The sequence below is a fragment of the Cricetulus griseus genome, assembly GCF_003668045.3.
Source record: "Cricetulus griseus strain 17A/GY chromosome 1 unlocalized genomic scaffold, alternate assembly CriGri-PICRH-1.0 chr1_1, whole genome shotgun sequence".
Taxonomy (NCBI): domain Eukaryota; kingdom Metazoa; phylum Chordata; class Mammalia; order Rodentia; family Cricetidae; genus Cricetulus; species Cricetulus griseus.
The window spans coordinates 253,375,163-253,663,520 of NW_023276807.1; the positions used below are offsets into that span (position 1 = coordinate 253,375,163).

At 41.4% G+C, this 288,358-nt stretch overlaps 1 protein-coding gene across 3 annotated transcripts; it reads left to right on the plus strand.

The window, feature by feature from the left end:
- Positions 1-95,793: 95,793 nt before the first annotated feature.
- Positions 95,794-218,424, plus strand: Lmo7 (LIM domain 7). 3 transcript variants are annotated; one of them, XM_035452608.1, is made up of 29 exons: positions 95,794-95,813; positions 122,045-122,151; positions 157,375-157,405; positions 158,395-158,508; positions 163,051-163,249; positions 166,411-166,663; positions 167,575-167,856; positions 169,361-170,080; positions 171,003-171,032; positions 178,511-178,628; positions 180,605-180,747; positions 181,920-182,466; positions 183,984-184,286; positions 194,471-194,585; positions 195,715-195,876; positions 196,920-197,029; positions 197,951-198,011; positions 199,572-199,628; positions 201,686-201,711; positions 201,988-202,092; positions 202,668-202,760; positions 203,191-203,624; positions 204,429-204,494; positions 207,192-207,244; positions 209,421-209,634; positions 212,878-213,168; positions 214,961-215,069; positions 216,331-216,433; positions 217,670-218,424. In XM_035452608.1, the coding sequence occupies exons 6-29, from the start codon at positions 166,449-166,451 to the stop codon at positions 217,690-217,692; spliced, it is 4,380 nt and encodes a 1,459-aa protein (XP_035308499.1). In that variant the 5' UTR covers positions 95,794-95,813; positions 122,045-122,151; positions 157,375-157,405; positions 158,395-158,508; positions 163,051-163,249; positions 166,411-166,448; the 3' UTR covers positions 217,693-218,424. The 3 variants fall into 3 exon arrangements, with proteins under 3 accessions (XP_035308499.1, XP_035308498.1, XP_035308500.1); XM_035452607.1 differs by lacking the exons at positions 95,794-95,813; positions 167,575-167,856; positions 169,361-170,080 and adding an exon at positions 119,949-119,985 and having other exon boundaries at positions 196,839-197,029; XM_035452609.1 differs by lacking the exons at positions 95,794-95,813; positions 167,575-167,856; positions 169,361-170,080.
- The last annotated feature ends 69,934 nt before the right edge of the window (positions 218,425-288,358 follow it).

The following is a 288,358-nucleotide window of genomic DNA, read 5'->3' on the forward strand; positions in this document are numbered from 1 at the left end:
CAGCTCTCCCATGCTCACAACTTTGGGGCTGGCTCACTCACACCTCTGCCAACAGGATTGGCTCTAGTGTGCTGCCCAGATGAGTTGTGGGGGCCTGTTCTCCTGAGTATTGCAGTTGGTGGGGGACAGGGGCAGCTGACCCTGAGCCATTGTTTTAATGTTTCCAGTTATTGATACTATTGATGCATCTTTTATGGCTATTTCAATTTGGGTGAATTTTCATATGGTGTTAGAGCCACAGGACAAGGTCAAGTTCGTACATGGGCGTGGGGTAAACCTATTTTAACTTTGACTGAGCACTTGGAAGACAGGCATAATATGTGGTGGTCCTGCTCTTTACAGTTGGACATCTCATACTGAGAATAACAATCTGACCCCAGAAAGTTTGGAAGCCACTGACTAAGGTCTGTATCTCCATAGGTTGTCTACATCCCCATAACAGAGAAGCCAGGAATAGTTCTTTGCATACATTGTTGTTTTAAAAGAATGAAGGGCCAGGCGGTGGTGGCACACACCTTTAATCCCAGCACTCAGGAGGCAGAGGCAGGTGGATCTCTGTGAGTTCGAGGCCAGCCTGGTCTCCAGAGCAAGTGCCAGGATAGGCTCCAAAGCTACACAGAGAAACTCTGTCTCGAAAAACCAAAAACCAAACCAAACCAAACCAAACCAAACAAACAAACAAAAAAAGTCTTTTCTTTAGGAGCTCCTGTAGATAGAAAAGAAGTTACCAGGAAAGTAAGAACTAAATTCTACAACCAAAATAAAATCAAGTCAGCCTTGCAAACATCCTCAACCTGAACTTTGATTGTAGTAACCACAAGACAGGAAAGTTTGAATCTTGTGTTACCCGTTTGTAATCACTCTTTGTTCCCCGCACTGTAGATCACAATAGGCATGCTGCAGCTTCTCCATGCTTTCCAAGTCCTGGTAAAGGACCTGCACAAATGCCCTTGGGTGACAAAGCCACTCAAAGCCACAGGAGCCCAGGTTTGTGTACCATTTATTATGCAGATCCTGCTGGATTTTCCTTTGAAAACTTTTTCTCATCCCTTCTCTAAATCTTATAATTGTCTGTAAACACACTTTCAAATTAAAATGCTCCTAACTCTAGTGGTGCTTTTTAAGAGCCTTAAGAAGTATAAGCCTCCAGCTCCTTTCAAAGGATCAAACAAGAAATGACACTTAGGGCAGGGATCACACTGATTTACAACCACTGTCCTAACCTGATATTAAGTCTGTTTAACAGATACAGCAGCAAATAGATTCCTGAAGTCCAACTTTGAGTGATGTATTTATGCTGAAGAAGAGTCTTTCTTTCCATTCCATCAGCTGAATATGCTTCTAGAACTTACCACTCTGAGCATCCTTCTGAATATGCTTCTAGAACTTAACACTTAACACTTCTTAACAGCATCCTTCTGGGTACTAGTGCTTTACAGTTAAACTATTTCTTTGGTATATAATTTTGGTGGCACGAGTTATTTCTATAAATTATTTTTCTGAAAGCTGGGTGTGGTAGCACATGCTTTTGGGACTACCTACTTAAAAGACTGACATAGAAGGACCTACATAATGAGTTCCCAGTAAGCCTGAATGTACAATCCAGATCTCAAAAGAAAAATAGAAAGGCACAACGGTGATACAGTTTAAGACATTTTAAATCACTTCAAAACAAAAAACTGTAAGGTGAGGGATTGGAGAACAGACTTCCTGTGTAAGCATGAGAACCGAGTTTGACCCACAGCCCCCACATACAAATCTGGGCATGGTGGTGCATGGCTGTAACCCCAGTGCTGGAGAGGTGGAGACAGACAGATGGCTTCCTAGGTTTTGCTGGCTCCAGGTTCACTGAGAGACCCTGTCTCAACAACGAGGTACACAGTGATAGAGGAGCATGCCTGATGGTGGCTTTTGGCCCTTTATACACACATGCACACAGGCACACAGGCTCACCCCAGTGCTAACATACATACAAAACACAAAAGAAAGAAACAAAACTTATAATATGAAATGAATCTTGCATTATAATATTTACAACAAATTGATTATTCTTCCTCTACCTCGTTCCTCCCTGATCCCACCCCCATTTCCCCATAGATATCTTCCATGAAGTTTAGGTTTAACTCAAACTCCATCTGTCTTTGACCTCCCAAGTGCTGTGCTGATGTTACAGACTACTACCACCTGGCCTTTTCTAATTGACTACCCAAGTCTTCCAACACCATCTCCAAGCATTCTCAAGAGCACATGTCTCCATTCTTCTCCTGGTTCAACTGCTTGCTTGTGTTAGTTTCTCAGGTTTGGCTTCAGTCTCCCAATCTGTGCAGGCAGTAACTCTTCCTAGTGGTAAAGTTGGGCATTAGTCACTCCTCAAGGTATCACTACAGAAAAGCTAATATGTAACCCATACGGGAAGTTTCTGAAACTGAGAAAGGCATTAGGATATACCAGTGTCTTATCTGACATCAGTCTTATATTGTGAACATAACCGCTGCCAAAATATGAGGCTAACAAGTTAGACTTCAGTTATGTGACTTCCCAGCCCCACATTCTACCCTGAGATGCACCTTGCTGGATTTTGTTTTTTGTTTTTTGTTTTTTTTGGCCACATGAAAAGTTTCATAAATGTTTCAGATGACCTATTTCTTCATTTCTCCAGGAGGTGTTTTTGTTCTGTGACTCATTCAATATGAAGTCTCCATACGGGGGTACAGACTTCAGAGTTTGAGCTATGGTGGAAGTGGTGGGGATGGTGGTGAATACCCACAGCTGCAGAATGAAATGGTTGCAGTGCTTGAAAGTGCAATCTATGCTGTGGTTTCTGGACCAGCAGGAAGTAAATATGACCTTCCCTAGCCTTCTTGACTTCTTTTATCTTTTTTTCTGTCTTTTTAAATAAAACACACACAAGAGCTCCTATGATCAAATGATTGTTGCTAAGGATTGCACTGTGTCATTGCGTGTTACAGAGAGGAAACATTTCTCTAAAACCAACATATTTACCAAAGAATTTTTCCTGTGGTAAATGCAACATAGTTTCAAGATTTGCCTCTTGCATTCTTCTGATTGTATAGGACTTGCCCAGAAAATTATTATTCATGTTGTAAAGATCTAGCAAATCGTGTGTGTGTGTGTGTGTGTGTGTGTGTGTGTGTGTGTGTGTGTGTGTGTGTGTGTGTGAGAGAGAGAGAGAGAGAGAGAGAGAGAGAGAGAGAGATTATGATCCATATAAAAGTCTTAAATAGGGATTCCTCCCCAATTAATTGTTTCAATAACAGAAATAAAGTAGGTAGATAGTTATCTGTTGTGGAAATATTTCACCCTGCCAGCCCGGTCCCACAATTCCTTCAGCCCCCAAATAAACGCATGGATGCTATATAAGTTATAAAATTGTTGGTTGGTGACTCTGGCCTCTTATTGGCTAGCTCTGTTTTAATTATTAACCCATTTCTATTAATCTATTATTTTCATGTGGTCTTATCTTACTGGAGAAGGGTCTGGACCTGTTACTCCTTTGGTGGCTTAAATGGCGACTGTTCTGGCAGGCCCCCTCCACCTACATTTCCCAGAATTCTCCTTGTCTCCTAGTCCCAACTATCTTCCTGTCTCATTGGCTGAACAGTGTTTTATTCATTATCTAATAAGAGAAACATACATAACCAATAAGAGAAACATATATACAACTCCCACCAATTGTCTTCTTTGTCCACAGAAAGCCCAAGTCTCATGATTTTGTTTTTTTAACTTCAGTTACAATGAACTGGACTATTTTGGCCTGACTGGTGCTTTTTGTCAATAGGAACCACTGATGTCTATAGTTGAGCTATATGGCAAGTATGTTCTAACTGTGGAGAGGGAGGCCCAGATCTGTTTCCCTAGAGACAATTTCCTGGTCACGAGTCAGGAAGTCCAGTTCATAGTGTGTGCAAAGGGTCTCCTCACTGTGTGGTATGGCTTACTTGATACCTCTGAAATCAAATGGAAAGCACAGGAGTATAAACTGAGTCCCTTGTTTTGAGGACCAGTCAGTTCCATAATTTAATGTTTTAATTATATTATTTTCATTTTTTGTTAGTTTTGATCTTTTGAGCCAGGGTTTCATCACATAGCCAAGGGTAGCCTCTGGCCTGTGATCCCCCTGCTTCAGTCTCCAGAACAACTGAGATTACAGGTGCATACCTAAATATTTGTCAGCTATCATAGTTATAAAGTATATATAATACTTAAACTTTTCCTAATCTTTTTGGAAAAACAAACTGAGGCTATAGGAGGTCATTTCTCCTATTGAATGCAGTTAGTGGGAGACTAGGTAGAAATTCTCTGTCTAAACAGAAAGACACAAAAATATAAATATGTTGTATGGAAAATGAGACTTGGCTATTTTCAGCTTTGATTATCCTTACTAAAAATATCTTCCTAGGGAAAATGTAGACTTTATTTTAATCAGTTCACTGCAGGAAGAGTTTAATAAACACATGCTCATTCCTTCTTTCCCAGGAGTCCCAATAGTTTATTTTAAAGCTAATTCTAGGGTAAATCCTTTTGATCTTACCGTTCTTACTTAAAGAATTATAATATGGATGTCTAATATTGCTGTAACAAGAATGCTGACAGAAAAAAAGACCTTGAATTGATGTTAATAATTTGAGTTTGATGGTGGAAAACTCATCTTTTTGTTAAAAAAGAAAAAGTAAAAGAGAGACTCAGAAACATCTTAAGATCTTTACTGTTGGCAGAAAATCACCAACTGCTCTGTAAATTACTGGTTTGGCCCCCTGCTTTGAAACTTGCCATCTCAGTTGATCTCATAATGACACGTCTGTACATCAGGGGAAGGACGATAAGAAACAAGAGCTGTTCATCTTGTCTCTCCCTTTTTGGCTGGTTAACCATTCAACAGAATCAGAAGACAAATTTAGGAACCCTGCCCTAGTCCTCTGGGCAAAGCATTCCTCCTCCTCAGGCTATCCTGACAACTCCAGCCTATCTGTTGGTAAGTGACGATGCACGGACTGCCCCCCACCCCCCGTGAAGTTCTTCATGTGTCTCCTGGCACACCTACGCTTCCACCATTATGTTCATTTTTTAAGCATCATCTGCAATATTCTGGCTTCTTCCCCACCCCACCTCTAGCTTTCATGTCCAAATAATACAGAATTGAGCCTTTCTGTCTGAATACCTTTCTGTCTGTTATGTTACTACTGGCAACATCATAATCCCCCCATCACTAACCCGAAGGAGGCATTTTTATGGGTTGACATGGAATAATTAGAGATGGGATAATTATAATTATTGCTATGTATAGTATAATCTTTATTTACCTTCTAGAAATGATTCTCCTTGTTAATTATGCTGCTAGAAAGCCTAAGTAATGTTCATCTAATCCAGATGTTAGTTATCTGTGAATCCACAAAGACAGAGACTCTCAGGAACAATGTCCAAGTTCAGTGAAAATTTGAATGATTTTATTAGAATAATTCTCACTGTATCTGCCTGTCTCAACTCTGCCCAGTACCAGCTCCCTCTTCCTTTTGCCCCATGCACCATTCAGTTTCCTCCATGTGTTTTTCTATCCAATTCACTCGAAGTGTTTTCAACCATACTCAACTCATTTGCTCTAAGAAACATGGAGTATCATGAACTCCTGAGCTAATTGGGAGCATGAGGGCAGGGGAGAGGGAGCTGCCACAATAAGAGCAAGAGAAGAGGAGTAGAGGAGAGGAAATGGAGGAGCAGAAATATTGAGTTGGGGGAAGAATAGAGGAGAGAGAGCAGGATGAGAGATACCATATCAGAGGGAGCCATTATAGGTCCGAGAAGAGATCTGGAACTAGTGAGATCTCCAGATGACACAATCTGACAATCCAGGCAATGGTGGAGAGGATAACCTAAAAGCCCTTCCCCTAAAATGAGATTGATGACTACTCTTTATGCCATCCTAGGCCCTCATCCAGTGGCTGATGGAAGCAGAGACAGACATCCACAGATATACACTGAGCTGAAATCTGGAATTTAGTTGAAGAGAGGGAGGAATGAAGATCGAAGGAGTTTGTACCAGGTTGGAGAAACCTACACAAACAGTTGACCTGAACAAGAGGGAGCACATCGACCCCAGATGCTGTCTGGGAGGCCAGTACAAGACTGATCCAGACCCCTGAACATGGATGTCAATAAGGAGGCCTCTGTACTCCAGGAAGCCTCTGGAAGTGGATTAGTATTTTTCCCTGGTGTAAGAAGGAACTTTGAGAGCCCATCCCACGTGAAGGGATACACTCTGGCCCTGGACACATGGGGAAGGCCTCAGGCCCAGCACAGGAAGATTTGGTGGACTTTGCAGAGCCCCACTGCCTGGGGAGTGGTGGGTGGATGGGGTGGGGAGTAGGTTGGGGGTACAGGGGGAGGGATGGGGGTGAGGGGAGAGAGAGGGAGAAGGGACTTACGTGAGAAACAAGCTTGTTCCCTAACTTGAACTAAAAAAAAAAGGAAAGAAACATGGATCTAAGATAAACTTTCAGTGTACCAAAGCATATCCTAACAAAGTCAATCTGCCTCTGAGGACCCAGAATAATAGTCCTTCAATATGGGTGATTTTCCCTGAGGGAAATTCAGCAACAAATGTCTGAGGACTTTTGATTGATCCATCTACAGGGAGATTTCTGGCATCTCATAGGTATAAGAAATAACTATACTAAATAACCACAGCACTAAATAACCTACAGCACAAAAGACTGTCACTCCTAAGAAAGACTGATTCAGTTCAAATTGTTATTAGTACTTCTATTGAGAACCTCTGTAGTAAAGTAACTCTTGTATTGGTTGTTATAGTAATCAGTAGTTTTCTTTCTTTCCTTTCTTGGTCTTTGTTTCTGTTTTGAGGCAGGGTCTATTGTAGCCCAGGCTCATTGTGAACTTACTACATGCCCAAGGATAATCTTGAACTCTGGACCTTCCTGCCTCTGACTCCTAAGTCTGGGATTACAGGTATGCACCTGGATAATCAGTGATGTTTTTATTCTTACACTATCAACACTTTGTTCTATATATTGAGTTGTAAATAGGGAACCAATCCAGACACCTGGTTTAATGAGGAAATCAGCAACTTGGAGTTTGGGAGAGGAGTTGTGCTTGAATAAAGAAGATATATCCACCTTAGCTAGGATTTGCCAAGATGTTTTGAAGTTTTCTGCAAGGGGGGAAAGGCAGAAAGTAGAGGAGAAAAGCAGGTAGAGAGGAGAGGCACATTTCAAGAGAATGGTCCCATGGGCTCATATGTTTGAATACTTAGGAAGGATTAGGAGGTGAAGCCTTGTTGAAAGAGGTGTGTCACTCACTTGGGGCCAGCTTTGAGGTTTCAAAGACTGAAACTACTCCCATTGTGCTCTCTGCTTTGACATGTAAGCTCCCAGCTGTTCCTCCTGCCATGCCTTTGCTCTGCCTTCCATGGACTTAGCTCTCTGAAACTGCAAGTCCAATGAAATGCTTTCATTTATAAGTTGTACTGTATTGCTCACAGTGCCTTATTGAAGCAACAGAAAAGTAACTAATCTAGAAGTTGGAACCAGGAGTGGGTATTGCTGTGACAGACTTTGACCATGGCTGGTTTTTTGTTTTTGTTTTTTTTTGTTGTTGTTGTTTTTTTGGTTGTTGTTTTGTTTTTCGAGACAGGGTTTCTCTGGGCTTTGGAGCCTCTCCTGGAACTAGCTCTTGTAAACCAGGCTGGTCTCCAACTCACAGAGATTCGCCTCTGCCTCTGCCTCTGCCTCTGCCTCTGCCTCTGCCTCTGCCTCTGCCTCTGCCTCTGCCTCTGCCTCTGCCTCTGCCTCTGCCTCTGCCTCTGCCTCTGCCTCTGCCTCTGCCTCTGCCTCCTGAGTGCTGGGATTAAAGGAGTGCACCACCACCCAGCTGAGTTTTTGTTTTTAAACGTAAGACTTGGAATTTTAGAGTAGAAAAGTAGTTGAATGCTAGAAACAGGGATTGATGGGCCATCCTAATAGGAGCCTGGAAGACAGTGCTGAGAGCTTTGTAGACTGTGGAGGTTCATCTCAAGAGGCTTTAGTTGGAAGCAAGGATTTTCACAGCCCAATTAGGCTAGAGGCCAACTTTGTGATATTTTGGAAAAAAAAAAAAAAAAGTGACTCCTTTTTGCCCTTGTCCTGAGAATGTGCCTGAGGCTAAATTAAAAAGTAACGAACTAATTTCTCTAGCAGAGGAGATTTCTCTCTCTCCCTCTCTCTCTCTCTTAACAATTCACACGTTTATTTGTTGTTCTAATATCCACATATTTATTGATTGTTGCACATTACAAGCAGGCACTGTAGAAACACCCTTTTATAAACCAAAGTGACATTTTTTTTCTGTGAAGGGCCAGACAGTAAGTGTGTGTTTGTGTATGTGTGTTTTTATTTGTCTGTGAATAGGTGTATGTCCGTATACCTCTGTGTGTGTGTGTGTGTGTGTGTGTGTTTACATGTGGATGCATATGTAAATATATGTGTGCATTCATGTATTCATTTGTAAGTAAACATGTAGAAGGCATAATTTCAATCTTAAGTATCATTCCTGAGACACCATTTATTGTTTTTTATTTGAGGCTCTTGGTGGCTTGGATCTCAACAGGTAGGGACCCACCTGGCCATGTCTCTTTGGCACTGGGATTACAAGTGTGCATTATCATGCTCTAATTTTTTTTTTTTATTTCTGGGACTGAACTGAGACCCTCTCAGCTAAGCTATATCCAAAGCCCTCCACATTTTTTCTTTTCAAGACAGACTAATATTGACTATGTTGTTTGATTGTTAGTAATCACTCTTATGCAGGTCTACAATGAAGACGAGAAAGTGGAGCAAAAAGAGACACAAAACATACAGTTTAAAGAGAATATAAGCACAAAGAAAGTTTTTTTAAGATTTAATCAATAGTGATGGTGGGGAAGATTGGAACCATATAAGACCTACATTTTCTCAAAGTTATGCTGTTTCTGAAATCTAGCAGAAGGGTGATGATCTGGACTAAAGAAGTAGCAATGGTGGAGAGAACAGGGCGCACTGCAAAACCTGGAAAATGGAAATGATGGAGCTTGAAATGGGATAGACTTGATGGTGAGAGATGAAGTCCAGCATGATCCCCAGTTTGTAAGCACTGCCACGGAGGCAGGAGGAAATTAAAGCTTGTGGCATGAGATACAAGTCAAGTTTGGGAATATCTTTGTGTCATACAAGTTTTTTTCATTCATAAAAATAATATATGATGGAGGACAAAAAAGTTGGGTATGATGGTTCATGCCTTTAATCCTAGAACTTGGAAGGCAGAAGCAGTGCAGGCAGATCTCTGAGTTTGAGGCTTCTCTGGTCTACAAAGTGAGTTTCAGGATAGCTAGGGCTACACAGAGCAATCCCGCCTAGAATGCCTCCACTTGCCAAGATAGATAGACACACAGACAGATAGATAGACAGATGGATAAATAGACATACAGACAGACAGATAGATAGACAGACAGACAGACAGAGAGATGATAGATAGATGATAGGTAAAATTAACTTAAAGTAAAACACATCTTTTGCAACAAAACAAAAATAAAACATTTTGAAAAGCAAGATGTTTAAATTCTAGGCATGGTGACACATGGTTACTTTAATCCCAGCACTTGGGAAACAGAAGCAGGTACAAAGTGAGTTCTAGGATAGCCAGGGCTACACAAAGAAACCTGTCTCAGCCCTCACCCATAAAAAGAAGTTAATATTTTTTTTCTCCATTTAGTAATAGCCATTGTTAAAAATTTCCAATTTGTACTATGTGGCAAAATTCATAAATTAAAAAAAATATTAGTTGAGTTAGCTGGGCATTCTGGCACATGACTGTACCCCCACAACTTGAGAAACTAAGACAAAATCAGGAATTCAAGTCCAGCCTTGACTATGTGGCAAGTTTAAGGCTAGCCTGGTGTATATGAGATCTGGTCTCAAAAAATGTATCCCCAATTTAAGGTGTTGTATACAATTTTTTTTCTACTAGGAAATATATTTAATCAATTTATGTATTTGTAATAGGGTCTTGCTAAGTTGCCCAGACTGGCCTGGAATTTTCAGACTCAAGTCATTCTCCTGTTCTACTCTCTCAATTAGGTGAAACTCAGGGGCATGCCGCCATATCTGACTTTTTTGCTGTATATTTTAAGTCCCTTTCTGTATCATTGACTATCCCTTCACGTTTTTAATGATGGCATGGTATCTCACTCGAGGGAGGAACTTCTATTTATTCTCTCTTCTCTATCGTGGGCACCTTTGATTTCTTTAGGATTCTTCTTTGTAACCAATCACACTGAAGCTCTCCAACTTGAATCCTCCAGAGGGTGGAGCAAATGATGGTTTCTGTGGGGCAAGACAGGAATAGGGATCAGACCCAGTGAAGGGGAGAGTGAGGATCTGTAGGTAGAGAGCATAGGGGAAGCTGAATACAAGTGCCAACCAACACCAGGATCTGCAGAAGACCAACTAGTGTCGTCCCTCACCAGATAGAAATAGACAGCTGAGGTTTGCTATCTCAAATCACTCCGTCACTATAGAAGACAGCTGCTCTGGGAGGGCTTGACCTTAGATGAGGCTGCCTTCTGCTGCAGAGGCCATCCTAGGAGGTGTGACATCTGTGAGTATCTGCTGACCACACTCCCTGGGGCTGGGCTTCCCGTGTTCCTAAAAAGGAAGGCTTGGGTGGGGTGTCTGCATCCGATGCAGATGTTCGTTCAGTCTCTGTTTCTATCTTTGCTCATATCTTCAGGATAAATTCCCAGGAATAGAATTCCTGGAATAGACCGTGGGCATTTTAGTAACATTTGCTATTTATTGTCAAATGAGTTTCCAGAAAGACTATGGCCTGTAGTCGAATTTTTCTTTGGACTGACAGCTCCCAAATAACAACACAAAGACGTATTATTAGTTATTAAAGCTTGGCCTTAGCTTGGATTATCCCACTAACTCTTATAACTTAAATTAACCAATTTTATTAAATTAATGTGTGTTCTATCATGTGGCTTTTACCTCTCCCCTATTCTGTGTGACTGACTCTTCTGTGTCTCCATGGCATCCTTCATGAGCCTAGATTCATTTCCTACCTCTTCTCTCTTCCTGGACGTCCTGCCTAGATCCTGGTTGTGCAAATCTATTAAACTGATTACAACAATATAGCATCACACAGTGTACAAATACCCACATCAGTATCTCCTTTTCTACCAATGAAATGAACAGTGTGTTTAATTGCTTATACATAGGAAACACAGCAACTATATTGCTGGTTTACTTATTTAAGTTTTCTTTCCCCAAGATAGGGACTTCCTCTGTAGCCCAGGTTGGCTGTGAACTGCCTAATCCCCTACACCAGCCTCCTGAGCGATGGACTACAGGCATGGGCCACATGCCCTCTTCTTTGTTTTCTAAATATTGAAAAGTACCCTAACTTCTCTTAGACAATAATTTTTTTGTTGCCTGATTTTTAAAAATATTTAAAAACATTTATTTATTTTATGTGTATATGTATATAATGTGGGATGTCCTTCCGTATGCTGAGAATATGTTGCTTTTATTGGTTGGTGAATGAAGCTGTTTTAACCAAAGGCTAGGCAGAATAGAGCCAGGTGAGAAATCCAAACAAAGATGCCAAGAGAAAGAAGGTGACGTCAGAGAGATGCCGTGTAGCCACCAGGGAAGCAAGATGTGTGATAACAAGCCATGAGCCTTGTGGTAAAATATAGAATAATAGAAATGGGTTAATTGCATTGTGAGAGCTGGTCAGTAATATGCCTGAGCCACTGGCCAAACAATTATAATTAATATTAAGCCTCAGAATGATTATTTAGTAAGTGGCTGTATGGACTGGAAGGCAGGAGAGAAACCAGTCCAGTGGGACCCCGCGAGACAGAGAAAAATTTCCAGTTACCTGTGTATGAGCCTGAGTTTATGTATTGCCCCATATGCATGCAAGATGCTTAAAGTTGTTATTATGTCTATTTGTGTATTGTGTTTGGTGATATATTATTTGTGATTTATTAAAGCTTGCCTGAGGATTCAGAAAGCAGAGTAAGCCAAAGGCCGTAGAAGCCAGACACACACACACACACACACACACACACACACACACACACACACACCATTAATCCCAGCAGCCAGAAGTTAGGAAGTGGTGGTACACACCTTTAATCCTAGGACTCAGGATTAAGAAGTAGAGGGATCTCTCCAAGTTCAAGGCCATCCAGGGATACATAAGATTGAATCAGTCTGAAAGAGTAACAGATCACACACCTTTAATCCCAGCACTAGAGGGGTATAAAAGATAGAAGCAGGGTCTTCAGTATTCAGTAGGAGGTATTCATATTTCAGCCATTCTGAGAAGAGATTACAGTCAGGTTTGGTGAGAGCTCGTGGAGACATGACCAGCCCATTCAGCCTGAGGTAGAGGTAAGAAGCTAGTGGCCAGTTGCTTTGCTTTTCAGATATTCAACTTGAAGTTTGAACCAATATCAGTCTCTGGGTCTTTTATTTTCCTTTCTTTTTTTTTTTTTTTTTTTTTTGGTTTTGGTTTTTTGAGACAGGGTTTCTCTGTGGCTTTGGACTCTGGTATGTCCCTGGGACTGGCTTTGAGTGTTTACAGCTTCACCTCGATTCCAGTTCACACACTCTGTTTTCTGGGTGTGGCTGGAGATGCTCTTTCTCAGCTACAGGCTCCAGATACCTGCTGCTGTCCCTCCCCAGCCACTAAGGACTCTACTGCCCTGGAACTGTGAGGCAAAATAAACTCTTCCATAATTGCTTTAGCCATGGTGTTTTCTCACAGAGGAAAAAAAAAAGTGACTAATATAGGGTCTGTAGCCCAGGATGTGAAGTGACAGGTTTGGGAAACTGAGCAACTCATGTTACCAGTTACCAGATCTTCGGTTGTGCCATCAGAAAAGTGCCAGACAGCAACATCTCGGAGGTGTCCTAAAGGTTCTGTAACCTCCCCCAGACAGATGGGGACCAAGTGTTCAAATACTTGCATCGATGGGGTACATTGCTCATTCAAGCCCTCACCACAGTTGATGCTTCAGATAGTATGAGCTTATATAGTAACTCTAAGAGCCCCCTGTCCTGCTGCGCTGGTAATACAGGTGCACTGGTGTCTCAAAGTGGTTCAGTATTCTAGTTAGTATTCTTCTCAGTGTGGTAGCACACACCTCCAATTTCAGCATTGAAGTCACCAAGGTGGGAAGATTGCCATGAATTTGAGACCATTCTAGGCTACATAGTGAGGGCTTGTCTCAAAAACAACAATCCCTTCCGTTCCTTTAAATGAAACCATCTAGTATCCCATTAAGTGTTTACTTCATGATTGCTGAGTACAGAGCAGTTCTGGGATAGAGAAAAGCAGAGAATCGTCTTCCTGTTTTGTTTAATCATTCCATCCTCTTCGTGGGTTTGGCCTAATAAGAGTGTAGGCAGTACACAGAGATGGTCCTGACAATGGTCTCCCACCACAGCAGGAACAATTGCATCCCTGTCAGCCAGCTCTTCTAAACAGACCCACTGATTACAGCGGGTGCCAATAAAAAAAAAAAAAAAAAAAAAAAAAAAAAAAGAAAGAAAGAAAGAAAAGAAAAAAAGGATTGAACCAAAATAAACCTGCAGAATAAACAGAAACCGTCACCCCAATCCAGATGGTCTTCATTCATCAGAGCAAATGGGTTCCAATCCAGCCTTAGATCTAACTTCCAGGAGGCAGGAAATACTGAGAAAGAAGTATGTTGAGGACACCACAAAAAAGCCATAAGACAAATCCAGAAGGCAGCCTGCTTTTTTGAACACACAATGCCATTCCAAAAAAGGAAGAAGGGGGGAGAAGGAGGCCCTTTTAGGGTAAAAATTCTGCAATCAAACGGAATGTAGATTCCCTGATTGCCTCTTGGTCTAGGTAAGTCAGCTGCAAAAGATGTTCGGGATCACATAAGGAAATCCGAGCTGGGTTGGTTACGAATTAGCAGTTTTATTGGCTTTATTTATTATATCTGAAACGGTACTATGACAATGCGGGAGCCTGTTCCTTAAAGATGAGCTGTATAGTGCAATGTTTAGGGGTGAAATGTATCTGACTTTAAAACTCTCTTTAGTAGAGAAAATGAAAAAAGGCCAGGGGCTAACAATAAGCACAGAAGCCAGACTGTCCTTAGACTAGTTTCTCTGCCATTCGTGTTTTTTTTTTTCCCCCTTCCAAATCAACAGCCAATCAGGAAAATAAGAATGTAAGATTGCTGCTTCTCTTCCAGAAAAGAAGGGTGAAGTCCTAGGTGGCCTGGTTGGGGCTTCCTGAGCCAGGAGCGAGGCCCCAGGGCCCGCAGGCATTGGGCCACCTGTGCGCCTTGCTGGTCTGGCCCTGTGCACCTACTCAGGCCCTCTGCTATACTGGACAACCTGTCGCCGCTGACGGTGACACTCCACGAAGGGTCAGAGTTTTGACTAAACTCCCGGTGAAGGCGGTCCAATGTCCTGAACTGAGCCCAGCGGCGGCGGGTGGGGGGCGGTTGGGTGGCGTCGAGGCGGGTGAAAAGCCAAGTTCTTTCGGTTCACCGAACCTCTTGCAACGAGGGGGTAAAAGTGAAGCGGCAGGGCTCTTCCTCGGGACCCAGCTGCAGCCCGGGCGGAGCGGAGCCAGCCCAGGCTAGGGGACCGGGCGCCGCAAGTGCCCACGCCGTTACCGTCACCTGCGGCCGGAAGCCCGGGAGGTCGCGGGGACTGCGAAGCTTCAGGGACGGGTCAGCGGGCTGTGTGGAGCCGGAGGGCAGGGACGGCGAGGCCAGGCGGCTCCGCGTCCCCGCGGGGGAAGTTTCTTGGCCCGGAAAGGTGCAATTGTGTGCAGCTATTCCTGGTATGCCAGGCCGCAGGCTGTAGGGGCACCGCCTCCCGGGAGCCTGAGACGGGGAAGGCTGGCAGAGGCGGGAAGGATGCGGGCTGGGGAGCATCTCCCCGCCCAAATAGTCTGCCAGAGAGGTGGCATCAAGGACCCCGGCGAGGAGCACGGACGGAAGCTGGAACCCGGCCGTAGGGGGTGGGCTGGGGCGGGGCCACCGCTGAGGGCGGCGACAGAGCTGGAGACTTTTGAAGTTCCCAGGAGTCCAGGCTCCCGCTGCGCACCGCTCCAGTCAGCTTCTTCACGTCCCTCTCCTGCTCCAGTCCCGCTGCTGTAGAGCCGACTTCAGGAGTTTCGAGAGAGCAACGCCTGAAAGTTCTGCTAGGTTCCTGAACTTGAACTGCACGTCCGCAACAAAGGGAGGGGACGCGTGGGAGTGTGGGACCCGGAGCGCACCCACTTAGCTGCTTTCTCCTTCTCTTGCCCTAGTCATGGAAGGGATGGAGGACGCCGAGGCCGATTGCTCGGTTGCATTCGCAGAGGCTCAGAGATGGGTAGAGGTGAGTGTCTTTTACAGCTCTTTGCAGATAAATTTGCGTCCTCCAGTCTGGAGGCTTTTAGTGACCGGGTTCCCAGGCAATCTGAGCTTATGTCCTGTGACCTAACCTGAGAAAAGAAGAGGCAGTTTGGGGGACCGTGCAAATTCCTACTTTCCAATCCCCTGATGCCTAGCCTTCCTTGGACTTTCTTGTAGATCTCTCAGAACTCACCCAGTAGGTTTGGTGCCGCGCATCCCAGAGGACCAGTCCAGGTCCAGCTTCCTCAGATGTCTCTGTGAGGGCTTCCCAGAAAGCTAGACGCAGACAGAGCTAGGCCGGGGTCTTTGAGTGCATTTCTTTGGGATGCTGATGGCCGACACGCACCTGGGTAGCCAGTGTATTCAGTATGAGTGTGTTCTTAGGGAGTTGGGTGCTGCCGCCCCTCCCTCTACTCTTCATCCCCTCTGGAGCTGAAAAAGTAAAATATCCTAGGCTCTTAGAGATGGCTTGTTATTTCAGCTGTGCCTCATAGACAAGGTCTTCTGTTCCCTTTATTGTTGTGAAGGAGAGACAGTCCCTATGTATCATTGCCTTGCCTTCGGCCTAGGCTATTTTATTCTGGACTTGACAGTTGTGGGGCGATGTGCATGTTTGCTTGTGATTGAAGGGCCACTCCTGTGGTGTAGCACCGAATTACAACCCTCCACTCTGAGATGTCTTTTAGGATGGGTCAAAAGAATCCTTCCAAACCTGGGGATCAGAATAACCTCTTGTTATAAAATTTCTTCCTATACCAGCATTGAAGTCATTTTGGAGTTATTGGTGCCACGTGCTGCTTTATCCAATAACTAGGAATTTAATTCAGGGCCTTGGGCATGCTTGACCAGAGCTCTGCTTTTTAATCACATCCCCAGCCCCTCGATATATCTAGGAATTCAAATTAGGCTTAAAGACACCCCGAGAAAAGCAATACTACCGAGACTTTTTAGTGTTTTTTTCTTTTTAATTTTATTTTCTTTAAAGAAACACAGCTAGGGCTGCGGAGATGGCTCACTAGATCTCACTAACTTGAAAACCTGAATTAGAATCCCCAGCACTCATGTAAAAAGCCACTGCAAACCCAGACAGACAAGGCTGCAGAGACAGAAGGATCTATGCAACTTGCTGGTCAGCCAGCCTAGCCAAATTGGTGAGCGCTAGCTTCAGTGAGAGACACTGTATACTGGGGGGTTGGGAGGGTGAAGGTCAAGAAGAGATTGAGGAAAAAACCTGACATTGACTTTAATTTTCTAAACGCACACACACACAGGCACACACACAGGCAAACTAAAAGGCAACATATATTTATGTGGAAATAAAAATAGTAACTGTTAAATGCTACACTTCTACTTTTCAGTAAAAGGACATGCGATGTGAATAGCACCGCTGTCTAGATGGTAGGGATGTCTCAGGGTTAGCTTTTGGTGCCTTTAAGGGTTGAAACTTTGAGCTGTCTCAAGGTGACTTAGAAAGACGTGAGGGAGGGCATGGGAGGCTCGGAAAGTTATAAACAGTGTATTCAGAATTGAAATGAGGAGTGGAAAAACCCCAGCAATGTAGTTAAGAGGAATAACTTTGCTCATTCATAAACCTGGAGAAGTCAGCGCTTCACCTGTAATTTTCCGTTAGTGGTGTTTGCTCCGTGCAATTTCAGAAAGCAAGTTAAACTCACCCTTCTCTTTTCCATTTGAGTGTGTAGGATGGAGGGAGGGGGAGTGGGAAGGATGTTGGGGTCTCTTTAGTCATACATGGCTCCTGGATGGCATTGGAACTCTTTGGTCATTCACAACTCCTAGGTGGTGTTGGTCTTTGCAAGGCTTACACTTGTTTCTGGAGCTGTGGATATAGATCATTTCCTATCTGTGGTTACTATCTAGATCGTAGGAAAGATTTGCATCCTGTGAACTCCTGGCAAGTGGTATTGTACAAAAGATAATCATTGTGTGTGTGTGTTCAGTCACCCTCCCTCCTCCATCCCAGACTATGGAAAGGCTTAGCAGCAGTAATTTGCCAACTTGGTTCCTTATTCATGAAGAACACAGTGTTTCTAAAGCTATTGTCAGATCCCTTTAATATAGTTAGAGAAATTAAAATTAAACACTTTTTCCTCACACACTACTTGGGCTACTGTTAAAGGTTTGTTAAGGATATTTGAATAATTTTTATATTCATATATTCTTTTTTGAGACAGGGTTTTATTATGTCCTGGAACTTGATATGCAGACCAGGCTGGCTTTGAACTCATGCAGATCACCTATTCTCGCTCCAGAGTGCTGGGACTAAAGGCATGCACCATCATGTCTGTTCTCATATTTTTACTTAAAATTTTTTATTTGTTTGTTTACTGAGACAGGATTTCTCTACATATCCCTGACTGTCCTGGAACTTGCTTTGTAGCTTTGTAGCTTTGTAGCTTTGTAGCTTTGTAGCTTTGTAGCTTTGCAGCTTTGTAGCACAGGCTGGTCTTGAACTCACAGAGATACATACACCTGCCTCTGCTTCTTGAGTGCTGGGATTAAAGGCATACATCAGCACTACCAGGCCCCTCCTTAAAATTTTTGTCAACTATTCTTTAGGAGTACTCTGGGCATTTGAATTGATGCTAGTTGGTTCTCCTGTTAGTGTTTTATTTATAACTAAAGCACGTGTTTCAAATTTTGCCCAAAGAAACAGAATGTCTGACTCATCATCACAACCTATTGCTTTCAAGAACCCTAAGTCTGAAGATAAAGTGCTTCTAAATCACTTTGGAAAGATGAACAGGTGACTGCCATAAAGGTCTCCTGTTGCTAATATTCTTGCTCTACTTTGCTCTTTCTGCTGCTTTTCTCTACATAAGCCTCTGATTCATGCATCTCATGTACACATGTAATATTGTATGGAGTACAGCCTGCTGTCTTTATCTTCACCTAGAGTTTTATCTGTAACTGTACTTTCTGCTGTGCTGGTGCTGGGGCCTGAGCCTAGCTGCCTTACTTTTTCACTGAGTTACCCACCCCACCTCTTCAGCTGCAGTTTTGAGTATCCCAAGGTCAAGAAAGTGCAATAACCTTGTAAGCCTTTAAATGATGGACTAGACTCCATGCCACTATGTACTTCCCATTTCCATTTTCTATCTGTGACTACAAATACATGGTGTGTTAAAGTTATTAAAATTCATTTGGGGTGGCATTTATGGAACAAGTGAGATGTGAGGGCTATTATCGTTTTATTGATTTCCCTTTTGCTTTATTTTAAATTATATTTAGATTCTTGAGAAAAATAACTATACTGTTTAGGTTTGGCCACTCGGAGATTAATTTTGCAGTGAAAACAAAAGTAGGACCAGTGCCCTTTAAGATAATGCAACAGAATGATATCAGATGAATTATCTAAGTGGAAATGTTATTTGGAATATTAATAATGTAGCAGGGCTAGTTTATGATTAAACATTGGTTAAAAAATGAGTTAGGTAATGGTTTGCAGTCATGCTCTCCTAGCAAGGTCACAGAGTAGATGATGAAGTGGTAGCAAACACAGCCTAGCCTAACTAATTTTAGCTTGCTTCTGCTGTACCTTTTAATTTCCTATACTTAATAGTTGCCTCTGTCTGCTGAGGAACAAACCTTTAACTTAGGCAGATAGAATACTGATGAGATTAAAAACCAGGAATGCTGTTCATCGCCTCGCTTGATCACCGGTTTGCCGTCTGTGAGTTCATGTTGCTATCGAGGATTAAACACCGACGTGTTTCTGGCTGGCACAGAACAGGCTCTCTTGGTTCACTACCTTCCTACTCTCCTGCCCTTCCTCTTATCTCCAGGACTGAGTCCTTCAGTATCACTGTCATCCTGTCAAAGGACCGAAGGGTGCCAGCTTGAGTACATTGCCAGGTCTGGAACCAGAGTAAGAGTCCCATTGGTCTGGTCCTCCACCTGCCCCATGTTTTACCCTTCAAAGATATTTTGTCACTGTACTCTTACTTATTTTGTTTGCCTGTTGTTAAAGAATTTGAAGAATTTAAAAAATTCCTTGGTTTAAAAAATTGTACTTTCTGACTGGGTGTTGGTGGCGCACGCCTTTAATCCCAGCACTCGGGAGGCAGAGGCAGGCAGATCTCTGTGAGTTCGAGGCCAGCCTGGTCTCCAGAGTGAGTGCCAGGACAGGCTCCAAAGCTACACAGAGAAACTCTGTCTCAAAAAGCAAAAACAAAAACAAAATTGTACTTTTTGGTCTACTGTTGGTATGAGCAAAGTTCTACCCCTCTTTCTCTTTAAACTGTGCCCTTTCTAACCATGGTTGTCTACCTCAGATCTGTAAAATACTGAATGCTCATTACACACCAGTGCTGCCTACAGGCCAAATGAGAGTCTCATGGCCAGGCATTGGTGGCACACGACTTTAATCCCAGCACTCGGGAGGCAGAGGCAGGCGGATCTCTGTGAGTTTGAGGCCAGCCTGGTCTACAGAGCAAGATCCAAGACAGTCTCCAAAGCAATACAGAGAAACCCTGTCTCAAAAATAAAAAAAGAGTCCCATGAATGTGTACTGTTGCTTGCCAAATGCAGAGTGTGACAAATATCCATCTGAAACCGGTTCTAAATTCAGAGAAGCATATTTGGTAATAGGGGTACTTCCTTCCTTCCTTCCTTCCTTCCTTCCTTCCTTCCTTCCTTCCTTTCTTTCTTGAGATGAGATTTCTCTGTGTTCTCTAACTCACTCTGTAGACCAGGCTGGCCTTGAACTCAGAGATCTGCTTGCTTCTGCCCCCTGAGTGCTGGGATTAAAGGCGTGCGCCACCACCTCCTGGCAATGCATGTAATTTCAATTGCCAAGTTGAATTGTAAAGTTTTGGGTTGTAGTGAACTTAATGTGATATACAAACAGGATAATCTACACTTGCCACAAATAGCTATGTCTCAGTCAGTCACAAGCAATCTGCTCTTCAAGACATGCTCAAACAAGACAAGTAACTGCTGTAACCAGCGGGGCTGTAGCTGTACCTCACTTTCATTTCTTATGTTATTTCCTTTTCACTATCCTCAAATATTACCTACCCATGGCGGGAGGGGTGGAATAATCTCCACTTCTTTTGGTTTATATGGCTACTATAAAAACCACTACTCACAGACCCCAGTCTGACAGCTGGGGAACCAGCACAGGACTTAAGCAGGCCCCCTGACGTGGGTGTCAGTTGGGGGACTTGGGCTGTCTATGGGGTCTCTGGCAGTGGAACCAGTGTTTATCCCTAGCACACAAATGGGCTTCAGGAGCCCATTCCTTATGGAGGGATACTCTCTCAGTCTAGATACACGGGGGAGGGCCTAGGCCCTGCCCCAAATGATGTGACAGACTTTAATGATCCCCCAAGGGAGGCCTCCCCCTCCCCGAGGAGTGGATGGGGATGGGATGTGGGGTTGGTGGGAGGAATGGGAGGTTGGGAGGGAGAGAGAACTGGGATTGGTATGTAAAATCAGATTGTTTTTAATTTAAATAAAAATTAATAAAAAAGTAACTCCATAAAACAAAAACAGAAACACTGAACCATAGCACTCCATTTGCCGTTGCTCTTGCAGAGGACTTGACTTTAGGTCCCAGATTGCAACCACCTATAACTCTAGATCTGGAGGATCCAACAGCCTCTTCTGGCCTCTGTGGGTACCTGTGCCATAATGGGCACGTCACAGATATACACACACATATACGCACATTCATAGACACACACACACACACACACACACACACACACACACACACACACACGCACACACATTGTAAAGAATAGAAAGCCATATAGACAGTTATTATACCAGCTGTTGTATAGAAACTTTATGTATAAGCCTGATCTTGTCAGCAACTTATTCTCTGAGAAGTAATATGAAAATTATTTATTTGCATTTTTATAATGTTTTTAAGAAATATTTTGAGTTCATAACCCCTAATGTGCCACTCATTGCCTTGTGCAATCTGGTCCTGCCCTGTTTATTTTTCTTTTTTGGTCCTTCCTTTTCTTCATAACCACCTGTGTAGTTTTCTCCTATCAAGCCTGTGGTATTTGTGCAGTTTAATGAGATGTTGACCGAAGCGTGTTTGTGCTCCCTAAGACTTTCTGTGTCTCCCTATGCCTACAGTGAAGTTTTCTTCCCTCGATGCTGATGGGTATGGACCACCCCTTTAATCAGAATTTTTCATACTTTGGCTAAATCACCCTTATGTGAAGTCCTGTCTGAGCTGTTAGACCTTCACTTCTGTTATTTCTTCCTGTCTTTCATAGAGATTGTCCATGTTCTTACTGTTTGCTACAATAGCATCTGCTTTTCCATCAGAGACAAGGAGCCAAGGGCACCAAAGTATTTTTCTCTTGAGTATTTGGCGTGTTGCCTCACAGTGCTTGCTAAGTATGGGCGTGATCTTAAGGCTACAACAACAACAGATTTAAAGTATAGCTCTCTGCTGCTCAGAACTTGTGTCTTTTCCCACCAGAGAGTTGGATGGACTCTGTTGAAGGCATTTGGTGTGGAATCCAACATCACCTCTGGTTAATTGACAGCACCTCCAGATCACTGCTGTAAAGGCCACTTGTGTAATATGATGGCACTGAGGGGCAGCCCAAGTAGGCCTATGGAGTTGGACAGGGCAGCCTTTGAAATACTAACATACTTGTCTACTGGGCTGAGATGTGGCAGCTTTCAGACACATAAGCTTTGCACACAACAAAGCTTCAAGGAGTGACTGATGCTGGTATGTTATTACTGAGAAAATGTCACGTATAGAGAAATCCATAGATTTTGAGTGCACAATTGTTATAGCTCTGTGTACCAAGTCTGCAGTGCATCAGTCAAGAAATAGACTGTATATTCTCTCTCAATGAAGTTCCCATCCGGAAATGCCCACCTCTTTTATAAGTGAGTTGCTATCATTTGGACTTCTAGCTGCATAGGTTTCTTCCATTTGGATAGCCAAGAAATGTCCCAACTATATTTCTCCCTCCCTGTCCTTTGTTGTATGATGTTTCACTCTTTCTTGAACCAAGTGCATGTTTGGCAAATCAAAAAGGCTCCTAGGATAGGGAGGGGTGGTAAGAGGCGCTTGTGGGGGAGAGGGTTGGGTTCCTAAAATCCTTTGGGAAGGAACAGATTCCCTCAAGTAGGAGGCAGGGCCCCAGTGCTACCAGAATAGCCTGATTCCAGGAAGCCTAAACAGCGGGCTTAAGGAGCTTCCTGAGGAACTGGGAGGGATCCAGCACATTTGTCCTGGATTCTTCTACTGGTGACTAAAAACTAGAAATGGATGTGTTCATGAAGTAATGGAAAGGCCGACTTGTACCTTCAGTGCAACAATATCCTTGAATCAGCTGGAGAGTTGGACCCCCTAGGTCAAAGGTGATGAGTAACTGTTTGAAGTGTATTTGCTACCTAGATTAGGATTCAGATATTTTGGCCAAGGTTAGAAATCAATGTAGGCCTCTTCCCCCTCAGCGAGTAGATGACTGGTAGCTCTTGTATTTTTTTCTCAGAGCTTTGATGGTCTTAATAATGACTCCTTGGGTTTTCACCACCAAGGAAGGTCAAGTGAAGACAAGGAAGGGTAGCCTCCTTTTGGTGAAGTCACCGAAGGCTAACCTGAGCCACAGGTGGTGGCGTCTCTTCCTTCATAGGTAAAGCACAGATGTCCTCAAGTCTGCTCCTAAGCCAAGTGAAGCATTGTCCTTTCCAGTGTGTGTGTGTCACAGGGAGGGTGTGGATCGACTCAGTCAGCTTTGGTGCTCCTTGCATTCCCGCATCCCCTGGATACCAAGGGCGTGCCCAGACTTGAGAGGTCAGTGTTGTCATCTTGCCCTACAAGTTCTGGACAGACAGATCTCAAATGTTTGATGAATGAATGTGGGTTTGTGTCCAGTCAGAAGGCTGGCTTATTTAATTGTTGTTTTTAGATCTTAAGCCTGTTACCTATCAAGAGTGTGTCGGGGCCCCCAAAGAAATGATAAATTATGCATGGCTGTGCTTACTCTTTCGTTTCTGGAGGTAATTATTGGGTGTGTTTCTTTGAAAACATGTTTGATGTACTGAAAGCTTAATAAGGATAATAGCTGTCATATCTGAACAGCACTGAGCCAGAGTTACTCCGCCAATCGGCTCCTTGGCTACAGAGATGAGGCTAATGGGAAACCTAGAGATGAATCACAGCAGCCCAAACCAACAGCCTTTGCAAAGCTTATACAACACCCCAGACAGCACGCTAGAAGGTGGCTTCTCATCCCAGGGCACAGCATGTTCACCCCAGAACTTAGGTGTCTCTAAGTGATGGTACACAGTGCCAGGACATTGTATTCATCTTCAGGCACCATAGGAAAGGAAAGCCATGCAGGGGAGAGTCTAGAAAAGCCCTGCTAGGATTAGTGGGAAGAATTTATAAGAGTTTATTGGTCACAGTGAGGCAGTTTGAGTGCCATCACAGTATGCAGTACTAATGGGTCCTGGCAGGAGCACCTCCCCCCAACCCTACACCCCCACCAGTGGCTACACCACTGAAGAAAGTGACATTTCCTTTCCCATCAACCATTAACTGCCACTAGTCCTTCATGGGGCCTCATGAGCCTTTATAAAGAACCTTTAAAAATTATGTATGCATGTGTGACTGTGTGTGTGTTTGTGCATCTGCATGTGTGGTACCCAAGGAAGTCAGAAGAGGTTGTCAGATCTCTTAAACTGTAGTGACATGGTTTTGAGTTGTGTAATGTGGGTACTGGAGACTGAACTTGGGCTCCCTGGAGAGCAGGAAGTGGTCTTAATGGCTACACTATCTCATTAGTCCTGGGAACATCTTTTCCTATGGTGACATAGAAAAATTTTAAGCTAGGTATAAATAACAAGCCATATTTAACTAATAATTTTGATAAGACATCTCAGGAAAGTGTTGGTAGGCAGCCTACACTTATGTGTCCTATGTGTCAGTAGTTGCTCACGCTTCAAATTGTACAGTTGTTACCAACCTCATAGTAAACTTTGGCGTTGTGATTCTTTCTCGTGAGAACTTAAATTTTTATCCCATAAAACAAAAGAAAGAGTCAGCTGTCTTTCTTTTGTAAAGACAGTAAAGCTGTCTTTACCTTCCTGACTGGTTATTTATGAAAAGCATCAGGCTTCATTCATGCTGGACAAGTACCCGACCCAATGTGCTTGCTCCATCCCACTTCTAAATCCCAGATTTGAAAGCACAGGTTTTTATTTTAGGTCTGTTTCTTCTGGAGAATATGCCCTCTTTTGTTGAATGTTATGTCCTCATTACCCCTCCTTTGCCCTATGTTCATGACACTCACCATCACTAGTTTATGTGTGTTTGTCTGTTAATCTCACAAGAACCTTAGTGTCTTATGAGTAAAGACTCATTTTGCCTTCAAGTTCTGAATAGTGCTGGTTATTTAATATGCACCCCGAAAGTATTTTCTGGGCAAGCAAATAGATTAAAGAGTGCGTGTCTTTTAATGTTTAATACTCAAAATCTTTGTAGCCTGTGATGTAACTGACTTTTCCTGGCTCAGCTTCACTCAACATGAGAAGTTAGTTTTGTCGTGTTAGGATTTAGTTTTTTTTTTTTTTTTTTTTTTTTTTTTTCAGTTCAAGATTGAGCAAGTTCTAGGCATCGTTGTTAAAACGCAAGTGCCAACCATGAGAATTTGACTCTGTTCCATCAATTCTAAATGTGCCCCTGAAGGAACAAGTACAGTAAGGAAACCATGCAAGAAAACTTGAAAGGTGAAGGTGACCTTTCTTGGCAGATGGCCTCTGTTGTGGACCGGGCATCATCACGAGACTGTGGGAGTCTGTTTCTGTAAATCTCTCTGATTCTAGATTGTGCAATTGCAGCCTCTCTTAGTTACTCTTCTGTTGCTGGGATAAATCATCCTGACCCATGCAGAGTTTACTGGGGCTGAAAGTTCAGAGCTATGTCCATGATGAGGAGCATGATAGCAGGCGAATATGGTGCTGGGGCGGTAGCTAAGATCTTTTAACTTTATCCACCAGTAGGACACAGAGCAGAGAAAGCAATCTGGGGATGGTGTAGACTTTTGAAATGCCAAAGCTCACCCCTGGTGACACACCCCCTAATCCTCACCAAACACTGTCCCCTACTGTGGACCAAGTATTCAAATATATTGGCCTAGGTGATCATTCTCATTCAAGCCACCATGCAAAGGAGCAGAAAATACCTTTACTATATCCAGAGATAAAAGAAAATAGTAGCCTGATTTAGTGATGCAGACCTGTAATCCCAGTAATTGGGAAGTAGAGACAGGAAGATTGCAAGTCCCACGATACCCCACACCATATCTCAAGGCATCGCTTGAGGAGGGAAGGAATAAGACAATGGAACATTGGAGAACAGCTCATTTTCTCCCTCCTGCTCCAATGCAGACATGAGGACCCCCCTGTGTTTTTGTAGTGCTACGCTTTGCATGCAGTTTTAGAGTAATTCTTCTGAAAGACTAAAACAACTAAGCATGGAAGCTTTCAAAGGCTCTCTGTCCAGGAATGAAGGGAAAGGGAAGTCTGAATGAAGATCCTTGTGCAAGTCTGTATTGGTGCACACTGACTTTCCCTTTTGTCCTTTATTCCAGTTGTCACATAAATTAAAGGGTGCTTGCTATCATTGTGACTTAAAAAAAAATAAACGAGGAGAGAGAAGCTCAGGGATGTTGAGTTTTTTTCCAAAACCACACATACTGGCAGAACTGAGGTCTCAGTTGGTAGAAGCAGTATTTGGTAGAAGCAGTATTTGACCTTAGCTTTGTCTACTAGAAAAATATAAGGATCTCATCTTCTTCATTGGTTGTGTTCTGTGTTCCCGCTATTCCAGCCCACCTGTTATGTGGCATCTTCAGCAGCTGTAGCTGCTGTGTTGACATGTATCATCCTGCCATGTTATTGGCTGTTCCTGTATGTGTCCCTCTCTTGCTTAAGTTTCTTATTTCACAACTGGAATGAAACCAAAACATGTTAAATAAAAAAAAAACAAAAAAAGGCTTCAGTTGTGGGATGAAGATGTAGCTCAGTTGAAAGAATGCTTACCTAGCTCACAGGAAACCCTAGTTTGGTTGTGTGGAGCTACATAGGCCGGGCTTGGTGAGTGTTGTCTACCTGTAATTTTAGCAGTTGGGAGTTGGAAGCAGGGGGATCAGAAGTTCAAAGTCATCCTTGGCATTGTTGCTTCTGGGCCTGGGATGAGTTGGAGCACCATGGTGTGAGGCACGCAGCAAAACAAAGCAGCTCACATAATAGATAGATAGGAAGGGGGACCTGTGAGATAAACACCTCCAGGGAAACTCCCCTGCCCCCACATACACATCTCCTTTAGCCAAGGCCCTAAAGTTTTCAGAACTTCCCCAGATAGTGGAACCTCCTCCTCCTTCTTGTTTCTCCCCCTCCTATTTCTCTTGCTCCTTCTCCTTCTTCCACCTCTTCTTTTTTTAATTTTTTAACTTTAATTAGAAAGAAAATTATTTTACATGTCAATCCCAGGTCCCTCCTCTCCCCTCTTCCCCTGCCCCCCCCCAACTAACACCCTACCTATCCCATACCCTTTCTGCTCCCCACGGAGGGTGTTCTTGAGACAGGGTTTCTGGCTGTTCTGGAATTCACCCTGTAGATCAGGCTGCCCTCGAACTCAGAGATCTTCCTGCCTCTGCCTCCTGTGTTCTGGGATTAACTAAAAGCATGTGCCATCACTGTTGGGCTTGGCTCACAGGGGCATTTCTTAATTCAGATTGTAATAGCCCATAGTGCATAATGACTGAGTTCTGAGCTCTGAGAAGTACTCTCTGTTAAGATGACAGGAGAAGGAAGGGGACCTGTAGGCCACAAAACCCAGAGAGCTCCTAAGGGGAGCTCTAGCTTCATGGAAGAGTTGTAGGAAAAGAGGACTTTCAACAGCGTTCAGGGTTGTAACTGTTAAAATTTGCAGGAGAGTAATCTCCCGTTTGTTAAAAATAGTCTTGGAGTGTTAGTGGGGACCAAACCAAGGCCACAGTCCAGGCAAAGATCCTTCTGAGAGAAGAGATCAGAGGAGCTAAGATACCAATGTTCTCTCAAAAAGAATATTTATTCGTGTTAAGAAAGTCATTCTAACTTCAGCCTACCTTACTGCATATTTTAGAGGCACAAGGGGATTATAATCAAAAATATCAAATCTAAAAGACTGCCTGTGGGCTTCTGTGGGAAGTGTACAAGTTGAAACACTATTATTGTCTTTCAGAAAGTGTTGCATGAAAAATAGAAGACCCAGAGACTGATATTGGGAAAAACAAAGTAGCAGGCTGCTAGGTCTTACCACCATCCCAAGCTGAATGGGCTGATCCTGTTGCCTCTCCTTATTGTGGCAGGAGAATCCTGAGACTGAATGTCTTCATGTCCTCAATGTGGCTGGAGAATGAATGCCTGACACTGAGACCTTGCTCCTGTCTTATACAACTCCCTGATGCTGGGATTAAAGGCGTTTGATCCCAGGTGTTGAGATCATCTTTGTGTGAGCTGTTTGTCTTTAGGACTGGATCAATCTTCTGTATATAGGAGTGGCTTTGGACTCACAGAGATCTGTCCATCTCTTAATCCTGAGTCCTAGGATTAAGGGTGTATGCCACCACCTCCTAGCTTCTGGTTCCTGGGACTAAGAGTGTGTGCCTGGTTTAGATGGCTTGTGGCTGACGGTTTTTTGAATCCCCAGGCAAGCTGTAATAAATCATAATATGTCACCACAAGAGAGTCCTCTTCCTACACTGAAGGCCATCTGAAAGCCATCTCATCTCCCTTACTTTTCCTTCTCTACACAGGGAAAATCAGCTCCTCCTTCCTGTGCTTTTAGCTCAAAATAATTTTGAGAAGATACATTTGTTTTTAAATTTTAGAATCGTTGTATGTTAATGATTGGTTTTGGTCTAGTGTCTCTAAATGCTTAAGGTCATATTAATGAAGTTTAATTAATGAACAGATCAAACTTCTCTAACCTACTTAGTTCCACAGAGTTGCCTTGGAACCGAAGGTATATTCTTTCGGTGTGTGTTTTTCTAGTTTCTTCTCTTTTTTCTAGCATCATGGAGGGGTGAGAATGGCAGGTTCTGGGCAGTCCTTCACGGGTGTGCCTCAGACATGACAGACTGCAGATAAAAGGTGTAACGAGGAGCAAATGTGTAATGTTCCTAAGCATAAGTTGCCAGGCATACAAAATGAGACTTGCAAATGGGACAAGGTTAAGAGAAGAAATTGAATGTGAAATAGCATGGGTCTTCAACAAGTGTCGATGACATGGTCATCACTGCCATTCTACTTGACTCATAAATGAAGATGAGATAGCTGAATGATGTTACTTCCTTTCCTAGGATGGTTATTTATTTAGTGTGCATGTATCTATAGTGGGAAATTACCAATACGGAGTCAGGTAGAAATATAAGGGTATTTAATAGGGAAAAGCCTTACTTACAGAGCGACCTAGCCAGCCAGTGTGCAATCGGTCTGGACGCAAGCCCAAAAAGTGAAACCGAAAGAGAGACCCAGTCCCCTTCAAGTCTCGCTCTACATCACCCTGACTATGCCCTCGCAAGTGTGGTCAGGCACACCTGTAGCCAGCCCCTAAATAGGCGTGGCTACTTCCCTACATGTATCTCTATGTGTTTGCCCCATGGTGCATTTATCTTTATATTTAGTTTGAACTCTGAGACACAGTCTTGTCGTATAGTTCTGGTTGGCCTGGAACTTTGCTATGTAACCAGGGTAGCTTCTAACTTACAAAGATCTGCTTGCCTCTGCCTCCAGAGGATTAAAGGCATGCCATACCACGCCTGACTATACAGATATGAGTTATGATTCAAAGCATATGTATTCTTGTGTGTGTGTGTGTGTGTGTGTGTGTGTGTGTGTGTGTGTGTGTGCATTCACATGCTCATAAACACGTGCAGAGAAGCTAAGTTGATGTTGAGTGTCTTCCTCTATCTGGTTCTACTTTATGAGGCTGGACCCAGAGCCCACCCATTCAGGCTAGTGAGCTAGCCAGCTTGCCCTGGTGTTCTGTGTTCCAAAAGCTGGGGTCACAGTTTGCTGCCATGCCTGCTTGACTTTGATGTGGGTTTGGGGGATATAAATTCCAGTCCTCATAGCAAACATTTTAGCTACTGCCATCTTCTCAGCCCAACTGTCTTTCTTCTCTCTCTCTCTCTCTCTCTCTCTCTCTCTCTCTCTCTCTATCTATCTCTTTCTTTTCCATTTCCTTCTCCCCCCTCCCCTATTTCCCTCCATCCCCCCTTCCTTTCTCTCCTTCCTTATTTTTTTCTTCAAGACAGGGTTTCTTTGTGTAGCCCTGACTGTCCTGGAACTCACTCTGTAGACTGGGATGGCCTCAAACTCACAGAGTTTGCCTCTTCCTCCTGAGTGCTGGAATTCAAGGTGTGTGCCATCACTGGCTGGCCATCCTGCAACAACTTCAATAAAATATCCATTTATCCTTAAGGGCTTGAAGTCAGAAAAGACATTCACAGCAAGAGCAGTCATCTTGCTTATGGATGTTGAGGTCTTTCTCTTCCTGACTACCCTGCCTTCATTTTGTCCTGTATACTACTAGTTCATTCTTGTTGTATTAGTTACTCTTCATGCTATTGTTACAATATACCTGACAAAAGCAACTTCAGGAATTGCTCATTTCTGGGTTCAGTCTGTCATGGTGGGGAAAGCATGATGGCATGAATGTGAGGTGGCTGGCTGTATTTCTTCTACAGAAGGAAGCAGAGAAAGATGAATGCTGGTATCAGCTCTTTCTCCTTTTACAGAATCTGGGACCCTATGGGATAGTACTTCCTACATTCAGGCGTGGGCCTTCCTTCTTTATTTAAACCTTTCTGGACACACCTAGATACGTGTTTTCATGGTGATTTAAATCCAGTCAAACTGAGAATGAAGACGACCCACAGCAGCGTTGGAGAGATGGCTCAACAGTTAAGAGCACTGGTTGTTCTTCCAGAATGCTAGGTTTTGATTCCCCATCTCAAAAGATGGCTCAGAACCATAGGGAACTCCAGCTCTGAGAGATTTATCTCATGCCCTTTTCTAGCCTCTTTTGATACTATAGGCATATGTCACACAGACATACATGTAGCCACAACACCCATGAGCATAAAATAAAAATAAACATGAAAAACCTTTTAAAAAATGATCCACAGCACTCATTAATGGACTTATAAGAAAAATGTAAGGCTAGTTGACTTATGGGAGACATTTTACATTGAAGGAAATCAATGCCACATTTATCTCTCTGGAAATGCTTTTATATTTTCTTACACTCAGTGTTCCTTTCCTTTTAACTTGTATCAAGTATGATGAACTGGGAATATGGATTCTTGTGTTAAGTTTTTTTTTAATAAATTATTTTTAGTGTCTGTTTTACAGGCATTTGCATGTCTGTCTCAGCTATTCTTTGTTTTAAATGCATTTTTCTTCCTTTAAATTATCTTGTGTGTGTGGTGGTGGGGGTTGAGGCAGTCATCCTGTTAATTTACCTTGTCTGCTGTATTCAGTCTGGAAAAGACAATTGCCAGTTCTTTTCCAAGAAGGACGCTTTACGATGGCCTTCTAAAAATGAGCTGTTTTAGAAAAGAGACACTTTTATAGCTGATGAAAAAAAGCAAGTGCATTTTTAGGTATTTTATTCAAAGGATAAAGTTTATACAACTGCCCATTTTTAAGCCAATTTGCAAACATTTTTAGACTTGGAAAATGCTTGTCAGACCTGAAAGGTACAACTTGCCAAATAGCTGATGTTTTTGAAATTTGGACTTAGGTCTGGCAGAAGAACGTGGTTGACAGCCACACTGCAATTTACAGTAATCCTTTTCATGTAAGGAAATGACTCCTCTTGGCTTAATAATTTCCAGATGATTTTCTGGCTCCTTGATGATTGCCAAGTCACTTAAAATTCAGGTTTCAATATCCAGTTTACTAACGGCAACCCCTGCTGCTTGGGATGTCCAATGTGGTGTTAAAATACTTTGTAAAAGTAAGCGCTTTGGGGGGAATTGCAACTTCGGTGGGCTGTTGGGGGCACACACTTAAGATGCCGCCAGAGTCGCAGCATTTGGCACGGCTTGTAGCTAAAAGCTATCAAGGATCTCCTGCTTGGGATGCGTCAGGGCTAGAAAAGGCATCAAGTTGGAGAGCCATGAGGTAGTCTTGCAAACACCATAAAGAACTTTCCCAGAAGCCCATTCGATTCACGAGGGAATCAGGAGTGCTTCTCTTTGGATGTGTTACTGCTTTCTGTAAGGCGCTTCCATTGTTAGGGACGAACGATATGAGGTAGACAAGGAGTGTCTGCCATGCTCATTTTCCAGTGCTTCGATTTTCATAGCCCTTTCCCTTTGTAGAATTGCCAGTCCTGTATTAGCTTCCGGGGAGTTTTACACCCCTACCCCCACCCCCACGCCACTCCTGTATTACCTGTTTCACTTAGTTCTTGTGCTTTTAGTTTCCTTTCAGCTTTGGTCTTCTTTAAGTCGCAAACTTTTGGTGATTGTGTCAGCTGCCTTTTCTTCTAGTCCCTGGAAGCCAGCTGTACTCGTCATATACCTCTGCTCTAGAGCGACCCACTCAGCCCTGCATCTCAGGCTTTCGTGGGAGAGCCTTGGTTCCAACCTCTGCAGGATCCGCTTGCGTGCCCTGCAGCGCAAACCCCATTAGGCCTCAGCAGGCCTTCTGCTCCACCCACTTTCTCATATATGCATAGAAAGGAGTAGGGGACCAACAGGGGACAGACAGGGAGAGACAGTGAGGAGGCATCCTTGAATGGCTGAGTATGGGAAAGGGGCACTGCTGCCAAAACTAGAAAAGCAAATCTGTGGGGTCGGGGTGCTGACTCTTGGTTCCCAATTTCCACATGATGGGAAAATAGTCCTGATGTCATTTCCCTGGATGCCCAAATACTGTGCACGGAACTATGGGCACAGGCAGGTGCTCATTGGATTTGATGTTGAGAGAGAGGAAGCCTTCATGTATGCTTGTATGTATGTATGCTTGTATGTAAGTATGTATGTATGTATCAGCAAAGCCTGTGTGTGTGTGTGTGTGTGTGTGTGTTGCCTTGCTGGGGATAGAATGAAGGGCCTGGTGCATGCTAAGCAAATGGTTTATTGGTGAACTAAGCCCCAGTCTGGAAGATTACAATGAACACAATACAAAACATCCCATTGTGCTGAAAAACACTTTATACCTTCTGTGGGTGGGCTGTATTGGCCGAGGACCAGATGGCTCAGCAGGTGAAGATGCTTGCTGCTCAGCTTGATGGCCCGAGTCCAATCAATCTCCAGGACCTACATGGTGTCCTCCCTCAAGCTTTCCTCTGACCTTCATACATGCATCATGGTACGTGTCTCGCACACACACACACACACACAAATGAATAAATAAAATATAACAAAAACAGAAGGATATATTATCTTATTTTTGGCCACTTTCTATCTAACTATTATGATTGGCTGCTGACCTTTGAAATCTTTTCAAAAATTAGCATCTTTCAATATATAAAGAGTTTTTTTTTTTTTTTTTTTTTCACAACGTGGACTATACCATTTTCTCTTGAATGAAGGCTTTGGAATGGAAGCATGCCTGTCATGTGTTGCTGAAGAGTTGTCATGGCTGTGGTTTCTGAGATGCTGTGTTTAGCTTGTGGTCAGTAGACTATAGAAGGTTTATAGTTAGAACCAGTGGAGAGAAATCACAGCCAGGTTCCATTTTCCTATAAAATATCTGTCTCTTGAAAAGGTTACATCAGTCCTCTTGGGTGTGAGAAGGTTTGTCTCAAGGACAGGCACACCAGCAGCCTCTTTGAGGGCCTGGCCCTGTGTCGGTGCCAGACCCAGGATCCTCCTCTTTCTCTCCCTTGCAGAGTGAGTCAACACACCAGTGATGCGCCCATGTCAGTCTTGAGTACTGTCGCTGCTCCGTGTTCCTCTAAAGTAATGAGTTGAACTTTGGACTTCCAATGCTTCAGAATGTGACTGGCTCGGAAAAAGTCTATTTTAGCAGTGATCAAGTGGAAGTGAGGCGACACGGGGGGGGGGGGCACTGGTTGATTTCCTAATGCAGAGACCAACTTGGGATGTAAAGATGGTCACACAGTGTGAAACTGGACATGCAGAGGTGAAGAATCAGGCCAAGGTGTCTTGAAGCAACCAAGATTGCTGGCAAACTAGCAGAAGGTGGGAAAAGGCACAAAGACTCTTCCTTTTCTTTAGATAGATGACAGACAGACAGATAGAAACACAGCTATGCAGACATATAAAGTTAAGACTTCTAGGCTTGAGAACTGTTCAAAAAGTTTCAGTGACTCCGAGTCACTCACTTGTGTGGCTTTATCAGCCCTAGACAACTAATGTACTCACCATCACACGTATTACCTGATCTGATACTTTTTCTTGCTAATCCTGTGGTCTGAAATAGTTTGTGCATGTGTGTGCAATGTGCATTCCTATGTGTCTGGGTGACGCCAGTACTTTATTTAGTGATCTGGCAAAGGAATCGTTAAAATGTTGGTTCCTCTGAAATTCCTACGGGGTTTGAACCACACACACTCTGGTTTTATGGTCCATGTCCCTGCCAGGAAGAAAAGAGAAAGAATAGTGTCACACACAGTGAGTCTTCCTAGGAGTGACACAGTGTCTCCCCAGGCCTTCTAATGCTGTTTCAACATGCATTTCTCTAATTAAAGATATGTGAGTGTCTCTATATCTCTTTGGTGTTTCCCTTTTCGTATCCTTTCCCCACTGAATACTAGATTTCTTATATGGCATATGGGTTTCTAAAAAAAGATTTATTTAATGTATATGAGTACTTTGTCTGTATGCGTGTATGCCCAGCATATATATGTGACTGTTGCCAGAGGAAGCTAAAAGATGGGGTCAGATTTACCGAAACTGGAGTGTGGATAACCATTTGGATTCTGGAAACCAACCCTGGGACGTCTGCAAAAGGAACCAGTGCTCTCAACTGCTGACCCATCTATCAGGTCCCTTCTATACAGTACTTTTTGATATAATCCTTTGTTATACTTAGGTGTTTTAAATATCTTCTGAAGGCCTTCATTTATTTTTTTTATTCAATTTAGTGTCTTTTTTGATCAATGATTCCTTACTCGGATGTTATATTCCTTTAATCTTTTATGGTTACCAGTGTAATAGTTCTTTAAACTATAAGGCATTTTCCTTTTGATACCTTTATATTTAATATTCATATTAAAACAACAAAACTGCATTTTATATTTGCATGTGATGTGAAAGTCAGGTTGTTCCTTGGTTTCTCTGGTCTTCCTGGCACCATGTACTAAATCTATCCTTTCCTTCTTGCTACTACCAAAGAGTGTGCCCTGGTCCATAAGAACACAGTCCTGCCTTTGTCTCTCTGTAGTTCACTTGGAGGCATAGCAAATACTAAGTGCTATGAATATCTTCAGTTTTTCAAAAATCAATTTTTGCTGTTTTGTATTTGTTTTAATCACTTCTTCTTCAACCTATATGCCTTTTATTTCCTACTGTACTGCATTCTGTAATATAAGAGATTAAATTTATATATTTATTTTATGTGTTTAAGCATCTTGCCTACATGTGTATCTGATGTACACAGATGAAGAGGTGGTCAGATCCCCTGCAACTGGTGGTACTGTCAGTCTGAGCTTCCATGTAGGTGTTGGGAGCTGAATCCTGGTCCTCTTCAAGAGCATCAAATGCTCTTACCTACTGAGCCATCTCTAGCCCCATCTAACAGGGATTGTTAAACTAAGTTTTCCTCTTCTAGGTTGGCATGCAAAGTATTGGATTTCATTGTGGCATTTTCATACACATGTGCTGTAATGGAACTTTGTTCTAATTCATCTATTTTTGTTTTAGTTATCCCTGTTGTAATTTAAGAAAAGCAGCACGTGAGAGAAAGATGCCATGCGATGGGGTTCAAGCAGAGATTTTTTTTGTTGTTGTTGTTGTTAGGGAAAGGGATCATAAAAGGGAGAAAGAAAAAGGGGGAGACCAGCCTCGGGAGACAGGAGCAGGAGAGAGGAGAAAAGAAAGAGGGAGAGAGAGAGAGAGAGAGAGAGGGGGGGGGAACAGACAGAGAGCAGGAAAGAGAGATAGAAAGAGGGAGAGAGAGAGAGAGAGAGAGAGAGAGAGAGAGAGAGAGAGAGAGAGAGAGAGAGAGAGCAGAAAGCTCCTGTGTAGAAGGGGTTTAATGAAACAGTGGATCCTGAAGTCCGAGAGAGAGGATAATGGGAGGTGGGCAGGGCCCCTTTAAAAGGGAGCATAGTGAATGTACACAGGTGGTGCTCTTAGTGGTGGCAGCTGAGGGTGAATCCTGACAGATCCCCAAGGACAGGCCAGTACAGATGCTCAAATGCTAACAACCCCTCCTCTTTTAAGACAAGGCCTTACTATGTAGACAAATGGGCCTCCATGTCCTAAAATTATAGGTATGTGTCTGTCTTTAAAGTGTATTTTTCCATCTGTTTTATGATCCATTTGGAAAGCTTTTCAAATAATCCTGTTGGTATCTGGTCAAAATTACTCAATTTTCTAGACTAACTTGGGGAGAACTGACATTCGTACAATGTTTTACCATGTCTCTGAACAGGAAGTGTTTTCTTATTTTTCAAGTCTTTCAAAACACTTCCTTAACATTAACAAAATTATGGAGAATGTTGTAACCCACCAGGTAAAATCCTGAGACTTCATAGCATTTGCTTCTTCTCCCAATGGCTCATCTTTCGTTTCAGTGTAGAAAAATTCGATTGAGAATTTATCCTCCATTCAGGCACTCGATTCTCTGATTAGTTAATCAGTCTAATTAAGAATAATTGTTTTTGCTCTTGGTAACCAATATTTCTTCCAATAATTTTCATTGCTTTTCTCTTGGCTTATTATTTTTTCTTTATACACTTGTTGGGATCTTCAGACTATGCAATGTCCCTTACTGGTTTCTGTGTCAATGCAGTTGAATCGAAGGTTTCTTTTTTCACCTATGCTACTCTATAGTTTCAGGATATAGTATTTTAAAATGAATGTGTGGGCACTTTCTTATATTCTGGTTTTTGAGAGTATTCACCACAATCAGATATTGAAGTGCATACAACATTAATATTTGGTTTATTAAATCACTTGAATTATTTTTCTCTAATCAATTAATAGAGTGACATATACTGACAGATGCCTTCATATAAAGCTGGCCTCTGTCATTATGAATTTTAGATCTATGCTCTTAGCCTTTATTTGTATTTTTCTAATGTTTTTTTCTCATTCATACTTATTAAATTTTCCCTGTACTTTTGGGGAGAGGGCTATTTTTTATTTAGAATTAAGACTTCTCAAGTCTTATAAGATGAATTGTGTTGTCCTTCTTGTTCCATCATATACATAAAGCTTTCCATTTGTTTCTTTTTGCTTATATGTGTGCATTTCTTAGGATTCTGGAAATAGCCATTTTATTTAGATTTTCAAATAGTTTATAACGCTCTTCTAAAGTAGACTGTAAATTATCATGGTTATTAAATGCTTGCTACATTACTATTTAGATGTTGGGGGTATAGCAACACAAACAAGTAGCCCAAAATCCATAGTCCTGCCAGCTGTAGTAGTACGAGACTTTAAAATCGAAATACGCCAGAGGTCGAGGCAGATGGAGCTCTGTGAGCTCCAGGCCAGTCTGTTGGGGAATATTATTTTAAGGTGTGTGACTTTTGTTTATGCTGCATTTGTTTAACTCTGTGAAGCTGTGTTATTGTGCCTGTCTAAAACACCTGGTAGTCCTAATAAAGAGCTGAATGGCTATTAGTGCGGCAGGAGCATGGATAGGCGGGGCTGGCAGACAGAGATTATAAAGAGAAGGAAAAATGAGGCGGAACAAGGAGAGAAGAAGGAGAGGAGGACGTCGGGACCAGCCACCCAGCCACCCAGCCACCCAGCCACCAGATCACCCAGCCACCCAGCACCAGCCCAGCCACCAGCCACCCACCACCCAGCCACCCAGCCACCCAGCCACCAGCACCCAGCCACCCAGCACCCAGCCACCAGCCACCAGCACACCAAGCCACCAGATCCACGACACCCAGCCACCCCACCCACCCAGCACCAGACCACCAGCCACCCAGCACCCAGCCACCAGCCACCCACCCCCAGCCACCCAGCCACCCAGCCGGCCACAGGGTAAGAGTTGTAGAAGAAAGATAAAAGCCCAGAGGGAAAAAGGTAGACAGGTTAATTCAAGATAAGAAAAGCTGGCTAGCCACAAGCCAAACTAAGGTTGGGCACTCATAACTAAGAATAAGCCTCAGTGTGTGATTTATTTGGAAGCTGGGTGGCAGGCCCCTCAAAAAAAAAAAAAAAAAAAGCCAAAAGAGTAAAACATTACAACAACACCAACCTATTTTACATAGCAAATTCCAGGACAACAAGGACTATATAGTGAGGCTTTGTCTCAAAAACAAACAAAAAACAAAAATTCCAAACAACCAAAAAATAAAAATAGCTGATATCATATATACAAAATCATAGTTAATTGGCCATTTTACTATTTTAACCATTGTAGTTTATGTACGTGTGTGTTTAAATACTATCAGATTGTTAACTAGAGGCATGTTTTTAATATTTTTAGTTATGTGTCTCTGCCTGTGTGCAGATGCTCACAAAGGCCAGAGACATCGGATTCCCTTGGAACTGGAGTTATGGGCAGTTGTGAGCTGCCCAATGCAGGTGTTAGGGACCATACTTCCAGTGTGACTCCTAACTGCTGAGCTGTCTCTCCAGGCCCATGCCGCTATCTTTATTTTAGCAACCATTTCAAAGAATACGTTTTGGTTTTGTCAGTTTTATCTGAACAGGGGATTACTAGATATTTAACAGCTGGTACAATGATTGCTTATTGGTCAAAGGGAAAAAAACTAGAAATAGAAAGAAAATGTTATTCAGGAACAGTTTTGGTTAGTCTGCCTTTTGGGCTACATGTGGGGAAGGGAACCCCTGCTCTGTTTCCAGGGTTTTACATTTATGCCAAATCTTCCTTTTTGTTTCTTGCTTTTTATTCTTGCTCTTATGAACTTGGCTGATGAGGAACATTTCCATTTATTCTATGAGAAGACATATTTATTTATTACCACTATTCTCTAAGGCTTTTCTTTATTACTCATGCTTCTTCAGGTCCCTGTGTTCTCTAGTAGGGAGAGGCCCAGTGATAGGGAAACCCCTTGCTCAAATGAACTCTCTGAAGGAAATCTGGCTGCAAGAGGTCTCAGTCTATGGTCTGCTGGTGGTGGTGAATCTAAACACATCAGTGACAATGAGCACATGGCTGAGGAGCCTGATGGCAGGAAGAAGAGAGAGACTGAGAGACAGACTGAGAGAGAGACACACACACACAGACAGAGAGACACAGAGACAGAGATGAGACACAGAGAGAGAGACACAGAGAGGCACAGAGACAGAGATACAGAGAGAGACAGACAGACACAGACTCACAGAGAGAGATGAGAGGGACAGACAGAGAGAGACACAGAGACACACAGAGAGATGAGAGAGACACAGAGACAGAGAGAGACAGACAGACAGACACACACACACACACAGAGAGAGAGAGAGAGAGAGAGAGAGAGAGAGAGAGAGAGAGAGAGAGAGAAAGAGGGGGACCAACACACTCTTGGGGGACCAGCCCCAAGACCTGTTTCCTGCTACTGTGTTCTACATCCTAATGTTTCCACCATGTCCAGACTTTGCCCCCAGCTGTGGACCAGGCCTCAGAGCATCAGCTTCTGGGGAACATTTAAGATGCAGATTGCACTGTCTCAGGGGGTTGTAGAGTTGACCGTTGCCTTGCTGTGCCACTAGTAGAGGACACCTTTGTTCTTGAATGTGAGTGACTCCATTAGTTGGTCATGGGGGTGGCAGGGGTGGAACTCAGGCCAGGCTTGGCAGCAGGTGACTTTATCCATTAAGCTGTTTCACTGGCCCTAGGTTACTTTTAGGATAACTTGCTTTTGCTGCATATTTGATCCCATTGTGGACCCCGAGATTGCATTATTTACTGGAGAAACCTGTGTCTAGCTGTGCTGTGGCTCAGCCCTAGCACACACCTTTAATTCAAGAGCTTTCTGCTTGAATATTGTAAATAGGATTGAATAAAATCAACCATAGGTCAAGAGGCAGAGCAAGCAACCAGTTGATAGGAAATAACCATGGAGAGAAAGAGGAAGTCAGGAGGACAGAGAAAGATGCACAGGAAGTAGGGAGGGACTTTGTTTGGAGGAGCTTTTGAGGCAGGAATGATGGTGGAGGAGGAAGTTGTCTCTGCCTCTGTGAGCTAGCAGGTTTTCATCCCAGCATCTGGCTCCAGAGTCTTTATTGATAAAGTAGAATGATAGAGACTTAGTTAAAAACAACTTGTGATTACGCTTAAGGTTTGAAAGATGATTATGTGAGCAAAGGGGCTTATTTGGCTGCCTCAGGTTCAGTGTCCTACTGGTGTTAGGAGCTTGTAAACTACGTCCCTGTGTGTTTCAGGTAACTTTTGTATTCCTTGTTAGGTGGAGCTCACACTTGACAGATTAAAAAACCTAAAACTGATGAAGGACTTCTGTAGCTTCTTAACGCCAGAACTAAGATCCTTTCACTTTAAGTTTTAAATTAAATTATTTTTGTGGTGTGTGTGTGTGTGTGTGTGTGTGTGTGTGTACATATGTGTGCCAAATGCATGTGGAGGCCAAAGGTAGATGTTGGGTGTCTTTCTCTGTAGATTTCCACCTTATTTTTTGTGAGTAAGACCTTTCACTGGTCTGGAGCTCACTGATTGTGTAAGGCTAGCTCTGGGTCCTCTTATCTTCACCTCCCCAGGGCTGGGATTACAGATGTGTGCCATCACACCCAGTTTCCATGTGGGTGCTGGGCATCTGAACGTAAAGCAGGCACTTTACCCCCTTAGTCATCTTTGTCCTTAGTTTCGGAAATCCTTTCATTTTGAATCATACATGGAGCATATGTTTTCATAGGCTATTCTAGCTGTTAAAATTAGTAAATTCTAGTTGTTACGAAGAAATACTATGTTTTAAAAATTCAGTTTGCATATTTGCTGACCATTTTCTATATCTAGGAGAAAGCAGGGGGAGGGGAAAAATGCACCCCATGAAGAAACCAAGCGGCTTTGGGGAATAAAGCCAACCCATGGCCTGTTTACAAAGAAAGAGGGCTCTTTACCAGTTTTCTTCAATTAGCTACTGCGGTTCTTTTCCATATGGAGCTTTCCTGAGATTGATTAATGCCGAGAGTTTAAAGGAGAGCTGTGACATCTTCAGTGGCATCACATCTTGAAAGTGGCTGACAGTTTACGATTCTCATTTGTGTTTGATGCAGATGGTCACCCAGAGGACTGAACTACTGAGGGGGACAACAAAACTAGCTTCACATGTGCTCTGTCACGCGTGTATCTATTGTGTTACTTGATTATGGCGAGTGTATCCTGTCTGTTCAGTTTCTAGGTATGGAGCAGATATCAGAACTTTTCTCTGAACTTTGTTAACTTAAAAATAGATTTGTGAAATATTTGTTTACTATATTAAAAATTAGGCACAATTCTTGTTTCTGTTATATTACACATTTTATTGTTCAAATAGAATTTGGCTTGACATTGAAATTTGAGATTTTTAGTGCATTTTTAAACTATTAACTTAAGATATGTTGACTTTAGCCACTAGGGAAAACGAAGAGGTGTTGAAAGGGTGGGAAAGATAGAGGAGCAAGGTTTTTTTTTTATTAATATTGGGGGGCTCCTCTGGGGGTTGCTGCAGGATGAGGGGCAGATATGGAGGGTCTTGAGGGTGATCAGGATTGGGGTGCATGATATGAGATTCTCCAAGAGTCAATAAAGAATTATGTTATAAAAATGTTGAATTTAGGGGATCAGCAATTGAGAGCACTTACTGATCCTTCAGAGGACCAGAGTTTGATTCCCAAAAAGCACACGGCAGCTCATCACTGTCTGTACCTCCAGTTCCAGGGGACCCAATGTCCTCTTCTGGCCTCTGTGGGCACACAAGTAGTACACAGATGTATATGTCAGGAAAAGCACCCAAACACATAAAATAACGATAAAAAAGAAATGTAGACTTTAAATAGTGTTCATATTGAAGACTTCCACTTCATTGAGGTTATTAAAATAAGGGTCAGGATCAGCTGGCAAACACACTTGCTACCAAGTCTTAAGACTTGAGTTCAATCCCCAGAACTGACTGCTGAAAGCTGTCCTCTGACCTTCTATGGCACACACACACACACACACACACACACACACACACACATACACACACACACAGACACTAAAATTAAATAATGATGCTTGAGACTAGACTAGAGAGATGGCCCAGTGGTGAAAGCATTTGCCTTTCAAGCACAAGGACTGGTGACAGTTAGGGTCCCCAATAACCTTTGGAATGCCATGTGAACATACCCACCTGTTTGTAGGTCCAGCTTTGGAAGGCAGAGACAGGGATCCATGGAGAGAGCTAGCTAGCCAGACTAGCCATATCTCCAGCTCTGGGTTTGATTGAGAGACCTTGCCTCAAAAGTATAAGATGGGGGCCAAGGAAATGGCTCAGCAGGTACAGACGCTTGCTGCCCAAACCTAGTGACATGAGTTCAATCTCCAGAACCTAGGTAAAGATGGAAAGAGAGAACCAACTCCATAAAGTTGCCTTCTGCCCTACACATCTCCACCCCCATCACACAGGTATGCACCGATGACGAAAGTAAAAACTCGAGGAAGATTCCCTCCAGCCTACACATGTGTGTGCACACAGGTGCACCCACGTACATTCTAACATGCATACACACTCACATATGTAAAAATATTATAGAGTCATCAAGTAGCCTGACATCAAAAGACAGGGTTATGACAAATTTAGTTTTAAGACCTTACTTGACTTTAATATTTTCAATTCTATAATAAGATTATTCCATTATTATGATTATTCCACCACCATCATCATCCTTGTTATTATTTCCTCCTTCCACAAACAGGTTAAGGGTTGAGTTTGAGCTCCATGTTGGAACATAGCTTTAAAGGCAGAAAAGAGCTGTGTGGTGGACCACAGACTGAAAAGTAGAGTGTTTCTGTTGTTTCCCTTGTAAAAGCTAAAACTGAGGATTCCTCATGCTGACTGAAGCTAGTTTGTTGGGGCACGTGGCTGCTGTCTCTGTGCAGATTTCTCATGTCAGATGAACAACTTGCCTTTGAGCTGGTGATGTGTAACGTCAGCCTCAGGAACTCCATTTTTGTTTATTCTTTTGGGCTTAGAGCAGGAGTTCAGTTCAGGAATTCATAGCCTCGATGGATTTTGATTTGCGTATACATAAATTTTATCTGACAATAATGGCTACATATTCCCCTTTAGAGATTAACATTAACTGGCTCCATGTTTGGGAGTGCTTGCTGCTCTTCCAGAGGACTGGTGTATGGTTCCTAGCAACCGCATCTAACAACTGACTCACAGCTGCTGGTAACTCCAGTTCCAGGCAATCTGACACCCTCTTTCACCCTCTGTGTACACCCCCACATACCTGCTTGTACTCACACACACACACACACACACACACAAATAGTTTATAAAATAAATTAACATTTATCATATGAAAAAATTTCTCTCACTTTGCATGGTACATTTGAAGCCAAGAACAAAGTAATTATAACTTAGACAACCTAAGATTCTTGAAGGGCTATTTCTTTTTTTTAATTAAAGTTTTTCATTTCTTTTACATCTCAACAGAAGCTTCCCCTTGCTCCCTCCCTCATTCCCTCTGCCCACCCCCAAATCCACCCTTCTTCCACCTTTGTTCACAAAGGGGCAGGTCTCCCATGGATGCCAACAAAGCATGGCATATCAAGTTGAGAAAGGACTAAGCTCCTCTCCTTGTACTAAGGCTAGACAAGGAGATCCAGTATTAAGAGCAGGTTCCCAAAAGCCAGTCAAAGCCTTAGGGACAGGCCCTACTCCCACTGCCAAGAATCCCACAGGTAGACCAAGCAACACAACTGTCACACATTTGCAGCGGGCCTAGGCCAGTCCCATGCAGGCTCCGTAGCAGTCAGGTTCCATAGTTGGTGAGCAACCATGAGCAGATCAGTTGTTTCTGTGGGTTTCCTTATGATGCCCCTGATACCTCTGGCTCAGACAACAATCCTTCCTCCCTCTCCTCAACAGGATTCCTCAGGCTCAGCCCAGGGCTTGGCTGTGGATCTCTGCATCTGTTTCCATCAGTAACTGGACTAAGGCTCTCCTGTGACAAGTGGGGTAGTTACCAATCTGATTACAGGAGATGGCCAGTTCAGGCTACTTATCCACTTTTGCTAGAAGTCTTAGCTGGGAGGCATCCTTGTAGTTTCATGGGAGTTTCCCTTGCACCAGGTTTCCACCTAACTCCCAAATGTGCCCCCATCAAATCATCTCTTTCATGACTCTCCCCCGCCATCCACTCTTCAACCCAATTCCTCATGTTCCTAGGCCTACCCTCCCAGAGTCTACCTAGGAGATCTATTCTACTTCCCCATCCCAGGGAAATCCACATGTCCCCACCTTGAGCCCTCCTTCTTACTTAGTCCCTCTGTGGTTGTGGATTGTAGCATGGTTATCCTTTACAGGTAATATCTACTTATGAATGAGAACATACTATGTTTGTGTTCTGGGTCTGGGTTATCTCACTCAGGATAATTTTTGTCTAGTTCCATCCATTCGCCTTCAGATTTCCTGATATCCTTGTTTTTAACAGCTGAGTTATATTCCATTGTGCAAATCTACCACATTTTCCCCATCCATTCTTTATCTGAAGAGCATCTAGGTTGTTTCCAAGGTCTGTTTATTAGGAATAATGATGCTATGAACATAGTTGAGCAAGTATCCTTGTGGTATGATTGAGCTTCCTTTGGGTACATGCCCAAGAGTGGTTTAGCTGGGTCTTGAGGTAGATTGATTCCCAATTTTTCGGAGAAACTGTCAAATTGATTCTCAAGGTGGCTGGACAAGTTTGCACTCCCACCTGTAGTGAAGAAGTGTTCATCCTCTCTAGCATGAGCTGTCATTAGTGTTTTTGATCTTAGCCATTCTGACTAGTGTAAGATGGAACCTCAGGGTTGTTTTGATTTACATTTCCCTGATAGTTAAGGATGTTGAATAATTCTTTGAGTGTATCTCGGCTAGTTGAGATTCTTCTGTTGAGGATTCCCTGTTTAGATCTGTATTGAAGGGATACTTCTCCTTGTCCCTGTAAGGCAATAATATTCATGTGGAAACTCACATTCATAGTTCTGCCTACAACCTGTCTGAAAGTTTATGCCTTCCAATTGAGGCTAGCAGGGACAAAAATATTATTTTCAAATAGAAAAAGAATTTATGTGTTTGTCTTTAGTTATATATTTGCCATTAGTGCAAATTTGAAGGTAGTTTAATTCCCTAATTGGATACCAATGAGCAGAAATCCATCTGTTCCAACTTTGAAGATAGCTTATCTGTTGTGTGCTCTTGACATTACTTCTGGCTAGTTTTCCCAGAAATTTCCTTGTTTGTAATTCTTCCCTTTGTCAACATTCCTTTTTCTTTTTCTTCTTGGTTTTATGAGACAAGGCTTTATAGTACGGCCCAGGTTGGCCTAGAACTTACTCTGTATTTCAGGTGGTCCTTAGACTTACTATCTATTATAGGTGGATATAAAACTGCTTTTTCAATGGTGCTGTTTGTGATGTTTTCTCTTTTCAGTGGTATTTCAATTTTTTTGTGGGGGTGGGAGGGTGGGGTTGGGACAGGGTTTTTTGAGACAGTTCTGGCTGTCCTAGAACTCTCTTTGTAGACCAGACTGGCCTTGAACTCACAGAGATCCATCTGCCTCTGCCCCCACCACCAAGCTCAAATTTTCTTTAAAAAAAGTTTTTAAATCTGTAAATGGAATTTTAGGATAAAATTAAATTAAGAAGTAGGTTAAGAAATTCTCAAGTAGCTTTTTAAATCTAAAGAGATGTCATGATTTTAATGTTCATATTCAAATGGGCTTAGAGACTCTTGTTATGTGGCTCTTTCTAAAGTTATTATTTTGCATTGCTTTCACAAAGTATCACAATATGATACTGGCTCAGGCAAGGGTCCCATAGCTGCATTTTACTATAGTAATAGTGTCCTGGCTAACATCATTAGAGAGAAGGGAGCCTCAATAGAGAAAATACCTTTATAAGATCAGCAAGTACATGGTGACATGTTCTTAAATTAATGATTGATGGAGCAGGACCCAGTCTATGGTGGATAATAGGACCATCCCTGGGCTGGTGGTCCTGGATTCTATAAGAAATCAGGCTGAGCAAGCTTCAAGGAGCTAGCCAGTATGCAGCACTGGTCCATGGTCTCTGCATCAGCTCCTGCCTCTGAATGTTTGAGGTCATGTCCTGACTTCCTTTGATAATGCACAGTGCTGTGAAAGTATAAGCCAAATAAACTCTTTTCTCCCCAAATTTCTTTCATCATGGTGTTTCGCTACAGCAATAGGAACCCTAAGACCAATGACATCATGACCTGAGTATTTTATGTGATGAGGAGAGATTATGTGGTGATACAGAAAGCTGGAGAGCAGGGAGGGGCCAGTCTTTGTTGTTTATCAGAAAACCTCTGTGGAGCTAACTAGGGGCCTAGTAGGACTATCCTTCTGCCCTTTAAAGAACAGCAGCCCAACCAATGGCCAAGTCGTTTTCTATAATGTCCTGCTACTTAAAGGTCTACTCTAAACTGCATGCCACAGCTGTAGGGGGAATCAAATTTCCTAACACATACCTCCTTGGAAGCACACTTAAATCATATACAAATTGTATTAGGCCATGTACTCACTATCAAACTCATTTGTGTTTTATACACATTTTTTTAGTCTGTCTGAAAAGACTAGAAATCTTTGAATATTTTAGAAAGATGGAGATTATATATATTTTGACCTCCGACAATCTTCTACGGATTCTCCATATTCTCTTAAAAGGAAGTTGCTGCTGTGATCAGGTGAGCGGACAGCCTGGAATCTGTGACCGGGCTGGTCCAAGATTAAGTTTCATGAGGTTTCTGGCTCCTCTGCAGAGAGGAGGAGTTGCGGGTGGGGGCCTTTCTGAAGAAGGGCTCGTAACACACATCAGACACCTAAAACCATTTGTGGTCTGCACATGGTTAAACATAGCAATACCATAAACAGGAGGTAGAAAGAATACCGACCCTGCATATTAGGATTTCACTAGTAGCTGGTCAGAGTTCTTGGGTGGAGGTGGGAGATGAATTGGAATCCGCTGAGAAGTAAATCGGAGACGCAGAGGTGAGATCGGCAGTATAGAGTTCTCTTTCTGGAAGTCTGGCTGATAAGGAGAGAGGAGATTGCTTGATAGAGGAGAGTAAGACTAAGAGGAGGGAGGCAAAGTTCCCCCTGGCCCCATCTGTTGCAGCCTCTGCCATCCAATCCCCTTTGTGCTCACGTACTTAGCTTTGCACTCCGTGAAAGCTGCTCTGTTGGAGAATACTCCAGAGGCTTCCTGTGTGGGCTGGCATACCCTCATTCAGGGGTTTTGATTGCAAAGACAGTATGAGCCCCATAAGAATGGGCCTTCCTTCTGACTGCATATTTGGTGTTCTCTCTTTATGGCACTTTTCATGTTGTAAAGGCCCACTGTGGCTCACTGCCCCAGGCTGCAGGATACAGGATAGGGCAGCATCTGGTGGAAACAGCGGCCTTGGTGCCAAGGCTGAAAGAACACCTCTGGGCTCCAGGTTCCTCTTTCAGCTCAGCCTGAACAGTTGAATGTCCCCGAGAGTGGCGCTGGGGATTGCAGTTGGTGTACACTGCAGGTTTGACTTCTTGAAGCTTGCCCATTTTGGTCCTTATTACAGAGATAGGCCTTAAGGCCTTTGTCCAAGAGTAGTGGGGAAGTATGAAGTTCCTGCAGCTAGCGTCTCTTTCCTCCTTCCCTTTTGGGACTGTTTTCTTGCTAGGAAAGTGTTTTTATTAGATCATTTATTGGTCCATTTTCTGTTGCTGTCACTGAGTACTGTTGCGAGGCTATCTCTAGGGAAGCTCATGGATTTGGCTAGGATGGCTAGACAGTTCTGCTCCTCTGGGCCTGAGCTGTCTTCCCAGTCTCTCCCTCATGCTTTTCAGCTTATAGTAAGTGTTACTATTCAGGCATCTATTGTGGCCTGTCCTTGGGGTTCTGACAGGATACACCCTCAGCTTCAGACACTAAGAGCACCACCTGTGCACATTCACTATGTTCCCTTTTTAAAAGGGCCCTGCCCACCTCCCATCCCCCTTCTCTCTTTCTCACCCTCTCTGTTCCCTGCCCTTCTCTCTGCCCTTCTTTCCTCTCTCCTGCTGCTCCCATCCCCGAAGGCCACTCTACCCTTCTCCTTTTCCTTTTTATGATCCTTTTCTAATAATAATAATAATAATAATAATAATAATAATAATAATAATAACCTTCTTCTTGAACCCTGTCACATGGTGTCTTTCTCTCATGCACTGCTTTTCTTAAATTATAACAATAAGTACATGTAAAAATACCAAAATCAAACCAAAGCAAGCAAATTAACAAAATCCTGAATGCATGTCAAGTCAAACTGGTGATAAAGGTATTTTGGAAGTTACCTTCTCAAACTTTTTACTCAGGATTTCGAGTTAAGTGATAAGTTCCCTCCCAGCCTTCCATAGAGGTATGGGTCACCATGCCTGGCTTTGGAGCCAGTCAGAGATCTGCTTGACATTAGCTTAAGCAGAAGACATGATTTATTTTCCCCATATGGCTACCTTTCCTACCTTTTCACATGATTTACCTATGACAGGCATCATGAAACCAATGGCCACTCTTTCCTCTGTATTGTCTGGATCTTGACATTGAAGAGAATACTATTCAACACAGATTTTAAAATCGTCTTCACAGACACCGTTGTGCTAGCGGCGACCATGTGTTACAAAGACTAAAGGATCTGATATCTAGGAGAGGGATGGGATACCAGCATCCCTTTTAGGCTTACTCCTGCTTTTTTTCATACTTGAATGGGAGCATATGGAGCAGATGCCCAGATACCCGCTTGTGATTCTGAGGTACATAGTCTGATGCTCCCACTCTCAAAGGCTGACACAATAAGGACAAAGAATATCTGAGGCCCTCAGGGCATCCGGGGTTGTTTACTGCTGTGAATTTCTAGCTCCTTGGGACAAAACCCATCACAGTCTTTTAAGCTACGCCTATTTTTCTTTTCCTTATTTCTTTATGTGTACATATATGATATTATATACTAAATTCTGGTATAAGCTGTAATTTAAAAGACAATATTTTATAATTATAAAGGGAACACATGTCCATAGAACAAAACACAGAAAATGCCAAAAAAAAAAAAAAAAACAGAAATAGAAAGCTGTGGTTACCCATACTTTTGTGATTTATAATCCCTGTTATATTTTTAAAATTTGAGACAGGGTTTCATGTGTCCCAAGCTGGCCTCAAACTCAGTGTATATCTGAGAGTGATCTTTGATCCTTCTGCCTCTACCTCCCATGTACTAGGACCAGCTTTAGCCTGGATAGTGCTGGGGTTGAATTCAGAGCTTCATGCATGCTAGGAAAGCACTTTCTCAACTAAGCTACAGACACAACTTGTATATGGGTTTTAGTTTTAAAGTTATTTATTATTACAGTGTGTGTGTGTGTGTGTGTGTGTGTGTGTGTGTGTTACCACAGCACATATGTGGAGGTTAGAAGTTCTAACCCCCTGACATCATCAGGTGTGATTGCCAGGCAGCAAGCTCTTTTACCCCTGGAGCCATCTTGGACATTCCATTTGCAACTTTTAATACTTGAATATCTCTATCTGACATTATAGTTAATCTATTTCTTAAAAGCATTGGTAAATCCAAAGGAGCTTGGGAATCGGTGGTTTCCTCTTTGATTCTCAATTGAGTTTTAACTTTGAACTTGAATTTTTGTCAGAGACAAAAAGCTCCCTGTAAAATGGCCAATTCAATATGAAATTAGTTTCCTAAATTTGAATGCATGACTTCCTTGTGTTTTTGCTTTATTGAAAAATTGTTTTGAAAACTTTAATAAACAACAATAGAGGGAAGTGGCCTTAAAAAAACCTCATTATTTAATTACTAAACACTTGAATCTGAAATGAAGACTGCTTCAGGGGCAGGGTGTGTTTGTGTGTGTGTGTGTGTGTGTGTGTGTGTGTGTGTGTGTGTGTGTGTGCTTGTTCATGTGTGTATTTCTGACTCCAAGCGCATACTGACTGACCTTAGTTTAAGAAATTCTCATTCTGTAAAATATCTATCAATCAACAGCATCAAAGACTTGCTTTATCCTGATAATTTGCAAAAAAAAAACTTTATAAAGATTATCATCAAACCAGCATGTAGTATTGAAATCATTTCTTGGCATTGTGGGCTCAGGAGGAAACTATGGATCATAGGGTCACAGTTGCTACCATGGGTGCTGTGCATTTTACTGAAAAATATGATTGAAGTCAAGGCATGAGAAAAGTTCCAATTCCTGACAGCAGAGGTCAGAGTACTTCTGTGTGTATGTTGGCTGATAAAGTCCAAGCTATACTAGAAGCATACAACTGAAGGGCAGGCAGGGCTGAATTCTTAGTTTTTACTTTAAGTGTGTTTTTCCAACTTTTCCAAATTGTCTCAAGAGCTGGGAAAGCCACAAAAGGACCTTGAAATGTGATGCACCTTAAAGCCACACGTGTTGGTTTTCTTATTTTATATTAGCCCAGTTTTTGAAGGGAAAGCAAGCCTCTAAGGAATTGGAAAATACTCATTTGAACAACATTCTGATTAAAGTTATGGAATAGTGGCACTCTATCTCTAAGTAAGTATACTTTTTTGTATAGAAAAGTCAGGTGATAATTTATTAAAATGACTGGATTAAATCTACCAGCCAAAGTAAATATTTGCAAGAAACATCTTGTTCCAGAATCCACTCAATTTCCTGTCCTGGTTTATATTTTTATCTGCATGTTAAATTATCATAGAAAAATATTCAAACAGTTATATCCTATATTTGCATGCAAATTATTATAAAACAAATATTTTTATGAATAATGTCCAAATAAACTTTCTTGGAAAATTGATCTTTTCCCCAATGGGCACCCTACCCTTTCATCTTTGCAACATGTTTTTACTTTCAAGAGGAAATTGGACACGCTGTTGGGGGAGGTATTTTCTCTATGACAGTACTGGTATACCGAACCAAGAAGAGTAGCCCTAAGTCATCTTGTTCCCTATAGACAAGCTCCAAGGTGATGGATGGACTTTCTGAGAGAGAGTTCTATATTGAAATGTCAACTAAATTTTAAAAGAGGATGACAGTTATTTACTAAGTTAGCTAAAGAAATCAGCCAATGACACATAATACTTGCAGACATGAAGTTGAACAGCTTATAAAAATTAACATACTGTTTATAAATGTATCCCACCCCAGATGAATTTAGAAGAAGCCAAGCAATAATAAAGAAGCATGGGGAAAATTTGTAAATGTTTCTACAAACTACAAACAATTGAAAAAGACTTTCTATAAAACCAAGCCACAAATATAACTGTATTGTACATGTATTATATATATATATATATATGTATATATATGCATGTATGTATTATATATGTATACATATGCATGTATGTATATGTATGTGATGCTAGATGTCATATTTCTCCTGAAGATGTCCTTAGCATCTTGCTTGGACCACAGTAGACACAGTAAATTCTCTCAGTGGGTTTCTTTGCATGAGTATGAATACTTTTTGTACCTGAAGATGTCCTTAGCATCTTGCTTGGACCACAGTAGACACAGTAAATTCTCTCGTGGGTTTATTTGCATGAGTATGAATACTTTCTAACTGTCTTAGAGTGCAGGGGAAAGGCACCTCTCTAAATGGAGTAGCAAGTAATGAAACACCACAGTGGGAGCCAGGGTTGTTTCTTAGGTGTTGATTCTCTTGAATTCTGTGAATGTCTCTCTCTTTGTATCAGTCCACACCTGAAGATTAGGGTTGTTCACCTTCGGATAAAACATTCCTTATTTAATGCATTCCACAGCAGCTACCCCTGAATGTGAGCATGAAATCCAAGCCTCCTTTCATTAGCTAACAAAGATGAGAATGCATTGCCTTAGTAAAGGAGCTTTTAGCCACTAAGAGGGGTGCTAGGCAAATAAGTTGAGAATAGCCTCCACATTCCTTTACAAGCCACCTCCCGCCTTAAAAAAAGAAAACCTTTTGTGATCAGAGGGTGATTCTTTGATGATTGTAAGCTTTCTGATGGGACTTTTACTCTATCAGATGCTTGGAACTGTGGCTTGGGATAACTCCTTTAGGTCTGTAATGGGAGCTTTGACTGTGAGAGTTGTGAAGCTTTCCTTTGGGATCAGATACTGGTGGTTCAGTGTCTGTGCCCAAGATAAGAACAATTTACCTTTCTCCTTTTAGAAAAGGCTTTGGGACCTTACAGATGGTATGGCATGAGCCCATTTTGGTCATTCATTCCTTACAATTTTGTTTAATCTAGAAAAGATGTGTCTCATTATACTGACTTGAGACAATAAAGACCTGCAGCTTTGGAGCAATGACGTAGTTGTTGGCTGGAGAGACATGAACTGTGGAGAGTCTACTATGAAAGTCTAACACTTTTCAGTAGTTATTTTCATTACTTAATATTCTCTTAAAATTGTAATTATTTTCTGGCGAAGTTGGCCTTTGCCTTTCAATTTTGACCAGTATCTTATGTCACAATTTAATAAATGATCATAAGCTACATTATTTTGAGAATATTCACTCATTCACTCAATAAATATTTGAGTATACAATATGTGCTAGTCATTTTTCAGTGTACTTGGATATATGAGTAAAAAACGTGTGTGTCATACAGACACACATGTAGATTGATTAATGACTGTTAAGATGATTATGAAGTGATAAGGGAATATTGGAGTTAATAATAACAACAACAATAATAATGAAAATGTACGTGATGTGTGTGTGTGTGCGTGTGTGTGTGTGAGTGTAGGTATATGCACCATGTGTATGCCAATGCTTACAGGTGAGGGAGCTGGACCCACAGGCATTGTGAGCTGCCTACTGTGGGTACTGAGAACTAAGTCTGGGTCCTTTGTTAGAGTAACTGTGCTTTTCTTAACCGCTTCATTTCTCTTTTGGGGTTTTGTCTAAAAAATCCAAAGGATAAAATCATGGACTATAGAGGGTGAGTTTTAGAGAAAAGTTTATTATAGATGATTCATAGGTGTGTGTGTGTGTGTGTGTGTGTGTGTGTGTGTATAAGAGAGGGGGGAGAGAGAGGGAGAGAGGGAGGGAGAGAGAGAGAAGAGAGAGAGAGAGAGAGAGAGAGAGAGAGAGAGAGAGAGAGAGAGAGCCAAAAGCTCCTGTATAGAAGGGGTTTCAGGAAACAGGGGATCCTGAAGTCTGGGCCTTATTAAAGGTTTGACAGTAGAAACCATGGTCAGTCCCATTTCCAGGTGCCTCTTACTTTCACTCTTGCAGGCACATGTCCTCTAGACTGAACTGTACATTTAGGTGATAACAAAGAAAGGAGGACAGGAACTTTCTCTGGTGTTTCTGGTCTCCAGCAAGGACATTCTTGGAATTGCTGCTTTGGGGCCCTGCTCTATCTGATCCATTTGTATACTATGTTCTCATCGATAACCTAGCCAAATTTAACTCAAGAGCTGAAAATCTGTAGTCGAATTACACTAGATCTAGTCTTAAAAGCTGCATGCCTATCCTTGTAATGCTATTCCTTTTTGCCAATTTAAAAATAATTATTTTCATTATTTTTAACTATGCATATGTGTCTATGTCCCCATAAGTGCAGGCCCCCACAGCACCTGTGAGTATCGGATGCCCCTGGAGTTATAGGTGGTTGTGAGCTGCCTCATGTGAGTATATACATGTGCTTAACTGCTGAGCCATCGCTCCAACCCGGTAATGTGAGTTATTTTCACATGGAGTTGTGTAGATCAGAGCTCTCCCTTGGGAATTTTTGGAGATGGGGTGGGAATGGCCTTTCCCATGATGCTAAGAACCTTCGTCCTGCTCCCTCATCCATTCGTCTGAAATTCTGTCATCTGTCCATGTGAACTTGCCTAATCTCTCTCTCTCTCTCTCTCTCTCTCTCTCTCTCTCTCTCTCTCTCTCTCTGTGTGTGTGTGTGTGTGTGTGTGTCTTTCCCCTCCCCCCTCTCTTTTGAGACAGGGTCTTATAATAAGGTACTGGTGTTATGAGTCTGGGATTGTTCAGAGATTCACCAGTCTGACCACAAATACATTTTAATAAATAAGAGGCTGTATTAAATATTAAATACAGGTCAGGTCATGGTTACTGGCCAGGTCCATACCTGATTCCCACAGTATGGCCATAAAGTACATTAGTCAGGGGCTACACATTTCCGCCTTCATGTGATCAAGCACACATCCTGTGTAGTTGATGGAACCAGCTTACAGACATGCGACACTGTTATCTTACATGAAGAGCACCCAGCATTACAGGAAGCTAGCTGTCCTTGGGTAAGTTGGGCTTACAGGTTAGAGGCATTTTTGTTGTATAGGTCTCTTAAGTAGAGTAATTTAAACTTAAAACATAAAGTTAGCCATTGCACTGGCTGGCCTGAAACTCAGATCCTCATGCCTCTGCTTCCTATTGCTGGGATGAAAGGTATGTGCCACATGCCTGGCTTGCTATAGTATTTCTTGAAATTTAAACATGTTAGGGGGACTAGGGCAGTGGATCAGCTGGTAAAGCAATTTCTTACCCAGCTTGATAACCTGAGTTCAAATCCTGGAACCTTCATGGTGGAAGGAAAGAACCAAGTATTGAAAGTTGTCCTCTGACCTACACACACACACACACACACACACACACACACACACACACACACACACACAGAGAGAGAGAGAGAGAGAGAGAGAGAGAGAGAGAGAGAGAGAGAGAGAGAGTCTCTTTCTTTGAATAAATGAGTACAATAAAAAGTTAAGCCTGTTAAAGTAGGCTCCAAATGGAATGCTGATCATTATGATTGGCAGAAACTTGGAAATTATTTTTTTTCTGTTGGAAATTTGTTTTAAATGTTTCAGTGTTCTGTACTTCAGTGTTCTGATTTATGTTCATCAATTAATTTATTTCTTTCTATCTTGGTAAAATTGTTCACAGCATGAAATCTGTTAACTCTTAGACCTGGAAGTTCAGAAGGACTTTAGATACCGCCTGGCATTTTATCATGTTCCTTGTGCACCACACCTTGACTGATGGAGCCCATTGCCCTTAGGCTCAGGGCTATCTGTCTCTGAAGCGTGCTATGTTCAGTCTTTTAGGGACCGATATGAGTTGGGTTTGTGTCCACCCCTCCCCTTTCTTTTGGTAACAAACCATACATGCAATTTTATTCAGAAATCATACACTAAATGTCTTTGTTATGACAAAGAGATAGCGAGGGCTGTCCTCGATGCACCAGGCATCTTGTGCTAAAGTGACAAAGAAGGCAGAGTAGATCTGTGTTGTTTAAAGTGACAACTGTGTCCTTTGTAAGTTCCCTAGACTGGTGTATTGTAGGGGCTTTGCTAAAACGATGCTCCCCAAACTGACTTGTTTCACGTGTCTCACTCATCCAGAGACGACAGGGTGGGAACCAGAGTTCCGAAAGACACATATGCTACCATCCATATGACTAGAGCTGCTCTAGACATTGAGAAGGATTGACACAGGTGGCCACAAGGTAAAAGGTGATTTCATCAGCTTTTGCCACAGTGAAGTTCATAATGACGGCAAAATACAGTCACCAGAGCCTCTACCCCAGAACAGAATCCCACCAACCTGGCCCCACAGAGAAAGGCAGAAATGGGAAATCTTAAGTGTTTAAAGATGGTTCAGGGGCTGGGAGATAGCTCAGTGGTATTGGGAGGCTCTGAGTTCAGCCCCAAGCACCCAAACCTCAAAGATTGTGACCACCAGCAGACTCCCCAAGAATAAATGCTGATGTTCAGTGATGCTGGAGCTGAAACTATGTTGAGCATCTGAAAATGGAAAAGAGCTTGGGCCCCTGAGTGTGACTGAGGCATTTTCACCTTAGGTGAGCATAACTTTGAGGCTAGAGTCTTAGACAATCAATAGCTTCTAGCTAAGTCAGTGCCAGCTGTCAAGGGCAAGAGGTTCTCCTTGGTTTGGAGGAGGTCCCTGCTACCATTTCTGGTTTTCAAAAATTCTTTTAAGTGGCATCAGTATGTAGTAGTGACAGTAGGTGGCCTCAATGTGCATTTTCTTTGTGATTCTTTATTTTGAACATCTCGCATTCTGGAAGTCTGAACAAATGGCTGATAGGTATCAATGGCCATGAAATAATGTTTGCTACAGAGCAAATAGCCAAGCATTCATCTAGAGGGTTCAGAGTTTGGAGTAAGGATGGGAGGAGCATAGGGTTGTTTGGGGATTATTATCACGGTGATTCTGACCACCTGAATTTGTTTGGTCCCTGGGATGCACGTGGTGGAAGGCGAGAGCCAACTCCTGCAAGTTGTCCTTTGACCTCCACACAGGCCTTGTTGTCACACCCTTCCTACCTTCAAAAGGCTTGGTGACAGTCACCTTTACCTCCTGAGACACCTGGCTGGCCTGCCATGCCCATCTTTTAATTTGGATTGCTTTTTAGAGTTCTAATGATCTAGATTGATACTTCACTAAATACGTTTGGCAAATATTTCTCCCAGTGGTTCAACTTGCCTTTTCTTGATATCTTTCAAAGAGTAGAGTATCTTTCATCTGGAATAAATATAATTTTCTTTTCTACATTGTGGCTTTAGTTTATATCTATTTTTTCTATAACTAAAACCACAAAGATCTTTAATACGTTAAAAAAACCTTCTGGTTACTTGAAACACTGTCATATGCACGCCAGGCTGACCTCAGATTTGCTCTGTAGCTGAGGGTGACCTTGAACTATTCCTCCTTCCAAGTGCTAGGATGAAAAGTGTGCACCACCTGCTTGGCTTCCTTAATGTCCTCCTTTGGAAGTTTCATAGATTCAGATTTTACAATGAAGTTAATGATTCTTTTAGTTTTGTATTCATGTAAAGTGAAAAGTTGGGGTTGATGTTTATACTTGTCTATTTTGCATATAGATGCCCACTGTGTCCCAGCAACTCTTTGTTATTTTTTGACACATGGTCTTGCTATACGATGCTGGCTGGCTTGGTACTTGCTATATACCCAAGGTTGGCCCTGATCTCATGGTAACCCTTCTGCCTTAAACTCCCAAGTGATAGGATTATGGCCATGGGTCACCAGATCCTGTATTGCCATTCTTATTTAATAAAAGCTCATCTCTTCCTCTAAAGCTCATCTCTTCATCTTTTCTTCTTCCTCCTCTTTCTGCTCCTCTCTTGTTTTCTCTCCACTTTACACAATTTTGTGGTAGAATATTATTTAAGGTGTGTGACTTTTGTTTATGCAGCATTTGTTTAGCTCTGATAAGCTGTGTTACTGTGCCTGTCTAAAATACCTGGTGGTCCTAATAAAGAGCGGAATGGCCAACAGTGATGCAGAAGCAAGGATAGGCAGGGCTGGCAGGCAGGCAGTGTAAAGAGGAGGAGGAACAAGCAGGGCAATGGGAATGAGAGGAGGACGTCAGGGGCCATAGCCATCCAGCTACCCAGCAATCCATGGAGTAAGAGTAAGATTTACAGAAGAGAACAGGAAAAACCCAGAGGCAAAAGGTAGTTATGATAATTTAAGATAAGAAAAACTGGCTAGAAACAAGCTGAACTAAGGCCAGGCATTCATAACAGTAATAATCCTTCATGTGTCTTTCATTTGGGAGCTGAGTGGTAGGCCCGCCAAAGAGAAACATCTTACTACACAATTTTAACTAAACAAGGCAGAAAGGTTTACTACAAAGTGGGAGTAGGTCAGCCTCCTTGCACAAAGTCAGTGAAATAATGAGATGCTGAGCATTTCTCTACCCAGCTCGAAAGAGGCTGGCCTGGAAAGCAGGAACATGTCTTGATGTTCTTCGTCCATTCTGTCCATGGGCTTCTGGTTCTTTAAATGAGGGGGCTTCTTGGTCTTCCTTGTACAATGATTTATCCTTTGTGAGGAGCTTTGAATTTCCGCTATTACATCATCATAGAAGCCCCTTTCAAGGTTTGTTCTTGGTTGACATTGAGAATTGCTGGGTCACCATGGTAAGTTCCACCTACTATCAGTAATTTGTAAATTATTGTGTAGAAGTATCAATATTGGAAATTTAAAATGTTTTCATTAACTTACTACTCCTCTAGCATGCTGGGAATTTCCCAAGAATTTGTTAGATAACAAGAAAAACCTGCCTCTGGTATCCTCTGATTTATATTTTTGGGGAATTTGCCTCTTTTAATTTTGTACTGAGGTGACTCAGTAAACATCCTGTCAAGGACCAACTTGAACTTGCAGTAACCCTGCTTGCAGTTTCTGTGAACCCCGCTGGCCTCTGGGAATCGGGCTGCCACTCGGCATGTTTGAGCATTTCCCTCTTCCAGCGAGAGCTGACTCACGTTGTGTACAGTGAAAGGAAAGTGACGCCTCATCCTCCACTCTCGTCTTCTAAAGGAATACAGCAGAAAGAGACTAATTAAAAGATGAAAGTCCAGAAAAGGCATTTTGATCTTCTCATCTGTCTGTTCTAGTAGCTTCCAGACGTTGTCAGTAAGAGGGGCAGTGGAGCCCGTGGCATGTTTCCACGGATTTCCTCACAGATTCCATACTCTGCTGTTCCTTGTTTGTACCACAATTCCTCCTAAAGAACATGCTGACATGAAACCTTGTTTTCAGAGTTAATCTTGAACCCACGGCTTGTAGGGGTCAGCTATACATGTGGATCTCAGTAGAGCGGGATGCCTGGTGAGACTTCCACTTACCCAAAGACAAATGTTCCAAAGCGGAATTCAGCTGTCGTGGGTCTTGCCAGTTTGGATCTGGAATATCTCCTGAAGTCCAATAGCCGACCACTATTAGAAGTATGGCCCCTTAAACTAAGATGAGCCTAATGAGTGGTCTTAGATCCAGGGCATGGGAAAGTTATGGAACATAAAAAATTTTGAATAATTTGGAAGAAGGCCCTCGAGGAAACAGAGAGAGCTTCCCCACCACTAGAGGGCAGTACTCACCCAGCGTCGGTTCATGGTATTCTTCTGGAGAATACCACTGAGATCTGTGGGAAAGAAGGGCCACCTCCAGAGTCAACTTCAAGTCAAAGTCAAGAGGTTAACTTCAGCAAAATGTGGTGTATGCGTATATTTGTGAAATGTGTGTATGTAGTGTGTGTGTGTGCACACGTGCATCGTGCGTGTGGTTTTTCTCTCAATTTCTTTCTCTCGCCAAGCAGAGTTGTAGGATTGAGTACATATCTCCTTACAACACTTGTTATACTTTATTTTTTTGATTGAAACATTTTATTTGAAGGTATATAAAAAGTAATCAATGGTTCTTACACTGTCTGCAAAATATTAACTCCACTGCTTCCCAGTAAAGATTTAATAATTACTTTTTATAACATTGGTTGTAGTTGTTTGTAAAGACAGTGTCTCCTGAGGTTCTCTCAGCACTTTGAATTACCCATTACAAACAAACCAGACTCTTAAAAGAACAGATAAAAACCATTCAGTTAAGTTCAAATATGAACTATGTAGCCTATGATGAAATGAATTTTCTACTTAAGCCTATGTCACTAAAAGTATTCTCACTTTCCCATTTGTGTATTTAGAAATCTTATATAAACAATAGGAAGTGGCATTTTATTCTTTATTAGGATACGCTCACAACTGAGAAGATCGCTGTGGTGGTCCCAAGTTCTATGCTTATTTTTCCACTTTTATCAATTTCTTGACATTTTTAATACAAGCAGAATTTTTTTCTCAACAAACCAAGCTTTTGGAACCCACAAGTTGTGTTGAACAGTGGCCAAGATGGATCCATTGTATTTTTATATTTTCATCTATACTTTGCCTCAGCACCCGATGGAAGCTGCTTTGATTCCTGAACACTCATTGTATTCCCAGCATTTTCTCTCTGGAGGGGAGAGCTGCACTGGAGCTCTTACAAGCTCAAACCCTTGCTTTTCCTTCATTCATAGCCTGGTCTGTAGTCTTCAATGTCTGACTGATGGCTCTTGTCTCTGTTTCCCTCACTCTGTCACTGGCTCCAAGATTTTGGAAAAAACTCCTTGGTTTGGTTTTTGTTTTATATGAGCTACTGCTTGATTCTTCAGTTTATCTTTTCTAGTGATTTCAGCCTTCTCCCCAAGCTTGAGGTTGCAATTTTATTTTTGAAGTGGTTTTTGTTTGTTTGTTTGTTTTTAATTCTTGAATTTTACTCCATCTGTAAGGAAATTCCCAAAGGGTACTTGGGTTAGCCGCTTCTCATTATTGTGGCAACATGCCTGGGTTATACATCCTAAGGGAAGAGCACTTCTCTTGATTCACAGTTTCAGAGGTTCTACTCTGATTTACTGGCTTCATCGATTTCGTGCTAATGGAAGGCAGAGAAGCCCTAGTGGAAAGGTAGCCTTCACCTGCTGGGCAAGACAGCCACTTGTGTGCTGGCTTCGGGCAGAGCTTCACTACAGCTATATTGTGTAAAGAATGACCTCGGGGCACAAGGCTAAACAATCAAGTCTGGTAGGATACTAACTTACTGACTTAAGTTAGGATACTAACTTACTGAATTTCTAGGAGTGGTGACAGGTGGGTCTGGTCTATACAAGAAAGCCAGAAAACAAGCCATTAGGCAGCACTCTTGCTTTGAGGGACTCCGTTCCTCAATGTTGCCTCCTCAATGCCTCCTCTGTGAGCTGAAATAAACCAGTTCCCCCTCAGGCTGCTTTTTGTATGGTGTTTATCACAGCAACAGGAAAGCAAACAAGAAAAGTAAGAAGCTGTTTATGTATTACATTTATAAATAGTTTAAACTGCAAGTAAAGCCTGAGATTTCATCTTAGATTTCATGAACCATAAGTTTGGATAATTCTATTTTGAATGGACTTCAAGTAAATAAAACTGGAAGATTTTTTTTTTTAAAGTCAGTTACCAAGAAGGCTTTTAATAAACCTTTAAAGTACAAGTTTTGGCTGAGGAGAGGTAGCTTAGTGGTCGAGCATGCACATACCATGTAGGGGTTCTTGGTTCAAACACCAGAACAGAAGAAAAGCAATTAGTTTGAATTTAGATAGTGTAGCTATAGCCAAAATACTTCACTGCGGATCGATTGTATGTTTGAAGTATGATCCATCCCATTAATCCTCTGCGTATGTTGTGTGTAAAAATGTTTGTTCAGTTTAGCTTAACTTACTGTTTCGGGACAAGAATTTACACAGAATTTGTGTGGTCTTGGCTTAGTGTTCCAGCTTATTTACTGTTAAATGTATTTAATATTGTGCAGTGCTGTCTTGCACCAAGCTAACTTGTATTAGCCTTAGTGACTACCCAAGAGAGAGGCGTTTTAGTCACATTGTTTGATACTTAGGCTTCTGAACCAATCATTGCCCCTGCTTCCTCTCAGACCGGTCCACCCTGAAGTTTAGAATTATTGTTCTGGGTGAGCCCACCATTTATCTTTACTCATTCCTTTCCTCTGTCTTTCATCCTTCCTTCCTTCCTTCCCTCCTTCCCTCCCTCCCTCCCTCCCTCCCTCCCTCCTTCCTTCCTTCCTTCCTTCCTTCCTTCCTTCCTTCCTTCCTACTCTTTCTTTTAAAGCAGGGTCTCACTATGCAGCTCTGGCTATCCTCTGTTCTGGAACTTGTTGTGTAGACCAGGCTGGTCTTGAACTCACAGAGATCCACCTGCCTCTGCCTCTGCCTCCAGGGTGCTGGGATTAAAGGTGTGTGCCACCACTCCCAGCTAAGATACTCTTCATCTTAAGAGAATCCCAGTCCTATGTTTCTCCTGTAGTTTCTCCAACCAGATTTGCTGTTGCTCACAGCCTAGTGACTCAGTACTTAGAAAAGGGTACTTCCAGTTAACCTGATGTTCACACAGAAGTAGTTGGATGTGATCCTATGGTTAAGTACACCGCACCACTCCTGTTATGATGGCCTCCCCTTTACTCTTCTTCAGGGACGTCTTGGGCACATGACTGCTTTCCTACAGATGTCAGCCTCCCATTATCCATGGTAAATATAGTGTAGATCTGGAGGGCCTGTGAAGTTTTAGGAGCTTCTAATTCCATGACTTTTGCTTCTACTCCAGCTACTTTCTTCTACTTTCCAGTTGTCTGTAGTTATATCCTAGACAGGCTTTTGTATCATTAAATATTTGAGTTGTCTTGCCATCTGGCAATTTCTTCTTTAGCTGTACTCAACATCTCTTTATGTTCCTCCTTAATCAACATTTGTCTAGTTTATTCCCTTTCGTGCTGTGGTCTACACAAGCTAGGATTAAGGTTATTTCATAAGAGTATCTTGTACAAGTCTTCAGCAGGTAACCTCTGATGGGCCCATCTTGTTCAGGTCTTCTTCAGGTAACCACTGATGGGCCTGTCTTGTTCAGGTGTTATGCAGGTAACCACTGATGGGCCTGTCTTGTTCAGGTGTTATGCAGGTAACCACTGATGGGCCAGTTTTGTACAGGTGTTATGCAGGTAGCCACAGATGCAATGACCTTGTGACTGTAATGGTTGTGCCACTTTCACAAATGTCCCATGCCATGTCTCCAGTCTCTGAATCTAATGTGTATCTTCACTTTTGGTTTTGGAAATGGGGTCTTGCTAAGTAGCCCAGGATAGCTTTGAACTTGGCCCTCCTGGCCCAGTCTCCCAAGTGCTTGGATTATAGGTATGTGCAACCATTCTGGCTTAGACTGGTTCTTGAGTGACCTTGAAAGCCTGTGTGTTAAAGGTGTGGTCATCAGAATCCTAATGTTTGGATTTGGGAACTATTCAGTGATCATTTGGGACATGTTTTGGAGGGCAATTTTGGTACTGATCTCTTACATCCTTTGCTTCCTGGCTTTGAGGGGAGTAATTTTACTGTACTGCAGTCTCGTTTCATGATACAATGTGCTGCCTTGCCACAAACAAAGAGTTGGGGCCCATTGGTCTAGATCCTTCAAAAATGAAAACCATCGTGAGCCTTTCCGTATTATAATTTATCTTGAGTGTTTTATTATAGTGATGGAACAATGATGGGGACATGGCCTTGTTTGGTGTTTACAAGCTCCAGTCGTCAGGACCCTGTGTATAATCAGTCTGCTGTATAAATCAGTCTGCTCATTTGGAAGATTGCTAGTACACTGTTACAGCATCTTTGCATAATTCTTCTCATTGTGATGCCAAGCAGTGGCATGTATGGGTGTCACTTGGTGATCATAGTTATAATTATGGATCAGGTGCATGGGTGGCTTTACTATCTGATTTAAAACAATGATTTCTTGTAATGGAATACAATGTCCCAGAGTGTCACCTTAAGGTCCAACAACACCATATTCACATTTATTATATGCGCTACTATGATTCTCATGCCTTACAGGCTCTTCCTCAACAGCCATTCAGACCTGCTGTATTGACTGTATTGTACAAATACAGATGAGTAAATAATGAAGGGCACTTTTAAGCCTTTGTGTAGCCCTGACATTTGCTCTATTTTTAGGCTCTTTCTGGACTCTATGGGCTTTCATTATGCAGCTATTAGGGAATTCATCAAATTTTCATATTGCCTGTGCGGGCTCCATTGTCTGTGGCTGCCATCTGCTCCTCTCGGGGCTGGAGTGATGATTATTTCATGTGGCTCTCAGTCCTCCTGTCTTCACAGGATATGCTCTGCAGTCCCTCCAGCTTTTGCTTTTTCTTTTCTGCTTCTGTTCTCTGTTCTGAAGTGTAGAATAATTGTCATTATTTTCTGAGAGGGGAGAAACCCTTAGTGCACATTGCTGGAAGTCTTTGTTTCTTCTTAGTTCTTTACCTGGTCTTTGCCTTCCTGCCAGGAGCTCTCAGGGTGTTTCCACACTGTCTGTCCACTGTCTGAGCCTTGTTGCAGAAGTATGGCCAGGCAAGGGCCATGGTTCTCATCATTCTTAATTTGCTTTCCCTTCCATGGCTTCTTTCTGTAGATGACAGGCAGCTTGATGTATTGAAACCCTTACCCCATCCCAGCCTCACCCTAGTACCTGCTTAAGGCCAAAATATTTTTTCTTGATTTGTAGTTTTTGGTCTCTGTACCTGAATGGAAGCCTGAGCCTGGATCCCCTGAGTACTGACTTATCTCTCTCTCTCTCTCTCTCTCTCTCTCTCTCTCTCTCTCTCTCTCTCTGTCTGTCTGCTTCTGTCTCTCGGTGTCTCACTTTCTCACTCTCAATGCTTTTGTGTGTGCCCAATTTTAATAAGTTGAGATTTAAAAATGTGTCATAACCACTTGTTGCGATGCAGTCATGTGACACCTGAGTGGTGATTCCTGCCCTCAGGTAAACTTTCAGTCTAGGACAGAAAAGAATGGTTGGTCTTAAGTAACAGTGACTTAAAGCTAAATGGTATAATCCCTGTCCTAGGGGCTTAGAAACTCTGTCAAGGAAGGCGTTGGGGAAGAAGGATTGACTCTAGATAGCGGTACTTGGGACAGGTGGTGGGGAGATGCCATTTGAATTGTGCGTGTGGAGGGGTGAGAGCACTGAGGGTATTTAGTCCTGTGTTTAGGTGCAGTCAGGTATTGGTGTGTGGGAACTGAAGAGTGAAGAGCCTGAAGGCAGATCAAAGTCTACAGGCTGGAGGCTTTCAGAACAATAAACTAAGACGGCTATTTTTAGCGAATGCAAGGTAGATATTGAAATGTATCGCAGAGACAGAGGAGATGAGAGCGGAGCCATCCATTTGAGGGTGGAAACAGAGTTTGTATCTGCCTGAGGTGTGTGCAGCCTAGAACACGGGTGAGGAGGGAGGGCTATATGGATCTGGAGGGACAAGGAAGGCTCCCTCTGAGGCTTAAGTTTGGGCAGTGCAGGAAACGTCAATCCCAGGATTTCACCAGGAAAGTGAGATGTGGTTGGCTTGTAGAGCGCTGTTCACCGTGCTGGGTGAAGCATGAGGTAAGATTACTCCAGATGGCATACTCAGCGGGGAGAGTAAAGCTGAGGCAGGGGGTTGGCCTCCAAGGAAGCACCAGAGTTAAAGAATCTGACACTGCTTGCTGGCTTGCAGTTTGCCCCTGTGAGTGATGTTTGTAAGATCAGAGGAAGGGCGCCCTCAGGTGAGCTCCAGAGTTTGAAGGAAGGAGTAGTGTGCAGCCCAGGGGAAGCAATCACCCTGTTGGAGCCTTCTGGATAAACCCTTGTTTTCCTGCTTCCTATCCAACCTGCTCCCTGCCATGGGATGGGCCCGGCACAATTTGCATACTTTGTGCTGGCTCTGTGCTGTGTTGGGTGGTGGCCTGTAACACAGACTCCCTTCTGCAGGTTAGCTGCAGGCCTGGGAAGCAGAGCCCTGGCTCACAAGCCTCAGGAAAGCCTCCTGGTAGGTGATAGTGTTAGACCCCCGAAAACTCAAGTATTCAGGGTCCCAGGCCACAACCTCGGTCACCCCAATCACCAGGTGGATTCGAGAGCTTGCTGCAAACTGCACAAGGCTTTATTGTAATTTAACGAGCTAACCCCATGTTAGCTCGGGTCTTTCACCCACCCGCCATGGCGGACGGCTAGAAAAGACGGCTTGAAGCTGCTGCGCATAGATCTTTATAGGGCAGTGTAAGGGGAGTGTCTAGGGGTACACACAGGCTTACGATTGGTGTGCCTCCAGGCTTGGAGGGCTTGCCCTGTGTTGATTGGTCAACTGGTTGTTATGGCCCATAGGCCCTCCCAGGGTGGTTGCTATGCTCTGTGCGTCATTGCTGTGCGCTTGTCCGTAAAGCACACCCAGGGTCGTAAAGCATAGCGCCACCAGCTAACCTCTGATTGGCTCCTTGTCAAGAGACAGGCATCTGACTTTCTAGTGACTAGGTCAAGGTCATAGAAGCACATGTTCGACCATTATGGCTGCCAAAAGGGAAGCCGGTTCCTTCAATAGAAATCATTAAGAGGATGGAGAAGATTCCCAGAAGTCTTATGATAGAGTACATGTTTGGCTTCTGCACACTTCTTATGCCAGGATTTTTTTTTTTTTTCTGTAAAAATGCATATCCATTTGTAGTGTTGAAGATTGAGCTCAGGTCTTCACCCATGCTAGGAGAGTGCTGTACCACTGAGCTATGTGTCCAGTTCAGGTTCAACCACAGAAAGTTGTTCCCTGGAGAATCCCAAATTTACAGTTAAACCGATTATGTACTTTAACATACAAACCCTTACACATAAAGTGTCAGTCTATCTGAGTGGCCCAACAATGGTCCTGTGGGGACACATTAGAAGCCCTTGTAGAATTAATAAAGGAGGCAGGTTTGTGGTATTTTATTGGGGACCAGGAAAGTTCCATTAAGGAATGTCTTAAGGTCCAACCTCTGGTTTCAGTAAACAAGAGCCTACAATTGTATTTTTGATGTGAGCTAATCTGCTATTGAAAGACATGGCCTCAGTGGATAATGTCCCCTAGTTTGCATCTCTACAGTACTAAGCATTTGAATAGGCCTGTATCTGGGCTGAGGGCTGGGTGTATAAGTAACAAGTGAGGACAGAGATAGAGTTAGGAGCCATCTAGCAGAAAAGGCTCAGGAGGAGAGAAATCTCATGGCCATGGAAGCATGGTTAGAAAACAGTCAAGAAGATGCTGAATAAACAAGAGACTCCAGTTTTGCAACATGGAACTGAGAGCTCTGTAAAGATGACAAGATGCCTGTGTTTGGTCTTTATCGCCATTGGGTTGTTAGGAGTTTCCAAGTCCACTCTCCCCGACCCAGGCCGAACCTCATGGCTTCTGAGGCTTAGGGATAAGACATGCCGGGCCACGACAGTATTTAAGAAATATTTTCCCCTCCCTTCACCAAATACAACTTTATGTTGTGTTCTAAAGTGCCTGGATCTAGTCAACATTTTAGACTCCTGCATTACTGAGAGTATGTCAGAAGGTGGCAGCAGAGAACAGACACTGATTTCAGACATTGTCACTGCACTTCCAAGAAGAGACAAACCATTTAGGGCCACAGGACGAGGTGACAATTTGCTGCAAATTTGTTTTCTCATAAGAAGCCCTTGGTACCTACTCAAAATCAAAAGCACACTAGCAGAATCTGGCAATCAAGGCAGGCCCCAAGTCCTTCCCACCCAACCAGAACTAACCAGAGGCAGATCTCAGTGAGTCACTTCAGTCAGTAGAACTTGTAGGGCAGCCTGAGTCTTTTGTGTCAGGATCTTCCAGAGAAAGATCTAGAAACAGGGTAATATTTCACTAGCTCCATAGGTAGTTATTGTCTACACTCATTAGAGTTGACCAGTGAGTCCTTTTTATGGATTGTCATCATGAGGCTGTTAAACCCCCAGAAAACTCAGGTATCCGGGGTCCCAGGCCACAACCTCGGTCACCCCAATCACCAGGCGGGTTCGAGAGCTTGCTGCAAACTGCATGAGGCTTTATTGTAATTTAACGAGCTAACCCCATGTTACCTCGGGTCTTTCACCCACCCGCCATGGCAGATGGCTCGCAAAAGACAGTTTGAACCCGCTGCTGAGAGATCTTGTAGGGCAGCATAAGGGGAGTATCTAGGGGTACATACAGGCTCACAATTGGTGTGCCTCCAGGCTTGGAGGGCTTGCCCTGTGTTGATTGGTCAACTGGTTGTTATGGCCCATAGGCCCTCCCAGGGTGGTTGCTATGCTCTGTGTGTCATTGCTGTGTGCTTGTCCATAAAGTACACCCAGGGTTGTAAAGTATAGCGCCACCAGTTAATGTCTGATTGGTTCCTTGTCATGAGGCAGGCACCTAACCTCTAGTGACTAAGACAAGGTCATAGCAAGCACGTGTTACTGTCATGGCTGCCAAAATGGGGAGCTGGTCCCTTCAAGGCTATAAGGTGGTGCCTGAGCCAGGCAAGGGGACAGAGGAGTGGCCTCTCTAATGAGGATGTCCCTCCATACAGCTGCTCATTTCTCAGGGACAGTCACTCTTGTTGTCAGGTAATGCTAGCTACTGTTTTCTTTTTTTAAGAAGTGGTATTTCTCAACATTAGTAGCAAACAAAATATGTGTACAGGTTGGAGTCAGCTGTGGGCTTATGTCAGGTGGGGAGGATGTTTTCCATGTGGTGAGAGAATACCATAAGCAGACTTGTGACAGACACTGCAAGGGAACAGATGGGTTCGAGCACTGCTGAGGGAGGTCACGTAGTCCCTGAAGGAGGAGTCCTCAGGCCATCAGCATTTATGGGGAAAACCCAATTCATTAATTTTTGTGGTTGTTGTCTTTGTGGGTTTATGCACAGGGTACATAATGTGTCTTAAGCTCCATTTATTCTTTAACTTTTGAACAACTCACTCTGGTAAATATAAATAAAATTAGTCCTTGGTCACAGATATGTTAAACTTAAGTTTAACTGGAGTTGAACTGGAAACATTACTGAGATTTCTTAAGGCTACAGAAAGTGGCTAAGGAGAACTACTTACCCCATAAGTTGCTTGAGAAAGATTATTGAGAAAGAAAGTTATTGGAAGTATGGCTAGCTCATGGGAGCTAGCATACCCATGTACTGTGACCCCATTTGTTTTACTTTGAGATGTGTTTTCACTTTGAAAACATAGGAAGTAATTATGAAAAAAATAAGCAAATGGACTGAAGAGACTCAAATTCTGTAGAATTGTTATATGTAGTGCAAAGGAGACACTCTGTGCTGTGACCTTTTTTGTCTTTCTGCTTTCCCTCCCCCTGTTTCCCAGGTTCATCCATGTGGTATCATGTATCAATACTTCATTTTAAAAAATCACTGAATGATATTTCACTATATGGTTTTAATTGTAGGCAATTTATCATTAATCAGTACTTCAATAAAAACACTGAATGGTATTTCAGTATGTGGTTTTCATTGTAGTTAATTTATTTATTCATTCATCAGTTTACAAACTTTTGGGTTATACCCACTTTGGGTTAATGTGAGTAAATGGTACAAATATCTGTGTCTAAGTTTTCACGTGGAGAAATGGTTTACTTCGGGTACATAGTAGAAGTAGAACTGTAACTACCTCTTTGCTTCCTAGGAATTTATTGTTGAGTTGATTGATGGAAGGTTGACAAACAGATTCCTGAAGAACTACATCATTGTTGATTAGTGCCACAGAAAAGCTTAGAGTAGAAATCCACAAAGACTCATGGGGGGGATTTCTATGTAACAGACATGAATTCTTGTCTCTCAGTGCTATGCTTCCACTGAATAGTGTATTATATCATAGGCACCAAAGGGTAGAGCTCCCAATTTGAAGTTTATAGAAACGTAAGTGACTCACCTGTCACCGTAACATAGACACATGACCTCTCAAAATGAATGTTTCCCACAGTGATGACTCTCATGGTAATTCACGGGCAGGTAAGCAGGTCATTGTTGAGACTTGCTCATGTGTGTTGAGACATTTCTGCACAAAACAACACCATCTTTTGACTCCTGAAAACCTGTGATTATATTAAGCATTGTAACTATACTTAAAATACCCTGATAATGGATGTTCGCATGCATTTGTGATTTGTATGCCAGTTATTAAAAAACCCCTGCATCTAGAAAAAAGTAATTCATGCACTGGTCAGGGCTTTGGGGAAGCTTTTTCTTTACTTTGAATATTTTCCGTACTATTTGCAACAATTTAAATTGAGTATGGACCTGTATTTAGAGACAGAATCTATATAGTAGGTGCTAGCAAGATGAACCTGTAAAAAGAGCACATTTGGGGGTTTGATGTCTTCACAGACCTTAACTGATGACCGACAGGGCTCATGTGATCTTGGATTTTTGTGAAATGGGCAAATCTGTGCCTCCATTGTCAGTGATGGCACAAATCTCCTCTCTTCTTAGTTTTACATGGTTCTTCCCATTCCTGCTCCTCTTTCAGCTCCATCACTGTGGTCACTTAGATAATCTTGGACTATAAGATTAAAGTTGGAGGTAGCACTCAGGCAGTGAAATGTTCTGCATTAGAAATGATTATACTTCTTTTCTTTGCCCACAGAATGGGAGCCTAGCTGACATTTGGCTTTATGATGACTGAATGAGAACCTCAAGTGTTTGGACTGTTTATTTCCCAGTATGCTGTCTCTTTTCCCCTCTTCCCACTTGGCTATGCGAAGACCCATGGGCTCCAAGAGATTGCACCCAAGAGCTGTAATTATTCTACCCACTCTTAGATGAAGGTCCTAAAGAGAGGGCAGTGGCCTAGGAAAAATTTTTAGACTTTTGACCACCATGAAACTTTGGATTCTGTTTGGAATTCGGTGATCTGAGCAATTCTGATGACCACAAACTTGGAAGACTTGTGAGTTGGCTTTGGTTTTGCTATCAAATGATATTAGTATTGGCAAAAATAGTTCTGGTGTATTCCAGAATGTTATGTAGTACAATGCCAAAGCTTAGTAGAGGCTAGCAACTGGAGAATTATGCCCTTCCCAGCCATGTTATTTGTTGAATATATAATAACTCTTCAGCAAGAACATCCTGCAATTCAGAGAGTTAACCACAGTTCACGGAGATGCCTAGCCTTAAAATGCCATTTTTGACCACATATTTCAAAACAAGGTTAGACTTTTAAGGGGAAATGAAAACAGATACTTCATTTTTTATTAGCTTTTCAGTAAATGGACAAAATAAGTTGGTTATTTAGAAGACAATTTAACTGGGAAGTTAAATTCTAGTCTAAACTTTCAAATAGCAGGTCCACCACAGTGACAAGCTCTTGTTTAAAGGTTTGTTCCCATGTATAGGGGTGTATTTACTAGAGTGTATTCGTTAGGGTTACTATTGCTGTGATGACACACCCTGACCAAAAGCACATTATGGGGGGATGGGTTTATTTTGCTTCCACCTCAAGGTAAGTCCATCACTGAAGGAAGTCGGAAGCTACTGAAGCAACCGGTGATGTGGAGGCCCGAGCTGATACAGAGGCCATGGAGGAGTTCTGCTTACTGGCTTGTTCAGCTTGCTTCCTTAAAGAAACTAGGACAGGACCACTAGCCCAGAGGTGTTCTCACACATGATGGGCTGGGCCCTCCCTCATCAGTAACTAATTTTAAAAAATACTCCCTAGGCTTGCCTACCTATACTATAGCCTGATCTTGAGGTATTTTCTAAGTTGAGTCCCCTTCTCTCAGATGACTTTAGCTTGTGTCACATTGATGTGAACCAGAGTATTGTGTTTCCGTTGACTTTTGTTTTTATTCTTGAGCAACTGGCCGAGCTAGGATTTGTTCACACCTGTGTAGTAGATGACATGTCCATAAATTGACTAGGAATCAAAGCTATCTACCTTCTTACCCATGGAGATCCACCCGTCATTTGACCAGGAGTTTTATTTTCTTGCTTGTACATAGTCCTAGGATGAGTAATCAGATTTCACATGAGCATGGAGCATGCATGGGTCAGCTGCATTTTAGCCAGTTGAGATAAGTTGAGTGACACAGAACAAGTGGTAGGGACTAGGATGCCTGAGGCATAGGAGATTGGCTCCTCACTGGACTTAAGAGTTCACCAAGTGTTTCCATAGACATTCTTACTTGATATTCAATACTTACTGACCCAAGAGTTTCAGGTTCAGTAAGTTTTGTGTTACCCACTCTTCTTTATATAAACTGGGGTATATTAGTAACTTTTCTGCTTGTTAAGACCTGGCAAGGAACAGCTTCCAGAACAAGGATTTATTCTGACTCATGGTTTGAGGAGATCCCATCCACTGTAGTGGGGAGGGTATAGTGGGAGTTGTTCTGGGCTGTGGAAGCAGGAGTCTGAGCCTGCCGATTGGTTCCTACATGGACATGGAAGCAGAGGCTTGATAAGAAGCAGGACAAGCTTTGTAGATTAGGCTGGCCTTGAACTTACAGAGATCTGATTCCTGTCTCTGCCTCCAAAGTGCTGGGATTAAAGGCATGGGTCACTGTCCGGTGGCTGATGGAAGCAGAAGCAGACACCCACGGCTAAACACCGAGCTAAACTCTGAAATCCAGTTGTAGAGAGGGAGGAGTGATGAGCAAAGGGGTCAAGACCAGGCTGGAGAAACCCACAGAAACAGCTGACCTGAACAAGGGGGAGCTCATAGACCCCAGACTGATAGCTGGGAAACCATCATAGGACTGTTCCAGGCCCCCTGAAGGAGGAAGTCAGTTTGGAGGTCTGGACAATCTATGGAGCCTCTGGTAGTGGAACAGTATTTATCCCTAGTACATGAATGGACTTTGGGAGCCCATTCCATATAGAGGGATAGTCTCTCAGCCTAGACACATGGGGAGGGTCTAGACCCTGCTTCAAATGATATGACAGACTTTGAAGATCCCCATGGAAGGCCTCACCCTCCCAGGGGAGCAGAAAGGGGTTGGGATAGGGGGTGGTGGCGGTCAGGGGTGGAGGGGAAGGGAGAGGGAACTGAGATTGACATGTAAAAGAAGCTTGTTTCTAATTTAACAAATAGAAAAAAGAAAAAAGAATGATGAAGAAATGAGGGGGAAAAAGCATTTGCCTTCTTAAGTCTTTCAACAACAATTACAAAAAAGCAGAACAAGCTCTGAACCACAAAGCCAATGTCCATCAGCCCACTCTTCCTGGAGAGACTGGACTTCTAAATATTCCACAACCTCCCCAAACAACACCATTGTCTAGGGACCACATGTTCAAACACACGAGCCTATGGGACACATTTCACATTCAAGCCATAAATTCAGGAAGGGTAATGGGTCTCAAAAAGCACAGAAAGAGAACAGAGTGGCATATTTGGCTTGGTTCATAGCTGAGGGGCCCAAGGCCAGGAGAAATTTGGATGTTTATTTTCATTGTTTGAGGAGTTTGGGATTCCCATCTGAGTTTTCTGACTCCCAGTGCTTCTTTGGAAGGGAAGGCTGCTCTCTGTGATAATTTACAAGGGAAGACCTATCCTTTTGGGAAAAATCAGCTTTTCTAGCACCCAAAATAACCTTCTTAGTAATTTTACTTCAAGTATGAGGTAGACACTTGTTCTCTTTGAATTGTGTTTTTGTCTAATGTTTGCTGTGAGCCATAATCCTTGTATATGTGAGTTTTGGGTGTGTGTAGCTAAAAAGGTCTGTCAAAAATCACTTCATTATAGAAAAGGATAGACATGATTCATGGCTAGATGACAGACATGATTTGCAGATAAATGGCAGACATGATTTGTGGATAAATGATCGACTTGATTTGTGTATCATCACAGTGAAGTTTGTTGCTTTGTGGGTACAAGGGGTGGGGATTTTCCACTCATTGCCAGTTTTAGAGATGGACAGAAAAGCTGGCCAGCTCCCTTTGTGCCTAGCAGCCTGCGAAGATGTCCTCTTGAGGAAGGACTCATTTCACTAGGAGGTCATTCATTATATGTGAACATCCAGTTATCTCCCAGCTGGAAAATGAAGGCAGATCTATCTTGTGTGAATTGTTTCATAATGTGGTTCCTATGCCTTCTAACGTCAAATGCTCCTTGGAATTTGAAATGATTGACAGGATGAGCATATATATTGTTTTTAAAATTTATTTTTATGTTTAAAGTTTTGCCTGCATGTTTCTCTATAGGAGGGTGTCAGAAGCCCTTGAAGTGGAGTCACAGACAGGTGTGAGCTGCCATGTGGGTGCTGGGAATTGAGCCCTGATCCTCTGGAAGAGCAGCCAGTGCTCTTAACCGCCGAGCCATCTCTCCAGCTCCAAGCATATATGTATTTTAAGCACCATGATCTGGTAGCTGCTAAATCAATTGTGAGGTGACAATTTGGAATCAGTTGTTAGTGCAAATGAAGCTCATAGCCCTAGTGGTGGTCAGCACGTGGCCGTCTCCTATCTCTTTTAAAACTGATGTATGCAGGCCCTGCATTTCTGTAATGTTGACTTGCATAAAAATATGATAGTCTTCAGGATTGTAGACACCTTTCAGTAGCTGCATCAGACCACGGGAAAGATCTTAAGATGAGAGCTTGCTGATTGGCATTTAGTGAGCAATTTGCCACTAGCCAGATGGACATGAAATGATTCTTTGAGAAGTTTCTAGAATGTTTGGATATATGTTATGTGGATTTATGGTCAGTTAGAATTGAGCTATGGAGTTTTGGAGGGGTTGTTGCTCATATTGGTGGGAATCTTATCTAGGGGAAGGATTAGAGTAAAACCCATCACAACAGCCAGACAAGAAAGAGTTTTTTTTTTTTTTTTTTTTTTTTGGCAATTCTCACTTATTTATTGAATGTAGATATTTCACAGCAAAATAACTGGTGTTTTTGAATACTTGTGAACTTGGCAGTTGCTTCCTGTGTTGTTCGCTATTATCATCTTCCACAAGATCTGCCCTTTCGAACCCCCTGTTAATGTCTGGAGGCAGGTGGGTAGACAGGTTTGGCAGCAGCGCTGTGCAGAATGTGTTCTGGCGCCATCTCCTTCCCGCCTATACTCCATTAGCTTAATTAAGACTTCCAACAGGCTGGGAGTCCCAGCTTGGTCCTGTCACTCCACGGCTTCCTTTCATCCGGGGTGACCACTCAGCACATGGGGACACATGCCTGCAAGAAGGACCCTGGGCTGGGGGGTGTGTCTCCTTTGTACTAGAGCAGGCTAAGTGCTTTCAAGTATCTTTGCTGTGAAGGAGAGAGGGCAAATACTTCCCTTTGACAGTCCGGGGTCTCAGCTGTGACTTAATCAGGACTACATAGTGTGATGGGAAACAGGTCTGCGTTTAAACCCAGCCCTGAATGAATGTGTCCTCAAATTATTTACGGTGAGGATGATTTTATTTTACTGGGCCACATGAAAAGGGGAAAGGGAGAAGAGGAGGGAGGGAGGGAGGGAGGGAGGGAGGGAGGGAGGAGGGAGGGATGGAGGGAGGGAGGGAGGGAAGGAGAACAGAGGGGAAGGTGTGGTTGACTACAAGGTGCTCACACCTGTTTGTTTGATAACTTAAGTGGAAAGCCTGTGGTCTCTATTTACTTAATCCTATGAATCACAGCCTCATTACGTAAAATGTATCACACCTTAAATAGCTTACTAATGAGTAAGGTTTACAATCATTGAAGACCCAAACGACTAAAACTGCCAAGCACATACTTTCAAAACTGGAATTTCTTTCAGATCACTGATTTCTTCCAAATACTCATTCTCCCTAATGTAAGAATGGGATCTCATTTGAAAGTATAATTCAATTTTTAAAAACAAACTGCCCTCATCTTAGGTGTATTACAGATTATTATAAGATTAGATAAGATCATTATGATTTTTACAGTGTTTTTTTTTTCAAGGTTTTTAGATACAGGATTGATTTAGTAGCTTTTTATAATACGGAGTCAGTTTTTGTAAGTAAGTAAAGAATGTTGTGCAAGTTAGACACCCATTTTCAAGGACACTGTTTTTTCTCTAGTGTGGAAAGATGGTGACAGTTGGTCTCTGGCTGGACAGTAACTGCCATAATAGCTAACATTTGTGACTGCTTCTGAGAGAGGCATCTCATGGGTACCATCTCATTTAATTCTCAGCCTAACTCCGAAAGACGGATGACCTTTAGTCTCCATTTCGTGGATGAGAATGCAAACAGGTGAAGCACTTGGACAGTTACTGGTAGGTATTGGCAGAGCAGGAGTCACAGGCTCACAGGTGCTGGAATCCTGACCCGGCCTTACCGGGGCAGCTGGAGCTGCTGGGGAGTGATCCTAAGAAAGGCCGCTCAGGTGGGCTCTTGTATTGAAAGAAATTCTTACTGCAGATTGGTGCTTTTCTTTGTTTAAAAGTCTCAGAGTTTTGTATCATTTAGCTTTAGTTCTTCAGGCAGGGTCATAGCCAGCTTTAGACAGTACTGCTTGAAAAATAACCAGTTTTCTTTGAGTTACTGAGATGGGATGAGCCTGTAATATATAGTACACGTTTCCCTCCCTCTCTCTCTCTCCCCCTTCTCCTTCCCCTCCCCCTCCCCCTTCTTCTCCTTCCTTTTTCTTTCTTCCGTGTGTGTGTGTGTGTGTGTGTGTGTGTGTGTGTGTGTGTGTGTGTGTGTGTGTGTGTTTGAGACAGGGTTTCTCTGTATAGCTCTGTCTGTCCTGGAACTCACTCTAGACCAGGATGGCTTGGAACTTAGAGATCTGCTTGCCTCTGTCTCCTGAGTTCTGGGATTAAAGGAGTGCATCACCACTATCCAGCTGGGATACGTGTTTTCTAATAGTAATAAAATGTCTAGTATCAAAGTTTGGTTTACACACACACACACACACACACACACACACACACACACACACACACACACACGTGTAAAGACACTTATTTTGTGTTAAGACAATGCACCTCTTAAGTCAGACTATTAAAAAACAATGAACTTTTTGAAATCTGAGTTGCCATATAAACCCTCAACACTTAATTTTGAAGGTATAATGATGGAAGTACGTTAGCTTTCTAAAATCTAAACAGAATGAACACAATGAATTTACTAATTTATTTATTTCTTACTACCTTACCATCTGATGCATTTGTCATTGTCTTATTGGGTGCCATGAGATGTTGGGGTTCAGAGTCTGTTGTGTGGGATGTTTTTCTGGAAAGCTAAGCAGCTGAGTTTTACATTTCTTACTGGTGAAATAGGAAGGACTGAATTTACTGCTGTGTGAACTAAATAGGTAATGAGAAATTATCCACTGTAAAAATTGGTGGCCTGCAGTGCCATCACTACCCTGGCACTGTGGAGGCAGAGGCAGGTGGATCTCTTGATCGAAGCCAGCCTGATTACAGAATGAGTTCCAGGGCAGCCAGGGCTATACAGGGAGACTCTGTCTTGAAAAACAAAACAGCTGGTGCCTTCCTCTTTCTTCCTCTCTGTTACATGTAGGAAATACAGGAATTTGCCTAAGGGAGTCTGAGTTCTTTTTTGACTATTGCTCTTTCAAAATCAATCTGTGCATTGCACAAACACCTGTGATTGTTAAAGAATATAAAGAAAATAAATCTAAAATAGCTTAATCCAGCACTTATGAATAATCATTATACTTATATGATGCTTTCTTACAGAATTTTAGAAATTAGGACCAAAATCATGTCTTTTTGCAAGACACCTTTTAGTTAATATTTCAAGGATTGTTTACAACAAATAAATCTACTTTGATGATATTAGCTACAATTGTGTCTAGTTTTCTGGGTGCATCATATTCTAACCAAATTCCTATTGCTGGGCAATTTAAGATGTTTGCAACTGTTATCTATTCTATGATGTTGTGCAGCTAATTTTGTATGTCCCTGTGTGGTTGTCTTAGTGTAAATTCCTACACCTGCTCATTCTGGTCTGATCCTGTACAGACTTAGGACTTCTTGGATGTGAGTGTGTGTGTGTGTGTGTGTGGTGTTGCATACATACCATACCACAGCCTGCAGGTAAAGGTTAGAGGACAACTTGTAGGAGTAGTTTCCCTCTTTCTACCATGTAGGTTCTGGGCATCAAACTAAAGTCATCAGGCTTGGCCACAATTACTTTACTCACTGAGCTATATGTCTGGCCCCAGACTTGAGACTTCTGATACATAGCACAAATCGGTTTGGGGATGCTGGCCTTCTTTAGTTACTATAGTTTACCTAGCCTGCCCAATTTTCATGTCCTTGACATATAGATTATTATTAAGAATCTTTGTCTAGGAGCTGGGGGACTACCTGAAATTCTAGCTGTAGGGGATCTGACATACTTTTCTGGCCGGGGTGGGTACCCACACATACGTATGTGTGCATGCTAAATATGAACACTTCCATACAAATAAAAAAAAAAAACTTACTCAAGTTTGTATACTCAATCCATTTTTTGTTAGTACAGTATAAATGAAGTGTGGTATTATTATTAAAATTTTGGGAAGACTGAGATTTTAGGATTTTGACATAGGAAAAGTATAGAATCATATTAGAATTTTACCTTTCTGTAATATTTATTTTCATTAAAATATTAAGCATGCATGTCCATCCATCGTGTGTGTGCAGTGTCTGAGGAGGCCAGAAGAGGGCACTGGACCCCCTGGGATTGGAGTTACAGATGGTTGTTGGCTACCATGTGGGTGGTGAGGATTGAACCTGGGTCCTCTGGAAGAGCAGCCAGTACTCTTAACCACTGAGCCAATTCTCCAGCCCTCCTTCTGTAATCTTGTTAAATGAACTCTTCTGAGTAGTTGGGGGTTTCTGAACAGCTCTATTTCAGTATCTTTGCTTTATTAAATAGGATTCTAGGCATAATTCAGCCTTGCTATGTGTTAAATTACTGGAGTATGGACAAGTGATAACTTTAGAATTGATTCATGTCATGGATTAGGTGGACACTCTTTGGCAGCTTTTACACGTGAATGGTCATGTGATTATTTCCCATTTTAGATTAATAGATGTGGTGAGGTGATTTAATGTATTTAAGATCTCGCAACTCCTAGGTAGTGAAAGTGGGTTAAGTTTAGCTTTGTGTGACTCATGTCTCTTGCCTCCTGTCACTTGCTACACTGTGCTCTCTGGACTGGCCACGCACTGTGGTGACTGTCATTTTTTCATTGTTCTCCTTGTATCTGCAGATCACAGCCTTTCTTTCTAGATCACTGTTTTTCATCTAGGTGGCTTGAGAATGTCATAGCTCTCCTATACTAGTGCTCCTGAGGGCTTTGCTTGGATTACAGATGATGACTCTGACTATTGGGTATTTTTGGGTCTCTCTCTTTGACTATGGGTAGGAGATTCCTCGAGAATTAGCTGTCTTGGTGTTTTCCATACTTGGGTCCATCCTCGCTTTGAGTTTGTTTCTGATATGTTCATGGGGAAATTCTGGAGTTGGTTGCACAGGTTATCTGAGCTAATCCTTGGGTGGGCCACTCAAGGTAATTCCTGAAGAACTGCATCATAGTCTGCCTAGACAGGTTTATTTATTTATTTATTTATTTGAGACAGGGTTTCTCTGTGTAGCTTTGGAGCTTATCCTGGCACTCACTCTGGAGACCAGGCTGGCCTCAAACTCACAGAGATCCACCTGCCTCTACTTCCCGAGTGCTGGGATTAAAGGCGTGTGCCACCGGACGCCCGGCTTATTATTTTTTTAATCTATGCTTTTAAATACTGTCTTTACCTATGCGACTGAGCTCCTAGAGGGAAGAACTACTTGCTGCTTGATTATTTTTTCTCGTTTTTTTATTTAAATTCTTTAATTACTACTCATATTTACATATCCATCCCCCCCATTCCCTTGCCCTCCCATCCTCCCATGTTTCCCTCCAACCCTCCCAACCCGTCCCCCAACTCTTCCTCAGGGATAGTGAGGCCCTCCACCAGGGACCTTCAAAGTCTGTCATATCATTTGGGGGAGGGCGTAGGCACTTCTTGCTGAATCTGAGATGCAATAGTATCCCTCCATAGGGAATGGGCTCCCAAAGTCCATTTGTCCTCTAGGGTTAAAGACTGGCTCCACTGTTAGAGGTCCCATAGACTGCCCTGGCCTCCTAGCTGGCACCCACATTCAGAGGGCTTGGTCCGGTCCAATGCTGTTTCTGCAGCTTTATGACTAGGGTCTCCATGCTCTCACTAGGTCAGGTCAACTGTTTCTGTGGGTTTCTGCAGCACTGTCTTGGCTCCTATGCTCATCCCTCCTGCCTCTCCACAACTGGCTTCCAGGAGTATGGTTCAGTGCTTAGCTGTGGATTCCTGTTTCTGCTCTGAACAGCTTGATTATTAATCTTCAGTTCTGTGTTTCCAGCAGGAATAGCGTCAGAAGGCTTGTGTGCAGTTTATGCAGCTGTGTGGGTCTCATACAGGTGACTGCTGTAGATGGAGAAGAACCCTCTACTTCTTCCTGAGTTTGAGGATATCAGAACCTGGCAATTTAGGAGAAACTAAGTCAATCTTTCTCCCTTTCCCTCCCTCTCTTTGCATCCCCCACCCCCCCCAGTGTCTGTCTGTCTGTCTTACGGAATATAGGCACACATCACCATGCTCTGCCCTTCTTGAATAGAAAAGTGGCTCTGGATTTATCACCTAACTTATCAGGCCTACAATCTGGCTGTAACAATCTTGGGCATTATGGAACACTATAGCATCGAGAATTCTAGGTGAATTGCAAAGACAGTGGCAGTGGAGTGTGATGAATATTATCGTATCATGTGCCTGATCCCTTTAGCCTACCTGGGATGTAAGATTCATGACTTTCAAATTCATGATTCCAGGAATGTATTTTTCTCCAGAGTGGCAGGTAGGACAAGGATTCCTGCTGCCATGTGTTAAATACTTACCTGGGAGGGGGGGAGAGTAGCTGCTGTCACAACCCCCAGAGCTGAGAACTTGGGCCCAGGAGCTATTTTTGCCCCCCCCCCCCAATTATCTCTCCCTTTTCTGCTAGTGCTGCTGCTGGGGAGCTCCCTTCCCATTCTGACTTGTCCTTCCTTTCTCTAGGGACTGAACTTTTCCTAGATGTTTTCCTAAGACCATCGGTGATGGTAACTGCAGATAGTCTGACAGTTGGGAACTGTCTGTTCCAAGCATTTGCCATCTTGCCTCACTCTTCTTTCTGTGCAAGGGTTTAGAAATTCCTTAGTGTGTGCTTCAGTAGGTAGCTCTGGGGCTGGGGAAATGGCTCAGCAGGCAACAGTGCTTGCTGTGCAGGCATGACGACCTGTGGTGCGGTCAGGTCCCAGAACCGAGTAAAAAGTGGAATGTTGGCTGCATCTGGGAGTGTGACCCTAGCACTGTGGCAGCAGAAACAAGAGGCAACAAGAGGATTCATCGGGCTTGCCGGCTATGAGCCCAGCTCTAGGCTCAGTGAGAGACTTTGTCTTAAAGGGAGAAGGCAGAGCTTGGTAAAATAGGGAACAGAATATCCTCTGGCCTCTGCAGCTATGTGTACAGGTGCACCCATACACACACACACACACACACACACACACACACACACACACACACACACACACACGTGTGTACATGCACCATTCTCCCATCACACAGTATACACACTCTCTTAAACATATACACAGCAAAAATAACTAGTGCTTATAACCACAAATTGAAGATCTTCAGGAATAAGTTTGAGAATCATCCTTCTGCTATTTAACTATGGAATGAAACGAGGAGTTTTAAAACTACATTTTAAGTCGATTTTACATACCAATCAGATTCTCCTCTTTCCTCTCCCCCCCACCTCCTTTGTACCTCCCCATCCACTCCTCTGAAAAGGTAAGACCTCCCATGGCTTATCAAGACTGAGAGAGGTATCCCACCACAGGGAATAGGTTCCAAAAAAACCCCAGCTCATTCACCAGGGACAGATCCTGGTCCCACTGCTAGGGGCCTCACAAGCAGACCAAGCCACACAGCTGCCTCCCACATGCAAGAGCCTAGGTCAGTCCCATGCAGGCTCCCCAGCTGTCTTTGCCCTCTAGTCCCTGAGCTCCCACTATCTTGGGCCAGCTGTCTCTGGGTTTCCCATCATGATCTTGAGCGCGCTTTTTCATAGGATTCTCCTCTCTCTCTCTAACTGGAAATGAGGAATTTGAGGATGGAATTGAAATATATGACGTGCAGATGTAAATGCTATTTCAAGTTTATATCGTAGACTGTGTATATTTACTCTTACTGAGTCATCCATAGTTCCTCTTTGGAAACTCATTGGAAATTTAGTTTTTATAAAACATTCATTCCCCCCCTTAGATTATAGTATAATTAATTACTTCATTCCCCCTTTTCTTTTCTCCTTTTAAAGCCTTCCCATTTACACTTACTCTTCTTCAAATTCATGGCCTCTGTAACCTTTGTTTATCATCCAATAAAATGATTACACTATAGAAAACACTTGTTTATTAGTTTTTGTGTGTTTATCCACAATAACATGGTTGTAACACAGAATAGTACATAATTTCCTATGAGGAATGACTTTTGGTGATACATGCAAATCATTCAGATAAAACATTAAATGCTTATTAGTTAATAAGATTGTGAATTTACTTTGTTTCTTGTCCTTATTAATACCCCAATCTGTCTTTCAGGCTGTGACTGAGAAGAATTTTGAAACAAAGGATTTTCGAGCCTCTCTAGAAAATGGTGTTCTGTTGTGTGAGTAAGTATTTCAGGCGTGTTCTCTACAGTCACAGGCTGGTGTCTTTGGCCCAAAGTGATATTTGATCCCTGCAAGCTGACACCTAGGTAGAGAAGGGGTTATCGTTCTTGGTATCTAAAGATAGTGTTGGTAAAATAGAAATTATTTTTAATTAGTAAGTAAGCAAGAGTCTGTCATTGCTTTATGGGCAGATAATTGAGGAGGAAGCCGATTATCTCTGACTGTAACTCACACTCTGTACAAGTGACTCATTTCAAAGTTAATATAAAAGATCCTTTTCATCAGTAAGACATGATCATCAGTGTGGCAAGTTTATCTTTAAGTTTAAGAGGAGTCATTTCCATTACCTAAATTGATTTGAGTCATTGACTGTTTACTCAGTTAATAGATACCATTGTGAGCTGCATTCCAGGCTGTGATCACCAGCAGCTACCAGGCCGGTGCCCTTGATGGATGGTGTAGGGTCCACATTGTTTGCTTTGTGTAGGGTTTGATTCTCTGGTGGCTTCATAGTACAGTTAACCAGGTAGGTGACCTTTGTGGATAGGAGAAAGGCCAGTGAGGGATAGGATAAAATTCTGGAGGAAAGTATGGGTTGCAGAAGTAGGCAAATAAATTATAAGAATGCACTTGAGTACCCACCCACATTTTTTGTAAGCACTTGATAATTCCAACCTAGACTCTTATCACGTAGATATTTCTGGAATCTGTCCACATGTAAACTCTGGGAGTGGACTACTAGCACCTACATGTTTTCTTTCTTTTTGATGGCAGTAGCCCAGTGTGTACCATCATGCTGGCCTACAAGGCACCCTTACACTTTTGATTTCTCCCTTTGAAGGATGCTATTTGCAATAAAGATTCCAAGTGAAAAGGGTTAGATTCCTTTTCCCATTACTTTTGGATGTTCACACAAGTGACTTAAGCTTTTGTTTATGCTTGCAAGTGACTTAATGCTTGAGCCTCATTTTCCTCGCCTGCAGAGTAGCGATCAGGACATTTAATCTGCCTGATTCACGGAGCTTCTGTGCCCAGTACCAGTTTAGGTTTGCATAAACTGTGGAATGTGGTATAGGTACAAGTTGTCACAAAGATGGCCATGGAAATCAGCCTCATTGGCAGCTCTTCAAAGTCATTTGTCTGAGAATATCATTAATTGATTAATTCACTCCATATGAAGTTATTGGCATTAAACCAGTTTTGACTTACAGAAATGCCAACTTTATGTAGTTTTGCCTAATGTATACCAGGAAAAGCATCCTCAGGGCCATGGATGAAATTGTTCTACTCCTCCTCACTCAGCTGTGTGCTCACCATCTTTGCTGAGCAATATTTAAACTCCCTTAATTGGGCTGCATGGTCTGTTCTGTGGGTGGTAGAGGGGAAATTATTTTGATTTGAAAGCTGTATCATTTAAGTGTTTTCTCATGTGTTCTGAAGATGGAGAGGAAAATGCCTTTATTGAGAAGCATGTGACCACAAAACTGCCTTAGTGCTGAATATGATTATGCAAGGGTTTGCAGAAAAGTAGCTGCCCATGATGCTAAGCTCTACACTCTTGAGGACTTAGATGGCATTTTAAAGAAATGTGTCTATGAAGTGGAGAGTTTTGTTTAGTTTACAAGAGTATGTAGCTTAAGTAGATGATCTATTTAAAGAGGTTCCTTTGTAGTTTGCATATTTCTAATAATTTGCTATTGCTCAGAATATGTGACTAAATATGTTTGATGGTGGCACCTCTTCCTTTTTTTAAAAACTTGTTTAAGTGTTCATACATTCATTTATATTTTGATAAAGTCTGGCCCCCAGTCCCTCCTCTCCAATTGCTCTTTTTCAGGCCCCACTATCCCTTCACAATTTCATGGATTTTTTTTTTTTGTTGTTGAATCCAGTTTGTCCATTTAGTGCTTCCAGTATGTCATGGGTATAGGATTAGTGGGGCATGGGTAACCTCTCAGATGCTGCAGCCCTGAAGAAAGCTGACTCTCCCTTTCCTAGTCACACCAATTGCTAATAGTTCCTCAGTTGGGGTGGGGCTTCATGGCCACCTCCACACACCATGCTGGCATTTTGTCTGGCTTCATCTTGCGCAGATCTTGTGTATGTGGTCAACACCGTGAATTCATCCGAGCACCTGCTCTGTTGCATTTCTACTTCTGGTTCTTCCAATCCCCCCCCCTTCTTTGATGCTCCAGAGCCCTGGGAGGAGGTGGTATGACTATAGGTGTTCATCTAGGGCTAAGACTCTGCGGTCTTATTTTCTGGACTTTGACTGGTTGCAGCTCATTGTGGCGCCTCTTCTGGATTTAACTGCAGCTTATACACAGCTCTAACTCTCAGTGACTTGAAATGATTCCTAGAAAGCATACCCAGGCTAAGGGATAAGCATATTACAAGTAAGAATACCCAGAGCTGATGGAAAACACTATTTTGACCCAAATGAGAACAAATTAGAATAGAAATAATTTCTGAATTATTCCAAACTTAATAAAAATAAAAATACATGTAATTTCTATTCTAATAATTACAATAAACTACATGCATATATGTTATAGCTTATGTTGTTAATAAAATATTTCTATATAATTCTCTCTCTCTCTATATATATATATGGCTGTTTTTAGCATCCCCATTAATTTTTACCATTAGTAAGTTTCTTTTTATCTAGTAATTTCAGCAGCTTTTATCCTTCAATACCTTCTTTCTTTCTTTCTTTCTTTCTTTCTTTCTTTCTTTCTTTCTTTCTTTCTTTCTTATTTTTTAAACTGGCATCCTGAACTATCAGAGTCAGGAGTTGAAGGACCTCCTTACAGCTGCCACTCAACTGCTTGAGAGCCATGTCAGACTCCGAGTCTGAATCAACCTCTGCACTGATGTTTCAGGCAGGGTACACATCTGAGTAACCAGGACTTCCCTGCCCATTTGTCAGCTTGATGGGTGATTGGAATGAGCGTGTTTGTGGTAATAATTTTTGTTCTAGCAGGTTTGACTTTTGGTATCTAGTGAGCTGGAAGCTAAAGATTACTGCCTTGTACGTGTAAGTGTGTATTGTGTATACTTGTGTGTGTGTGTGTTGTGTACACTTGTGTGTGTGTTTATGGGTGTGTGTGTGTGTGCGCCTGTGTTTATGTGTATGTGTGTTGTGTACATTTGTGTATGTGTTTATGGGTGTCTCTGTGTGTGTGTGTTTATGTATGTGTTTTGTGTATATTTGTGTGTGTGTTTATGAGTGTATGTGTGTGTTTGTGTGTGTTGTGTACATTTGTGTGTGTGTATGTAGAAGCCATTAACATTGGGTGACCTCTAGAGTCACTCTCCAGATTACTTGTTTGAAATGGGATGTGTCACTGAATCTGGAACTGATCTGGTGAGACTGTTTTGCGCAATGAGGTCCATGGATCCCTTTACCTCTGCATCCCAAATACTGGGATTATGAGGCTCCATGCCTGGCTTTTGCATGGGTGCTAACTAAGGATCTGATCTAAGGTCCTCATGCTTGCACAGAGGCAGGTGTTTATCAAATAAACTGCCTCCTCCTTATGCTGTTTATTTTAGATACACATTCTCTTGGGTTTATTAGCAATGACATGGGAACTGCCTTTTCCCTTTAAATTTTTTTTTTCTAAATGAAAATAATGACTAGAATTCTTAGGTTATTTCAGCTCTTTATGTTTTATCAATGTATCTGTAATCTGTCTCATTTCTTTAGTGTTAGTATTCATATGGACTGCTATGTTACATATTTTAAAAATGCAGAATAATTGTCACTACATAAATATCTATAACCCTGCTTTGCACTGGCATAATTATTTCTGTGCTCTGAACACACTATTTGGCTACTGATAACAGTTAGCAATCTCCAGTTACTCATCTTGTGGTTACAGTCTTGGAAGTCTGCCGATGAAAACATTCTTATTTCTCTGTGAAGGTTTGCTGAAGGTAGTCTCACTGGGTGTGTCCCTGGTTAGTCAGTCTATATTTCCCCTCTTTGGAATGGTCCGAAGTTTCAGCTCTGTCCGCATTGGCCATGTACATGAACTGATTTTATGCCTTGGTGAACACATGGTTCGCTTCACTGAGAATCTTCTCACAGTGTCACCAGGTCATTTCCTTAGCGTCCCTTTGCTTGTTGCTTGGAAAGACTGGAGAAAGATATTCACCTGGTTCTCTAAGAGGGGCTATTTGTATTTGTATTTCCTCTGTGATTATCATATGGCCTAAAATGTCCAGTTTTAGAGCGATTCAATAGAATAAGAAAACAGATAGTTGGATAAATGCTATTCTTTCCAGTGGGAGAGTCAAGTAATTTTTAATATAGTGGAAATTAGAGAGGACTATGCCACTTGTCATTGACATTTAGAGAACACCATGATTTTTTTCTTTTTATAGTAGAGGACGAGTACATAAAAGCCAGGAACTGGGAGATCCCCTGAGACATCTGTGCAGTATGGCTCAGGAGGACCATAGGCTGTGGTGGGATGGGAAAGGCAGTTCTCTGGCAGCTGTTTCTGGTCTTGAATTTGTGGAGGAGAAAAAGTGGCTCACATGTGACTCCACAAGCCAACACTATCTACTAATGTGGAGCCACTGTTTATAGTGAAGACTGGCAGAGCAGCTGTAGAGTCTGCAATATTACCATGGCACCCAGCCAACAACATGCAGATAGCAGTGCATGGGTTAAAGTTCATAAAGATAATTAACAAGATTCAGCTGCTTTCTCCTTTTCAGTGTGTCTTATGCTTGGCATGTATGTGTATGTCCTCTTTTTAAGCATCACTGGTCCATTTTATCAATAATCTGGTATCTGCATATAGGAAATGTCATAAAAAAGAGTATGTCAGGTTGAAGATCTACTTGTCAGCTTACATTTCCTATGACAACCATTCTCTATAAACTCATTCCAAGTTTTTGCATTTTTCTCTTTTAATATTTTGGCCTGAGATTTGAGGGTAGAAAGCACTGTACCGTTTGCCTCACTCTTTTGCGTGTAATTCTGGTGGTTTTCTTACTCTAAATGGAAATCCCTAAGAATAGAATATGCAACACTTCAGTCATAGGGCTTCTTGATACGTAAATGATAATAATTGTATATTAAAAGAACAAGATAGTGATGTATGTGTTGAATGTCTGTGTCTATGCACTTTATATTAAAGCTGGTCAGCAAGAAGTTGTGAAAGTAGGTTTTAATATAATGGGTGATTTCAAATGAATAGAAAACCATGTTGGCTTAAATTGTGAAAGTGTAGGAATTCTGGTGTGAGTGTGTAGATTAGGTGAGATCTCATGGTTGAAACTGTGAGGTCTAAAACTTCAAATAATGCTGTTATGAGTAACTTTCTGTAGAGGCTGAGACACAGTTCGATTCACTTGTAGTTTTTGTAACAAGTCCCTGAGAAAGCAACTGTGAAAGGAAACAATTGTCTATCTTGGCTCACTGCTTCAGAGGTTTCCATCCACGGTTGACCTGCCGGCCTGTGGGAAGCGACAATGTCATAGCTGTAAGAGGAAGAGTTGCTCAGGTCATGGTGGTGGCTTGGGTGTGACAGAGTACAAGGAGCAGGGGAAGAGATAGAGGGCATATCTTCCTTCAGATAAAGACCCATGCCTCCTACTGTTCCTCACTTCTGATAATGCCATCAGATGATGTATCCACTCAGGTCAGATCAAAGACCTCAGGATTACAATTAAGGCCCGATATAGCCCATTAGCAGGCCAGTAAGCCCAAAGTAGATACCTCTAGGGAAATAATTTCCCATTCAAATCATAACTTTCAAAATCTAACCAGACTTTTCCAATACTTGTAATTTTTCAACACTCACATGGAATAATACAGACAGGCAAGAATAGGAAAAATTATATTAATAACATTTATTGAAATATATTAGAATACATGACAAAACTGACAAAGTATGGTACTTTAAAATTGTGGCTTGCTTTTAAAATATGCATAGTAGCTGAATGGTGGTGGAGCATGTCTTTAATCCCAGCATTTGGGAGGCAGAGGCAGAGGCAGGCAGATCCCTAAGTTCGACACCAGCCTGATCTTCCAGGACAGCCGCCAAAGCCACAGAGAAATCCTGCCTCAAAACCCCCTCCCCACAAAAAGTAAGCATAGCATCTGAGTAAAATAGAAGTTCAGCAATGCACTCTCATGTAGAAGAATTTATGTTTAAAGAGCTGGGAGAAAATGGGTAGAGATGAAACAAGTCAGCTTGTAGTGTTTGGGTAACAGTTGGCTGTGAATCACTTAGAGGGTTTACTATATATTAGGGCACACCCTACATCAAACATTATCTGCGGATCTAACTCTGGGATGAACTGAACAGCTTAAAAATTTCAGTAAACAGATGAGCCAAGACTCTGACCAAATTCTTGACAAAGGAGAAAATGTTAACTGTAAACAATACAGCCTCTATATGATGCTTTGTCTTGTCGTTATTGTTAAAAGTAGTAAACAATGTGAAATCCTTTAAAATGTTGGCTCTGGGAGGCACAGCTCAGTGGTGAAGCAGGTCATAAACCCAAGTGTACATGACCCTGGACCCAAGCCCTAGCTCCCATAAGAGCAAGAAGATGTCTGCCTTGTGGCATCAAGTGCTATAATCTGAAAATGAACACTGATATAAATCTCAGAAAAACAATTTTGCAACACCTATCAAGTAGCTATCTGCTACTTTATGAACATAATAAATATGTTTATGACTTAGGCAATATTTCCCAGCATTCCTTCTATTGGGAAGTCTGACAACAGGTATAGAAAAAATATTTTAAAACATTCTCATCATGGAAAATTTTAAGAACACATACCTGAAACGTTGCTAAAAATTGTCATTTATTCTTTTCAAATCAGGCTAGTCTTGAACTTGCTATGTAGCCGAGAGTGGGATTTTACTTCTGATTCTCCTGCCTCCACCTTTGGGATGCTGGGATTGTCGGATGCACCACTGTGCCTAGGTTATACGGTGCTTAGGAAGGAACCCAGGGCATCGTGCATGCTAGGCAAGGCAAGCACGTTATCAGTGAGCCACACGCCCAGTCTAATTGATATTTTTAATCCCCTAAAAGCTTGAGGCACTGTGGAAGATTACACAAGAGGGAGCTGACATGCAGAGGCAGAGAGTATCTGGGGGGGGGGGGACCACGAGGTAGGTACGGGGGTGCTGGTGCAGATGTGAACTGATGCATGTCCCCCAAATCTTCTTCTGATATGTATTAGTGTTTCACATGAATGCTTTCATTTTCGGAAACAGGAGACAGTAAAAGGAGGCTAAACAAATGTGTGTACCGTCATTTTTATGCTAGCAAAAATTGGGGCACACCTAATCACATGTGTAGCAGAACAGTTAGTGTTAGATAGGGTAGTGTCACTGCCTTAAAAATCCTGTGCTTTGCCTCATCAGCTTCTCTCCCATACCTGCTAACCAGACATTTTTCCATAGGGTTACCTTTACCTGAATGTTATATAATGCATGTAATATCTGCAATACAATAATACACTTTCTATAATGCATTATATGACATAGTAATGCATATCATGTGGGACCATAATGATACAATATGGACCCTTTTCAGACTGGTTTCTTTGAGTTGATATTAACTTGAATTGGATCTGTAACCTTTCCTGGCTTCATAGTTCATTTCATGTTTGGACCAAATGATATCATTTTTAAGGGCGAGCCAGCTTATTTATGCCAATGTACCTAACATGGGAGAGGACATCATGATGTTTCTATGTTGTTGCAATTATGAATAAGACTTCTATAAACATCCGTGTGCAAGTGGCCACACATTTTCAACTTATTTGGTGAACACTGAGGAGTGTTACTGCTGGCTCATATGGGAAGAGTATGTTTAGTTCCATAACAATCTGGCACACTGTCTTCCAAAGTGTTGCGGTGCTTCCTGCTCCCACCCAGCAATGAATGGGCATTCATTCCTGTTGCTCCATGTCCCTGCCAGCATTTGGTGTTGTCTGTTGAGTTACTGGTTTTTGACCTTTCTTAGCAGTTAATAGGTATGTGGCGGTAGCGATCTGTTCCAGTTTGCATTTCCCTGATGACATTGTCATGTGGAGTTTTTTTGTTTTTTTTGTTTTTTTCCTTGTAGCTTATTTTTCCATCTGTGCGTCTTATTTGGCGGAGTAACTATTAAGGTCTTTGTTTCCTTTATAGATCAGTGTTTTGTTTTGGTTTTAAAGCTTGAGTCTTGAGAGTTCTTTGTTTTGGATAGCAGTCTATCAGAAATGTCTCGTGAATGTATTTATTTTTCCTCTCTATGGCTTGTCTTTTCATGCTCTTGTCAGCATCTTTTGGATAACAAACATTTTGAATTTTAATGAAGTCTAGCATCTCGATTGTCTCTTACATGGATTGTGCCTTTGATGTCATATCAGAAAAATGTCATCACTGGATCCAAGGTCGCCTAGATTTCCTTTTGTGTTGTCTCTTAGGAGTAGAAGGTCTGTGATCTATGAGTTTTCTCTGAGGTCTGTGTCTAAATGCTGCTCATTCTGCTATGGTAAAGGAAATGTCCTGGTGTTCAATCATTAGTCTGTAATTACGGGACTTCTCAGAATGGGAGGAATCTGCTTTTAGCACCCCCGCCCCCCGCCCCTGGCTTTGCTTCATGTACTTCAGAAACCTTGAAATTAAAGTATTACATCATTTCTTCCTGTTCCTTTCCTCCCTCCACCCACTCCCAGGTACTTGCTGCTCTCTCTCATTTCATGTCCTCTTTTTCTTTAATTGTTAAATATGTTCTATATATATTATAGATGTTCTCTATATATGTTCTATTTATCTATATCTATATATCTATATCTATATTCCCACATAGATAAATATAATGTACCAGCGGAACAGGAAATCTGCTGTGAGATTGTATCTCCTAGAAATGTCAGGAAAGCTACACCCATGAAGTCTCAACAACATGCCTGTCTAAACAAGATGTAAACAAGGATGACACTAATAGACATGCTAACATGCACAGGGAACTTTCACAGGGTCTCAACCATAGACAAGGGACAACAGGCAATAAAAGAATGCTGAGAGTATGAGAAATAATTTTCTCATGGAAGAAGTCCCCCACCCCCATTTGTTATCTCGTACAAAATGGTGAGCCCTAAAAACATATGCATACAAGTCACATTTTATAACTGTTTTCTGCATGTTAATGTGTTTCAAGCATACTGATGAGGCTCAGTAAAGTGCCACTGTAGGAAAATGACAATAATGACGCTGGTTTGGACTTACTACTGTTCTTCCACACGGTTGCCCGTCTCAGCATTTATTGTCAAGTTTTTATTTATGTTAAAGTTGAACATATTAGTTTTTTATATCACTTACACTTGAAAACACTAATGCAGTAACTATTATACCAAAAGTTTTTACAGTTTTACATTTTAAATGACTATTACTGGTTATCTTACCCATGAAAATGTGGTCACTGTCTATTTAATGTACTTTTTATTTTAAAATATGAACTTAGACAGAAGTCATTGACTTACTGTCTTGACATCTCCTGAAGATAGCTGGTCCAGATGAACTGGATCTGACAGTTCACTCTCTGGGTCAACTTTGACAATTAGGAGGAAACAATAAAATTTCATGCACCTGGAACAGAAACTGTAGACGAGTGGTATTGCTGGTTAAAAATACCATGGCATTTCATTTCAGCAAGGCAATCTTTTTCTAAATTTATTTCTTTAAAGAAGATAGAAATTTTGAAAATTTTACACAAACCCAAAGATCAAGGTAGATTTCAGGGCTTTGCTCCAAGTAGTTGTACTGATCATCTTGCCCTGTGGCTGAGCCTTGCTCAGGACTTTCTTTAGTAAGTAAATGTCCAATGAGCAGAATTCCGATTTAGAACAAAAGTAGACAAACTGATATCCTGTAGGTAATAATCAATGAAAAATTATTAGTTCAATTTGTTAGGAAGATGTGACCTCCTTATTGGTTATTTATTTATTTATTTATTTTTATTGTGGCATGGAGACGTAGCTCAATAGAGAGAATGTTCATCTTTTGTATGCATGAGCTTCTGAGTTCAGTCCCTTGCACTGCATAATCTAGGCGGGCTGACCAGTCAGGGAATCGGAAGTGCAAAGTCACCCTTGGGTGTGCATAAGCAAATCTGAGGCCAGTCTGAGTTACATGGAACCTTGTCTCAAAATAAACACAACAAGCTTAAGCTTAAAAACTTAAGCTTAAACATAAAAATTTGCAAAATGTACTAACAGGTAACAGGGATGTGACACTTCAGAAAGTCATCTATAAAGCTCAACATGGCTCAGATGGGAACATTTTTAAGGCGAGCTTTTGAGCTTGACATTCTACTGTGGGGTAACCTGAAAAAAAAAGATAAAGCTCTAAATGCCAAAGTCTGCTTTCCCCCCTTTATCAGAAAGCTCTTCAGCAAAAGTACAAAACTCAGGACTACATTTTTACTCTCCAGTGATTTTCAAAAATAGTAGAAGAATGTATTGAGATCACTGAAAGAGCTTGGTAGCCTATGGGTGATCACACCTGATTTGGGAAGTCAGACTGTATCCACTGACAGGAAGGCGTGTGGATGGAACCAATGATCTAGCCCAGGTCCACTCAGCCCTTTTGTAGAGGACAGACAATGTCGTTGCTGGTGAGGCAGGAAGAAGGAAAAGTAGATACCTTGAATGAAGCCTAGTCCATTTCAGCTACAATAACAACTACCAGGAACAGGATAGCTTGTACATAGCAGGAAGTTATTTCTCACTGTGCTGGGCCTAGGAAGTCCAAGATGAAGGTGGATGCAGGTTAGGTGCCTGGTGAGGGCCCACTTCTTTATTAGTGCATACCTTCTCAGTGTAACTTTCTCACCGTAACTTCCCACAGAGGAAGGGCAAGGCCTGTTGACTGAGGGCACTAATGGCATTCAGGAGATGCAGAGTCATGAAGTTGCCACCTCCCACGGGGCCCTGCCCTCTAATACCATAACTTGGGAGGTTATATATGACAAGAACTTCAAGTCTTTAAAGAAATTAGAGAAGATATAGCCTTTGAACATGGCAGTTTTAGGAGGTTCACAAACATTCAGCAGAAGCCAAGGAGAGGGTTATTGAAGTCACTGTGAGAGTACCCCAATTTGTTTTATGTTCTAGTTTTAATCTTACCAAAGCACAAACCTTGGCTGTGCTAAGCAAGCAGTAATCAGGTTTGTCCTGTCTCATAAGGGAAGGCTTGAGAGGGATAAAGATAAAATTCTACTCAGGGCTAGAGGGCTGGAACATAGGGTTGCATGCCCCCAGGGCATGGGGGCATCTGGAAGTTTATCCTGTAATCTGACTCTTGCTTCAGAGCCAGTGACCTGAAGTCAGTGTCCCTTTAGAAAGTCTCCATGTGAAACTCAAGAACACTTACAGTGCAAACCATTTCTATTTGTAAAAGAGTGTTTCCATACATGGTACTAGAAATTTCCTTTAACTTGAGACCCTGTCTGTATTCCATTAAGTGGGCTTAAATTCCATCTAATTATTTTTAGATCTCATAAAACATTTTTATCCTTGTAAGAAATATCCTAAAAGTTCCTCCTTAAGAATGATAATTCATAACTCATCAAGTGATTTGCATGCTCAGTATTTGTCAAAACCATATGTTCATTTCCTCTTTAGTGTTTTATAAAATAGTATTTCCCTCCAGTGACTCAGATTTTTTGAGGATGAGTGTGTGCTCTCCAGAGTGCTGTTTTTTTTTTTTTTTTTTTCCTTGTGGCTATTTCCGTGTTTGCACACGTACAAGAAGGCTGAAGTGTGAGAAGGAAGGCTAACTTCATTGTGTATATGCAGCTTCTAAGGGTCATCTCTGACCAAATCTGCCAATGTGGGAGGAGTTGGTTAAGCCACTAGAAGGTATCTGTCTCTTATTTCCTTCCTCTGTCCCTTACTTCCCTGACAGTAATCTGCTTTATTATTCATTCCAGAAACTGAGTAGAAAATGCTCTTGAAATTACTGACACTATATTACAAAAGTGTTAAGTCATGTCACCTGGTAAACAGAGTGACTTTGTCAGAGTCACCAGTGAGTCAGTGGGTGGGCCAGGAGTTTATGACCCTTCTCTCTGAAAAGGACAACTGTGCTTGGGCATCCTGAGAGTACAATGCTACTCCTTCTCATTAGCTTCTAAGTTATGTAATTGAAAGGTTGTTATTGTAAAAAAAAATACCACTGCCAAGGTAGTGATAAATAACCATAAATGATTTCTTGATATACGATGTCAGAATTATGTTATTAAGGAATGCCTCACTTTATTCTCCCATGCATTGCTGAAGAACCAGAAATACCAGAATTACAGAAGCATCCAGTCAAAAGGGGAAAACTAGAGGGATTTTATAGCTGCCATTTCTTATTAATCTGCTTAATTATTTTCTGGATCCTCAGTTGGTGATTGAGGAAAAACAGTGTGGACAGAGAAGGGAAAAGACTTTTTTGTTTGTTTGTTTGTTTTTTGTTTTTTTGAGACAGGGTTTCTCTGTGTAGCTTTGGAGCCTATCCTGGCACTCACTTTGGAGACCAGGCTGGCCTCGAACTCACAGAGATTCGCCTGCCTCTGCCTTCCGAGTGCTGGGATTAAAGGTGTGTGCCACCAATGCCCGGCGGGAAAAGGCTTCTTAAACTCCTTGCAATATACAGTTCAGAAATTAGGGCTCATGGAGTAGTCACAACTGAGGAGAATACCATAAAGTGGAGGGGCTGGGGCTGCTGGGGTGTATAACTCAATAGGAAAGTATGTGCTTAGCTTACATGAGGCCCCAAGTTCATTCTCAGCTATGGATCTTCAAGGCCAAGGCGGGATGGCTGTATTATCTGTAAGTTGTTGAAAGATCTCTGTGTGAACAACCTACAAAAACAGAAAAGCAACTTTTGTTTGCCAGACTAAATCTTCGTAAGCCAGTGCTTTGTCATTTTGAATCCTGCTGAACAGCATTCTGAAGGCTATTAAATGGAGACTTTTTTTTGTCTTTTTTTTTTATTCATAGCATACTCAAATGTATATAGAAATCTCTGGAATGAGGAAGGAGTGACATTCCATAGGACACCCTCCCACATACCGTACCAGTGCCCATTGCAAAGGAGGGACCAGTGAATTAGATGATTTTATTTCCTCTTCTTGTTTTGCTTTCCTGTTGGGCCTTATTATAGAAGAAAGAATTGCTTGTTTGGGTGATGAATTGTTAAAAGAAAAAAAAAACAACCACACTTCACTATTTCAGGATACTGTCTTGTGGCTTCAATTAATGATTAATTACTCACATTCATATTGTTGAGAAAACATTGTGGTATTAAGTTACTACATGGTCTACCACTGTGTCAATGAAGAAAAAGAATGAATCCATACCCATAGAGACTTAGAAGCAGAGCTGTACTTAGTGCAGGATGAGTTTCCTGTGCTTTGGTGTAAAGAGACATAGATATCTTTGCAGTTTGTGTCATAGTAGCTGAAATGCACTCAGTATCAGATTTCAGGGGAATTTGGAGGAGTTCTGCTACATTTAATTTCACCCAGTCATTCTGCTCTGATAACAAAGCAATCTGTCATGGGCATGAATGAGTGACCAGAAAGAAATAGCCAGTTATTTGGATGAGTTCTTTGGCATCCTTTACATGTGAAACAATGGGGTGGAAGGCTGTCTTTCAAAGCAAGGACCCAGATGAGAAAACAAAACAAAACAAAACAAAAATCCCATTGAGAATTATTATAGGGAAAAGTATTCTTAGGGCCAAGTGAAGGGAATTCTGATGAGAGTCTCCTACAGCATGTGGAAACGGAATCAGATTGTGTCTTTAATGCATGTGAAACCATTTTTAAAGGCATAGGCTTTGGATATAGAAGTCTGATGCAGGGATCTTTCCATCCTTCTGTGCAGAAGTTCTTTGTTTTGTGTTGTTTGTCTTCTGATGGGCCACTGGCTCAGAGCAACAAATCTGGGACCAGAACTCTGCAACCCAGAATTTTGGAGACTATTTCAAAGAGCACTAAAATCGCATTGACATGTTTGTAATTGCATGTGTTATTTGTTTATTTACTTTCAGTTTGATTAATAAGCTCAAACCTGGCATCATAAGGAAGATCAATAGACTGTCTACACCAATAGCAGGTTTGGTAAGTAAGAAATTACCTTCAAAACTAGTTTTCCTCTTCAGTTTCATTTCATCTTTAACCACCAAGTAACGGTCGTGCGTATCTCTGTGTGCCCTGTTACGTCACTCTGGTGTTTTCATATAGTGTAATGTGTTGTATATTTCAAAACACTTAGAAGGGAGGACTTTGCATGTTCTGCCTTTAAAACTTTATTTCTGTCTTTGAAATGTAAGTGGTCCCAGTAGGTTCCCTCACCTACGATTACTGTCACTTTAAAGAGAGACAACCTCCTCCTTTTTAAGAGCCGTTCAACATTTCAATTCTGTCCAGAGGCTTTTGTTTTTAACTTGTTTGATTTTGTTTTGATTATGCTTCAAAGTCTGGGACTCTCTTCTCCGGATACCTTTCTTCCCCAAATGGCACGTGAGGTGTCCTGTTCCTCCTACAGCTCTACCATGCGTGTGCTGTTTTCTCGTGGACCACAGCAGCTCTCCAGAGGATCAGGTGTTCCCTGGCTGGCGTGTGTGTGCTACTTCAGGCTCATGAATTATGCTCACTTAGTGCACAGATCATAAGTATATCTGCAGAATAATTGAGGCCTGCCAGCCCTCTTATGGTTGTGTCCTGTTTCCTGTTCATGGACTGTGTCTCTGCCTTTCTGTGTCAGGGTCCCATTGTTTTGTAAAGAAATAGCAGTGATTCTCAGATGCTTTCTACTCTGATTACTACTATTATTTTTTGTGGTGCTGGAAATACAGCCTAGGGCTTTCTGTCTTCTAGGCAAACACTGTCTCTGAGCTACATCCACAGCCCCGCCTGTCTTCAAACTGACGATTTTTTTTTTTTTAAGTATTAAGAAATACTAACATGCTCTCTTCACGTGGTTTAGATTTTTAAGACACTGTGTACAGCATGAATCAATCCCTTTGGAAAAATGTATAATTAAATAAAAATCAAAGAATTTCCCAGAAGATTTAATAAGCCTTATCAAACAACACTGGTGGAATGGAGAGAGAGTCCAGCTGGTAAGGGTACAGGGTCCCGTAAGGGCTAAGGATCCTCAGTTCAGCTCCCAGTGCTGTGGGTCAAGTGACCCACAATCATCTGTAACTCCAGCTCCAAGGGATCTGACACCCTCATCTGGACTTAGAGGGCACTTGGACTCATGTACACATACCCCCACCACATAATTAAATTACAGGCCAGAAAAATAAATCTTTAAACAAAAAAAAATATCTCTACTGGTGACAGACAGAAGTCAGTTAAGAAGATCTCAGAAATCACTGTATGGTCAATCATTGGAGTATAAAACCCAACTGATTCTCTATGGGTTACTCAATGTTCTTCTAATAATCTATTTAAACAACTTCTTTCTAGCCTTGTGGCTAATGGCCCGGGTAACCACAGATAGCCATGCCACAGCTTCTGGGTTGTGGGAGGCATCAAAAGCTCATCAAAACTTGACAGGGCTGAGTTTGGGCAAGGATTTATTCCTGGAGAATTCCTGTCTGGGAGAGAAGGAATGAAGTGTTGAGGTTTCTTTGAAATTTAGAATGCATACAAAGTTCTCAGAGCCACTGGCTGCAATACTGACTCCTCCTAATCAAGTTGCCTCTATTCTAGACCTGTCATGAATAGGTAGCTGACCTTAATTTGTACTGGTCTTAAATTTGGGTAGATAAAAAGCCTATCACACAGCACCCACACATATACATATTGTTTCATATTCTTCTAGTTATTCAAAGAATAACATTAAAGGAATGTGTCCCTAAAGTCTTTCTAGTAGGAAACATTCAGTTTAATAAAATAAATAAGCTTTATATGAAAATGACTTACAAAACAACCTCTGCAAAAATAAATGTTTGAATTGTATTGTATTACACTATCTTTTCCAGTGGCCTGAGTTATTCTTAGATAGTTTAATTTCTTTATTTTGAATGTTCATTTCTTGGATCAATTACCTGCATTTTAAATGAAATTAGCCTTTGATCTCAAACACACCCCGAGAATCTGGAATGCTTGAATTGTGGTGTTTGTTGCTGTTGGCTACTGTTGGGTTTATTCAACTTTATGATTGTCTGATTAGATGCAAGCACAAATGTATTTTATTTTTAAGTCCCAAACCCTCTCCAAGTATTTCTATTTCAAGCATCAGAAATTCTCTCCAGTTTGGATTTTATCTTTAGGAGTAAAATGAAATGCATTTCCGGTATATTAAATAGAATGCTTTTCTAAGTACAGTGCAGCGAGCATTTTCATGGGGGATGAGTATGTAAGAGTGACTCTAGCTCTAGAATGGGCTAAGCCCAATTGGTTTGAAGTGAGCATCCTGTCTCTGCTGATTGCTTACACTTGTTACAATGGTTGTAACAAAATGTGTGACTTAGAACTCCAGCATCCACCTGGAAAGGGGTTGGCATGAGGATTAAGGGATAAGGTAGAATTTGACATGCAAATCTTCAACGAACGTGTGCTCTTTAACAAATAATTGAGGGCCTGTTGGGTTTGGGACTTTTTTAGCATATGGAGAATTGTAAGAGGACAGAAGGAGTGTGGACTTTGACTTCAATTTCAGGGAGGGAGAATCACACAAATCAATTAGCAAATGGACAAGAAAGTACCACAAAGTTGAGTGTGTTAAAGAACACAAAAGTTGAGTTCTAATAGTTTCCTAAGGAGTAGGGAAGAACCCTGGGTTTTTGACATTTGTGTAAGAATACTGAGTCATCTAGGGCAGACTTTTCTTCTTTTCTTTTTTAATGTAAATTAAAAACAATGTTATTTTACATCCCAATCCCAGTTCCCTATCCCTCCTGTCCACCCCCATCTCCCCATAGGCCAGACTTTTCACAGTATTGACATTTATCTTCGCAGCACCCAACAATGACTGATGCATACAGAGATAAAAGAGTTAAAGTGGGGAATGACATGTTTCCATTGTAGAATTTTGCAGAGTCTAGAATTTAGTCCTAGGTATGGACTAGGTCTATAGGTTGAAGGAGGTGACCTCCCCACCCCCGTCCCCAAAGATATATGGAAGTTCTAAGCCCCAGTATGTCAGAAAGTAAGCTTATTTAGGTATATGGTTTTTACAGACGCGGTTGGTTAGATGAGATCATCCTGGGTAGAGTGGACCCCCGATCTAGATTGAGTAGTGTCCCTAAAAAGTTATGGCTGTGAGAAAGACACGCATCGAGGCAGAGCACCAGATGGGGGGAGGTTGGGGTGATGCAGCCACAGTCCACAGAACAAAGATTGCTAGTCAACTTCCCAAGTCTAGCAAGAGTCCAGGAAAATCCCCTCAGATGTCACAGGAAGCGTGACTTTCCCAACACACACTGATCATGGACTCTTGCCTCAGAACTGTGAGACAGTAACTATATACATCTCTATTGGTTTAAGCCATGAGGCGTTCTCACTTTGTTGTGGTAGCCCTAGGCATCTCATGTGCACAGGTTAATGCTTTCAGTTAATAACTGCCTTTTTAAAAAATCACCACTGTACTTTGAAATAAATGTAAATATACAGAAGTTACAAATGGGCCATGTGTATTCTCCTCTCATTCCCCTCAGTGAGCCTCCTCACATACAATGTCTGCGCCAGGAAACTGATGTCACAGTCCAAAAGCCTTTACCAAATTTTGTCTGGTGTGTGTGTGTGTGTGTGTGTGTGTGTGTGTGTGTGTGTGTATGTGTGTGTGTAAGAAAGAGAGAGACAGTCAGAGACAGAGAGGGATGGAGAGGGAAAGAAGTAGAGGGATGGGAGAGAGGAGGGGGGAGGGACACACAGAGACAGAGAAAGACACATACACAGAGACACAGAGACACATACAGACAGACACACAGAGACAGAGAGAGACACATACACAGAGACACAGAGACACATACAGACAGACAGACACACAGAGACAGAGACAGATATACAGAGACAGAGAGACACACAGTGACAAGAGACAGACACAGAGACAGACACTCACAAAGACAGAGAGACACACAGACAGAGACAGATAGACAGAGACAGAGAGACACACAGTGACAAGAGACAGACACAGAGACAGACACTCACAAAGACAGAGAGACACACAGACAGAGACAGATATACAGAGACAGAGAGACACACAGTGACAAGAGAGAGACACAGAGACTGACACTCACAAAGACAGAGAGACACACAGACAGAGACAGATAGACAGAGACAGAGAGACACACAGTGACAAGAGAGAGACACAGAGACTGAGAGACACGCAGTCACAGACAGATATACAGAAAGAGACACACAGAGGTCATCGTCCAGTGTCTTCCTCAGCAGCTCTTCACTTGGATTTCACCAGCTTTCCATACAATACCTTTCTGAGTAGTGAAGCCTAGAGATATTCTTTCAAGCCAAGTCACGTAAAGATAGTTTATTTTATGCTATATCAGACGCCTCTTGTGGTAAGCCAGTGCACAACCATAAACATGACAGCTCAGCTTGTACCTTCATTCCTGTGCTGTTCCCAACAACAATCTTCCTTTGACATCTCTTATCTGAGGTTCAAAAGAGGGTTCTGAATGGACTAGGCCTTCTTTCTCTTTTGGGTTATCAGCAAGTCTGAGAAGGAGTTCCTTGGAGAAGGTAGTTAGTTGTTTGGGTAAATGGACTTGCCCATGAGCATTGGTTTCCTTGGGATCATTCAGCAGAGGTTTGAAGGTTGCAGTGGGTGGGTGCTTGTGGGGGGGTGGATGCACCAAACATGTCAAACACTAAAAGAACTTCAGTGTGGAAATGAGAGCTGAGTAGTTAGGGTGTTTCATGTGCTTTCTTCCATGATTCCTTCCTAAATATTTTTAGCTGTAGTTTTTCAGCTGATGGGAGCTGTGTATTACATGTTCTAAAACCAAATGCAGTGGATTGAGAAAATCATGGCATATGTTCTGAGATAGATAGATGGTAAGTGGTAAAAGAGATTTCTATCACATGATTTTCTTGAAAGATTCATGTACTTGTTTTCTCAAGATGATCAGAGAATGTGTTCTTTTGCATGTTCTCTCTCTCTCTCTCTCTCTGTGTGTGTGTGTGTGTGTGTGTGTGTGTGTGTGTGCATGTGTTCATTCCATTGTGTAAATGTGGACTTCAGAGGACAATTTGTACTAGTTGGTTCCCTCCTACCGTATAGGTTTCAGGGATCAAATTCGGGTCATGAGGCACAAATGCCGTTACTTACTGAACCATCTCAGTGGCCCTTACTTGATCATCTTATTTCATAAGCAATTTCTTTCTTCCCATTTTTTGCTTTCTTACAAAACTGTGTTAAAAAGAAAAACACTAACTAACACAGGAATTAGTTTACATCTTCCAAAAAAATTACCTGGTGCTAAATGTTGGTATGTTCAACATACTGAAATTCAAAACGAACAATGTGGGAATAAAAAAATGTCCACAACAAAGTAAAGCCCTAAGGAACAGGCCAGATACCCTGCTGTTGAAAAGAGCTGTTGAAGCAGAGTAATGTTTACCATCTGATACATTACCCTTCATGAAATACAATATGAGTAAAAACAGCAAGCAGGTTGGTAACCACAAACCCTTCAGCCATCTTGGACACCTGACAATGTATGTGTATTTAAATCTAGGCTTCTTACCCCCAGCACTGCTGACACCAGGGGCAGAGAATTCTGTACTGAGAGGGCTGCCCCGGACATTGTAGACTATAGTAGCATTGTCAGCCTCTGAGATTCATCAAAGGGCAAAAACCACTTCCTTTTCCATCTTTTGTGACTACTGAACATGTCTTTTGGCATTGCCAGTGTCCCCTGTGGGATAAAAGCATCCCCGATGGAGAGCTACTGAGCTGAAGGATCAAAGATCGTTTGACTGGATGCCTATAGAATTCATCTCTTCACATCTTCATTTCAATTGTGATTTCCCCTTGAAAAGCAGGCCTGGTTCCTAAAATATGGTTGGACTTAGTTACTTGAATACCAGTGGGCTCCATGGAAAAATTATTGGTGTGTCCAAATTTATATGGAAATACAGGCTGGATTGAACATGTTTGATGTAAAAAATTTTGTTCTTTTGTCCAACATGGGGTCATATCTGTAATCCCTTGTTCATGATTTTGAGGCAGGAGGATAACGAGTTCTGTCAGGGCCTGTTTACACTCCATAGTGAGTGTGAGGCCAGTCTCAGCTGTTTAGCTCAATAGTGTCTCAAGAAAAACTAAAGTTAACTATTAGCGGAAGAACATGCATGGTGGGACATGGAAGCCGAGGAGGCAGATTCCTCCTTAGGATGCAGGAAACCCAGGGAACGGGGCAAACAACCCAACTCTCTTATACTACTGGACCTGTTGGTTTCTCTTCATGATGGCCAGTCCAGACCTGAAACAGGCCTGGGTCATTGCTGGCTGCTGTTTTCCAGGTGGATAACAAATAGCAGTTAATGTGTGCTTGTGTGACATTGTCCACTTTCACTGTCACGACATCTCCTGCACACTGGGTGTCAGCAGGATGATGAGACTGAGTGGAGTCTTGTTCTGCGTCAGCATGTTCCTTCCCAGAAGCTGTGGAAACTTGACCTGGGAACTTGCTGTCAGGTTGCTATTGTGACATGCTGTAAGCCATTCGTGGACTGACTCTATGTACCACAACCCCACCCCCTTTTTTTGCTTCTAGGGAAAGTGAAAATCTGTAGGCAATGGAATTTTTGTTCTGTTTCCACAAGTAAATCCAAAGTGTGAGACCTCAAGAGAATAATATTCTTTAAGGGGAAAAGCACCTGGTTTTGTTTCAACTTTTCTAGAATGGAATAATTTAAGAAGTACAAATACAACAAGCCAAAGGAAACAATGCTCCTAGTCATGGCCCACTTATCCAAGCAACTACGTTCTTGAGGAACTCATCCAGCTCACCACTGACCTGTGTGGGCTTCCAAGGAATTCTCTCTTTAGTATGATTAACAGATGCATTTATGGACACATCCCGGTGTTTAAGAATGGAAAACATTAGAGCTAGAGGTATAACTTACTGTTTCCTAGTATATCTAAGGCCCTGGGTTCCATGTGTTTCTCAGCAAACCCAACAAACAGTCAAAACAAAACCGACCAAGCAATCCGAATAATGAAAATGTGTAGGAGCCTAAGAAGCCCATATAGCAAGATAAAATAGCTAAGTAGACTGTGTGCCTTGGTCTTCTTGTGAGACTTCTAACAATGAGAGTGGGGTCATCTCTGACTCTGTTGCCTGCTTTTGAGACCTCTTCCTCCTACTGGATTGCCTCATCCAGTCTTAATAGAAGAGGAGTTGCCTAGTCTCACTGCAACTTGATATAGCCATGGGAGGTTTATATCCATGGTAGTCTTGTCTACTCATATTGGAAGAGAAACAAAGGAGGGGTGGGTGGGTGGGGGAAGTGGGGAAGGAACTGGGAGGAGAGGAAGGAGGGAAAACTTTGGTTGGAATGTAAACAAAACAAAATTAGGAAAAAAATTAGCTCTGTAAGTTAGAGGGACCTGCCTCTCTTCTGGCAAATTTTTGTTGATTTTGTAGATGACTCCAAGGAGGAATTCTACCTCAGAACACCTGGGAAGGCTTCTACTTAGTGAATTCTTTGATTTATGCACCCTTGTCTGTTTGATTGCTCAGCCAATCAGACTAGCTAATTCTGAGAGCTGTGCTCCCTGTCTTTGGAGGGATGGAAATCAATCTTTCTAAGCAAGTCCCTCCCCTGGTAGACTGTCTTCTCATGCTTACCTCCCCTTTCATTGTTGGCATTTTCACTTCACCACATTTGATAATTAGTGATGGTCCTATGCCTCCATGAGTTTTCATGTTCTTCAAATTTTATTTCTCTCAAGTCATCATCATGAATTAATTTTATATCTACCACATCAGACCTTGATGTTCCATGAGTTAAAAGATGAATCTTTCTCTCCAACTTTCAAATACAGATAGTGAGTAGTAGAAGATATTAATAAACTTGATTACAATAGATTATTATTTTGTTTTTTGAAACAGTATTTCTCTGTATGGCCCTTGCTGTCCTGGAACATGCTCTGTAGACCAGGCTGGCCTTGAACTCAGATCTTTCTGTCTCTACCTCCCGAGTGCTGGAATTAAAGGCTTGCACCACCACTGCCTGGCAAATTGCTTCATTATGAATCTACATTGAAGCAATGTTCCCCTAAGGAACCACAAATCACATTTACAAGTCGGGTAACTTTGACTCAAATGCTAAAAGGCTTTATTGTCAGTCTCATTCAAAAAAAGATTTTTACTTATTTTCTTTCAAAACAGTCTCATGATGTAGCCCAGGCTAGCCTCAAGTTCCCAGTCCTCTAGTCTCAGCCCTTCATGTACCGAGATTCATTGTTTCTTCATAAACCAAGCACCACTAACTCCAAGGCACTGGGTTCTCCATTGTCTATGTAAAGAATACACAATATTGTAGCGTAAATGTTATTGTTTGCTTACTTGTATAAGAAATTACTGAGTCAAAGCTAAGTATCTACTGAAAATAAGATCACATTAAGAAAAATGTTTTCCATGGTTTTATGTTTTTTTTTTTATTTTTGATGATATATGTTTCCATGGGTTTCTGTGGCTCACCATCTATGTTTTGAAATAGTCCCAGGACTATCCAGCATCAGATCTGCTGATTAGACAAGGTTGTACTTGTTGGCCATATTGTTGGTAAGCAATGTTATCTGCAAATGCCGGAGAGTTCCTAAGCACCTGCATATAAGTGGCAAATGAAAAAGGCAGTGGTGGCTGCACTGTTTATAAAGCACTCTGAAGAGACTTCAAGCCCTCTTCTCTCCTCTCTTCTCTCCTCCTTAAAAAAAAAAAAAAGAAAAAAAGAAAAAAAGTGCCATCAAGACTGGGAATTTAAAACTTATCAACTTTGAGTTTTGTTTTCGTGTGTGTGTGTGTGTGTGTGTGTGTGTGTGTGTGTGTGTTACACATGCTGTGGCATATGTGTGTAGGTCAAAAGACAGCTGTGGAGTTGGTTGTCTCCTTCCACCTTTATGTGGGCTCTGGGGATAGAACTCAGGCTGCCAGGCTTGCAGGGACAGCACCTTTACCCTCTGAGGCATCCCACTGGCCCCACGAGTTGTTGCTGATACCCAGTTGATGATGTAGTGCAGTAAAGCAGGAAACTCCTGTTTTATTTTGAATCACAGCCTCTTAATCATGGTGCTGGCACAAGCTCAGCCGTGCTTTCCTGTAGCTTATGAACCTGCTTGTTTTTAAGTCTGAGATCAACGTTTATATGCCAAGTTTCTGTCTTGAGGGCAACTTCTTTTTTTCTTTTATGACATTAATGAATTAGAATTGCTGAGCCAACACTATAGCTTGCAGAATTAAAATAATTAATCCGAAAAAATTGATTCAGTATTTGAGTAGGACTATCTCATAGTTTCATTCCAATAAACTTGGAACAGCCCCTTTTAAGGTCTTTTTTTTATGTAGAAATTGCCAGTGGAGGAGAAAAGGAGGTTGAGAAGAGATAGAATGGAAGGTTTGAAACTGGTGTGAGGGATTGGTCCCCTGATAAGTGTCAGGAAGTTCCTCCCTTCCTGGAAACATTGAAGGTCCAACAGGAGGTCGGGCCACTTTCTCACACTTGGGACGAAGCTGCAAAGAAGGTAGAGAAAGTTGCTCTCTCTGGGAGGGAGCTCACGTTCCCTGCAGTGAGGTAAGAGCACAACTGAGGGTCCTGTAAATGAGTAACGTTTCGATAAGTGCCACCAAGGCCAGTGGAGAAAAATGTAACCCTGCCTTCGCTGACAACAATTATATGGGAAAGTGATGCAAGTGGAGAAGCAACGATTCTGATGAGGGGCCTGGATGGAGTGGCTGTGAGGAGTGAACTTTGGAAGGTTTCCCAGACTCCCGTCAGGTCTGACTGGGGTGAGGAGTTGGGGTAATCCAGACTGGAGGAAGCCTCAGGGGTTCTGGTGTACAAAGCGCAGTTAGGAGTGTAGGGGTATTCTGAGAGAATGGAATCGGTTGTTCTAAGGTTGGTGGTTGCGGTGGTTGTGGGCAGACACAGTCTGTAGGTATACGCAAGAAAATGGGTGGATTATATGGCACATGCTTTATCTGACTAAAACTGCTAAAGCATGTTCAGCCGTGCTACTTGAAGAGCAGACTGTTTCAGTAATAGTTGATGGTTCATTTTCTGTATCAGCTTGACTGTGATGTGGATACCCAGATATTGGGTCAACTGTGACGCTGGGTATTGTTTCTGAATGCCTGCTTAGATGATATTAATATTTGAATCAGATTAAGGAAATCAGATGGGGTGGGCTGTTGCTGGAGGTTCTTTTGTCCCTCCAAGTCCCTCCGCCCTTGAGCCCCAAATAAACACAGACATTATATTAATTATAAACCTGTTGGCTGATGACTAGGGCTTCTTATTGGTTAGCTCTGTCTTAATTATTAACCCATATCTACTAATCTATGTATTTCTACATGGCCTTATCTTAACGGAGAAGGCCTGGCGCATCCTATCTTCCCGGTCTCCACACACTGAGACACATTCTGGTGCTTCTTTCTGGTGCTTCTCTGCCTACCTTTCCCAGGATTCTCCTTATCTCCTAGCTCTGCCTATCCTCCTGCCTCTATCAGCCAAACAGAGAAACATATATACAGAATTCCATCAATGGGCCTTATCCATCAGTCAGCAGAAGGCCTGCCCTGTAGAAGAAGGTTGAGCTTCCGAGTGAGAGGGAGCTCTTCAGCCTGCCAGAGCAGTCATATGGGTTTTCCTCCCTTTGACTTGAACTCTGAGGGACCAGTTGTTTTGACTGTCCAGACGGCTGGCTCAAGGACTGCTGCTTATATCCTTCCATCAACTTTCCTGTTCTTCAGGTCTTCAGGCTTTGGAATGGCACCATGCTGTCAACTCTTCTGGATCTCCAGCTTGGGACATTTCAGGCTCCATAATTTCTTATAAGTCCCCACTTTATCATTTAACTTTTTATTATTACTATATGTATTACTCTGTGTGTGTGTGTGTGTGTGTGTGTGTGTGTGTGTGTGTGTGTGTGTGTGCATGCCTGTATGCGCACGTGTGCGCACGTGCATGCAAATGCTCACGCCAAGGCACATTTGTGAAGGCCTTTGGGCAACTTTCAGAAGATAGATCTTTTCTTCAGGGTGGCTTTTGGGGATTGCACTCAAGTTGTCAGGGTTGGCAGCAAGCACTTTATTTGGCTGACCTAAGAAGCCCCTTTCTATGTCCACCCTGTTAACTTTCTCTGGAGAGTCTGGCTGATGCCGTCTTCCAAGCAAGAAGAAATGATGTCCTCAGGTCAAATAAAAAAACGATGTTCTAAGGGACAAATGAGAAGTGGAAACCTTTACGTGTGTTTTGAGTGGAGGGGGCTTAGGGACTCCTTGTACTAAATGAGTATTGCAGACTTTTACGCTTGTCTATTGAGATGGTAAATATGAAGCAGAAATAGGGGTTATTGGCATACCCCTGTAACATCAGAACTTGAGATAGAGGCAGGAGGACATGGATATCCTCAGCTAAGCAATAAGCTTGAGGCCAGCCTGGACTTCATGAGACCCTGTCTCAAAACAAACACTAAATAAATAAACATGGGTCATAGGAGTGTTGATGGAGGGAGGTACAAAGATTGTGGACTAGCTAATATCAATAAGTAAAGAAAAAAGTGAATAAAATGAAAAAGTAAGCAATATCAATTCTAGCCATTGTCCCCTGGCAACATTGTAGAAATAAATGATTTAAATTGTCAGTTCTTATTTCTTAAAAAAGTCAAGAAATTGTCACCAGCAGCTCAACTGTTCACCAGAACATGGTCCCCTAGGGAATGCAGGAGACCCACTAGAGGTGAGGAAGTGGACCAGGGAAGGGTTCAGTGGCTCTGTAGCCCTGCCTTTTACATTTTCAGCCAATGTGCACTCATCCCGTGATCTTGGAGGCTGATGCCTTTTGAGAGACAGCAATGCTGGGCCTCCTTCCCCTTTGGCAACCCTTTCATGAAGCCCTGCAGGCAAGATGGGGATCTCTGGCTTCTGTGATCTCCCCGCCATTATCCAGACAACATGCCATTTATGAATAATTTATGTCCTTACACCACTAATATTTCCCTTTGGTGTATCTGCCTTCATTCAGTTCTGGCAAGACACACAGTCTTAAGGCCTTGGAATAGTTGAAATGGACAAAAACAGGCTCTGTGGCAGTATCTCTAGATGGATCTCAAATAGCAGTAAGGTTCTAGTAAAGAAGTCAGAATGTTTGGATTTATGGAAATTTTAAGCAGAATTACTGGTTAATTTACTTTAAAGCTTTGTACTTGTCCTGCATATATTTTAAAAAGAAAGATGAGATGAAAACACAGGAAACAGCCAGGCGGTGGTGGCGCATGCCTTTAATCCTAGCACTTGGGAGGCAGAGGCAGGTGGATCACTGTGAGTTTGAGACTAGCCTGGTCTACAAGTTCCAGGACAACCTCCAAAGCCACAGGGAAATCCTGTCTTGAAAAACAAAAACAAACAAAAACAAAACAAAACAAAACAAAAACACAGGAAACAATTTATAGATGTCAGAACTCTAAGGTGTAGCAAGTGTGCTGGACATCAGGAATTAGTGGTCCAGGCTTGGGCTGACAAGATGGTTCAGTGAGTAAAGACACTTGCCAACAAGCCTGATGACCTGAGTGTGGTTCCTGGGGCCCAGATGGTAGGAAGATATCCTCTGACTTCACATGTATATTGCAGTGTACACAGTCATACAACACACACACACACACACACACACACACACTATAATATAGGTAAATAAAGAATGCAATTTAAAAATTGGTGTAGGCTTGAGGCTGGGTTGTACTTGTTGCTTACTGTGGCTGGGAATAAATACACTATATTGTAGCTTCTTGATGTCTTTACACCCCAAATTCTTTATCTTTTTTTACACTTTAATTTCCCCCCTTCTTCTTCCTGAATAACAAGTATGGATCTAGCTTGTTACAGAAGCTTGCCTTGCTAGGGAACCACTTCTAGGCACTCCTCATAAGAGCTGTGACTTATGGTTCTGAAGAAATCTATCTGTGCTACAAACATCATCTGCTGAAGTGTGTCACCCACAGACTGCCTCTCCTCCATGGATCTGCTTGTGAAGAGAGTCCTCATCTTATACTTCCATGGTTGAGTGTACAACAGAGAAGGATGATAATAAAATCCAGGACAGGAAACAGAAGACACAAACCTTTTTCTCTCAGACCCACCTGTCATAGGTTTCACAGACTGTCTTAGTCACTGTTCTGTCTGTGAAGAGACACCATGACCAGGACAATTAGAAAGCATTTAATTGGGTTTACAGTTTCAGAGGGTTATTTTATGATCATCATGGCAGGAAGCAGACATATATTTACTGGACAGACAGAACTCAAACCCTAGCATATGTAAGTACCTACAGTTCTCTTATCACAGCAATAACCCTAACTAAGACAGAGGCCACCTTGGATAAGGCAATTAGTATTTTAGTGCTCGTCTTAGGGTTACTACTGCTGTGATGAAACACCATGACCAAAGCAACTTGGGAAATAAAGGGTTTGGTTTACACTTCCATATTACTGTTCATCGAAGGAAGTCAGGACAGGAACTCAAACAGGGCAGAAATCTGCAGGCAATTTTATGGAGGCAGTTTCCTAATCAAGGTTTTCTCTTCTTCCTCTTAGATGACTATAACTTGTGTCAAGTGGACATAAAACTAGCCAGCACACGCTCCTCAGGTCCATGACCACGAAGCCTGAGGATATGGCCCTGGGGCCCAGTGGGATTATAGTGTGAGCTTCAGCTGTCTTCCTTTCTTCTTCCCTCTCTTTCTTTTCTTCCATCTTGCTTTACTGTTTGTGTAGTGATATTTCTTTGCCTGATTTCCTTATTCTCATTGTGTTTCAGAACCTCATTTTCTACAGACAGGATATCTCTGGCTATATATAGATCAATGTTTGAATGCCTTTAGGCTGTAGAATCTATCTACCATTGGAAGTAAAAAGACAAAGATATATGATGAAGTTTGTTCTTTTTTGTAATTTGGAGACTCTACCTATTAAAAGTCAACTATGGGTTGAAAGGTTAAGTCGTAGTGTGCTTTGCCAGTGATGACACCCTCTCCCTTTGCCCTGTCTAGTACTATGACCCTTAGGTTTTCATCAGTATTTGTAAGAAATACTGAATGATAGTTCAGTTTGTCTGGTTAAAGTACAGCTTAAATACAAATCTAAAAAATGCAGATTTACAAAAATGATCTAGATGGGCCCAACTCCAGGAATAAATGTTAACTATATTTTAGTTGGAAAAAAGAACATGAGAACCCAGAATGATTTTATTTGGTTTATGAGCCTAATTTATATTTTAAGACTATCTATCACACTGTCAGATTTATAGTTTAGATTTTTCTTATATCTGCTTAGCTTTCTTCTAAACTTGAGCAGCCAGATTTTACATATCTTCCAATGAAATGTGAATGGGGATCCCCTGGGTATTGCTAAAGCATCCTTGTGGATGCCAACTAACAGTGTATTTCCAATGCCAACAGAAAAAGAATACTAGCCTGTAACAGGTGAGGTTCTGCGACTTCCCTTCACTGGCTACTTATCACACACTGGAGATGCTACACGTTATATAATCACAATATTACCCCTTTCTCCCTAAGCTCTCAGTAGTAGCCCCACCGCCCTTCTTTTATGAGCAAGCATTATTAATGCCTTTGGCAATAACTGAGCACCCTGAAGTCCAGCCTTGAGTTACAGAGGGAGGACCTTTTACCCCGGAAGGGAGGACCAGCACATAGGACCTGCCTTAAAGGAGGCTCAGATGTTGCTGTAGTTGAAATGGTTCTGAAAGGTGGCTTGCATTAGAAATCATGGAAACTGGGAACATTCACCAGACCAAGGAGCATGAGGATAGGACCGGGGTTGCTAACCTACTGACTTTAAGACAGGGAGTCAGGGTGAGCCCAATACAGTCACAGGCTCACAAGAGGACTTGAGGGAGCCGCTGATGAACTCATCTAAGGCCACTCACTTTGAAAATGGAAGAATGGACAGAGTGAGCCAAGGTGTCAGCAGCCATTAGAAGATGGGAAAGTAAAGTTACTCTTAGAATGCAGGAACTTAACTGGTGGACACCTGGATTTCCTCCCAGTGAGAACTGAGATCGGGGTTGAATGATCCTTTCACGGTCACATGTCAGATATCATGTATATCAGATATCTACATTATGATTTGTAACAGTAGCAAAATTATGGTCATGAAGTAGCAACGAAAATAATTTTATAGTTAAAGGTCACCATACAATGAGGAAACTGTATTAAAAACTCACAGCATTAGGAAGGTTGAGCACCCCTGACCTGGATGGATGATTTGTGGACTTGATATAATAAAGCTGTGTTGTAGAAATTTTAATGTGGCATTAGGAAGCTAACACGGGTTAAGTGTATCCATCTGTCTTACTTTGTTACACTGTCTTACTTTGCTAGCCCCACAGGATAATGTATGACCGCCAATGGGACTAGTGACCTTGGATGGCTACTTTTCCTCAGTATAAAGTCCATACAATGAGACTTGTAGTATTTTTTTAATGAGATTTTGAGTAGGATAATATTTGTAAAGTGCTTCAGTAGGCTACCTGGCAAAATGTGAAAGTATGAAAAAGAAGTTGCCAGTTGAAGGACCAGTTGAGATAATACAAGAGCTGAAAATTGTCATGAACTAGGACAAGGGGCATTTAAAGAGGTAAGGTAATCTTGGGAGAGCCTATGGGGTCTTGGAGCCAAGACTCACGTGAGGGAGGGAGCACATTCACTGCAGGCTAAGTAGTGGGTGGATTTCGGAGTAGTGTTTTGCCATTAGAAGTACTGAGACTTTGGAATGACTAAAGGGAGTCAGCCTGGAACAGCAGCAAGCCCTGGGGTGGGAAAGTTTGAGTCAGGGCTGATGATCTGGGCTCATGTGAGAGTGTGGGGTGGAGGCCGGGCAACGTCCTGGCAGAAGGAAGAGCTCCCTCCCAGCTGATTCTCAAGTGTTGCCAGGCAATTTCCCCTCCTTAAATTTGCTCCAAAAAGCTCTTTCTTGCATTGTTATGATGTGCTTTTTAAAGCGGCTACATGCTGTACTTTGGAGCACAGAATTCTCTTTAGCATGCATTCAGCTTTTTTTTTTTTTTTTTTTTTCTGGAGCAGGTGACTTTTAGAAAGACTTCACTTTTGATTACAGTGTGATTTGAATAATGTGCAAAACTGTCAACTACTACTTTATGCTGTTATTGGACAAAGCCTGTTACTGTTTCTGTGAGGGCTGGTGGATCCCAGGTTAATTAAACATGTGGGCAAACCACTTTTACCAGAGCACCCTTTTCCCCCTGGCTTTCTGCTGCCCAGAATTGCCAACTTTCAGCTCTGCCTCTCACTGCGGTGGTGGTTGCTCCTGCTCTGCCAAGCAGTGCTGGCAAAAAGTCAGTTGCCACACTGCTGGCATTGCAGCTGTGGATAATCTCCTGGTCCCTCCGTGTCTCTTGGCAGCTCCTCTACCCTCTTGTTGGTCTTTATTCCTGTTCTCGTGTGTTACAAAACTTAGCTGCTGCCCTTGGCCTCAGCTCCTTTGCTCGGAACAATGACTGAGCTCTTTTCTTTGATAACCAAGAAAACTTAAAAGAAAACAAAAGACAAAGCATGTTATGGTGACATACACCTGTGATCCTAAGCTGAGGCAGGAGAATCTTGAGTTTGAGCCCTGTCTGGGCTATATAGTGAGATCCTGTCTCAAACAAAAGGATAAGTCTGCTTTCTTTCCTCATAAATAAGATGTAAAGCTGGACCGATGAATATCTACCTATGATACTCATAAAATATGGATGTATTTGTTGATAACTATATATATTTACTATATATTATTATCTCAGCAACATAAGCTATAAGGTTGAGGATCATTCTACCTCAAATTAAGAAGCTGGGATTAACTGGTAGAAAGCTGAGGCAGGAGAATTGACATGAATTCAAGGGTAGCCTGGGCTGTTGAGTGAATTTGAAGCAAGTGAGATCCTCTCTCAAAACTCCCCCAAAAGCAGCCAGAGCTTACTGGTCAAATTGTTCCCCACCTTCTTTCCTAAATGGTATCTGTATAGTTAAAATGCAATTTTGAATATATTTTAGTCACCCTGATACTTAGTGGTTGCTTAAAAAGAAATTTGATTGCTACTTATATACCATGAAAGTAGAATTCAAGTACTTTTGGGACTGTATAATATGAGCTCCAGGGTCTCTCTAGGGATTTCACGGCACAGTTGAGAACACTGAGTTCTATTTGGTAACGCTTTTGTCTATTTGCCTCTCAAGACTAAAGACTTCCAGGGAATATTCCTTTTACATGGGCTATGCTTGAGAAAGCTTAGAATGAGACCTAAGTTTCCATGTGTCTATCAAGCTCTTGGGCATAGCCAGTGGCACTGTTTTGTGACCTTACCTTATGGCAAGCAGCTAGGCTGCTATTTTGCTTCTTCACTGTGTATCAACTGCATCTGCATGGCTCTTCTGTGTTTGCACGGGACCGACAGGTGTCTGCAAGCCATTGCTCAGCAGATGGATGTTTTTGCTTCAAAGGATGCCTACCTCTGCATCTCTGTGAACATGTTGAGACTTCAGTGCTGGCTTAAAATAGGAAAGAAATTAGGGTTTCTAAGTCACTGGACCTAAGCTATCTACTCTATGTTATACACATCATGTACTCTTCTGTATTTTAAAAGTTTGTTTACAGGAGGCTTGTCCCTATCTGCTACTTCTAAAGCCACAAGAGGAGTCTTGTGGTAACAGGGGAATAGGACCTCCAGGTGGTATCTTCTGAGAGCTTTGGATTAAGCTTTGCCGGGCTCCCATTCCTAAGCACAGCTTGACTTACTTTCATAGTTGCTTGGGACTTTGAGCTTAGTCATCTGTGATGAATCCTTTATTAGCCTTGTCTCTATAAAAACTCTTATTTCAGACAGACATTTCTTGACCTTATCTACTTAGGAAATATTGACAGAAAAGGGTTCAAGGAGCTGAATTCGATGACTAGATGTTTGCATGTCTAGTTTTATGCTGAGGAAGTGTCATGTGAAGAATTTGGCGATGTGGAGTCTTCTTGCCATTTAGAAGTCAGCACAGTTAATATTTATCACTGAAGACTTTTTAAAAAATTTTTATTTCATCATTCAAATAATAATCCAAATGACTTAGGAGCTGAAACAAGCCTAGGCGGTGTAGTTTACTTGCATGATGAGCATTTTATCAACATTGCTTTTCCCGAGACACACATTTCAAAAAGAACATTACATTTTAAAACATGTTGGAGAGGCCACCTCTTAGAAATAATTTGTTGAGAAGAGAATCATATAACATGAATTTTGAAGTTAATCACTTAGTGGTATTTATAGTAACATGCAATCCCTGGACATTTCAGGACTTCAAGGTAAAAACCTCTTGATCATTAAGTAGTTTCTCCCTGTTTCCTTCTTTAGCCCCTGGCAACCATCAGCCTGCATTATGTCTCTAAGGGCACAGCCATTTTGGATGCTTCATTTAAGTGGTACATGGGACCTTTGAGTACTGGCCTCTTTCACTTAGCATTATAGTTTGGAAATTCACCTAACCTGTAAAACATGTTGGTATTTTGTGGTTTTTTTAATGAGCGAACAACAATCTTGCAGGCTGACAATGCAGCTTGTGCATCCGTTGGTTAGTTAATGGACATAGGGACTGTTTCTGCATCTGTGTGTGAGGAATAGTTCAGCTATCAGTGTGCATGTTTGTGCACCTGGCTGAGCGTCTCGTTGGTTCTTTGGGATATACTCCAAAGGAGAAGTCATGGAAATGAGTGTGAGATAGGGATGAGGAGGAAAATAGTAAAGTCACAAAAGGGGAGTGTCCTTGTGGAGAGGATGAGAGCTCACTAAAACTAGCATGGCTAATTTAATTTAGGTCCCTGGCACTCATCCCAATGATTTTTATCTCTGGTAAAATGACAAGAAAATGGGCTAAAGTAACATGAGAATGTGTAAATGGTTAAGTGTTTCTAGAAGTCAACAGGCTGGACAGGCTCAAAAGGGGACCTTAGCAAAGACTTATGTCACCCCTGGCCCAAGGTTGGAATGTTTGTTAGCTTCGTGTTGCCTTCACACTCCATGGTCAGCATTTGCAATGAAGACAGAGCCCAGATGACTGAGAGATGTGCTTGCTTAGAACTGGTCAATAGTGGGACAAGGCGGGACACATTTGCATTTGGACTTAACCGAAGGTGGAGCTGCTTCCTGCCCATGTCCCCTCCAGAAAGTGAACATCCTACGTGGTGGGATATGGTGGCAGCTTCAGGAGGGGCAGGTGACTTGACCAGGAGGCTGACTGTCAAAGTGAGTGAGTGAAAGGGCTTCTGGATCTGAGGAAGCTTTGCCAGGTGCTAGTCTCTTTGCCATTCATTTACTTATTAGTGAGTGACCGTATGGTCACTAAGGTACTTCATTGTCAAGTTATTTGAGTACTTTGCTTCCTCATGATTGCAGCTTTCTCCCTCCTGGAAACTTCCTCTTTTTCCTTGTGTTTCACAATACTTTCTTTTAGTCTTGTTTCTCTGAGTGCTAGATTTTCTTCCTTGACTTTCTCTAACTGCCCTTTAAATACTGTATTTGCTTGGGAATCACCCCCCTCCCTTCCTCCTCTCTACTCTACTCTCCCTTCCTCCCTCCCTCCCTCCCTCCCTCCGTCCCTCCCTCCCTCCTTTCCTCTCTTTCCCTTCTTTCCTTCCTGCCTGTTCCGGAAATCCAATCCAGGGCCTTGTGATGCTTTCTAGTACTTTACTACTTCGATACACCTTAGTGTTTGACTTTCTTTCTTTCTTTTTTTTTTCCCATTTTCCTTTTGCAGACAGGGTATCACTGTGTAGCCCACGTTGCTCTCAGTTCGTGATCTCCCTTCTTCAAGAAGGCTCATCTACGACATTGAGTTCAACTACTGCCATTGTATGCCTGACTCCTTAAACCATATTTTTGAGCAGCCCTTATTTTTCAGATTTGGCTTATTTTTCATGTGTAGAAGTACTTTGTTTGCACATGTATTTGTGCACACTGTACATCCAGGGCCCTCAGAAACTCAGAGGTAGGCATCAGACCCCTGGAACTAGAGTTACAGATGGTTGTGAGCTGCCATATTGGTTCTGGGAACCAAACCCAGGTTCTCTGAAAGAGGCTCTCAACCTCTGAGCCGTCTCTCCAGCTCTCCTTAAATTGTGCTTTAAGATCAACCATTTTTTCATGGGCTCTGAAACTGACTTATTGCTAGCTGGGTACCCTGAGCAGAGCATCTGAAATTCAGTGTCTCTATACACTTATGCTCTAAATTAGAGACATTCTGTGTTCCTTATTATGAAACTATCATGATAGCCAGCTTCCAGGGTGACTTTCCCCTTCTGATAAGCCACTCCAGTGTACCGAAGAATTAGACAATTAGCTAGGTGGTCTACTACAGAGTTCTCACTTTTGTAGTGAAAATTCCAGAGTGCTGAAGTCCAGTCCAGATCCTGCTTTCTGTTTAGAGCAAAACCCCAGAGGAGAGAGTAACGGAAGAACGGGGAAATAAGCACGGAGCACACAGGCATCACTGGCATTGACAACTGTCCAGAATCTTGAGTCAGTAAATGTTGCTAGAATTGAGAAATAGTTTTCAGGCCTAGGTTAAATTCAGATCATTGGCAGGCAAACAAGGTTAATGATGAAGTTGAGGGTGTGGCTATAAAATCCTCTGAGTTCCTAGAAAGAATATAAGGTAGTGCCTAGAGCTGTCCAGGCCAGCAATTGGGTTTCTACGGTGCTGCAGGGTATCGTCCCGCAGTCTTCCTAGAAGACTGAAGGAGAGAAGGTGGTTTCTCTTGAGGCCCACAGGAATGGCCCTCTGCAAAGGCAGCGGAGCCTCCTCAGATTGGAAGCACAGCTGCCTTTCCTATGAGAGAATGGTATTTACAGAAGCACTGGCAGTCTGCATGAGAAGACCTGGAATATTTAGTTACTCCAACTCTCCACAGGCAAGATGGGAAGCCGACTGAGAGCGCTGCACAGCTGTTCACATAGGCTACTTTGCAAGGAAAAAAAAAAAAAAAAGATGGTGTTTAAGGTGACCCAAAGGTTCCAGAGGGAGGAGCCAGAAACTGTGAAGCCAATTCCCTGGCTTTGGGTCCTAATTGAGAAACATCCAGCATTTCTAGGGACAGGTGGCCCTTGTGTGTCTTTACTTTCTCCACACATTCATATGGAGAGTGGAGAATGCATCTGAATGCCTTATGTATCTCCCCACTAACTCAAGCCTCCTACTCCTTCTGTTGCTTTTGCCTTCCTTCATTTATCCCCATAGCAACACTGTAAACAAAAAGGAGCTATTTAGATACCATTAGGGGTTATCAGTTTTTGTTTTTTGAGGTATCACCTTTGGCCCCGAAAGTAGTGTAGGTATTACATGTATATAAAGCAGGCTTTCAGGACAAGAGGAGAGGTACTTCCTTTTCATTCACAGGTGGTTGGGTTGAGAGGCGCTGTACTCAACGGCTCTACTTCAGGGTGCGACTTTTGAAACCTCATGCACAACTGGAGCTGACCTTGATGATAATTCCACATTTTGATTTCTCCTTGATAAGAGATGAGAATTTGGGGGTTATGGTCCAGTGAGATGGCTCAGTGGCTGTGCTAGATAGTTTTATATTAACTAGATAGCCAGCTAAAGTTATCTGAGAGGAGGGAACCTCAATTAGAAAATAACGCCAGGTGGTGGTGGCGCATGCCTTTAATCCCAGCACGTGGGAGGCAGAGACAGGCAGATCTTATGAGTTCGAAGACAGCCTGGTCTACAGAGTGAGTTCCAGGACAGCCTCCAAAGCACCACAGAGAAACCCTGTCTCTAAAAACAAACAAAACAAAACAAAACAAACAACAAAAAAGAAAATGCTTCCATAAGATCAGATTGTAGGCAGGGCATTTTCTTAGTGATTGATTGTGTTGGTAGTGGTGAGGCAGCTCACTGTGGGTGGTGCCAGCCCTGGGATGGTGGCCATGAGTTTAAAAAGAAAGTAGGCTGAATAAGCCAGGAGGAGCAAGGCAATAAGCAGCTCCCCTCCAAGGCTCCTGCTGCAATTGCTGCCTGTATGTTCCCACCCTATTTGAGTTCCTGTCCTAACTTCCTTCAGTGATGGACTACATTTCTTTCCTCTCCATCTTGCTTTGGTCATGGTGTTTCATCACAGCAATAGCAACTTTAACTAAGACAGTGGGTAAAGGTGTCTGCCACTCAGGGCTGGCAACCTGAGTTTGATTCCTAGAACACATGGTGGAAAGAGAGAACTGACTGACTCCTGAAAGTTGTTCTCTGGCCTCAACACATTCGCTGTTGCATGCATGCATCCATACTAACACACACACACACACACACACACACACACACACACACACACACACATACACACACACACACACACACACCACACACACACACACACACACACACACACACTAAACATATATGTTAGTAACTGGAATTTCAGAGGCCTTGGGAGAGAGAGTGTAAATTTTTCCATGAGTGAGGTATGAATCACTAGTGTCCAGACATTGGAGCCAATATTCTAGCGTGGCCTGATGATTCTCATGTGGTGATTACAGCCTCGTGTGGTCTTGCCTGAACAGGGCTGGTCTCTGTGACAGTGAAATCTTACAGAAATGACAGAAGAAGACTTTAAAAGCCAAGACGTGCAGCTTCCTCTTTGTCCTCACATCTCTGGCTCTATCAGGTAGTCATATGGAAACGTCTGTTAGCCCTGATTTGCCATCCACATGAGTCAGTCACCTTGGGAACAGTCACAGAACCAGGAGAGCCTTTGGATGGCTGCAGGCTCTCAGTTACCGTTCGATGAGGGGTCGTCAAAGTCAGAACCCCACATACTCAAGGCTATACCACATTCCAGAATCTGCAAAATTGTCTGACGCTACTGTCTCTAATCTAGTTGTTTTAGGATCATTCATTTTTTTTTTTTTGCAGCTTTGCATAATGGAGGTCCTATAGTCAACCAGACAAGCTGGAGGACTTTGTAGATCTTTCTGGCATTTTTTTATCCTAATGTCTTAGTAAGCACCGCTTTTCTTGATGATTAATCAGAGGTGGAGAGGGGGCTAGACAGAGTGTGAAAATAACAAGATTTCTTTTTCTATCGTGTTTGCCTTTCTTCGTCCCCATGCAAACACTGTAAATGAGAAGGAGCTACTTAGATATCTTCCGAGCTAATTATTATTATTATTATTATTATTAATAATTTTTGCATATCATCATTATTATTTTGGTTCGTTTTGAGAAGCTACTGTTGGCACTGCAGGTGTAGGGATTGTGTTTAAAGCAGGCTCTTTGACAGGAAGTCTTTTTCAACAAGTGGGCTATGGGATGTTTGTGTGAGGGATTGGGGGTTTGGGCACCCCTCTTCTTGCAGAGAGAATTGCCTGCCCTGTGTAATGGGGTTGCAGATCTGTATGCCAGTCACTGCATGGATAAGGAAAATGGGGCCAGAAGGCATAACTAATCTTTCTACAGCTAGTCCTGGCTCCCAGACCAATTAGATGAGGTTGATTTCCATTTGGACTCCATTGTTGTTATTTTTTTTTTTTTACACCCTCTCTCTTTTTGATACTTTCAAACGAAAACAATTCCATCCAGTGAGGGCTAAATGCTTTCTTTTTTATTATACTGGGCTGGGTGTGGCTGCTTGATGTTGAAACAGACATGGAAATTTTATTTTATAATTTTGTGTATCCCCTGAGGCAATGCTCTGCCTGGATCCTTTGAAATTGCAGGAAATAAATTACTAGTGGGCTCCAGTCCAAGACGCATGTTGTAGGTTACAATTCTGATTGGAGTAGAACCCACTGCCAGTGCCTAGGCTGTGTGTGAATTTATATAGCGTGTCTTCCTCTTTGAGACCGAGTACCACTAAGCTTTCAAAACAGCATTCTGATGAAAAGCTTTACTCAAGTCGAAGATGTAATCACAGCACTTGTATTTTTCCTTGAACTTTGTTCCTGCTGGAGTCTTCGTCACTTTCGATTTGAAGTGGCTTCTCTCTAAATACTTAGATGGGTTTTGAGGGTGGCTTCCGCCTTATCAGCTTGTACATTTCGTCCACCAGGTGAGTGCCATTATGTTTTTGTGAAATATGCTGGTTGTTTTTACCCTTCCTTAGTTCCTAAATATTATTGTATATTTGATTAAGTTTCAGTACTTTATAATTTATCTATTTGTGGTTCCAGGCACCCTGCTTTTGAGGCCTTGCGTTTGCTAGGCAAGCATTCTTCTCCTGCCGTATAGTCTCAATTCATGGGACTTTAAGTGTTCAGAACCAAGTTAGGCAGATATGAAAATGCTTAATAGTTTGTTTTCCCCTTTTTATGTGAGATTTGCTTCCTGTCAGGTGTGGGATATTGGCCCAACGAGTCATTTTGTTGTCTGCTCTTCTGAGAGTGGGCATTCTTAAAATGGTTTTGTGTTTTCAAATAGTTATAGATAATGTAGCATTTAGAAGTTGTTAGCTTAACAACTTAAGTTGTTATGTGAAATTATCATTGTGTTTCTACTAGAATTTTGCTAAGAGGTTAAACGTGTGTGTGTGTGTGTGTGTGTGTGTGTGTGTGTGTGTGTGTACATGTCGTTTATACATGTTCATGTATACTTGGATATGTGAATATATGAATGTATGTATGTAGAGGTCAGAGGTCAATTTTGGGTATCTTCCTCAGTTTTTCTCCACTCTGTTACCCCCTAGAAATTTCTGTGGTCTTTGGGGCCAACTACTTGAAAGGATAAAACATTTTAGTTCCTAGCTAGTTAGTGCACACTGTGTTTGGTTCAGGGCATCCTGGAACAACCTTCCACTTTCACAAATAGTTTTTGCTGCTGTTTTTTTTTTTTTTTTTTTTTTTTTTGTGCCCCTCCCAGTTAATGTTGTTTCTCTAGTCACACTTTCACTTGCACTTTCCTGAAGTCCCCTGAGTCTCTGAGGAACCTAAGCTGATGAAGCGGCCTCCTCTTCCCATTTGTCTCGATATTCCCTCTCATCCTGGCTTTGCTGCCTGTGCGTAGGAAGAACCGCCATCTCCAAGTGGCAGATTGTCTTCTGGTCTGTCGACCCGGACTTGGGAGGGAGGTGGGTGTGGCTCCAGGGAGGCCCATGCCACAGAGGCGGTGTTGCCAGCCAACCTAAGTGGACAAGCGTGTGCTAGCATGCAAGCAAGACATTCCCCTACCCACAGCCCCAGCAAAGCAAAGGCAAAGAGTGCACATGGAGTCACCAGGAACTCAGCCACACAAAGCACTTCTTTTTCAAGAGCAGTAAGGGGTGATGCCAAAGCTAATCCTAGTAGCCAATGTGTGTGGTTGCAGTGCAGCACACTGAAAATAGAATAGATCGTGGTCTCACAGCAGCTTAGCATAATGGCAAGCATTGGTTTGTGAATGGAGGGTTGGGGTTTTGAAATTAGATAGGAGGGCAGGCTTGGAGGTGGGGGATAGGTTTTCAGTGTTTTTTTGGAGGCAGCTCTTCAGACAGGTGCAGGGAATGAGTAGCATGCCACTCCCCAATGGTACGGTTCAGCCAATAAGCTCCAGGCTTCTCCTTGGTCCTATAGCATGGTCTCTGTGCCTGTCACGAGCTGGCTCAGCAACCAAACCCAGATTCCAGGTGTGGTATTCCACAGCCGTTCTGTAATTTGTAATCATAGAAACAGAATGTTCCTCCTCGTATTTCTTCCCTGCCAACAGTTTCTGGGTGGGTGAATGTCAGTAGCTGGAGTTATTTTTAAAGAGGTGAGGCTTGTCGTGCGAAGCTGGGAAGAGGGAGGGCGTTTGTTTGCAGAGCGGAGCTGACATCAAAGTGTAGATTACTGCTCACTGGCTAGGCGCTTGTCCTATAACAGGTAATGTTTAACGTGCCAGTCACAAAGATCACAGAGAGAGTGTATGCTCGGGCATAAGATAGCACCACCTTTTATGCTCTGGAAGACTGAAAGGCTATACGTGTCCACCGACTTTTTTTTTTTCTTTTTTCAGATACACTTATGCGTTGTTCTTGCCACCGCCTCTTTTGCTGACTATAATTGGACTTTGAAGCTGGGAAGTTGTATCATAAAAATTGGTAACCTTTGTCTGAGAGCAAGCTCGGCTAAACAATCACTTTCCAATTCTTTTCACAGGATAATATAAACGTTTTTTTGAAAGCTTGTGAACAGATTGGATTGAAAGAAGCCCAGCTTTTTCATCCCGGGGATCTGCAGGATTTATCAAATCGAGTCACTGTCAAGTAAGTTTCACTGGTGTTTTACATGTGTAATAAATATGCCATATATAATTGTAATAAGTAGGTATATCTTTTTAAACCAAAGGCTTGCAGCTTAAGTGAAAATGATTGCTGAGAGATTTTGTGATTACGGAATGATCTTTCCTCTCTATGTCTCATTCCAAAATAGAATTAAAAAAAAAAAATGGCTTGGGGACTGAGAGTGAGGAGCCAGCTGTAATTGATCCCGTCACAATCTTGTAAATCTCTGTACTGACCAGAGTGGCGGTTTATATTTTAATGTTTTCTAGCACGGTAGTATTTGGTTGCTAATGGTGAGGCTATTCATTGTAATTATGAAGTGAATATTTAGAGGCTGCTACTATAACTTAAGGTAAAAATAATCAGTTTAAAGTAGTTCTTAGGTAGTTGGAAATAGGACATGGTTGTTAACAGAAAAATGAAAAAACCAACTGCTGAAAGTTACTTGTTAAATTTGGAAGGACTATCTGTTTAGGACCAAGGACCTCATTGATGGTGGTTGCTTTTAAAATAATGAACCTTTTCCCACTGTTTTAAATACTTTGGACAAGATGGTAAAAGTGGCCTTGGACACGCATTGTGGCTATTCTGTTGAAGTTTATGTGGGCAGCAGTGTTCATGTGTGAGTGAATGGTTTCAGGAAAATGGTTTTAAGCTTTGAGGAGATTTTCCCCCCCTCAAGCCTAATCTGCAACCAGGAAATCACTAATACAATTGTGTCGCCAGGTAAATGTGACATGGAAGTTATATAATTCTGAAATAGTGCTTGCCTCCTTATCCAGCCTTTTGGACCTAGTGAACATTTTTCCAAGTGAGGAAATAAGTTCTGTGTGTAGAAATAGTGAAAAGGGAAACCCCTGTCTTTGCTTTGGATAAAGATTATATGCTTAATGTCCCAGTATTGAAGCCTTAGTCATTGTTAAAATCAACTGGTGAATCTAAAACCTGGCCGTAGTTTCATGAAGACAAACAATGCCACAAATATTTATGGAAGTCTGCACTGTCTCCTGGCAGTCTAACCTGAAGCCTCAAGCCGCATGAGCAGCTTTAAAATCGAACAGTAAATATTTCAAAGGAACAACCCGTCCCACACCGACCCACCTCTCTCTGTAGTGTTTTCCCAACTCCACAGTGGCGATATGTGCTTGGAAGGGGGTGTCTGTCCACATTTTTGTTGAATTGAATGTTCAAATCCTAAGTTGTGTTGCTGAAAATACTTATTCTGCCATACACAAGATCCTTTTCACTTACATTCAGAAGCGTGTTTAATTTCTTTTCCTAAGATCTGTCTGGGCAAAGACACTTTAGCCTTCCAACTGTTCCTTCCTTTAAGCTGGCTATGTGTATTAAGGCACACCATCATATCGCTTTGAATCTCAGCAGCCTCTACTTGAGAATTAGGAGGAACATGTTCGTTGGCCCCTAATTTCTGGGGTGTTGCATATAGGGCTTGCCTGGAGTCGCTTTCAGGAGTGGTTGGGCCTAAAACGTTGACAAGAAGTCAGTATCTGGGCCCAGCCTTCAGTGAAATTAAATTACTGCCAAAGTGAAACTTGGATTGTGCGAAGCTGGCAGAACAACTTGCTTGAGTGGAAACCACAAGCCTGTCACAGCAAGGTGTGCCTCAGTTAGGGCGAGAGAGCCTGAGCAGCAGCTCTGCTTTGGCTTCAGAACTTCCCGTGCTTGTGGAGTGGGGGATGTAAGCTGAGCTCTGGGTCTACTGAGGTGACAGGCTCTGTCCCTCCTGGAAGATCATTGGCAAATGACTTCCCTTGTGCTGTGAGAAAGAACTTTTCATGAAAGGAAGCAGGTTTAAAGGATGGCAAATAATTGCTTAGTAAAGAGAAGTGTGGTTGTTAGTTTTAGTTTAGGTTGTTATGTAATGTGCAGATTCCTGTAGGTCAACTCTTGTCCTATCATTATAGTAGATTAAAGGACTTGGCATCGATTAGATCAGTGGTTCTCTTGTCGAGGCAGTTTTTTCCCCCTGGGGACACTTGGCAATGTGTGGAGACATTTTTGATTGCTGTAGTTGGTGTGGGATGCCACAGGCATCTGTTGAGTGGGTCACGGTGATGCTAAGTGACCCATAGCCCATAGGACAGACTCAACAAGGGAAGGTTTTCCTACTCCAGGCAGGAATGCTGCTGGGGTTCAGAAATTCTGATGTAGACATAGGAGTCCATCTTTGCCCACAAAATAGCCATGGGGGAATGAAAGACTCTGACTGGACAGACTTGTGACACCTTGATGATGTCACTTCATGTTTACTGTCATCTAATAACTGCATGTCTGTGACAGTCTGTTTATTTCAGTGGCAAGGCTCATTGTGATCTGTCTGAGAGTGTGAATGCATGTCATGCTCTGAGATTGTCTTGCTCATTTAGCCAAACTGTAGTAAGCCATTTGATTATTTTAAGTGTGCTGCCATTACTGCTGCATCCAATTGCTTACAGACCTGTGCTGGCCTTGGCTTCTCATGCAAGGTAGCCGTGTGTGTACCAAGAGAAAGGAGCAACAGCTAATATGCTCTCTGTTGTGGAACAGGAGGTGTTCGTGTTGGTGGGTGGAGGAGACGTGTACACTGGGTACACTGAGTGTGGGAGAGTTGAGTGTTTGAAAGTGAGCAGTGAGAACAGCAGCATTAACAGAGCTGTTGGTCTGAACATTAAAAGTTTAAACAGTATATGTTTAACAACTTGTGGTTTATAAACTTAAACACATTTAAAATGTTGTTTAGAACAACTTTCTCTTTGTGTGTGTGTGTGTGTGTATAGGGTATATGTCTGTGTGAGTGTGTGTGTGTGTGTGTGAGTGTGTGAGTGTGTGAGTGTGTGTGTGTGTGTGTGTGTGTGTGTGTGTGTGTGTGTTGTATGCCTGCACATGTACAGGTGCATTTACCCTTGCACACACTTGTGGAGTCCAGAGGCTGATGTTGGTGTCTATCAGTTTTCACTTGTTTTTTTTTGGGACAGGGTCTCCCACTGTCCTGAAACTTGCTGAGTAGGCTAGTCTGGATGGCTGATGAGGCCCCCACATCTGTCCATCTCCACCCCAAGTGCTACTGTGGTTACAGGCATGTGCCCTGCGCCTGGCCTTTAAGCACCTGCTCAGGACCCACTCAGGTTCTCACAGTTTGCCCACCCAGAATGTACTTTACTTGCTTGCGCCTTCTTCCCAGCCTACTCCAAACGATTTCTGTCAAACATCTGAAGTTGCAGATTTGAACAGACTGTAAACATGTTTGTTCCCTCTCCCCACCCCCTCAGCATTCCAATCTAGCTTTTACCACTTCTTCAGACACATTCTGTTCATAACATAATTACAGAATGGCAGAGCTTTTGAGCACAGCATTTCTGTCATGAAAAGAAAAGGAATTATTTCTACTATGGGCTTAGTGCCTCACTATGTAGGTTAGTAACACTTCATAAAACGTAATTTCATATAGTGCTATTTTCTCAGTTTTTCTTCTAGTATAACTAAAAGGTTATACTAGAAGGTTAAGGGTACAGAAATCAAGATTTTTTTTTTTTCTGTTTTCAAACACTTGCTACTTGCCACAGGAAGAGTGATTAGAAGAAAATTAGTGTTGCTAATATTGTTCCATTGTGAAAATGACAGAATGCTCAGAGTGACATCAGGTGTGCAGGTCTCTCTGGCTTCAAGAAGCCAGCTTGGTTTTTGTCATCACACTGTGAGTTCACTCAGGTTACTACATGGCACTGTATCTGGAAGTCTATCAAATGGTGTCTGGGCGTGTTTGTGTGTTTATGCATTTATCTGTAGTTCCTGCATGGAGGTAAAATAATTTATTTTGAGTACTTTCTATATTAAGATTATTATATGCTTGTTTTTTTTAAGTGTGTGTGTGTGTGTGTGTGTGTGTGTGTGTGTGTGTGTGTGTCTGAGAGTATATGCCACATGTATGTTTGCTCTTGTCGGTCAGATGAGGGGGTTGGATACGCTGAGCTGGAGTTCCAGGCAGCTGGTTGTGAGCCTCCTGACGGGAGTTCTGGGGAACCAAACTCAAGTCCTCTGGGACAGCAATGAGTGCTCTTCATCAAGGAGCCATTTGCCCAGCCCCCGTTAATTCTTTTTTGAATTTAAGCCTGGTTTTTAGACCTCTTACTGCAAGTTCGTCTTTCACATGAGTATCTCACATCTTCATGTTCATTTATTTAAAGCAAGCTTAGCATAACCCAAACTTGGACCTGTCACTTGAGTGTGGTGACTTCCACCTGTCACTGTGTGTTACTATTTTAAACATGCCCTTCCTATTGATTCCCAGAAGAAGGGGCAGAAAGGAAGTCCATTGTGCTGTGTACGTCTGTGTCTCCTTGCAGCACTCTGGGGACAGGAACTTACTGGGAGGGGAACATTAATTCCTTTGGGCGGTCTGAGGCCCTGATGGAGGCTAGCAGGTGAAGTTGATGTATGTTCTTCATTTGCAAAGTTTGAGCATCTAAGAGTCCTTGCCTCGGAAAATGGTTGGGGAGCATGAGTCAGGGGTGAGGTTAAGTCCGAGCAGAATGGAGCTTTCGTTTGTCTGGGGTTTTTTGTTTGCTTGCTTGCTTGCTTTGTTTTTTGCCATTCTAGCTCTTAATCTATTTCCCAGAATCAAAGGCATCTGCCTGTCAGCTCTTCCTTAGCTTTCTCTACTTCAAATCTAAAAATGCCACAGGGTCTGATTCTGCTTTGGCCTGCTGGCTGCGATTTCGCACTCTGGTCTGGCCAGGGTCTTTATCTTCACAAGCGACCTCACCTATGTTCTTGCTTCAAAGAGCCTCACTCCATGGCTGAGCTGATCAGTAGCTGACATGAGTCAGCCCCATGGGAGTTTGATAGTCCATTGCTTCCCCCATCAGATAGCTTTTGTTTCCATAACAAGGCCCAAGGAGCTGGGAACTTTTCTGAAAGACATTAGTCTTTCAAATCTTTGTCTGTAGGGACACCTCTGCTTAATGAGTCCCTCTTTAAAAATTACATGCCCTTAGTGGAAAAAGCCAGTGGATGAGGGGAGCCAGGGTGGAAAAGGTTTAATGACATATGTGTGAAAATGCCATGGGGAAATCTACTAATTTGTGTGATAATGTTAAAAAGAAGATAAATAATATTTGCAATTTTGAAAAATGATTATGTGCCCAGGCAATCTATAGTCTATCAGCTGTTTGTTTAGATTTTATTTCCTTTAGATTTACTTTATGCAAATGAATGTTTTGCTTGCATGTATGTCTGGTGCCCATAGAGTTTCGAAGGGGGTGCTGGATCCCCTGAAACTGGAATTACAGTGGTGGTGAACTTGTGAGTGCCAGCAACCAAACCCAGGTTATTTACAAGAGCAAGTGCTGAGCCATCTCTCTGGTCCCTCCCAGCTGATTTTAACAGTGTGAACTACAAGCATTAAATCTTTTTTTCTCTGATTTGCTTGCTATGCTCTGGCCTACTTTAACTGATCATCTGTGTGAGGACATAAGTAATATGTGCTTGAATTTATCTCCGTAAAAAAAGACACTTCATCCATGGACGGGAATTTTGCTTATAGAGGAATAATGTACTTGTTTATCATATCAAAAGATGGATACAGGATTTTCGGACAGAGACCCACAATCCACAAATATGATGGGATGGGCTTTTCAGTTTGACGGACTCCATGAGAATCCATAGTTGGAATAGATTGTGTTGAGATAAACCCACAGGAGGCTGGGGATGGAAGTCAGCAGGTAATAGTGCTGCTTCAGCTTGCTCAGCATTCTAGGTTCGAATCCCCACAATCCAGGTATGGTGATGTATGCCTGTAATTCCAGAGAGGTGAAGACAGGAGATGTGCTAGGTATGTCTGGAACCCCAGTATATGGTAGGTGGAGACAGAAGGGTGGGAAAATCAAGATCATCTTCAGTGACAGTGAGAACAAGGCTAGCCTGAGCTGAGACCCTGCTCTCCTGACACCAGCGAAGAGAGAAAAGTGTTCTTTGATAAGAATGTGTAATCATCTGGGCTTTGTAATCCAGGAACTCTTCTAACTGGAGGGAACACAGATTTCCTACTTGGGTTTTGTAAGTTCTTATTCATCTACATGTAAACTTTGGCCAAATCACAAAGCTATTTAAAAATAAGGAGCATATATTATTCCTTTTATCTTCTGGCACTGAGTGTAAATGTTGATTTGGAAATTGGATTTTAATTATGGTCACTTCCTGGGTACTTCAGAATCACACTCCGAAGGTGGGGGAAGCTCCTTTTTCCATTGTCCAGCCTGCCTCTCTTTGTTCTCATCATCACACTCAAAGCTGACCTGACAAAGCAGTCACTGAACTTCTGGTTTTAACTGCCTTTGATTTATCACCATAATGATATGGTATATTACAACACTTTCTGGAACCTGTACAGCATCAAAAAGTGGTGTGTTTATCACTCTCTCACAAAGAGGAAACAAAGCAAAGGGGGAACTTTGGACCATGAGTCTTTCCAAGTAGCTGGTGGAAGTTTCAGTAAATGATCCTATAGCTGTATAAATAATATTACATCTGGTTTGCATACAGTTACGTATTTACACTTGTGTTTTTACATGACATATTAGAAACATTTCTGTGTTTACATTATGATTATGTATCATTCTCAATCTTGTGAAATCTAAAATATACATCTAAGAGTTTTGGGGTGGAAAATGGGGTGGTCACGTAGGGTTTGAACTTTCCTTTAATGCTTAAAGGCAAGGAAATAGTTTTGCAAAGCAGGCATTCCTGGTGAAATAATTTCTAATAACAAGCCACAAGTGTTGCTTTAATGAGATGCTTTACCAGCAATTACAGTAAGCCTCCTCTCAAAGCTGGTAGCATACTAAGCTGCCTGTCTGGATCCACCCAGCTGTCTACAGCATTAAAGATCAGGTGTTCCCCTCTCCTAACTGTGACATAATTTTGGAGACTGACCACTAAGAAAGTTGACCATTCCCTAGTTGTTTGACTGTTTCAATGAAAGATCTGGTTGAGTTTCGATCACTTTTCTCTGGGATCCACCAAAATATTAGCGCCAGGAGAGTGTGGCTTGCACCTTTGATTTTTGGTGTCTTCTGAATTGGGTTAACTCCTGTCCTCTGTATTTGGTCAGCCAGGTCATGTTTCTTCCTTGGGATGGTTGGCTTCTCTGTAAGCTTAACATCATAGTAGATGGTAATTCTTCATTTGCTCTTCATCATGCTGTGTGTTAGACTCTGGAATCAGACCACTAAATATGATACAGGTAATTGTTTGCCTGAAATCTAGAAAGTGCTACAGCTTGCGTGGTACCACACCTCCCGAGAGTGTTGAGGTGGTTAAAAGAAATCCCATGCAAGCATGTAGTGCCGGCATTTAGTAAGTGCTCAGTAAATGCTAATGTGTTATTGTGAACATTTGCATAGTCTAGCCACTTTTTTTTTTTTTGTCATGACTTAGAGGGAGAAAGTCACTTCTGGCTACTTGTGTTTATCAGCTACAGGTCTTTATTTTGCTCAATTTAGGGCATTTGGGACTCGATCCTTCTTACTGGGAATAGATGATTGACTAGATATGAGTTTAAAAAATATTTTTATTTTAAATTCTGTGTACAGGTGTAGGTATGTGCACATTAACATGGGTGCCCACAGAAGCCAGAAGTGTGGGGTCCTCTGAGAGCTTCACTTCCAGGTGGCCGTGAGCCATCCTATGTGGGTGCTAAGAACTTTACAAGAGTAGAGCACATTCTCTCCAGCCCCTTTAAGTAAATAATAAATAATATGTGCTCAATCCACTTGATAGAATTAATTTTGTTAACGGAAAGCTGGGATGAGAGGACTGCTGTCTGCTTCTGCCATGTTACATGTGATTTTTAATCAACTTTAAAAAATCATTTTTTCACTGTTATTTCCTGAAAATGTCAAGATTGTAATTTGAATTTATTTCTCTAAACAGCTCAATTTTCCCATTATAAGAAAGAGCAAATCAGAAATACTTCTTCACACATTTGGATGATGCCATTTATAGCACATTCAAATCTAATTAGGTATTTGCATTATTTATTGGCTTATTTTTAGCATTGCCCCCTTCTGTCCCATTTTTGTGACTTGCCATTTTGGTCGCAGAGAGGTGTGGCAGATGAGGTCAGAAGCTGTATGGGAAAGGATTTTGGAGGACTTAGGTTCTCTTTTCCTCATGGTATATAGCTGGTCATGATCTTGACTGAGCTTAGGTGGGCTTTGCAAGTCATGGTGTCCACTGAGAACCAAGTTAATTCTCCTCTGGGCCATGCCACTTTGTCCCATCGAAGAATGGAAAGCCTTGTTTGTATTATCAGAAGTATGATGTCTAATCATGGCATCAATACATTAAATTGTAATAGGGTGAATACATGTGGTTTACTCTTCCAGTTTTACTTGCATGTATGAGAATAAAACCCCAGACATAGGAAATGTAGTTTTCTATTAATGTGTTTTAAAATACATTTTCATCTGGTAGTTTTTTTAAAAAGTAGAACTTGGCTATCAAATATTTAATAGAACAGGTGTATAGAACTTGTTTATTGGTGCTGGAAGGATAGCTCAGCCATTAAGGGCTAGGCTCACAACCAAAAATATAAGAAGTTGTTTATTGGCTATTATTTGTTTCTGGAAAGTTAAGGCTAATGAAACAATAAAAGTTCAGGGGAAATTTCTTGGTATAGTTTCTGGCACCCACATTTTGGGTGAGATTGGTGATTGCCTGAAGGCTTCAGGCTACATTTCTCAGACACATACAAGTCATCACTCTATCTTCCAAAAAGCTTAGTGTTGTTGCCTGGGAAAGCATTGAGCAAACAGGAACAGTAACCGAGGCAAACAGTGCCAGTGTCACTGGAGAGACTTTTAAGGGGAAAGTCAACCTGTCATATAAATCTAAGTGACACACACTAGTATTCTTAAATGTGATCAGTATGGTTTTTACAGTGTTATCATCCAAAAAGCAGATTAAGAATATACTGTGAACCAACACAGCTTAGATTAGCTCGTTTTTCTTAAGCTTTACAGGAAAGAAAGAAGGATTTGGTGAGCCTGAGAGAAGCACCTGCTTTGAATTAGGCGATGTTTGCATTAACATAGTTTAAATCCTAAGTTTACCAAGTGTTTGCTCTGTGGACTCAGAACAGTTTGGGGGAGACACAAAGTATCAAATATCAGAGTTTCTGTTGTTTTATTTCATTGCAACAATGTTGACAGCTGCCATCCCTTACTGCTTTTGCGTTATATTTTTTTCTTTACAGCTTTCTGAGATGTGGAAATTGTCCTTCAAGGATTTGGTGTTAGGTGTAGGCGGTTAAGCAATTTGGTTGACCAGTTACTAGGCCTCTTTTACTTCATACTTGGAGGGAAAATTGTTAAAAAGTGTCTCTACCTATAAACCTATAAAATGCCACCAAATAGCTCATGCCACAGATTTCTGTGTCTTTGAAGAGTGGAGCTCCAGATAATTGTAGGTAAATTTCCTTTTCCAAAGGGGTGTGGTCTGTGTCTGGGAGGAGAGTCTGTTTTTTTTGTCTATCGCTGTGAGGAGAAACTGTGACCATGGCAACTCTTATAAAAGAAAGCATTTAACTGGGACTTCCTTAAAGGTTCAGAGGTGTAGTTCATTACCACCATGGAGGGAAGTATGGCAGACAGGGTTTTGCAGAAGATGCTGAGAGTTCTGCTGCTCTGCAGGTAGCAGGAAGAGAACCACTGGGCTTGGGTTGGGCCTTTGAAAACCTTAAAGGTGTGGCCTTCTCTCCAACAAGGCCACACCTCCTTTCCTATAGTGGCCCTGGTGGCCAGTCAAGCCTTCAAATTCGGGTTTCTGGGTGCTGTTCTCATTCAAACCACCACAGACAGTATAAGTGACATTATCATGACCTGTAGGTAGTCAAAACGTGGGATTTCAGATTACTGAGAAGTAAAGTTCAATGTCTCCTTGTTTTTGTGTGACTAACAAGAAATGTTGGGGAGGGGCGTCTACTTTAGTAAAGATTGACGACATTGGCTTAAGCTGTAGGCCATTAGCTTTAGACATAACTATTTCCAGAGTAGACAGAAGTAGCAGTTTTGATGGACTGCTGGGCCAGGGTGGGTTTGTGGTGAGGCATAGGTAAGGATACTGACCGAGTCTTCCTCACCTGTGGACCTTTTTTCCTGCACCTTTAAGACAGCATCCAATGAATATTTAACATTCATCATATGTAGACTCCAAACATATGAGTACATAAGGGAAACAAGGACCATCTGTCTTCTACCTTGAGTAAAGAAGAGCAAAAGCTTAATTTTTGGTTTGGGGTGTTAAGGAGAATCATGTGATTCATAGTTGTCCACTCCAAGGCAACACTGTTTGGAGTGAGGTGTGTAGCATCAAGATTAGGGAATCACTGTGTTAGAGGGTCCAGGGTGCCTCGGGAATACTCCTGTCACTTACTCAGGTTAGATTAGCTAAGGCTTAGCAGACTGTCAGGTGTCTTGCTGAACTTAACTTCGAAGTTAGAAACAGCCCAGCCAGGCGTTTTCCCTTTGCTTCAGATGCCTGAAGTGAAATGGAGCAGAGAGAAGGCATACTTCCTTAGCTGGGTGACCTTGGGCAAATAATTAAAGTTTAGGTTTTTAGTCAAGGAATGCCTTCCTTTGCCATGTTGCCTAAACAGACTTAAATAGCATTGAAAATTGGATTTCTATGTTTTCTTGTGCTGTGTGCCCGACATTATCAAAAGTCTGTCTTTAAGCATGCCAGCTTTAATTTAAGGTGAATTTGTATACATGATTGACACAGCCATGTTTGATGCCTGGCAAATTCCTCTGTGTTGTGATCTTTAAATTTTCTTCCTGCTTGGTTTTTAACTTTCTTCAAGTTAGTGTATTAAAATATGTCACCAAATCCAAGATCCCTGATCTTTAGGATTTTCTAATTGTAGGATGTTAAAACACTTGTGTTTTAGACTAGGTGAACTATAGTTGAGAAATAATTATTTGAATTTTATTGATTAGATGTATATAAATGCCTATAATTATAGGTTTTGAGATGTACATAAATGCCTTTTTGGATTTTGAGCAGATATTTATGAATGTTCAATCATATTTGTCATGATGATGGAGCAGACCTATGAAAAGGTGAAGATTATAAAACTTTACTAATCTAAATTGCTAGGGATACACTGCCACACTTTGACCTTTGTAGACTGGCATGAAACTTGTCTAAAAATAAATACTAATAAATATCTTTTACTTAGATAGTTCCATGTTTCCCAGTTCCTTGCACTCTATTTTGCTTAGCCTTTGAAAAACAGCAACAAGTTACAATTGCTTTCATCCTTAGCTTTAAGTGTTGTCTTTAAGTTAAGAAATATAACACAAGATATTTTTGTCACCACTTATGCCTATGAAAATTTATACAAAGCTTTATTGATTACTATGTTGAAACTATTCTAAAAATCAAATTCTAAGGAAAAGATAAGACCCCAATTCTAGGGAAAAGATAAGTTAGTTATATTCTGTCTTACTGGATTAGATAAATTATAGTCTTTATATTTTACTGGATGCTGCCCCCAAGCCTTGCTATCCCTGGAGCCTCTGAAGATTGAAACAGGTGCTCTGTGGAGAGCATCAAGTGTAACAATAAATAGCACTGTGTAATTCCAGTAAGATGAAACTCTTCTGTGGTTGCTGGGTGGTGAGGGGGATGGGGGTTGGGTCAGACAGTGACTCAAGAGCGAAGTCCAGGGCCTGAGTCAGGCTCTAAATTCCTTAAATGGAACTCCAGTTTACTCACCAAGCCCTTAGAAACTATTTCTAGGTTCTAGGTGAATGACCCTCACTAACAGGAAGAAATCTTTATGGAACTTTTCCTTTGTCGATGTAGCATTTTAGTTACCAAAGTCACAAAAGTTAATAAATATTAGCTCCAGGTAGGAATATAGCAGAAAAATAAAATATGAATATTTCTTTAACTATTGGAAGGATGAGATTTGATAATAAAATTGACTGAGCTTTCTAGTTACTACATATATATATATATATATATATATATATATATATATATATATATATGAAGGAAAAATACTGTTTGTAGGTGCAGAGACTTGAAATAGTGACATTTTATGCTGTGTGGCATCTCAGAGCCTGATAGGCTGGTTGCTTGAGCTGACAGATATGAAACTGTGCTTGAGGGGGCCAATGTCCGGTGCTAAAGGTCACATGCTTAGTAAATGGTATAACTGGACGCCTTCACGATGGCTTCCAACAGGTGCCCTTGGCATTGTAAAATTCTGTTCTATGAGTTCATCCAGTTTGTGGGTACAATTTTAATTCTGGTAATCGAATACAATTGTGTTATAATTACCACGATCCAGATGGAAGACCTTAAGAAATTACCACATGCCTCTTAGTGGTCAGATCGCTCCCTGGACATATGGTTACATCCTTGTAACCATAGTGGATGACCTCACTCCCATCAGTACATAGGCCATGAATAACTTCCTCCCACTTTCTTAAACTTTGTTTTTGCTTATTCTTTGTGTCTTTCCCATCATGCATCTTGATCCCACTCATTTCCCTGTCCCTTCATATCTGCCCTCTGCCCTTGCAGCCCCTCTCCAAATAGAATGAAATTTAAGAGAAAAGAAGAAGAAAACAAGCAGGAAAAATCATGGAAGCTGTAGTATGATACAGTGAGGCACACAGTAAACCCTTTTGTCCATAGATCTTTACTTGCAAGTGTGTGTTACAAAGAGTCATTGGTCTGGTTTGAGGCCTCTGATTTCTGCTACTCTGTCGATGTTGGGCCTTCACTGGGACTCCTCTTGGATGCTCTGTTGTTGCCCTGTGTCATGATGATCCTGTAGCTTTGGGTCTGCAGGAGAGGCCCCTCATGTGCTCCAGCAGATCACAGATGGGGTGGATGTTGAGGTGGGCCAACTCATACCTCTGGTTCTAGGCCTGGATAGTTGCAGGATTTGTCAGTCTGCCAGCTTTCCCTTGTCCTCACCATCAGGGTGAGCTCTCCAGCATTGCCCCCTGCAAAGTTCACCCCTTGCAGCAATGAACTCAGATCTGAGTGTTTCTGCCCTGAAATCCTAGTATTAAAAGTGTGCCAGTATGTACAGAAAAAGTGTACTTACTTAGGCATTCTTTTGTGTACCACTGAAATGTGAGTGTAAGTTGGCCTCTCCCCACCCCCACCCCCCTCAAAGCATAGACAAGAATTCACTCCTCAGTTTGTTTTCTGGAAATATTCTGATATCTTATCTTAGAAATTATTTTACTCTGGAGTGATTGGCAGTAGGAACATCACCCTTTCAAGAACAATGTCTGTAAGAGAGTGGCCTTTCTTCTGCATGTGGTCAGATACCAAACTCAGTTAAAGAGAATACAACACCACTCACTGTATGTTGTAGCCTTGGGAAAGTTACATTATAATTACAGCTGCATGTGGCATCCAACTTTTCCTCATGCCATAAAAAATCTACAAAGCAAATGGGTGGGGTGGACAACTGCTTTGGGGGCTAGACCCCATCTGGCCTCATTCACAAAGCTATCTAGGAGAGGAAGCCATATGCTAGTTATTCGTCTTAGCTCAGCCACTATCACCTTGGACTCTGGCCACTTTCCATCTTTGATGGCTGTTCTTGGTTGTCAACTTGACTACATCTGGAATTAATTATAAACCAAAATGGAAGATACAGCTGTGAGGGATTTTTTGCTTAATTTTGAAGTAGGAAGATCTACCTTTAATCCAGATCTTCCACATCTAACCTGGGCTATGCCTTCTGCTAGAAGCCTATATAATGAATCCTATATGTGGGAGAAGGAAGCTTTTGCTCTTACCTTGGTAGTAAGCCCAGTCCTTCACTAGCATTAGGGCCTGCTTCTTCAGGGTACCAGTTTATACTGAAGAGCAGCTGAGACATCAAGCCTGTGGACTGAAGAACTACTAGATTATTAGACTTTCTGTTTATAGCCAGCCTTTGTTGGATTAGCTGGACTATAGCCTGTAAGTCATTCTAATAAATCCCTGTATATATATATAAAGAGAAAGAATCATTCTATCGGTGTTGTGTGTGTGTGTGTGTGTGTGTGTGTGTGTGTGTGTGTGTGTGTGTGTACATATATATGTCCATATATATGGAAAGAGAGATTCATTCTATAAAGAATACTAATATACTGCCTCTCTATCCTCATTCTTATAAAACATAAAAGTGGCAACACTAGACCCTACTGCAGACGAACCACTGATTATTATATTAAATGAATTACTACAAGCAAAGGGTCTCAACGTTGAGCAAAACACAAATATTTAGAAAACCAGGAGTTTTACTAACATGTTTTATAAGAAAAACATTCTCTTCTGTTGCAGAGCTCCAGCAGTATGTACAATCTGCATGACATTTTTCTATGAAGAGGAACTCATGGCTTTGTGGTTGGGGGTGTATGGTCTTAAGAGGATTGTGAGAGGGCACATCACTTAAGTGATGGTATGATTTTACCCCCAGAGAGGAATAGGTTGAGGGAAATGAAGGAGCTATCACTGAAGGACAAATTTTTCCAGGGGGAAAAAGTGGAAGATGGAGACAGGCAGCCCCTGGCCTCAAACCAACTGATCAGCCTATCGATTCCACCCATCAACATAGAGAAGGCCTCTGAATATTCTTAGGAGAGTTTTCTTTATCTTTGTTTACTATTGATGGTAAACTTAATTGTAAATCACAAGGCATAGAAACCACAGACATAGAGAAAACTCACTTTTTCCCTTTAATCTTTGGCCATGTTGATACAATGAGAAATTATAAACATCTGGATTTATTTTATGGAGAAAGTGTTTAACAGCCTTTTTAGGATGAAATATGAAGCGAAATGATTTTATTTCTTCATGCTAAATCTAAAAAAAACACAAAATAAAATTAGGATTTGGATGCCATAAAGTGGTAGAAAATTTCCCTACAGTGCTTGAGGTCGTGGGTTTAATCTCTAGCAACATAAAATTTTAAAAGAGACATAAAATTGTAGAGTAGAGCACAATGATTCTCATTATTTCATTATTTTTGGGACTACTGCTTTTACTATTTCCTCAAAGGACTAGTTTACATTTGGGTGATGTGTCCTCTAACTTTAAATAGTAAACATAGAAAGGGTATCATTAAGAAGTTAGAAGTGAATAATTATCTCTAAAGGTTAATTCCTTTTGAAATTGTTTCACAAGGGGGTGAAAATGACAGAGAAGCAGGAAGGCCTTTCTTATAGAAGAGTTCTCACTGGTCTTTGGTGCAGGGAGTGGGGGGATGGGTGTGTGAGGGTCTTGTGAATAAGAGCTCTTCCATTGGGCTATAGCTCTTGCCCTGGTAAATATGTAAGTTCTACTTTTTTGATTAAATTTAAAATTTTTCATGTATACATACTGTATTAACATAATATCCTGCTCCCTTTTGTTCCTTCAAACTTTCCCAGGGACCCCTAAAATTTATGGCCTTTTTTCTTTAATATTTCTCTCTCTCTCCCCTCCTCCCTTCTTCCCTCTCCCTTCCCCCCTCTTCCCCCTCTCTTATGCACAGAGAGTTAAATATATAAATATAATCTTCTGAGTCAGTTTAGTGTTGCTCATATGTATGTTTTTAGGGCTGACTACTTGATATTGGATAGCCAAATATGGGGCTCATTCCTGGGGAAGAATAGTTCCTCTGTTTTAGCAGTCTTTAAGTACCTGTAGCTTTTCCTCTAGTGGTTAGTGCCCATGAAATTCTTCCCATCCATGTGGGCATGGTAACTGGTGTTGTCATTTTTCAGATCCTGTTTAAGAAGCTGTATGTTGAGATTTCACCGGGGCATCTTTTGTTTTGTTTTGTTTTGTTTTTTCTTTCCAATACCTATATAAGACAAAACCTTACAGCAAACTTCCCGGCTCTTAGGATCTTTACACCGCCTCTTCTGTGATGTTCTTTGAGTATTAGATGTAGGGATGTGTTGTAAATAGATATCCACTGGAGCTGGGCACCCCATAGTCTGCTGTTCTCTGCATCTTCACCAGATGTGGCTTTCTGCAATGGTTTCTGTCTACTGTAAAAACTTTCTCTGATAAGAAATGAGAACTATATTTGTTTGTCGATATAAGGATACATATTTAGGGGCTGGGAATGGTGGCACATGCCTTTAATCCCAACACTCAGGAGGCAGAAGCAGGTGGATCTCTGTGAGTTTGAGGCCAACGTGGTCTATAGGATGAATTCCAGGATAGCTAGAGCTATGTAGAGAGAGAGAGACTGTCTCAAAAAAAATACATATTTAGAATGTAATTAGGAACTACACTGGTTTATACAATATGAATGGCAGGTTTTCTCTGAGATCCATGACCTCCCTCCCCCTGGGTAGTTGGCTGTTTACAGTTGTTTTCCCCATTGTTCTATTGCTGTGAAGAGACACTATGATCATGGCAACTCTTAGAAAAGAAAGCCTTTAATTGAGGCTTGCTTACACATTCATCATGGTGGTGGGGGACATGGTGGCACGCTGAGAGCTGCATCCTGATCTGCAGGTAGAGAAAGCCAGGGCTTGGTGTGGGCTTTTGAAACCTCAAAGCCCACCTCAAGGTGGCATCTACTCCAATAAGGCCATAACCACCTAGTCCTTCTAATCCTCTCAAACAGTTCTACTCCCTGGTCGTTAAGCATTCAAATATATGAGCCTTGGGAACCATTTTTATTCAAATCCACACAATAGTAGCAAGCATGATTTCCCTTCTGTTGAGTGGGCTAATTAGACAGCTGTCAATTACCAACACATTGTAAAGTGCTGCCTTGCACCTTTAGGAATATCCTGCCATACTGGTATAAGTATATTATTTGTGATACTTCCTACCCACTCTGAAGTAAATCTGATACTCTCAAGTTTGATACCCTTCTTATGATCTGTTGGAACATTAAGGAGAAATTTGGAAGTACATTATTTAGAAGTTTACTTAAATTATTTTTATTTTACATGTATGATTGCTTTTGTCTGCATGGATGTTCTTACTGTTGTGTGTACCTGGTGATTGTGGAGGCGAGAAGAGGGTATTGGATCCCCTAGAACGGAAATTACTGAGAGTTGTGAGTCATCATGTGGGTGCCAGGAACTGAACTCTGGTCCTCTGGAAGAGCAGCAAGTGTTCTTAACCTCTGAGCCATCGATCTAGCTACTCTGAAAGCTTACTTTAGGAAAAAAAAACTTGTGTATTAGAATTACTGCTAAGGAATGCCTTTAATAATGACTTACTAGTTTTATGCTGTCAATGACCATAACATTGGTTATAACTAGAAAACAATTTGAAAATAATTGTTTTATTTTCAGTTCCGTGTACATATGTGTGTCTTGTGTGGGCTTCTGCATGTGTTTTCAGTGGCCTCCAGCATGGGGTATCAGCTCCCCTGGAACTGTAGTTACAGATGGCTGGTAGCCACCTGATGTGAGTCCTAGGAACTAAATTTTGGTCCTTTAGGAAAAGCAGTACAGACTCCTAACCCCTGAGCCATCTCTCTAGTCTCTAAATAATTTTTAGTTTATGACTTTTTAAAGTTGACTTTCTCTCCTCCATCTCTCTTTTCTTTGGAGGTATGTTGGGATTTGGACCCAGAGATTTGAGCTTCTTACATTTGTTACATTGTTTACATTTAAGGAAAGATACATATTTTTAATATAAAGGACACATATCTGCCCTTCCACATTGGCAATTTAATCCTTTGTGCAGCCAGTGTACATGTTTCTTCATCCATGCTTTGCAAAAATGTGGGTTTCTTTTTCCTTGTCTGATATCCTATGATTCCATTTATAAGTGATTGCCTTTATTCAAACCACACAGATAGTTTAATTGTGTTGAATTTCCAGTAAAGTATCCTTGTCTTGGCACTTATTTTACTTTTCATCACATTGTATGTATACGCCTGACATTATTTATTCAGAGTCTCATAAATGAAGAAAGTGAATTAGAGTTTAGGTAATATAAAGGCTATGTCTAGATACTTCTCATGGGACTTCAGGGACATAACACAGGAATACAACATATTAGGAAGTTATGACATGTGACAGTGTCTTATGCCTATGCCTAAGCATAGTGATATAGCTGCTGTAGACCAACCTTTTTAAAAATTGTATGGCAGAAATTTCCCCAGCACTGCTTGAAACATTTTGTAATGTGTGATTTTTCGTTTTTCGGCTGAGGTGCTCTCCCCTGGAAACCAGGGGGTGTTGGTGCTTATGGAGTGTTAAGTAATCAACTCGGTGACCTTGGCCGACCTTCAGAGAGCCAGCTCTGTGTGGTGCTTTCTGAAGCATACCTAAGCACAGTGAACTGCATTGAGTGTTCTTTTATTTTTTAGTCAACACTTGAAAATCCTTGGCAGTGGCTCCAGGCTTTGCACTAACTTTGAGGTTCTTGGTGCATTTTATTGTTTATTTTTTAAACTCAAGTTGGGCAAGGCTAGATGAATTATGTTTCAGTTTAATTTCCTTTTTCAGAAAAGCAGCCAAACTTGGCGAAGCTGTCATTTGAATTCAGGTGGGACTTTAACTTGCTATGTTTCTAGGGCAGTGGCTTTCAGTATTTTACATTCTCTGTATCATGTGTGTAGATGATGTGTGTGTGTTTGTGGGCCCACCATGGCACGGGGCTGCAGGTCAGAAGATGGACAGCTTCATGGAGATAACTGTCTCCTTCCATTTTTCCGTGGGTTCTGAGACTCAAACTCCGGATAGCATTAGGCTTTTGTAGCAAGCACCTTTAGCCACTGGCCCAGCTTTCAATCTTTTGATCTTTGTAGCTTGCATCAAAATCATCCAGATGATTCATCAGATTTTGTGACTAGACCTCTCATCCCAGAGAGGATTGCCTTAAAAAGGCCCCTGGGGAAAGAGGAGGGCAGTATAGGCAGACATTGTATTGCATCTGTGAAAGAACAGAGTTTCTTGTGTGATACGTAGGAGCTAGAATTGATGAGCTCCTGTGATGGGGAAATTGGAGTGGAAAGAAATAGAGCTGTTGGTCTTGGACCATAGCTTTTTGGTTCTGAAGTTGAAATTGGGGCCCTTCCCCAGGACTGCACAAGTGAAATAAATGATGCATGTTCTTGGGGATTAGATGGCCCAATCACTTAAGAACTTAAGTTTTAATTTATGGCCAGGGATAATGACAGTAAGAATATAAAGTATAACCCTGAGAAAAGTTTCCTGGGAAGCATTCATAGAAATGGGTTAGGATCAGATGCAGTAATGGGAATGAGAGTGCTGGGAAATCATTTCATTCATCATCCTGGGAAGGTTTTGAAAAGTTATTCATAAGTAAAACGAGAATTGGTGGCTCATACCTGTAACCCCAACACCTAGAGCTCTTAGCACACCAGATCCATCTCACAAACAAATAAAACAGCAACCCCTAAAACCAAACCACAAAAATAAACAAAATGAGAAAATCAAAATTTACTGCAGAAAATGTAAGTCAATTTAAAAGGCATCTAACGTACTGTATATGGAATTTGAAAGTTGATTGACATGCAGGGTTATATTAATCTGCATTTGAAAGCCAGTTATAGTTTTAAAGCTTATTTACTCTTTTTCAGTGGTGTATATAGGACACTTGACAATACTCTCAGACTAGCCTGAAATTCCTAATGTTAGATGGAAGCTCAAGTAGAAAGTGGAAGGTTCATATTTGCACATGCGCATACAAAGTTAAAGGTGGTATGCATTTAGGATAGATGTCATAGACACTTAAAGAAAATTGCTTTGCAGGACTTAACCAGAAGCAAAGTAATACATTAAAATTTTAAAGCACTTTTCCTTTGACAGGTAGTCAATTACTTCACTGAGATAGGTTAGACCTGGGAAACTTAAAAACATCTTTGTGAGCCGGGCATTGGTGGCACACGCCTTTAATCCCAGCACTCATGAGGCAGAGGCAGGCGGATCTCTGTGAGTTTGAGGCCAGCCTTGGTCTACAAGAGCTAGTTCCAGGACAGCCTCCAAAGCCACAGAGAAACCCTGTCTCGAAAAACCAAAAAAAAAAAAAAAAAAAAATTCTTTGTGAAAGATACATTTCTTATTCTGTCTTCAGGTTGTGTGTGTGTGTGTGTGTGTGTGTGTGTGTGTGTGTGTGTGTGTGTGTGTGTGTGTGTGTGTGTGTGTTAAATTTGCTATGGGAGGGCTGGAGAGATGGCTCAGAGTTTAAGAGCAACGACTGTTCTTCCAGAGGTCCTGAGTTCAATTCCCAGCAACCACATGGTGGCTCACAACCATCTGTAATGAGATCTGGTGCCCTCTTCTGGTGTGCAATCATATATGGAGGCAGAATGTTGTATACATAATAAATAAATAAATCTTTTTTAAAAATTGCTGTGGGAAATGTTGTCTTCAATTAAAAACAATTCCTAATCTAGTTGGAATAGTTGTTTTTGTGAAAATGTAGTAACAATATATAGTTTTGAGTTGAGTGTCACTGAAATACAGTGGCTGTTGCTGGTAGTGGTTAGCTGTGGATGAGGGGAAAATGGAGAATGAGGACTAGGTGCTTTGGTTTTTTCACTGTTTGGTGTTCATACACTGTGAATAAGTAAGTGTTTAGGTCAGATAGATTTGGGGTTAAACGTTGACTTTTTGTCCAGGCTCATAAAGATGGCTCTGCTTCATCTTGACTTAAGGTTAGAGAGTTCAAAACTGTCCTTAGTCTTCCAAGGTTAAAGTCATAAGACCTAAAGGTCTAAGGCATGGCTACTGTAGGATGTTTGACCTTGGCCTTGGGTGTCTTATCTAAATAACAACAGACTTGGTCTGAGATGTGGTTACTCTTGACTCTCAAGGCCAGATAATGGGAAATTGAGTCTAAGGTGCGGTTACCAAATGTTTGGAGAATTAAGGGAAGAAAGTCTGTTTGTTCTTTATACATGATAAAGAAGTCTTTTGCCATGTCCCCCTTTTGGTTGGGGTACTTAAGAATGTTGAAGAATAAACTTGAGGCATCCAATATTAACTGGGTTGCCCTCCCAACTCTGTCTTGTGTCTCTGTCTTTTCTGTAAGTGCTTGCCATTTCTCAAGCCACACTCCCCCTCTCAGGTACGAACCAGGCAAGTAGGCTGGATCCTACTGTAGCCCCACAAAGGTGCATTACAACAGATGTCACCACAATGTGGGGCTACTTCAGATGGCCACAACAACTATATAAGGCAGCGCTACAGAACTCTATCCCCTGAGTGGTCAGATACATTTGGGTTTAAACATTGACTGTGTAAAACAGCACTATAGAATTCTTTCTCCTGAGTATAACAGCTGTGACCACAGGATAGCTGTGACCACTTAAAAGAGAGCTGTGAGATCAGGCATGTTGACTTTTGTTGTTCCCACAGAAGGAGGCATGGGGAGGGCCATTGGACTCCTCACTTGAGATCCTCTCCTGCCTTTTCTCTCTGTACTTTACAGACATTTGTATACATGGTCTCAGGAGCTGCCTGAGCATACAGACTGTTAACTGTTGGGGGAGTGTCCATCAGTATTAGGGTGAGGATGTCTTAATGGTACACCATTTGGCATTACCCACACTCCTGAAAGAAACCCACCTGTTCTCTGTAAGCCTCATAAACTCGTTGGTTCTTTAAGTGGACCTTGGAGGAATCATATTTTAGTTTGTTGTTGGAAGGAGCAGAGGTTTGTTTACATCCCCAAGGGAAAGGTTCTTATGACAGTTGGCAGGACATGACAAAACCATCACTGGATTTGGGAAGGACAATGACCTGGTTCATGTTCTGGTTAATGAGGCAAAGAGCTGAAGCTGAGCTGTCTGAGCATGGAGCATCTGATAGGAGCTCCTGACATGGCTGTCTTCCACTTGTCCTTGCTGTAGAAGTGTATACGAGGTCCCTGCTTTGTGTAATGAAACACGGGATGAAGATGAGATGGCTTCCTGGATGGAACTTGCTCCTGTTGGGCAAGAATTATAAGAAGAAAGGGAATGCAGTTATTCTCTGATTGGGCAAAGAAATTGCGTGTGGGGGAGTGAGGGTGGGGCAGGAGTGGGATGAGAGAGAGACTGCCTCTTATAGTCAGAAGGTGGGGTCTGGGGGAGGGAGGTAAATCGAAAACAAATCAGATCTATGTGGAAGAGCCCTCCTGGAACCTAAGGGCTTGGAACCCATGGGAAACACTGGATAATAAAATGGGAGAAGTCCCACTACTTACTCAGACTTCTTACTCTATCAGTTAGCAAGGTTTTCAATTGTGACTGAGGAACAGATAGTTAGAATGGAGCCTCTTTTCTGAGCAGGAACTATTTATGGTGATAGAGTATGGATTATTCAGATGTAGTATATACTTTATGTACGGGTAGATTTGACAGTAAGGTTACAACCATTAAACCGCTAAAATAGGGTCTAAAATGTGTGCACCAGGCACTAGGCTTAATTGGAGGTGTATGTAGGTTGGTTACATTTTCTAGGAATGTATCACACTATTGGTATAATTGAGAAATGGAGGATCAGACACATCATTTCCTAGGACTTTAAATGTGAGACATGTAAGCTTTTGAGTTTTTTTTTTAGTGTGTATGTGTGTGTGTGTGTGTGTGTGTGTGTGTGTGTGTGTGTGTGTGTGTGTATGTGTGTGTGTGTGTAGTCTCTAGCTCAACCTGTAATTCGGCTTTAGTGTGTAATATATTTAGGAGGTATCTGTTGAGATCTAGGCAGTAAACTGGATCTTATATATGCCCCCCTAAAATTTTATTTCTATTTGTATGCATATATTTGAGCCTGGGTGAATTTATATGTGCATATGCATGCAGGTACCTGCAGAGACCGGAAATCATTGGACATCCAGAACTGGAGATACAGATGGCAGTGAGGAGCCCAGTGTAGGTCCTGGGACCTGAACTCTGGTCCCTCTGTAAGAACAGTAGCCACTCTTAACCATTGAACCATCCCTCCAGCCCCTGGGTCTTGCTCTTCGATCCGACAGTATGTTTTCTGTTGTGTATTCCTATTTGGCTGTTTGCCCAGGGCTCATGCATTTAATATAATTTTCCAAGTCTCAGGCATTCAATGACCCTTCAGTTAATTTCAGTCCCTGGAAAGCCCTGTCTCTACCCCCAGTATGTTGCTTTTTATCAAAGGAATAAGTTCAGTTCTTTAATTCTGTAAATCAATTGTTCATGGATAACTTTGGCCTCAGGGAACATTTGGTACTACTATCTGGGCACATTTCTGATGATTCAGAAAAGAGGAACTCTTACCCAAGGGGTGCAGGCAGGAATGCTGCTTTATATTCTGTAGTGGACAGGATATTTCCTGTGTCACAGAGAATTAAGAGATTCATAATATTATTGCTGAGCCTTAGAGGCCAGTATTGATCTAAAATTGTTGTGCTAATTAAACCTTGGCACAAATAAAATCATAGGAAGTATGGTTTTTCCTCATTTTGTTTTCTATCCAGGCTTATTCTTTTGTAAACATTAAAGAGAAGCTTACAAAGAATGGGCACCTAGGACAGAATGACTTATTACATGAAGCTTGAAGACTAGGGATCTTTTTAGGGGAGATTCGAGATTCTCATTTATCTATTTGTAGGGGGTCAGAGGTCAGTTCTTGCCCTCAGTTGTGTTGTGGCTGGGCCTCTGTCCTGCAGCTCTGCTGGGTACTCAAGGCTGGATGCTGGTAAGCTGCTGTACAACCCTCCTGTCACACAGTAGGAGTGAAGAGATTATAGATGTATGCCACTGTATCCTGCTTTTCATACTGAGTCTGGGATAGCATCAGTCATCAGTCATCAGGACTAGGTCATCAGTCTTGCATGGCAAGCACATTTACCCACTGAGCCATCTCCTTGGCCTGGATTCCAAAGTTTCAAGCAAGTCTTGCTTGTAGGCAAGGGATAATAATTTATTGAGTAGTACAGGGGAGTTTAGAACATATTAGAAGAATGGGCTGGTATGTGTTATTTTGACTATCTGAGGTGTTCATGTTGTATAGAATATACTTAACACGCTTAAGTTACAGCTACGGAATTAGTGTAGTGATATAATAGTTTACAGAAAACACTTTACAACAGCTTGTGCTTTATAACAGCAGTTCTTAACCTGTGGGTTGCAACCCCTTTGACAGCTGTGTATCAGAGATCTTGCCTATCAGATATTTACATCATATTCCTAACAGTAGCAAATTTGCAATTGTGTAGTAGCAAGGAAATAATTTTATGGTTGATGGAGTCGTGACAGCATGAGGAACTGTTTTAAAGGGTCACAGCATTAGGCAGGTTGAGAACACTGCTTTATAGAGAGCTTTTGTGTGCATCAGCATGGAAGTAGTTCATTTACATGACAAGAACTTCAAGTAATTGCTTAGTTTTCTCAACCTAAAGGTTTTAGCTCCCCTCTCTCCCTTCCTTCCCTCCTCTATTTCTTCCTTCTTTTCTTCCTTCCTTCCTTCCTTCCTTCCTTCCTTCCTTCCTTCCTTCCTTCCTTCCTTCCCTCCCTTCTTCCCTCCCTCCCTTTCCCAACTAAGACATGATAGGCAAGTGCTCTCCTGAGAGCCACATTCCCAGTTCCTCACCATTTTAAGACTGAAAAAAAGTATCTTTTTTGTTAAAGACACACACACACACACACACACACACACACACACACACACACACACACACACTTGTGTCTGGTTGTTTCATCATTCTGTGTCTGTGTAACATCTACATGAATTGTCCTCGGAAGCCAGAGTCCCCTGGAACTGGGGTTATACATGGTTGTTAGCTGCCACATGGAGTTGAACTCGGGCCCTCAACGGGCGATCTCTCCAGTCTGAAAAAAGGTTATCTTTAAGAAGCTAAGCAGTGTTGCCTTATTTTGTATACTTTTATAATCTTATTTTGCTTTCTTTGTGATGCTGAGAATGAATTGCTTCATACAGACCCCATGCTGAAAATGATTCATTAAAAGTAGTGGTCAGTGAGGGAAATAGCTCTCTTGGTTGACAGTTTCTCAAAATTTTAATTTTGTATACATTTATGAAGAGGGCAAAGCACGCAGTACTCTTCTAATTTCCTTCGTTTCACTCTGAGGTCCTGTTATGATGCTTGGTGTGTGACACATAACTATTGAGAAAATGTGTGTCAGTTGGCACATGATTGCTCTTGAGTAATCATAAATCTCCCAAGCAGAAGACTTGAATTTTGTAGAATTATGGTTGAATTTCAACTGTATTATAAATTTGACTTTGAGCATGGGCTCAAGTCTAGAGAAACGCTCTGCAGAGCTCTGGGTCAGTGTTCTAATAGCCATGAGTGGGTCTGGTAATGTTTCCACTGGTGTCAGTATTCCCTCATCTAACTCTCTCAGGAACATTAAAGACAAGGTCTACACTTCCTTGTTTGCCTTTGCTGCAGGGGGCTATCACCCTGGGTGGTCCTCCCTAGGTCCCATGGCCTATTTAATCTTGCTACTTAACCCTTTCATGTTGTTTTTTTTAGGGCTCAGTCCTTGGGCCTCTCCTCTGTGTGAATACTTTTCAGGTGATGTCATTCAGTCGCAGAAGTCAAATTTTTCATCTGTATGCTGGCTACTCTCCAAATGACCCTCCTGCCATAGATTTCTGCCTAGAGTATCTTACTTAACTGTGTTACCTGTGACCTACAGTGTTCGACTTTACCTGATAAATGACTTGACCATCTCATCTGACCTCAAAGACAGTATCTATGTTGCTGTAGCTACCTTGCATTGTTGGGTACAGGAGAAAAGATGGGCTGGGGTTTTTCTGCTGTCTCTAAACAGTTTATACAGTTGAGTGTCCTAACACTGTTTAATAACCAGATCATACACAATGGTTCTCAATCTGTGTTCAGTAGTTTTATTGCGTTCTATTTGCTTGCCATTTGATGGAATACCGTCTCAGTTGTGAAGCTCCTTTTATGTCCTAACAATCTGATAACACAAAGTAGAAGAGAAAGGGGTATGTGAACTTTGGGTCACAGAATTTGGAACTAAAACCCACCTGTTAGCTCCTGAAATGGCATTCTTCATTTGTGTTATAGGACATTGTGTGCTAGGATCCTTAAATGCTTGCTTTTATTCCCCTTTAAATAAAACTGTTTTATGTTATGTGGGAGGGAGGCGAAATTTAATAAGTTATTTTTAAAAGAAGGTACTTAGTCATACATAATTGGAATGAGCATTATGTTGCTAGGGCAAAAACTGTTGAATTTCTAAGAGTGTTTTTCTCACATCGGTAAGTATTGATATTAGACTTATGTGTTTGTGGGTGGTGTTTTATTTGTTTTTTTTTTTTTTTTCCTGGTGTCATTCTTGCGGTTCTGCACTAGCCAGATAGAGCTATGCTCTGTAGAAATGGCAGGTCTAAAGCCATGAGTCACAGGTCTCCAACTTCCCTGGGAAGCTGTCAAAGGGAAGGCAGCTCCATTTATAGTTTGAAGGTGGGAGGGGAGGAAGGAGAATGTGAGTTGCTTTCCTTTAGTGCAGTTTGCTTTTTTGAGAGAAGGAAAGAACGGGTGAAATGTTCTAAGAATCCGTCTCTAACTTCTTTTGTTCTCACTCCCATTTGATGCAGTGGAAGGTGCTGGTGCGTGTTCTATTTTAAATGATGGAATGGATGGGCTTCCATTAATAGAGCTTCCCTTAATAGAATAGGAGCTGCAACTCAGCAGATTCCTAGGTTCCCAAGTGGATTCTGGCACTTTGAATGGAAATGACCCCTTTCTTTTAAGGTAGTAGTGTTGGGAATTCTCTTACTTGTGTCTCTTGAAGAGTTCCTTAGTATTCCAGAGTTGATCAGAACCCCTAGATTTCCCTCCCCTTTGAAGGCAGACTGATGTGTATGTAACATTAATGTTTTGCCTGGGGAGATGTTTTGATTGGTGAGAGCACTGGTTCCCCAAGCATCAGGACCTGAGTTAGGTAGAAATCTGGGCATGGCTGCACATGTCTCCAACCCCGGTAATGAGGGGCATGGATGGACAAGCAGACCATGAGAGCCCTCTGGCCAGCCTGCCTAGATGAAAAGGGGAGCTTTGGGTTCAGTGTGAGAGAGACTGTGGCAGTTTCAATGTAGTTGTCCCCCGGAAGCTCATTGGGAGTGGCACTATTAGGAGGTGTGGCTTTGTTGGAGGAAGTGTGTCACTGTGGAGGTGGGCTCTGAGGTCTCTTAAATGTCCAAGCCATGCCCAGTATCTCATTTCACTGTTTCCTTGTGGATCAAGATGTAGGACTCTCAGCTTCTTCTCCATCCAGCACCATGTCTGCCTGCATGCTGCCGGGTCCCACCATGATGACAATGGACGGAACCTCTGAACTGTAGGCCATCCCATTAAATGCTTTCCTTTGTAAGAGTTGCCATGGTCTCTTCAAAGCAATAGAAACTCAAACTAAAATAGAGACCATATCTCAAGGCATATTGAAGAAGACATCTGGGGTCTTGCTCTGGGCTCCATATGCTCCTGAACTTATAAGCATGTATCACTTATACATACCATACATACAGTATATATATAGCATAAACATGTACATACAAACATATATTTTAATATACATATACAATATACACATATAGTACATATAGTCAACATACAGTACATACAAGCATACACACATACATACACATTCAAGCACACATATAACACAAATGCATAACACATACATAAACAAATACAATGCATGTATAATGCATACACACAAATCCATATGCACACATATACTTACATACATACTCACATATATACATGCATATGCATGTCATAAAATCCATATGTATATACCCACACACACCACAGATATGCACATATATGTATATTTACACATACACACCATTCATACATGCATGTGTGTATACATGTATACATATATCCACACAGACACACAAGAAAAAATGATGTTCTTTTCTGTGGTTTGAATGTGTTTCCCAAAGCAGTGCAGGAGTTTTTGGGATAGGACGCTTAAGGTGACAGAGCTCTGCTCTCCTGAATGGATGGGTTAGTGCAGTTACTGGGGGTGGATTAGATAGAGGAGGAGTAGTTCCTGATGAAAGGGTTTGTTTGGTCCATTTCTCCTCTTTTTCTCTCCTCATTCCTTCCTGCTTTCCATCTCACTAGATGTGGGTCTCTTTACCTTAGACTTCCAAACCTCCAGAATAGTAAGAAATGTACTTGGATTCTGTCCTAGCAACACAAAACACACAAAGGCACAGCCATCCTGTCATTAGAAGGACATCTGCTTTGAGTTGTCCCTGCTGTCTCCCACTGTCACACCTGCCTGTGCCCTCACCCATACATGTCCCGCGTATGTAAACCAGATATTGTCTGCAGCCTTTTTCTTCTTTTGGATGCCTATGGAAATCAGTCTCCTGGACCTCGTTTCTTTTTCCCTTTTCATTAATTTCTCTTTTAAACGTTGTGAGCAGGTGTCCAGTGCTGGAAGCAACAGTTGGAAAGTGGAGATTACTTGGTGGTTTGGAGAGGGACCAAGTATCTAGGGAGGTCAGCTTCTCTGATGTCAACATAGTTTCCCAAAAGGCAACACCCAGGTCAGCTGGTGCCACCCAGGGCAGGGCCAGGCTGGGCTGGGTCTCCAGGAAGCTTCCTGGCTTTGCTCTGGGAAGTACCCTGGGGATATAATCATTTGATCTGCTGCAGTTATTCTAGCAGAGGGAGTCAAGGAAACTTATTCTGGTAGCAGTGAGGAGACTGAACCTGGTGTGTGTGACTGCCTGCGTAGAGTTCCTGGGAGAACGTCAAGAATCCAAATTGGCTTTTTGTTTTGATAGAGGAGACCTGAATTGGAGGCTTCGAATGGTGGTAGGTGGGACCCGAATTTAAGAAGAAATTGTTTATTTACGTAGGTGGGGAAGGGCCTTTGTGTACCATGTTGAGCTTATGGAGGTTGGTTCTCTTCTATCATGTGGGTTCCAGGGTGGGATTCAGTTAATCAGTCTGGGCAGTAAGAGCCCTCACCTGCCGAGCTATCTCACTGGTCCTGAGCCAGACTTTTCACTGTGTTAAGTTTCTGCATGAAGGTACCTGGGATGACCCTTCCCCCGCTCCCGCCCCACTTTACAAAAGGAATTCCAGCATGAGTCTTTAGTTGCATGTTTCCCTGTGGAATGGTACAGTCAGAGCTACATTTGATTATAACTGAGCTTGGCCTTGAAATTGGAGGTTGGGAATTGGGGAGAAGAAATGATTTTGGAGGAGGAGTCCTCTCTTAGGGAATTATGAGGTTGGGTCGGAGTGGGAGATCGGGCCTTTCTGAAGTGTGTGAGAATGGGTAGTGTCTTGAAGGGAAAATGAGTTCTGAGGCATGGAGGAAATGAGAAGAAGATAGGATTCGGTGTCAAATGCTGTGAACCCTGATTTGTGACATAATTGCCTCCTGTCTCTTGGCCCTTGATCAGCCTGGCTGGCTCTGTGAGTGGAGGTAATGCAAACACTTGGGTGCTGTCTTTGTCAGCCCCTCGAGTAATTCTCTGATAAACCATGGGCTGGGATGGCTCCAGTTCTCCTCGTCCCTGAGGTGAACAAGCAAGGCTGTGGCGGGTGCAGTGTGTGGGCACAGAGTTAGCTCTTAGAAGGACTTCCAGAGCTACTTTGGATGGAGCAGTAGAATGATGCTGGCTGGCACACACTGGCAAATGAATTTGCTTTCAAACTGCTACCAGCTAATGATGGAAATGGGTTTTTCAGCTGTGTAGACCTCTCTCCCCTCCAGTGGTGAGGTTTTGGAAGACTAGTAGGGCATTTAGCAGTGGCAGGCTCGTAACCCAAGGATGGACAAAGAGGGCTTGCTTGGTGCCAGTGAAGACGTGGATGATGATTGTACCTGGGTGACTCACCCATTGTTTCCACATCCTTCTAGATGTAATTTCTGGTCCTCATTTAAAGCTGTCCCTTTTAAGAGGTCAGAGAAAGTATAATATGAAATAGTATTAAAAACTACATCTCATTCAAACGTCTCTTTGGGGGGAAAAGGCTTCTGCGTCAGGGAAAAGGTGAAAGGTTCAGGCTTTGATGGCTCCCAGTTACTACCCCTAGTCCAATAGGCCAGTCGAGGTGAATGATGACAATAGGGAGTCTTGGAATGTTTCATTTCCTTGCTTGACCTGGGTTAAGAAGTTTGAATCTCACTGATTCTCAGTGAGGCGAGACTCCTGTTTTACAAGCCAGGACTTGGAGCAGTGAGCTCACAAGGCCAATTTCTCATAGATGATTAAAGGGGAGCAGGATACTTGCAGAGAAGTACCTTCTGAGCCAAGTGGGCTCCTCCTGGAGAGTCAGCGAGAACATCCTCTGATTAACAGCTACTTCTTTATTGATTCTGACCAGTGTTTAAAAATCTTTGAGTAGTAAAGAAAGGACCAATGTTATGACTTCCAAGTTTTTGCATATACTCTGTAGCTGTTAGGGTCAGGTAAAGACAGCTCTGGGAGCCCACAGTTGGCACAGTTTGGAGGCCCATGATAGACACAGAGGTGCCAATCCTTGGTCAGGCATCAAAGGGATTTTCAGTACTATCCAATGAACACAATGGAATACTTAGCTCTGCTTGCTATTTTGTGAATATAAAATGCTGTATTTAAAGTTAGGGCATGGTCTTCGGATTAAATACGAGCTATCTATATATTCAAGATAGCCAGTTTTGGCTGTTATCTGAATATTACCACTGATCCTATTTACAGCAATTTTTTTTTTTTTTACATAGGTAAGTCTTTGACTATTTTTTTTTTTTTTCAGATATCACCATTCATGATCTGGCCTGCTTTTATGTTTTTGTGTGTTGCTGGTTTGGTTACTGATACTCAGTTTTACAGAGTTTATTTTACTGCAGTGTCAGAGGAAACCTGGAGACTGGGGAGGTGGCTCAGTGTAGCTCTATGAGCATGAGGACCTGAGTTTGAATTCGCAGTACCCAGCTGGGAACCTGAGCAAGGCTGCTTGGGCCTGTAACCCTGGCCTTGGAGTCGGGAGGTGTGGGTCCCAAGACTTTACCAGCAAGCTACTCACCTAAATAGTGAGATTTGGTTTACTGGGAGGCCCTGTCTCAAGACAGTGAGGTGGAGAGCCATAGCATAAGATGCCCAGTGTAGTCCTCTGGCCTCTGAATGGGTGTACATGAGTGTATGCCTGCCCCCAACCCTAACTGTGGGTAGCAGTGGAATCAGAGTCAAAGTGGATAGAAGTTGAAAGTAGGTTAATGCAGTTTAATTTTTTTTTTCAACATCATATGAATGTTAAAAGAAAAGCTCCTAGGTCAGTGGTTCTCATGATCCCTTTGGTGGTCAACCAATCCTTTCACAGGGGTCACCTAAGACCATTGGAAAACACATATATTCACATGACAATGCATGGCAGTAGCAAAATTACAGTGATGAAGTAACAACAAAAGTAAATTTATATTGAGGTCACCACAACGTGAGAAACTCGAGTAAAGGCTGAAAGCCACTGCCTTAGGTGTTTGCTTTAGAGCTTTTCTTGTCAATTTGCCTTCCAGAAAAAGTCAGAAAAATTCATTCAATGGATGAGAATATGTGTGTATCTTGCATTATGCTGATCATATAAAATATTTTTATGTATTTTTCAAGACCCTTTATTCCTGTACTAGAGACAGCACAGAGAAAAACCACACAGAAATTTTTATACTCTCATAATTGGGCAAAAGTTTGAAAAAAATTGCAGGACTAGAGGATATATTCAATGATAGAGTGCTTGCCTAGCATGTGGTGCCATGTTTGGTTCTCAACACCACAAAAACAAACACATGCAGGCAGAGATGGTGGTGAATATAAGATAAGGAGGGAGGAAGAGGAAGTTAGGGCTGGGCTGTGGTGGCGCATGCCTTTAATCCCAGCACTCTAGAGGCAGAGGCAGGTGGATCTCTGAGAGTTCAAGGTCAGCCTGGTCTACAGAGTGAGTGCCAGAACGGGCTCCACAGCAATACAAATAAACCCTGTCTCGAAAAGCCAAACAAACAAACAAACAAACAAACCAAAAGATGAAATTAGGGAGTGTTGTGTTAGATTACCTGAAACTTAAATGTCAGGGTCCAGCACAGGACTTCCCTAGGAGGCTCTTGTGTGAAGAATGGTGAGAAGACAGCCTTCCCTCCCTGGGCCACAGTCTGAGGACTAGTCTTGAGGAATTAATGTGTATGTCCACTTATCTGTTGAAATGGGATATTATCTCTAGTTTATCAATAGGAATGGAAACTCTGAAAGTAAATGGCCCAGATAAATAGAGCCAGCCCATGGGAGTCACATCTGTCCCTAAAATGCTCCCTCTTTCAGCATGGTGTCATGGCATCTCCAGTTGGGATTCACTTGTTCTGGTGGAGTCACTTATCTTAGGCAGACTTTATTTTCTGTCCTGGATTGTGTAGTCACTTGTTTCCTTGAGCTTCCTCTTTCTGCTTGTTAATTGAAAAGGTCTTAGGGTGTGTTATGTGGCCACCCACTGGGGTGTGTGTGTCAGTGTGAACTCTACTCCAGCAATCTAGGGCCATGTGAATTCCTGGTGTTACGTGTTTCAGTGATAGGAAGCTAATTTGGCTGGCCTGTGTGTGTTGGTGTTCTGGAGCACGTTGTAAATGCTCATACTTAGAAAGGAATGTGAAGTGAAGGGCAAAAATGCAAGGTCACTGCTATTGGATCTCACACAGAATAGCCTTACCTTGCATTTCCAATGATTGCTTATCATTATAAAAACTCACAGCCAGATGGACTAGAAACACTCATTGCAAGCAATTGAAAGGAGGTAGGCCTTCAAGAGGGCCCTAGGATTCCAGATGCTTAAAGACCCCTACATCTTTAAGACCCCTACATCTTTAAGACTTTTGTACTCTGGATAGTTTACTGTTTGAAGTGACACACTGCTCATCAATAGCTTCAAGTGATAGCCCCACTTCCGATTTCTAAAACAAAATGCCATTCATTTTTGCAAGATGACTTTCTTTTAACCGAAGACATTAATTATAATTTATTGAGCACTTCAGCTGTGAAATTTCTCCAGGTTATTTTTTGAAGTATAAAACACAAACAGAAAAAAAAATATATAAGTATGGTGTAAGTCACAGATGAACTCCCAAGGGCTTAAGAGATGGTTCAGTTGATAAACGTCTTGCCCTTCAAACACCAAGACTTGTGTGATTCCAGAACCCATGCTAAAAATAGCCCATAAACTGATAAATTTACAGATCAAAGATTCCTTAGGAAGAAAACAACACAGGTAGCTGGTGTTCAGACCAAAATTCAAATTCCCAGCATTGGAGGAAACCTTGCTCTCTGCCACTTGCCTCTCCTGTTCTCAATCCCAAGGGTACCAATCTCTGTCTTGAGTCTAGCAGCAGATTTTTCTTTTGCTTGTTTCAGCACTTTTATATTAATGCATCCATATTATCTGTCCTCTACTCTTCCCATTGCTTGTGATACTGACCCATATGCTAGAATGAAGTTGCAGGCTGTTCAATCCCATGACCATTTGGAGTTTCACTGTGTCCTTATTCCATAATATAAGGATGATAGAAAGTCTCCTGTGTTGACTTTTGCTAAACAAAACCACTGTTCTTGAGTCTTAACTTGGAAATGGAGTTGCTGGGTTGTGGTGTACGGACATGTTTAGTTTACACAGATGCCCTCAAATAGGATCAGATTATTAATGCACCAAATATTTCTACCAGCAACGTGAGGCCTTACGGATTTTCCTGCTGATGCTTTTTTGGGGGGTTGGAGCTGAATAAGTTCATTTTGTTTCATGTTTGTTCTGTGAAAAGAAATTGTTGTAGATACTTGGAAAGCTGAGTTCAGCCTTTGTATTCACTGTCATGTTAGTTTTCTTTTTCTCTGTATTACCTGCTTGCTATATGGAATATTTTCCATAAATATCTTGACAGCAAATGCAGGTGAATGTTTGTTTTTGCTACTTACAGCTATGCTGAAAAGCTATCTTAGAAGCCATCTAGCTCAGGCTTCTGTAGTGTGATTCTCACTGGTGTTGGTAATGATGGACAATACATGAGTACTTGAGGGAGGCTCCATCTGTCTGTTGCACGCTATTAAGTCTCTTCAAAACTGAGGTGATACCTGTTTCCTTTTGTCTTTCTCATAAGCATCATGCCATTTTACAGGCCAACGAAAATGTCCGACATGCCTGTAATAGAATTCAAACTCTTCAGGTCAAAGTTCACGGTTGCTTTGGTTGTTGTTCTGTAGGGTATCACTAGCTAGCCCTGGCTGGAATTCACTAGGCCTAGTGTCCTTGTGTTATGTTTTTGTTTAAAGAAAAAGTGAAAGGCCCAAGATGAGACATATTGACTAGTTTATTATAAGGCCCGGCAGAGTAGGGAGACTAAAGAGAGAAGAGAAACAGGGTAAATGGCTGACCTGACCGCCATGGCCAGTCGCCATAGAGAAAGCACGTAGATGGGAGAAGAGAGAGTGAAGTAGAGAGAGAGAGAGAGAGAGAGAGAGAGAGAGTAAAGAGGGTGAGCAGCAGGGAATTTGGGACCTTTAAAGGGAAGACTGCACATGCACACTGAGGTTCCATGCATGCCCAGAGTCCTCAGCAGGCCGTAATGCATGGCGGGTGACGTAGCACGTTTTCCTGTTCATGCCCTGACTGTTGTCAGGGGGCAGGGTCTGTCTCTTAAAGAGGTAGAGTTGATCAGCATTAAAGCCTGAAGGTTTCACTTTGAGCTCACAGAGATCTGCCTACCTCTGCTTCCCCAGTAATGGGGTTAAACTATTAGGTCCCATCCTGCTTCATGGCCTGTTTTTAAAACTGTAATTTTCAACTCCAGCAGGACCAGGTTCTTTGAGTGGTTTGCAGAGGGTTTTTTTGGGTGAAAAACCTGTGGTCAGTGGAGGGAAAACTTAGTGCAAAGCCCTTTGTTTGCTTTTCTCCTTTCAGGTGTGTGTTTCCCAATTTTCCTGTCATATGCACACTTCGACTTTTGCTTAAAAACCTTCAGATTGGATTTAAACACTACTTACAGAAAACTGAATATAACTCATCAGACTATTATGGATAAAATAAGAAATAGAGCAATTTTTTTTTAAATCAATGGCTAAGGGAAAATTCTTGTGTTTTGTTCTCTAAGATTTCTGAATGTCCAAGGTGATTTTAGTAACTGATGGACCTTTATAATGAAAATGAATTTTAACTGTAGTTAATAATTTAAGGCCCATGGATATTATTTAATCAATATGTTCTCTTTCTTTATAGGCAAGAAGAGACTGACAGGAGACTGAAAAATGTAAGCTCTATTTAATGGAGTGCTATAAATAGTTTTCCTTTATGTTCTATAAAGTCATAATGGATCTAAGAATATAATCTGTCATCTTTTCTAATTAAAATTTACCTAGAAACCAACCAGTTAGTCTAAGTGTATGTATTAGAATTCATCATTAGACTTTGTGTAGATCTGATTTTACCATATGAGAGATTAGGTTTCAGGGACTGGTTGTTATGTTTCTAATTTGTAAATATCAAGCTCAATTTAAAAGGTTTAGGGGAGCAAGCAGATTATCAAATTAAACGTTAAGTGATGACATTGCTGCTTAAGAACTTTAGGTAATTATTCAGTGTAGGCTGATATCATGTGCTTAATATGGTACAAGCGTAGAGGAGAATCTAAAAGTAACAGTTTCTAGATTTAAAATATTGGGCCGGGCATTGGTGGCATATGCCTTTAATCCCAGCACTCGGGAGGCAGAGGCAGGCCGATCTCTGTGAGTTCAAGGCCAACCTGGTCTTTAGTTCAAGTGCTAGGATAGGCTCCAAAGCTATACAGAGAAACCCTGTCTTGAAAAACCAAAAAAAAAAATTAAAATTTAACAATTAATTTTTTAAAAATATACTCATCAAGCAAGCTGAGAATCACTGACTTTAGGTGTTTATTAGGTAGTTTTGTTGGAAAAAATATTGACATAAAACTTTTTTCACTTGTGGGCCAGGGAGGCCCCTCAGTTGGGTAGAAGAGCTTGCTGTGCAAGCTTGGTGGTCTGAGTTAGATCCCTGGAAGCCACACTCGTAGGATGAGATGGGGGTCAGACAAGAGACTCACCCAGAAACTCACGGTCAGTTATACACAGTGGAAGCAACTAGAGAAGGCTCTGCCTCAAAACAAATGTAGAATGTGAGAATCAACTTCTGGAAGGTGTCCTCTTTCCTCTACACTTGTGAACCTGCATATTCTCTCTCTCTCTCTCTCTCTCTCCTACTGATCTTGTTCTTGTCATTTAGGTTTTGATAACTTTGTACTGGCTGGGAAGAAAAGCACAAAATAACCCTTACTATAATGGTCCCTACCTCAATCTGAAAGCTTTTGAGACTCTGTTGGGACAAGCCTTGACTAAGGTAAGGAACAAAGTCCATCCGTATGAGATGTCTACTGTGGCATAGGCTCCTACTTGATCATGAGCTTCCCTTCCACGCCTCAGGCTCTCTGCAGCAGACATGGAGGTTGTCTGTGCTCCTTTCTAGACAGGGCTAAGTCAGCAGGTTGGCTACTCATTTTCTGGCTTAATATGTGTCTTTCAGGGAGTGAGCTATCTATTCCAGAGCAGGTTCCAAGGTATAGAATTTTATGTCCTTAATTTTAGGTAATTTGGTGACACACACATTGCTTTTTATACACTATATAACTTAACTGTTTCTATACTCATTATGAGCTCAATCTGCAGTAAAAGGCATTTTTAGGGCTATTAACATTTATAGGAGTTACTCAGTTTCCTTATATTAATCTGTTCTTGTCATGGGTAATTATCTAGTGACCACATTCCAATATCACCATGCTGCTAGTGTTCATTGAGGAGTAATAAATATGAGGTGAAACTTGATAAAGTTTTTCTTGTTTCAAGACACCCTCAAGTAATATAAGTTATCTCCAACTTGCTATGTAGCCAGGGTGACTTTGAACTCCTGATCTTCCCTACCTCTACCTCCCAACTGCTGTGATTGAAGGCAAGAGTTATGATTGACTCCTGAGGAGATTTTAAAGTTAGATTCCTTGTTTTTTCATTTTTAGTTTTTTTTTGTGTAATCACACACACGTGCACACACACACACACACACACACACACACACACACACACACACACACACACACACGAGAATGCTGGTGACTTTGGTGGCCAGAAGAGAGCATCAGGTGCCTTGGAGTTAGAGTTACAGGAGTTGTGAGCTGCCTGATGTGAGTGCTGAGAACTAGAGCAGCAAGTACTCTTAAATGCTTAGCTTAGAGCCCTTGTTTTTATATACATTTCTGTTCTTTCATATTCTGGAATCATTGTAACAGGCTTTTGAAGCTTGTGGGCTATTTGAGAAGGGCCAAGTGCTGAGTCCAAAACACAGTGATTTTGTTTTGCCAAAACAAAAACAAAAACAAAACAAAACAAAAAAAAAACCCAAAACCTTCATTCATAGGGCCCTATTGGAAAACTAATTTCTCTGTTTTCCTAATTCATTCAGAGCATTTATAAGAATTGGAAGAAACTAAATACTCAAAACTATAAAACACCATCTATATAGTAGTACTTGCTTTGTGAGATTGTTCTAATGATAAACAAGAAAGATATTTAGTGTTTCTGACTCATTGTGAGTACGAAATAAATGTTATGATTAGAGCAGAGGAATATTTGGACATGATAAAAATAATTGCCTTTGCCTATATCTACCCATATCTTTAAAAATACTTTGGCTGCATCTGGCCATGTGTACACTATAAAGGATTACACATTTTTTCCTTTGATTGTAAGGAATTGATAACTTTAGGTCTAGGGAGTTAGCTCAGTTGGTAAAATGCTCACTGTGCAAGCATGAGTGTGACCCCTGAATCCATCCAATAAAGTGGCGTATGGTGATACACACATGTAATCCCAGCATGCAGGAGGCAAGGACAGGATTCTGGGGCCTCACTGGCATTCTACTCTTCTGGGAAAACTACACAGCCTGTCCCAGTCTCAAGAAACACAAAACACCAAAAGAAAATACAAGATGGTGGTCTCTTGAAAAACAACCCTGGAGATTGACCTTTGACCTCTGCACACACATGCCTACATGTGCATAAACACTCACACACGTATGTGCATCCACGCATGTGCAGTGTATGTATACATAAACAGAAAAGAGTGAGTAGTTCTGTTCTCCCATGTTTTGGATGAATTGATTGAAGAAAGGAATAGAGAGATTGCCACACATCCATCCATCATGGGCTAGATGTTGGAGAACGGCTGCCTCATCCACCGGCAAGCATAATTGCCTGAGAATGTAAGGCAGATCAGTCCCTGCCATGGCAGAGGGTGAGGCTCTGGTGAGAGAATTGCAGGGAGTTGTGGGTACAAGGGAAACCTGCTTTCACAGCTATTTGAACTAAGGAACTATGCAGTTGGAAGTGACAGGGCACACGGGCTCGTGAACTAGTGCTCTTTATAGCCTTCCCTGCTTTTTATGGCAATGACTCAGGATGAGTAATCGCAGTGCAGAGTCTGTGTTCAGAATGTCTCTTTAAGGGCTGTTCAGAGTCATCCAAGTCAGGATGGTCAAAAGACTTTTTTTTTATAATAGTTAAGCCTGTGGTTGTGTCCTATTCTTCCATTAGCTGGTGGGAGTAGACACGAGAGGCACATGAACATATCATGTGTCTTGTATCAGTTCTTTTAAAATGAAAGGCGTTGTGTCAAGTGTACTTTCCCAGTTCACATTGCAGTGACAATGCCAATTGGAAATAGCAATGAAACCGTACAGAGTGGAAGCTGCTGTACTTGAGTCAGATTATAAGTTGGGAATGACTGACTTTGGGAGACTTGTCAGGGTGAAGTCCTCAAAAACCAAGCAGCAGGGCCAGACTTAGGTTATTTATAACAGGTCACATGGCTCCTTATCAGTCATGTTAACATTCATGATGTCAGAAGTCATATTGTGTTAACTCTGAGGTTTCAAAAAGTCTGTTCAAGAAACCTGCTAGAGCTAAAGATTTACTTGAAAATGTTACTCTTATTTTGAGACGTAGCCTGTTGACGCTGAGCTTGACTTCCCCATGTGTTGGAAGTGGCAAGTAAAGGTAGATACTGGCGTTTTTCATGCCAGAATGTCAAGTTTAATGCTAGTGTGGCATCTCTGTACTAGCTGTTCTTGGCATTTCAAACACTTGTCAGACAATTGACTCACAGAATTGATGGATCTGACTTGGCAGAAGTCTGCTTGAAACAGCTGCTAATTACTTGTCATGAGCACTTGCCAGCCCTTCTTCATATGTTCCAAGTATTCACGATAAAATGTTAAGACAATAACACTTGGAAACCTCACATCATTACTACCTGATACAGTGCTTGTGTTTTGACTTTATTTAATAGTGTCTGCCATCTATCTATGTCTTTCCTTAATCATTTGAAGACGAATTCAGATACCATACCTCATTCGTGTATTCTCCCTAGTGCATGAACAGGCTTTGGGAGCCCATTCCCTATGGAGGGATACTCTCTCAGTCTAGAACAGTGAGGGCCTCGGTCCTGCCCCAAATGATGGGACAGACTTTGATGATGCCCCCATGGGATGCCTCACCCTCCCTGAGGAGTGGATGGGGGTGGGATTAGGATATGGTGGGCAGAACGGGAGGACTGGAGGGAGAGGTAACTGGCATTAGTATGTAAAATAAGATTGTTCTTAATTTAAATAAACAACTTAATAAAAAATAGTAAGGATATTTTTCTGTATAGCTGTAATATACATTTGCGTTGGTGGCACACGCCTTTAATCCCAGCACCCAGGAGGCAAAGGCAGGCAGATCTCTGTGAGTTCAAAGCCAGCCTGGTCTACAGAGCGAGTTCCAGGACAGGCTCCAAAGCTACACAGAGAAACCCTGTCCCAAAAACCAAAAAAAAATCTCATCAGCATTCATCAATTCATCATCATTTTTTATTGACTCTATTTCTATTTCCTGTGGTCTCCCAACTATTTTTATACATTTGTCCAACTATTTTTTATAGTTTTTAAAACTTAAATCAAGATTTAATCCAAGCTTGCATGTTATATTTTGTTATTAATTCTTATGTTCTTTAACTTGTCACCTGAGGTTAACTTTATTGATTTTCATTTATGTCCTATAATTTTTAAGAGGTCAGTTAGGTTTTGTCATTAAATTTTAGAGGTGTGTTAATTAAAATGGCTTATTTTGGGAAAGTTCTACATAAGGTATATACCAAGACGTAATATCATATCATTTGCTGTATTTCCATGTATCTCTTATTCACATAAGAGCAAAAAAACCTTATTGCCATCTAAGGAAGGAAAATTTTATGGCCAGCAAGCTTGTATGCTACCCTTGACCCAATAAGACAGACAGCCTGGCTGCTACCATCTCAATCTAGGTTGCACTATCATGAAAATAAACAAATTCTGTGCTGTGAGCACTCCACTGCTCTTTAAAACAATAGAATCTGTTTTTTTGAGATCAGACAAGGTAAGAAAAGTCACTCTAGTCTTTTGTATAGCAAAAACCACCTCAAATAGTTCCTGGAGAGAGAATGAGACATCCTAAAGATGTGCCTCCCTTTTGGGTGTCTACATTAGGATTTTTTTTTTCTCTTTGATTTCTTTCATCTTTCTACCAGACAAAAATATAAACCATTGACCAGCATGTCAAGACTGTTTATATTAGTACTTTCATCTTATGTATTGATTCTATAACTTTGTGAAATAATTTCATATATCTTATTATTTTGTGTAATTTTGATTACCCACCTGTCATACAGTTTGTGGAGAAAAACGATGTGCTTTCAACATTTATTTTTCTTTTGTTGAACAGGGAAATCTTGTCAATTTGACTGCCTAATTAATCAGAGCTTTTACACTTCGAAAGTTCCCTTTCACTCACTGATCTTTGTACAATGTTTCCTTAAGGCACTTGAAGATTCTAGCTGCCTGAAAAGAAGTGGCCGAGACAGTGGCTACGGTGATATCTGGTGCCCTGACCGAGGAGAGTTTCTTGCCCCTCCAGGTAGCCACAGGAGGGAAGATTCCTTTGAAAGCTTGGACTCCTTGGGGTCTAGATCCCTGACCAGCTGCTCCTCAGATCTCACACTTAGAGGTGGGAAGGAAGGTGAGTTGTGACTTGGGATATAGGTTTATTTTACATGTTCATATATAAAGAGGAAATGAGATGGTGGATGAGTGAAAGTAGGGATGAAAACAGTTCAAAGATTTCATCAAGCTGTAGAGTTTAATAATTCCATGCAATTAGGTGGATTTTTAAATTTTGTTTTGCTTTTTATTTTTCCTTCAGTCACACCTTATAGTAATGCCAGTCACCCTCCCCCCCCCTTTAACTTCTGTATTTGGACAGGACTTGTGAGGAGATGGCTTACTGATTGGATTTTGCCAATCAGAAATTCTTCAGATAGAGGCTTAGCATAGGTATCTAATAACAGCTGTTAACTCATATATCCAAACACAAAATGAATAAGTAAATTGTCTTTCTACCTCCCAAGTCTTTTTCTTTCTTGCCTTAATTTACCAGAAAGTTTTAAGAAAAAATGAAAGAGGAAAAGTGGTTTAACAGCTCTGTCTAAACTTTAATTGACTGGGTAACGAGGAGGTAGGAAGCATCTTCCAGCAGTTCTAATCCAGGACAGAATGAGCATGAGAGAATGAGTTAATGCAATTCCTCTTGTGGGAAGGACCTTCCATTCAAACTTGAAAGCTTGAGGTCAAATCCACCATTGCCATACATGTCTTTGAGGCTGGCAAGATGGTTCCGTGGTGAGAGGTGCTCGCTGCTTGCTGCTAAGCGAGTTCCATCTCTGAGACCCACAGAGCACAAAGAGGGAGAGAATCGACTCCTGTATGTTGTTTTTAGACTTCTATATGTGTGTTATGGCAAGGATGAGCATACATCCCTTCACACAAAATCAGTAAGGATAAGTAAATATAAAAAAAGAATTGTATGTATATTCCTATGGCTCCTAGGTAGTATTAATAGTTTCTGACTAAATATTTAGGTAGTCTGGATTTAGTCTAGTAAGTAGAAACCATAGATGACATTTCAAATACTGAGGCTATAGGTCAGTGGCTGACATCCACGAGACGATCAAGTTTAAACCCCAGCACTTGCGAGACCAGTTTATCTTTTTCCTTTTTAAAAGTGTATCTGTGCTTCAAGCCTTGTCGTTATCAGGAAAGAAATGGGAGCTCCTACTGGGAACTTGTCTCCATCCTTGAGGTTTCAGTTTGTTTACTGTGGACATAAATACTTTAGCCAAGACTTCTATTATGTGAAATCTCAAACACCACAAATAATAAGCTTGTTTTCTAAAAGTCGGTGAAGCATGATCGAAAAACTAAATTCTTTAACTTTTAGAGCAGTGACAGCAGAGATTGTGAACGGCTTTAGTATTACCCTTTGTAACTGCCACTGTTTTTGTTGGCTCTTCCCTACCGAGGTATGACTTTTTCAGAGAGCAGATGAAAATGATCGTATCTGTAAGGAAAGAAATCTAAGTTTGTAATTCAGCCGAATAATTAGAGTTGTAAACTGACACTGAAAAATCTCAACCCACTATGTTCCTTTTAGCTGACCGAGGAGCCTATGGTATGTGATGTTTGAACTTGTATCTGCCTGTCAAAGAGTAACAGCAGGAAAGGTTGTGGCTTTGTGGCATGTGTGGATTTACCATCAAAACAGAGACACAGTGGTGCAAGGTCTGAGTCTCCTTTGATATACAGACCCATGCCTGGTGTGTGTGACGTAAAGCAGAGGGCCCCATGGTCACATTGCAAGAGGACCTTGTTTAAGGGCTGTAGAGGTCTGGGCAATTGCAAGTAGGGTAGTGGGAGGGAGGCCGGTTCCAGGAGAAGGAAACATTTTTGTGACTATTCTATTAAAATTCTGCTGCCTACACCATTACAGTGGGTGGTAACCATAATTAGGATAATATTTTTAGGATTAGAAAACTGTGCATTTCATGAGTTTTGTATGAAAACATATCAGGAATGATATTTGTACCAATAAAAACTGTTAGCTAGAAAACAAGATTTTTAAGTTTAAAATTTCAAAGGTCAAATAGTCTGTGATTTTCAAATTTCATGAGTAGGTTTGGTAAGAAAAGGGTCTTTCTCTCTCTTTTTTTAGTAAGTGTTAAAAACAAAGCAAAAGAAAACAAAAGTAGCTTAATTGCCTCTGGTATCCTGGCCATGGCTCCCAAGCCAGTGTCCCTTTCTTCCTAGACAGTCCTTTCACCCGTTCTTGTGACACAGCTGTGTCGAGCAGTTCCTTTGAACCATATTGGCATTGTTTACTGTACATTCCTGCCTGGCAGGTGACAAAGGCAAGCTGGCTTTAGGTCACCTTAACCTGGAAGGTGTGCAGAAAGCCAGTAGCTATGGGCAGAGTTGGAGTTGCCTTCTGCTGCTGGGAGGAAGCAAGCAATGCTCACCAGTGCACTTGAGGCAGGGAACAATGAAAACAGGGAAGATTACTCCTTCTGGAGTTACATGGTTATTCTATTCCTGTGTTTTAAAGCATCTGCGTTTATTGGTTTCTCAGCTAGATAATATATTATTATTTTTGTCTGTCACTGGGATCTATCAAAAAGGCTTTTTTTGTGGTTATGTTTGCTTTTAAATAGGTTTTTTTAAATCACAATTCCTGATTCCCATTACAGTTCCTTTACTTCCCAGAGGGGGGACCCTTTTTAGTTCTGTGCTCTCGTGTGGGTATAAGCTTTAATTTGTTAGGACTTCAGATGTCATCTAGTCTGTCTTCTGTGGTGTAGGATCCTTGTCTGCATGAGTGACCTCACAGGGCCTGTCACTGTTGAGCCTTGTGCAGTCTTCCTTCAGTTTCTATGATTGCCTGTCGCTTCCTGTAACTCCTGATGGCTTTCTGCCATTTCTTACATTCCTGAGCTCCCGTAGAGTCAATCTATCTCACTCGTTAGCTAGATTTTTATCACTTGTGTCATTCCTCAGCAAAGTTATGAGGCATCCTGGTGGCAAAGAAGGTTGGGAAGAGAAGGGACTGAGCAGGGGATTGGGGACTCATGTGCTTATCATGTGCAGAAGAATGAACTGTGTGTGCCTCCAGTATGGAAAGCGAGTCCCTCCTCATGGGTCTTATCACAACTTCTTGACAAAGTTCTAAAAATATTCATGCCTTTTAGCAGCAGGGCTAGGTTTCCAAGGGAGAAGAGGCTATGCTGGGGGAGGGGGGTTCAGCAGGAATACGCTGGCTGGCGAGTAAAGCAAGTTCTTGTGCCTTTCTAGGTTTCGAAAGCGACACAGATTGGGAATTTACATTCAAAATGCAGGAGTATAACAAAGATGACATGTCCTATCGAAGGATTTCAGCTATTGAACCAAAGTCTGCCCTACCATTCAATCGCTTCTTGCCTAACAAAAGCAAACAGCCATCCTATGTGCCAGCACCACTGAGGAAGAAAAGGCCAGACAAAAACGAGGATAACAGAAGAAGCTGGGCAAGCCCAGTCTACACAGAAACTGATGGGACATTTTCAAGGTAATGAATGTCATGCGATATGGTTATTGCGCTCAGGATGTTTTCTGAATTTTCGGGCCTATTTAAGGTGGTAAAGGGAATGGCTCCTAAAGTGTAGTTAACATTTGTCATTAATGGGGATTTCTTTCCCTACCTCTATTTTCAGTCATTAGTATGCTGAAGACAGTTGTTGTGTTTCAGAACTTCATCTGCTGGCTAGGCCTTCTTTTAGATGCATGCCTTCAGTTTATTGGTGTGCCTCAGCTTACGGGATCATTGATTCGCTCAATTGTGAGCTCTGCCGATGTGTTTCCTTCCATCATTTCTCCTTTTTTTGTGGATAGCGGTGGGCATGAAGAAAAACTCTTAATTTCCCACCAAATTAGCAGAGCAGAGGATGAGTTTTTAAATCCCTCTTTTCTCACCCAGTGTGGACCTGAAAGAGGTTCTGACCCTGTTGATGAGTGAAGGTTTGCCTGATGTGATTTTGGGCGACTTAGCCAGCTGTAGATTCCATGTGAAAAGGAGACCTGAGGGTTTCAGCTCTCAAACTACTGCTTTCAACTCTTGTCTTCAAGCATTTTCTCCTGATATGTTAGTCTCTAGGATGCACACATGGAAAGGTCAGAAATTTTGTCCCAGCGTCTGGGTATCTATCATGCTACTGACTGAATCAAGAAAGCAATACCCAATCTGTTTGGGATTTGTCTTTCTCTTAACACAGCCTTGTGTATCTAGATTTTTCTCTAACCGTAATGTGAGTTGCTGATGTAATATCTTAATTTGGTCCTAGGAGCTGTGGTGTTAAGCCTGGGAGTTAATTTGTTCCATTCACAGGGGTGCAAACATTGTGAGGTGGAATGCATGCCCTTTGGGTTCTGTGCCACCAACTGCTCACACAGTATTTTAACGTGGTTGGATATTTTGAACAGTAACCAGAGAAGGACTTGGGGTCCCAAGATGGAGCGCTGGCACACAGTCCAAGAAACTTCCACCTCCTCTTGTTATTTGGAAGAGGAGGAAGAAAAGATAACACACACCCCCCACCCCGTGAAGGATGATCTCTATGTGCGGAAACTGAGCCCAGTCATGCCAAACCCAGGGGGTTCTTTTCATCACTTTCTTCCCAAATGTTGGACTCCAGAAGATATGAACTGGAAAAAAATAAAGAGGGAGACTTATAAGCCATGGTATAAGGAATTTCAGGGATTCAGGTTTGTTCACGAGCATGCTCTCGGCCCCCAGTGTGTGTTCTCTGCCCTGGTCTGGTGTATTCTGTGTCTTATTGTTTACAATTAGGGATAGAAAAAGGTTTATTTGCCCTTTAATATCTGTCAAACTTTCATAATAAAAAAAAAAACTTGGATTTAACATGAGGGTACATGCCTAGCACTCTGGAGGCTGAGACAGGAGGATTAAAAGTTTAAAAGAAGCCTAAGCTTCAAAATAAGACCCTGTCTCTGAAAGAAAAAAAAATGGGGGCACTTTTAATGTTTTCTTAATAAATTGCCTATGGCCTATGTTTTTTATCATTAAAACACAACAATGATGACAGCAGCAAGATAAAAAAACCCTCAGATTCTAGACATTAAGAAGACCCCTTTTATGTCTAATTTGGCATGGATTTCAGAACTCATATTCTTCTCCATTTCTTTGTCTGCTTCTCTTTTTTCCCCATTTTTCCATGTCCCTTCATGGCAGAAGGAATTCTGACTCTGAGGATGAGGACTTGGGCTCTCTTGGAAGCTCCACCATTTTTAGTAGACTAGAAAAGGCAGAGCATAGGTTAGCCAGCAGCTACCAAAGACCTTCACTCTTGCTGGAGCTAGCCACCAAGCATGCCATGAGGTCACGGGACACCCATGCAGCCAGGAGGACCAGCGGTGCTTTGGAGGAGTCCAGGTGCACCTGTCTGTATGAGCTACCTGCTTGTGGCTTATCTTAGACATCTTGTTTGGCTGTTGCTGCTGCTGCTGCTGCTGCATTAACCTGGGCCCTGAATACTGACTCATGGAAACTTTAATGACACAGGATAAAGGCACAGTGTGTAACACACTGCCATCTGCATGAGAGTGTTGACACAAAGTCTATAGGAATCAATGTGCTATTAATACAATAATGTGCAAGGCTGTTAATATTTATATGCACAAATTCTTTTGAAAATCCATTCCAAAAATGCTTTTGAAAACATGACTTAAATTTACTGTTGTGAGTGGAGAAAGGAAACCCTTTTAGACAGATCCTGGGAAGGACAAGTCTGGAGAATCCAAACCAAACCTCAGGATCTCTTATAAGATTCTAGAGCACTCTGTTATTTCTACTTACCATGAAGTGTGCTGTGGTGCAAAGTATACATGATGGTCAACTCGGCAGCCTTCTCTAGGGAGGGGATAAGGCCACCATGGAGAATAGAATTAGGAAGTCAGTACAAGGAATGGTGCCCATGTCCATGCCAGAGAGGTACACTTGATGGGAGTTATAGCTCCACCCCTTGTACCTGAGAGTGTTGACAATTCCTGGTAAGTGTAACCTGTTGTTTCTTTAGATGGCACCCAGAAAGTCACAGAGAATAGCATTGAGTATCTGTCTTGTTTGTCATGCTCCCATCCACGGCTCCTAATAATACCCACCTGATAAGTGCTGGTTTGTCTGCTGCCTAATTACCATTCTCCTCATACTTAATACGATTCTCCTTCCTTTTTCTTTTCTGTGCTTCAGTCAGTTTTTATTGCTTCAGGCCCTTCAGACATACTCTGATGACATCTTGTCTTCGGAAACAAGTGTCAAAATTGATCCCACCTCTGGCCCCAGGCTTATAACTCGCAGAAAAAATCTCTCTCACACACCAGGCTATGGTGCAGATGACCTTGAGCTGCCAGCCCTGGATCCTGACTTAGAAAATGATGATTTCTTTGTCAGAAAAACTGGGGCTTTCCATGCAAATCCATGTGTCCTTCGAGCCTTCGAAGACTTTCGAAGGTTCTCTGAGCCAGATGATGCCGTTGAACGAGACATAATTTTGCAGTGTCGGGAAGGTGAACTTGTGCTCCCAGATTTAGAAAAAGATGACATGATTGTTCGTCGGATCCCAGCACAGAAGAAAGAAGTGCCCTTGTCTGGGGCTCCCGATAGATACCAGCCAGTCCCTTTCCCCGAACCCTGGACCCTACCTCCAGAAATCCAAGCGAAATTTCTCTGTGCACTCGAAAGGACACGCCCACCCCAAGAGACAAGCAGTAGCTGTAGAGTGTTAGTTCCTTCCTATCGACAGAAGAGAGACGACATGCTGACTCGTAAGATCCAGTCTTGGAAGCTGGGGACTGCCGTGCCTCCCGTCAGCTTCAAACCTGGCCCCTGCAGCCAGGCCGACCTGCGCAAGTGGGAGGCCATCCGGGAGGCCAGCAGGCTTAGGCACAGGAAGCGGCTGATGGTTGAGAGGTCAGAGTGTGTTTCTGCAAGGATTTGGCTTGTGATGATGGTCTTGTGTAAATTTCCTTATGGAAAAAAAAAAAAGCCTCGTCAGTTTACTCAGCTCTGCATGCTGTGTGCCGTTTTGAAGCATCCTGTAAAACATGATTTGGCTTTGAGAAACTTTTAGTCATTTCATGGAGGAAGTGCAGTTCCATATTTACGCGTCTTAGGATGATTTGAGAAGGTATATACAATGCCTGCCTCTGGCTTGGAATCTGGCTTGAAGTGTCCATCATTATAGTCCAACGTGACACTAGATACAAATATTTTCTGATTGTCTTTGTAGGTTTTTCTCCTCGTGTCTAGCATTTCTGTAGTAGTCTAGTTGTGGTTTGGTTTTATGTGTTTATCACATTTTGCAGTGTCTTTTGTTGAGCTGAGTATTTCCCTAAAATACGTCATTGCAGATTTTATTTAACTTGATTTTTGTTGTTGATCTAGATTTCGTGTACTATCAGTTTGTTGCATTTTTATTTATAAAGTTCAGTGCAAGCACCATGAAAATGCAATGAGTCTGTCAAACTATGTAGTTGTGACCATTTTGGTAACATGAGCCATGCAACTTTCTGATAGCTGTTCTGTTCACTATAAGTTGGGAATGGGCAAATTTGATGAAGCTAAATACAATGAGTGTCTTTAAATCTACCTTTGCTCCTGGCAAGGGGAGGGCTTGTCTTAGGAATTTGTTGGCTCAGAATAAATTATGAAAATGTTGTTATTATTTGACCTGAGACTGACTAAAACCTGAACTATTAAGAAGTGGCTCAGGGCCAACTGGTTCAGATTCGCCCATTTCCAGTAATAATCAAGTTAAAAATGTAGAATGCTTAGAAACTAATGCAGCTGGGGAGAGTGACCTTTTTTAACCTTTGGTCTTTTGGTTTCTTAGACTCTTTCAAAAGATTTATGGTGAGAATGGGTAAGTGGTAAGTTTTATGGTTCACATTAAAACTAAATCTGCATACTTGTTTGTCTCTTCTGTAACTTACTGCACCTATGTCCTGGCATGTTACTAAATGGGTTACATGGGCTTTTTATTTACTTTTTTATTAACATTCTGCAACATTGCAACCTCATTGCAATATTTTTGCATTTTGTACCCAATGCAATGCATGAACCATTATATAAAGCAATAGTTTTTGCTGTATTAAATTTTAACTCCACCCACTTTCTTTTTTCTTCTCATTTAATAATTAAAAGTAACAAGAGCCTAAGAGTATGTTCATTTTGGTATCTGACTCCTAAAATATAGTAGGCTTCTGGTTTCTAGTTGGTGAAGGTCTCCCCCACAAACTGCAGTTTAGAAAGTCTGTGATAGGAAAAGACATCACTGCTCACTTAAAGTTGGAACTCATGTAGCCTACATAGTTCATGTCCTTAGCTGCTGAGGAGCTTTGTTAGTGCGGATGGCTAATAGTTTTGGGAAATATTTTCAAGATTCTCGATTAGGGTAGACAGTTTTTTGTAACATGGCTGCCTACAAAGAGCAAACTGGACTTCCAAATTATGAAAAATGATCTTGGTAGTTTCCATGTTTTTACAAGAGCTATATTTAAATTATTTCTCAGGATTTGTCTACTCATATTTAATATTCATTGGGTAAACCCGACTGCCACTTAAAACTGACTTTCCCAATTTTTTTCCAGTCTAGATGATTTTAAACTAAGTTATTCATTCTTAATGCAGCATTAGCAGGCTTTCTGTAACAGTGAAACGTATTGGTAATATAGTTTTTGAGGAAGAGGAAGAGAGTTGAAGAATACCCAGTATTTTGAGTATCTTCCCCTTTCCAAGGTTTATCCATCTCTCCGAATCTCTAATTTTAATAGTTTTTAATAATTTCAGAAGTTTATAAATATTAGAAGCTACCAAAATTATGACAAAATTCATTATAACAACTCTAGATATCAAGGATGTGATTAAGAAATGGGCAGTGATTACAGTTACTTCTTCCAGTGTGGCATGTGAGGGCACATTGTCCCTTCCTCACACGTGTCCATATCCTTGTGGGTTTCATCTGCAAGGGTGAAGAAGTCAGTCTTTGGCATAACACTTCAGTAGCTGTTCATCAATTTGTTATAGGAAAGCTGTTTTAACTTCATTAAAAATCTTCTTTAGGCTTCAAGCAACCTGAATAACTTTCATAAGGAATTTTCATTTGTAATCACTTTTGACTTTGTAGCATAAGCACATACAAGTACCAAGAGTCTAAGTTCTTGGCGCATGTAAACACATAACTTCCTGTCTGACTGGGATCCTACCTGTTTTCCCTTAGTGTAGGGTTGTTATGTGGCTTGAATTACCCCTCCCAAGAGTGGGATCAATGGTTGAATTCATGCCTAGCTTGCCTGTGGCTCTAAGTTCATTCCCCAATACTCTGGACCCACCCTAACCACAAACAGCAATTAAAAAAAAAGAAAACCTTAAATATTCAACCTCAGATGCTGTGAAATTTTTCTGATCCATAACAGTCAGCAGCAAATGCTTCCACTAGACAATTCCAAGTAGTAGTTTGGTTATTTGGATAGCACAGTGTTTGCTGTAAAAGGCTATTTTAAAAAATCCATATGCAGACTAGTGCTAAGGTAACTACACAAATAAAGCCAGATAATTGAGACTAAATAATACAGACTTGTCAGATAATGGGACTTAATATGTCTTAGAAAATGCAGTTGTGTTTAGGAGCAATTTTAGGTTTATTTATTTTTTCCCTTTTTCTCCTATGTTTTATAGCTACCAGTGATTTCCTTACATTGATTTTACAATAACGTTAAACTATACATTAAAATTGAATTACTTATATTTTAATGTACAACTCATTGCACATTTATGCTGAATGAACTTTCTCCAAAAATAATATAGTGGAAAAGCAGTACTGTTTGATACTCTGTGATGAAAAACTAACTGCCTATCAGGTGAATGCTGTCTTTGTGGGAAAGACTAATTTGAAGAGAATGAGTGGTATTTTATCTTGGATCTTGACCTACTAAGTCCTAGCTTGCATTTCATGTGTTTTTGGAGCTTGTGCATGCTATGTAAGTGTTTTACTAAAGCTTTAGTGGGCATGTAACACATTGTTTTATTAAGATGCTATCTGTGTGGCTGCCAGTTCTCATGTGTCTTTGTGTTGCATGAATTTCCATTTGTGTGGTTCTGTGAAGTTTGGAATCTGGTCATGTTTTGATATAAGCTTGGTACTGACAAAATTTGCAAGAATATGTATAAGCTACCTGGTAATGTAATAACCACTGAAGCTACTGTTAGTGTCACAAGGAAATAAATGCCAATTAATGTAAATTGGCAGTCAAAGACAACGAAGACAGTTGTATTTTTCTCATAGAACTTCTCCACATGATTTTGTTAGGAGTATTAGGACATATCATCAAAGCAGGCAAAGATGAAGGGGAGACAAGTTGCTCTGGGATATTTTCTGCAGATTTCCTTTTCCACTCCAAATGACATCTAGTTCTATATAGAATACTTTTCATATTACAGCCAAGTGTGTGTGCTGTTTACATTTAGTGCTTTGTGTATGTCCTACAATACCCACAATGGCCCAGCATAACCCTCTACAGCAAATGGCTGAAATGTTAATAGTGTTGGTGTTGAGAAACCCAAATAAGTAGATAAATTTAATAAATTAAAATTCCTTCTTATGTTCTCTTATTCTACCTGATGGCAATTTCAAAATATCTCACAGATTTTAGCACTGGTTATTGTTCACAAAATCCTACAGTGTTTACTGAAATATATATGTATACATATAGTTAGATAATTAGCATATTTATATTATTTACATTGTTTTCAAAGGCAGAGATCCTTAGCTTACTGTTTTTGAACTTCTATTTGCCACCCAAGGCTGTGAGTAAATCTATATTTAGGAAAAAGTGCCTTATATTGGCTCCTTGAACTCTTTCTTCTATAGATCAGTGTTTCTGAACTGTGGGTTGTGACTTCTTTGGGATGGAATGTCATTTTCACAGAGGTCACCCAAGACCTTTGGAAAATACAGATATTATTTACATTACAGTTCAAAACAATAGCAACATTACAGCTATGAAGTAGCAATGAAAATAATTTTACAAAAAAAAAAAAAGAAAATAATTTTACAGTTGGGGGAGGGTCACCAAAACATGAGGAACTGTATTAAAGGGTTGCAGCATTAGGAAGGATGAGAACCCTGACACAGACATGAGTTTACTGAAGGTGTCAGGAGCATCACATATGACCAGAGGAGGACAAGGAAATTATATTTAGTGATTTATAAGCGATGCCTTTCTAAACTTCTTCCTGTCCTTCCCCCAATACTATTAAATTAATTGAAAAGGCAAGATTCCTGTGACACCTGCATTTTTGGGGTGCAAATACAATGCAGTTGTAAACTGGAGCTTCAGAATACAGAAATCTAACTGTAGAAGGCAGTTCTAAAAGGACGATGTGACGCACCTGTGCATTGTCCATGCTGGTCATGTCCTCGCAGTTGCCTGGATGCTTTCCTAGGTGCTTATCTCAGCTCCGTATGGCAGACAGGCCAGTGTTATCTGCATTCTGTAGACAGAGATTGCAGCTTTCCCAAGGGTGGAGGCTCTCAAGTAGGAGAACCGGACTGGGGCGCTCTACCTCATGAGGCAACTCATGGGACTGCTTGGCAGTGCTTTGCCACTTAAGGAACACCTGGGACTTTAATGTCATGCGGTTAATGCTGATAAAGAAAGAAAGACTTCATCATCTTTATGCTCTAGACGTTCTAGATTTTATCTGTGTGGTCTGGGGCGACCTTTCTAACTTGAAAGCAGTTTAGAGAGTTAGTATTTGTGAGGTTCCATACGGTCACATCTGCCTTAATAAGAACTGGTATATAGCACCAGATTTTTAAGAATCGTGCCAGCACAGCCTTACCTAGTGATCATAACTCACAGATGAGGAGCTAAAGCTCTGAGAAGAGAACTGATGTGTTTTCAGTGGGTGAAAGCTTATACTGCAGCTGGGCCTGGGGCCCTCACCTCTTGTCTCTTACTGGAGTCTATGCAGACAACTATGGCCTGTGCTCCCGCTTTAATGGGGTAATTTACATACCCCAGAAACAAACTCCGCTTGCTTACAAAAAGACTTTTCTTCTCTAGTTCATGTCCAGCTCACTTTTGTTCATGCTGTGTGCCTCGGGGCTGCTAGGCTTAGCTCAGCACTCAGACACTAGGGGGAGAGAGGCAGCCTTACCTTGGACTTGGCACACTGTATGAGAAAGTGAGCAGTAACTCTTCCCAGCCCAGGAGGAAGAGAAGCCAGGGAAGGTTCCGGACTAGGTCAAGGGATTGAAAGAGCCTAATGGAGTATAAATTAGTATTCTATTTTTGTTTTACCCTTTATGCAGCTTCCTATGTTACATGTCCAGCCTCCACTCATGCCTTGGACCTACACATTTCCTTCTCATTTCTTACTGAATATTTTTGTTTGAACTCACAAAGCCTCTTTAGTGAGTTTATATTTTCAAATTCACACCATCTAATTATGTAGTTACACCTAGTATATTATACATGTATATTACACATGTATAAGTTCATATACTTTTCTGTAATCATAATTCTATATGTAATTGATTTCCTACTAAGTCTATATAACGCTATAAAACTTTGGAGATCAGTTATGCTTTCCCACAGAGTCAATTCAGATTTTCCGGATTTGATTAACTATGCTCTAGCTAACATCATTCTTAGCACAGATACTAAGTGAGTTGTATCTGCATGCATGGTAGTATGCTAATGTTTTCTTTCCAAACAGCATATGGCTTGTGAGAGAGGTGGTATAGGTATGCTTATACATACGATATAAGATGGAGGCAAGGATTAGTATCATGAGAGTTGCTATAGCTAAAGTACTAGAGTAGATGAGAGAGAGAAGGGGTAGGTCACTTTTCACATGGAAGAGCCACAGAGACTCTGTGCATGTGTTACAACACTATTAGATCATTGATTGGAGGTGTTTATGGAACACTCACTATGTGCTAGTCTTTGTTTTAAGTCTAGTGACATATCAGCAAACAATTAGATGTGATTTCCAATAATCTAACAGGTCTCAGCAGGTAATAGGGAAGTAAGAATATCCTAGATGTCAATAAATGCTCAAGGAAGAGATGGTTGAGGTGGGATCATCCCAGAGAGACATTTGTAGGCTCTCGTAGGATGGCAAGAGAAGGAAACACTGAATAACATTTAAGTGGATGCTTGGGAGTGAAGAGAAGTCATGTGGTTGTCTAGCTGGATGAAAAGTATTATGGCAGGTTGAAGAGCAAGGGGAGAAGCAAGAGTTGTGAGCATGTGCAAGACAGCCATTTGGCAGGAGGAAAGTGAAACCAGGACAGGGTGTTAGAAATGAGTGTGGAGAGGCAGGAAGGGACCAGATGATACCAGACCATGAAGGTCTTTGAAGAATCTACTTAGAACTTTGACAGGAAGAAGCTCAAGTCAACAGTCAGGTGTGCCATGACCTAGATGAGATTTAGAAAGGTCCCTCTAGCTGCTCCACTGAGTATGTTGAGCTGGATGGTGGAAGCAGGGACATCTTTGGCATTCTTCAAGTGGGTATGATGGTGTAGATCAGTATAATGATGAGGAGGAAGTGAGAAATGGTTGTTTTCTAGAAACAGAGAGGAGAGGAATTATAGATGGAATAAGTGTTGTGAGGGAAAGAGAGGAACTGAGTGACTCCAAGCTTTTTGGTCTCAAATGTAGAAGGATGGAACTGACCTTCACTGAATTGAGGAAGACAGATGGTGAGCAGGAAACAGTGGAGTGAGCCTACTCCACTGTTTTTGAGTGGTACTTTAAAAGGCAGAGAGGCACCGGCAAAGGGCTCCTGAGTTGGAAGGGAGCATTTGAGGAAAGCCTTCTTTGATGATAATTTAAGCAGCTCTTTTGGAAATCCAGAGGAGGGCTGCCTGTGCCTTGATCTAGACTGATGGCAATCAGCATGGAAAGAAAGTGGCATTAAATAAGACAACCAACTGAAAGTAAGGAGAAGAGAGGAACAAAAGCAAACAGTGGTTCTTAAGTTTCAAATGCAGATGACTGAGGGCAGCTACCACAATTAACCCCCACAGAGGAAAAGCGGGATTGAGATTGGCTATGCCAACAATAACATCATGTTTAGTGAGGAGCAGCTTAAAAAAAAAAAACAAAAAAAAACCCCTCCTTCCCAGATAGCATTTCAGCAGGTCCCTCTATAGTTGAGGTACCTAGGGGTATATTCAAGAATAAATGCCTATTCACAAGCAATTGGAAACAAGTCAGAGGGCCATGTCCTGGGCTGGAGCCTCCAGAGTCATTTGCATGGTAATCAGAATTACCTTCCTGAACCAAGAGTGATGAAGAAAAGTGTGATGGCAGAACTGGGGAGAATGAAAAACTTAGGTGCCCAAGGATATGCTAATATAATGTAAAATATGGTTCATGTAGAATAGGAAAGAGTATTTCATCTATCCCACCTCTAAGACTCTGTCTCTTTCACTTTCTTACTGCCCTCAGTGCTGACCTGACCCCTGAATTTCTGGGAGGTCTTTCTCATCCATGCAGTCTGCAAAGGGTAGTAGTTATATCCTAATCAGTCACTAATCTAAGTGAACAAGTCTCTTTACTACCAGGAAGCAACTTACTTCCTTTGAGAGTTCGAAGCCTATTAGAGGATAATAGTTTTCTAGTTTTCACAGTGCTCACATGTAACAGTAATGTGGAAAAAAAGTTTTGAAACCCCATCCTAGCTTTATTTCCTGATTGCACATTTCCATGTATGGGGGCTACAAGTTAGGCTGTGAGCAGCGCCTTAAGGAAGGAAAGGGTATCCGAGGTGGTTCTGACAGGCTGTGGGAAGCTACGGTCTGGACTTCTAAGAGTTGGTCCAACTGCACAGTAGTACAGTAGATCTTAGAGAATCATTGTGAAGACACAGTGCATCTTTTCATGGTGTTGAACTTGAGGAGAAAATATCAGGTAGTCACTAAATTATTTAGCAAGTGCCTAGCAAAAACAGCCAAACTTTACTAGGTTATCTTTGAGGGAACATAGACAAATTCAGATAGGTGATGTTAGTGACAGATGTTCTGGAGTTGACCACTCTAAATACAAGCACTGCATTATTATTTTTAGACCTCTTCAAGGTTACCTTGAGCATTTTGTGGAAAAAAAAAAAAAGCATCTCACACCTGAGTTGAAAGCCAGGCTCTGGTTTCTGTGCTTTGGAAAAACACCATTTATCTGTGTCGTGCTATTTCAGGGACACTATCGCCAAAGCATCTGGGTAGGGCAGTAGATATTTAGGTGGAATTTCTAAATAGAAGCCCAGTCTTTATGTGAACCCTCAGGCTATCCACAAGAACCTTGGTGATCGTAGATGTTTTTGCGACAGGAGCAAGTCCATGAGCGATGTCAGCGCAGAGGATATTCAGAACCTGCGACAGGTGCGGTATGAGGAGATGCAGAAAATAAAATCCCAACTGAAGGAACAAGATCAGAAATGGCAGGATGTGAGTATTCTAGAACTGGGAGGGGGTGGGGACATGGTACACTCTTTGCCCCTCTTATGGATGCCAATGAACTTGAGTGACGATTTTCCTTAGTGTTTTAGCTTTCAGTACTATAGAAAATGTGCCCAAAGTACTGTTGTATACCTTGAAGGCCATTGTCAAAATGGAGAAGTGTGCTTATCTTCTAAGAGACGGGAGTTCTCAAGGTGTGGGAGGGTCCACCTGGCAGGTTAGTAAACTCGCTTGCTTGGGAGAGTGGGGTATGACTACTAATTATGCCTCTCCTAGCAAAACAGCATTGATCAAGATTGAGATTGAATAGGAGCAGGATCTAGCTCAGATGTTGGCATCAGTGGGGAGAGATGTAGAGTTCTCAAAGTTACTTGGAGATGGGGATGAACTACACATCAGTATTATTTTGATTGAAGTCAGTGCCGAATGTGATTCCAAATGAACTGTTTTCAGAGAGCTGGCATACCCAAGGGCTTATGTGGACATGGACTTTACCTTTATCTTGAATCTTAAAGAAGAAAGTATGATATAATAATATAGTAATTATTATAAGCTGTAGGAATGTAAGGGACTGTAATAGACAAATGGCACTCCCAAGCCCAAAGAAGTTTGGAGCACAGGTTCATGGTAAGAGACACATGAACAAAAGCGTTGGAGAAAGTCAACCTCGATGTCCAAAGACACTACATTGCTAAACTTTAGTGTCCTCTTGATGGAACTTGATTGATCAAGAAACAGCATGCAGGGCTCAGCATGTGACTCTGTGTTAGAACCCTTGCCTCATGCCTGGGATGTTTTAACTGCAGCCCCAATCCCTACAAACCAGGGAAGAATTAAGTATTACATTGCTAAAACACACAGTGAGTTTTTTTTTTTTTATTTTTTTGGATAAGAAAATAATTATCAAGGTAGGGTACCCATTAGGTGAGAGCAGATGAATATTTGGGTGACTTTATTTCTTTTGGGGAAAATAGTTCACATTGCTTTCAGGGAGTTTGAAAAGCAGGATTGGCCCTATGTGTCCCTGAAGTTTAGGAGCCAAACTTGCTTTCCAAGCCCTGGGGGTGAGGTCTGGTTTGTTCTGAGACCTTCAGTATACTTCCCTTTGTAATAGGATTTCTCTTGGAATTCTTAGTATGATATTTCTCTGATTTGGAAATGGAGAAATATTTGTAGCATTCAAAATGCTTCAATCCCCAGGTGTCCCAACTGGCTTATGCAACCAGGGATACCTGCATTAGGTAAGACTGTCCAGGCTGATGTAGAACACGTTTCTGGCGATGTGGGAAACAAGTATGGGCTTGTACCTACATGATGGTCCCTGTTCTCTCCCAGGAGGACTATGTTCTCTGAAATCATGGGCAGTCCAGTGTGGTTTGTGATCTCCCCTTCTGTAGGTAGAACTGGCTTTTTCTTCTGGGACCCTTGTTCTCAGTAGACCTACTCCACTAGACAGTAACCTTTATACATAGTCTATGTTGTTGAGGGGAACAACATCTAGGGCATCTGTATTTCTGGGGATTGAACTAGATATTAATAAGATAGACCATTTACTTGAACTGGACTGTCACTGGAACATTTCTGTCCCTCTCATCATAGTAAGCATACGAATCAGGGGTTTAGAGTGCTATGAAATTGAGTTTGAGATATTTCCCCATCAATCTGATCTAGTGCCTAATTGCAAGCATTAGTGTTCTTTGAGAAATGGACATTGATGTGATGATTTCTTGGATAACAAAAGTGGGATCTATCTTCTTATTAGGTCAGGGTTCTCTGGCAGGCACATGAGATAAAGGCTTGGTACAGAAACACAGGCTATAAAAAGCAAAATTAGGCCACCTTGGCACAAGTGGGAGCGAGTGCTTTCAGCTTTGTAACAGGATATTCCAGCATGCGCTCACCCACTGCAAGGAAAGGGTGTGTAGAAATTCAGGTATGACCGGGCTGATGTGATTTCTTGTCAGGACCTTGCAAAATGGAAAAGTAGGCGGAAGAGTTACACATCAGATCTGCAGAAGAAGAAGGAGGAGAGAGAGGAGATTGAAAAGCAGGCCCTGGAGAAGTCTGACCGGAGCTCCAAGACATTTAGAGAAATGCTGCAGGACAGGTAAAGGGCTGGACGCCCCTTGTGTTTGGAGACCCTGCATAGGGTGGGATATGTGGTCACCAATTTTAAACTGTAAACACATATGTACCGAAGCAGCCAGGGCTTTGTTCTGACGCACTGAAACAATATTGCTGAACTGGTGATCTGGGTTGACAAAAGAAACTACTACTTAGCCTTGGGGAGCAGTGTTCTTTCTTTGTCTCACTCTGTGTGCTCTTCTGTAGAAGGAGGAGTTATTCACTATATTTGATATATAAAAAAAAACACTGGTTTTTCTCACTCTTAAAGTGAGTTTAAGCATAGGGCAGTGAAATAAAGCCAACTTTTACTTTTAAATGAATTTTATGAACTATAAGAGATCTTTGTTAAATTTAAGTGGTAGAGTATAACTTATATTTAAAGGAAGTCTATGTAAGTGTGGATGTGTGGATTTATTCTTTGAGTTGAAATAACAGGATAAAAGTGAAATTTAAACTTTCATATGAGTACTTTAACTGTGTGGACCTGGAGAAGATAGGTAGATCAGAGAGAAAGCAAATATGCTTTAAAAATAAAGTTACAAAGGAAATATGCTGGCAGGTGAAATTAAACAAAGCTCCATTGTGTCCCAAATGCCAATGCTCAGGAGTTTCATTCACTGAAATACAGAGTTAGCCAGGGAGGTAGGGCTCCCCACTAACTGCAAGATGAAGCTGTTTTACCAGCTCTGTAAGTATGATAATAACCTTGAGTCTATTATAATTGCCCATGGGGAATCTGTCAGGCTCCATGAACTGACTGGCTCTCTATAAAAGCCCGATTCTCTTGTGCTATTATTTTTACCAATACATTGTAAATTTTATATAGCAAAATTTGGCAGATTTTTTATTGGTGGCCAGCCATTTAAAGCATTTTGATCTTGGAAGACAAACATTTGTGCCTAAAAACCTGGAAATAATCCCGTGTTAGAGCTCTCTTATTTTGTTGTTAGTTTATGGTTAAAAATATCCATTTGAGAACTTCTTTAATTAAAAAAAAGAAGGCCGGGTCAGTATCTTAGCGGATGCAGAAAGGCGTTATTATTGTGCTGATTATTGTGTTGAGTGAGTAACCACTTACATATTAGTTATTGTCTTACCCCATCTGGAGTCACATGCATAATTCTGTGTAATGGCACATTTTTCTTTGCTAAGGGAATCTCGAAATCAGAATTCTACAAGGAGGATGTATTCCTCCGATGATGCCCTGGACGATGACGTGCTCCTCCCTACAGTGACTCTGTCAGAAACCAGCTACCGGAGCGAGACAATGGAAGACAAGGCAACAGCTTATTCCACCGAGACGCCCAAAGAAGATTGCACAACTTTTTCAAATAGTCAGGACAGTGTAGCAGCTGAAGTTCAGTTTCCATCTCATATTCCTGAAGAGCAGCGGCCGGCCCCCGTGGCTGCTGTGGAACCACAACAGGCCCCCTCGTCTGCTGTGGAAGCGCAGCCCCAGGCCCCCTTGTCTGCTACAGAACCGCCGCAGGTGTCGGTGTCTTTATCTTCGGTAGCACAGCGTCCAGTCTCGCTCTCTTTTCAGCAGTCGCTGAGTACAAGAGGAGAGTCGACTCGGATTTCAGCTTCTCTCCCTAGAAGTTACCAGAGATCCGATACAGCCAGGTTAACATCTGTGGTCACAGCGAGACCTTTTGGCACGCAGTCAAGGGGAATCTCATCACTGCCCAGATCCTACACGGTAAAAATGCCCCACGTTCATCCAGTCTGTTCCCAAGAGCAATGAGTTGGGGGGAACTTGAGCAGAAGCCATGAGAGTGGGAAGATACTAGATGTGCAAAATGTAGATACCATATACAAACAACTCCTGTGACAATTTAGATCTAATAAAAACAGGGGTGATAAACTTTACAGGAGACAGAAAAGTCATTTGTTTTCTTGCCTTATTTTTGCCTGTATCTCTTCTGAACTTTTAGGTCGAACATTATGAAATTGCCAGCAGTCAGCTCTTTTTTTTTTTTTTTTTTTTTTTTTTTTTAAATCTATGATATGGCAGGTTTTTAAGCCTCACCTTAACTGTTCTTAGGGTTGTATATGTGAGGTCTTCTATCCTTGCTTTCTACCTTAGAACTTGATGCTTGAGTATACTTTTGTTGAAATATATACGTTTGTATCTCTAATGAGATTCAGCACACGTGGGGCATGTTAGACTGAATTATGTAAATGAAGATGTGGTCTGGATATTTAATGTTTATGCTTCTGCCAGTTCTGCCCACCTAGCCCTTAAGATCTTAAGATCTGGACCTTTAGATGAGAATTAGGGCTTAAGAAATTAGTGTTCAAGCCGAAGGAAGCCTATCTAAGTCTGCCAGAAGATCCCTGACCATCCTAGTAAGGAAAATTTAGACCTATTTGACAACATAAAATTAAACTTGTATAGCAAGTGCTATTAACATGGGGCACTTTGAGTCACAGTTATTATTTAAACTGCATTGTAGGAAGCAGTTGACAATTCTAAGATGTGAAGTATTTTTGTAACTTGATAAGGGAATGATAAACACTAGAAATGGACATAGCAAATGAGATGGCCAGTTCAATGGAAAGGAATGTAATGAAAGTATAAAGAGATATGTTTAGCCTTGTTAGCCTGAGAATTGGGTAAACAACTGTTCACCCATCTGACTGACAAATATTTTCAGTGCTGAAACTGTTTATTGTTGAGGGGGTGTCCTTCTGCCCATGAGTACAGGGCTGCTGTTTTCTCTGTAGAAGCGAGAGACAGATCCCACAGATATAAAACCTTTGATGCAGTGAGTTTTTGCAACATCTGGGCTCTAAAGTAAAAGCTCCGTTTATAAAGGGATGCTGGAATTGGTTGTAGTGTTTCTCGGGAGTGCTGAGTAGCTTTTAAGAAATTTAATTATATATCAAATGAACAAATGATTGATATATACACTGTGGGGTTTCCAGTGATTGAAAGACCTAGTTTGGAGTTGTGTGTGTCTGTTGTCCTGGAGTGATACGAACAAACAAAACAAGTGTTAGAAAACCATAAATAATAATGGTATTAGAACAAGGGTTTCTATGCTGGTGCATATTTGGTAGTGTGAAGGAATGCATTCCAAACTTTTGACAATAGTTACTTTTCTGTGACAAGTATATGCTACTTTAGTGCCTTTCAAATATTAATAAGTCTGTTTTTAAAACTGGACCTAAGGTTGGCAGAATATTGGGTTTAAAATGATGTTTCCTATGTAGATGGATGATGGCTGGAAGTACAACGGAGATATTGAAATTGTCAAGAGACCTCCACAGAATCTGGTCAAAGCTACTGCCCCAAAGCTTGACTCCACCCAGTTTGTTCTGGGCTCATCCAGTGAAAAAGAGGCGACCACAGGAGAAGATGTGGCAAGCATGTCCTCTCCCACACCCTCCTCTTCCCTCTCCCAAGACCAGGCAGCCACCTCAAAAGCCACACTCTCTCCAATGTCTGGCCTGGATTCAGTGTCTGACTCTGGAGAAGGGAGAAGCTCACCACAGAGGGAGGTTTCAAGGTCCCAGGTAAGTTTCTGAGGGTTCTTAATCATCAGGCTCAGATACTTAATGATTTCAATCTGGAAACCGTTGTTCTAGCCCCTAGCTTTTACAGTAGAGGCTGCTATTTATATCATGCAAAAGTATATTGTTGTATTTTTAACAGCTTGTGGAGGAAGTAGGTCTTTCCCACTCTTAGTTTGTAGCTCTCAGACATCCTTCATGGGCGGTGTCTCTGGAGACTTGGTATACCAGTCTCCTGGAAAGTTTGCCTGTAGTTTTTATTATTCCATGGCTCTCTAGTTCCTGCTGCAGATCTAATATATGTGTGGGTAAGCAAAAGCCCGTCTCCATGGAAATTAACCAGCTGCAGAAGGAAACTGTCCATTTAGTGGATGCTTGTCTCTAGGGACACAGCATTTTGTTATCTCTTAATCTTCTTGTGGCTTTTCATACCCATTTGGACTTGTGAAAGGCCACATTTGCTGTCATTCCTTGTCTCTTAGTGGGAACAATGAGGTGTAGTTGCAGTTTGAAAACAGTGATTCTGATCATTTGGACTCCAAATAAAATACTCCAGCAGATTTAAAATGAATGGGAGTGTTTGCTATTTTTCCCTTTTAAAACCCTAACAGATGGCTTTCAAGAGAATTATTAGGTGACATGTTTTCTTTCAGTCTACATGTAAAAGCCACTAAAAGTCTTTGTCAAACTAACAAAGCTTCTTTAAAATAACCGAAAGCCAACAGCACTCTGGTTAAGCAACTTGCTAGTGTATAAGCCCCTTCTCATGGAAGCATTTTTGGTCTTTGACTTGGTCTATGATTCCCTGTGTCTTACTGGTGCATAGTTGTTTTCCAAAGCAAAAGATAAAATCTGCCTCTTGAATATGTGGATAAAATAGATTTATGTGAAATAGTTTGGCATAGCATATTTTCTTTTAATATTTTTTAATTGTTATAAGAAAAATTTAAAAAATTTCAACCCTCCCTTCCAGGCTGTAAGACTCTCTTTGTACCTGAGAAATATGAGAAACACAAGAAAAATTCCTTGAGAAATATATCATTTAGAAATAACCAGTGTTAGTACTTAGGTAACTTTAAGTTTTGTATTTATTTGGTGGTGGTGTTTTCTAGTTCTTGTTTGTTTTAGAAGGGTTTTCCTATACCTACTTACATTCTTTTCAACTTGTAAAAATCATCAGTTATAAATTACTGATACATTTTATAAGAATTAGAAATATATGGTTAGCATTATGGGTCTCAGTGGATGAGAGCAGTTCCTCTTACTATACGTGGGCAATGTAAGTTATCCATAGGTGGATATTAAAAGCAGCGGCAAGGTGTCTTCTCCTCTGTGGATTTGGATATTGACTTCCCTCTTTCAAAGAGCAAACTCAACAAAACAGCTTGATGAATGTGCTGCCAGCTAGATGATGGGACCTCCTTCACGGTGGCAGCTGGCAAACTGCATCCGTGGATTAAGAAAAAGAGGCCATGTGTGGAGCGTGGGTGTGTCCTATACTCCAGCAATTTCCAGCAGCCCGAATTAGCCTGGCCGTGTTTCAGGTTTCATCATAGTGGATTTATGCTGTTTCCATCAAGTTTGAAGTGTCATTCTACTAAGGAAGATTTGGCTTCATTTAACCATTAGAGCTGGTGGAATTCTTGAGCACCGTTGTATTTTACATGGTGACTGCCTGTTTCTGTTTGGACTATCCATTTCTATTCTACCAGAAAAGTAATTTATTGAACTGACTGACTCCAGAGAGGCTGTGAATGTGCAAAACAGTTGATGAGTGAGATTTTATACAGGGTCCTGTATATCACCCTTTCAATTCCTGCTCCAGCTCTGTAACTCTAGATAGTTATACAAAACAAAGTGACTGAACATTTAGATGCTTTGGTAGCTTTGCAAAAGGATGCTCTTCTGATCTTTTTCTTTGTTTCCCCATGCTTTGGCCTTGCATTTCTGCTTTCAGGATCTCCCAGACCGTTACCCTTTTCATATCGTATTGTAACTCAGGTCAATTTTCTGTCAATGTAAACGGTTAGGAGTAGCCTCAAGTGTTTGTTCTACACAGGGCGCAGTAATTTCTGTGCTTTCTAGAGTCTCCTGAAGCACTTGGTTCGACACTCTGTGGAGTGCCAATGTTCCTCATGAATGAGTTCAGACTCCCTTTGTCTTATCTCAATATGAACTGATGTTCAATGAGGACATGGGCTAGACAAACTTCACAGGGTACTGTATGAGCAAACCCTCACCACAGGCCTGGGATGCCATCACCACCATCTTCATTCTTACACACAGGTAACTGAAAGCATAGATGATCTCACTACTTTTACAAGACCATCCAGGACACTAGTGGTGGAGACAGGATCCAAACTCAGGAATTCTTACTCAGTATTGCCTACCTCTTACTACATCAAGGGAAAGAAAGGTACCTGAGCTTCCAAAGAAAGCCAGTTTTGTTTGGGCACATCACACACATTAAGTTATTATTATTCTTCCATTTGAAGATGTTCCCTCTGTTTATCTCTGTGTAATACCTTTCAAGTCCTTCAAAGCCAGGCAAAACTGCTTCTTTCATGATCCACATAGTTTGTCCTCGTGGTTGGAATTGAACCGACCCTTGAAAGTTTCACTCGCCAACTTCTTCCTTGTTGCAAATATCCATGTCTTCCTCCTTCCTCCTCTTTGTACTTGTTAGCCCACATTCAGTTGTCAAGTAATGCTGGCTTGCCCTCCATCAGTGCTGGCTTGAGCTACATTCAAGGCCTTGGTTACCATACCCTAAAGTATGAACTTGATCTAGGTGGCAATATCAAATTCTTTTTGGTTCTTGAGTGAGAGAGCTTATGAAATGAGGGGTTCTTTTGGAAGGCAAGCTCTGTGACGTTCTGTAGCAGTATTTTAAGGAAGGAAGTATGCAGGCAGAGAATGGGTAGGAGTTCATCACAGAACTGTGCTTTGCATCCTAAAGCAGGGAAAGCACAGTGAAGGAAAGAAGTTAATGACTGTATCCACCTCTGCCCATGCAATTTCCTGTTTCTCTCATTGCTGGTAGTCTCCCACTGCCTTTCTTCCCCTCCCTCTTGTCTTGGGGATTTTGCCATTTTCCCTGCCTCCCTGGTCAGTCCAGGTTGCTGGGAGATCAGAGGGAAGGGAAAGAGATTTCAGTGAGGGTCCTTCCTCATGCCTCAGCTGCCTTGCCTTGAAGATATGGTTTCCAAGATTTCCCCTCCATGCCTGCTTTACTTGCAAGTTTCTGTTTTCTGTTCAGAACTGCCTTCTTGCTGATACCACACAAATCTCTGCCCTAGCCTTTTAAAGCAACTCCCAGAAAGTGGATAATAGCACATTTGAATGGAGGAAGCTTTTTTTTTTTCTTTTGGTTTTTCGAGACAGGGTTTCTCTGTGTAGCTTTGGAGCCTATCCTGAAACTCGATCTGGAGACCAGGCTGGCCTCAAACTCACAGAGATCTGCCTGCCTCTGCCTCCCGAGTGCTGGGATTAAAGGTGTGCACCACCAACGCCCAGCCTGGAGGAAGCTTTTTACACGGTTTCGATTCTGTTCATGAATTGAATATGGCTTAGCTGTAGGGCATTTGCCCACTATGAGGTTCTAAGTTCAATTCCCCTCCAGTGCTGATGAAGAACCACTTTAAATAGCAGGGCTAGCTTAATTAGCCTGCTATTAAATAGCTAATTCTAGTTTAATTCCATTCCTTTCATGTTACACCTCTGACGAGAGCCAGCTTACTGTGAAGTTGGGAAGCAAGACCATCTTCCCCCTATTACCCCAGGACCTGAATGTGACTGTGTCCTCCTGGCTTGCAAACTAAGTTTATGCAAGTTAAAATATGATATTTTAAAAAAAGATTTAGTTATTATGTATACAACTTTATGTCTGCATATATTCCTGCGCACCAGAAGAGGGCACCAGATCTCATTACAGATGGTTGTAAGCCACCATGTGGGTGCTTGGAATTGAACTCAGAACCTCTGGAAGAGTAGCCAGGGCTCTTAACCTTGGAGCCAACTCTCCAGCCTACAATATGATTTTATTTAATTCATCTGGAAAGTGCTTGATCAGCATTCATACCATGTTTAATGTTGTTTCTATGGGAAACAAAGTAAGTGTGGAGCACTAGCCATGGGTATTGGCACCTTTTAAATGTTTCCTTTAGTCTTCTCCGTAACCTTGAAAGTAGGTGCTATTGTCTCCAGTGTTACTAGTGACATACTTGAGAGTTCAGTTATGTGTCTTGCCCTAGGCTGGTGAAGTACATAACCCCCATTCCATTTTCTCATGCCCTAACCAATAATCATGATCAATTCTTCCTCCTCCATATGGCATGCTCAAAGTTGAGGATTGCCTTATATAACTAAAACATTGGTATTGACTTTTTTTTTAAAAAAAATATTTGTGTGTCTGTGTCTGTCCATCTCTCTGTGCGCATGCCACATCTGTGCCAGTGTCCACAGAGGCCAGAAGAGGGTGTTGGATCCACTAGATCTGAGTTACAGGTGGTTATAAGATACCTGATATGGTTGCTGGGGATGGAAGTTTGGTCCCCTACAACAGCAAGCTCACTCTTTCCCACTGAACCGTCTCAGCCTCAGCCACTGCTGACTTATTTTTAACCTCACTGTGTTTTTAGAATTTAAATTTTATAACCAATAGATACAAAAGACCTGTATCGATAAATTTATCACAAACTGGACTCAAGTCTCAATTCTCTTACCTTGGCCTCCCAGGAATTTGGATTACAGATATCACTCCCATGCTTGGCAATGAAAGTATTCTTAGAGGAAAGGTGGTATATATTTATAGAAAGTCACCTGAGCTGAACTTATTTCAGAAATGTAGAATTTGAATTCTACCAAGCAGGCACTAGGGAGCTACTGGCAATGTAAATGTGGGTGTGGTGTAATCAGCGTGTTCTATACTTAGAGTTCTGGCAGCTGTGAGGAAGGAGGGCTGGAGAGGCAGGAGAGAGGTCAAATATGCCTCTGAACTATGACAGGGACTTGTAGAAGTTGGAGAAGATGGGTTCCTTCAAGGTCATAGTCTGTGAGCTTGGGAGCACATTCTTAAAAGTGTATGTAGGGCAACAGGGGAAGAGAACAGAGGGAGGCATTGCTAAGTCTCCCAGCTAGTTGGGTAGTGATGCATGTAACCAAGATGTGAAAAGCCAGGAGGAAGCAGAGTATGTCTGGGAGGAAGATGTTTTAATTGTGGAACTGTTGGACCTAGTAGTTGAGGGTATGTTGATGAGTGCAAGTTACTGAGGAAGGCAGATGGTCAGAAAGATTGGAATGACTGGGGATCTACAAGATGAAATAGAAAAGAAAGGCCACATTGACAAAACTAAGAGGTGACTGGAGAGACTGAGGGGAACGGGCAAAGTAGAGTGGGATAATAGGTCCTGGGAACATTAGAGGAATGTTCCTCAATTTGGATAATCATTGGTAGTGCCTGGTAGGATGTGCACACTTTTGTTGGATTTTGTAGATAGGCAAGAAGCTGAGCAGGCTTGTATAGGCTGGCGGCCGTGGGTAGGAAGGCCACCTGCTTCTCTGTAGTGGAAAAATCTACCAGGGGTGAAGAAAGTTTTAGGTATCTCTTTGGTGAGGGAAGATGACTCCAGTACCAAAGCAGAGCTTTAATTTAAAGGTCATTTCCTTTTATTCTCATCCCAAGGAGTCCCTGGAATGTACCCAGAAACTACATGGACAGAAATTTAAAGATTATTTTCTCATTTTTTCTGGATTGTGTCACCAAACCTGCTTCTAGTGTCATTTTTTTTTTTTTTATTTTATCAGATGAGAAGGCCTTCCTTCAGTCAGCACATTTGTCTAGCTGGAAACATTGGAAGGGAATAGTTTTGTTAGTGTGTAAGATTGACTCTGACTTTCATTAATTTCCATCTGTGGTGACAGTGGAAATCCTTAATTCATCAATTCTAGGAGAAATAATTCATACTCTTGTGTTACCAGGTCACCCTTTGTCTATTTCTAGACAATCAGAGTCCCCTTCTGGCTCTTTAGTGTGGCAGTGAGTGGGGCAATCTTGTTTTCAGTGTGTACTTCTGTTCAAATTGTAGCCAGGCTGAATGAAATTGCTTTTAGCTTAAGTGCTGAACTGTTAGTGGATAGTTATTATTTTCTCTCTCTTGGCTTGGACAGCTGAAACTACTTGGGTAGTTCATTTCTTGGTCATCAAAATCTAGCTTTCACTTGATAATTTATATTTTTGTTCCAATCTAGTTCAAAAAGGCAATTCCTTAATTATCTTCTGTAGCTCAGATCCTTTGGCTGAAATTCTCATTTGGCTGAAATATTGTAGAGAAAGTTAAAAATTAGAGATCCTGCCTGAAATCAGAGTTGAATAGCTCATGTATGACTACAGTTATATCTATGTTTGCCTGTAAGAAGTCTTGGCTGTAACCTAGTAGTAAGGAACCCAACACTTCACAGGAATGCCCTAAAGAATTCCTAAGGAAGAAGTGACAGAGCTGGGAGCCTGTGACATGCCACCCTCATCCTTCAGCCACCATCATGCACTTTATTATTGTGTGTATGCATGTGTATCATGCACACATATGTGTCTTTATGTTTTGGGGAGGATGATGTATACATAAGATCGTCATGGGAAAGTAGGGCTCTTCAACCACAAACCACTTGAAAGTCAGTGTCAGAGAGGAAAGTACTCCAGTGCCATGCCTGAGGTAACTTAGGTATCAACAGAGATTCACCTGTAATTCTCCATGTGGCGCTCCTTTCTGTCTGTGTATTGTCCTGGACAGGACAGTCTGCCAGCCTGTAGCCATGGCAAAACCATCTTCCCTGTTAGCAGCTTCCGAGAGGAGAGTATCTGTTCTTTCATTTAGTGTGTTCAGAGATGTCTTTATTTTCAAGCTCAGAATAGCCTTTTGGGGACAGTTCTTCTGGTTTACTGTAATTGTGAAGCTCTTCCCTCTATGGCTGAAGCTTGTTGTGGTTCATCTTTTGTTTGGAAGAAAAGGATAATGCTCAGTTGCAGTCTCCCACAGCACAGTTTTTAAATGTAGTTTGAGACTATTTCTTCAAACACTATCTCTTATGTTTTCAACTAATAAAACCCTAATTAGTGGTTTGATTACCTAACTCATCATTTGTCTTTCTGTCTTTGTAGAACAATAGATTCTGTACTTCCATGGGCTTTAAGTTAGGTCTGTTGGTGGCGCATACCCTTAATCCCAGCACTCGGGAGGCAGAGGCAGGTGGATCTCTGTGAGTTCAAAGCCAGCCTGGTCTCCAGAGCGAGTGCCAGGATAGGATCCAAAGCTACACAGAGAAACCCTGCCTCGAAAAGCCAAAAAATTAAAATAAAATAAAAATAAAATAAAAAGATGACCACTCCTTTCACTGAGTCACCTCTAATTTAAGTGTGTGGTGGTTTTGGCCTAAATTATCAAGGGAAAGCTAGATTTTTGATGACTAAGAAATGAACTACCCAAGTAGTTTCAGTTTTCCATGCCAGAAAAGAGAAAATAATAGTTATCCATCAAGAATTAAGCATTTATGCTGAAAGAGTAGAACCAACTAGTAGCTTTCTCTACTCTATTCTCAGCCAAGTTTTTTTAACCTTCAAATTGGCACTCAGCAGGCTCATTAATAAGGCACATCATGACGACATCTGGATGCCTCTATTTACACTGTCTTTCAAAAGGCTTCCTATTGGAAGTTGGTTATTAGCTACACCTTTTTCTTTTGAAACCCCTCATATCCACCTTGGAAGAGTTACAATTATTAAGAACAAGGATAAAGCCTCATTTGTCTTTCTTTTCTAAAGTGCTAAGTACCATGTCTTACACAGAGTCCACGGACAATAATGTATGCTGCACGGTGAATAACTGAACCATATTACTGTTCTTCCATGTGTTCATAGAGCTTAGCACCTACTTGTATCTCTGCCTTCCTTTCCTTCCTTGTAATTCTTGCACATTATAGGAATTTTTCTCAGAGTATTGTCACTTGAATCTTAAATTTGCTTCATGGTTCAAAAAACACAGCGAGAAAACTATTACTAGTCTGGTTGGCCCTAGGTTTGAATTTAACTGCCAAATTAGGATTGGCAGTTTGTGACCTGGAAGGTAAAGTAACTTTGGAAGGATTTTTTAATAGGTCAGTCTAAATTCTTTATGATTAAAAAGCTAAGAATTAAAGACTAATTTGATAAATGCATGCAATGGTTTATATCTGTTGTTTACCCCACAATAAGGTATATGTTAAGAAGGTTGTTTAAGGGGCTGGCTCAGAGGTTAAGAGCACTGGTTGCTCTTCCAGAAGTCCTGAGTTCAATTCCCAGCAACCACATGGTGGCTCACAACCATCTGTTATGAGATCTGGTGCCCTCTTCTGGTGTGCAGATAGACATGGAAGCAGCATGTTGTATACAAAATAAATAAAGAAAATATTTTTTTTTCTTTTTTAAAGAAGATTGTTTAAAAACCAGGCCTGGTGGTACACTCCTTTAATCCCAGCACTGGGGAGTCAGAGGCAAGTGTATCTCTGTCAGTTCGAGGCTAGTCTAGTCTACAAAGAGAGTTTCTGGACAACTAGAGCTGTTACACAAAGAAACCCTGTCTCAAAAAAAAAAAAAAAAATCAAAATATAAAAGGGCAAAAAAAAAAGCTGTTTAAAAATTTTAATTATATTTGTGTGTGTGAGTTTTATCGGTCACAGCACACATATGGAGGTCAGAGGACAATTTGCAAGAGTTGGTTCTCTCCTCCTCCATGAGGCCTGGTGTCTGAACTCAGGTTGTTAGGCTTAGTGATAAGTGCTTTTATTTGCTGAACCATCTTGCCAGCCAATAAAAGATGATTTAACAATGCTACCTTACTGTGAAACTGAAATTTGCTTTAGAAAATTATTTAAGAAAGTCCTAGGGACTGGAGAAATGGTGCAGCAGTTAAGAGTACTGGCTACTCTTCCTGAGAACCCAGGTTCACTTCCTAGAACCCATATATAGTGGCTCACAGCTCTTTGTAACGCCAGTTCCAAAGGATCTGATGCCCTCTTTGGCCTCTACAGACACTGCACACATGGGGTACAACCACGTATATGAACACCTCTCTCTCTCTCTCTCTCTCTCTCTCTCTCTCTCTCTCTCTCTCTGGTTTTCAAGGCAGGGTTTCTCTGTGTAACAGCTCTGGCTGCCCTGGAATTCACTTTGTAGACCAGGTTGTCCTTGAACTCACAGAGATCTATCTGCCTTTCTGTCCTAAGTGTTGGGATTAATAGCATGTACACTACCACCTGGCTTAAAATAATATCTTGAGAGAGAGACAGAGAAAGGGAGGGAGGGATGAAGGGAAGAAGGAAGGGAGGGAGGGAGGAAGGAAGGTTATGAGAATATCCTGGGGTGTAGGATTTGTTTTCATGTAGTAAAGAGGGTGGAAGTAGACTTCTACTTTTCCCAAGATGCTATTGTTGTTGGGCTCTGGGGGTACTGGTGCTGCTTCAAAGGAGCTGAAATCTCTTACTCTGGATGTCCTGTGCATAGTTTCTCTCAGATGAGAGAACAAACTTGTGTATTTTACAGCAAGGCCTCTGCATCCTCATCAACCAGCTGAGCCAACAAATATGCACTCCTAAGGATAGCTGGTTATCCGTCTGTGGGCCATTTGCCCAATTCAGCTACAAATGCTTAATGTTGGAGGTCAATTGCTTCTCAATCTGTCTGTCATTTAAAACAGATAATTTAAATTACTTTTTCTTGTTCTTAGGTGAGGAATAAGTGTTTTTGTAAATTAGATCTGCTTGTTTGGTGAACAATAGACTAGATTCTATTTTTTAAAATTATGTAAGTACTTAATTTCTGTTCCACTACACATAGTGAGGAAGATGATGGAGAGAAATGAATAGACCACAGGTATAGGAAAAGCAACTGAAAAGCCTAGATTTAAGTGGCCAACTTGTTTGTAGGATTATATTAATATAAAGCATTGGTTGACGATAGATTTGCCCTTAGCTGATGTTAGCAGAAAATAGTACTCTGTCATAAACCTGTAAGTGAAAGTTTTATCAGAACAAAGGAAGAAAATGTCTTGAACCTACTCAGGTGTACCTTGGTGCAGCTTCCCGTCTTTCATGGATAGGTTTTCCTCCATGTGGGTGCCAGGGACACCTGACACCAGCGTTTCATGTTTTACTTTCAGGATCAGTTCAGCGATATGAGAATCAGCATAAACCAGACGCCTGGGAACAAACCTGACTTTGGGTTTACAATAAAATGGGATTTTTCTGGGATCTCCGTAGCATCAGTTGAAAAAGGTAAACCATATGCCTAACTATATCGTGCTACCTTCTCTGCTGTGTATGGGAATTAGAAGCAACTTGAGTTGGGTGTGGGGTGGGGGCATGGGAAAGACGCATTTCCGTGGAAGACAGTGGCAAGGTCGCTTCTGCAAGACTAGTAGTTGGAATTACAAACTACATATTGTTTATTCTCCCTTCCTAATTCGTTTTGTTTTGCAAAACGAATTATTTTTTGACCTTAGAGAATTAAAAGAAAAACCTCAATTTCTAGGAATGTTAACAAGTAGTAGTACTTACCTTGAAGACTTAGTGTGAAATTTTTGTGGATAATTGTATTTTGTAGCAGATGTCTACAGGCCTATGATAGATCAACATGGGGGTTGTTGTTCTTTGTAGTGACGTGAACCCAAGTGGGTCCCACATGCTAGGTCCTCTGTCCCTAGTCACTACCTGCCAAGAATGATGTTTTCTAACTATTGTTAGCATTTTGTCTGTCGTTTACTATATATGTTCAGCGTGCTTTGGGACTTCTGCTGGATCAGTCAGGGTTATGTCAAGGCAAACCCAGCACCTGCTAAATTTGCCTTCAAGGTTGAAAACTGCAATGAGAGCTATCCTATTTGAGAGGAGGAGGTCCATGTTCTCATATTTTTACCGTACAGAATTTGTGTTGATATCGGCTCTTGCTTTTAAATATCAAAATTGATGGAATCATGGTAGTTTAAGTGGTAATTTTATGCAGTTTGAAGGGACTCTTTTTTCCCTTTCCCCCAGAGTGCTAAATGATGCTCAATTAAAGTATAATATATTTCACATTTTTAATTTAAAAATAATTGCATGTTTTCTTTGTACTTAGGAGAGTTAATTATTTTTTGGGGGGGGCTGGGGGAGCTGTACTTCCCATTTCTCCTTTCAGTGTTTATGAAGATGCAGACTCTGAAATGAACAATGCCCCTGGTACTTGATGTGGTCTAGGGATTCAGTTATTAGATAACTTAAAAATTCCAGTGTTGCTGCTCTACTGGAAACAATAAGAACTAGTCGAGATGAAAATGTAACAGACTTTCCTTAACTTGAAGCAACAGGAAGCAGATTGCTTGCGAGTTCCTTTTCATTTGATTTTTGTAACTTTTACATTGTTTAGGTAGCCCAGCAGAATTTTCTCAGCTGCAGGTAGATGATGAAATTCTTGCCATCAATAACACCAAGTTTTCATATAAGGATACAAAAAAGTGGGAGGAAACCATGGCAAACGCCCAGGAAACTGGAAACTTAGTGATGGATGTCAGGCGCTATGGAAAGTCTGGTGAGTTGGTTTCCCTCTGTGCCTGGCTTTCTAAGTGGGGAAATGCGACTTTGGCAAGTGGTTGTAACAGTTGGCTTTATTAATCCTCTCCCTACCCCTGTTTCACGTAGCTTTGTGCTTGCAATTGTTTCGTCATTGTGCTTGGACAAATCATGGACCCCACCTCTGAATATTCCTCCTGAAAATGCTTCACTAGCAAATCTACTGAATTCGACACCATTTGACTGCTTATGTAACTGATCTGGCTGAATGCAAATGTCAGCGCAAATGTACCTGAACCTAGCAGTCACAAAGCTGCGCCTTAAGAATGGGTGCTGTGGTGGCGCACCTTTAATCCCAGCACTTGGGATGCAAAGGCAGGCAGATCTCTGAGTTCGAGGCCAACCTGGTCTACAGCGTCAATTCCAGGATACCTGGGGCTACACAGAGAAATCCTGTATCAAACAAAACAAAACACGCCCCCCCCCCCAAAAAAAAAAACCAAAAGAGAGAGGTGGGGACGGAGACTGATTTAACTTTCTCTCCAGTAGTTAACTATCCTGCTGTCATCAAGCTCACATTAGGACACCTTCCTTGTTATTCTCAGAGGGATTTATATCCCTGTGTTTCTGTGTCATTGGTGATGTAAAGATGGGAAGGGGCGTTAAGTCTCTTCCGACTCCCAAATGTTTGGTGTCGGCATATAACATGTAGTCCCAGTTTAAGAAAAGAATCAGCACGTTTGCTAGTTGTCTTGCTACTACCATGATCTCTAACCTTTGGGTTTTGGGAAGGTGGTCTGCTGGTAAAGGCCCCGAAGTCTCCATGTCGTTGGCACACTGGATGATTCATCTGTTTGATTCATCTGTCTGACTGTACGTCTGTCTGTCTGTGTACATTTTGTATCTGTTCATTCAGTAACTGTGTTCTTTCCACTTCACCATCTATGTGTATTCATTACTTGGTCTTCATGTGCCAATCAGACTGGGGCAGAGACCAACCTCCCCTGCCATCTACACGGCATAAAACCCTCAATCTTACCAGTGTGGCTACCAAAATTATAGGTTCACCTGAAACAAAGTGGACTGATACAACAACTTCAGGGATTTACAACTCGGACAAGTCTTCAAGTCTGTCGGTAACCACTGATTTCTCTGAAAGCCTTCAGAGTCCTGTAAGTAGAACGAAATAACAACAGAAGCTGTGTGTGGGGAAAGCAATCAGTTTTGATACTATATAAAAGATAAATAGGTTATACTTAATAAATGCACTAAAGTGTACTCTTGAAAATACTGGGTGTTTTTATTAGCAGCCTTTTATTGTTGAGTTATGTAAAGGTAACAACATTCCATAATGTTGCTCTGCAGGTCTTTCTGACCAATCTTTCATCATTACAGTCATCTCTCAGATCGGTGTGAATGAGAAATAGCAATTGTGAAAAATTACATTCTATACATTCTTTGTGTTCTGCAGTCTATTGGCAAAATGTAGTCACTTTGAACACCATGAAACCTCATAAAGCAATTGAATTGGATTGCATGTGTGATTAAGACGTAATCAGTTTCATGAATTGATTTAAAAAGCGCAAAGCAGGAAATTTCAAATTTTAAAGCAATATTTTTTCATATAGTTTTATGAAAAAACTGCTTTCTGTTTCTAATTACAATTGTTCATTTTAATTGATAATTTAAACTTTGAATTGAATAAACTTATCTAAAAGGAAATATTATTACATTTTAAAGGACAGATTTAAATGTTAAAGGATCATAAATGGTTGTTTTTACTACTTATGAGCCCAATACTCATAAATATAAGCCAAATGAATGAATATTTTATCTGTCATGCCTCTTAGAATATTAATGACTGATTAAACTAATGGTCATTCTTGCCTATAGCTAGTCATTAATCCTCTCACAAGTATTGCAGAGTAACGAAAAAATTAAGTTTTTAGTACACATAAGAAGCTGTGAGTAATGAATCAGTATCCTGAAAAACCCATCTTGTTTTTAAAGATACTTTTCTCTAATGAGAGATGTATTATTTAAGCCCAAAGTCTAATCAGAGAGAATGTTAATTAGCATTTTACCCTTTCCAGTATACCGAATCTAAAGAAATCAATGGAATTCATGAGGAAAGCAACACCTTTGATTCAAAAGGTAAAGATCACTTTGAAATTACTTCCATTTGTTCCACAGGGTAAGTTACAGCTCTTGAGATCTGCCATAAAAATTAATATATGTGAGTGAAGGAAAGCCGAATGCACAGCAAGTTGAAACCAAGATTAGCATGCAGATCCAGTTGCTGCCAGGTGGGAAGGAGTCAGTTCCAGTGTGGAACATTGCAGGAGCTGTAAATGCAAATTTGGCAGCAGGTTCTGGAACTCTGGGTACCTGTGTGCCTAAGCCAAATAAGAACAGGTTTTCCCGGAGCCATCAGCTTCCTGGCTAAGGAGTGTTGGCAGAAGGATCACTATTAAATACAAAATGGGAGGTTTCCTTTCCTTCTTCATTGTTCTGCAGAGAATCACCAAGGCAGTAACAGTTGAGAGTCACCTTTGTCTTGAAAGAAAAGGCCAGAAGCATCCAGGGTGTGGTTACAGTTCTCACTCTCCTGGCTTTGACCATTCAGAAATAACTTAGCCACTGATTGCTGTTATGCTGTTTCTTAGACATATCAGAAAGATCTTTCAAGACCATATAGGCATGGAAGAGGCCAGAAGAAGCTAAATATCTTACACCATGAGACCAGGCTTCCTGCCATGGGGCTGTGTTTGCTTTGGTGACTTTAGGCACACTTGGGTAGTTTGAAAATATGTTGAACAAAGCTGACCAAAGTACATGAATTTCCCTCTTCTCTGTGATTATTTTCTTTGTCTTTCATTTCTAATAATTAGAAGCTGGGTCTGTTGTTTCCCTTATCAACAGTTTTAAAATAAACATTGCTTATTTTGCTTTATGAAAGTAAAATCTCAGGAATCCCAGTTGGGTTCTTCCCATGGCCCAGGTAGTAGAGCCAATTGATAGAGACACCTATGTGGTGACCATGCGACTCTCTGAAGGGCTTGCTGCTTCAGGACTGGTTAGATAAGGAAGCATAAACCACTATCAGGTGACATTTACAGTCTGGACCACAGTTTTGGGACCCGACTATGGGAGAAGTCGTATTAGGTTTTCTTTTTCTTTCTAACCCTATTAAAATAAGACATAAGCCAGCATCTATACATTTCCTAGATACTACTATAGAATATTCTAATCAAAGACACATTACCTTTAGCGTATGTTTTCATCTGGCCATTCTTTAAGTTTTATAGCTTTTGATCTCTTCTTCTCAAATACTTTAAAATTTTTCTGCATCTGCATCATGTTGTAAAAATGCTTTGGTAGACATACTATTAGGTCAATTAACCTAGACAAAAAGTGTTAGTTTTCATTTCTTGGAAGCCCTGCGCAGTAAGATGATGGTATGGCTCTCCTTGCTGTGAACATACAATGCTATTTACTAAAAGTAATTAATAAAAGTATTTGTTCCTCTTACTAATTTGAATGTAGTGTAGACTACTAAAATGTGTGTGTCTGCCTTGAAATAATCTCTATCTTTAGGGGCGACCAATTTGTTATTTTAAAAAAAAAAAACATTGCTACAGATTAGAAAGGTATAACAAGTGGTAAGAAATTGAAATGAATGACATGGTATTTATTTTCTTATTTTTCAACTAGCATCAGAATCCATTTCTTTGAGAAATTTAAAAAGGCGATCACAATTTTTTGAACAAGGTAAACTGTAAAGCTAACTCTTCCTGGGCTCTCATGAACACTTGCCTCACCCTCCACTCTTCCTTGTAGTCTGTGGTTCTGGGCACCGGTCTCCTTCCATCTTGCTGCTGTTATGACCAAGCAACATAACCCATTTCCGTTCTTTCCCCAGGATCACCAGGCTTTTCTTACAGTTCATGGGTCTACCTCTGTGGTAATGGGTCTTTGCGTGTCTTTTGTCTAGCTCGCAAGGTGTTTCTCTCTTTTAACCTTGTGAAAAAAACAAAACAAAGCAGTGAGATGCTATTAAACACACGTGTTTTTCCACTGGGTAACAGTAAGAAATGAGGAGTTTCATTTATGCCTTACTGCTTTTTATCATCTGCACAGTGTTAGGTTACACCAACATGTGTTTGGTCAACTTACAAAAACAAACAAACAAACAAACAAACAAAAAAAAAAAACCAACAACAACCAGTTTTTGGCTATGGGAATACTGTTAATGAAGAACAGAGTTGCTTGTTGCTGTTACAATGATGGCAGAGGACTAATAATGATGACTCTGTTGATGCCAAAGAAAATTGGGGGCCTCTGAACACGGGAGCGTTGCGAAAGCTGTGTTGGTGTAGCTGTGCGGGGCTGCCTCGTGAGGTGTGATGCATGCGGCCTTTCCTCATCTTCACATTGTCTAACACTCTGTCTCCTGAATGTGTTTCCAATGTTTTGCTACGAAGGACTTAAAAATAACATCTAACATTTCAGATGCAACATCACAGAAGATTTACTGTGGCCATCTAAAATGTTACTGTTTCTTTAAAGATTAATGAAACATTTCAAAATTTGCTTTATGATGCCTCCTGGGTTTGTGTCTGTTGTGTTTATTGCCTAATAGTCTTCCTAAGGTAGATTAAGTTTCATCTCAGACCCATAGATAGAGTTTATCAGCTATCTTTGGAGCTTTTGATTTGTAGTTTCTCACCAAACTCACTATTTTCTGTGGCAATTCAGTTGAAGTGATAACACACTCCTAATTTGATCTGGCTAAAGCAAAATAATTCCTCGTCTTTATTTTAGTTTTCTGTCACCTTTCAATGAGCTATTTTAGAGGAGAACATTTTCCTATGTCTTAAAGCAATTTTCTTTAAATAGTTACATAAGTGAACAGTTTATGTGACAGCTGAGATTCCAGGAAAGTTTCTAAATATCGAATAATAGTATATTTTGTAAAAATTCAATTTTCTATAATTGTATAATGTGTTCACACACATTACTATAAACTCCTTTATGATAAAAAGATTGTTAGTTCAGTGTAGTCATACACAGCTCTATTGCCAAGGCTAGGCAGCAAGATTAAAAGTTCAAGGCCAGCCTAGACTAAATTGTGTCTCAAAATAGTAGTCAAAACATTGGCCAGGCGGTGTGGTGCACACCTGTCATCCCATCACATGGATGATGGAGTCGGGAGGACTAAAAGTTCAGAGTCATTGTTGGCTTGAGGTCAGCCTGAGTATCATGAGACCCTGTCTCAGAAAACAACAAGAAGATATAATAATATAGTGTCTGATCGTTTGCACATCAACCTTGAATTCCTCTTCAGAATAATGGAAGAGGAAAGGTGTCTTGAGCTCGTTTTTTGCCATCATTTCAATTCGAAAGCAGTTCATTAGCAAGGAGACCTGGGAAATGAGATTGGCTGCTGTCATCCTTTTGATGAATATTTGCAGTAATTGGGCTTGGAGATGTAGTGTTGGTGTTCTTTTCCCCTATTAAGCTAAACTATGGGGCGCTGTTCAGTTTAGTATCAATGAAGCCTCTTATGAAGGCCTCAGCAAGTTGGTGCTGTTCCCTAGAGTTTGGGGACCAGTGGTTTCCTCTGTTACTAAATTTGGGTTTGGAAGACGCGTACAGATGGAACTGAAGGGAAAGGATTCATAGCTGCGTTTCAAAGAAAACCGATGTCACTTGGCATACTGGCAGAGACAGCTAGTGAGATCTGACTCCCTGAAAAGAATTATTTTGTAGAAATGGAGACTGACATTGTGCTTCTCTTCCTTCCTTGCTCATGCGCTGCAATGCAGGGAGCTCCGATTCTGTGGTTCCTGATGTGAGTATTAGACCTCTGTAGTTGGGAATATGTAAGGGAAGTCTGGCGGGACTGGATTACTACACAGTAATATTTCTTGCATTATTTTAAGATGTATAAATGTTGATTGGGTTGTCAACTAAAAAAGATGATGTTGAAATGTGAGACCATATCTTCTCTGTTATGGTTTAAGCCAGCATGAGATGAGTAATTGATGAGTATGGAGGAATTTCAGTAGTTAACCTAAGGAATCATGTTGACCTGTGTTCTACATCTCTTGTGCCACAAACTGGTTAGCTTCCGGTTCCAACCCTCAATGCTCCAAGTCGTTGGGCATGGGATCAAGAGGAGGAGAGAAAACGACAGGAGAGGTGGCAGAAGGAGCAGGACCGCCTACTTCAGGTAGCATTGCATAGCCCGGGTGAAGAGAGGGCTTAGCTTTTAGTGCTCTCTTCTGGCCAGTGCCAACCAGTGTTGAGAAGCAAGCTTGAAAAGAAGCAGAATAAAACCAGCGTCCGTGTCACTAGTAAACCCCTTTGCATATTGGGTGCATATTTTGTATTAAATCCTTACTTTCCATTCTGATGATTGTATAAACTGTCAGGCATTAACCCCTATGGGCACCTTGGAGACACGAGGGGCACAGTCTGTGAGGATTTGTCCCTGTCAGCAGTAGATGAGGGCTGTTTTGTCATCAGTCTCTCTCATCCTCGCTGGAGGCCTTGATGAGTTCCATTAACAGTAGAGCTTGGGCATAGGGCATAGGTCTCCTTCCTTGTGGCTACTCCTTCCTGCTACCTGGACATCCACATTTCACGTTAGTGCAAGACCTCTTTTGTTTTCTTCAGGGACTAAACTCAGTTTGGTCACATGAAAGTGATATGGAGGTTTACAGAGAGCAAAATTGTTAATGGGAAATAATTGTTTCCCATGAGAAGGCAAACCTTGATTAATTATTATGCCATATTTCCTCATAGGAGAAATACCAACGTGAGCAAGAAAAGCTGAGGGAGGAGTGGCAGAAAGCTCAGCAGGAGGCCGAGAGGGAGAATTCCAAGTACTTGGATGAGGTAGCATGAAGCATGCCTCGTTCCCTTCTTCCTTCTCTTGTACCTTTCTGGAGAGCCTAGGCAAGGAGTGCCACACCCCATTTCCCTATACACATTCTCACCTCTTTGGAAAATATATTGAACTCTCGTGTTTTAGAAATTTGCTTTTACATTTTAATTTCTCTCCTAGTTTTTCTAGTGTATCATCAAGTAATTATTTCTTAGAGTATCAGTAGTCTTTTTGCCCTTAGCACTTCAGTTATTCACATGATTCTTTTGTTTGTTTTTTTTTTTTTTGAGTTGTAACTATCTTCTTGGAATTCCAGACTGATTGTCATATTGTAGTGTGTGTGTGTTCGCGCGCGCGCGCGCTGCGCGCGCGCGCGCGCGCATTTATTTATTTATTTATTTATTTATTTATTTATTTATTTACTTTTTGCTGGCTACCTAGGAGCTGATGGTTCTAAACTCCAACAGTATTTCTCTGACCACTCGGGAGCCTGCTGCTGCCACATGGGAACACACCTGGAGTGAAGGCTCTAAGTCTTCTGACAGGGAAGGAACCCGAGCAGGAGAGGAGGAGAGGGGGCAGCTGGAAGAGGACGCTGTTAGTGAGGATCTGAGTCGAAAGCTGCAGGAACAGCTCCTGCTGGAGCAGGAGAAGAAACGGAAGGAACAAGAATCTCAGGAAGAAGAGCTTCGGAAGCAGCGGGAGGCTGAGGCTGAGGCCCAGGCCCAGGCCCAGGCCCAGGCCCAGGCAGAGGCTGAAGCCAAGGCCCGTGCAGAGGCCCAGGCCAAGGCTCAAGAGCAAAAACGAGCTGAAACACAGAAGCACCAGGCCGAGAGGGAGCGCGAGACTTCCGTCAAGATCTACCAGTACCGGAGGTCTGTTCCTATAGCTGAAGGGCACCGTGGTGTTTGAAAAGTGGTGACTTTGTTTTGTTCACCCTGTATGTCTTTCCTCCTCTGTCATGCTGTCTTTGCTTTACACAGCTGAATCAACCAGTTCCAAGGATCCTTTAAATCACAAACAGCAGTGTGTCTCTTTAATTCCTCAGCTCTTGCATGACTTCCTGACATATTGCAAAGCCATCAAAACTCTTTGCCAAGGCTAGAAAGCTCACGTGAGCTTGGTGTTGCCTAAGAGCTTATTAAGATCTTTTAGCCCTTAGCATTTAGGCTCTTGCCTGGTTACTGTCTGCCTTCTTCTGATGAAAATGCCAGCAGGCCTTGCCTTGGACTTCAGTGTTTTTTACCTTTGAAAATGACTTCCTTCATATGTGTGTGGCCCACTTATTTGATTTCACAATTTACCATTAGCCTTTCCAGAATACCCGATTCTGCCTACCCACCGTTTCTTTCTACACCACACTAGCCTTCATTATTTTCTTCTTGGCCTGCCTGTCCCAAGAAGATGTGCTATAAAGCAAAAACTAAAAAAAAAAAAAAAAAAATTCTGTAGCCCTAGATCATTACCAGAATATGGGGCTCCTACCCTGCCCCCACTGCGAATGTATGACTGGACTGCACATGTGATTAGCAACTGGCCTGTAGGTCAGTTTTCTGTAGCAGCTGACTGAAATGCCATAGACAATTTGCTTAAAGAGATTAGAATACTATTTTGATATCCCTAAAGTCAGGGAATGTCTTAAAGTTTGGTATTTTAATAGAAAAAAATTTCCTTTTTAGGCCTATTGATTCCTACGACATTCTGAAGAAAGAGGAGGAATCTTCAGGGCTGTTTGCTAGTGACAGGTGTGTGGACTATCGCCTTTTACTTGTTGACTTCAGATGAATTTCCCTCCGTTCACCAAGGTGATCTGTAGAGCTACTGCAGCCCTTTGTCATTTGGAATACAAGAAAAAAAATATTTGAAGATTATTCTTTGTATCACTCAGATTTTGCTGTGTAAAAATTACCTGTAAACTTAGCTTAAGATTTTTGGGACTCAGCATTTTGCACTGAGCTCATTTGGAAATTTTGGTTGTCTGGGCTTAGTCACATACCTGCTCTGCTTTGGGGAGTTGGTATAAGTGGTGTAAGTGTCTGGGGAAATGAGAGTGACTATAAGAGCCCATGGAATCTTATATGCATGGTGGGCTGAAAAGAAACAGAAATGACAAAAGATAGTCTCCAAGACACCTGCGATCTAAGCTATTGTTCAAACTAAAGTCAAAGGCTGCTTCAAGCGAGAGTTGTTTGTAGCTAACAAATGTTTGTAATCTAAGGACTCAGGTAGCTGAGATAGAAGGGTTGATGTGAGTTCGAGACTAGCCCAAACGACATAATGAGTTCAAGGCCAGCCTAGGCTACCAAGCAAAAAATCTTTCCTCAAAAAAAAAAAAAGCAAACACAAACAAACAAACAAACAAAACACAGAGAAACAAAAGTTGTATTACTATCCTGCCTTGTGGGAGCAGTCATTTTAGAAGATGAGTAGACAAAAATTGTCCCTTTTTGGTCATTCAGAGCAGTGTTTAAATTTTTGAGACAGGGTCTCAATAGGTAGCCCAAGATTGCCTGGTACTCACTATGTAGCCCGGGCTAGCTTTCTTCCATCTGTGTTGGGACTACAGGTGTGTTTCTCCTTATCCAGGAGACAATTTTCTTTAAAAAGGCACAATGAGTCACTCAAGATTACCTAAAAATGATAATGTTTTGGGGGCATCTGATGAGAATTGTGACCTTTCTCTTAGTACTATGAAAACCACTGGTCTGTTTTGGAAAGAAAAACAGAATTTTAGCGATCAGAAAAGGTACAAAGTACATGTGTTTAAAGTTTCCTAAAGCATTAAGCTTTAATATTTGCAAGCAATTAAAAAAAAACACTTTGCTGTTTTGAAACCACTAAGGACTTTTGAATAGCCCATCTGTAGATGTCCAGTCTGTGGGCTCATTAGCCTCTGCTCGCAGAGCTGAAATGCTCCCTCTAGGATGCTTGCCTGAGTTATTAGATACAAGGAAAGAGGCACATTTACTGGCAACTGTGGGGGGAGTGAGAGAGCTCAGAGGACAATGGTGGAAGTGTGGGAATAACTAGGTAGGAATGACATATTCAATAGCTAGCAAAAAGCCTCTCAATAAATGACCTGATTGTGGTGAACCCCTCCCCCCCCAGAAACTAGGTAACATTAAAATGTCTGCTCCCCTTTCTCATTGTTTTATTCACTTTACATACTTTATTTCTCAGTACAACTCTATGAGAAGATATATTTAGTCCTATATTTTAAATATGGGATGAAACAGAAACTTGCATAGGTTGACAGTTGGCTAAGAGCCCCGAGATGAGAAAAGCTAGGAATCACTAATCTATCAACTTTCAGTGTTCTGCCTAGAATGCGGGTAGTGAAAAGCTAACTAAGAAAGAAACCAAGCCAACATAAACAAACAGAAGGTCAGAATTATGATCTGAGCACTGGGGAGGAGGAGGGGAGGGGATCTCTGTATGCTCAAGGCCAGCTTTTACTGTACATCTGTCTTTTAAACCTCTGGTTGGATCTATATAATTAGGGAGTATATAATATATATATATAGTAATATAGAATACTATAAATAGTGCTATGTATAATACATAGACTCTGTATATATTATGTAGCACATACCTTATAGGCATTGGTGAGTGCAGCCTGACATCTGGTGACAAGCGTTTTCTTTGTAAAAACAGGCATGACTCGACAGATGTAGCTGTCAGTTATAGCACGTTATCGCACATTATAGGTTATTACACAGGATGCAGACATATACTATATATGCACAGAACATCTGTATATGGCATTGTTACTATTTCTGAAGTTCCACTGATTTGTAGAATGAGGAGATGAGCCTGTGACCTTGTTCAGACCTTCAAACAGCATTTTCAGAGTAGCCTGCACAGTCAGTATGCCTCACTACCTATTTGGAATGCCAGGATAGCGTTTGGCAAATGGATGAATGATCTGTGGCCTCCTGGTGCCTTTATCCACATCTTGATGCCAGGTGGTATGGAGGAGGCAGCACAGACTGACTGAGTGAGCTGGTGGCTGGTGCAGGAGCCAGCATGGACAGAGCAGTCTCCACCATTTTAGGAAGGAGAGAGGGTTCCACACATTTTGTGTATTTCCAGCATTTCTTCGGTTTACTGCTAGTTTGCATAATGTGAAAAATTCCTTGGTTCAGAAATAAACACATCTCCCAAAAGACATAGGAAATAAATATCTACTTAAAAATAAATCTTTGCCAGGAGTAGTGGCGCATGCCTTTAATCCCAGCACTTGGGAGGCAGAGGCAGGTGGATCTCTGAATTTAAGGCCAGCCTGGTCTACAGAGCAAGTTCTAGGACAGGCAGGACTACATAGAGAAACCCTGTCTTGGATAAACAAACAAACAAACAAAAAACCAAAACCAGCTTTTCTGGAATAAAATAAAAATGTTAAAAAATGTTAAATGTGACATATTTAATATATTCTGTTTTAGGAGTAAGTCAAGATCTACTACAGAACTAAATGATGCTGCCACAGAGAAAAATGGTAAGTGTGATGTTTGTATTCAAACTTTGTTCAAGGTGGTCATATACTATGATTAACATTTTTCAGTGCTGGAAACTTTAGATTCATTAGTATTAGATGGTTAACATGCTATTTTGAGTAATTGCAATAAATAACTAGTGTTTATTTTGGCTTTCTTTATAATAGAGAGAGTACTGCACTGGGGCATTTGAATGCCTAAGAAATATGTGGGATATTTGCGGAGAAAATGTTGACGCCACTTTGCATAGTAGATTTTATCTTGCAGCTAACGTATGAGGACAGGAAGTAATGTTGTAGAGGATTTAAACAGTTCATATAAATCTGAAGTCATTCATGTAGATGGCAAAAGGTCTGAAAATCCAGTGATAGGGTTTTTCTTTTCATTATTGAAAATCATTTGGAACTTGGAGCTTGATATAAAATATAGTCCTGGTTAACCCCACATAACTGAAATTACCTAAGAAAAAGCCCTAAGCAATAGCATCATATGTGTAGAGTTTGCATAAGCAAATTATTGGTCAGTTCTGCGCATGAAGAAATGTTCAGGCGAGGACTGAGGTGGACAGAAATGCTTTGGCTCTGTCACCGGCCTCTAAGGCAATTCACATCTCTGATGCCAGCTATTTCTGTTTTTAAAATGAATAAATAATAATGTGTGTTCTGTGTATTATCTTTAAACTGCTGAGAAGGAATTTTTTAAAATTTAAATCTCACTATAAGAAAAACATTGTTTATTTCATTGGCCTGGGGTCTGGTGGCAGCTGATAGGTGTGTGGTCAAAACTCATAAAATTAAGTTTTCATTAGAGTAGGTGGCAGTTTCATTGAAGGTAGGACCTTCGGTTCTCTATGCCCTACTTGACTTGCCAGCATTTTGGGCTCACCTTTCCCCCCAAGAAACACAGCTTTAAACTTTCTACATCTCTTATGTCTTCACTCAGCACATACTTCTAATGAGTTCCCTCTGGTCTTTGTATCTTTTCTATTTGGATTTCCAGCTCTTCTCCCTTGAACTTGACCTAGCCACTATTCAAATTATAGATTAAGTACACTTGTCTTGTGTGACACACTTTCAGTCTGTGGTGTTTGTACTCTGCCCCAAGTGAAACCTAGTTGGCCTGTGCGCACCTGTGACCTCTGAAACAGCTGCTCATTGTGTTTTGTGTCTCACCGGGTTGCTGGTAATGTATTCTTTTGTCCCTGTGCCTGCCACACCTCCTTGAATTAGCAGACACTAAGAAATGATTACATATTTGATGGGATGACTTGGTTATGCCATTAATGTACACTTAAAATGAAAAATGTTTTATTTAAAACTAGCACATTGATGTTGCTATTAATATACTAAGTGTAGGTGTGTACTAAAAAGCAACAACAACAAACTTCTGTGGCCTGGCTCATTGCCTACTTGAAGAGATACCTAAACAAGCTAAATATTCTGAAACTGTGGTAATAACAATGAATTTAGAGAAGAAAAAAAATCCTTAGTTAAAATTTTCTAATCCCAAACTAAAGCAAGGACGATGCCTCCAGGTTGCATGTGTTTTACATAAATAGGCAATTAGTCAGAAAACCCTGGGGATGCAAGCTGACTTAATTACCACTAATAAACTTAATAATTATATATGTATTACAGTTTATAAATTTTTTAGAGCACAAACAAATCTGATAATATTATGGACAATTATTTTCTCTTGTTCACCAGGGCTATGTCAGTGACTGATTAATACCACCGTGTTGTCATTACTTATTCTTTGGCTTATACCATAAACACTTAGCCCCTGCCAACTAGGGATATGTGCTTTTGGGCTGTAAGGGGAATTCCCTGTTTCCATGCAGACTGTTTGTAGCGAACCTTCAATGAGTGCTCTTGATTGAGAGAAGGAAAAGATAGATGCACATTTTATAACTCAACATGAACATTACAGTTCTGGGATCTATAGGATTTGTGTGTGTGTGTGTGTGTGTGTGAGAGAGAGAGAGAGAGAGAGAGAGAGAGAGAGAGAGAGAGAGAGAGAGAGAGAGAGAGAGAGAGAGCACCCTATGGACATCTCTTCACATGGAACTGGAGTTTTCTGGGCTAGGAGGCAGCTAGTTATGCTGTCTTTGGAGCCTGAGCCACTATCATTTCTTGTGTTATACTTACTACTGAAGCTTTTGGTATGTTCTTAATTTAGGAAGCAGCAAATATTCAGACAGAATTGGGACTACTAGCTTTTCACAAAGGATCTCCAAGAAGGATCAAGGCCCCTCAGAAGCAGAGTTGGAGAGACAGCAAATCCTTCAGGAAATGAGGAAGAGAACATCTCTCCATAATGACAACAGCTGGATCCGACAGCGCAGTGCCAGTGTGAACAAAGAGCCCATCTGCCTGCCTGGGATCATGAGAAGGTACCAGACAGTTCATGATTTTTTGCTGTGAGGCAAATGTCTCATTTCTAGGTCTTTTTTTTTTCCTTTATGGCAGTAAGCTATTATCAGACACAGTTGTTGTATCTGGCCCATCTCATTTAAACTGGGGGACAATGAATTTGGAAATGGGACTCAGATAACTAAATATGAATTGATTCTTTCTTGTGTGTTAAACTTGAAGAGAAGGAAGCGTACTTGTGTTCATAACCAGGCTAATGGCTAGGTTGGAATCATGATAATTGGGTTCACAAAAACTGTGAAAAAGCTAACTTGGTAACTTTGAAGACGGTGAATATGTAGATACAAGTTGGAGTGAGTGGCTGGGCATTTTAAGAGACCTATGTTGGCAAATAACACTGCAGCCATTCTGTCAGCGCTCTGTCTGACGGCTGAGCTAGGGAAACTTATTTGCAACATGTTTCAGATAAAGAACCAATTATTTCAATATACAAATAGCTGTTTTAAAACCAACAGGTAAATCCTAGTCACTTTATCTATGTGTGTATCTATGTCTGTCTATCTGTATCATCTAAATTATACAAGTGATGTGAGGAGGTAGTTCATAGGAAACAAACAAAATCAGTAAATATATAAAAATCAATGCCACTCCTCAAGTGACAATGACATATCCTTTTGCTTATGAAATTTTCACAGTATTAAGAGATTGATTAAACAAGAGATTGATTGGTACAGGCAATGCATAAGAAAGTAAGAATTCCTTTTTCCAATGATTCAATAATTTTTCATGGTAAATTAAGCAAAGGTGTGCCATTTCCTTAGTAGGGTTCTATTTTCTAGATATTGTAAATAAACATACAAAGATAAAGATGAGGGTATACAATATTGGAAATATTAGAAAAACAAATCTCCCCACTCTATCCCCATCCCCACCAAATCTCTCTCCCTCCTCCCTCCCTCCTCCTCCTCCCTCCCTCCCCCTCTCCTCCTCCCTCCCTCCCTCCCTCCCTTCACGCCCTTCTCCTTCCACTTTTTTTCAAGACAGGGTTTCTCCCATAGCCCTGGCTATCGAAAAGGCTGCTTCCCAGGTACTGGGATTAGAGGTGTGCCCCACCCCCGCCTAGCACAGGATTTCTCTTTTCAGGGCACCTAGTTGCGTTCATAGTGGCAGAGCAATAAGAATACTCTACAAGCATTATGAAGTGAAGATGCACCGTGTACAATCAGCACCTCAAAGGCAGGGAGTGAAGGAGTCCAGCACTCTTAGGATTTACACATGGAATAAACTTTGCATGTTCTTTCTTTATTGAAACACACTTAATTTAAAATAGTAATTCCTCTTCCAGGTGTGAGGGGTGCCTGGTTTGTTCTTTGCCTGGCATTGGCTTTGGCACTTGAGCAACTTTAGATCTGGAGTTGGCACAATTTTTTTTTCTTTCAAATAAAAGAGACAGGGGTAATGGTTTGGCAGCCCACATAGATCTCTGCCATGTATCCGTTGTTTCTTTAATGACCCTGAACATGTAAAATGCCCATGAGCTCTGCCTGTCTTGCAATGGATTGCACTTTGGTGAACCTGCCTGAAGTGACCCCCTCATGGTGCTCAGCCAGAGGTCTTGTTTTGTAATCTTATTCCCACGAAGCTGCTGGGACTTCCTTGTGGTGTGTTATTCACATCTTTCAGAATGACAGTTTCTGACATGAACATGCTTGTCACTCTCCAAGTCTATCATGTTTTCCCCACTCTTCAAAGCAGACCCAGGGTCAAACCCAGTCTCTGGAAGGGGCTGGGCAGGGAGGAGATACAAAAAGGCACAGTCCTGTGGGGACCATGAAGGGACTTAACAAGATTCAAGATCATATATGTTCAGTGGTAAATAAGCTATTTTCAGCTATTGTAAAAGAATAAAAACCACATTGTTCCCATTTGCTGAAGAATGCTACAGAGTGAGTGCATTTACATATAAGCATGTATTAACTTACATATACAAATTTGTGTGTGTATGTAGGTATTTCCTTGCCTATCTGAGACAAATGTGTAATGATTCTTGATTGAGGGTTGTTACTTTGGGGGATTAGGGAAGGAATAGAAAGTGAGAGAAGGAGAAACCTAGTTCCCATCCTCAAAAGCCCCTTTCATATTGCTCAACTCATTCTCTGCATAATGACATGTTGTTTGTGGTGATACATACATACGTCTTTAAGCTAAAAATAGCTGTATTCTTTAAGCTCCTGGTAGGAAGAAAGTTTTACAAGTACTAGCAAAATTGTGAGCAGAAAGCTGCTCACAATTCAGAAGCTTTTGTAGAATGGGTAACTCCTGTCCTCAGTCCAAGGAAAGAGCCTATGGACTGCTCCCAGGCAGGGGCATATTGAACAGTTACTGACACAAAGGACTTGGGGTGTTGAGAATGTATGGGGGGCAGCAGGCCTGGGTTGCAGTGGAATCCAGGGGACTTTGGTTTGAGGCCAGAGCATTACCCACACACTTCTGGTTTGGTCAAAGGAATGTCTATGAGATTAAAAACAAAATCTTGTATGGTGCTGTGAAGATTAAGTTAATATATCTGTGGAAATATCTACCTTAATACTATGTGCTTAAAATTTATTTTCTGGTTGAATTTTGATTTTGGTTTATATTTCTAAGCTGTTTAAGATTCAAGGGATGGATGACTGCTTTCTAGTACTCACTTTTATTTTTTTAAAAAAATAAAAGCAATATTGTTCATCCACATAGAGGGATACTCTCTAAGCCAAGACACCCGAGGGTGGGCCTAGGCCCTATCCATCCTCCCTGGGGAGCAGAAAGGATGTGTGATAGATAGGGTTTTAGTTGGGGGGGTAGGGGAGGAGGGGAGGGAGTGGGAACTGGGATTGACATGTAAAACAATCTTGTTTATAATTCAAATAAAAAAATGAAAAAAAACCATAATGTTCTCATTTGCTGAAGAATGCTCTACAGTGAGTGCATCTATCTATAAGCATGTAGTAACCTACATATACAAATTTTCTTCTCACTTTGACACTTGGTCACTGGTCTAAGCACCACACCAAAGAAGGATATGGAAATATGAAATGTCACAGCACCTCTGCTGCAGACCAATTTTATTATGAAAAGTAACTGTGTATGTAACAGGACTCAGATTAATTACAGCCTGGGAAATACATAAAATGGGTCTTGTATTGATCCTGATGTATTACATGCAACGGATGCTCTCCAGTCGAGTGACTCACATTACTCTTGTGACTTCTTCCACGTTTCAGAGGGGAGTCTTTGGACAACCTGGACTCCCAGCGGCCCAGTTCCTGGAGGCAGTCTCCATGGCACAGCCAGCCCGCAGGAGTCTATGCCTCGTCCTCTGTCCAAGACTTCAGTCGCCCGCCTCCTCAGCTGTTGTCTACATCAAACCGTGCCTACATGAGGAACCCATCCTCTGCCGTACCGCCTCCAGCTGGCCCTGTGAAGAGCATCAACCCAGGCCCTGCCCCAGGGTCTCCCACCCCACACAGCTATTCCTCTTCAATGTCACAGTCAGGCTCTCAGCTCCGTAACAGGTGAGGCCCCTTTTGCCCCCTTGTCTCAATTTCAAGTGTGTTTCTCCATTGAAGCCTTGCCCAAATTATCCAGCAAAGAAGAAGAGCAAGTCCTTTTGAGTGCATGAAATTTGGTGTTCTTGTATCAAAGCAAATAAGAAGGCTTTCTTCGGCCTCTGTCTGTTGCCTGCCTAGTGTCTACAGATGTCTGGGAAAGGCACTCCAGACTTTCAACATGTCTGCATGTCACCAGGCTCTCTGTTGCCTGTGCTTTTGGTCAGTGTCTCAGCTGGAAGATTTCTCTGAATAGATAACCAGGTGGCATCAACAAATGATACAGGGACTTACGAATGCTTTCATATTTACGAGTAGGAGCAGTGCTATGCAGTGTCTGACTTTGAATGGCACTCTAATAGAAACTCGTTGGGATGGAGTGTGAACAAAAGCATGATGAGTAGGCTTCATAGCCCAGGCAGTTTGAATGAGCTGGATTAAAAAAAAAAAAAATCTTCCTGTAGGTTTGATCTTGCTTTCGGAGTCTTGGGTTGCTTCACCTGTGACCCAGTCTGCCCCCAGTTGTTCAGTCTTCATCACTTGACTTTGGCAGTTCTTATGTTCTGGGGAGGGTGTAAAAGTTAGGTAGAATCTTGAATGGTCCCTTGTCCTGGGTCATGGGGTGAAGCCCTGATGTCCATGTGGGTTGTATTTTCATATCTTCACAGCTTCTCCATGAGTCAGTCCTCTGTTGTCATCTCAAAGGAGTTCTAGTTTGCATTACAAATGTAATGATGAAAGGTAGAAATCCACTGACATTTGAGTATTTTAAGCTATTAATTGACTTATGTAAGTGTGTGTAAATATACATACATATATGTATGTATATATCAACTCAAAATGATGTTACAATTACCAAGATCTACAAAATATGTAAGGGAGTTGAGGTAAAGGAACAGGGGTCAGGAGGCCTTAGGGTCAGTTTTTTTTGGGTAGATGGAATTTGCAGAGGAGAGGAACCACCACTCATTTATTCTCCCACTGCAGCCCTGTATGTGATAATAAGGCAGGGGGGAGAGCTCAGAACAGGTCATGGGCCTCTCTGCCCAGGGAAGGACTTTGCCCAAAGATGGATTGCTGTCTTCACACATGAATAGCCATGCACTCCCTGCACACCCCGTGGCCTGGTGTTGTTGCACTCCTTCTGCTGGGGTGAGAAAGTAAAGATGAAGTCAGTGTCTCCTTAGCACTAGCAGAGACCAGCCCTAGATCTAAAAGTAAAGTGGGAATCCCCATTGCTGACTCATCGGCAGCTATTGGGCCCTGATGACTTCATTCTCAACAGAAGTGCAGTCACAAAAGTGCTCCTCTTTCCAGTCAGAAAATTGAAAAAGAAGGGGTAGAAAGTAAGGTGAGAAGGCAAATCAAAGAGACTCTGGAGTGGACCTGGGAGTGGAATGCCATGAGTGGAATTTTGTATATCAGTCAACTGAATTAGCAAGAAGATGTCGCAGATCAGAGATACCGATTAAGTCCATATGTGGTCTCAGGAATGGATTCAAAGTCCCAAGTGGACCAATTGCATTGAAATTGTTCCTTTAGGTGAACAGGCATCAAGGTCCCCAGAGCCTCCATTGAGACAGTTCAAGGTGTATAATGAAGTCATGCTTTATTTAGCTGGCTGCAAAAGTTTCTCTCCCATGGATGTAAAGAGCCTTTCTTCAGTTGTTATCATTTCTACCAATGACAGTGTGACTTTGAATGCCAGCCTTGCACAGCATAGGTGAAAGCCTCCACTGCATTCTTGTTCCACATCTAGGTCAGTGAGTGGGAAGCGTGTGTGTTCCTACTGTAATAACATTCTGGGCAAAGGAGCTGCTATGATCATCGAGACCCTGGGTCTTTGTTATCATTTACAATGTTTTAAGGTGAGCCTGAGACAAAGAGCTTGCCGGCCGGCTGCAATGCTTTGCTTGGAGAGCGCATGGCTTCTGTGAGCCCTGGGTTGTGGATATGCCACTAACAAGCTTGGCCTGTTGTTTGTCAGTCTGTGCTGCTCGTGGGAGTCCTAAATTGCTTGCTGCTACTTGGTTCTCAAACCTGGAATCTTCTTATAAAAGTCAGTCTGCCAGCCCTATACTTTTTGTAGCCCTAATCTTCTAGGATCCTATAAATAAAATTTATGGTGCCAAGTGTGTTCTCTAGTATGTTGCCACAGGTAGACTTAAATTTTAATTTACCAGTGTTATTAGCAGCATAGAGACATGCAGTTATCAGTGTCTAATGGATAGCTTTTAATAGTGTCGGGAAGGAAAACCACTATAAATAGTTTTACAATTTCACAGCCTGCTTATACCTGATAGTGTTTTTGTATACAGGGAAGGGTTCAGGCTGTAACTCTTGATTTTACAGTATCTGCCTCTGAATGCATCATTTTAATTCTTGAGCTCTCATTGGGACAGTAGAAGGTCTCCCCATTTTTGATCCAGGAGTTCTAAAGTTAGCAGCTCGCTTAAGCATATACATACATTTGTACATGTAAATCCATGTAGAGCAGAATGAGTCAAAATAGTGTTTGAACACACACACACACACACACACACAGAGAGAGAGAGAGAGAGAGAGAGAGAGAGAGAGAGGAGAGAGGAGAGAGAGAGAGAGAGAGAGAGAGAGAGAGAGAGAGAGAGAGAGAGAGAGAGAGAGAGAACACTAAAGTCCCTAGCCTTGACTTAAGGCACCCTATGAATGCTTGCTCATCTAGAGCTCTGGGGACACTGGGAGTGGGCCCATTCTAGACTATACTTCCAGAAACCAAATTCTATTTTTCTTCTGTTCTTACATGTGGTGAGTTTGCCTTTATTTCCTTGGGGCAATGAAGACTAAATTTCTCTAATCTAATCAGCAAATTGTTTTTATATTTCTCCACCCCCAGTATAGAGTGATTGCCTTGGTTCTTAAATTTTGCTTTATGAATTCTTAGTGTCTAACCCTGCAGGCTGATTTTAATCCACTAATTGTCCTTTGGCCTTCCCGCCCCTTTGCTCCGTTGTGATATACCCAGGGTTTAGAAGCTGCACCCTAGAACCCGCTCACCCCACTCTGTATGTCCTTCATCCCGTGCATCTCTCTTCTGGGAGTGCTCCAGGGTTTCTGGCACTCCCTCATGGTGCCTTTTCTTTTGTTCATCAGTGTGTCTCCTGTGAATGTGACCTCGGAGGCTCTTCCTCAGGAGCAGAAGTCAGAATCCGAAACAACCAACTGTACTGCAATGACTGCTATCTCCGATTCAAATGTAAGAGAGCAAATTAGAGAGAAAATTTCTTGTCTTTTGAGGAGACCACGGGTTCCTCTGCCTTTCCCTGAGCCTGAAGCCACCTCCTCCTCAGCTTCACTACCATAGAATCCTGGGTTTCAGGGGTCATAGTCTGTCCCCTTCAAAGAGGCTATGTAAGGTGTCCCAGCCACCTAGGAGTGGGTTGTGGGGTGGAGGTACTGAAGGGGCTTGTACCCAGAAATCAGGACATTGACCCTCATTTGCAAAGATCGGGAGAAACTTCTAATGACTCCTGGGCACAGAACAAGTCTGCTTTCTGATTAAGGCTCCATCTCTCATCATCTCATTTCCGTTAGCTAATGATGAGATCTTATTTTGTGACTTACAACGTAACCAACTCTGAAAACGATTGAATCTAAGATGTCACTTTCTGCTTTATGTTAATATGTAGCCATGTATCCATCCACACATAACATTTGAAAAAGAGAGCCTTGATTCTGTTTATGTAGTGTTTCAGTGTCATTTAATTAAAAGAACATTTTTAAATGGTACTTTTTCTCTAAGCATGTGTTTGAGCACCGTGAAGTATAGGTAGCCTCGGTTGTGTGTGCTTTATAACCTCAGCAAGACAACAGTTAATTGCTGTATATCATTTTGAATCTTGACGATGGTAACATGTTTCTTCCTTGTTGCGAAAGGGTTTTACAAGTGGTATCTACAAACCTATTGCTTTTGAACTCAGAGGTATTTATATGGCCCCTTATATGAAGCGTGCTTGGAAGTGATTTGAACTGGTCAACTCTCTCTTATCTGTCAATGGCTTCTGAGCCTTCTCCATGACAAGGCCGCCCTTGGATATTGACCCTGAAGTTGGGAGAACATCAAGGCTGGGCATGGGGTCTTGGGGGGAGTGTGTATGTGTGTGCACTTTTCTCTTTTGAATCCAGGCCAAATATAATTGATTTTTGAAATCATTGCCCATGCCTTTTCTCTCCTTCAGTACAAATAATAGAGAGTTGAAGGCTTTTTTTTTCCCTTTCTGATTCAAGCAGTTAATTTTGACCCTGTTTTACAAATAAAGAATTGTAGACCCCAGGCTGGACTTGCCTACCTGTATCCTAAGACGGAGTGACAGGCAACTCTCTCTACCTCACTGGGCCACTCTGAGTGATGACTGCTATGCGTCCCCATGAGCTGACATTCACATGCTTTGGAATCTGAGCACTTTTCTCTCTTCTCTCCTCGCCTGATCAGCTGGACGGCCAACCGCCATGTGAAGTAAGGCTCCATTCGAACGCCCTGTTGCAGATAGAAGAGGAGGCGGTGGCTGCCGATGCAGAACTATAAATACGCCCCCTCCCCCGCCCCTTTTTTAGAAAAAGAATAACCTTTGCCTCATTAGGTGACATAGGAACACTGTAGTTTTGGGAGGACCTGTATTTTTGTTGTTTATTTATAAGAAGGTAATTATGTGTGTTGGGGGAAGTACAGTATTTGCCTTTTGAATTCAGCATCCTAAAAGCACAAGTGGGAAAAAACCCCCAAGAACTTAAAAAAAAATACTTTTGAGGCCGATGGTGATCTAGTGTGACTCTTTAGTGGTGTTTTGAAAAGGGTATTTTGTTTTATTTTTTTTTAAGTTCTTGCACATTATTTGAAATAGTTAATATAAATATGTAATTGTGTTTACTGTTTATTGTATTCTAAGTTAATGTGGAACCATATGAATAATTTCATTTAAATCCACCCATAAATTTGCTTTTTGTGGCTTTCTTTACACAGAAATAATCCAATTGAAAAATAATTTTGCTTATGTATTATTTTATTTGCTTGAGGAGGGCATTCTATTTTCTTTACAAGGACTGTTGTTGCTAAGCAAATATCAGTAGAAAGCTGCTTATTTTCAGTAATGAAAAATAACCATGGTTTGTATACCAGGAATTTTCTCCAGAAACTAGAAAGCTTTTCTGTTCCAATGTCTTTGTAAATAAAATTGGTGATACATTTAAGGAGTGGTTCTTTTTTTTAAAAAAAAAATGTATTGAATTATTAATTTGCTCATTTAATGAATTTGTGTCTTTTGCAGTCCTTTTTTTTTAAAGTTAAAAATATGTGGTGCGTGTGTGTGTGTGTGTGTGTGTGTGTGTGTGTGTGTGTGTGTGTGTGTGTGTGTCACAGGCATGGGGTATCTGTGGAGGTCGGAGGAGAGGGTGGTGAGGTAATGTGAGAGATCTAGCATGGGCCCTGGCGACTGAATTCAGGTCCTGAAAGAGCAACAAGTGCTTTTACCTTCTGTCGGTGCTTCAGTTATCCCTGCAAGCCTTTTAAGTATATTTCAATATGTTACCTTCTTGCTATTATATTTTACTAAGGTACAATCAACAATCATAAAGGGCATGTGTTTGTATTTAGTGTGTATGGCTTGACAAATTCTGGTATGTGAATTTCTGCTAAACCATTGCCACAACCATGACAGTTCTTCAGAGAAAGTTTAGTTTTAATCATAAACTTTACTTCAGATAATGTTACAATTTTGAACACTTTAGGGTAATGTAAGTCCCAAACTGTTGGATTAGTTTTTAAAAATCTATTGTTTTGTCCTCTAGGGCGTTTGAAAAATATCTTAGAGCAAAAGTAGTACTTTTTTTTTTTAAAGTAGTACTTTTAAAAAGAAATCTGGGTCAAAAATAAGTGATATAAAACTTTAATGTGCTTTGTGTAAAAACATACGGACACTTGGATTTTTGTAACAAGGTAAATAGAATGAGAGCTATATTTGAAGAGGCTTAAAATACATCCTTAAATGTTAATTTTGGAGAAAAATAAAAATTAGTTCCAGGGTTTTTTGTTGCTGAACAATTATTTTTATTTCCATTTATTAAAGTAATATGTATGTAGGAAAATTTGCCAATTGCCCCATGGCATTTAGAATGTAGCTTGCAGCGCAAACCCCATCGAAAAACAGCAGTCCTTGAACTCACTTCTGCACACAGACATTTATTGTGCATTCTGAGGTAACACTGTGTACTTCCCATGTTCTTAAAATCATTTCTCCTCTCCTTTACCTCATGCCTGCTACTCAAGCATCCTACACTAAAGGACACCCCTCTAGGCCTCTGTTTCATTTTCTTTTTCTTTTTTAATTGGTGCTTATTTATTATACATAGCTGTTATCAGAATTTCTTTTCCTCCTGGTCCCGAAGCTGATTAGCCCCAAATAAACACACAGAGACATATTAATTATTAAACTGTTTGACTGATGGCTCAGGTTTCTTATTGGCTAGCTCTCTCTTAATTATTAACCCATTTCTATTAATCTAAGTCTTTCCATGTGCTCTTGTCTTACTGGAGAAGGGTCTGGACCCGTTACTCCATCCTTTGCTACCTGGTGTCTGCTTGCAGCCTCCCTCTGCATCCTCTTCACAGCCTTCTCCTTGTCTAGTAGCCTGCTTATATTTCCTGCCTGGCTACTGGCCAATAAATGTTTTATTCATCAACCAATAGAGAAACTTATATACAGCAGAACGTCCCCATCACATAGCCATGGGTTCCATGAAGATGTTTTTATTTGGGTGCAGCACATAGTTTGTGTTTATTCTCCAATATCCCCTCCTTTCCCCAAACAATAGACCCTCTGCTTCCATGTCATATCTAAAAATGACTTTGTATATAAAATGTGGTACCCACAAATGAGAGAAAACACGTGATGTTTGTCTTGAGTTATTTTACTTTAATATAAATGGGTTCCATTTATAGCTGTCTTGTTTTACGTGTGTGTGTGTGTGTGTGTGTGTGTGTGTGTGTGTGTGTGTGAGAGAGAGAGAGAGAGAGAGAGAGAGAGAGAGAGCATCACAGTGTGTGTGGTCAGAGGACAACTTGCAGGAGCTGGATCTCTCCTTCATCCATATAGGCTCTAGGAATCAAACTCAGATCATCAGATTTTGGCAGCAAGCATGTTTACTATCTAAGTTTTCAACTGACTCCTTGACCCTTGTGTTCATTTTCTTAAATTATTTTTCTTTATAGCCAAATAAAACTGCATTGTGTATGTCTACCACATTTTCTTTGTTCATTCAGTGGTTGGTGGACACCTGGGCTGATTTTGTAACAACCATGTTGAATACAGTTAGAATAAGCATCGATGTGCAACTATCTTCTCAGAAGGCCTTTTGGGCATAAACTCAGGGAGTGGAATAGTTGAGTCCTATGGTAGTTCTGTTTTTAGTTATCTGAGGAACCTCCATAATGATTTCCATAGTGGATGACTAATTTACTCCCCCGTTGACAGGACAGAAGTACATGGTGCTTTTCTTTTACCCACATTCTCAATTACATTCCGTCCCTCCGTCCCTCCCTCCCTCCCTCCCTCCCTCCCTCCTCCCTCCCTCCCTCCCTCCCTCCCTCCCTCCCTCCCCCTCTCTCCCTCCCTCCCATATTTGGACAATTTCTGAGCTACATGACTGACTTGCAGAGGTAGGATGTCTTTGTCTTTGTGTGGGCTAACCTGAGAAGACTGTGTAGTCTGTGGACAAGTGACTCCCAAAGATAAGGTTGCAGAATCATGAAGAATCCTGAAGAGCATGTGCGAGTAACGTTTTCTAACATTCAGTCTATTCTAAAGAAACTAGGACTTACTATGCCCTCCCTCTGAGGGCAGAAGTGGGCAAGAAGAGTTAGAGAGGGGTCCATTTCTTGGTCCCATATTACTAAGAAGGGGTTTTCAGTTGGGAGAGTGCATGAACACAGTGAGTTGTAAAATAAGCTTTTACTCTCTATATATACATTAAAACTTGAACCTTCTTGGTACTAAATTAAGGGGGCAAAGTAACATGAAAACTATTTTTTATTTTTAAGAATTTAAAGAAAATTAGTATTTTGCTGGAAATATTCCTCAATAATGGAGTGAAATCTAATCCCCAGTGGGGGTGGCAGCATCATAACTACCTCTTAATAGTTACCACTGAGAGGTATGTCTAATAGGACGTGTTGTTGTTGGGATTTTATTTTAGTTTTAATAGCACTTTTACATCTTGCCTTGCAATCTGGAAGAGGGATTAAAAGGCATGCTCACACCAATCCAAGTTCCTGCCAGGAAGTATAGGCTTAAAAACTAATTTATGCACAAATGAATGTGTAGAGACAAGAAAGGAACTTTCTGATTTTTTTTTAAAGACATAAAGGAGCAGGAAGGTTGTGTAGAGGGAAGAATGGAGGAGAGCAAAATAAGAGATACAACCAGAGAGAGAGCTATTATAGGTTTAAAGAGAAATCAGGCACTAGAGAAATGTACAAAGATGTACAAGGATGACACCAACTAACCATCTAAGCAACAGTGGAGAGGCTACCTTAAATGCCCTCCCCTGATAATGAGATTGATGACTAATTTATATGCCATCCTAGAGCCTTCATGCAGCAGCTGATGGAAATAGAAGCAGACAGCCACAGCTAAACACTGATCTGAACTGGAATCCAATTGCAGAGAAGGAGAAGTGATGAGCAAAACGGTCAAGACCAGGCTGGTGAAACCCACAGAAACAGCTGACCTGAACAAGGGGGAGCTCTTGGCCCCCAGACTCATCACTGGGAAACCAGCATGGAACTGATCCAGACCCCATGAATGTGGGTGTCAATGAGGAGGCCTTGGAAATCTATGGGGGCCTCTTGCTTGTAGTATATCAGTACTTACCCCTAACCTAGGAATGAACTTTGGGAGCCCATTTCACATAGAGGGATACTCCCTCAGCCTAGATACATGGAGGAGGGCCTAGGCCCTATCCCAAAGGATATGACAGACTCTGAAGACCACCCCATGGAAGACCTCACTCTCTCTGGGGAGCAGAAATGGTATGGGATAGGTAGGGTGTTAGTGGGGGGCAGGGGAGAAGGGGAGGGAGAGGGAGCTGGGAATGACATGTAAAATAACCTTGTTTCTAATTTAAATTAAAAAAATTGAGAGAAAAAAATATAACATAAAAAAAAGAACTGGTGAGTTTTGAAGTATACATGTACATTTAATTTGAGTCTGTGGTAAAGGAGACCTGGGCTTTGAAAGGGGCACAGTATGTGAGATGTTGAGGGCTGTTGTCACTAAAGGAGTAGACATGTCTTTGTGGCAGAGTTGTTGCTTGACATTGTTCAGAGCAGGTATGGTTTCTTGGTCCCATATTACTAAGAAGGTGTTTTCATTTGGGGATGTAAACGAATATAATGAATTATAAAAGGAGTTTTCACTCTATACATATATTAAATAGACAGATAGAAGGACAGAGATCTGTCTGCCTCCTCAGAGAGATGGCGGAAAGAGAGAGCAGGTACGATTTTAACAGAGCAAATGCTTGGAAAAAAATAATACATTTCTGAGTTGAGTCCACCTCCCATGGATTTCTCTCTCTTGTATCTTCACCAAATGATTACATACATAGTTTGGCCTGTTCTGCAGAGGAATGTACCCATTGGTAGCTCTGAACTATGTGACAATGTATTGGGAAGTGGTGACTATTTGACATGGAACTAAGAGAGAGGAGGAGCAATCTCCAGTATTCTCCAGGACAGTAGGGTACTGTAGTTTAAAACAATTGTAATCCCTATTTCACAGAGAACAGAAAAGAGGAGTTTGAGAGAACCCAACACAAAGAAGTGATGTTTCAAGCAGATAATTATTACAGTGATTGGTCAGTATGCATTGTATATATGTATTTAGTTATACCTGTATCCCATAAATCTGTTTAATTATCATATGCTTACTAAAATACTTTGAGAAATATTGTCTTATGGTTCTACGAATACCAGCCTAAAATGTCATGGGGCAGCATGATTTCCAGAAGCTCTTTCCAGGGAGGGGAACAACTCAACTACCTTGTCCTCATTTTAAGCTTTTTGTCAAATGGCATCGCAGAGGCTTTTTGGTGACCAGTTGTGGTCATTCTCAGAGGCAGCTTTGTGACTTTAGAGTAGTTTCCAGCCTGTAATGATTCTGTATTCTTGTTCTTATTTACTAATTCTTTGTGGACCTTGGAACAATGCAAGTTTTATGGGGGCATGGGGTTGTCTGGTTTTAATTGTACCAACAATATTTAGAATAATGATAGAGTCAAGGCAGGTGGATTTGTGAATTCAAGTCCATCCTGGTCTACAAAATGAATTCCAGGACAGTCAGAACTACATAGAGAAACCCTGTCTCAAATTTAAAAGAAAGAAAGAAAGAATAATGCCATATTAGTTAGATAATACATAATGAATTAAAGACAAATGATGGTGGGACAGGTAGATAGATGGCTGAGAAGAGACAGCCCACCTGGGAGCCACAGACTTAGAGACAAGGTAGTTTAGACAGCAGTTCTTAACCAAGAGAGGAGACAAATTCTCTTTTGGACAGAATGTTCTAGAGCATAGACAAATATGTAGAAGTATTTACAGTTAGCTGGAAATAAATGATTAAGCATCAGGAGGAAGTGACACTCATTATGTGTGTTGTGTTTATATGCTCAAGTCTACATGAATATAAAGAAAGTAATTTCCTGACCCAACAGGCAATCAACACGTTTGATTTATGTAACAGTTCAATAATGTTAGAAGAGCGTTTCCTTCATTTCAGGCTATTTGCCGATCCACATCGTTGACTGATCCTGACTAATGAATTGATGCTATGGATGTTGACAAGCTCTGAACTTCCTTGCCTACTGAAAAAGAGTCTGATTTTTCTAACTCTCTCCACTGTGTAGGAGTACTTTCAAGAAGACTTATGAAAATACCACAGTTATGATAGATAGATAGAGCTTGAGCCATTTGCTTACTTGGAGCCAAGCATGATCGTATATTCATGTCCATCAGGATTCCTTCCCTTGAAACCTGTCAGAACAGCCTGTAACCATGTTGTTAATCCAGGAGATTATGATGCAATGAATGCTGGGGAGTCAACTACATTGTTTATTATACTTAGTATTTATGAATTCACAATACCGTATCTTGATTTCAGGGGGTGTCTTAAGAACCAGTATATAGAGAACAGGAGACAGGACAGAGATCATGTGTGGAGGTGTAATTAATTAAAATGCTGTGTTCTAGGCTGGCTACTGGTGATGTTGAGATGAAAACAAGGATCCTGGGTTCTTTGCAAATACTTGGTCTAAAATACATGAGAGCATTTCATCTTCAGGTTTTTTAAAATATAAACTTCAAGACAGCAAAACTAGGATTGAGTTAAATTCTAAATGCAAGGTTTGGTGATCTGGTTAAGTCTTATTCTGCTCTGCAAACAATGGAGCTCTGTGATACATTTAAAACAGCCTTAAAGTCCTTTATGGATAGTTAAATTTCTGTCTCACAACTTATTTCTGCAGAGGATTATCCCATCTCCTTTTAATAGATTAGAATAGAAATAGTATTTACTGAAAATTTTACACTACAGGCCTATTGAGATCACAAAATGATAGATTTTTATGAGATCATTTTTTAAAATGGTGAAGTTCTTTATTAGCTCCAGAAGATTCCTGCGTTACGGGTATGCCTGGGAGACACTGGTTAATCTGTCTCCATTTTAAGAGTTACCCTTATATTGATTAGAAGTTCATTTGCCTCTTCAACCTGCTGTAGAGCAGCGAGGCACAGTCCATCTGAGTTGGGGTGAGGGATTTCCAGCTCAAGCTCTTGAGTCACAGAGAGCTCTTCTTACCTCCAACCCAGTTTAGGGTGTCTTAGCTATGAAACACCCTTTCTAAGGCTGCCTGAAATTCAGGTGAAGCGGCAGGCTTTAGAATGCCCACAATGCCCGAGTCCTTGTGTCAGGAGTGTGGATGAAAGTAGTCACACAGGGAGTACTGACGACTCTCTAAATGCCAGAGCTATTCAAAATATGACAGTGCATGACATTTTCACATTGTTAAGGACAGATGTGAACATTTAACTTTCTTTGCAAGATTTTAAGATTAAAATCATTCACATAAGGATTTCATATCCTCTTGAGGTTGAGTAGCCACCAAGCACTGGTGTGTTCACATGGTCCTGCAGTGATTTCTGGGATGATGACTCTTCATGATGCCTCCATAGAGGGGTCCATGTCCCATTAGAAGCATGGGTGGCAAGTGTGTGCCATACAGCCTAGCCACTGTCAGCTTCAGCTTCCACCTTTCGGTCCTATCCTGCAACTCTTCTGTGTCAACAGCCCTGCTCTGTAAGCTGGAGAAAGGTGTCTCTGCCCTAGCTCCTTAGTCATACCTGAAACGTCCCTGACTGAATGAAGGACCGTGTTTATAGATTCCACAGCTTAGCAGGATGGGATCGTTTGGGGATGTTATTCAGCATACTGTAACTACTTTGATATTTGCCAGCTAAAATCATGAGTTAAAATATTTTCCTCATGGCTTTATTTCTTTAAAGGAATACATTAGTGTGAATCCCACTATAAATACTAGTGTTTATGGAGTCATATTTATAAATATTTGCTCATCTCCAAAAGATAATAAAACAGCACTTGTAATCTCAGTGGACTTAATTTTCAGTTGACAGGGGCTCTTTCCCTGACCCCGTGATGCCTGTTTTGCTGGAACATAACTCACCTGCTTTGGTAGTGGAATACAAAATGAGGTGTGAGATGTTGTTTTCAGGAAGATATGATAACACTTCTTTAAATATTAAAACACTGATTTACATGTATTTTAATGTTTGAAATGGAAATTTAAGATTTTCCAATATCTCGTAGTGGGGTGTTTTTACTGCCCCAGTACCTGTTTTTACTGCCCCAGTGGTCACTTGTGCAGAGACAACATGAGGCTCTCAAGGCCTGAATGGGAATGACCCAGTGTTCAGGGTTAACAGGGGTACCTTCACTTGGTCGTTAGCTTCAAACACATTGCCGTGTCTTGAAATTTGCTTGTAGCATCACCTTCCAGGCAAAACACTAAAGTACATGAAGAAAACCAAAAACAAATTCCTGTTTTTACAGTGCTGTTCAAAGTCAACAATGTAATCCTCTCAGGATGGGATATAGTATAGTACGTATAAGGCCAGGTCTGTGGCAGTCTTTCCTAAGGCTTCATTATGCAGTGGCAAATGAAAGGCAAGCATCTTTAATATTCCTGTGGAGGTGCAGATGCCTGCAGTTATATATTGAAAAGAACATGGCGAGTCCTTTGTCAGCGAAGATTACTGGGAGAGCACAGAAAATCTTGCTCAAGAAACAAACATGAAAACTAATAATTCAGTGTGGGAGGTTTGATTTACAGTGTGGGTGTCTCCATCTCCTCTGAGTTTGTAGAATCTGCCAAATTATATTCCAATGATGAATAGAAAAATGACTTCCTCATGAGCCAATCAAAAAGAAAACATTCTAGAATGCTGGGTACACAATAGTGGTTTACTTCCCTATTAAAAGCAGTTTGCAATAAAACCATGCAAGTCTATCTTTTGATGGAATCATTATTTGGAAATAAGAAGTTCCTAGTATAAAATTACCTTTTGACTAGCTTTATTTCATTTATTGCAGGTATTATCAATAAAGTTTAAGCCAGAAATCCTCAGAAGGTTGTGAGTTTTAGGAAAACCAGATCCTCCTGGAGTAGGATCACTCGTTTTAGGAAGGTAGCAAATGGCCATGCTTTTCCCTAATATATGTTTGATGGCTATGTTTTCATGATTTTCTTTGACAATAACTGAAGTCACCATGGGTTTTTTTTTCTTTTGCAAAAATAATTTTAAATCTATTGATCCAGCACAATCTGAAAAGTAAACTTATCATTTCTTTATAAGGTAGAGACCAATTTAAAAGTGAATGAAAAATAATTCCTATTTGAGAGAAAGTGTAGCCCCTTTTGAAATTTCATGTTTAAAAAGTTTTCATTGTTAAAATGTTTTGGGGGAGGAGACTCAATGTTTCACAGGTGACAATTTTCATCTGCAACTAATACTTTTGAAGATGTTTTCAAAGGTTATAGATCTGGCAGGGCTGAAAAATACCGATTTTCACTTGCTGGGCAGGCAGTGGAGGGGTCTGAGTTTGGATCCCTAGAGCCCGGCCAAGAGCTGCATGTACCCCTCTGCCTATAATCTTAGCCCTCCTATGGTGAGAAGAGAGGCAGAGACTGGAGAATCAGAGGAAGCTTGTGAGCCCTGTAACTTGGTGTATGCTTCGCAACTGTGTAAGAGACCCTGATTCAAACAAAGTGGATGGTGAGGACCCACATTGTAGTGTGTGAACTTTTCAAGTGTGCAGTGCCTCATGTGTTTCTCTATCACACACAGAGCTGGAAAAGTTGCTTTTTCATTTCCCCTTTTGTATTCCATCTTTAGCACATTTTCAAGTACATATTATTTGATGTTAATTGCAATTGATACATTAAATGTGCATATTGGGAGCTAAACAATGAAACGCATTATTAAAAATGGTATTTACAAATGCTTCTGGCAAAAAACAAAGTGAACTGGTGAAGCCATCTCAGGCACCTTGCATCGTTCCATCCCGTTTTGTGGCCTTCCCATCTTACAATTATCTTTCTTTTTCTGTTCCTTTATTTTTTTTTCCTCTTATTTTAAGAGAGGATCCCACTGTCGTTCAGTTTACCTGGAATTCAGCTTCTCTTGCCTACGCCACAATAGTGCTGGAATTATGGGCACGGGCTGAATGCCTGACATCTTTTTAATGTAAGGGCACTTTGATGGCTCTGCTTAGGGAACCGCACTGTAGGAGTTTGCATGTGTTGGTGAATTGAACTGTTAGCCGGTGTGGGATCGGTGCTTTATGCTAGCCCCTGTTGCAGAGGCTTGAGCTCTGATACACTAACCTCCATGTGGAAAGCTCCTGGCAACTAGACTAAGTAGAATTGCCATGGTTTTATTATTTTTCCCCACGAGCAACACTCTCTGTCCCGCAAATCCTTGAGTGTCCCATGCACATTTTCTTAGAAAAATCACATGCGGAATGATGTCAGCCTGGGAGCTAAGACGGGGGCTTGAGTTGCCCCTATGAAGCTTAGAGGCTTCCTCTGACTTAGTTTCCCTCTATGTGCCTCACTTATCTTACTTGTAAAACCAAGTTAAATGAGTAGTAATGTCTCTATCCTGAACCGCTTGTTGCTGGAGGGCAGTGAATTCAGTGTTGAGAAAAGTCTATGGCTAGCAGACAGTGTGTGTTAACTCTTTGCTCGCAGTTTTGAAAGAAAAAAAAGAAAGCTTCCTATTTTGTAAAACATTCGGCTGTTGAGATGAGAGAGGACTGACAGAATGTTCTAAAGTAGTAACAAATAGCACTTAGACGGCCACAGCAGCGTTTCTAAGCCCTTTCTTTGGAAATACTTCCAATTTGCGGTTCCTTTCTGAGATTTGAACACTAGGTGGCAGTGTGGACACAGGAAGGAGATCCATGGCTCTCCTTCCTTCGCTGCCTCCTTGCTTTCAAGGGCCTGTAACTTTTAAGTCCGGTTTTGCAGTCAATTCATCCATGTTAGAAGTCCAGGCACCTCAGCGCCAAGTCCTACAAGACACTGGTCAATGGGTTAACGGGACACTTAAAGGACCAGAATCTGGAGTGCAACGACATCCTCCTCTAGCTTCCAGGGAGCACTGAGCTTAGCAAACAGGGCGGGGCTTCTGTGGTCGGGGAGCTGCCTGCTGGATGGAGGCTGCTGTCTCGGGAATCACAATGCCCTCCCAGCTAATGAGCATGCTTACTTTGCTGATGACATGTAGCTGTGGTCATTTCTTTCTGATTTTCTTTGTGGGGAAGGCAATCTTCACATGACAGTAGCTCTTGGCTTTAAAACATTGCACAGGTTTATTGTTATTATTATTATTATTATTATTATTATTATTATTATTATATTAGAATTCCCCTTCCCTCAAGAAACTTAGTGCATCTTTCAGAAAGGTAAGTGTAATTGCTGAAATTATCTGTGGTCAAAATGGAAAACAAATTAAAAAAAAATTCACAACCCCAAAGCCAAACAGTCAACCCAGTAGGCAAAGGCATTTAAAGGACAGGGATATGCCATCCCCAAGGCCAAGTCCAGACAACTCCTCTTAGGTAGATCATTAGGCCTACAGTGAGTCTGGGCACAAATGAAAAGCTAGATGTGTAAACACCTTCATATGGGTGTGTGCTTACACAGGTGTGTGGTGCACAATAGTCTTTCTCTGGATATCTAAGGGTAAGTCTGAAACAACGGTCCTTAGGCCTGTCTATGGGCACTCTGCTACTCAGATAGCTGGCCTCATTACCTCCATGGCTCATTCCATACAGTGTGGGTGAGCAAAAATGTGTTCTGTATATCAAAGGGATGATTCATAGACAGGATAGATGGAAGACTGGGAGACTTCCTCATGCCCCTAACAATTTAAAGCCCAGGCATTGTTTCTTGAAATTTCTGTTTAATGTTTTAGGACCATTGTTGACCTTGGGTAATGAAACCAGGCAAAGTAAAACATCCGTAACAGAGGAATTTCTTTATCATTTAACCTATGAGTGTTGATGATCCACCGTGTGCCAGGCCTCAATCTCTATGGTGCAGATGAACAGGAGTGTCTTAATGGAGCATTGATTATGGCAAGGGAGAGCCACACTGATGTCAGGTTAGTGCTGCGAGCTACAGCGGATAAACGGACAAGGTGGAGTGGAATGAGTGAGATTCGAGCCTATATGGGAATTTTCTTGGAAGGATTCCTGAGTGCAGTGATGTCTAAGCAGACGTCTAAGAGACGTAGGAATGAGTACTGCACATGGGGAATGGCACACGGGAGGAGGGAGGGGATGAGTGCACAAAGTGGAAGCAAGCTTTGAAGACCTCCAGAGAGAAAACACAGAGGCAGACAGAGGCAGACTGACAGAGCCTGGTGCTTGTAGTAATTCATTGGCTGTTAAAAAGAGAATGTAAACGTAGATAGGAAGACGGTATTTCTTAAAATAAAACCTCAAGAAATTATACCTTTAAAAGTGCTGTTGAACTGTGCCAGCAATAAAACCAGTGAGAGCGTTCTATCTCATGCCCTATGCTTTAGCTTCAAATCCTTTGATTGTTTCTTTCTACCACTATGGTGAAGCAGTGCATTTCAAGAGACAACAGGTAATTTAGTTTTTGCTTTTAGCATGGCTGAACAAAACATTGTTGCTTGATATGTTTCTTTCAGCTCTACAAATTTGGGTTATGCCCTGCAAATGTCTAAGTATTGCAATATCAGAAAAGCACTCCTAAACTTTCCTTTGCTTCACTGAGACTGTCAGAATCCCCCATTGTCTTGCTTCTGATTCTGTTCCTGTTGAGTCTTTGTTTTCTCCCATGGTTAAATGCTTCTAAAACTGGGTACCACATTCCCTTTTCATTTGGTTCTGCCCTCATCTTTTTACAAGATGATATTGTGGGTAGAGTGGCTTGGGGGAGAGGCATTTCCTGGAAGTCATTTCAGTACAAATAAAGCTAACAGTATGCAAAATTCACTGCAAAGCTGCCTGGCATTTCACAAAGAGCAAATCTTTAAATAAGCCTACCATTAGCCAGGTGCCCCAAATGCAGTTTTGTGATAAAACAAAAGTCACTATTTTGTGATAAGAAGGGAGATATAACAGATGGAAAATGGGATAGAAAGAAATGTCTGACTATTGTTACAATACTTTTCTTTTAAAGATTACAGAATCTTGTGTTTGCGCATCATGTCCACGCAGTGTCGGAGGAAGCCAGAAGAGGGCATCAGAGCCCCTAAGACTGAAGTTAGAGATGGTTGTGAATCCATGCTGGAAATCAAACTTTGGTCTTCTGCAAGAGTAGCAAGTGTTCTTAACTACTGAGCTCTCTCTCTCTCTCTCTCTCTCTCTCTCTCTCTCTCTCTCTCTCTCTCTCTGTCTGTCTCTCTCTGTCTCTCTCTGTCTCTCTGGTTTTTCTAGACAGGGTTTCTCTGTGACTTTGGAGGCTGTCCTGGAACTAGCTTTTGTAGACAGGCTGGTCTCAAACTCACAGAGATCCACCTGCCTCTGCCTCCCAAGTGCTGGGATTAAAGGCGTGCACCACCACCGCCAGGCCTGAGCTATCTCTTTAACTGGAAGGAAGTTACAAAATCTTATGACCACATTATCATTGCTACTTTGGAAATGACCTTGGACATAAAACTTTGTGCAATCCACAGTAATTTACCTATGCTGTGATGCAAACCTATTCCCGTCCGAGAGCATGGATCTTTTTGACACTAATATAATCAGGAATAGTAATATACTACTACCATCTAGTATACTAATATGCTAATATAATAATCTAATACACACAGCAGGCATGGCAGAGATATTTCCCATCTCAAAGTTGTGCTTCACCAGTGGGGACCATGAAATCATGCTGTGAACACAATTGTTCAGAGATGGTGATTTTACTGAAAATGCGAAGGAAGGAAGGGAACATGAAGTTCAGAAGTTAATAGTCTTTGAGGAAGACACATGCCGCTGACCTCTGGTCTTCATGCATGTGCTTGCCCATGCGCGAAGAAAAAAATTTAAAATTAAGCAGCCTGTTATTTCTGCATCCTCCTCAGGTCAGGCATCCTCCTCAACCACTCTCTGTTTTAAATTTTGAGACAGGACCTCTCATTGGGCCCAGAGCTGGCCTGTTGGCTAGATCAGCTGCTTAGCAAGCCCCGGGAATACTCCCATCTGCCTCTCTAGTTAACATGGATAGGTAGATATCTGAGATTATAGGGGTACACACCATGCGCAGCTTTGCTGACTTAGCATTGGGGCTATAAGGGTATACCTGAACCTCACCTTTGCTTATGTGGTTGCTGGGGTTAAGCACAGCACAGCAAAGCAAGCACTTTACCAATAGTTATTTCTCAGACCCCACCCCCAATCTTTCCACAAACATGCAAACCCCATTTATAAAGTATGTAGAACACAGAAGAACTATTTTCTGGTGGTAGGCTGATTTAGGGACATCACCCCTGCCTTCTCTGCACTGCGAGCTCCCTCAGTCAGAAGTTTAGCCAACATCAGTGGAAGGTCCATCCTGTAATAGCATTTGATCCATTGTCTACCAGTGTGGTAACCTCAGCAGCGTTAGGGCTGACTAGTTTTCTTTATCCAGAGTTATTTACGTGATCTGTTCATACCATGAGAAGCAGCCCAAACAAAGTGCTACCCCTCCTTAAAAAGGTCATTATAACACAGCTCATGACAGCACATGGCATATGATACTGAATTTGTGCTAGCTGCTTTAGTCTTTCAAACTACTTTTGAGCAATATACATTTACTTTTATTATTAATCTTAGCTTTGAGATTATAATTGTATATATGTGTAGTGCAATGCAATGCTTTGCTGCCCATGTCCAATGCAGAGTGGTGAAATAAGGCTAATTAATAAATTAATCTACAAGACCCACTAATTTCTGGTTAAAACATTAAAATCGTTCTAAGATTTTTTTCAAGCAGGCTTTAGTTACTGTAATCACCACACTATGATTGATTCATGGCAGCTTGTTCTGCCTACCTGAAACTGTTTTTTTTTTTTTTTGGCCAGAATTTCTCTTCCTTCTGTATCCCACACCCCTTGCTGCTTCTGCCCATGCCTTGCTTTCTGCTTCAAAGACAAGCCTCTGATGATGGAAGCTCTCCCTCTAGGATCTGCTCTTGACTTCACTACTCTCAACAGCATGAGTTAGGGTACCAGGTCTTCGACATATGAACCTTTGGGCTAACATTCAACACCCAAAGTATAATAGCAGTATACAAAGCTCTCCTGTTCGCTAAGTTTTGCCATTAAGTACTTAAACACAGTTTTATTTATTGTATTTTCAAATAATACATTTTCTAACCAGGTTTTTACAGATAAAATCTAATCTCTGGAGATTAAAGGCCTCTAAGCAAGTAAGGCACCTAGTAGGTTCAAATTAGCTGAGCTTTCTGTAGCTCATCCCCAGTGCTTGTGTGTGTGTGTGTGTGTGTGTGTGTGTGTGTGTGTGTGTGAGTGAGTGTGTGCGCGTGCGTGTGAGTGTGTGTGTGTGCGCGCGCGCGTGTGTGTGCGTGTGTGTGTGTGTGTGAGTGAGTGTGTGTGTGCGTGGGCGTGCGCGTTCGAGTGTGTGTGTGTGTTTGTGTGTGCGTGTGTGCTTGGTGACACCTGAATCGGGACTCCTTCCTTCCTTCTTTCCTCCGTCCCTCCTTCCTTTCTCTCTTTCCTTTTCCCTTTTCTTCCTTCCTCCTAAAAATATTTTTATTTATTTCTATGAATCTGTGTATCTGTCTTGACTGTGTTGTACACGTGTGCCCCTGAAGGCTGAAGATTCCTTGGATTGGGTGTTCCAGTCAGTTGTGATCCACTTGATGTGGGTGCTGGGATTCAGACGTGGGTCTTTTGGAAGATCAGGAAGTGTTCTTAACCACTGAGTCTTGCCTCCAGCCCCTTCACAGTAAGTGTCCATTTGGCTCTCTGCTGGTAGAGTTCAGCCCCCTCTGATGACAGGCTTACCTTTGCATCTCAGCATCAGTATTTTCCTGGCTCTGCCCAGTGCTGGGAAGCTCTGATGGTTTACAGCTCTCCATGGCAAAGAGATAATGACCTCACTGTTGAAGAGAGGAGAAGTGCCAGAAGACCTGATTTCCATCCAGTAAACGTTCTATTTAAATTTTCTTCTCCATATATCCTAGAGCTGGTTCGTGAAGAACACGAAGAAGGGGAGAATTCTGAGGCTGTGATTCCAACCCTTTCCTTTAGACATTATGGCCTTACTTTATCTCTCCAGACTTTCCATTTCTAATTGTTAAACGAGCCCTTTAGGAGCTTTCTTTGTCCAACTCTATGCTGAAGTGGGCTCATCCTACCACTAGGGGGCAGGCGAATATAACCACCGAGGTATTTGTGCTTCATACACCAGAAGCAATGAAAAATTATATTGCAAAATCTAAAAAAAATGTAATAATAATGTTTCTAATAGAATCTTTGAATGCTCTACATTCTAGAATAATTTTTATGTTTAGGTTTCATTGACTATATTACATGCAACTATAATGCTTAGCATTTATTGAGTGCTTACTGTGTACAAAGGCATGGTGTTATGTTACACTTTACCTTTAATACCTACATCAAACTCTGCACACTGTGTATTGTCCAAGCTCACGCAGAGAGATCCTGAGGCTGAGGTTAACTCAAGGCCACCCAGCTGGCACCTGGCAGAGCTAGGGCTGGAGCATAGATCTGATTGCTTTTAACCAGGGTCCTGCGGTCCTTTCTTGCTAATTCCCATAGCCACCGTGGAACCCTCGCACCACTGGAACTACACACATGGTCTTTCCATCACTCTAATCACAGAAGGAAGGTGATGTCATGGAAATGTTTCGCTCTGTGCATGAGTGATTCCAATTACATAAAGGGTTGGAAATTTTGATTATATCAAATATTAAAGTTAAACCATGAAATTATTTGGGGGCTAATATTGGATTCACTTGTTCTGACCATGGCCTACCACTCCAGTACAGAATACTTTATCTTTATAAAGTACACACATACTTTATCCCCTAGTCATGTACTGCTCTGGTGAGTACCCCCTGCCCTTGCCTGTTCCTTGTGTTGCTGCAAATGCTGTGTAACGCACCATGGACCCTCCCACCGGTCTTCCCTCTTCTCTCACATGTCCTTTCCCAGTCTCATCATAGCTAGGGCTTTGCATGGGCCTCCCATAAGCCAGTTGAATCAATGTGTTTCCTAAAATCATCTTTTATTTGAAGTACCCCTCTCTCTTACCACTTAACAGTTAATACTATTTTATTTTTTTCATAATTTCATACAGGCATATAAAGCATTTTGGTCAAATCCACCGTTCTCTCCTCTCCAGTTCCGCCCCTACTCCTGTCATCACCTTTCCATCCTTACTTCATGTGCTCATTACTTTTAAACCCATTGAGTTCACTTAGTATTGCCTATATGCTCATGGGTATAGGACCATGCATTAGAACATGGGTAGCATCCCAGGGGCTACATCCACAAGAAAACTGACTATCCTGCCCCTAGCGGCCACCAACTACCAATAGCTCCTCAGACAGGGGAGCAACTTCATGGATCCCTTTTCCATTCATGGTGGGATTTTTGCCGGCTTGAGCCTGTACGGGTCAGAATGGAGGTGTAGAAGGGGGGGGGGCATGGCAGTGCAAGTGGAATCAGGCAACTGGTAGACATCACTTTTTTTTTCTTAAATTTTAAGGTTATTTATTTTACACCCCAATCACAGTTTCCACTCCCTCCTCTCTTCCCCCACCACACCTTCCCTCTGCCCTTACCCACATCCACTCCTCCTCCATTTATGTTCAGAAAAGAGGAGGCTTCCCATAGGTATCAACAAAATATAGCATAGTAAGTTCAATAAGACTAAGCACCTCCCTTTGTATTAAGGCTGGGCAAGGCAACCCAGTATGAGGAATGGGGTCCCGAAAGCAGCAAGAGTCAGAGACAGCTCCTGCTCCCACTGTTAGGAATCCCAGAAGAGGATCAAGCTACACAACTGTTACATATACACAGAGGGCCTAGGTCAGTCCCATGCAGGCTCCCTGGTTGTTGGTTCAGACTCTGTGATCTCCTATGAGCCCAGGCTAGTTGATTCTGTAGGTTTTCTTGTGATGCCCTCGACCCCTCTGGCTCCTACAATCCATCTTCTGTCTCCTCAGCAGAATTCCCTGGGCTCAGCCTAGTATTTGGCTGTGAGTCTGTGCATCCGTTTTCATCAGTTGGTAGATGAAGCCTTTCTGATGACAAATGAGCTAGGCTCCAATGTATGAGTATAGCAGAATGACATTAGACATCATTACATTGACTTATTTTTTTCTCCAGTGGTGTTTGTATCTATCCTAGGTCACTGGGTCATGTAGACTCTGGGTCTGGAATGGGCTTACTCTCATTGCATGGGTCTCAGGCTAGACCAATAATTGGTTGGTTATTCCTCAATCTTTTTTTTATTTTTTATTTTTATTTTTTTATTTTAGAAGCAATCTTATTTACATATTTATCCCCCATTTCCCTTGCCCTTCCATCCTCCCATGGTCCCCAACAAGCCCTCCAACACACCCCCACTCACTCCGTAAGGATAGTGAGGCCCTCCATGGGGGACCATCAAAGTCCATCACATCATTTAGGGTAGGGCCTAGGTCCTCTTTCTTGTATCTGGGCTACAGTAATATCCCTCCATAGGGAATGGGCTTCCCAAATCCATTTGTGCACGAGGGATAAACACTGGATCCACTGTTAGAGGTCCCATAGACTGTCTTGGCCTCCTAATTGGCACCTACATTCAGAGGGCTTGGTTCGGTCCAATGCTGTTTCCCTGGCTTTGTGACTAGGATCTCCATGCTCTCACTAGATCAGGTCAACTGTATCTGTGGGTTTCTCCAGCACAGTCTTGGCTCCTTTGTTCATCCCTCCTCCCTCTCCACAACTGGATTCCAGGAGTATGTATGGTTCAGTGTTTAGCTGTGGGTGCCTGTTTCTCCTTCAATCAGCTACTGGATGAAAGCTCTAGGAATGGCAACCGAGGCAGACATCAGTCTCATTATAGGGGAAGGGCATAAAAGGAAGCCTCTCCACCACTGCCTAGATTCTAGTTGGGGCCATCCCTGTGGATCTCTGAACATTTCCATTGTGCCAGACCTCACTCTCGACCTATGCTGGCTCCCTCTATCAAGGTATCTCCTTTCTTTCTCTTCTCTATTCCTCCCCTGATGGGGAATGTACTGTGTATGTTCATCTTATTGATTATTGAATAAAGTACTGTTTGGCCAATGAGACAGCAAGTTAGACAGGACTAGGAGTCAAGGAGGATTCTGGGAAATGTAGTAGAGAAGTGGTGATCCAGACAGGAAGTGACATAGCAGGGAGACTCATATTTAAGCAAGGACAACCAGGAAGTGTCCCTTTTCCCCTCCACTCTTGTTCCAGCGGCACAATGTGATCCACCAGCAAGGAGGGACACCAATGGAAGGCATCTGATAAGATAAGTCTTATAAAATATATAGATTTATGATAATTAAGACTGAGCTAACAGATGAGAATCCTAGTCATTGGCCAAGCAGCATTTGTACCATAAGTCTGTGTATTATTTTGTCCATCCACATGGTGGGCAGAACTCGGGCGGTTGGCTGAGACCGCCCATGTGGCAGTAGGACTCAGTTGGCTTTTGGAGGAAAGATTTAGCATAACACTCCCCTGTCTCAGTATTCCTGATCCCTCTTGAGCACTTTCTTAAGTGTCTTTCAGCCATTTTAGATTCCTCTATTGAGAATTCTCTATTTAGTTCTGTACTCCACTTTTTAATTGGATTGTTTGGTGTTTTGGTGGCTAGCTTCTTGAGTTCATTGTATATTTTGGAGATCAGCCCTCTGTCAGATGTGGGGTTGGTGAATTCTTTTTCCATTCTGTGGGCTGCTGTTTTGTCTTTCCAACTGTGTCCTTTTCCTTACAGAAGCTCTTCAGTTTCAGGAGGTCCCATTTACTAATTGTAGATCTCAGTGTCTGTGCTATTAGAATTATGTTCATGAAGTGATCTCCTGCACAATTTGTTCAAGGGTACCTCCTACTTTCTCTTCTAAGAGGTTCAGTGTGTTTGGATTTACGTTGATGTCTTTGATTCATTTGGACTTAAGTTTTGTACATGGTGATAGACATAGATCTATTTGCAATCTTTTACATGTCCGAATCCAGTTATGCCAGCACCATTTGTTGAAGATGTTTTCTTTTTTCCATTGTATACCTTTAGCTTCTTTGTCAAGAATCAGGTGTTAGTAGGTGTGTGGGTTAATATCAGGGTTTTCAATTCAAATCCATTGGTCTACCTGTCTACAAGCTGTTTTCAGGACTATGGCTTTATAATAGAGCTTGAAGTCAGGGATGGTGATGCCTCCAGAAGTTGCTTTGTTATACAGGATTGTTATGGATATCCTGGATCTTTTGTTTTTCCAAATAAAGTTGGGTATTGTTCTTTCAAGGTCTGTGAAGAACTGTGTTGGGATTTTGATGGGGACTGCATTGAATCTGTAGATTGCTTTTGGCAAGTTTTCCATTTTTACTATGTTGATTCTACCTGTCCAAGAACATGGGAGATCTTTGCATTTTCTGGTATCCTCTTTAATTTCTTTCTTTAGAGACTCAATTTCTTACTATACAGGTCTTTCACTTGTTTGGTTAGCATTATCCCAAGATATTTTATGTTGTTTGTTGCTATTGTAAAGGGTGATATTTCTCTGATTTCTTTCTCTGCCCATTTATCATCTGTATATAGTAGGGCTACTGAAATTTTTTTAGTTAATTTTGTATCCTGCCACTTTGCTGAAGGTGTTTATCAGCAGTAGGAGTTCCCTGGTAGAATTTTTCTAGTCACTTATGTTAACAATCATATCATCTGCAAATAGTGAATGTTTGACTTCTTCTTTTCCAAGTTGTGTCCCCTTGATCTCCTTTTGTTGTCTTATTGCTCTAGCTAGAATGTCAAATACAATGTTGAAGAGACATGGAGAAAGTGGACAGCCTTGCTTTGTTCCCTTAGGATTTATGTTGAGGTCTTTTATCCACTTGGACTTGAGTTTTGTGTAGGGTGATAGATATGGATCCATTTGCATTCCTCTACATGGCAATATCTATTTTTTCAGGTACCATTTGTTGAAGATGCTAAACATAATAAAAGCAATACACAGGAAGCTTATAGTCAACATTAATTCCACTAAAACCAGGAACAGGACAAGACTGTCCAAGCTCTTCATATCTATTCAATATAGTACTTAAATTTCTAGTTACAGAAATAACACAACTAAAGGAGATTAAGGGGTACAAATTTGAAAGAACAAGTCAAAGTATCACTATTTGCAGATGATATGATAATGTATATAAGTGACCTCAAAAAGTCTGTTAGTGAACTCTTACAGCTGATAAATACCTTTAGTGAAGTGACTGGATACAAGATTAACTCATAAAATCAGTAGGCCTTCTATATTAAAAAGATAAACAGACTGAGAAAGAAATCATAGAACCAACACCATTCACAATATCCATAAATAATATAAACTATCTTGATGTAATTCTAACCAAGAAAGTGCAAGTCCTATATGGTAAGAACTTCAAGCCTTTGAAGAAAGAAATTGGAGAAGATACCAGAAAATGGAAAAATCTCTTGTGCTCATGGATCAGTAGGATTAACATACTAAAAATGGTCGTCTTACCAAAAGCAATCTACAGATTCAATGCAATCCCCATCAAAATCCCAACACAATCCTTTACAGAGCTTGAAAGAACAATACTCAATATGGAAAAAACAAAAAACTTCAAATAACTAAAACAACCCTGTACAATAAAAGAACTCCAGGAGCTATAGTAATAAAAAGAGTTTGGTGTTGTCAAAAAAAATAGACACTCAGATCAATGGAATCAATTTGAAGGCCTAGATGTAAATCCACATACCTATTGACACCTGAATTTTGACAAAGAAGCCAAAATGATATAATGGAACAAAGAAAGCAACATCTTATTCCACACTCCCTGCCGTCTTGACATCTCCAATAAATTCTGGTAACTTTCATATGTCCAGTGCTCAAATTCCTGTGGTAACTTGGGGAAGAGACAGAAACACCCCAGAAGATCAAACTCTGGCTGTATTTAGAGCTGCAGAAGGACCAAAGGCTTCGGCAAACCCCTGAACAGAAATGTGTCATTTGAATACCAGTCACAAGAACAAAATAAAAAAGCAACTTTGAATTAAAATGACAGTGAAAGGTCATGTTAAAGCAAAGTTTAGCTGAGGATCACTGGGCTGCCTTGATCTCCTCACACACTCTCTCTCTCTCCATCCCATCTCTTATTCCTGTCAGTGTCCCATAGTCACTGTGGGGAGCTCTTGGCCTTGGGAATACACAAAGACTGGAAATCTCCTCCCTTGTCACTTCCAATTCTATTATGGTTACTGCTGGATAGTAAGCCTACCCCTCAAAATGGCCCTAGTCACTCATGGGTTAACAAATTAATCCGCCAGGGTTAATATTGAAAATATTGGACATCTAGTTGACTAGTACAGTGCCCATCAGAAGGCATGGAATTTAAAACCAATGCATGTAGACAGTAGGTTCCAGAGAACTGCTGCGTATGTTTGGTCTGAGTATGCGCTGTTCTGTGGGATCACTGGCTAAGAGTAGAGGTGCTAACATTTGCTGGTGGCTGGGATTCAAGAAGCAGAGAAGTCAGGGTTTGTTGCTGCCACTTGGTGATCCCCATGGAAGCCTTGAAAAATGGTAGGGTGATTAGAAAATATCAGGTTAAAGAGAGAGGGAACTCTGTGATCAAGTCAGGTTTATTAGCAGGTGCCAATCAACACAGTGCACTCACAACACAGAACCAGGCTGCCACGCTGCAGCTTAGCTGCTGTTCCTCTGCTTCCCAATGGCGACCGGAAAATCTGGGGTCACCGAGCTTGGCCTCAGCAAGCCCTCCTCAGTCCAAGATAGCTACCTTCATCCCACCCAGGCCTTTTATGCGGATGCTCTGGTAAAGTGTCTTCCTCTCTAAATCCACCCCTTGGGCCAAGCACTCTCTCATGATTGGTCAGTGGAGCTATGGCAGAATTCCTGAAGCAGCAGGTAATCCCAGAACAGATTCTGGTCGGGTCATTGACATCCGAACATGAATGATCGATCACTGGAATTGTGCTTTGAAGTAAAATGCACACTTCCTAGGCTGCTTCAGACCAAACGCATCTTTAGTTCTGGGGGATGAGAAGTTGCATTAAATAGCTGTCCAGGTCATCTGGGTAATTATTTTGAGGCTTCAGTTATTTGTGGGAATACCTCATACTTAACTCTGCTCTTCTTATGGAATGTCTCTTCCATTTCCTGTTTGGAATCCAATATTGTTTCCTTAGTTACAAAGGTAAATTATCGAAGTAGTTTGTGTGTATGTTTATGTGCACATATGCATACATGCTTGCTCTTGTTCATGGATGCAGGTGTGTGTGTGTGTGTGTGTGTGTGTGTGTGTGTGTGTGTGTGTGATGGCACTCGCGCAGAAGACAGAGGGCAGCCTCAGGTGTCAGTCCTTACTTCCCACCTTGTTTGAGCTAAGGTCTGTTGTTCATGACTGCGTACACCAGGCCTTCATATGCAATTCTTTCCTTATTTACATGTGATCTGCAGGAATCTTGTGTCTGGAGAGGTGCTACAGTAAATATGCAGGGAGGGTTAGCGGAAGGGTTGGTGAGGACTCCATCTATGCAGCTATAGGGAAGTCATCAGCCGCCCTGGGTAAAGACTGCTCCATAGAGCAGCTTTGGAGTCACCCATGCTCCTCCTAGAATGCCTTCTCTCAAGTAAGTATGGCCGAAGAACTCATTCGTTCCCCGTAGTGAACTTGGATGGAGTTGTACCTTATTTTGCTGTATGTTTTAAGGAGGGTGGGGCAAAGTGTTGAAACAGGAATTTCAGATACATGATAATGCTGACAGTTTTTTTTTTTTTAATAGGCTCTGGCAATCCAAACTCAGGTCCTCAAACTTGCATAGCAAGATTTTACTCACTGAGCCTTCTCCCCAGCCTGAGACTTAAACACCCTAATAGGAAGCATATTTTTATTTTTTGAAGACCAAATAAGAAAGTACTTAATTTGTGTTGTTTTGAAAACAAAAATTATTACTGGAAATAAGGAAACAATAAGGGGATCAAAGGACCACAACGTGTCCTGGACAGGTGTTTGTCATTCCGACAGAAGCTGGGTTCCAAGGAGCCAACACAAACTTCATTGTAGCATAGACTTGATTGTGTCATTTATGGCAGTCTCTCTGGACTCCTCATTTTTATCTAATGAACTACTTGATTAATTTTCTGGGTGTTTGCATGTGCATGAGAGTATGTGTTATGGTACAGAGTGCAGAGGTCAGAGGACAACCTGGGGGAATTGGCTCTAAGGATCTGGCTCAGGGCATCAGGATTGGAGGCAAGTTCCATTATCTACAGACCCATCTCACTTGCCCCAATTTCCTGACTTTTTAAATGTACAAAACTTCAGTTATTTTCCAGTAACTCCTACATAGTGATATTTAATCTTTTATCACATAATTATTATATAATGTATAATTCTAAAATCATAATGGATTTGATAACACTTCATAATTGGTATTTCAGAAATCAGAGCAGTTATATAATTTGAATAAGATTAAAAGCAGTAATAGTTATGTGTGTGACATACTATTGATAGTGTTTGAGGTGGTATATTTTAAAACATGGATTCTTCTACCCCTCTTTATATTCTGCTCTTCAAATGTCCAGTGGGTTCATGGCCTTTGTATAGGGTATTGCCACTTTATAGAATGTGAACAAGAGTAGTGGATAATTTATTAACCTCTCCCAATGATGTGCCATCAGTATTCTGTTGGCTGAAATTTGTCCTTTTCTTACTTATTTCTGTACCAAAAACCCAGCTACCTATGACAGAACCCATCTTATTAAGCTGGGACCATGGTCTTGTGGGGATTAACAGAATGATGTAGACTTACTGGAAGAGCATGAGGGAACAGACAGTTCTTAGAACCAGGGATTAGGACTTGGGGACAGTTATATTGTTTCCATTTATTTATGGCATAAAGACTACAACATGCTTTTATATCATACTTAGCTTAGAGGAACAGAAAGAATGCAGTTAATATGGGGGGTGGATATAAATGCCATGATTGAAAGGTATTATTTCAACCTCTGGAGAAAACTGTCCAGTTGTGACAAGCAAGTAGACCTGATGCTGGCCTGTGTTTTTCTTCATTTATACAAATTAATAACAGTAAGCCTAAACCAGGAACATTTCTTACATATACTTGACTATTTTGCTAGTGGATAGAAATAAGGGCGCCTAGCCTGTGAGGGAATGTGTAGAATAGTGAGAGGGGAAAGTTCTTCTTTTCTCTCTCCCATGGCTAGCCTGACCTGTAATTCATGATTTGGATTCTGCCAGAGCACCCCAGGGCCATGCAGTACCCAATATTCAGTGGTGTGTAAAGAATTCTTTGAAAGTTGCTTAGATGAATATATAATGGCTTTTCATACATTCAAAATCCTGTTTATTCCTTGAAATCACAGGAGAGGAACTCGAATCATGGCGATATTAAGTATCATAATGAAGCATAGGGTAGCAGATGGGCCCTAGGGCAAACAGTTCTGTACTATTGATTTACTTATTTGATTTCCTTGTAAAATGCCTGTGACCTGAGCCCTTGCTGTGGAATACAAATGTGGGTTCTCAATTCAGGTCATGCACGAAGATGCTTCCTTAAGAGAATCTGTGTGCTCTCCGGAAAGCAAAGGGAGAAAATCTAGTGTCTCAAGCCCTGGGGATCAGTGTTTTGCAATTTACTCAGATTAAGAGGTATGCTATGGAAAGTGCCACACAATTAGTTTGGTTTTCTATCTAGAAACTTCTATGAGAGCTCAATATCTACATGGCATGCTGCCATATACTACCAGGATCTAAAGGTCTTAAGATAGGATTTTTGTCATTAAAGAAATTCATAATACTTAAAATATCTGTATGATTTTTACAGTTATAGAAGACATTCAAACATAAATGATGAAAGCTTAATGCCTCTGGGTTTAGGCACACAATGCTATTGTGTGGAACTGTTTGTTATAAGGCAAAGGGGAATGGTGGGACTGTTGCTGACTGGTACATGAATTATCTTCTTACGGTCAATTCCCATCTTACAAATCTGCTCAGCGGGTAAGGGGAGGGTATCTGAGGGCTGCATTTTCCTTGTTGGCTTCCTTCCAGGCACACATACCCTCGTTTGAGCTTCCAACCATGTGACTTAAGTTATATAAGTTAATTTACCGTTACTTTTACAAGTGAAGAAATGGGTTGGGGTCATGACCAAGGTGATTTAGCTAGTACATGGGAGGGTAAAGACATGAAGTTCAAGTTCTAGGACTTAATGTTGGTTATTTTTTTATTTTAAAAATTGCTGAGGCAGAAATGGATGTGATTGTGGTGGTTCTCACTCTCCTAACATCTACCCTGATCATCGTCTGTGGGGTTCTCCACTCATTTTCCTCCTGGTTTCATCCAAACTCAAAGAGCACAGTAAATGTCATCACTCCAACTCCACTGGCATCTGACACAGCAGATGTCCCCAGGTTGGTTTTAATATATCGACTTTCCAAAGACAGAAGTTTCTGAGCTATAGTTGATGTAGAAGAGGGTGCCGCTACCCTGAGGCTGGCTGACTACCAGGGGGAAGACACCAGATCTGTTGGAACTCATTTCTGTGTGGGACGTTTCAGTGGACAAGAGACAGCCAGAGACTGAAGCTTCTATCTATAGGTCAAAATCACATGGCAGAAGTATGAATTTCAGAGTCAGGAATAAATAAATGTATATCTCCTGGTCTTAGGTGACTTTGAGCAATGTAATCTAAACTCTATCAATTGTATTGTTTGAAGCTAAGGAAAACCTAAAAAGTTAAGTGAGTGAATATATTTACGGTGGGGTTTGAATGTGGCCATTAGTGAAGCATTGATGTTCAGCTGGCTCTCTGATGCCTTCTAGCTTCAGACTCGTGAACAGCTGGGGTCCATGCTGAGGACACAGGAACTGGAGGAGCCTGAACTGTGAGAGTACAAGACCACAGCCACCGTCAACAGTGTTGACAGGGACAGGCTCTGCTTCGGGAAGTTTCTAATATTTTGTCACTACTGAAGGACACTGATCAGGAACTAAGTTTTGAGGAACAAAGTAGAGTTTCTGGAAACTGCTAGCATAAAAGCTTTGACAGGTCACACGCAGATTAACATAATGTCTATTACATGTTCTATTTTTGTCCGGTGTTACTCTTATTTGGATTTCATTGTGTCCATTGAGCAGCTTTTGTTCTTTGGCTGTGAGTTTAATTATTTAGTTATTTATGAGTGCATCTGGGCATAAGTGCCAGAGTTTTATTTCTGTGACAAATTTATGGTCAGTGAATTTTAGTAATTAATGAATAAATTATTCTCCTCCATAAATGCCTCTGCAATTTGTGATTTCCATATCAATTCATAATTCCAAAGAAGGGTTCTTTATTAGTTATAAAGCCAGTGCTAATGAAATCAGAAAAGGGAGATTTTAAATTGCTTTAATTAACTTTATTAATTAATTTCCACCACATGTAAGATATAGAATTGGCTTTGGTTGGCTTCGTTAAAACTTAGTTATTTAAAAATCTTTTTAATATATGAATGTATTTTATGTGAAAGTAATTCTAGTTCTTTTGTCAAGTAGATGGCAGGAATGGAAAGATTTCCTTTTTGTTGTCTTTTATTCCTGGGATAGTATTGGATCCTCAAAATTTTCAAAAAAAAAAAACAAAACAAACAAAAAAACAAAACAAAAAAATAACCCCGAAAACCCTGCACATGTAAGCAAATCCACACACTAACTTTCTAAAAGGGGAAACTTCCATGCTACTTTGTGGTGAATTGAAAGGAATTAGGGAAGCCTAGGGCAGCATGTTTTTCTGCACCCCCTCCCCAGGAAGCAGCAGGGATAAAATGCTCTCCAGAAGTCACTCTTGCAAGTGGACTGGAGCAAAGAAAGCCAAATGAGAATGAGTCCTCATGGTGCCTTGCTCGTGGTTGAGCAAAGATGCCAAGGCCACTCAAATGAGTTACGGGAGTGTGGACAAGCGGGAGTGCATGCGCTTGCTAACGGGCAGCCTGGTGTTCTAAAGCAGAACCACACTCTTGGTAGAGCCTGTTCCAAGATGTATCCTAAAACTGTAGCCAATGGATTGCTCCTCTGGAGATGGAGATTCCCGTACTCTGATTCTTCTGTGCTTTTCTTTCCATCCGCATCCATTCCATCTATAATTCCTGCCAGCTTCACTTGAAAACATGGCATTGAGTATGAGCAGCTCCCACTTGGTACATGTCCAGAGTCCCTGCTCAGGCTTCCTGTGTCCATTTCTCCTTTTGCCAGTTAGTGCTCTTCCCATTGATCAGAATGTTTCCTTCCCCATCCTGTTCATATCTGCTCTTCTGTCTCCAGTGTTTCCTTCATCTTGTTCACTACCTCACCTTTTGAGTTGCTTTGTCAGAGTAAGCACCCTGTAGATCATTGCATGCTTGAATTTCTGCTTCATTCAGCCATCTGTTCAAACAGTATCTCATTGAGAGACTTATTAGACTACCCTAATGGACTTAATCATGACCCCTACTGACACTTTCCTCTTATATTCCTCTTATATATCCTCTTATATGATTCTTATATTGCTTAGGATTAAGCAGAAGCTATATCATCTGTCTGACTATTTTTCTATCTATCTATCTATCTATCTATCTATCTATCTATCTATCTACCTATCTATCATGTACCTGTGTGGATATTTATGATTTATTAAAGCTTGCCCAAGGATTCAGAAGGCAAAGTCAGCCTTAAGCTATAGAGATCAGTCAGTGGTGATATAGACCTTTAATCTGATCAGCCAGAAGCTAGGAGTTGGTAGTACATACCTTTAATACTAGGAGGTAAACCGATCTCTGTGAGTCCAAGGCCACTCAGTTCTACACAGCTTTGTCCAGTCCTAAAGAGAAACAGCTTACATAAAGCACTTGGGATCACACACCTTTAATTTCAGCACTGGAGGGGTATAAAAGATAGGAGCCAGGGTCTCAGAGCTGGGTCTTCAGTATTCAGTATAAGGGATTTATTTTCCAGCCACATTGAGGATAGAAAGACATCGAAGTCTCAGGATTCTCCAGCAACCCTGAGGAGAGGTTACAGTGTGAGGTTTGTTGGCGCCAGGATCGCCTTTCATTCTGAGGTAGTGTAAGTGCTAGTGACCAGATGCTTTTCTTTTCTGATCTTCAGCTTGAAGCTTGAACCCCAATATCAGTCTCTGGGTCTTTTATTTGTTACATTACATCTATCTATCTCTATCATCATCACCTCTCTCATCCATCCATCCATCCATCCATCCATCCATCCATCCATCCATCCGTCCATCCATCCATTATGTACAAGCATCAGTCTGTCTGGATACCTCCAGCATATGTCCACCCCCCAAATGCTGACACTGTACAGCATCTGTCAGGAGAGGAGAATGAGTATGTGATAGGAAGACCAAGGCTGGCTGGAACCCACAGGCACAAGTGGGAATCCTGTAATGATGGCCTGAAACATTTCTCTGCTCATTGATCTTCTCTTTTCCCCACCATGCCCTACTTTATTGTTCTGTTTTGCCTCTCATATTGCAGACAAGAATTTTATGTAGACTCTAAAACCCTTTAAGACCTGGTCTAGGACTTCACCTGTCCTAAATATCAATGAATATTATGGAGAACCAGGAAGGTAGCTTTAGCTGTTGCTTACACCCCTGGGGCCAGCAATAACATTGGTAAGCTATGTTAAGATGACCTTGTTCCTCTGTCCTCTCTTTCTTCCCAAAGACCTCCTTTGATGTAAGCAGAAACATCTAAAAAGGGAAATTCAGCCTAACTGACACAGAGAAAAGCTGTAACAGTGTCTATGGGAACTGTACTTACATCTATTTCTTCAATGAATGAAATGTTTCTGGTTACAATAGGTATTTCTGGTTACATCTGTTTCTTGTGATGTTTAATACTGATTGTCAATGTGACAGGATGCAGAATCACTTTGGAGACAAGCTTCTAGTGCACCTTGAGGAACTGTCTAGACTAGATTAGCCTCTGGTCATACCTGTAAGGGATTATCTAGACTCAATTTGCCTCTGGGTATACCTCTGAGGGAATATCTGGACTAAAGTAGCCTCTGGGCTTGCCTGTTAGGGACTATGTGGACTAGATTAGTCGACATGAAAAGATCCACTTTATGTGGGTGGCAGCATCCCAGGAGCTGTGATTGTAGACGGAATAAAAAGGAGTAGGCCAGTTGAACCCCTAGCATTTCTCTCTCCTGCTTCCTCACTGCAGATGCAATGTGACCAGCCGCATCAAGCTCCTGCTACCCTGACTTCCCCACCCCAACGGTCTGTGGCCTCTGTGAGTCTACATGAACCCCTAACTTAAGTTACTGTTTTCAAGTTATTGTAGAACAGCAAGGAGACAATGAACTAAATAAAATAAAATAAAATAAAACTGCCACCAAGAGTGGGATTGTTGCTGTGGCAAAAATTGACCATGTGGTTTGTAGGTTACTGAAGTAGTCTATGGGAAGAATCTGGAGCCTTTGAGCCAGAAAGGACCCAGAATGCTTCAAGCAGAGCTCAATGGTCCTTCAGGTGTGTATGTGTGGGGGTGGGGTGGGGTGGGGGTGGGTTAGAAAGCAAGCATACCAAAAGAAGTGGACTGTGGGAGTCTGGCTCATGACGTTTTGGAGAGGAACAAGGACTCTTTTTTTTTTAATTTTATTTTTAAATTTTTTGTAATTAATTTTTTTAGTCAACAAATTAGGAACAAGCTTGCTTCACATGTCAATCCCTTCTCCCTTTCCCTCCCTTTCCCTCCCCTCCCTCCCAGCCTTCCCCTAACCCCCCTCCTGCCCCCAATCCCATCCACCCTCCACTCCCCAGGCAGGGTAGGGCCCTCGATGGGGCTCCTCAAAGTCCACCACATCATCCTGGGCTGGGCCTAGGCCGGAACTTCTGTCCATATTCTGAGGACTTGAGTGATGCTGAACTCAGGAGTAATGGACTAATTCCTCTGGTGGAGAAAACTACAAGGTATCATAGTCTCACCATGGCATGGCTACTTCTCACCACTCTTACACAGATCTACAGAGGAAGAACAAGGAGACAAGAAAAATATAAAGAGGAAAGCTGTGTGAGAAAGCTTAAAATTGCAGATAAAGAAAATGCAGATGACAAAGTACCTGTAATTGTTAAAGAGAAATCTCACTCTATAGATCAGGACAATAGGAAAGGTTCCCAGAAGACAAAGCCTCAAACAAACCCATGAAAGGGCAAATGTTTGTGAAAGGAAAAAGTCTCAACTGTGAATCTTGCAGAAGAGACCCCCCTTGGTCCAAAACACCTGCCTAGGAAAGTGATTTAGCATATTTAGCCACTAAAGCACACAGAGGCAACAACAGCTGTGGCCCTAGGAGGCCAGGCTCCATTCCAAGCTGTTAGACTCCTCATCCACAGAGCACTTGTTTTGCAGAATTTTTTTTTTTTTTGATCACAGCCACATGACAAATGACTAATAAAACACTCTATAGATATTTGCCGAATGTGTTTTGTAATTAGAAGTGTTTGAACTTATAGGTGAATACCTGGTGAATAACTGTATTGATTGATTAGAGCATAGGCACAAAGGCCAGATGAAGAGATGAAGGGAGCAGGATAGACCCAGGGTGATGCTGGATCATTTTCTCCCAGTGCTCATAAGTGTGTTCTCTGGGCTTAGGCTTCCCTATCTTCGATAGAAGTTTTCATAACATTTCTCAAATGCATTAGTCATAACCCCAGTCTTATTATCAGTGATGCTAACATTAAAACTGAGCTTTTAAGCAGGCTGAACTCCTCACTGTAAGTCAGTCCATTTCAGGTTAGGAAGCCTGCAGTTGAAGAGGAAAGCATTGTCAATCTTTCTCTCCTCTGCCCTTCTTGTCCCAGTCACTACATCCTAGAGCCTGGATCTGTGCCTTCAGTGTTGGACCATGCAAGAAAAGGATCATGGGAAAGTCTTCAGTGATGCTTAGGTATAAAGCTCCATCTGCTGCCTCTGGGCGCACAGATGTGAAATGCTTATATTCTTTCTTTCTTTGAGGATTCCTCAACATGGAACTGAAAGATGGGATTCTCTTTCTAGAATGGTATCTTCTCGTGCTGATTTCTTTAGATGTGCTCCTACCATCTGTTGTCTTCTCATTACTAACCTACTAAGCTTTGCCAAGTTCCTCAGTTTTCACGTGGCAAAACTGAGTCAGATCTGTGCACCATAGTTTTGAGGCCCTGAAGAATGGGGCAGGCTTTCCAGATGGAGTACTTTTATGTCTTCCAGGTGGGGCAAACAATCCTTCTCTCCTATCAGGATGCAAAACACATGGCCCTCAAAAGATTGCTTTTCCTCAGATTGTCTTTTTTGATTTCTTTTCTCTTCCCTCAGTGAATAATCCCTCTTCCTCCTCTTTTTTCTTTGTAGTTGGTGGTAACTTGGGGGTTATGCTGGTGGGGGTTATGTAGTTCTAACTCCTGCATCAGGATGTGAGGTAACAATTGCCACTTTATCATTCTTTTTTGAGCTCTTGTGAAACAAAGCTAGAGAATCTCATTTTAATGCCTTGTTATAAAGGGGAAGGTGGTAAATGCTGCCGAGGAATGTGAGGCATAGCGGTGCCATCCTGGATTAGCATCTAATTTCTAAACACATCTTCTCCGTCATCCTAAAATAATACAATGGCACCTTTTCTTCTTTCCTTTGTGTTCCTAGTTCCTGGTTTAATAGTGCCCCAAATGACATTCTCATTCACCTCACTATTATTCTTCATGATTAACAAAGAGTTTACTTCTTACATCAACTCTGAAAGAAGATATTACCATCACTGTTTAGAGACCAAAACTATGAAGTTTAGGGAGGTTGACACTACATTAAAGGCACATACCTCACAGTGTGGGGTATTATAGGATTTAAGTCAGATTCCAGAGATCATTGTGATGATGTCTGTGTATAGCTGTGTAGATATAGCATGGATATTAGATGAATGGAAATAACCGGTAGTCTTTTGGGATGAAGAAATTAGCCACTGGAGATCTGTATTCTATTGTGTGTGAGTCTGGGAGAGAAAGGGATGGAAGCCAGTGGCCAACAGTGCTGAGAAATGCTAATAAGCTAAACCAGTTAAAACCAAACAGAGGAAAAAAATCTATAAGGCAGAATATTGTAACATGACTGATTAGAACAAATAATTCAAGAGATTGGCTCCTTGACAGTAATCAGTGATTTCAAATTAAGAATAAATACCTATAAAATTGAGGATGACCTAAGACTAGGTTCTAGAAAACAAAAGAATAAAGATTTATATAATGGGCAGGAATTTATATCCTCAAAAGTCTCTTTGCTCTTTCTTCTCTCTCCCAGGCACATGGCTGAACTACATTCCCCAGATCCATTGGGTTTAGTATGGGGACATTTGACCAAGTTCTGCGCATTGAATATGAATACAACTTATACACTCCACATTCTGCCTGGGCCAGTATGGAGTTCCTGTGCTTGACTGTCATTTCTTCTCCCTCCTTTTTATCAGGAGCCTATGTAGAAAGTAGTTGCACTTGAACTTTTCAGGCTGCAGATGTAGTTTAAGTGATACAGCACATGTTTAGCATGTGGGAGACCCTGAATTCTACCTCAGCACTGAATTTTTAAAAAGGTGCCAGAACTCGGCCATTTGATTGGTTGTGATTTTATGTAGTGCACATCACCTGTTGAAAAGAGAAGTTTTCTTCATGAGGGGTGAAGACTATACTTACCTGTGGGCCCAAGGACAAATGTTTCTAGATTGTGTAAGGGATTATGCTACGTTAGTAAATTAGTAGATCCTCTTCAAATAACCACTAGCACTGAGTAGTTAGCTAGGTTTCCAGGACCAGGCATGTTTTCCCTCTTGTTGAGCATGTCTTAAATCCAATTAGAGAGCTGTTGGTTACCGTCAAGGTGTGTGTGCCACTACTGCACCCGTAGAGTTATTGTGGCATCCTGGTCATTGATATGGTTCATAATTGTGAGATCCTATTAAAATCTGAAACTATACTTGTAAAGTTACACCAACATGACCATCCAAACAGGTGAATATGACAAACTGGATGAGGAAAAGTATACAAGATCTCAACTTATTGGAAGCAGGGAGTTTCTTGTGCCCGTACATCACCAGACAAACCAGGAACATTGAGCACACGGGATTGTCCCTTTAAAGGGAAGGATTTATAGCCTTTCTTCCATCCAGAAAGCTGGGAATTGGAGTTGATTAATAGCCTAGTGATTTGTGTTGCTTTTGGGCCAGGTTATATCACATGCTCACAACCTGTAAAGGAGGTTGCTAATGGCCTGAATGACCTCTGTACTATCTGTATGACTAAGACCTGGTTAATTTTTTCTTAGGCCCTTATGATAATACAGGCAGCCTATCTCTAGAACCCATCTTCTTGGAAGAACTGACATATGTTTTGAGTTGAGTTTCAATATAATTATGCCTCTTTATGCACCAGGGATTGCGTTATATCAGAAAACTTTCCTCTGGATTGTACTGTGTTTAAATATGCTGGCAATAAACTGCCTGGCATCAGATTCCCAAAGTTTGACCCAATATTTGAGTTCCAAAGTCAATCTGAATCGAGTTTTCAGTCTCACCTTTTTGTGGTTAGTTTCCCTGCCTGCTGTGACACTTGCAGGGTCCCCTTAAATAAACCCTACATAAAGAACTACAAGCAATTGAGTAAAACCGGGAACAGGAGACATGGTCCTCCACAGGGAAGAGATCACCAATTGGTTGCCTACTGCCAAAAAAGTCAGCATTGAAAACATGCAAGTAACATTGCATGTTCTCAACATGTTATATTTAGGTATAAATACAAATACATATATGCATAGAATAACAATTAATGAAAAAAGAGGCCCTAAATTTGAAGGATAATTGGGAGAGGCATATGGGGGGGGGTTGGAGGGAGGGAAAGGAATGGAGAAATATTGTAATTAAATTGCAATCTCGGAAATAAACAAAACAAAACAAAAGGTGGCACTTCAAGATTTAAGGGGTTTCAGGACCTCAGTCTTACAGGAAACATACTCACTACTCCCTATTCTCTCCTCCATGCCAGGATTCATGTAGGACTTGACATGAGAGAGAAACGAATCTTTAAATCCCTGAGAATTTAGGTCGGTGTTCTATAACTGAAAGATATTTAACCTGTAAGAAAACATAATGGTCCAAGCTCAGTTCTGTTCTGTCAGTACTATGCTGTTTCTCTCGGATCTCTCTTTTTAATTTGGTCCCAGAATTCAAGGTGTTCAGAGGTGAATGCAAACCAGAACTCAGACACCTGCACTGACAGCTGAGTCAGAAGTGCCAGGCCTGGATCCAAGCATCTCATATCCAGTGTTTATGTCAGTTCAGCTATTGGATGACAGAGTTATGCTTTTTATAGAGGAAGGAATGAACAAATTTGGGAGTCTTGTGTTGATTAGTGAAAAGATGGGTTACTGAGGGCAGATTATCACATAGATAGTACTTCACTATAATGGTGGATGAGGTAAAGAATTAATAGAAAATTGTGAATTCTGATTTTGGAAAAGAACTGCAACAATAAAAATATCACTAGTAAATTGAATTGATCTTGAGAAGTAATTTTGAAGGGCACTGGAGTTAAATTGTGAGATGAGAGATTGAAAAGTTCAGTAGACGAAAGAGAAAGGAATAGGATTTCAATGAGTGGAGGAGAGAAAGTCCAAGTCAGTGACAATAAAACAATAAGGATAAGAGGAAGATGAGGTGAGGACAACCCCAAGGCTTCTAGGCTTGAAAATCTGAGAAGACGAATGTCATTGCCTTGGACAGTGACAGCCTATATTTTTGGAGAAGGATTATTTTGGATGAAAACATGATGAATTTTGCATGGACTGAGTTAGCTATAACTTTGAGACCTCCAGCAATGCCCAGTAGGCTGTTGGTAAAGTCCTGTCTAATGAGACTGACTTTCATTTCTCTTTGGAGTACAGTCAGAATTCAGCTTCAGATCATTGAGTCATTGTTTTGCTTTTTATTTGCTTAGAAATTAACCCAATCTCTCTAAGCACTTGATATACATGTCATAATGCTAGAGACATTTAATATCTTCATTCGTCTGCTGTTACTTCTTATTATCTTTCCCTTCTTTCCACAACAATGACATAGTCTACACTGTTCTCTCTCTGCTAATGCATTTATAAAGCCTGGCCCTGCTGCTCCTTCATGCCCTTGCTGGTTGCAATTTATTTTCTGCTTTGGCCTTTCTGACTTGGCCTCAGCATGTGTCAAATTGTCTTACACATGCCCTTGATCTTTTGCCCTGTAACATTTTGCATACGATTACATTTCAGAGTTTGCAATCTTCAATCATGCAGTGAAGAGTGATGCTGCATTAATTTTAAATTCAGAAGATTGAAAATGGGGTCAGCTTTGAGATAGAGATTGACTGAATTTCTGTAGGAGTCAGACAGCCTTAAAAACTTGCATTCCAGCCACATAATTTTCTGGTTTAAAATGCCCTTGATTTTTCTCACTTAAGGTCTCCTGGGGTGGTAAGAAAGTGACCAGCAGTGACATATCAACTTCTTAGGTATGCTAGGTATGTGCCTCTGTGGCTGATATATAACCAAGTTAGCAAAAAACCTCTTTGGGTCAGGAAACCCCAGGAGTTTGGTTTACTATTGATTCCCTAGGTTGTATGAGATGAATGTCTACCATAAGGAACTAGTTAGTACCTCTTCATGTCTCTGCAAATAGCATAAATATGTGAGAGCATCACCCTGCTCTCCCAGAGCCTCTGATATACTAACTTCACTGGCCGTGGTACTCTGTATTTCTTCTCATCTGTGCTTTTCACAGATGCAGTGCAGTTTGCTCTGGTCCATCTGTCACTGAGTACAGTGATGGTCGGGGAGGTGGGAGAAATGTTCCTTTGATGATGCCTTTGATGTGTTTATTCCATCATGACCTGTGTCTACCAGTGCTTGTGGAGTGACCTATCATTGTTTCAAAGGCTGGCCTCCTGTTTCTGCATAGGTGTGTGTGTGTGTGTGTGTGTGTGTGTGTGTGTGTGTGTGTGAACTGTGTTCCTTCTGTCCACATGTCTTCACTTTTAGTTTCATCAGAGATGAAATAGAGATAAAAGGTATTCATTGCCCCTACTTTTTTTTTTCAACCAGTTCTCGGATATACTCCCCAGCTACAATGGCAAACCAACGATAATATTGACTTGGATTATAACAAAGAAAATAATGCTTAGATGTCTGCAATGTGTGCTTCTCTGTGCAAAACCAGACTTGCAATAAGGCTATTTAGATGATCTCTGTGAACAGGGGACACTTTAGTGACAGCAGAGTGGCTCATATAATATAGACTCTATTTCCTCAGTCTCTAATAAGCAATGCCAGGTGATAAAGTGACACACTGAGTAGATGATGAGTGTGGAAGAGAAAAAGCAGCAAGGTCCATGTGACCAATTTGAGGTAAAGAAAACCATTGTCTAGGTTGAAGTTTTTACTGATAGGAATAAAACATCCAACCAAACACACTAACAGAACACCATATTCCCAGGCTATATGGATTTAAATTGTATTAGGCTGCTTTTTGCTTAAAATGTACTAAAATTAAAAATAAAACATGTTGCAATTGTTCATGTTTGGGTGAGAAAGACTAATAATAATCACTAGGGGTTTGCAATCTGAATTTATAAAGGAAAATTCTGAACCTGATAGAAGCAGGGCTGCCCATGATGAACATGGTTAGTACGATGCAAAAAAGGCAGAATTTACAGACAAAAAGAATATGAGTTTGGCCAGGGAGTTAATGCCTGGAATTCAATTTTTTTTGGATAAGGTGAAAGCCCCCACAGAATTCTGGGTGTATAGCAGACAATGAGGGAATAGAGGTTGCCACTCTTATTACAGGACGTAAAGAAGGACTGGGAGCAGAGTCTATGTTGATACTTGCAATTCAGCCTTTGTTCTTCTGTATCATGTGGTTCCAAAGCCAATTTCAAGTGAACAAAACTGACATTTATAGAGTTTACAAACCCTTTCATGTTTGCTGTTCACGAGAGGAAAGATTTGTACTCAGGTTGAAATCTAGATGTATTGGTAGTGGACAAGGGTCCTGAAAGGTTAAATGACTTGTGCAATAATGCTAATAAGAGACAGAGTTGGCCTGAATCCAAACCCAGGAGTGAGGATTTGAATAAGATAGGTTCTCCAGGGGCTCAGGTATTTGAATAGTTGATCCCCAGTTGGTGGCACTGTTTGGGGAGGGTTAGAAGGTGTGGCCTTGGTGAAGGAGGAACATCACTAGAGGTAGACCTGAGATTTTATTTATTTCCCTATTTCTAGTTGTCTCTCCCTCTGTTTCATGCTTGCAGCTGTAGATATGATATCTCAACTTTCCACTCCTGCCACTGTGCTTGCTATCAAGGACTCTTATCCCTCTGGAATTGTTAGATGAGTCCTTTTTTCTGAGGTTGCTTCTGGCCATGGTATGTTTTTATCACAGCAACAGAAAAGAAGCTAATACACCAAGGCTTCCCCATACCAACTCAGTATAGCTTCATTCCTTTACAAACTGGGTTTTACCGGTTATCATTTCCACTCTTTCTGAAGGGCCCCACAAACATTATTTCTTGAGTCATATCTGTGACAATTTTTCTAATAGTGATATATCTGGCATATCAAATAGATTAAATATACTGTGCATTTAGGAAACAACCATGAATAATGGACTTCTGAAACTGAATTCTCAGCTGCTTCTGACATAGTATGTCTCATGCACTGTTAGGTAAAGAAATGTCTACTGGCCTCACAGTCATCACAGGGATGCTTGACTAATTTTGCCAACAAAAGCTACAGTAAAAGAAGACAAATATCACAGTGCAACCCTTTCTAGGTGATTTGCATTGAACATCTCCTGGAGTCTTATAATCATAGTTCTTTTGTATTGGTCCTCAGCCTCTGGATGTCCAGCATAGCATCCCATGTTAATCATATCCTTCTCTCTCTCTCTCTCTCTCTCTCTCTCTCTCTCTCTCTCTCTCTCTCTCTCTCTCTCTCTCTCTCTGATGGGGGATGTCATCAGATATGTTTCTCTTATTGGTTGATGAATAAAACACTGTTAGGCCAGTAGAGGCAGAAAGATAGGCAGGACAAGGAGACGAGGAGAATTCTGGGAGAGGAGGTAGAGAGAAGCTTCTAGAGAGATTTCATGTAGTTGGCAAAGGAGTAACAGTTTCGGACCCTTCTCTGGTAAGCCAAGACTATGTGAAATACATAGAGACAGAGCTAGCCAATAAGAAGCCCTAGCCAGCAACCAACAGTTTTATAATTAATGTAGCATCTGCATGCTTATTTGGGGCTGAAGGGTGGCAGGACATGGCAGGAAAAGAAACTCCAGCAACAGTGCATATGTATAGGTTAGGGTGCACACGCTTGTGGAGGCCAGAGGTTAATGTTGGGCATCTTCCTCAACTGTTCTCTACCTCACTTTTTGAGACAGAGTCCCCCATTGAACTGGAGCTCACCAATTTGACTAGATGGCTTGGCCAGCCCTGCTTCTCCCATGCTAGAATCACAAGAACTTGCTACTATTCCAAATTTCTACTTGGGTGCTGGGGATCCAGTCATAGGGCTTCATGTTTGCACAGAAGGCATTTTATTAATTGAGCCATCTTCCCACACCCCCACCCTAAACTTTGATTTCATGCAAACAACTCTTAGCAACACAGATCCAGATTGGCTTTCTCTATGAGCAACACCTTTTATAGTGTTTCATCAAGCGGAGACAACGATGAACTATTTTCCTGTGAAGATTAGTGTGCTGCTAATAAATGTTTTTAAAATGGTTTTTTTTTTTTTGGTCATTGTTTGTTTTTACCAAGAGCTTCCAGCTTCTTGCTTCACATTATTCTAGACATAGTTCTGATGCCATTCTTGTATTTACATATATTTTGTGGTCAAGGTTAAGCTTTCTTAGCAGTTTACTCAGAGCCTCTTTGTTTACTCTCTTCCCTTCTCTGTTGGAGTGTATCTTAGTTACTCTGGCTGTTGTGAGACACCATGACCAAGGCAATTTATAGAAAAAAGTCTCTGAATTCATGAGCATCATGGCGGGAGTGTGACAGCAGGCAGGCATGGCAATCAGGCTTGGTACTGCAACATTATCTGAGAGCTTATATTCTTATTATCAAGTAGGAGACAGAGCAAGTGAGTGAGAGAGAGAGAGGGAGAGAATTGTATGGGCTTCTGAAATCTCAAAGCCTTTCCCTGGGGACACATCTTCCCTAACAAGGCTGTATCTCCTAATCCTTCATAAACAGTTCCACCCAGGTAAAAGGTTTGGTCCCCAGCACCCAGCAGCCAAACACTCAAATATATGCGCCTATGGTGGCTCTGCAGCCATTCCATTCTTCCAGACCTCTAACTTAAATCCTTTACACCTTCAGAATGGCTGATGAACAACAGATCCTTGGAAGGCTGACTTCTTATCACTTACTTTGCAAGTTCTGCAGACAACGTCCTTATTTTTGCAGAGTGAGGGCACTTAGCTGTTATCATTTGATTTTTCAGTTTTTGATGGAGGCAAGTATCTTCTGATTTTTACATCCTGTTTCACAAAGGGGGCATTTTCCAGCCCTAGCTGAAGACCTTTAGCTGACATGCTTGATTTCTTGAAGCAGAGCACTTATACTAAATTATTGGCTGCAGAGAACCTGTCAGAAGCTTCAGTTTGTCCACAATTAACTTTAATGTCAGATGTGACAGCGGATTTTGTGATGCTTTCTGCAGTGAAGATTCTCTTTCCTCACTAGTTTTTCTGATGCCTGCAAACAAATAAAAATGCTAACTTCCATGCAAGTTGGTCTTTTCCTTTATAGCACCTTTCTGCATTTTCACTTTGTAATGTCATTAAAAATATTTAATTATAAGCCAGAGCAAGTCATTGTCTCACTGCTATTACAAGGCCGCTTGAAATTATGCCAATTGCAATTGATTTATAGCATTTGTTGCAAAAAATAACTCGATGGGATTGAAGCAAAATGACCTGCTCCACACCAAGTTGTTTCAACTAGGAGAGTAGGCTTGAATTTCCTGATGGAAATGACAGAGAGTTTGAAAATCAAAGCAGATCCCAAGGAAGTATAGAGGACTGGATTTCTTTGTGGAGAACAGTTTAGTACTGGGAAACTGAATTTCTTTCTTTCTTTTTTTGCCCCCTCCTTTTTAATTCCTCTCCAAATGCCATTTTAATTGCAAAATTATTTTTTTCTTTAGAGGATCCTGTATTCCATTTTAAAGATGGTAAATAGTTGTGATAAATTCTACTGCTCCTTTGACTCACTTCTTACCAGTATCAAAATAAATTAATAAATATATATAAAAGGGTAGTGTAATGTCTGTCTTCAAAGGACTGAGATATTGTGAAGTATGAGTAACAAAGAATGGAAAACACTATAACTATGGTGGCAGTCAAACCTAGGAGTGACAGGAATTAGAAAACAGATGTCCCTGAAGATAAATACCTGAAAACAGTGGGATATTTTTCTTCTCTTATGGGAGACTTTAAGAGTAGCGCCTGGTAAGATCTCCTCCATCTACATTTGCATGCCAACTGATGTTAGCATCATGTAGATCTCATTGAGCCAGCTTCTCTATCTCACAATAGACACCCTGGGCTCTGGCTTTTACAATCTTTCCATCCCCTCTTCTGTGATGTTTCCAGAACCTCAAGTGTCAGGGTTACATTGGATAAGTCCTAATATGTCCCTCCTAAACACATACACTTAGGAGCAATGCCAAATGGACTCAGGCAATGATAATTTGAGATGGAGTAGGAGAAGTGTCCCGACCTGCAGGACGTCAACCTGGGCCAAGAGAGTCAGGGATAGGGAATGGGGACAAGAGAGCAGAAAGAACAACCACAAGACAGGATTCTGATCAAGTGGCAAACTTTACTTTTCTCAGGCTAGCTTATATAGTCAGGATATGGGGAGGGACTGAATGGGTTGTTTGTGCACCAGGTGTTAGTATAGGCAGGATATTTGGAAGCCACAAAGAGGATGTTTGGCAGGGTAAAGAGTTCATGAGTAAGAGGTCCAGGAAGGGGTTGCCTAGGTGACTGAGCCTGTGGGTGGAGGACTGGGTCAGGTTGTTTCTTTTCTTGAGCTGAGGTTCTAAGGAGCTGCTATGTAAAGGTTAACTATGTGGCCTGCAAAGCATGGCCTAGGATCTCATGCCCAGCCCTGAGATTTGGCTCCCAACAGAGAAGGACACAGTAATGACATGATTACCGGAAACCTCAAAAATTAAAAGAGGGGACACTGCTTAGAGTAGCAAACCCAGGCCCTTGCCTGAAAATTGGCTTGCTGTGGGCATTTTCTCTCAAGTTTTTGTTCTGACAGTTTGAGGAAGGCTAAATGAAAACTTTATTGGCAATGCAAGGTGTACAGAACACTGTCTATGTTAAGGTGGGAGAGGGCTTCAGGGTTTTCTATATTATATACATGCTTGGAATTGACTAACACACCTGGGGGAAAGGAAATTCTCAGGAAGCTCAGAGGTACAGTTATGAACACCCAGGAAATCCCCAACATTCATGTTTCTGGCCTGGCATCTTTGTTGCATGGCTCTCATGCCTATCACTCATTCATTGAAAATTGACCTCATTTTAGCCATTCTATGGCTAAAATGAAAAACCACCAGTGACAGTTTATGCTGGAGAGGATGTGTAGAAAGGGGACACTCCTCCCCTGAGAAGGGGAAAGGGACAAGATCTCCTGAATAAATTGGGAGCATGGGGGATGGAGGCAGGAGGTGGGAGAGGGAGGGGGGAGGAGATGAGGGATCAAGAAGATCCAGTTGGGGGAAGAACAGAGAAGGAGAGCAAGGAAAGAGATAACTTAATAGAGGGAGCCATTGTAGGTTTAACAAGAAATCTGGCACTAGGGAAATCTCCAGGGATCCACAAGGATGACCCTAAGTAACAATCTAGGCAATAGTGGAGAGGCTACCTTAAATGCCCTTCCCCAATAATGAGATTGATGACTACGTTAAATGCTATCCTAGAGTCTTCATCCAGTACTGATGGAAGCAGAAGCAGACATCCACAGCTAAGCACTGAGCCAAACTCCTGGAATCCAGTTGTAGAGAGGGAGGAGTGATGAACAAAGGGGTCAAGACCATGCTGGGGAAACCCACAGAAACAGCTGACCTGAGTGAGTGGGAGCTCATGGACCCCAGTCTGACAGCAGGGGAACCAGCATAGGGCCAAACCAGAGCCTCTGAACATGGGTGTTAGTTGGGGAACCTGGGCAGTCTATGGGGCCTCTGGCAGTAGAACCAGTATTTATCCCTAGTGCACGAATGGGCTTTGGGAGCCCATTCCCTATGGAGGGACACCCTCTCAGTCTAATCACACAGAGGAGGGCCTAGGCCCAAACAATGTGATAGACTGAGGAGTGGATGGGGTGTGGGATGGGATATTGGTGTGGCAGGGGAGTGGGAGGAATGGAGGGAGAGAGAATTCGGATTGGCATGTAAAATAAGATTGTTTTTAACTTAAATTAAAAAAAAAGGAAAAAAGAAAAAAAAAGAGAAAATTGACCTCATTTATGGTAGCAAATTTCATGTGAAATTTAAAACAAGGACAAAAGCAACACACAATATACACAAACACATACAGTCATTTCTAGAAATAATAAAACTAAAGAATATCCAGAAAAGAACAAGTGCCAGTTACATGTTGCAGGTAAAAATGGTAAAGAGCTATTTCTTCATAAAAAAAAAGAATGAATCAAACACTTTAATATGCTATGATCACAAAGTTGAAGTATAAGAGCTTTTGCAGAGGTGAATAATAAGAGGTGAATTGTGACTTGGCAGTGAAAGACCCCTGCCCCTTAGCCCTTTCTTTCTCAAGTTTGTCTCCTCTTCCTCCTATCGGCGGCTTCCCCGATCCCCACCCCCGGCGGCTTCCACTTCCCCCGCCACCCGCCGCACGCCCGGCCCGAGAACGAGCACCAGGTGGGCCGGCCCGAGAGAGCACCAGGTGGGCCGGCACGAGAACAAACACCAAGTGAGCCGGCCTGGAGCCCTGCCCCTGAGCCCCCGCCCGATGAGAAACACTCCGTCCCAAGGTCTCCGCCCCCAAGGTCAGCCATCTGGACGCGGAGGGGGGGGAATTGAGTCTGTTGTACCAGACACCAGACCTTGAGAATATGCTGATCTGGAATGGCTCTGTGTCTCATTTGAACCATCCAATAGAAATGATTCTGTATTTCGCCTCATTTGAAAGACTCTGTGTTTCACCTCATTTGAATAACTCTGTACTTTGCCTCATTTGAATAACCCTGTATAGCGCCTCATTTACATTGACCAATGGGAATAGCTCTGTACAATGCCTCATTAGAATTATCCAATAGAATCCCTGCTTCTAGCTTGCGCCTTTTTCCCTATATAAGGACCCCTTTCCCTTGGCTCGGCGCGCTTGGCCTCACAGAAGCTAAGTCGCCCGGGTACCTGTATCTCCAATAAAGCCTCTTGTGGTTTTGCATCCAAGCTCGTGGTCTCGATGATTCCTGGGTGCGGGTCTCCTTCTACGAAAGTACCTCTTCGGGGGTCTTTCAGCAGAATTCGGAAAAAGGGAAATAAATAATAAATAAAACATACAGAATTGAAGGATAAACTCTTGTCTATGCAACAGAAACTTGACATTGATAGGAAGCCTAGAAACAATACCAATGAAGTAATAGATACAAGCAAAATATTTAAAAAGTTAGAGAAAAAATGACAGACAGGCAAAGAAAGGTATGTAATGCATATTCTAAAGAAAAATAAAGAGGTAATGACTCAGAGGGATATTTAGAATGTTTTATGAATAAGAATATAATGGACTGTACAGCCTTCCAGGGATTTTTCCTAGCTAAGTTTGACTCAGAACAATAAAGCAAACTTCAAGAAAGAATCTAGTAAAGGATATTCTTTAAGCTCAGACTTTTGTACAGAAAATAGGAGGCTGGCACTTAAAACTTTCATATGTAGAAGAAATGTTGGCTGTTTATTCAAAAGCAAACATTTTTGTACATGTTAGAAAGTTCAGCCAATGTAGTCTTAAAATACTACTAAAGAAAGGTCAAAATAGAAATATCAGATATATAGGTTGCACAAGTCTAAAGATCTAATGGGCACATTAAATATATGCAATAAATGTTTTAAAAGAGAGCATTAGGAAAACCTCAACTAGCAAATCAGGAAACTAGAGTTAGCATATAGAAAATTTGTTTGTGATTGACTCTTGTATCGACACATTTACCCAAAAGCAAATGAAGTGAAGATGGCTATAGAATACAACATAGGTGGTGCAAGCATGGACAAACATGGAAGAGGGAAGACGAGGGGAGAGGGGAGAGGGGAGAGGGGAGAGAGGAGAGGGAGAGAGGATTAATTTGTCAGCACCTTAATAGTTAATTTGTGCATTCACGTGTTCAGAAATGGAATGAACGTGAGTGCTATGATGGAGGCAGTGGGTGTGACCTTACCTTCTGAGGAAGAATGCCACTGCTGGTCCACAGACACATGATACGGATGGATAGACAGACTCAAGGTGGCCTTTACCACTGACAAGTGGCAATGCCCTTCTTATTGTTGGTACTGGGCAAAGGCAATTCCCACATCTTATGATAAATCTTTCTGCCAAAAGCCGCCTGAGTCCCACTGCCATGTGTGAGCTTTATGCCAGCTGCCCACCTGAGTTAGGGCCCAAATGAATACACAGAAACTTGTATTAGGTACAAGACTGCTTGGCCAATGACTAGGATTCTCATCTGTTAGCTCAGTCTTAACTATCATAAACCTATATATTTTATAAGACTTATCCTATTGGACACCTTATTGGCGTCCCTCCTTGCCGGTGGATCACATTGAGCCGCTGGAGCAGCAGCGAAGGGGAAAAGAGGGACGCTTCCTGTTTCTCCTTCTTTAACTATGAGTCTCCTTGCTATGTCACTTCCTGCCTGGATCACCGCTTATCTACTACATTTCCCAGAATCCTCTTTGACTCCTAGTCGCATCTAACTTGCTGTCTCATTGGCCAAACAGTATTTTATTTAACAATCAATAAGATAAACATACACAGAAGTACTTCCCCCATCACCCACAGCTTCACCTGTGATGACACTGTGGGGAAAGGGACAGTATATGAGACAAGGGCAAACATTAAAGCTAGCGAGATAGATCAGTTAGCAGAGTGAAGGGGCAAAGAAGAAATTGACAATGTGTTAATTTTTCCCTTTGGTCATTCTACAGAGTTCAATGATACTGTAAAAACAAAGTTATTCCAAGCTGAGCATAGTGACACCTACCTGTGTTCCCAGCACTGGGGAGATGGAGGCATTAGGGCGAAGAATTTGAGGCAATTTGAGGTTAGCCTGGTTACTTTGAAAGTTACAGGCCTAGCTTAAATCTCCTAGAGAGACCCTGTCTCCAGAAACAAAATTAAAAAGAAAGAACACTTTAAAATTAAAGAATAAGGAAGAGATATTCCAGTGTAACTTTGAATGGCAAAGACTTATTACACAATAAAGTTCTTCAGCACAAACCATAAAGGAATGATTTATAGTCTGGGTTAATTAAAAAAAAAAAGCTGCTTCTTGGAAGAAAGGATCACAACACTCACTTGTTTTTGGAAGGGTTTAAGATCTTGCAGTGGGCTCAACTTTAATTATGCCCATGAGCTGATCAAGGCTCAAAACAAATGCTTACTTGTGTCATCGAACTGTGAGTCAGCATGTGTCATAGCAAGAATGTAGGCTGGGGAGAATGACTTTTCAGAGTGTAAAATGTAGCTTTGTCATTTACTTTTCACATACCTTCATATCCAGGCTCAGGTTCCTCATTCCAAAGACTAAACCAATCCACATATTTCAAACTCCGTGTGATCAACAATAAAGGGCAGCAATATTGAGCACTTCAACATGCCTGGCTGTATGCGCTCACATTCTGTCATATTAACTCATCAAATTCCCACAAGAACCTCGAGAATCCACCTCATTCATGCCCATGTTCTAGTATTATTGCCAGTTTGTAAATAAGGTATTCTAATCTATACAACTAGAGAAAGGGGAGATCAGGGTCATGAAGTCCTAGGTCTTGCTTACTTAGTTCCTTCCTTCTTTCCTTCCTTCCTTCCTTCCATCCTTCCTTCCTTCCTTCCTTCCTTCCTTCCTTCCTTCCTTCCTTCCTTTCTTTCTTTCTTCCAACATGTTTTGAAATGAATATGTAAGTGTTGTCTTCAGCAATAGGGACTTACCATCAGGTTTTAGTGAGCCAGTAACAGCCTTGGCAATACCCTGGGTTGTTTGAGGGTTTCTATGGGGTCCCTTTGGCCAACAGCTCAATTAAGTATAATCTATTCCCGGCACTGGCAGTTTTCAGTTTTCAATTGGTGGTAAGAACAATCTAGTTGGGGCTTTGTCTACTCCATCGTTTGGTCATTTGGTGATATATATATATATATATATATATATAATATATATATATAATATATGTTGATAAAGCCAATGCTGTAGTAGGTTTTCATAAGGCCCTCAGTGTTAGCTGTCCACCTCTCTGTATTTTCTCCCTTACCCCTATCTTCCCCCACCTCCTGTTCCAGTCTTTCTCCTTATCTGTGCATAACTATGCATTCCATTTCCATACTGCAGGAGTTCCTTCTCTTCCACTTAGTTCCTTACGCTGTACCTAACCTCTGTGGTTACAAGGATTGTAGCATAACTATTGAAGACTTAAGAGCTAATATCCATATATAAGAAACTATGTAGCATATTTGTCTTTTTGGGTTTTGGTTACCTCACTCAGGATAATTTTTTTCTTGCTTCATCCATTTGCCTGCAAGTTTCATGACTTTGTTTTTTAAACAGATATATACTATTCCACTGTGTGAATACTCGTGATTTTTACTATCCATTCACCCTTTGGTGGACATCTAGGCTGTTTTCAGTTTCTGGATCTTATGGATAGAACAGCAATGAACATAGTTGAGCAAGCATCTCTGAGGAAGCATATAGAGTCCTTTGGGTGTATACCTAAGAGTGGTATAGCTGGATCTTAGGTACATCTATTTTCAGTTTCCTGACTTCTGACACATTGATTTTCATAGTGACTGTGCAAGTGTACTTCCCACTAGCAAAGGATGACTGTTCCCCTTACTCCACAATCTCATCATCGTGAGTTGTCACTTGTATTATTGACCTTAGCCACTCTGACAGGTGTAAGAATAAATCTCAAAGTAGTTTTGATTTTTATTTCTCTGGTGACGAAGGGTGTTGACTTTCTTAACATTTATGATATTTTGCCTGTCTGAGTCTGGGGATAAAATCAAGTTGTACTATAAGTAGTACTTGTGAGAGAATAAAACTGTCCCTGAGAAGAACTGGCCTTGCCTTTCAAAGTCTAGCAGTAGAGAAGTAAACCACAGACTTTCAAGATACTATGAGAAGGAGGTAAAGAGATGCATGGACCATGAACATTCTAAGTTCACATTTTAGAAATAGTGATAACCAGCGAAGAGTTTGGAGCAGATGTCCTTAGAAGCAGCAGAATTATTCCAAACAACAGAAGTGGTTCAAAAGAGGAGTTTCTAGAGAAGTCATTGGAAAATGCTGAAGATGGCATTGAAGCAGTTTGAGGGGCAGTGAACATACTGTTTCCAGAACTTGCTATTTGGAAACCCAAAGAACTTCAAAATTAGCTTCATCTACAATCAAGGGAGTTAACTGTCTTCGTTTTGGATACAAAAACTTTATCAGTTCATTGCTTTAATAAAAGGAAGAAGCTTATAAACTCACAGTCACACACACAGACCAAGAGAGACATACAGAGAGAGAGAGAGAGAGAGAGAGAGAGAGAGAGAGAGAGGGAGAGAGAGAGAGACAGAGACAGAGAGAGGGGGGGGAGGGAGAGGGAGATGGAGAGAATTTCTTCCCACTGTAGGTCTCAGTCCCCCGCAGTTTATTGACTTGGCTTCTATGCATCAACACCCCTCCTTGGAGCTCCCTTGACTCAATGTGTGAATTCTGTCTTTCAAAGCATTCTGCTAAGATCACAGGCACTGACATGAACTAGAAAGCAAGTGTTCATAAAAAAGGCAGTTGTTCAATGCCTTGCACCTTACATGCAAGAGGTTATTTTTGGATTTAGAGATGGAGCCTTTAATTCCTTCCCTGGCCTCAGTCAGGGCGCAGGTGCCTGCTGGCACACATCTCACCTGGCTCTGGGCAGAAAGCAAAGCCTTTGGCCTTTCTGTTGTTCCAAGTCTTCAAAGCTCCTCAGGAAATAAAGCTCTTTCCCTGTACGATAAGAGATGAGCTGTTCAATTCACCTCATTTGCTGCCAACATCTCCTGTCAAACTACGAGGCTCTTTACAGTTATGACTCTAGATTTTTGTTCCCCAAGCCATTGATTAATGTTGGTGATGCTGCGTGATGTCCCTGCCTGTTACCGCAGTTGTTATATCTTTGGCCAGACACCGTTATTTCCAGCCATGCTGCTGTGCTGAGCTGACCTGGATGCATTCACTCTGCTTATTGTCTCTAGGACAGCCTTTCTGCGGCTCTGCAGCTCCAGAGCTGACTGCCTTCCTTTGTTCCTACTCATCCTTCCTAGGCCCATGGATGTGCCTGAGAGGCTACAGGAGTAGTTCTCTAAATCTGAGCTTCCAGAGTCCCAGGCTGAACTTCTGGTTCACTGTAGCCACCCTTCACACAACTGCCCTATGTAGCAGGGTCAGCTGACTGAATAAAACTAGATCCTGCATTTAAAGCCATATAGGCATGGAATTACATTCTGAGTGGGTCACAGGATAGACCGGCCTCCTCCATACTTCAGCCAATCCCCCAAGAAGATGTTGTCGATCTTTCACTGTTAATTCTAATCCTGGAGACAGAATAAGCCCTAAGCAATAGCTGAAATTGAATTGTCTTGGTGCAAATCTCACATGTGGTTAATAGGCACCCACAGGGGTTGGGGTAGAAGCCTTCAATGTTTCTTTGTATTTGACAGTATTTCTTTTGCAAATGCAGTGGGTATGCTCTAAGATCAGCTACACAGATATACCCTGAATTTTGCTAATCACTTCTTAAAAATTAGAAATAAAAAATAAAAGAAGAAATGAATTAAATTTGGTAAATGATCACAACATCCTGGAAAAGTGCCAGAATATTCCTAGAGAATGCAAGAGATCAAGAATGAATTTTCCTTAGGAATGTTCATCAGTTACTTCTTGGTAACTAGGTCAGAGGCCACCTCCATGGGTGGGCTGGGTTTATTTCACCATTCCTATTCCTACAAGGGTAGGAATAAGGTTTCCCATTCAATGAAGGGATCCAAGGCTTTCCCAAGAGGCATGGACGAATAGCTGTTGAATGGTTGGTGGATTGCTCTTCAGCATTAGGGGATTAGGTCCACTTGTCCATGAGCATTCATGAATCTGTAGGGCACCAGAACTGCTTTTGGGTCAGAAAGAGGCAATGGCCATCGACTTTGATTTTCTGGTTCTTCATTAAGAATGGAGCAATTTCTTGATGTCTCAGAACTGTTAATCTATTCTAGGAGATGCAAGAACCTTAAGTACATGCAATTTTCCTTGATAAAGAGACTTTCTACTGTCATGTCTTTGTGTGAATCCAGAGACAAACTTGACTCAGGCAATGAAAAGAAGAAATAGCAAATACAAACATGAATGAATAGAAAATCTGGGATCAGGTGGTCTGGGCTCTTAGATGGAGAAGCCTCAGCACCTCAGAAGCTCAGTGTGTTTACTACATAGAGCTGACAGGGAGGCAGGATTATTCTACATAGATAAACAAGGAGGCAGGCTTTATAGTATGTAGCTGGATCAAGGAAACAGATTTAGCTAATCTCAATAGGAGTCGTCTCTGCAGGGGGATCACTTTTTCAGGCTGTAAACATTCAGGTGGAGAAAGATATGGTGAACTTTTTGTTTGTTTTTTTGCACACACTATCAATATCCAGCTATGAGCCAGAGGAAGGCTTTGCCATCTCTCTGAGCTCACCGGGGTTAGGGGGAGGAGTGGGAAAAGGCATTACAATTCTCACATGTGGTTAAGCCTAGGGTCCTTGACATGGCTACCCCCATGTCAACAGCACACATGCATTCAGGACTTCATTCACTCAGGGCTGCTTCTGCTCCCCACATTTGGACATTTATTGGTTTGAGCTGGTAAACAGAGCTGAGCCAATATCTCTGTTTAGCTTGCTGTCACAATTTGTCACATCCACATGTAAAAATCAAAAGTAAACTCAGTGTGTTGAGTCATGTCTTATACAACAATTATGACTCAGGGACAGAACCCAGGAAGAATTCAACCAGCATTAGGCTAAATGTGTGTCTTTGAGAATCATCTTCAGCTTCATAGAAAGAACCAATTAGCTAAAATCTAAATTTTCTCCATGTCTTGTATAGTCTGTTCTCTGTAAGTATGAACAGAAAAATGTGCATATCAGAGATATAGACTAAGGAATTATTAACTAACTTTTAGAATGCTTGAGTTAACACAAATTATCTTGGTTTTGTCCCATATGGATACCTACGTCTCATGGACTGCCACTGGGTAGTGAGTGATCTAAATTAGGCAAGCTGGACAACGTATAGAAATTATCTGGAAACAGTATCTTTCTGGATGTTGTGTTACCCACTAGTTTCAAACTGGGTGGTAGATGTTAACACAGCACTATGTTGCTCACTGGTTCTTTGTCTGCAGTCTTTACCATTGAGAGTGGGGGTAAGAGCTAAGGTTTGCTCGGAGGCTGGCTCTAATTTTCTTCTGGTACTATTGATTTGGGAAGTGTTGGTGGAACAGATTCTTCCATGGGTCTTCCTTTAGGCCATAATTTGGTCTTGGATGAATCATTTTTCATAGACCATAGCAATAGCAGTTACTTTAGTTAGGGTTTTATTGCTGTGAAGAGACACCATGACCATGGCAACTTTTATAAAGGAAAACATTTAATTGGGGCTGGCTTAAAGTTCAGTGATTCAGTCCATTATCATTACAACAGGAAGCATGGTTGCATGCAGGCAGACATGGTTCTGGGGAGGTAGCTGAGAATTCTACATCTGGATCCACGGGCATCAAGGAAGAGAGCAAGATACTGGTTCTGGCTTGAGCTTCTGAAATCTGGAAGCCCATCCTCAATGACAAAGTTCTTTCAATAAGGCCACACCTGCTCCAACGATGTTACATATCCTAATCCTTTCAAATAATGCCACTATCTATGATCCTATGGGTGCTATTTTCATTCAAACCACCACAGCAATGTCACATACTTACCTTTTGGGGGAAGGTTTTATAAATTATTCACATATATATGAATATATATATTCTCACTTATTAATGCAACCCTATGGATGTGGTAGTACTATGTGTGAGAAAATTGATGGGGTCGGGGAATTAGAAACTTGATCATGGCTGGATGTATGTCTAGGAAGGACACAGAGTCACCAACAGAGCAATGAAAGAAGGCAAGGTAAATTCTGCAGATACATATTCAAGTGTGTGTGTGTGTGTGTGTGTGTGTGTGTGTGTGTGTGTGTATGTGTGTTCCTTGGGCTAACTGAGGATGCATTGTAGAGGGTAAGTGGATGGTGGGTAAGTGGAAATAATGGACCTATGGATAATTTATCAACTACTTTGGTGGCTACAAAATAAAAGTGATTCATGCTGCCCAGCAGAATGCTCGGATGACAACTTGATAATCATACCAGCCCTTATTTTAGAGAATAGTTCTTCTCAGACAATTCCCTGAAACCAACATTACAACAATCTTCTTTTAAGATCACAGCTGGAAAGCATGTCCTTAAAGTAAGACTCTTGAGAAGTCAAGGGCAGTAGTGTGGAGTAGCTCTCAGCTTCTCTCGCTCTTTAGCTAAGCCTTCTGGGTTTTATTCCACAGTGGCTACTTTCACTATCCTGCTAGGAAATGTCACTAATTGGAAAGTAGAATGAGAGAGAAAGGAATGGGGGCCATTCAAAGCTGAAATAGAAGCTTTCATAGAATCTCCAGTGTAGCATTTTAGTTTCTTTTTAGCCTAGATACAACATAGAATCAATGTCCAATATAGTCCATGTTTAAAACAATGTCAGCCAAAGAATGGCTGTAACATCTATAGTATCTCTTGGGGGGAGAGGGAGTGAGTGAGTAGGTTCCTTGGGATGGAATCTAAGACCCAGTGGATATTTTCAGATAGAAAAAGTCTCTCAGCAGCAGGAATAAGGCAAGAAGGGACATTTTGGTTTTCAAGATGAGTGGAGATGGCAGGCAGCTGTGTAGTTGGAGAGGATTTGGGGAGCAGAGAAAAGCTCCATGTATTTCTAAATTGGCTGTTCTCTATGCTCTGCCAACTCCCTCTTTTCAGCCTCTGCCCTTGGTCTCTGCAGTAGAACAATCACTGGTAAGAGTCTCATTCTTTTTGAGGGCAACCAGGTGGATTCTTCTGAGAAAATCAGAAATGATTGCTTTTTGCATCCGGGTGCTGGTTTGGTAAAGCAGAAGTATCAAGGAAGGAGTGAGCAGCTAAGATCTTCATTAGATTGATGGATAGGAAAGAAAGCTACCTAACACAGCCACATAATTTGGCAGGGGTGGGGGTAATTTAGAATATGAAATTTTGTATTCAAACTTTGTAACTTAGTTTTCCCTGGCTTATCATTTTATCTTTTCTTTTTTTATGTGGCCTCTCAGATATTCTCCTCCGGGAAAGAAAGGTGGTCTTGACTATATCTTGGCACAAAATGCCATATATGTGTAATCTCTCCCTTTCTAATGAATTGGATGTTTTATGCATCTTGTTTCCCTAAGCACAATTCAGCGCTTGGCAGGCTGTCAGCATACTTCCCTATAGTGCAGAGTGCAGAGACAGCATACCCTCCTCTAGCCCTGGAGAGGATTAGTTCTGAGTTGCAAAATAAATAAAATAAGATTACAAGTGGGAATGAATTGTTCATGGTGGGAGAAAATAAATACAAAACAGATGGGAACAAAAAGCTGTTTGCCCTGACAGTACGAAAGCACTGCAGAGACTTTTGACGATAATACCCTTAACATTTATACAGCTCTTCAGATTTTCTAAGCGTTTCCTGGTAACTAAGGGTCCTTAATCAGGCATTAGTCTTAGGTCACTCAATGATTTAGGTGTTGACTTGTATTGAGAGCACTTCATAATCCTGAAAACTGAGAGCAAGCATGACTCACTTTGCATTTCTCAGAATTTCTATGTTTCTGCTTCCCTTTGCAATAATCAGAGATCATCACAGAGAACCACAGCTGTTCAAAATTCAGAGAACAACTGATCATGGGATGCTGGGCCCTAGTTGATGTATCAATAGCACAATTCCTGCACCCAAGGCTTGGGGAGGAAAGACGGTAAGAACTGGAGGACCAGGGAACCTATGAGATGGCAGAGAAGGAACTACAGGAGAGCCTGACCCATGGCACCTTATCAATATGGCCGCCTCAACAAGACCTGGAAAAGGACAGCACCAATAGACATACTAGCATGGAAAGCGGGAAACCTTACTGGTCCCTACTCATAGACAGCAGCTATAGACAACTAAGGATCACTGAGAGCAAGAGAAGTAGACTTTCCTAGGGATGAAACCCCCTAGTTAGTTTTCTAATATGACATGCTTAGCTCTGCCATCATATAAATAAAAGTAACACTAAACAGACTGAGCAAGTTGTATTTATATATTTATGTGTGTATATTTAAGTATATGTAACAATAATAATTTAAAAAAGAGGTTATGTATTTTAAAGGGAGCAAGGGGAAATGATGTAATTATATTTTAATCAAAACATGGTTTCTTCTTAGTTTTTGGCATTCATCATGAGCTGTTCTATATATGAATTCCCATTATGAATAACAATGCATACTTATTGTCTAAACTCAACCTTTATGAAATACTAATTTATCATTTTTCAATCATTTTTGTTTGTTTTAAAACAGAATTTTCTATGTAGATAAGGCTGTCATGGAATTCAAGATCTTGTTTCTGCCTCCTGAGTACTGAAATTAGAGTTATGAACCATTATTCTTGGCTACAACCATACTTTTGGAGACATGTCTATACAGAGAAACTCTAAGTTCCTAGAATTTTCACAGAAAAAGCAAATCATGGCTGCTCCCCATTCACAATGAGATACTGGGCTTAGAGCCAGTAAAAGCAAACAGTTTACCCTTTTTCCTCTCTAGGGTCAAGGTACCCACCTTTGTGACACCACATAGTGAAGGGTCTGAATTAAACACAGTCTTCTGTGAGTGAATGCCATGTCTGTGTGGCTATTTTTAAGGTTGGTAGCTCAGTTCTTTAGCATGAAAAGGAATCATACATAGAATATTGAAATTTATTTAGTGTGTTTATGTCTAAATGTCAAGAAGTGCTCACTTTCCATTTGGATTTCCACATACTGTCCTTGACAAATAACCACAAGTAATTGAGGTCCAAGAGAAGGCATAGACATTTGGAGTTCTTAAAAGACTGATGGAGGTTGCTTTAGCTTTGGTGCTTGAATATTTGAAGAGCACCATGGTTCTTGTTGATTACCATACTAAAACTTTGAACTTCCCATTTCTCTCCATAATCCTTCACAATTTCCCCTTCTGACAATCACAGGCATATCTGAGACTGTTTCCCCTATCTAAGAAACAGTGGCTTTTCCCTGGTAACTGAAGGTGACAATGTCCAGTGTCCTTCCAGCTTAAGCTTCTGTTAGTGAAGTCAGTAAAACCAGGGCTTTCTTAAGACGGGGTGACTGTTTCAGGTCCCCTACTGGACCCTGAATTTTGTTTTAGTGTTCATGAGAGACCTATAGAGAAGAACTTGTGAGTGAATGCTAATTTTCCTGAGTGTAAGGTAGCTAAGGATTCTAAACTAGTCACTGCTCATCCTTAGAAGGTCATCCAGAACTTACCATTTACTCACCTGCTTCTTTGCTTGCTGACTCTTTCATGATCTGCTTGTATTATTGTTCTCTACTGTGTGTGTGTGTGTGTTTATATATATATATATATATATATGTATATATATATATATACATATATATATATGTTTCTTACGTATCTATTTTTTGTGCATGCTATAAAAAGAAACTAATCACGTTAGCTTGTACAGTTGGATGCTGAGTAGTTCAGCAGTGTCCATTTGCATGCTGGAGAGGCAGGGAACTTGGTAACACTAAGTTCAAGAGGTTGGAGGTCTCGGTAGAAAGAGCAGTGCTGTCTAGGGCTGAAGACTAAGGACTTCTCTGGAGAGCTGCTGGTGTCTGCTGGCCGTGGCAGCCAGAATACTTGCTAAGGAAGAAAGAAGCTTACCCACACAGAGTGGATTTCTCTTGCACATTTATTCCATACAGGGACCAACCTGCTGGGTGGGGCTACCTATCTTCAGGGCAGGCACCAACCACCTCAGTTGCTCTTCCACATATCAGTCCTCTTAGGCATTTTCCTAACCAATACACCCAGAGAAGTGCTTTGCTCTTTCACTAAGCACCTCTCAACCCAGTCACTTGACAATGAAGATTAGTCCTTACACTACCAAATGTGAAAGAAGTCCTGCTTCTTGCTTATGTTTGGTGCCTGACAAACTTACTCCTCTAATGGACTCATGGCTGTGCATTATTTGGCTTATTTTTTTCTTAGAATGACAACAATGATCTCTTTTCGCTGTATGCAATTGCAAGCATAGAAGAGGCTTACCTGCTCAGGTCTCATACCACAATCACCTGCTTCTGGGAGCCTAGCAGGAAATAGTGCAAAGCCAAGGGTTCTGGAAGTTCAGGGAAACAACCTGTGTTTGCCCCAACTGATCAAGCATAGTCTTATTCATCTTCTTAATGATGCACTGAACTATTGACTTAGTATGTCCTACAGTTTGCCATATGTTTCAAACTTTGCTATTAGCTAGCACTTTTGTGGCAGTTAGTCACTAACTGAAGTCAAAGCCACTTTCGTTTTATCCCAAATATGTTTCTTAGTATCTCCTACATGCTGTGGGACACCTTGAACTTCTTCAGCTGCTTGAGTTGATAGTCTCGGAGTAGTGGGAGTGAGAGTTCTTGCAATAGGATTCAGGAGCACTTAATAGCTCTGTGAGCCAGGCTTATGACCTCTTATGTTACAGTATCCTTATGTGTAGGGAAAGGAAGGTTTGTCTGTCAGGCTCCAAGGCTTCTAAGAATGCCATGTACAAAAGCATTCTGTGTAAAACGAATACTCGTCGAAGTGCAGGTCGGTAGTCACTGTTTATTTTGTGTATTCATTTATTTTGTTATTTTTGTACTAAGAATTGAGTTTTTTTGTTATATCAACAAGCACTATACAATATACTACACCCTAGATTCCCTTTGCTCTTCAACTTGCCTTTGTGACCATGCAAGGAAGCAAGTCTATTTCCCATAGTAGGAGGTGTATGCAATTGGCTTTGGGTAGATGATAAAGTCTCTCATTTTGAGAAGTGCTAACATGCATTGTGTTACTTTCAAGTCTTCAGCTCTTTCATTATTCTCATTGGTTTATAATTGTGGCATTTCCACTAATTCTGTTGAGATTAAACAAGAATTGACTTGAGGATCTTGGTATCTATGGAGTTTTGAAAAACATTGGTTAATTCTCTAAACACTAGATGTTCTGGAATCCATTATTCATCAAAACATGTTTTGAGCACCTACTGTGTTTTGGGAGTTGTTCTGGCCAGATGTTAGTGTAGATTTCATAAGGCTTTTGCCTTATGAACTGCTCAAAAATGAGAAGATACAATAGATTACCTTATTCACTAACAGAGAACGATCAGCAGGGAGTCAGGAGGTTATATCTTTGAAGATACTACTAGTCACAGTAGGAATCGTTATAGTTAAGATTTGATACTTTTCATGTTGGTGTTAGAATTGAACATTTTAAAAAAGCACTGTGAGATGATTAATAATGCTCATATTGCTTGTTCTTACTTTATGTCAGTTGTAATAATTTTCCTTCAATGTTCAGTCATATGTTTTTTTTTTAAATGCAAACTACAAAATTTTGTCTAATCTTGTGCGTCCTGATTCAGTCAGTTAAGTGTTCTGGATAATTGGGTTTTCTCAAACATAATAGTTAAAATGAAAACATGTGCTTTAACCTTTTTTTTTGAAAATTATTCAGCCTGATTTTTCTCACTTAGGTGAACTAGATTTTGAGGAGCTATTTTCTTTTTTGTTATTAAGGTTTTTTGTGTATGTATGTATGTATGTATGTATGTATGTATGTATGCATGTATGTATGTATATATGTATGCATGTGTTTGTTTGTGCTTATGCAGGCTCATGTGCTTGTGCATGTATGTGGAGAACAGAGAACAGTCAGTTCCTCCTCAGATGCTTTGAATTTTATTTTTGAGACAGGGTCTCTGCTAGTCTAGAGTCCATTGATAAGGCTGGGCTTGCTGACTAGTGGGCATCAGGGTGTACTAACATTCCCAGCTAATTTATGGGAATTCTGAAGATTGAACTCAGGTGCTCATTTGTGTAGCCCTGTGTTATTAGAATGGGTGATGTTTTGAACAAGAATGGCCCCTCATAAGTTCTTATTTTTGATTACTTGTTTCCCAGTTGATACAACAATTTGGGAAGGATTAGGAGGTGTGACCTTACTGGAGGAGGTATGTCACAATGGATTTGGGGTGGGGGTGGAGGCTTTGAGGTACCAATAGCTCATGTCAGGCCCAGTTAGCTCTCTCTGCCTTTTGTTTGTGGAACAAGATGTGAGCATTCAGTTACTTCTCCAGTTTCATGCCTGCTTACCTGTTGCCATGGCCCTAACCAGTATGGTCATGGACTTGCTGTCCAAAATATAAACCTCAAATAATGCTTATTTTTGTTCTTTCTCTCTCTCTCTCTCTCTCTCTCTCTCTCTCTCTCTCTCTCTCTCTCTCTCTCTGTTCCTCCTCTTGCTCCACCTCCTTCTTCTCTCTCTTTTGTTTCTGAGACAGGGTCTCACTGTGTAGTCCTGGCTGGTCTGCAATTCTCTATGTATATGAAGTTGACCTCAAACTCACAGTCTCTCTGACTCCCTAGTGTTGGAATTAAAGGCATGTGCCACCATTCTGGGCATTAGCTGATCTTATAAAAGTCCTGGATAATTTTATGGCTTAAGAAGGTAGATTGACATTCTGAGTCTGGGTTTCCTTACTCAGGATTTTTTCCAGTTCTGTCCATTTTCATGAAAATTTATTGAGGTCATCATTTTTTTTAAACCACTGAGTGGTACTCCATTGTGTAAATGTACCACATTTTCCTTATCCATTCTTTGGTTGAGGGTCATCTAGGTTGTTTCCAGGTTCTGGCTATTATGAATAACGCTGCTATGAACATTGTTGAGCAAATGTCCTTGTGGTTTGATTGTGCATCCTTTGGGTATATGCCCAAGAGTGGGCCTTGAGGTAGACTGATTACCAATTTTCTTAGAAACCACCATACTTGTTTCCAAAATGGCTGTACAAGTTTGTACTTCCATCAGCAGTGGAGAAGTGTTCCTCTGACTCCACATCCTCTTCAACAGAAGCTGTCTGCAGTATTTTTGATCTTAGCCGTTCTGACAGGAATAAGATGATATCTCAGAGTTGTTTTGATTTGCATTTCCCTGATGAGTAAGGATGTTGAGCACTTCCTTAAATGTCTTTTGGCCATTTGAGAGTCTTCTGTTGAGAATTCTCTGTTTAGCTCTGTACCACATTTTTCAATTGGGTTATTTTGTGTTTTGATTTCTAGTTTCTTGAATTCTTTATAAATTTGGGAGATCAGCCCTCTGTCAGATGTGCAATTGGTGATCTTTTCCCATTGTCTTATTGACAGTATCTTTTGCCTTACAGAAGCTTTTCAGCTGTGGCAACTCCATGGAACTGAACTAGACCCCCATATGTGGGAGACATTTGTGAAACATGGACAATCAGAGGGATCCCTGGCAGTAGGACCACGATATAATCCCAGTACATGAGCTAGCTTGTTGGAGCCTATTCTCTATGGTGGAATGCCAGGCTCAGCCTTAATGCACGGGAGAGGGGCCTGGCCCTCGCCCAACCTATTGTGCCAGACTATGCTGACTCCTCATGGGAGCCCTTACCAGTGAGGAGGAGTGGACTGAGAGTGGACTAGGGGGGAAGTAAGGAAGATGGGAAGAGGGTGGGAGGGAGAACTGTAGTTGGAATGTAAAATGAAATCAAACAATAAAAAAGGAAAAAAAAGAATTAGAGAAAAAATAAGGTAGCTTGAGCATATATGTGTATCTCCATCTTTCACATATATGATAGAAAGAGAAAAAATGCAAACTCACAAGAATAAGAAATACAAAAGCAGAAAAAGCACCATGCAGGCAGATCTGTCTGTCTGTCTGTCTATCTATCTATCTATCTATCTATCTATCTATCTATCTATCTCTTGTTTGTTCGTTTACTGAGACAGGTTCTCATTATGTAGCCCTACTGGCCCAGAGTTTACTATGTGTGCTGTGGTGGCCTCAAACTCTATTTAAGGACATAAAATTGTTTTCCTCAACTTGAAGAGTAAGAACCTTGAGACTTAGAAACTGTGAAGAGCACCGATGAAAATAGGACCAGAAAGAAGAAAGCAAGCCTCGATCTGCGTTTACTCCCTCCCTTTCCGAGCAATTAGATTTGCAGCTCAGGTTTCTCCTCCATAATTAGGAGAGTAAAATTACTGTCCTAGGAAATCTGGACTGCCTATGTGCAGTGTCTGAGATTTTTCAGAGGAATCACTGAGTGTGGGAACAGTGAAGCAGCCATATGTATTGATCCCAAGGTAGACAGTTGGGTACAAGAAGCATAGTGCTGCATACTCTCCACAATAACTTTCAGTAAATGACTGTAAAATGCCTTATTTTAGCAAATCAGGTCATTAGGATAATTTTCCGACAGATGGATATAAAGTAAGTCTCTCTGAGGGAGATGGGCCCTTTCCTAAATCACAAACATGTATTTTTTAGGCTGGTGGTCATTACCAATACCTGACATCCCTTCCTCCTATACAACAACATCATGCACCTAGAAGACAGGAGACTTGCTCTCCATAACTGTATGGCTTTCAAGAGAAATCATTATAGAATTCCACGAAGAGAGATGCGTGACTGAAATAGGCAGCACTCCACACAGTCTTATTCTCCTAAAATGAAGCCTTGTTCAACTTTGAAGAGTTTCAATCCACGGACAACCTATGATCCTGATTTATGTGGAAAACACTCCAAGAGTGCAATAGAGCTAAGTAAACAGATAAATAAGCACAAACCAGAAATCAAGTAGAATAGGAGCAATAACAACCAACAGAAACCCCAAAGATAGAAGAATGTAACTTATAAATAAGACAATGAATAACTCACTTCAAAGTAAGGAAATTTGAAAATTAAAATAGAAATTTCAGAAGGGGCAGAATGTAGATTAAACCAACCTAATAGCAGACGCCAAAGAAAAAGGGAAGATAAAACATCCATGAGAATGAATTTAAGAAATCTATCATACTAAGCAGAGAGCCCCAGGAAAAGAGAGCAGAGGAAGTCAAAGGAATGGTCATAATAACAGAAGGCAAATTCTGGAAATGGGCCCACACAGTGTTTATAATAATCATTTAAAAGGACGATATGCCAAGGAGCTCAACTGGGATTCTCAACACGAATGATGAGGGTAAAGTAAAACATCCTTGGAAGTAAAAGAGGTTGAAGGTGAAAGACTGAGAATTAGAATGCATCAGGTTTTGGCAGTTACAAAATCCCAGACTGCAGGATATAGCAAATCATTCGAAATACAAAGGGAATATCCCACTTAAATCCTTTAAGAAGCCAGGCAGTTAACACGGTGTGAGAATTTGGGGGAGACAAATGCTGAACTTCAAGTACTAATGATTGCATTTTTTTCTTTCTTTTCTTTCTTTTTTTTTTTTGATTCTTACCTTGATTATATTTTACTAAAAAAACCTTTTATGGCAGCTGGGCAGTGATGGCGCATGCTTGCCTTACAGGGAATTAATCATTTTAAGCTTCTACAACAAGCCATGCACACAGATATCCAGGTCCTAAAAGAGTCAGTCAGTGCACTCGAGAAATCCTTAACATCACTCTCTGAGGTAGTCCTGCAGAACAGACGAGGGTTAGATTTATTATTTTTACAGAAAGGAGGGCTATGTGCTGCCCTCAAGAAAGAATGCTGCTTTTATACAGACCATACAGGAATAGTTAGAGACAGCATGGCCAAGCTTAGAGAAAGACCTAACCAGAGACCTCTGAATGAAAGATTTCATTCAGTTACAAGAGAAATGGGGGAATGAAAGACCCCGCCCCTTGGCTCGTTCTCTCTCTCTCTCGGTGACACTCCAGTACGCGCGCGCACCCACACGCCTGGCGGCTGGCTCCCTCCCAAGCAGGTTCACCCAGGCTGGGCGACCCAGGCCCGCCCGCCTGGCACCGCGTCCCGGGGCTGGGGCCGAGCAACGAGCACCAGGTGGGCCGGCACGAGAGCAAACACCAAGTGAGCCGGCCTGGGGCCCTGCCCCTGAGCCCCCGCCCAATGAGAAACACTCCGTCCCAAGGTCTCCGCCCCCAAGGTCAGCCATCAGGAAGCGGAGGGGGGGAATTGAGTCTGTTGTACCAGACACCAGACCTTGAGAATATGCTGATCTGGAATGGCTCTGTGTCTCATTTGAACCATCCAATAGAAATGATTCTGTATTTCGCCTCATTTGAAAGACTCTGTGTTTCACCTCATTTGAATAACTCTGTACTGCGCCTCATTTGAATAACCCTGTATAGCGCCTCATTTACATTGACCAATGGGAATAGCTCTGTACAATGTCTCATTAGAATTATCCAATAGAATCCTTGCACCTAGCTTGCGCCTTTTTCCCTATATAAGGACCCCTTTCCCTTGGCTCGGGGCGCTTGGCCTCACAGAAGCTAAGTCGCCCGGGTACCTGTATCTCCAATAAAGCCTCTTGCGGTTTTGCATCCAAGCTCGTGGTCTCGCTGATTCCTGGGTGCGGGTCTCCTTCTACGAAAGTACCTCTTCGGGGGTCTTTCATTACTAAAGTGGCTTTTGTCTTTTGTGGAGTACAGAGAAGAGATGGTTTTTGGAGTCACCCCTGTGGTAGGTAGACCTCAAGATTCCTGTCTTGTTGAATTGAAAATTGCCTGTGTGATATGACCAGCATCAATTGTACTTTTGAGTCTCTGTTCCCTACAGCTTTTCTCCCTTCCTCCATGAGCACACACAATCTCCCTCTGTCTGAAAGTACAGTACACGATTCTTGAGGCTTCCCTTTTATCTTCAGCTGTGGTTCCAACCCTCTGCTGCTGTATTTACTCTGCAAGATGTGGGACTCTTCCCCACTCTAACGGGGCAGAGCCCTCCAGAATGACTCCATACTCTTCCACCCCACTTTCATTTCTCCTAAAATGAATGTGTTCTCTCTGCTGCCCACTTCGTATGACTGTACACATTTATCCTTGCCTTGGATGTACATGGAGATCCTATCAGTCAGTACATAGGTGCGTGGGTGTCCTCTTTCATCTATACAGCCCAAACTATTCTTTTCAAATAGAAAAGTATTTGGGGTGATCTTGTTAAAAATGAAGTAAGAAGCTTCCTTCCCATACTGCTGACTGATCCACAACGAGGTGAGTGAGCCTCTGCTCTTACCCAACCCCCATCCAAACCATCATTCACCCCGACCTCCCCTGGCCTGCACCTGCTTGGGGTAGACATGCCCAGGCAGGGAGGAGCTCGCTGAATCTGGTAACACCCCACTCTTCCTTCCCTCTTCGCCAACTGATCCACAATGAGAGTGAGGAGATTGCCAGGAGAGGCAAGACCATCCAGAGCTGCAGACATTGAATTCCTGGCCCCCACACACCACTGGGTCACAAGAAGAGATAGAGAGACCCCACCTGCACCCACTAGAAGATATACGGGAAGAAGACAGAATAAGATCTCACTCAACAACAGAAAGACCAATATGACACCATCAGAATCTAGGGACTCCACTCCAGCAAGATCTGAAAAGCCCAACACAGAGCATGAAGAAGAGATGGACCTCAAGAATTATCTCAGCAAGATGATAGAGACCTTTAGAGGAAACAAGAAAATCCCTTAAGGAAATAGAAGAAAAAGCAAACAAAAAATTACATGAAATGGAGGAAAAGACAAACCAAAAAATTCAAGAAATAAACAAATCTCTTAAAGAATCTAAAGAAACCCAAGAAAAAACAACCAAACAAGTGAAGGAAGTTCTTGAAACAGTTCAAAGCATGAAAGCTGAAATAGACACAATAAAGAAAACACAGAACAAGGTGATGCTGGAAATGGAAAGGCTGGATAAACGATCAGGAACTAAAGATGTGAGTATAACTAATAGAATTCAAGAGATGAAAGAGAGAATCTCAGCTGTTGAAGGCTCGCTAGAGGATATACATTCATCAACCAAAGAAAAACCTCAAGTCCAACAAATCCCTAACACAAAATATCCAGGAAATATGGGACACCGTGAAAAGACCAAACCTAAGAATAATAGGTATAGAAGAAGGTGAAGAAACACTGCTCAAAGGTACAGAAAACATATTCAACAAAATCATAGAAGAAAACTTCCCCAACCTACAGAAGGATATGCCTATGAAAGTACAAGAAGCTTACAGGACACCAAACAGACTGGACCACAAAAAGAAGTCCCCCTGACACATAATAATCAAAACACCAAATCTACAGAATAAAGAGAAAATATTAAGAGCAGCAAAGGAAAAAGGCCAAGTAACATATAAAGGCAAACCAATCAGAATCACACCTGACTTCTCAATGGAAACTCTGAAAGCCAGAGGATCTTGGATAGATACCCTACAAGTACTAAGGGAGCATGGATGTTAACCCAGACTACTGTACCCAACAAAACTTTCAATCACTATAGATGGAGAAAGCAAGATATTCCATGACAAAAACAGATTTAAACAATACATATCCAAAAATCTAGCACTACAGAAGGTAATGGAAGGAAAACTCCAACCCAATGAACATAACTACACTCACAAAAACACAGGCAATAGATAATCTAATTTTACCAAACACAAAAAGAAACAGGAGGGCGAAATCCACACACAAAGACACCACCAACAATAAATCCAAAACAAACAAGAACCAACGAAAAATGCACATTAATATCCCTAAATGTCAATGGTCTTAACTTACCCATAAAAAGATATAGGCTAACAAAGTGTATACAAAGACAGAATCCATCCTTCTGCTGTTTACAAGAAACACACCTCAACTTCAAAGACAGGCGATACCTCAGAGTAAAAGGATGGGAAAAGATTTTCCAATCAAATGGGCTCAAGAAACAAGCTGGTGTAGCAATCCTAATGTCTAACAAATTAGACTTTAAACTAAAATCAATTAAAGAGATGAAGAAGGGCATTTCATACTCATCACAGGAAAAGTCCATCAAGATGAAGTCTCAATCCTGAACATCTATGCCCCAAATATGAAGGCACCCACATTTGTAAAAGAAACATTACTAAAGCTCAAACCACACATAAAACCACACACACTTATAGTAGGAGACTTCAACACCCCCCTTACACCACTAGACAGGACCACCAGACAGAAACTTAACAAAGAAACAAAGGATCTGACAGAAGTTATGACCCAACTGGGTTTAACAGATATCTATAGAACATTCCATCCAAACACAAAAGAATATACTTTCTTCTCAGCGCCACATGGAACCTTCTCTAAATTTGACCACATAGTTGGCAGCAGAGCAAACTTCCACAGTTACAAAAGAATTGAAATAACCCCCTGTATCTTATCAGATCACCATGCATTAAAGCTAGAATTCAACAGCAATATGAATTGCAGAAAACCTACATACTTGTGGAAAATGAATAACACCCAATTGCACCATTCCTGGGTTGAGGAAGAAATAAAAAAGAAATTAAAGACTTCCTAAAATTTAATGAGAATGTAGACACAACATACGCAAACTTATGGGACACTCTGAAAGCAGTGCTAAGAGGGATGTTCATAGCACTAAGTGCCCACATGAAGAAACTGGAGAAAAGTCACATTAGAGAATTGACAGAACAGCTGAAAGCATTAGAACAAAAAGAAGCAAACTCACCAAGCAGGAGTAGACGCCAGGAAATAATCAACCTGAGAGCTGAAATCAATAAAGTAGAAACTAGGAAAACATTACATAGAATCAATGAAACAAAGAGTTGGTTCTTTGAGAAGATCAACAAGATAGACAAACCTCTAGCCAAACTAACCAAAAGGCAGAGAGAGAGCACACTAATTAACAAAATCAGAAACGAAAAGGGGGATATAACAATGGAAGAATCTTCAGGTCATACTTTGAAAACCTGTACTCCACAAAATTGGAAAATCTAAAGGAAATGGACAGTTTTCTGGATAAATATCACTTACCAAAATTAAACCAAGATCATATAAGCAGTTTAAATCGACCTATAACCCCTAATGAAATAGAAGCAGTCATCAAAAGCCTCCCAACCAAAAAAGCCCAGGGCCAGATGGCTTCACTGCAGAATTCTACCAGAAATTCAAACAAGAGCTAATTCCAGTACTCCTCAAACTGTTCTGTACAATAGAGGCAGATGGGATATTGCCAAACTCTTTCTACAAGGCTACAATCACTTTGATACCCAACCCACACAAAGATATGACTAAGACCGATATCCCTCATGAACATTGATGCTAAAATACTCAATAAAATATTGGCAAACCGAATCTAAGAACATATCAGAAAAATCATCCACCATGATCAAGTAGGCTTCATCCCAGGGATGCAAGGATGGTTCAACATATGAAAATCCATCAATGTAATCCACCATATAAACAAACTGAAAAAGAAAAACCACATGATCATCTCACTAGACGCTGAAAAAGCCTTTGACAAAATCCAACATCCCTTCATGATAAAGATCTTGGAGAGAACAGGAATAACAGGAACATATCTAAACATGATAAACGCAATATACACCAAACCAATAGCCAACATCAAACTAAATGGAGAGAAACTCAAAGTGTTTCCTGTAAAATCAGGAACAAGACAAGGCTGTCCACTCTCTCCATATCTCTTCAATATTGTACTTGAAGTTCTAGCAAGAGCAATAAGACAAGAAAAGGGGATCAAAGGATACAAATTGGAAAGGAAGAAGTCAAACTTTCACTATTTGCAGACGACATGATAGTCTACATTAGTGACCCGAAAAACTCTACCAGGGAACTCCTACAGCTGATAAACACCTTCAGCAAGTTAGCAGGATACAAAATTAACTCAAAAAAAATCAGTAGCCCTACTATATACAGATGATAATCCAATGAGAAAGAAATCAGGGAAACATCACCTTTCACAATATCCACAAGCAACATAAAATATCTTGGGGTAACACTAATCAAAAAAGTGAAAGACCTGTACAATAAGAACTTTGAGACTTTAAAGAAAGAAATTAAAGAAGATACCAGAAAATGGAAAGATCTCCCATGCTCTTGGATAGGTAGAATTAACATAGTAAAAATGGCAATCCTGCCAAAAGCAATCTACAGATTCAATGCAATCCCCATCAAAATCCCAACACAGTTTTTCACAGACATTGAAAGAACAATACTCAACTTTATATGGAAAAATAAAATACCCAGGATAGCCAAAACAACTCTTTACAATAAAAGATCTTCTGGAGGCATCACCATCCCCGACTTCAAGCTCTACTATAGAGCCATAGTTCTGGAAACAGCTTGGTATTGGCACAAAAATAAACAGATAGACCAATGGAATCGAATTGAAAACACTGATACTAACCCACGTACCTACGAACACCTTATTTTTGACATGGGTGCTAAATCTATACAATGGAAAAAAGATAGCATCTTCAACAAATGGTGCTGGCACAATTGGATTCGGACATGCAGAAAATTGCAGATAGATCCATACCTGTCACCGTGCACAAAACTTATGTGCAAATGGATCAAAGATCTCACCATAAATCCAGCCACACTGAATCTTCTAGAAGAGAAAGTGGGAATTATCCTTGAACAAATTGGCACAGGAGACTGCTTCCTGAACATTACACCAGTAGCACAGACATTGAGATCTGCAATTAATAGATGGGACCTCCTGAAACTGAGAAGCTTCTGCGAGGCAAAGGAAACAGTCAGTAAGACAAAACAATCACCCACAGAATGGGAAAAGATCTTCACCAATCCCACATTTGACAGAGCACTGATTTCCTAAATATATAAGGAGCTCAAGAAGCTAGCCACCAAAACACCAAACAATGACATTAAAAAAGTGGGGTGCAGAACTAACTAGAGAATTCTCAACAGAGGAATCTGAAATGGCGGAAAGACATTTAAGAAAGTGCTCAAAACCATTGGCCATCAGAGAAATGCAACTCAAAACAACTCTGAGATACCACCTCACACCTGTCAGAATGGCTAAAATAAAAAATAAGTATGATAATCTATGCTGGAGAGGATGTGGAGAAAAAGGAACACTCCTCCATTGCTGGTGGGAGTGCGAACTTGTAAGACGACTCTGGAAATCAGTATGGCGGTTGCTCCGAAAAATGGGAATCAGTCTATCTCAAGATCATCTCTTGGGTATATTCCCAAATAGTGCATGTTCATACAACAAGGACATATGTTCAATCATGTTCATAGCAGCATTTTTTGTAATAGCAAGAACCTGGAAGCAACCTATATGCCCCTCAACTGAAGAATGGATTGAGAAAATGTGGTACATTTATACAATGGAGTACTACTCAGCAGAAAAAAGCAATGGAATCTTGAAATTCGCAGGCAAATGGATGGAACTAGAAGAAACCATCCTGAGTAAGGTAACCCGGTCACAAAAAGACAAACATGGTATGTACTCACTCATATATGAATTTTAGATATAGAGCAATGGATTACCAGCCTATAATCCCCTTCACCAAAGAAACTAGGAAATATGAAGGACTCTAAGGGATAAATAGACCCCAGGAATGGGAAGTGACATGAACTTCTGAGCTAATTGGGAGCATTAGGGTAGGGGAGAGGGAGCTGCTACAATAAGAGCAAGAAAAGAGGAGTAGAGGAGAGGAAATGGAGGAGCAGAAATATTGAGTTGGGGGAAGAATAGAGGAGAGAGAGCATGATGAGAGATACCATTATCAGAGGGAGCCACTATAGGTCCAAGAAGAGATCTGGACCTAGGGAGATCTCCAGAGACCTACAAGGATGACACGATCTGACAATCCAGGCAATGGTGGAGAGGATAACCTAAAAGCCCTTCCCCTAAAATGAGATTGATGACTACTCTTTATGCCATCCTAGAGCCCTCATCCAATGGCTGATGGAAGCAGAGACAGACATCCACAGATATACACTGTGCTAAAATCTGGAATTTAGTTGAAGAGAGGGAGGAATGAAGATCGAAGGGGTCTGTACCAGGTTGGAGAAACCCACAGGAACAGTTGGCCTGAACAAGGGAGAACACATCGACCCCAGATGCTGTCCGGGAGGCCAGTACAAGACTGATCCTGACCCCTGAACATGGATGTCAATAAGGAGGCCTCTGCACTCCAGGGAGCCTCTGGAAGTGGATTAGTATTTTTCCCTGGTGCAAGAAGGGACTTGGAGAGCCCATCCCAAGTGAAGGGATACACTCTGGCCCTGGACACATGGGAAAGGGCCCAGGCCCTGCACAGGAAGATTTGGTGGACACTGCAGTCTCCGTTGAGGGCCCTACCCTGCCTGGGGAGTGGTGGGTGGATGGGGTGGGGGGTAGGCTTGGGGAGAGGGAGGAGGGATGGGGGAGAGGGAGAAGGGACTTACATGTGAAACATGCTTCTTCCCTAACTTGAACTAATAAATAAAAAAAAAGGAAAAAAAATGAAGCAAGAAAAAGGAAGAGAAAAATTCAGAAAACAGTGGATTAAATGAAGGTCTCAGGTAGGTAACTGTGTGCTAACCCTGGTGAGCCAATGGCTTAACTGGAATAATAACTGAAGAGTCTCCCAGGAGGTAGCTTTTTAAGGAAAAAAAGATACTCAATAAAATTAATAGATATATTTGTGTGGTTGAAAAGAATTCAAGGTGTATGTTAGGTGAGTGTGTAAGAGAGTTTAAAGAAAGAAATAGTAATAAAGGAGCACAATTAAAAACTGGAGAAAGAAAACACTTAGAACTGCAAGGTGTGCAAACTATTCAC

Bases quoted from the DNA above. Each gene is read 5' to 3' on its own strand.
- Lmo7 (XM_035452608.1), top strand. From the start codon at position 166,449: ATGCAGGAGTATAACAAAGATGACATGTCCTATCGAAGGATTTCAGCT. The intron at 197,030-197,950 runs GTAAGTAGAACG...TACCCTTTCCAG, and splicing joins CTGAAAGCCTTCAGAGTCCT to TATACCGAATCTAAAGAAAT. The intron at 202,761-203,190 runs GTAGCATGAAGC...CTGGCTACCTAG, and splicing joins ATTCCAAGTACTTGGATGAG to GAGCTGATGGTTCTAAACTC.